At 40.2% G+C, this 288,358-nt stretch overlaps 2 protein-coding genes across 7 annotated transcripts; both read left to right on the forward strand.

Annotated features, from left to right (window-relative positions):
• Positions 1-1,040: 1,040 nt before the first annotated feature.
• Positions 1,041-189,928, forward strand: CDC14A (cell division cycle 14A). 6 transcript variants are annotated; one of them, XM_043575678.1, is made up of 16 exons: positions 1,042-1,610; positions 2,435-2,525; positions 23,692-23,767; positions 37,400-37,492; positions 66,421-66,500; positions 83,622-83,688; positions 86,967-87,029; positions 101,946-102,033; positions 109,531-109,761; positions 118,616-118,754; positions 144,087-144,246; positions 161,769-161,884; positions 164,409-164,456; positions 166,801-166,923; positions 167,758-167,956; positions 187,631-189,928. In XM_043575678.1, the coding sequence occupies exons 1-16, from the start codon at positions 1,562-1,564 to the stop codon at positions 187,658-187,660; spliced, it is 1,653 nt and encodes a 550-aa protein (XP_043431613.1). In that variant the 5' UTR covers positions 1,042-1,561; the 3' UTR covers positions 187,661-189,928. The 6 variants fall into 6 exon arrangements, with proteins under 6 accessions (XP_043431612.1, XP_043431613.1, XP_043431610.1 ...); XM_043575675.1 differs by having other exon boundaries at positions 1,043-1,610; positions 167,620-167,956; XM_043575677.1 differs by lacking the exon at positions 187,631-189,928 and having other exon boundaries at positions 1,041-1,610; positions 167,758-168,160.
• An 18,701-nt stretch (positions 189,929-208,629) lies between these two features.
• On the forward strand, positions 208,630-210,769 carry GPR88 (G protein-coupled receptor 88). Its single transcript, XM_043575679.1, has 2 exons — positions 208,630-209,020; positions 209,440-210,769. Exon 2 carries the CDS (start codon positions 209,509-209,511, stop codon positions 210,661-210,663), a length of 1,155 nt encoding a protein of 384 aa, XP_043431614.1. The 5' UTR covers positions 208,630-209,020; positions 209,440-209,508; the 3' UTR covers positions 210,664-210,769.
• Positions 210,770-288,358: the final 77,589 nt, after the last annotated feature.

Consider the following 288,358-nt stretch of genomic DNA (forward strand, 5'->3'; position numbering starts at 1 on the left):
GAAACCACACAGAGCGCATGCTCTTACGATGGTGGATCTGTAGCGCCATTTTCATACCGAAGGCTTTAATTAGGCACGTCTGTAGGGTACCCAGTATTAAAGTTGTTCAAACAGTGTGAGGAGCCTCACAGAAACAAGACAAGGGCTTTTTGGGACGAACCACTCCCTGCAGCACTTCAGCTAAGACGTAAAGAGATTCTTTTGTGTTAATTTCCCCCGTGGACGAGTGGCCCTCTCGTGTGTCGCTAGTTCCCTCCCCGCTCCACCCCTCTCCCGCCCCGGCTGGCTTCGCTTCCCCGCCCCCCTCCTCGACCAGAGCAAGATAAAGGTGAGGCATTTGTGATGATTTTGCGGCCACAGTGGCAGTCCAAATGAGAGGACGTGGGGGGACCGGATGGGAACGTTTTCCCCTGTGAGAACAAAGCACAAGTTATTTCAAAGTCCAGTATGTGTAGAGGAAACCGGTACATGTTCTTTTGAGCTAGGAGGTAGCGCTTTTTTAATTTTATTTTTTATAAAGGTGGAGATCCGTCAGGGCTGGGGGGCTAGGGTTGCTACAAAGATTTGCCATATATAGGAGGCGGAGCGCGGAGCTCTGAGATCTTTTAAGTGTGTGTGTGCGCGTGTGTGTGCGCGCGCGCAAGAGTTTAAGAGAATGTGGGTGATGGGCCGCGCAAGAGAGACAGAGAAGAAAAATCTGGAGTGGGAGAAGACTTAGTGCAGAAAAGGAAGGGGGGCCGGCGCATCCTTGCCTGGGAAGCCGCAAAAGCGCCCTTCCCTACCTACTCGCTACTCCACCGTTTCATTCATAAGTTGCTAGTCTGGAGGCCCCGCCCGGCTCCCCTGGGCCCAGGGCCCCGTTTCCTGTACAGCAATTGGTGGACGGCAACAAAGCCTTAGCAACTGGCTCCTAGAGACAGGCGGGCCGCCTGGTAACTGGGGCGCGGGGCCGGCGCCGAGAAAGGAGCGGGGCTGTCCCTTTAAGGGATGGCCGCGGAGCCGTGAAAGTGGAGGGGGCCGGGGGAGGGCGGGGAGGAAGGTCTGAGGGCGGACCTAGGGGGAGGAGGAGGAGGAAGAGTTGCTGCTGAAAGGAGGTGGCGAAGGAGGAGCCGGAGCAGCTGCTGCCAGCCCGCGGGCACCGGAGTCCTGCCCGCTGCTGCACGAGTAGCCACGGGCGCGATCGGGGCAGACGTCTCCTCCTCCATGATCACTTTGGGAGCGGGGGGAAGACTTTGCCCTGCCGTGAGAGCTGGTCTGCGTTTTCCAGGCGCGGCGGCGGCGGCGGAGCAGCCGCAGCAGCCGGGTCCGAATCGGAGCGGCCACAGCCTGGGGCGTGTGCGCCCCGCGCGGAGCGGGCTCGGGTTCCCCACGGAATGTCCCCGGGGCGCCCGGCGCGCTGACCCCCCAGCCGCCTCCGCCTTCGGCGCCTGCTGCCTCTCTCCGGCGGGCGCGGTGTTCGGGACTGCAAGCTTCCCGGCTCCTGGGCAGTGGGGAAGCCCCCGGGGGCGGGTGACCTCAGCTGTCCACGACCCAGCCCTCCCCCGTGCGTATCTTGCTTAAGATGGCAGCGGAGTCAGGGGAACTAATCGGGGCTTGCGAGTTCATGAAAGGTGAGGAGCAGCCGCCCCACATCCTCCAACCCTACCTCACTCCCAACTCTTCACTTCTAGCCCTATGTCCCAACCGCCGCCTCCGGCTTCTCTTGGGGCCCCCAGTGTCCTGCAGCGGCTCCGCGCGCTCTCGTCTCCTCTCGCTACTGTCCTCTCCCAGAGGACCCCCTGCTTCCGGCTTCTCTGTCTTTCTTGCGTCCCAGGTTCCCTCTGCAGCTCCCTCGGATGGCCTCCCTGCCCAGTAGTGGGACAGCGCGGGGTTCCGCCGGACTTTTGCACGCAGGGGCTGGTGGGGATCCCACTCTGAGTGATTTTTTTTTTTAGTTTCCTTTATCCCGCTCGGTTTTCGGGACACCCCCTTCCTCCCCCCCCCCCCCCCCCCCCCCCCCCCCCCGGCTCCCGCATCACACCTCCCTGTCTCTTACTCCTTTCCTCTTCTTGAAGTCTTCGATGCTGCAGGCTCACCTCTCTCTTCCCCTTCTGCAGTGGCTGAGGTCTGGAGATTTCTGAACCAAACTTGCATCTTCAGTTCTATGGGTACCCCCAGCTTCTATCTGCGCGCGTTCGCCTGGAACAGGGGAGATATGGGAACTGCTCCAGCTGAGTCTCTCAGTCAGGTCCCCTCCTCGCCTCTCCCTTGTGCTCTTGAGTCTCTGGGTTTCTGGGAGAGATCAGGTTTCTGCAAGAATTCCACGTGTTAATAGAATCTTTAAATAATGGGTAGCAGTTATTAGTTTGATCTTTCCTGTGTTACCACCACCCCTGCCCACGTTCAGCTTCCCTACTTCTCATGTTTTCTCCCATCTTTTAAACTTGTCTTTCAGATCGGTTATATTTTGCTACTTTAAGGAATAGACCAAAAAGCACAGTAAATACCCACTATTTCTCCATCGATGAGGAGCTGGTCTATGAAAAGTAAGTTTCCATTTTTATTTTCCCCCCTCAACCGTTTTGCTTGTTGGCTCTTTGGTGAGGGAACAACACTATGTGCCTCTATGGCAGGTTTATTCAGTTTCCCCCAATGGTGCAAGTAAGAATACCATTTTCCGGAAGACTCAGATGCCTGAGGAGAAGTGCAGAGCAAGTTAACATCATTTGAACCTGTCGACACCCCAGTCCTTTTAGACCTCTGTCTATATTAGCTCTTCCTACTGCCACCACAAACTGCAACCCTAGATACCTAACACTCCCCAGAGTAGGACCAGGGAGACACTGTCCTTGCCAGACTCTCTAATTGGCTTGTGAATCAGCCACCCAGTATTTATGGAGCACCCACAGAGTATAGGGAAGCGTGTGTATCACAGGTGCTTCAGCTTTACAGTTCACAAGGCTTCTGTTGTCTCTCAGGATGTTTTTGTTTCTGCGGCTCATTTTTGGAAAATGGGACCTGTTTAGCTGGAGGTAGCTGTACCTAAGTCATATCTATGAGTAAGATTTTACCTGTACAAGAAATTACTGAGTTATTTTATTTGGTTGCCCGAAGCTTCAGAGTAGTACTTTCTTTGTCTTTGAGGAAGTGGTATAGGAGTGCTGATTTAGTTTCTTTGGTTACTTTGCTTCTTCTATGGGAATTAGGATTTGAGAGTGTAAACTAAGAATAGGGAACTGCTGTTTGTGAAAGACCAATAGTTTACAGGAAAAAGATATCTTAATACTTCAAGGGTAATAAAAATTTAATTGAAGAGAGATAAATCTCTGTTCAATAAAAGCAACAGATAATAAGGAATAAGAAGGCTGAATTGACTTGATTACGCTCTCATTAAAAAGAACTGGTGTTTCAGAGTAGTCCAATATATTCTAACTTAAACATTTAACTTTACTCTCTTGTTGTTAAACCAAACATGCAATTAAATGAACATAGTTAAATGAACCATAGTGACCCTCATAAGCTTCCTAGGACTTGTCCTGTTAAAAGGGATTTTGGCGGTTCTGCCTAACTTGTGGGTACCACCAAGGCATTTGAAGAGTGAGAGTATTCTCGACTTCGAAGAGTGTATCTTTTATTTGAGGGCAAACCATCTTTAATTGTCACTTCATCACAGGGATTCTTGAAACTGATGTCTTCAGGACATTTCTCTTAGTGGTACTGGGGGCAGGATGCTTCTTGAATGGCTGAAGTCAAAGTGGGAATGAAAGAGCCCTTTGCTGCTGCATACGAATGCTGCCGGGAGGAGGTCTAAATCCCTGGTGTCAGATTGCAGCCATGCTCCTAGACGGAACGGAGTAATGTGTGGCCTGCTCCCCCGACCCTACCCCGTGTACCTGGCTGATGTCACTGCTAGCAGTGTTTATTGAGTGTTCACTATATTGTTGGGAGTGTGCATTTTTGTTGCTTTCTTTTAGTGAGTTTCAGGTTTGGGGACCTGACTCTTGTGAGTCTGACAGTAGGGACTGTGTATGTGCCATTATGTTCCACTCTGCAGTGGCTGACGGGCCAGAGGTTGTTCGGATGTCATGGAACAAGCTTCAGTCATTGAGGTCTGAATTGCTTCTTTAGAGATTGCTAAATGGTATAGTTCTAGCAGAAAATTACACGTAGCCACCGAACGCAGCACTCAGTGGTTTTTTGATTGTAGTATTGATATATGAAGAACATTTTTTTGTGCATTTTAAGGTTGGTATTTTAGGATAGGGCTACAAATCACATTCCTCTTGTATTTAAAACAATTTTTTTGATAGATGTTTATTTTGAGAGAGAGAGAGAGAGCGAGCGAGCATGAGCAGGGGAGGAGCAGAGAGAGAGGGAGACACAGAATCCAAAGCAGTCTCCAGGCCCTGAGCTGTCAGCACAGAGCCCAATGTGGGGCTCGAACTCACAAACCATGAGATTATGACCTGAGCCAAAGTCGGACGCTTAACCGACTGAGCCACCCAGGCGTCCACACATTCCTCTTGTATTTATTCACCTGTGTTTCCGGTGTCTTGTAAAGGAAGACTTGTTGGAGAGACCATCCTAATTATATTGTGAGTTTTGATGTCATTTCAAACTATAAAGAGGACTCCGGCCTGGGCAGAGCATATACCTCTTTCAGTTTGGACGTGCCCAGCTACCGTGCCAGTGCAGTGGCTGTGGTTCTGATTAGCCATCATTCCATCTTTTTTTGTTATCCCAACATATTACACATGCTAGATGCTGGAGAGGATACAGCGGCGATGGATGCACATAATACCTTCGAGGAGCCGCACGCCTGTAGGGAGGATGACAGCAGTGCAGTCAAAGGGATAGAAAGAGAACTGACTTTAGGTTAACATAGCCCCTGTACTAAGAAGAGTTCCCAGGCAGGTGAGAGCACATTTGATTGCTGTGTTTAGAAAAGGCTTCGTGGAGGAGTTACAATTGGTTTGAAGAACAGACAGAGTTTTATCTGGCAGAGATGTGAGAGGAGAGATCCCAGAAGCAAGAACAGCAAGGATGAGGAGGGAGGCTCCGGAATGGATTCAGGGAATAGGAAGTCCCCCAATTAGCCTGGTGTGTATGCAGGTCCAAGGGGGGTGTGCAGTATGAAGTCAAAAGGTCAATGGGGTGCAGATTGAATGCCAGGGTGGGGATCTGCAGTTTCCTTGTATACCATTGGACCCTTCTCTGGGTTTTGGGGCAGTCCATGGTATAACTGGATCTGGGCTAATTGCAAATAGTGGTAAACATTTATTGAGTGTTTAAATGCATGCTAGTTGCTGTTCTAGGTGCCCCACAATGCTTAATTATTAATTCATTTTATTTTCACAACAATTCTGTGAGGCTGGTACTATTATCATCCTTAGCGTGCAGAGATGATGAGAGTAGTGTACAGAGAGGTTAGGGAACTTGCCCAAGGTCACAGAGTTAAGATATAGCAGAGCTGGAATTTGAAACTGAGCCCTCTGGTTCTGGAGTACATCTGTCTTCTCTCAAAAAGTTAGTAGGATTGGGGCGCCTGGGGGCTCAGTCGGTTAAGTGTCTGACTTTGGCTCAGGTCATGATCTCACCATTCGTGAGTTTGAACCCTGCATCGGGCTCTGTGCTGACAACTCAGAGCCTGGAGCTTGCTTCAGATTCTGTGTCTCCCTCTCTCTCTGTCCCTCTCCTGCTCGCACTCTGTCTGTTTCTTCTCTGTCAAAAATAAATAAACATTAAAAGAATAAAAAAAAAAGTTAATAGGATAGCATCCTTAAAACGAGTTAGGGTGGAAGTAGAAGCACACTTAGAAAAATTCTGGAATGTTCAAGGGGAAGAAATAAGTGCCTAGATGAGGATTGGTAGCAATGGTGATAGAAAGAAGGGATCTGAATCCATGTGACTGGCAGTAGATCAGGTGGGTGGGTTGAGGGATGCTGAGGAAAAAGAGGAGGTGAAGAAGGCCTTAAGACAGCCTGGGTCCTGGTGAGCCTGCTGGGACCATTAACTGAACAAGAAGTAGGGCAGAAGAATCGGCTTTAGTGGGGAGATCAGGCATTCCATTTTGGTCAGGTTGAATTTAAGGAAATTTTTTTTTTTAATGTTTATTTATTTTTGAGACAGAGAGAGACAAAGCATGAACGGGGGAGGGTCAGAGAGAGAGGGAGACACAGAATCGGAAGCAGGCTCCAGGCTCTGAGCTGTCAGCACAGAGCCTGACGCGGGGCTTAAACTCACAGACCGTGAGATCATGACCTGAGCCGAAGTCGGATGCTTAACCGACTGAGCCACCCAGGCGCCCCAGGAATTTAAGAGATACCACATAGACTTGAAGTTCTTAAACTTGGGGATTTTTTCCAAAAGAGATGATAAAACTGTGAGAATGATGTGATTTTGGGGGAGATAGAGAAGATATCAAGGTCTGTATTTCACAGGCAGGGCCAGGAGGAGGAAGCAGGGGAAGGAGGAGGAAATAAACAGAGGTGGACAAACACTGGAGAGAGAGAAGAAAGGGAGGAGGGACAGAAGCCTGGGAATCCATCTTGTCAGCTCTACTTCTTTAAGTTGTGTAGAATGAGAGAGATTGCAAAGCCCCTAGAAGAATGTGTAGTAACCTCTGTTCTGTCTATGGAGGAGGTCTTGTGGTGGGAAAAATCTTGACTATCGTATCATAACGTACATGTCTCTAAGGAGAGGAGTATGTTTATATGCATTGTCACACAGGCCTTGCGCAACCTTGTAACTCTGTACTTATTTGTTGAATGTATAAATGAAATGCTGCCTTTCTGGCTAAATTATCACCTTGAAAATGCAACTATTATTTATGAATCAGTAAGTAGTCTCTTTAAACATTAGGCTGTAGGTACTCTGGATGCAGCTGTGTTTTGTGCAGGTGTTTAGTTAGTTCTAAGAGGATGATAGCACTCCATGGTTGAAATGGCAACCTTCTGAGAAGCTGGTGGAGAAAACTTAACAAAGTGGCCTCATGTGTGCCTGTTTATTAGAAATGAGGGTCTGAATTTTCTGCTTGATCTTAAAACAGAATTTATCACATTAATATAAAGGCTTGAGCAGTTTTAGTAAAATGTGGTTGATAAGAAAGCCATACATTTGTCCTTGGGTTAGGATTTCACAGATGAGAATAAAAATTAGAGTATGAACTAACATACCTCTATGTGCCATAGAGTTTGTGGCACAAAAGTAGCCCAATAAAAAGAGAGCCTTTCAAAGATTTATCTGTATTTGATTAAGGTACAAATAATACACAACTCTCCAGAAAGGCTAATTCTTTAGTTTTGGAATTGGGCCCTGTAATCCAAATAGAGGCTTACTTTTTTATAACTTGGCTCAAGTTTTTTTGGCTCAAAAGTTAGAGAAATGAAGTATGTTAATTGTTATAACCTTTGCATACCCCTCCTGACTGTGATGATGGGTATAGGGTTGGATGTTAATGCATAGAAAGCCAGTTTGCTATGAAGGGTGGTGTAGAGGGTGTTCATTTTTAGCCTTGTCCATTTTCATCTCTTCTCTCCTTATGTTTGCAAAGGAAAGGTGTTGAGAATGCAGGAGAGAACTTTTCATGGACATACTCTGGGGACTGAATATTAAGCAGTGTCTGAAGTGACTCGAAGCATTTCACCAAATGTTTTTGCATGGAAGAATGAACAGCCTCTAATGAGGACTAATTAGCTAAACTGAAGATTTAAATAATTTAAAATGTTCAGTTTTCACTTAAGCTTTATTAAAACACTCTGGTATTAATGCAACCAGGAATTTTTGGATAAATCACGTATAGAAGAATGATTTCTTTGATAGTCTGTAAAATAGGTTTGAGTCAGAATGTGAACCTAGGACATCTTTGAGAGAAATACAGAAAAACTTCCCTTGCCTGGAAATATTTGTGGGACTGGAGTATTTAGGTGAGAAGAAACCCTTTTGGTTTTCAAATTTTATTTTAAATTTAATATGTAGCAAGTAGGCTAATTTAATGGAAAGAATAATGCCATTTATGGACATGCACACGTTCACACACGTATGATCATATAGAGTCTTAGGGCCATCATTTGGTACCCCAGCTGTCATTGTAAATTGCTATGATATTGACAGAAGAGAAGATATAGTTGAATTTGGAGACACATTTCCCCATGGGAATAAAAATAAAATCGTAATAACAGCTTACATTTATAGTCCTGGGCCAGCACCTAGGAGTCGGGTGCTATTATTATCACTACTTTACAGATGAGGAAGCTGAGGCTCAGGTCGGGTACGCAGAGCCAAAGGTCACTGAGCTAGTAGTTAAGTTGCTGAGCTGGGATTCAAGCCATAGGTAGTTGGCTTTGGAGTTCATGCTGTTATGCTCCCAGCAGGTTCCCAGTTGTCTTGAGCCTGAGGCTAGTGGGGAGGGTGCAGTACCAGCTTTACACCCCTGCCCCACACACTTGGCCCTTCTGACTTGAGTGAGGAATGGCTTTGGTAAGAGAGCGCCACCGACAGTGCGTGTACCAACTTTATGTCCAGGCTATATCTGGGAATGTGTGGTGGTAATTAAAGTGTTTTTCCCACTTTGTGGGTGTAATTTTGCTTTTTCTCCTTTCGGTGGACTGCCAGAGAGAGAGAGAGAGAGGGAAGGAATAAATTGAGCTAATTATCATTATGTATTAATAGGATGGATGAAACAAAAGAAGTCCAGTTTTCATAAGCTTATGAAAACTTCTTTTGCAGGCTGTCCAGTGAAATGTTCTTGCTGCTTAAGTGGTGTAACTTAAGATACAAATTTGTGCATAGAATTCTCTTAAAACTCAGAAAACTTTGTAGCTTTTGAAAGACAGTGGGTTTACACTTCCTTTTCCCTTTCTCCTTTCTTATGTCCTAACCTTGCAAAAATTACCCAGTATTTTTTCAGGGCCACTTTTTTCATCCTCTGTTTTGAACACATGCCTTTTAGGTGTGTGTGTATATGTGTATTTTAACCAACAGTACTACATAGTATATGTGATGAGGAAATGCACAAATCTGTATATACTAACCAGCCAATTTTAAATTCAGTGACATACCAGAGCCAAATTTCACTTTCTAGGTATAGATTTATTTAAATACTTGCTGTTTTGGACCCATTAGGCATTCACAATGGGTAGTCTGTCTCTAATCTTCATAAGGACACATTATTTTTTTAGTTCTTTCAATTTGTTTGAGATAAGCCTGACAGAAACATAAAATTTAACTACGGTGCTAAGGATTCAGTTAAAACTGACAGGGCTGGTCTTAATCAGGCTGCCTGACACATGGATCCAAATAGCCGGGCTGTAGGAGAGAGTCCAATGGGGAGCAGTTGGCCGTCCAAGTTCTGACTATGCCAAGTCACCGTGGGGCGGCTTCATTATTTTGTTTGAAGTAGATTCCTAAGACATCAGATGTTCTCAGTTGTAAGTTCATAAACACATTCCAAAGCCGAAAGCAAATGACTTTTACTAACCCAGAGCTTAACGCACCTTTGTGCTTAACAAAAGCAAAAAGAAAAAGAAAAAAGACCCTTGACACATTTTCACAGGAAGTGAAAAAAGCGGGATTTAAGACTTGGAGGTGGTTGAAAATTGCTGGAGTAGAAACATTTAGATGGGATAGATTTTGGTGCAGAGTGCTGTGCTAATGCTTCGAGGATAGACAAATACGTACAGAAGGCAGTCGGAACAAATACAGTGAAGGGCAATATATGACAAAAGCTGCAAAGGTATATGTTAGGAATCCAAGAAACGAAGACGTTATTACTGCCCGGGGTGATAAAGACTACACAGAGTGATATTTGAACTAGCTCTTGAAGGGTGTGTAAGAGCAAAGAGTGTATGTTATCATCTCTGTGAGGACAAGTACTATCTGTTTTTGCTTTCATTGTATCCCTACACCCCGCACAGTGCCTGACATGGAGGTGGTGCTCATGAAATTTTAGCTGAATGAATGAATGAATGAGTGAGTGAAAGAGGAAGCAAAAGAGAGAAAGAAGAGATTTCCAGTATTTGGAGTTGGCAGGATTCCATTAGGTGACATGAAATATTTGAATGCAGAGAGGTCCCAGGTGAGGCTGGACACATAGTGGGGACGGGATCTAGGTTGTGCTGTAGAATGGCAGAAAGACTGATTAGAGCTCTGCTTTAGGCTGGGAGTTGGAGGGGTGGGGTGGGTGTGTGTGTGTGGGGGGGGGCGGGGATGGCTCTGTTTAAGCTGTGGCAGGATTGGATTAGGGCAGTAGCAATGGGAACAGAAGGACCAGATGGGGGAAGAGTCTAGAAAGGATGGATTGAGCGTATTTGGGATTGACCACGTTGGGAGGTGGGGAGGGGGTGGTGAGGAACTGAAGGTAGGTTCAAGGTCCCTAGCTTGGGTGACTGGGAGAAAGTGGCACCTTAAAGTAGAATGTGTGTAAATCGGAAGGAAGGGTTACTTTTTTTATTGCTTGGTTTTATTTTGGGGTTGGGGAAAGGAAGTAAGAAGGGGAGTTAATAATGAAAGTAAAAGACGAGTCTTTGTCTTTTGTGATCTTTAAGGAGAAAATAGACAATGCCTGCCTGGGATATTTAGGTATTTACTTGTTTAAAAACTGAGAAGTTGACGGGGCGCCTGGGTGGCGCAGTCGGTTAGACTTCAGCCAGGTCACGATCTCGCGGTCCGTGAGTTTGAGCCCCGCGTCGGGCTCTGGGCTGATGGCTCAGAGCCTGGAGCCTGTTTCGATTCTGTGTCTCCCTCTCTCTCTGCCCCTCCCCTGTTCATGCTCTGTCTCTCTCTGTCCCAAAAATAAATAAACGTTGAAAAAAAAAAAAAAAAAACAACTGAGAAGTTGGGTGGGACACTGATCTTAAGTTCCTTTCTGGCTCACTGATTTGAATTGGGATTTCTACGGGTAAATGTCGAATTTATTATTGTTTCTTTAAAAAAACATGCTTTAGGGGCGCCTGGGTGGCGCAGTCGGTTAAGCGTCCGACTTCAGCCAGGTCACGATCTCGCGGTCCGTGAGTTCGAGCCCCGCGTCAGGCTCTGGGCTGATGGCTCGGAGCCTGGAGCCTGTTTCCGATTCTGTGTCTCCCTCTCTCTCTGCCCCTCCCCCGTTCATGCTCTGTCTCTGTCCCCAAAATAAATAAACGTTGAAAAAAAAAATTTAAAGAAAAAAAAAAAAAACATGCTTTAGTTTCAATTTACCTAAAAAAACTTTGGTTTTGCTAATCATCCAAATACTTCCAGGACCACCAAAGAATCAGATGTTGAATGAGAACCATCAAAAATACCACTTTATCGGGGCGCCTGGGTGGCGCAGTCGGTTCAGCGTCCGACTTCAGCCAGGTCACGATCTCGCGGTCCGGGAGATCGAGCCCCGCGTCGGGCTCTGGGCTGATGGCTCAGAGCCTGGAGCCTGTTTCCCATTCTGTGTCTCCCTCTCTCTCTGCCCCTCCCCCGTTCATGCTCTGTCTCTCTCTGTCCCAAAAATAAATAAACGTTGGAAAAAAAAAAATTAAAAAAAAAATCACTTTATTTATTGAAAGCATGTACTATTCTCAGTCCTCACAACTTGAAAACATCTTGTAAATGGTCACAATTTTTATTTGTCATTGACAGTGAATTCCTTTATAGGAAATAGTTTGTGTGAACTATAGTTTTTGAATAAAATGTTTCACTTATTAATTTATACATTTACTATTTTGTTCTTAAAGATGTTCACATCCAATTGATGAAGTGGAGAATTTACTAGTTTGGACCTGTTCTTTTGTTATAAAATTTAATTTTCATTTGGAGAACCAGAAACGATGGTTTATTTCACTTTTATTCTCCTTGGTGGATATACTCTAGTAAGGCATTTATCCAGTTTTTTTCTGGGAATGTGGCATTCTAGTGAGGCAGCTCCTACAAAGAGTTGGGAAATCACATCTTGAAATATGAAAGCAGTTTTGTAATTTGTGGAACTTTTCTAAGATGAATCTGCATTTTCTTCTTCTTGAAGAGTTTATTGCTTTTGATTTTGCTTTTTTTTTTCTGCAGTACTCAGACTGTATTATTAGAAGTACATTGGTTGTACAGTTTCACCATAATTCAGGGATGGTTCCAGCCACTCCTAAGGAATCAAGGGCTCTCTGCTTATGTAGCAGATGGTGCCTGTTTGCTAAACATCTTGTGTCTTTTAGTGTTTTTAATTTATTCAGTTTTTATTGGTGACTAACTGCTATGAGTTGAGTATGTTTTAGGTGCTGCTTTTGGCATTACCGTCAATGTACCAGCCTCTAATAGCCGCCTCCTCTCTATGATCCGTCTGATGAGTCTAATATACTATGTGTATGGAAACCGGACATCACATTTTATTAGCCTTTGCTACAAAATAAGACTAACTAGACTCAGCATGAGAATGGGACTCTCTTATAAATGCAGCTAAAGGGCCTGGATTTTGTGGCAGGCTTTAGAAGAAACAACATGACTTTGTTTTTGGCTTACTTGCGATTCTCATTTTTTTTAAATCTTGGTTTATTTTTGAGAAAGCTAGAGAGAGAGAGAGACACAGACAGACAGACAGACAGAGCACAAGCAGGGGAAGGGCAGAGAGAGAGGGAGACACAATCTGAGGCAGGCTCCAGGCTCTGAGCTGTCAGCACAGAGCCTGACATGGGGCTTGAACTCACAAAACATGAGATCATGACCTGAGCCAAGTCAGATGCTTAACCTGCTGAGCCACCCAGGCATCCCTTAACTTTTTTAATGTTTACTATTTACTTTGAGAGCAAGAGAGACAGAGCAGGAATGGGGGAGGGGCAGAGAGAGAGAGGGAGACACAGAATCTGAAGCAGGATCCAGGTTCTGAGCTGTCAGCAGAGCCTGACACAGGGCTTGAACCCACAAGCTGTGAGATCATGACCTGAGCCAAGTCAGATGCTTAACCTACTGAGCCACCCAGGTGCCCCACTGTGATTCTCATTTTTATTCCAGATTGAGATTTCTGAATTTGAGATTCTTGGATAACTGATGTCTTATTCTGTACAATTCTCTATCTTTTAAGAGGGTCTGGTATTAATACAGCATTTACACGAGTCCTGGTAGTTGATTATTGGTTCTCTGCAGCTGAATTAATCTGAAACATTAAAAACATTTTATTTGTTTCTAACTGTGAGATAAAAAGGTTTAAAAAGTTCTCTTCTAGGGAGCCGTGAAGGGTGGGCTTGTAAAATATCAAAATATTGCCTTTCCTGTTCTGCTAAGACCCTCACTACTGTCAAACATTGTGTCTTGTTCCACAAGCCCTACAGCAGATTGCCTGCAGCTCTGGAAAACCCAGAAGTAAAGGCTTAAGATGATTTTAACATGGCAAACTCTCAGAATTGAAGGGGCTCCTAAGAAAAAAGGAATTGGGCTGATGTATAGTGGGGGTGAGTCTTTTAGATTGGGGGTTACTTCTGGAGAGGGCTGCCCTGGGAATAAGCCAGTAATAAAGATACAAGCTGAAGGGGAGAAGGTAGGGCTGGGTTCCTGACCTTACCCTGCACTAGAGAGGCAGGTCATCTTGCTATTCTCTGTCCCCATTACTGCCCTTCCTTCTTAGGTCATTTTTGTCAATTTTGTCTAATTGGTCTTAGTGTGCACCCAAAGCTAGTACAATGTGATATCTGGTATCTCTCCCCACATGAACCTGGTGTGCAGTTTAGAAGGGTTAAATTGTAACAAGCAGTATTTTTGCAGATGAACCAACCACGTCTCAATCTTTCATTCATTACTCAGCCATCTGTGTGCCAAGTGCTAGGGATATAACAGCGAGCACATTTGAACCCAGCCCTGTGTTCATGGAGCTTATAGTCCGGGGTGGGGGGGATGGGTAGGGAGGATATTAATCAAATATTAAGAGGTGGGCATGGGAGAGGGATCAGGGAAGAAGCCCCTGAGGAAGTGTGACTAGAGCTGAGACCTAAAGGGTAGGTAGATGTTAACTAGGTCTGGGAGGGTGATGTGCTAAAGTCTGAGGCAGGAACTAAAAGAAATAGCTTGGCTGGAGCTTACTAGTAATAAAATGAGGGAAATGAAGCCCCAAAGAGAGATGAGGGAAATGAAGCCCCAAAGAGAGAAGCCCCAAAGAGAGATGCACCACCCTGGGCCTCACAGGCAAGTGTGCGAGTTTTGCTTTTAATTCCAAGAGCTTAGAGAGTAATATGATCATCACTGGATTTTAGAGTAATTATTTTCCTTTTCGAGGCCTTATTTGCTTTATGAAATGTGAGGGAGGTTAGTCTTTTATGTACAGGACATCAGTCATCCTTCTGTTTTCTACCAAAGCCACAAGGATACTGTCCTCATAGTCCTCTTGCCTTTAATACCTGGCATTGAATACAGGGGTTAATTTATACTGCTTGAGAATGTTTCTGTGGGAGTGAATTTTAATTTTAGCCGTGCATTCCTGAAGAAATGTATTGTTTTCATTCCTGGCAGTCTCAAAGGGGGTTTTCATTCATTGACTTGCTCCAAAGAGGGAAGTCACAGAATGACAGACTCTGATGCTGGAAGGTTCCTTGATACCATCTAGTCTGTTGTTTGGCTTTAAGGCAAAGTTGCAACACTAACCCATTTTATAGCAGCAGCAGGGCCTTGCTATTCACCCCAGGTTAAGAAGGTACAAAGTGGAGGACGCTTCCTCATACTTCCGGTGTTGTGTACCTAGTCTTTCCTAAAAACCTAAACTAATGTACCAAAGAACAGGAGTCAGAGTGGATATTGGGGTTTTCTCCTTACTTTGTCATCTCAACAAATGTCAAACTTCATGCAGATAAGTAAAGGGTAATGAGATCAAGCTTCCTACCGTATGAAGCCACTTTCTGGTCTGTGGGTTTGTTCCCCAGCTGTGCAGAAAGCATAGTGAATTTCAAGGAGAAGGCTGTAAGGTTCTTCCCCTTCCTGGAGGGGATATTCTGAGGGAAATGCCTTTGTACCCAGAATCAACACCCTGAGAGGGCAGAATGTATCAAATCGGGTGACTAGCCCTTGGGAAACATGTGAACTGTTGAATGGGTTTGTCCGATATGTGTAACTAGAGTCTTAGACTCTTTAGACTCTATTTTATATACATGTAAATGTATATATACACACGTATACACATAATATATATTACAATATATATTATAGTCTATAATGGCTGGAAATTGGATATATGATATGATATGATATTTGAAAGAACTTTGGAAGTCTTACTTCAGCAGCTTTATCTGATAGATGAAGATGTGGAGTCCCAGAGGGGCTAAGGCACCAGCCCAGGGACATTGAGTGATCCGGTGGGGACTAGAACCCTTTACTTCCCAATGGTCTTTAGTTTTCTGTCAGACTCTATTTGACTGAATGGAGCTGGGGAACTTCTTCCATGTGCCGACTCTCTTCCCAGGCAGACAACATCAATGTGACTGTGGTTTGTTATGCTACAAGGGCTTGAGCATAAGCCTTGAGCTGTAAGGGCTTCGGACTATACTTTGATCTTAGATTAATGTTTGCTGATCAATTGAAGCCTTTTTGCAATTTGATTACTAGGGGTTTCAGCCATGTATAGGAGCTTTATCATCTGAAAGGAGGAGTGTGGATAATATTCCAGAGATAGGGAAGATATTAGCTGATTAATGTCACCAAAAATTTATATGCACACACACACCTATAATCTCACTGTGCTTTGAAGGGTATTGCTACTTAGCATTTATCACACTGAGATAACATATTTACTTGTCTTCTCATTAGGTGGTGAGCACCTTTTGAGTAAGGAATGGCAGTCAGCAGGCTTTCAGTAAATATTTGAGTGAGTGAATGAATGAATAGACAAAAACTGTCAGCAGCACTGGTAAAAAATTCATGAGTTGGTGCGCCTTAAAATGACCTTATAGAATTTTTCCATTCTATTTATAAAGCAGGTAAACCCCCCCCCCCTTTTTTTTGTATTGTCAGCACTCTGATTAATATGCTAACTTATAGTGCCTTGCTCAGAGTAGGTGCTTATAAATTGTATTGAATGAATGTGTGTTGCTTGGAATATAGCTCATCTTTTTGCTGAGGAGTTGAAAATTTTTAGATGAAAGTTCTTATATGTAGAATAAGGTACAAGAGTGCTTTAAGCAATGATTCCTCTGGGAATGGGCCCACTTAAGTTTGTTTGAAAAACCAAACACAAAATAATGATATGTCATAAACTTCATAAATCTTGTGAGAAGAGCTAGACATTTTGGGTATAACAAAAAGGCTTCTAGGTCCAACTTGTTTTTCCCTTCAAGTCTGTAGGACCAGCACTATGGGTGTTAGGTGACCTGTGGGTACTGGGTTACCCTGTGGGTAGTGGATGACCCTGGTTACATTTGCTCTGATCCTTGGGCTCCCATTTCTTTGTCCTCTTCAGAAGGAGATGACCCTCCCCACTTGTAGGACTCTAATTCTTTTAATTTCTTTCCTCCCCAAACAGGAAAGAGTTTGATTTTAGCTTTTTATACTTACTGAATAACAGATAGATGAAATGATTTTTACTTAATAGTTCATGAATTTCATTCTGGTTATTGACCCATAATTGGCCAACCTACAAGGGGAAATTTACGAATAGATAAGAGGGATTCATTTGATCGGTCATTCATTCATTTAGAGGGAAAGCTGAAGGTACTCTGAAATAATAAAATAATGTGTCCACGGTTTTCCTTGTCCAAATGAGCCCACATGAGACCAGATTACCCATCTCTCCCCCACCCAAGAAAAAAGAGGTGGCCATTGCTTGGCTGTGGCTCTGGAGGCCTCTTCCTGGGAATTGCCAGAATGGAGAAGACTCTATGTATAGTCATTAATTTCAGGCTTAGGAGCCCATTCAGCCCTCACGTTCCTTTCTTGTGTCTCTACAGGGCTCTCTGCCATTTCTCATCCCCTTTCATTGTTCCCAGGTTGATGACCTTCCATTTCTTCTCTTCTACCCTGAGCCCAACTTTTTCATTCTCTTGCCTTGGTTGCAATTTGCAAGTTGCTGAAGTACATATTTTATACTTTTTAGCACATTTGACTTACTTCAATTGATATCAGTTGGTTTTTGTATTTTAATATTTCTCTCTAGTAATGATCTGGCCTATTAAATGTGTTTCCATTTCCTCTCACCACTGGTAAGGAGAATTCTTATGAAGAAGCATGTTGTTGCTAGGTATTTACCCAAAAAATACAAAATACTAATTCATATGAATGTATGCACCCCAGTGTTTATAGTAGCATTAGCCACAATAGCCAGATTATGGAAACAGCACAGGTATCCACTGATAGATGAACGGATAAAGAAGATGTGCAATTTATATGCAATGGAATATTACTCAGCCATAAAAAAGAATGATATCTTGGGGTGCCTGAGTGTCTAAGTTGGTTAAGCGTTTGACTCTTGATTTTGGGTCAGGTCATGATCTCACGGTTTGTGAGTTTGAGCCCTGCATTGTGCTCTGCACTGACAGCGTGGAGCCTGCTTGGGATTCTGTCTCCCTCTCTCTCTTCCCGTCCTCTCCTTTTTCTCTATTTCTCTCTCAAAACAAGTAAAAATAAATTAAAAAAAAAATAATGAGGGGCTCCTGGGTGGCTCAGTCAGTTAAGCATCTGACTTTGGCTCAGGTCATGATCTCATGTTTTGTGAGTTCAAGGCACACATTGGACTTTGTGCTGACAGTGCAGAGCCTGCTGAGGATTCTCTCTCCTTCTCGCTCTCTGCCCCTTCCCCACTTGTGCTCTTTCTCTAAGAGTGAATAAATAAACTTAAACAAAAATAAAAAAAAAAAAAAGAATGAAATCTTGCTGTTTGGAATGGCATGGGTGGAGCTAGAGTATCATGCTAAGTGAAATAAGTCAGTCAGAGAAGGACAAATACCATATGATTTCACTTATATGTGGAATTTAAGAAACAAAACAAGTGAGCAAAGGGAACAAAAAAGAGAGAGGCAAACCAATAAACAGACTCTTAACTGTAGAGAACAAACTGATGATTACCAGAGGGGAGGGCAGCAGGGGGGTGGGATGGGTGAAATAGATGATGGTTAAGGAGTGCACTTGTGATGAGCACAGGGTATTGTATGAAGTGTTGAATCACCAAATTGTACACCTGAAACTAATACTACACTATATTTTACCTAACTGGAATTTAAATAAAAACCTAAAGAAAGAAAAGGAGACTGTTGTTGGAAGGTGTGTTCTTTATTCATGGCATTTTATTATATCAAAAGTTAGTGATAACCCAGAGTGGTGGAAGCAGCTGTGACCGTTTTTTGCCTCAATGATCTTGACATTTTCAGGATCAGTTAGAAAACAGTCAGAAAACAATACAGAAACATAAAACAATATTATTATAAATGCAGTTATATTCTTAGCAATGCAGGCATTGTGAGGAAAGGATATATAAAATGGCCTTAAGATAGAGTTTGTTGGGGCGCCTGGGTGGCTCAGTCCGTTAAGCGGCCGACTTCTGCTCAGGTCACGATCTCGCTGTCCGTGAGTTTGAGCCCCGCATCGGGCGCTGTGCTGACTGCTCAGAGCCTGGAGCCTGTTTCAGATTCTGTCTCCCTCTCTCTCTGACCCTCCCCCGTTCATGCTGTGTCTCTGTCTCAAAAATAAATAAACGTTAAAAAAAAAAGATAGAATTTGTTGGCTTTGTATTTGCCTGTGGAAGTTCTGACTTTTGAAGACCTGTTCTAAATTGCTGTTGGCTGGAGACGCCTGGGTGGCTCAGTCGGTTAAGCGTCCAACTTCGGCTCGGGTCATGATCTCACTGCTTGTGAGTTCGAGTCCCGTGTCGGTCTCTGTGTTGACAGCTTGGAGCCTGGACCCTGATTCACATTCTGTCTCTGGCCCTCTGGCCCTCCCCTGCTTGCTCTCTCTTTCTCTCTGTCTCTCAAACATAAAATAAAACATAAAATTAAAAAAAATAAATTGTTCTTGGCTATGCATAGGTTTTGACTGAATTTCTTAGTATGACTTGAAGCTCACCCCACGTTTTGTGAAATATAAAAGCTGGCTCTTTGAGCTTCAAGATTTTGTGACGTGGGAAACTCTCTGGGTTCAGGTTGTTTTGCTTCTACCTTTAACATGGTGCTATGGCCAAGATGGAGGTATACCTTCTTCATTGTAGATATCTGATGCTCTTACAGCAACTTGTTTCTTAGAGAGATAGTAGAGGAGAGTGGGGACAGGATCCTTTTCTATTTTTCTATCTTCCCCTGTTCTAGGTCCCAAGTTGTCTTTTTGGAAATATGATTCCCTTGAACAAAAGAGGGTAGGAATTACCAGAGCCTAATTTCACTTAGGGAAATAATGTGGGTCTCTGAAGGGGAAGGGTATCAACTGTCTTCAAACACTTTATCTGTACCTCACTCATGGTACTTGGTATTTTCTCCAGTGTTGTATAGTTATTTTTGTTCTCATTTTATCTTTTCATCTTGATCAGTGTTTTCTATCGGTGCAGAACATTTGCTGCATTGATGGAAATGTGTATTTTCATTTTCCAAATCAGTAGTCATTAGCTACATGTAGCTTTTGAATACTTTAAATGGGCTAATATGATGTGAGAACTGAATTTTTAATTTATTTAACTTTAATAGTTAATTAAACATTTTTAATTTGAATATAGTGGACACAAAGCTACGTTAGCTTTAGGTGTACAGCATAGTGATTCAACTTCTCTGTGCATTATGCTGCACTTACCACCAATGTAGCTACCATCTGTCACCCTACAGCACTTTTACGATACCATTGACTGTATTCCCTAGGCTGTACCTTTCATCCCTGTGGCTTATTCATCCCACAACTGCAGACCTGTATCTCCCTCTCGCCTTCACCCATTTTGCCTGTTCTCATCCCTCTTCCCTCTGGCAACCAGCAGTTTGCTCTTTGTATTAATACCTCTGGTTCTGCTCTTTGTTTATTCACTTGTGTTTTTTTTTTTGTTTGTTTTTTTAGATTCCATATATGAGTGAAACCATATGGTATTTATCTTCCTCAGTCTGACTTATTCCACTTGGCATTATATCCTCTAGGTCCATCCATGTTGTCACAAGTGGCATGATCTCATCCTTTCTTGTGGTTGTGTAATATTCCACTGTTTTGTGTGTGTGTGTGTGTGTGTGTGTGTGTGTACATACATACCATGTCTTCTTTATTCATTCATTTATGCATGGGCATTTGGGTTGCTTCCATGTCTTAGCTATTGTAAATAATGCTGCAATAGACATAGGGTGCAAAGCTTTAATTAATTTAAGTTTAAGTAGCCACAGGTGGCTAATGGCTACCATGTTGGACAGTACAAATCGACTTAAGGATGTAGTGTGTCTTTGATTTACTTCTTCCTGTGTTTTTGGAGTATACTAATTTACTTATCTGATGTTTGGTGAAACTGGTATGTTTGTTAACTGTGTTGCTTCCAAAATGACATGTGGTTAAGTTGGCTGTGCAATTAGAAACTCTACAACTTTGAGTTTGAGATTGAAGTTGGCTTCTAATGATTAGCACAAAAATGGAATTAGATGCCTTGAATTCCTTGTGCTTTCCTGAAATTTGTTCAAAGTGAATCTAAAATGCTGATAAAACCATAATTTAAAATTCTAGATTTACCTTAACATTCTGCAAGTGTCAACAGTCATGTTTGAGTAGGGGAAAAACAGATTAGTTAAGAGCGTTGCTTCCAATAACTTAAGGACAAGGAAATCTGTGTTAGAATTAGGACTACCTTAATCATGCTGGTAGGTGCTTATTTTATATTCTTTTCATTTTGATTCTTTTGAATGGATTCTTGTTCACCATCCAAGACTGGTCTGTAATTAGGTATAATAAGCACAGTTCATTTTGGATTCATGTGTATTTTGTTTATACTTACAACACAGCATCACACTGGGGACTTTAGAAATAAATATCTTTTTATTTTTTATTTTATTTTTTTTAAGTTTACTTATTTTTGAGAGAGAGAGAAAGAGAGAGAGAGAGAGAAAGTGCGTGCACAAACTGAGGAGGGGCAGAGAAAGAGGGAGACATTAGACTCCGAAGCAGGCTCCAGGCTCTGAGCTATCAGCACAGAACCTGACGTGGGGCTTGAAATCACAAGCTATGAGATCATGACCTGAGCCGAAGTCAGATGCCTAACTGACTGAGCCACCCCGGAGCCCCAATAAATATCCTTTTGTTTCCAATCATTGCATGTTTTCCTTTTTGGCAACCCTGTGTTTTTACTCTCGTGAAGCCTGTGTATAGGGACAGGAAAATTTGGTGTTACCTGGAATATAAAGTTCCAAAATATTACACACTTGCTTAATGTAGATAAAATATACAAGTTTAGTATTCTTATGTAAGGCAAGTGGGTCCTGGCAGATTTGATGCAGTGCAATGACATATCTATGCTACTGTAGTTTAGGTAGCAGAAAAAAATTCAATGACTCCCTCAAAAGAAAGGTCTTTTGGGGATGGGTTTTTTTTGAGACTTGTTGATATTTAGAAAATTTATGGTCCAGGCTAAATTGAATTTGAGCATTAATGAGCAAAAATTCATAATGAGAACTCATTCATTGAAGTTTTAATGTTATGAGCAGGATATTCTTCTAAGCTTGTAAGGTATAACATACAGTCCTTGTGTGAGAGGCTTACTCTGTAGTTGGGCAGGTAGGATCTACACTTAAAGATAATTCACAGCATGCGATAGTGTCTCAGATAGTAAGTTTGGGGAACTTTGAGAGGAGGCTAGTGTTTCCTAAGGGTGACTGGAAAAGTGGGATTTGAACTGGGATTTTGAGGAAGCTAGAGAGGAACAGAAAGAGAAATAGGAGGGCACTCCAGGCAAGGAGATCAGTGTGAGCAGAGGCTTGGATTAAGAATTTGCACGGAGTATTTGGGAATAAGGAACGGATGTGTTTGTTGAAATGCAGATTCCATATGGGACCCATTAGGGGATAAGGTCATCTTGGAAGCTAGGGACATGAAATGTAGGGCTTTGATTGCTGGGCTGTGGAATTATTCTGAGGGGAGTAAGGAGCCATTACACACCTTTGAATGGTGGGAAGATATGTGAGAAGTGAACATTGTGAAGATTAATCTCTGGAGTGGAATACAGGATGATTGGGCAGGGGAGAGGGAATTTAAACAGTGAGGATGTGAAATGAAGAGCCCCTGCACTTTTGTTGCTAACGTAGGACTAGAGAAGCAAGGGATGACTTAGAGGAGTAGCCTTTCTGGTAAATGAGAATGAAATTGATATTTATTTGTTGCCCGTTTGTGATTGAAAGTTTTCATGCCCAAGTAACTGGGAGAAGTGAGAAGTGTTTTTAGTCTGGTGGGCTGATTTGAAGGAAATATGGGTTGATTTTATTTATTTATTAAGAAAACATTTTATTTATTTATTTATTTATTTATTTATTTATTTATTTATTTATTTTTCAACGTTTTTATTTTATTTTTGGGACAGAGAGAGACAGAACATGAATGGGGGAGGGGCAGAGAGAGAGGGAGACACAGAATCGGAAACAGGCTCCAGGCTCTGAGCCATCAGCCCAGAGCCCGACGCGGGGCTCGAACTCACGGACCGCGAGATCGTGACCTGGCTGAAGTCGGACACTTAACCGACTGCGCCACCCAGGCGCCCCAAAACATTTTTTTTCTTAAAGAAAAAAAAATTTAATGTTTATTTAGTTTTGAGAGAGAGAGTGAGACAGAGCATGAGCAGGGGAGGGCCAGAGAGAGAGGGAGACACAGAATCAGAAGCAGGCTCCATCCAGGCTCTGAGCTGTCAGCACAGAGCCCCACATGGGGCTCAAACCACGAACCATGAGATCATGACCTGAGCCAAAGTCAGATGCTTAACCGACTGAGCCACCTAGTCGCCCTGAGAAAACATTTTTTTTAATGTTTATTTATTTTTGAGGGAGACAGGGCAAGTTCAGAGGAGGGGCAGAGAATGCTAAGCAGGCTCTGTGCTGATGGCAGAGAGCCCAATGCAGGTCCCGAACTCATGAACTGTGAGATCATGACCTGACCCAAAGTAGGATGCTTAACTGACCCACCCAGGCTCCCTTAGATGGGTTGAGTTTTAGATGTTCTAAGTTCCAGGTGACGGAAGGACCTGTAGATGTAGATTCGGAGGCGGTTGGAGATGAAAAGACTGATCCTGGGTCTCACTTGTAGGAGCCATCGCTCTTCTGTAGGGTCATCAGTGAAATTCATGATAGTGGGTAAGAGAGATCTGCAGACCGCTGACTGTATCCTGGAGATGTCTGCAGAGAGGGAGATGGGCCAGTGTGTCATATAATGTGGAATGTTCAAGGAGAAGAAAACTGCAAGAAGACCACTAGGTTTAAGATACTTGAGAACCGAGAGCAAAGTTTGAGTGGAGTAGTTAGAATTGGTGACTAAGTAGGTGATAAATCCAACTCGGAAGTGAATGCACATGTTATGTTCATCTTGCTTCTTTTGTGGCCTGCTTTTTAATCATTTTACTGAGTGTCCTGGCAGGGAGATAAAACAAGGTGGAACTCAAAAATGTCCAAATAGTTCCTTGTTAAGAGACTAGTTACGGTAATTGGGTGAAATCATTAGTTATTTGGAGTATATGAATCAGTTATATAATGACCCATATTCCTGAAGATAACTGAAATTTGCAATTTTAGTGAAAGTAAAAATGAGCATTGATGTTCCTGAAAATTATATTTCTACTAAATACTGCTTTTTTTTTTTAAATCCCAGTTTTTATGCAGATTTTGGACCTCTGAACTTGGCAATGGTGTACAGATACTGCTGTAAACTAAACAAGAAACTGAAAGTGAGTACTATGGTGATGTTTATATTTTGTTATTGGAAATTTTAACTTTGAAATCTGATCACTGGGATTGCCGTGCACACACCATTTAGTTAGGTAATCTTGATCTTTGGATATTTATTTGAGTAGTTTACTCTCATATAAATGAGAAGTTGAAACTGATCCACCTGATTACCCCATAAAGGACATGTTAACCTCTTCCATTTTTCAGGATGAATTGAAATGTGAGCTGAATGAAGTCATTGGAATAGCGATCTAAGAAAGAAAGCACAAATACCTTTCAGGTTGCTGTTTAATGAGTCTATCAGATTCCTCCCTAGGATGGTTTTTCTGAAACCAGGTGATGAAGGCACTCATCACGGCATCGCAGTAGCTCTCAAGCTTTTCCTGTCTGATCAAGATTGAAATTTTTATGTATTTCTTGGAGGTCATCTTTGTAGAGTAAGCAGCCAAGTGGGATGGATGAGCTAGTAGTGATACAACAGGGACTTTACCTGTTGTGACAGAATTTGGATCATACATTCAGTATTCATCTGTATTTTTGATTTACATGTTTTTTTTTTCCTCTTAGACTCTTAACATACATGAGGAAAAGCATTACATGTAATCCTGGTTTTGGTAAATTTATTTCATCACATAGAGATATTTATCTTTGTCTTCCGGTGTTCAAAATGAGGATCTTAAATGTAACGTTTCAGTTTGGAAGGTCAAATACTACACAGCATGCGGTTAAAGATAACTGCGAAATTATAATGCTCAGGTGGCTTATTCTTTCTGCTAGTTACAGTGTAACTGGTGTGATGATGTACAGTACTTTGTACATGTTAGCTGTTTAGTGATCTTTTGATTTGATTGATTTTTATTGAACTTAGGGATAAAAGACTGTCTGTAGTGGAGAATTTCCTGTAAAATATGTTGTATATTTATGAATTCATAGATTTTTGTCATTGATCTGAAAATGCTAAATGGTCATGGAATGAATACCAAAGAGAGATTTTTATTTTAGTCAAAATCATATAACATAAGGTCTGTTGCAATCAACTGTTTAAAGAATTAATTTGTAAAGTATTATCTGACTTGAAAAGGTATACGTAAATTCCTTTAACTAAACTGGTCTACATTTTTCAGAAAAGAAGCTACTGCCTATAGTTTAGAAAATAAAGTGGAAACTTTTGTAATCACCAGGGAAGCAAATAATATCCTAAAAAGGATTTAATATAAAAACATAAAGTGAACTTTTAGTGGATGATTAACAAGGAAAGGATAATCCATAAATAATTGAAGGCTATTACTTCCTTTTGAGGACCTAGGAATTTTTTTTTTTTTTTTTTTTTTTTTTTTTTTTGCTTTCTTGATTAGTCCTGTTAGTATGTAGTTGGTATGAATTGGGTATTACAATTAACAATTCAGGACCTGACCATTACTTGGAAGATCGAAGAGAAAAGAATCATTATTTCAAAAATAATTTTTTTGGTCTGACTCTGTCTTCTGCTTATATCAGTTACATAAAAGTAGATGGCTTGAGTAAGGCTATTTTTCTACCATATTTTACACCAAACTGTATAGGTAAGTGTATACATGGACTTGTTTTGATTTGTTTTCATTTACAAAGCTTTCTTTCAACATTATGCAAGTTTAATAGAATTCAGCAGTCCCTTGGTTCATTTCAGGGATCAGGTAATCTGATGGATGCCTGGAAGGATATTTTTTGCTTTAGTACTGCTAGTAGATACCCTGTTACTTGCTGAAGGAATGAATTTTCAAAACCCAGATGTTGATAAGTCATGCGTTATCTCAAAGCATCCGAGTAGAATCTCTACATTGGGAGAAATTACTTGACTACCAATTTGAAGCTGCAATTGCTTCAACCTTATGTAATCTCAGTTTCTTTAGCTATAAGATAGGGATTATAGAACTTTCACAGAGGGGTGGTTAGGAGTATATTGCAAAAGGCTTTGCAAATTTTAACGTCTTCTACAGAAGAAAGTTACTAATGGAACATTGATGACTTTGAATAGGAAATAACAATAACATTTCTTCAACCAAGGTTATGAACACCTTCCCAGTCTCCTGGCTGTCATTTCCATATGCAAAAGCTGTTTGATATAATTTTAGGGATCCAAATGACAATTTAGTCTAGCCAGTTCATTTTATGGGTGCAGAAAGGAAGGCCCAGGAGAAGCAGGTGACTTGTCCAAGGCTACAAGGTAAAGTGGGGGCTAGATTTCAAGGCTTGTGACTTATTCATGCTCCTCTCCACCTTCATCACTGGAGGAGCCTCTGTGGTTTATAATCTTCATGCGCTCACCCACAGCACTGCCCCAGCTGACTTTGCCCTGAAAACATGTCCATAGTGGCCTTGAGGCTCCTCTGCTTCGTTTGCTCCAGTGACTGTTACTGCCACTCCAACTATGTTTCTTCCAGGAACTCAGACTCCAGGCTTTCCTGCTTTAAATGTACCCTTCTCTTTGCATACCTCCCACATTCTGTCTCTCTCACCTTCGTGTAATCTCCAGGCCCTCAGGCTCCCTATTTTCTCAGTCCGTCGGATCCCTGTTGGTGTTTCTCGTCTGCAGCCTGTGTTCACCCATTTTGGTAAGACCTTTGGGCACCTTGCTTCCATGCCTTTTGTCTTGCTTGGCCTCACAGCTCCCACCCTTGGTGTCTTTCCCAGTGGATGATTTCATGCGCTAACTTACTGATTTACTCAAGATTGTGGTACTCCGGCCACTGCTGGCTGTGCACTTTACCCTGAACCACACCAGTTGCCCCACACAATGGCTTGTGACGTCCAGTCTGACTTGAATGTCCTTTTCCCCTGGTTTGATCACTCCTTGTTCTTTATGACCTTGTTCAGACACCGTGGCTTCTAGGAAGCATCTCCTTGTCCTTCTGAACAAGGTTGGAGGTGCCTCCCGTTTGGAGATCTTTATTATTGATGAATAATTCCCTGTTTACATTGCTCTCTTTCACTAGACTATACCCTCCTAGCAGATGGAGACATGTCATAGAATTCAGTGTCTCCAGTGCCCAGCACAGGGTCACCAGACACACAAACTTCTGTTGACCTTATCACGATCCCCTTGACTTACAGGTCCTCTTTTATCTTTTTGTCTCTGGAGGTTTCAGAATACTCTGCCCTCACTATTTTCATCCTCACTACGCACTGATTTCTTAATCCTTGGCTGTCTCACTTTTGCTTTCCTTACCCTGCTGAAACTGCTCTAGAGACATTTTAAAGACCAGATATGATGGTATTTACTTGGTCCTCAAACCCTACTTCTCTGAATAATTTGGCACTATTTTTTTTTTTACAGTGAGAAAATTTTTTTATTTTTTAATTTTAATTTTATTTTTTATTTTTTTAATATATGAAATTTATTGTCAAATTGGTTTCCATACAACACCCAGTGCTCATCCCAGAAGATGCCTTCTTCAATACCCATCACCTACCCTCCCCTCCCTGCCACCCACCCATCAACCCTCAGTTTGTTCTCAATTTTTAAGAGTCTCTTATGCTTTGGCTCTCTCCCACTCTAACCTCTTTTTTTCTTTTTTCCCTTCCCTTCCCCCATGGGTTTCTGTTAAGTTTCTCCGGATCCACATAAGAGTGAAAACATATGGTATCTGTCTTTCTCTGTATGGCTTATTTCACTTAGCATCACACTCTCCACTTCCATCCACGTTGCTACAAAGGGCCATATTTCATTCTTTCTCATTAATTTGGCACTATTTTAACTGATAACAGCTTCTTAGACTACTGTTCATGTGTGGTTTCCTAGCTTTTTTAGGCAACATGTTATTTTCTACTTTGACAATTTTTATTTCTTCCAAAAAAGCTTTTATGATTTTTTTCTTTTTTATTTGACACCTTATATAGATAGGTAATATTTTGCAGTGCATTCTGTTCCAAACCTAAATTTTTAATTTTTATATTTTCAAAAGGTATTTTTTTTCAAGTTGATGATTTGAGACAGTGATTTATTGCTATTTTTTGTGTGTGTGTGTCAATATGCCCTCTATTCCCAGGGATCTTTACTATAATTATGTTGATTAGAATGGAAAATTATCCAGCAAACATCGACTTAGTTTCAAAAATCAAAGGCAGAAAACACCATCACCAACAAAAAACCTATTTTTAAAAAATTTAAACTATATTTTAAAAAGTGTAAGTACTAAGAGTTATGCAGTAATAGGTTGTAGTTTGCAGTTTCTGGTCAGTAGTTACTGTAATGAGGGAGATAGTCCAAAAAAAAAAGGAAGATTTGTTGAAATGAGAACAATTGGTAAAACTGTGTAAGTTGTTTAATGTAAAATGCCATCAGTGATTGATAGATTAGACCAGAACTTGCTAATTTGGTATTTCAAGAAATCCATAAGCCCCTGAAATTATATTTAAAATTTTGTGTGTATTTATATTTTCTTCTTAGAAGATTCTTAACTTTTTACAGATTTTTTTAAATGTTTATTTTTGAGGGAGAGAGCGTGAATGGGGGAGGAACAGAGAGAGAGGGAGACACAGAATCCGAAGCAGGTTCTAGGCTCTGAGCTGTCAGCACAGAACCTGACGTGGGACTGGAACCCACAAACTGTGAGATCATGACCTGAGCTGAAGTTGGATGCTTAACCAACTGAACCACCCAGGCTCCCCTTAACAGATTCTTAAAGGGATTCTTGGCACAGACAATGGTAACAACACTGGGCTAGGATATACAGGCTTCTAAAAGGGAAGAGTGTTTTAACAAAAGTTAACATAGTGATATAAAAAAAAAAAAGTACCTTCTTTAAACTTGGTCATTTAAGAAAATCTTTCAATGACTGATACAATAATATGAAAGTTTAATAATCCTATGATTGAACCAGCTTTTCCTAAAATGGTCAATACAGTTTTAACTGCTGATTTCACTTTTCCTTTGAGAAAACTAAAACCTCAGTCTGTGAAAAAACTATCTAAGAGCATCACTGAAAAAAGGGGACATTTTCTAGGGCAGTGATTTTTTTTTTTTTAAATACTTGCTCTTATGAATCAACAGGATAATTATAGTAATCTTGAAAACTGTTTTTAAAAGCTTTAAAAGAATATTGACAGAAGTGTAATTTTAAATGTACAAAACATCCCACATAGGCCTTTCAGGTTAAAAGGAGAAGGGGGGGTGGGCCTGGTGAAATGGACAATTGTATTAAAGCATTGAGTACCTGGCAGATGGTGGGGGCTCTGGGAATGTCCTTGTTGCTGAGTGAATCAGTGCAGTAATCCTATCCGGTAACCAGGCACCTGCCAGTGTATCAGGTAGTTTGTACACAAGAACTCTTTTGATATAATGATCAGACCACCCTCTTATAACTACAAATACATGTTGAGATTTCCTCATGAGGTTATATTCTGTTTCAGGTTCATGGGCTTTGGGGGGAAGAAAAACAAATTATTCTGGAGACAGTTCACGTAGTTTAAAGAAGTATCAGGCGTTCTAAAGCAATGTTAATTCACATGGGAGTAGGCATACATAGAGTTTGCAAGGTACAGAGTCCTTCCTGATTCCTTCAGAAATCCTCAGGCAAGAACTTCTTTAATGGAGAATCCCCAAATGCCTTCCACCAAATCTTTATGAACAACTTTTCTCTAACATTTTGATTTCTACTCTGATCACATGTGCCATTTCATTAATGAAACAGACTGGGTTTGAAATAAAATGGACCACACAGAGACACCTTTTTCTTTTTAAAGAAACTACTCAACCTATTTTGTTTTAGCTCTAAATGAAAACATAAACCATATTTTGTTTTGTACAGCCAAAGAAAATTTTCAAGAATATCCCTTTCCTGGGAAAGTTGGAGGTAAAACATGTAGAGGTCATGGCTGCTGACAGGAAGACCTGTTCATTTTATCGCTTTTGCAATGAGGTGACAACTGATTGCTTTGGAGACGCTGATTGCTGCAGCCATTGCTGGGCTAGCCTAGTCACCTGTAAGAGAATGATGCCTTGGTCACCACGGTCCCCATGCTATAATCTACTTAATCTGAGCGCCATCACTGGCAGAGCTTGCTTGTTTAGGGAAGTGCATGGGTTCTTTTTTTTTTTTTTTTTTTTTTAATTAAAGAGCATATTGTCCAGGCCGCAGTAATGTCTTCCTGAGCTCCATCAGGCTGATTTACAGTTTAATTAAACATGGTGTTCTAACCAAATGATATGAAGATTTTACTTTTAAGCATGGCAAACAACTTTACTGGAAGGCTACTTAAAAAATCTGTTGTTCTGAATGATGCATTAGCTCTTGTTTTTGTTTTTTGCGTTTTGTGGGATTTTTTTTTTTTTGGCTTTGAGCTGAATTGCACTACCTTCGACCACCTCTTGTTTTGGAATGGTTGAGTAGTTTGTGGTCCCCTGCCCTAAGCTGAACAAGTGCATGATTTGTTATGTCACTGCCATCCGAGCAGAGCCTGGGCTATTTGTGACTCGTGTAGCATGTCAACATTTTCTCTTTCTGAGTTGCTGTAACTGGTTTTTCTCCAGGAGTGAGCCCTCCAGAATGCATCGTTTCACATAGCTTTCCTTTCTGAGATAGAAAATGGCTGCCTAGGGTCAATACCCTCATCTTAATTTGTATTGTTCTCTCATAACAGTTGTCGTACTTCAGTTTATAAGTACTGTTAAATGTTTATATGCTAGATTGCATGCTTGTCATGATTTACATAGCAGTGGTAAAAGTCTGATTCTCAGGTAAGCAGTCCAGGTCTGGAAATTTCTATAGGTTCGGTTATATTAATTGATAGATATTCAATACTGTATTCTATCTTTTATCTAGTTTTTACCTTGCTACATGAAATAATTACTTTACCTGTGATTAAGATCATTCCATTGCTCCTAGCTATGCTGTGAATGCATCCCTCGGTAGTCCTTCTCTTTTGTTCCTAATAATCCTTGGCCAGTACCTCTCCCTTGGTTAGCATCAAATATTCATTCTACTGTGAGTGCTATGAGATTGGAGACTGAGGTTCTGCTCCCCTTGTTACCGTGTTGTTCAACACTGTGTTTGGCACACATCAGCTGCTCAGTCCATGCTGACAGAACCCACAGACTTCCTTCAGCCACAGTAACCCAGCATGCAGCTTCAGCAAACTGGTTGCCTAGGGGGCTGCATTCAGTTCAGTCATGCTTTCTTAGGCATGCATGCTCTTTAAAAACTTTGAATTCATGGTCAACATCTAAAATTTCCACTTAATTCTGAATTTTTGGCTTCTTTTATATATTAAAGTGTGTGATAGTGGGCTCAGTTTCCTACATGAGAGTAGGAGGTTGGAGCTAAGTCTGCTTGGGATAGGGCATGCTCTTCTGGTTTAACACCTGAGCCACTTCAAATTCTTGGCCCCAGAGAGCATCTGAACTTGGACCCTCTGGAAAAATGCCATTTAAGGCAGCTCAGTTACTGAATCATTAAAGGAACTTGCTCCTAAGGTGTTATCATCTGGAGTGCAAGAATTTACAAATTGTGATACAGTTTTCTGAGGAATCTGGGGCAATGTGTTTTTTATGACATGCTTTTAAAAGGCATTTAGCATGATTTGGAGTTCCTAAGAGAATTTAAATGTCTTTTGGGGCTACTCGACCAAATGGATAGTGTTTTAGGAGCCACATAAAACATTTCCTGGGGTGACAAGTCACATTTTTATGCAATAGCATAGTGGATTTTGGTGTGCCGTCCCTGGACTGTCAGCATCAACATTACTGAGGAACTTGTTAGAAATAAAATTCTTGGGCCCTGGTCAAAAACTCTAGGGTTGAGGCCCAGCAATCTGTATTTTTTTTTTTTTTCAACGTTTATTTACTTTTGGGACAGAGAGAGACAGACCATGAACGGGGGAGGGGCAGAGAGAGAGGGAGACACAGAATCGGAAACAGGCTCCAGGCTCTGAGCCATCAGCCCAGAGCCTGACGCGGGGCTCGAACTCACGGACCGTGCGAGATCGTGACCTGGCTGAAGTCAGACGCTTAACCGACTGCGCCACCCAGGCGCCCCAGCAATCTGTATTTTAATAAGCACTCTAGGTTACCCTGAGCCAGTCTGCTAACAGGATTAAATATAATAATAAAATATAATTTAGATTGATTTTTTTTATCTCTGAAAAGTTTTAGTGAGATTGATTAATTCAACCAATTCTGTTGACCTGAGAATTATTTAAATTTTGCACCATGAAACTTACTGTGACCTTATAAATTGAGATTTACCAAAACTATCAAACTCAGTGAGAGATTTCTGAATTTCTAACATCTACCATATTTGCTGAGAGAACTCAACTGTCTGTGATCTGACATAGGAGAAATATATTGGCCAAATGTGATAAACCAGGCCGTCTTTGGCTCCTGGCTTATGTTCTCTTGGTAAAAGAGAGACACAGAATATTCATTATACTTTGGCCTTGCCCACGATCTCTGGTTTGGGAGTCACTCTGTGTCTGGTCAAATTGGACCCCTCTGGCACTGTTGCTATGCTTTAGGAAACGACGGACTGTAGCAATAAATGTTAGCTCTTATTATAGAGGGCTGGCTGTATCCACTTAAGAAAGCTTAGAAGGATATATACTACATATATACTGCAGTTGCTAGGTAGAAATCTGAAATAAATGTGGATAGGGGCTGCAGGTTATCATTTGTAATTGGTTATGTGCAAGAGCAGGCAACTAGGCCAGAGGTCTTAGTATTCCTTCTGTGACATCCTCAATCCCTTTGTATTTAAGGCTATATTCATTTGTTTTTCCAGTGTCTAGCATTACTTTACTATTGTACACAGTGTTTTTGTAATCTCTGAGCTGCTCATGTAAAGCAAAAAGAATTTGTTAAGAGCAGATAGCTCACTGAAAGCCAGAGGTGATGGTCTAACTTTGCAAGGGCTCTCCTTGAAGGGCCTAGTCAGCATACCCGGCCACAGAGGAGTTGGGCCAGACTAAGGAAGAAGCAGTTCTGGTTGGAGGTATTAAGTTCTCTTGGTATTGGGGTAGAGTCTGAGAAAATACCTACTGGGCTCATTCATAAAATGGAATCCTTTTATCTGCAGACTGTCCCTTTCTTCTTCTCCATGGTAAGTTCCTCCATGAAAGATCTTAAAAATGAGCCAAAGGTTTCTCTAAAGGTACTGGAATCATCAGTGTCTCCAATGGATAGTATAATTTCTTCTGGAGTGCTTTAGTATGTAGTAGGTTTTTTTTTTTTTTTTAATTTTCTTATTTGTAAGTAAGCTCTACACTCAGCATGGGGCTTGAACTCACACCCCCCAGATCGAGAGTAGAATGCTCTACTGACTGAGCCATCTAGGCACCCCTGTAGGTTATTTTTAAAATTTATTTTATTTTTTTAACAGAGGGACATGTTTAATATTTGAAAGTAGAAAATATTAGTTTATGTATATCAATCTAATCATACAAAGCATTAGCTAAACAATTGGCAAGATGTTTTGTTATCCCTGAAACAAAATTTGTTTTGAGTAAACTCTATGGCTAGTGTGAGGCTTAACTTATGACCCCCAAGATCAAGAGTTGCATGCTCTACTGACTGAGCCAGCCAGGCACACCATCCTTGAAATTTTTCATTTCAGTACCAGGTTATCTGCTATGTTGAACAGCATTGCTGGTGTAAGACTGGGGCAGAGTGACCTATAAGAGGGAGGCCTGGCCATGGCAAGGCAGAAAATTAGGAAAAGGCCAGTATGACATAAGATTTTTCTCTGTTATCATTTACTTTGAATTAGTTTTGATTCCTTGAGTGAGAACTGAGCCTCAGTGATCTGACCTGGGAGATACTGGCCAAGCTTCACTAAGCAGATCATTACTTGATTGTAATACTTTTGAGACTTTACTGAGAAAAATAATTGAATTCCAAAAACCTCTAAGCAAGGCAAATGCTAGGAGCTTTAAAAATTATCCTAAAAATTAGATGGAAACTATCGTTTAACTGATATAAAAAAGTTAGCTATTGTAATGTACAGCATGGTGATCATAGTTAATAATACTATATTATATATTTGAAAGTTGCTAAGAGAGCAGATCTTTTTTTTTTTTTAGATAACAGTGTAAACATAATTTATTTTCTCTGCAATTACCCGCATTTTTTTTTAATATATGAAATTTATTGTCAAATTGGTTTCCATACAACACCCAGTGCTCATTCCAAAAGGTGCCCTCCTCATTACCCATCACCCAGCCTCCCCTCCCTCTCACCCCCCATCAACCCTCAGTTTGTTCTCAGTTTTTAACAGTCTCTTATGCTTTGGCTCTCTCCCACTCTAACCTCTTTTTTTTTTTTCTCCTTCCCCTCCCCTATGGGTTTCTGTTAAGTTTCTCAAGATCCACATAAGAGTGAAACCATATGGTATCTGTCTTTCTCTGTATGGCTTATTTCACTTAGCATCACACTCTCCAGTTCCATCCATGTTGCTACAAAAGGCCATATTTCATTCTTTCTCATTGCCATGTAGTATTCCATTGTGTATATAAACCACAATTTCTTTATCCATTCATCAGTTGATGGACATTTAGGCTCTAAGAGAGCAGATCTTAAAGGTTCTTATCATAAGAAAAAAGATTTTGTAATTGTGTATGGTGATGGATGTTAAAAAATTATGTTTCCATCCTATAGGCAGCTTCTAGTAGGAGATATTTAAAAATAGTTAAAATTTGTAGGTATATTTTATGAAGAATATTCTTTATCTGATGTAATTTCTGTAAGCTTGTAAAGTTTAAAAAAATTCTTCTGAAGTCTGTAAAATTTTAATTTGTATTATATTTACTTTAATGCATTTTTAAGTTTACAGTGAAAAAAAAGTTTCCTTCAGAATTTCATCCTGTAGCTTCATGGTTGCTGTTGGAGGGTTCAGGGAGGTCTCTGCATCCCAAATACTTTAGAATAAGAAAGAAAAAACAAAAACCAAACAAAAGCAAAAAGTTTGAAAGCAACCAAAAAAAACTGTTGGTGATGGAAGCACACCATTATGAGTTTGTCCCTTTTGGCAAGTGGATTTGTAAAATAAATTTAATTCCACACTATTAAATGATAGCAATTGTTTGCTGTGAAATCTAAATTCTTAGTGGAAAAAGGCATCAGAACACATAATCCAGACTTCAGGATCAGTTGTGGATATTTTTCTTCCCCATGAGTGTTTTAGGGAACCAGTAAATGTAATTAGTTAGGGGCTGGGAACGAGAAGAGCTGAGTCCCTTAGGCTCAGCCTGACTCATGTTTACGGGGGCCTGGCCTGTTTAAGGCAGTGTTTAGGTGTTTGGGATTAGACACCATAAAATATGCTTATATCTTAAGGGCTTTGACTCTCCGTTGGGTAAATCAAGCCTAACTTATTGATGGAGAACAATAGGTGGCAAAAACAAAGCAAAAGACAGACTTGCAACAAGCAAATAATAAAATAACAAAAGGAAATGTCCAGCAGACAGTTTTCTCAAATTGAGAAAGCAAGTAGACAAGTGTCAGCACCATTGATAGTGACCTTGAAGTCTTTAGATAACCTCAGTGTTTTGACTGAACTGAATTAATAAAATGTACTTTTTAAAGCTTTATTTCATAGGGATAATTTACTAAGCCTGTCTGGAAATAAGGACCTTGGTAATGAGACCCACTTTGAGGCAAACACTTTTCAAAGTTCAATTAAAAAAATTTTCTTAATGTTTATTTTTGAGAGGGAGAGAGAGAGAGCAAGCAGAGGAGGGGCAGAGAGAGGGAGACATGGAATCTGAAACAGGCTCCAGGTCTGAGCTGTCAGCACAGAGCCCGATGATGGGCTTGAACTCACGAACCGCGAGATCATGACCTGAGCCAAAGTTGGACGCTTAACTAACTGACTGAGCCACCCAGATGCTCCTCAAAGTTCAATTTAGAAGAGCAGTGCCATTTTCAGAACATGTGATTCTGGGTTAGGGAGGAAGTGCCTGACCTGGGGTGGTGAGGGTTTCCAGGCTCATTGCTGGGATACATATAGCTGCATTTTCTGTGGTTACATTAAAAAAGCCAGAATGTTGCAATTTCATGTACAATGGACTTCAGAATTTGAAGAGTTTCTTAACTTACAGAAAACAGCAGGGTGAATGAATGAAGAAAGGTACGTAGTTAAGGTCTCTTACATTTCTAAAGGGGCTGTAAAAGCAGGTATTCTGTGGGTTGTAGTCAATGTGTAAGGTATAGAACGCTGCTTTTACAGTCAGTTTGAATTTGTAGACAAATATTAAAACGTACCCATGTATCTGTGTTTTGAAAGCCATTTGTCAAAATACTGTGACTGTTTTGAAATATGAAGAAATTGAGCAGATTTCATTTAGTTGCGTCAGTGTTCTCATTGTTTTATGTTTGAGTTTGCTTAATACTTTGATTTCATTTTAACACATCTTTTATTTGCACACTTCTTGTCATGTTTAGCATGTATGCAACATACTAAGTTGCTTATTTTGGATTTAGCTGAATCCTTGAGCATGTAGCATATTGCATGGCATATAGCAGGTGCCTTAATAAAACTGTTTGAATCCATGAATTTAACATATGGTTATTGCATTAAGATGTTTGCTGATGTGACCCTTTTGATGGTTTACCTTTTCCCACTAGCCATTTATTTTCAGATAATTAAAAAGGGATTTTTATAGGACATTCTAGAAAGAAAATATTAGTATTGATGTTCTAGTTAATATAGGCACTTGAAAATTTTAGAAGAAAATAGACTGATTGATACATTTAAAAATAAAATGTCTAATATGAAAAGTAAAGATAAGTTTTCTGGAACTGGGTATGGTATGTAGAGAAAGAAAAAGGATGAGCAAATACTCACCTGTAAAAAAAGAACTTACCATTTGTGGCAACATGGATGGACCTAGAGGGTGCTAAGTAAAATAAGTCACACAGAGAAAGACAAATACCATATGATTTCACTTATATGTGGCATCTAAAAAACAAAACAAATGAACAAATAGCAACAACAAGAAAAAAACCCAGAAACAGATTTACAAATACAGAGAATGAATTGGTATTTGCCAGAGAGGACGGGGGTGGAAGGATGGGTGAAATGAATGGAGGGGATAATGAGGTACAGACTTCCAGTTATAAAATAAGTAAGTCATGGAGATGAAAACTGCAGCAGAGGAAATATAGTCAACACTATTGTAATAATGTTGTGTGGTGACACATGGTGACTGGACTTATCATGGTAAACATTGTGTAATCTATAGTACTGTTGAATCACCATGTTGTACACCTGAAACTAATATAACATTGTATCTCCACTATACTAACAAAAATTAAAAAAGAAAAAAAGGATGACTAGACTTTGTATATAAGATTTAGAGTAAATCTTCCAAAATGGTCCCCATTAATAAAGATGCCAATAATTTAATTATTTCTCATATGTCTCCCTTCTTGGAGAGAAGTGTTTGTTATAGTGTCAAATCTGCATCATGACTGGGCTGCAAAAAGTCTGAGCCAGTAACCCTCATCCCTCAAATATGCTCATGGACAATTGCCATAGAAATGAAAGTTGAAAGTTGGTACATTTCACTGACTGTGACACATCTTGGAAGTTGAGATGATGTATACCTTCTGTATATTTTAACACTGTCTCTATGGTTACACTCTTTTTATTCCCTCTTTTTAGTCATACAGTTTATCAAGAAAGAAAATAGTGCACTACACCTGTTTTGATCAACGGAAAAGAGCAAATGCAGCATTTTTAATAGGTGCTTATGCTGTAAGTACTTTTTCATGATTATTTTCTATAATCAGGCCAAGGGAATGCTAACACTGTCACATAAAATCCAGGCCAGTTTTTCAGTGGAATTGGGAGATGGTGAAAATTATTAGCACCCTGGGAATTGATGTGGAATGGAAAGTGTGGACTACTATCCATGGGCTATTTATTTTATTTTATTTTTTTTTTTATTAAAAAAAATTTTTTTTTCCACGTTTTTATTTATTTTTGGGACAGAGAGAGACAGAGCATGAACGGGGGAGGGGCAGAGAGAGAGGGAGACACAGAATCGGAAACAGGCTCCAGGCTCCGAGCCATCAGCCCAGAGCCTCACGCGGGGCTCGAACTCACGGACCGCGAGATCGTGACCTGGCTGAAGTCGGACACTTAACCGACTGCGCCACCCAGGCGCCCCTCCATGGGCTATTTAATTCTCAGATTTTATTTGCTAGTATCTAATGACAGAGTCTCAGAACCACAATGGGGAGCTTGGGTCCCACAGTTGTATGGGTGTTTTTAAAAGAAGAATATCCAGAAAGAATATATAGTGGAAGATTTTTAAAGACTGTTGAGGTGTTCCTTTTTTGCATAAGAGGAAATCCTAGATTGCATGGGGAAGGATTGTTATTATTATATTATCATTATCCATCTACTAATCTATATACATGTTTGCAGTAGGCAAACCAAATATAGGTCCTGCACATATTACACTTCCCTACTAACTAGACAAGACTTTCCCAGAAACGTTTTGATTGCAAATCTTGTTCTCTGTAAGTACTAAAACGTAAATGTGAGTTCCATGTGAATGTGCTACAGCGTTTTGGTGTGAATATTTCTAGAATTTTCTATATGTACTGGGATTGGGCAAAAACTTGGAAGGCAGAAGCCCACCAAGGCTAAAACTCATTTGTAACCTGTAATAACTTTTTAGGGACAAGTGTGATATCCATGTAGGAATATGCTGGTTTAAAGGCAGGGGAGAGAGGTGTCACTTCCCATCATCCTTGGGGAGGGTCTGTGCTTCTCTGAAGCCTGGAAGCACACTGCTGTGTGACCTTTCCAGGCCCTCCTTCTGAAGATCTTGACAGAAGGAGGCACCAGCTACTATGTATCACACTCTGCCACATTAAACCGAAAGCTCTAGGGGAAAAAGCCCAGACAGATGTGGTGTTAGAAAGACTGTCAGCTGTTGCAGGGTGTAGGCTGAGAATAGCGGTCGGCTGACAGCCTGAGTGCAGCCTGGGGCCTTGTTTCCAGGGCTGAGATGCCCAGCTCTGGCCAACTTTTCTCCCTGTGGTGTGGCCACCATGAAGCCGTGGGCCATCCCTTGTGGTACTTTTCTTTCTCACTCTGTAGGCAGCAGGGTATAATACAAAGAATCTTGACTAAGACTCAGAAAAACATATTTTCATCCTGAAGTGGCTCTGGGATGACGGGTAAGCCACTTTATCTGTCTTTGCTTTATTTAGTTTCCTTATCTGTAAAATGATAGGGTTGGATATAATGACCTCTAAGTTTCCTTCAAATTCTGAGGATACAAAGATTATTTGTAGCACCAGCCAGGCCATTGCTTTTGTTTTAAAGGCACACATGAAAAGCTGGCTGTTGGCATGAAGGCTTAGTGAAGTGCTGGTAAGCTGAATGAAGCAAGCATGCTTATTTTTCACTTTACATTGATAATTATTACTCATTTGGGACTGATAATTGACAGTGTGTTTAGAATATGGAGAGCCTGTAATAACCTTTGGATTCAAGCCATGTAAACAAGGGTGTCTTTCCTGAGGGTTTTGGTGATGCTGTGTGAGCATGTTCTCCACGAACCCTTTGTCATAAGGGATCATCAGGAAGAGGTCACCTACTGCTCTCTCGTTCCTTCTCCTCTTCCCAGCCCTCTCCTCTTCCTCTCTTCTTTCCTTCTTTCTTTTTTTTTTTTTTTAATTTTTTTTAATGTTTATTTATTTTTGAGACAGAGAGAGACAGAGCATGAACGGGGGAGGGTCAGAGAGAGAGGGAGACACAGAATCCGAAGCAGGCTCCAGGCTCTGAGCTGTCAGCACGGAGCCCGACGTGGGGCTCGAACTCACGGACCGTGAGATCATGACCTGAGCCGAAGTCGGACGCTTAACCGACTGAGCCACCCAGGCGCCCCTCTTCTTTCCTTTTTAATGCCTGTCTTTCCTGTTTCTGGTGTCATCTTGAATTTTATTATGGCACCTCTAGAGTTTTGAAAGGAAGTTCAGTCATAATAAATGCACTGAGCTGGGGATAAAATACATCAGATGCAGAAGTTTCCACCACTTTACTGTAACCAAATGAAGGAGAAGCAGTCTCAGCGGGATTGAAGAAGCGCTGAGGGCAGCATGAGCTTGTCTGACACACTAGTTCGAAAAGCGGTGTAAAGTAATTCTTCTTGTACTGTTCATTTCCTCATTGATTGTCGTTTCCGATTTTGAAAAGGCATTCCCCAGAAAGCTTTTTGACACAACACTTAATTAAAATGAAAACCAAGAATTGTATTCTTTCCTTAAAGAGAATTTTGTGCCTTAGTTCATATTGTGTGTATGCATTTAATTGTTGGCACAAGTCTTATAAGAAGAGAGTCTGTAATGTGCATTATACAAACATCTCAGTGAAGTTACACGTACATTAAATGTTGCTGTTTGGATAAGTCATGGTCTCCTGGGGGAATCTTCCTGTTACTAAAGTCAGATATCCAACTACGTGTTTGTATCTCCATGGTATCTCACATTTATCTTGGCAAAACAGAACTTTTTATTCCTTTTCTCCATGAACCTATTTATTCCCACAGTCATTGCCTTTTTAGTAAGTGGACTGCCATCAGTGACTTGCTGAATCCAAGAATAGTACATTTTCATTCCTCTTGTTTCCTCTTCCCACATTATACTTATCAGTAAGTTTGGTCAACTCTGCCTCTAAAACATATATTGAGTCAGAATACTTCTTTCCATCTCTGTTGTTATCCTGTAGCTCCAGCCACTGTCTCTGTTTACCTGGTTGACCACCAGAGCATCATACATTGTTTCCTTTTTACACCCTGGCCTTTGTTTAATCACAGCTGCCACACAATTATCAGAGTAATCTTTTAAAAATATAAATTAGATCATTCATGGCTCTGTTTCAAATCTGTCTAATGCTTGCTCACTGTTCTTGGCATTGAATTCAACCTCCTTACCAATGTCATTAAGATCCCCCTTGATCTGGCCGTGTCTACCTCTGTGTTCTCCTGGCTCAGGATGCCCCTGTCACATTGGCCTTCTAACCATGAAAACCTCAAACTTATTCCCACTTGAAGACCTTCATATTTCTGTTCTCCCTGCCTGGGGTGTTTTTATCTAAGACCTTTGCATTCCTAATTTCCTTATAATAATCACTTCCTCAGAAAGACTTCCTCTCAAGTTTTACTCTGTTCTCCCCACCTCCAGCCACCCTCTAGTTCCTTGTTGTTTTATTTTCTTTATAGTGCTCTGCTATTTGAAATTATCTGATTCATTTATATATTTACTTGTTTATTATCTCTTTCCTAGACTAGAGGGTAGGGACCTTGTCTGCTCTGTTCATTGCTGTGTCTGGGAGGTGATAAAATACTTAACAAGGGGTTAGGCCCAGGGAGTCAGCAGCTGAATTGGAAGCTGGCCACATTGGAGCCTTCCTGTTATGCTGAGCCATGAGGAAGTCCAGGTGAGGGGGTGTCCCAGGGAAGAGATGAGGTGGCCAGTGCGGAGGGCCATGGCATGCTGTGGGCAGCAGCTGTTTACATACTGGTATGGCACTATTTCAGTATTTGAACTCTTAGAACTGTGCCTGGCACATAGTAGGTGCTCTGTAAATATCTACTCAATGAATGAATAATGAGATGACAAAATATGAAAGAAGGAAGGAAGGTAACTTCAGAGGGAAACTGAAAATCATCAAATTGGACATAGAGGGTAAAGTGGTATCTTATTATCAGAATGCTGTGGTCTTGACTGAGCCAACTATGGCCTTTAAAGATGCGGATTCAAAGCAGAGATCAGAGCCCAAGGGCAGTTACCACCTGCACAAAAGTCACATCATCACCTTGCCTTTTGTTGTTGCTATTGTTGTTTTAATTTTTTTTAATGTTTATTTGAGAGAGAGAGAGAGACAGAGCGCCAGCACGGGAAGGACAGAGAGAGAGAGACAGAATCTGAAGCAGGCTCCAGGCTCTGAGCTGTCAGCACAGAGCTGGATGTGGGGCTTGAACCCACAAACTGTGAGATCATGACCCGAGCTGAAATCAGACGCCTGACCGACTGAGCCACCCAGGCGCCTTTGTTGTTGTTTTTGATAAACTCTTTTTTCCCCAATTTTTAAAATTGTGGTAAAATACATACAATATAAAATTTACTGTTTTAGTCATTTCTTTCTTTTTAATTTTTTCATTGAAATATAATTGACATATCATTATATTATTTTCAGGTGTACAATATAATGATTTGATATTTGTAGATGTTGAAAAATGATCACCATGATAAGTCCAGGTAACATTCATCACCATACATAGTTTGGAAAACATTTATTTCTTGTGATGAGTCTTCATAGTGCAATGGTATTAGGTACATTTGTATTGCTCTGCGTTAGATGGTGACTTTAAGTATGTCACACAAGCTTTTGTAGTTCTACTTTCTTATCTCTAAGTAGGGGAGAGCCTTTTTACGTTTTATCTCCTAGAACTGTCATGAGCATTAAGAAGGAGATAAAATATGGAACATCATGTTCAGTGGGAAATTGACAAACCCTTCTCTATGAGTGATTCTAAAGCCAGGGTTGCTAGAATGAGGTGGCCCCTGGGGATCACAGTGACACTGAACAGATGGATGACAGGCACCGTTTCAGGGAAGTCCCTACTCAGGAAGTGTCTCTTTATTCCTAAGCTGTGACGTTATACTTGTTGAGATGGAGGGCACAGATTTTACGAAGAGATCAACTTTGTCGGGAAGGTGTTTCCTTTCCAGGACTATACTCAGTGCAGTTTTGGAGTTGGGAATTAGGATGCTTGGATCATAGTGGCATCCACAGCACTTTCATATGAGTTTGAAGAAGATGGCCTTACAAAGTTGTAAGCATACATTAATTAGGTTCTTGCCACGTGCTTACAGACCACATCCTCGCTTGCTACTGTTCTGCTCTCGGTTCACAGAACCATGATAAAGAGGTCAAGGAGAATTTGGATGAAGCACATGATGACTAGGTGACTGGAAAAATTATATGTGTGAGAAGTTAGAATAAATGTGATGGTTTAGCTTAGAAAATGAAATTCAGAGTTAAAAAATTAAGGTTTCTTTTTTATTCCCCTAGATATGTGGAGGAGGCTTAAGCAGAGGCAGTAACCACAATGTATTTTCCTTAACCCACGTGTTAAGTCCTCACATTGCCAAATAAGGGGTCTAATTATGGATTAACTGGGACAAGGCTGAGCCAGATGTCATGTCTGAATTAGAGATGACAAGGCTAAGGTTTGTAGACTTTGTAATCATGTCTGTGTCTGCTATTTATAATGTAGACTACACTTAACACCTTAGGAGTTCTATTCTACCTCTAAGTCTACTGCTAATTGCAAAGAAGCTGTCCTCCACCTGGCGTTTTGGTTGAGAACTGTGACCTTAGCAGAGCCACAGGCTTGACCTTGAATGCACTTGTTAGTTTTATGTCTTGAGCAAGTTATTTAACTCCTGTAAATTCCTGTTTTTTTTTTTTTTTCATCTTTAAAATAGAGATAATAACACCCCACCTAACATAGTTGTGGTGAGGAGTGAAGGAGGTCATGCTGATGAAGGTGTCCTGGGGCAATGCCTGGCATTTGAAGCATTTAGGAATGGCTGGCAGCTCTAGGGAGGAAAGTTGTGCGGCCTTCCAGAAAATTTTCTGAGCTATTGTCTTACCTCCCTTGAAGAGCTGAAACCTATCCTCCTCCCATTTTACATTTACATCCTTTCTTAGCTCAGAAACACTCAGATGGTTGTTAGTCTGTTGGTTGCTTGGGATAAATCACCGGAAGGTGTAGTAGGAGGTGTTTTTTGTTTGTTTGTTTTGTTTTGTTTTGTTTTCTAGGATGTTATTTGCATTTTAAAGGAAGAAACTGTCTGAACCAAGTAAATTTTTTATTTTTGACATGTGTGTTCAGGCATTCTTTAGTTCAGTAAATATTTATTTGGCTCAGGGGAGCTTTACCCAGCACAATGGTGGGCCCTGGGGAATATAAAAAAAAAAGAAAAATAGAAAAAAGAATGAATACCTGGCTTAAAATGGGGACAGGTGAGAAATAATTGAGAAAAGTGTGCAGTAGGTGCCAGGTTGGATAAATAAAAATCAACAAGTGTTTTTCCCACCCTTAGTATACATGAGGCCTTGTTCTCAGGGTTGAGGATGCTAAGGTATTGAATAACATAGCCTGCCTTCTGGAGGGAGTGTTTAGGGACCAGGGTCAGACCTGAGGAGAGGGAGAGATCAACCCCAGGCTAAGCTGGTGAAGGACTATTGAGGGGTGTGGGGGGTAGCATGTTTTCTTGGGGGGAGGAAGGGTGGGGAAGTGATTAAATATATTTTAAATATCTAGTTTGAAAAGGGGATAATACAATGAATTTAATCGAAAAAAATTTTAACTTAAAAAGTGGCATAACCACATCATAGAAGAAAATTAGGAAAATTCTTCTGCACTGACATCATTCTAAACATGAATATTCACTTAAGTATAATTGCGATGTAGTTTTGTGAACATTTTTTGCTTGCCCTACATATGTTTTGCCTTATTGCCACTTAAGGTGATCAAATAATATTCCATTTGGAGGGCATAATATTATTTGTTTAACATTTTAGGTTCCCTTCAAATTTTTTATGATGTGACAAACACTTTTGACATTATAAATGTTTCTTTTTGTGGATTTTTGTCTTTAGATTGCCAGAAGTGGGATTCATAGATTTTAAAAATGCAAGCAAGTTTTAGGTTCTTGCAGCATATTACCATATTGAAACCAGTCTGCACTAAATTTGGTATTAAGTGAAATGTCCTCTCCAATGTCCTGTACCTTTGCATATTGGGTATAAACATTAAAGATCTAGAAATTTAATTGGTGAAAATGATACCTCATTGTTTTACTAATCTTTTTTTATTATTATTAATGAGACTTATTATTCCTGTAGTTTTATTTGTAGGTTTATTAACTTTTGAATAACTGGTGTTTTAAAATAGTTGGATGTTTCCTTACTTGGACCATTACAAGTTGAAAAGTATCAGCCTCTTCTTTCCTTGAAGAAAAGAAGTCATTTCCCTGAGTCTAATTTGTATCAATAGATGTAGGTCCCTAGAAATCACACCCATTAGTCCAAATTTCTGTACAAAATTAGGAAGTGCATATACCTTAAATTCTGTTACTTTACAGATGCTATATTAATAAGTACTTCTATTTACCTCAGTACAAAGGAACTGTTGATAATGGATCTATTGATTATCCAATACCTAGTGATCGACTGAATATATAGAAAATTATATTCAGTGTAGTAATACTTAAAAATGGTTTATGTGTATGTGCTTAGCCCATTGAAAAATGGAAACCAGGCCAACTAACTTTGAATTTATAAAAGTTTGGGACAAGCATGTTAAATTTCCTTAATCTCTAACTCACAATTCATCTGTAAATTGCAGTTTCAGACCTACTCTAACTTGTCATCAAAAAGCTATGGTTTAAACAAATGTTATGTGAAAAGATAGGTAAAATCCTCAAAAAAATGTTTGTTCAAAATAATACAGGCATTTACCTTAAATATTTATTAAAACAGTGATATGTCAGCTACTAGTGTTCTGTAACCTCTGTGGCTTCTCGGTAAATCTAACAGATCGTGTCTTCTCGGTAAATCTAACAGATCGTGTTTGCTTCTGCTTGTGGAAATTGTGGAGAGGAAGGGAGGCGTGGCATGGCTGGGGCAGGGCAATTTCCTGTTTTGCAGTTCCTTCCTTTTATAGCTTGATAGACAAGAATGCTTTTGTGATATTACCTGTAAAAGGGCCAGTCAGGCTTTTATCTTGGTAGGCTTATATTTTTGGTGCTTTCAAAACAGGTGAGGCTCCCTAAGATCACACAGCATTTTCAATTTTAAACTCTGAATTTGGAACTTTTGTTAGTCTTCTACATACAGATAGAGCAATATTATCTTTTATTCAACCCTCCTTGGGTGTGACATTTAGCTGTGGGCTGGGAAAATGAGCTGTTTGCTTTTCATCTGTGAAAGGTTTGTTTCTCAAGTTTAACTGAATGATTGTTTTGTATTTTTTTTCTGTTCTCTTTGTGGCATCCTGATAACAAACTTCCTCTGTGCTGTGAATAAGCTCACAGATTTATATACACATACATATGTACACACATAACACACACATGCACGGTACTTAGTACTATATATTTAAGTACTGACACACTGTATGTTTACCATAGCTTACGAATTTTGGAATCTTAGTAGCCTCGAAAAGACATATACTTTCTCTGTGAAAAAGCTGATGTCCATTTGTTTCATTTATATACTGAATTAATGGGATGCACTTTTTTACTGCTTGGGATTGTGTATTTACTTGTTTATTATCTCTCCCTTCAAGGGAAGGAACTGTTTTGTTCCCTACAGCAACCACTGCATCTGGAACACCGTCAGAAACATCCTAAGTGCTCAGTAAATATTTGTGGTATGAATGACTGAATGTTTAATTGATAGATAAATATTAATTACATTGAGAAAAACACTGATAAGTAAAAGGTAATTTTCTACAATTCTTGAAAGATTAATATGGAGTAATTTAAAAGCTGTAGTACTTTTAACAGCAAGAATCGTAGTGTTTTGAGGCATTAATTAATTTTTTTTAAAGTTACTGAGTAAAACAAGGTGTTTTATATAACTCTTTACAATTGTAGAACTGAAATAGGCTTTGTTAATATGCACAACCGTTTGAAATCGGTATTATGGGTGGTAGTCTTAATTTTGGCCTCAGCAGTTTTTGTTTTTCTCAATGGGGGAAAATCCTTATTTATACATTAAGTAGTTGCTAACAAATGTCAGTAATTTTTTTTAACAGCTGTCCTTGCAATTTTAGGATAATATTCAGTAAGAAATAACCCAAAATATTGGAAGAAGAATACTGGAAAAATTTTTAATCAGAGTTGAATCTTTAAAAATTTTAACTGAACGTATTTTTTGATAGAAAAAATTTTTAAAAGAGGTACCCAAAGAATGTCCATTATTAGAGTATGACTTGAAATGTATTTGTAATGCCTGATATGACTGCAGGTGATTGGCCCATCTCAGTTAGTTTGCAATTAACATGTCCTATATATGTTTGCCTGGGCCTCGCTTAGCAATTACGTGAGTCTGAGCCATCTCTGTTCAATTTTATACAAATATCCAGACTGAACAGACTCACATTTAGATGTATCCCCAGTGAAACACTATAGGCTTCCTAATTGGTGAGACATTTACTAGAATATATACAGAGACTGGAGGTAATACTTCCAAGTTTAATGCAAAATGAGGTTATTTGGTTGCTAAACAACTACCATGGTGATTTCCACCATGGTAAAAATCAATATTGAATCCATTTGGTTATGTTTATTGTTTTCTCTTAGATTAAAAATAAACCAATTTTAATTTAGAAACGTAGACTCACTTTTGCAGACTCCTCAAAGTACCTCCCGCAAGAAATTCACAAGGAAAAACTCTGCTCCAGTCCTGCTTTCTCATGTTTTAGTTGGAGAATCTGAGCCCAGAGAGATCGAGTACCTTGCCCAAGGAATAAATCCAGTTAGTGAGAGACTAGAACCCAAATCCCCAAGTTCCTAAGTTGGAGCTTTATCCATTCACAACATGTAACTGAGCAGTGCTAGTCTTGGAATAATACTGCATCTAAACCAAAATATTTTGCAGAAAATTCAAAATAGCATGTAGTGTGGAAGGGCAGAGTTTTCCAGTACAAGGCAGTGTTTCACTCAGTCATGCAGTTTCCTTTCCAGGTAGCTTCTGAGCTCTAATTCTGGCTCATGGGGCTAACATCCCAAATACCTTGTGTACCAGCCAGACGCAGCGGCAGCTCTTTGCACATGTGCTTTGGCGATGTCCATGGATGTCTTAGAGTAGGTCTAAGTGTCAGGAGTGAGAATAGGAGAGCCAAGGAATGACATGAAGTAGGTTAGGCTGTATCTTAGGACAGGGTTTTCAAGCTCTTTTCACTATAAACCACAATAAGAACTGTATTTTACATTGTAGTTTAGTACACACACTCTCACACATAGTACACACACTATTCGCATGTATAACTGAAACAATGTTCATGAAACAGTTCTTACCTTACAATAGGCGAGGCATCCTGACATTTTATATTCTGTCCTATTTTATTTAAAAGAATCTTTACCCATTCGATTGATTTTGCTACCTGCAGTTTGCAAATTACCTGCAGCTTGCAAAACAGCCATTAAAGAATCTGCTTCCTATGCTTAGATCTGAAATGTGTTTGCATGTTTTTTTCAGCATCCGTTTGGGCACTGAACCCACAGGTGACTGTTTGGCCCTTCTGGGTTACCCTATGGTTAACCTGAACAGCTTAAGGAAAATGGAAAGTGTTCTCAATTCCTCAAAAGGCTCCCATGCCTAAATATCAAGATGTCCAACTGGCTTCCACATAATATTGATTCAGTTGATACTTGATTGTTAGGAAAAGCTGTTTGTTTCAAGACCTCAAATAATACAATCTATCTTTCCTTATATCACTGTGATTTGAATCACTAGTGTTTCTCTTAAACTCCTGCTTATCCCCTTCTTCCTGGTCGCCAAAATGTGCCTTTATTCACTTGTAACAACCTTGAATGAGAAAAGCCTGTGCTCAGGTCAGCACTGGGGGTGCTAAGGAGCCAGTGCCCAGCCTGTCTCTTTGGGTCTGTTATGTGAGTGCCTTATCCACGTAGTTTGTTTGTTTCTTTTTTTAATGTTTATTTATTTATTTTGAGAGAGAGAGAGAGAGAGAGAGAGAGAGAGAGAGAGAGAGAGAAAGAAAGAGAATCCCAAGAAGAATCCACTCTGTCAGTGCAGGGCCCCATGTGGGGCTTGATCTCACAAGCCATGAGATCATGACCGGAGCTGAAATCAAGAGTCAGATACTTAACCAACTGAGCCACCCAGGTGCTCCCATCCAGTGTAGTTTCTATATTCATGCTGATGGTATAGGATGTCCTATATACTTCATGACACCTAATCTTAAACCTCAGGTTTATAAGACGTTTTGAATACATAACTTTAATCTTTGTAAGTTTCATTTCACGAAATCTTTTCTGTTTGATATAGTGAGCCAAACAGTAGTCTTTTCCCCATTATGGACAAAGCCCTCTCTGTAGGTATTTTCTGAAATTTTAAATAAAAGAGGAGCTAACTGGAGCTTCCATTGAGGTTGCTGTGTGTTGAGTTATTCCAAAGACTTTTCATGCCCAAAATGTGGTGACTATGCCTGTAAGTTAACCATGCTCTTGTCAGCTCCTAGGTTTCCGTGTTAGTGCCACCGTGCTCCTGTGTCTGTCTTAGTTCTCTTCTTCATTGCTCCTCTGCTTCACTCTTGCATCCCCTGTGCCCACTCCCTCCCACCTCCCGAGACAAATACTTTTAGGGCCCTTGAGTTTTCATTATGCAGAAAGTCAGGGATGTGGTTAGCAAATTCATGGTTAATCAGAGGGAATAGTGGGACTAGGAAAGTGTAATCTCAGCCTGAAAGAACTATTTGGAGTTGCTGCAGGACCTCAGAGAATTATTTGATAGGGGAGTAACATTCATGGTTTGTCATTTCATGTTAATGAGTAGACAGACCAGCCTTTCCACGTGAAGATATGTACTGTAGGATGAACCAGACTTTTCACTTCTTTCATGAGGGTGTATGTGAGTCATTTAGTGGGGCTTGCTTTGGGAAATTTCTAAGTAATAAAAGAAAACCAGAATTCCCTTCTCAAAGGAATCTCTCCTGATATTTTCTCCATAATTTGTTTGCCCACTCCTTCCCTACCCCTCAATTGTTTATTTTGTTGTTTCTTATTACCTGACCCAGACCATGGCTTAGTTATTGCTTTTTTTTTTTTTTAACCTTGTCTTACAATTTATTATGTACAATGTAAGCTACTAGAGGAGGCTTTTTGCAATCACTTGCTTCACCATTTCTCTCCTACCAGAGTAAACTCTTTGAGTGAAGGGATGACTCTTCCACGTGTTTGTATCCCCAGTGCCTAGCATAGGGCCCATGTGTTGTTTTAAGGAATAAAGGAACGAAGGATGTATGAGACAGTCCTGGAGGGAATTTGCATTTCCGTGGTGACTGATCTTGTGTTACTAGTGAGAAAGGATGTGGATGGACTCCACACCTGGGGTCTGTATCATACCGCTCCAACCCCCAGGTCCTGGCTTGACTTCTTCACCAGGGTCTTGGCTGCAGTGCTTTCAGTTTGAAATCAACTGCTTGTGGAAATCAGTGGGAATGGATCCACCCTGTACAAAGAATTGAGGAATATGCTGTAATTCTTCTAATAGCACTGCAGGGTATTGTCTGTCTTAGAACTGGGGACACTTTAAATCCCACTAGTTGAGGGACACCTGGGGGGCTCAGTCGGTTGAACGTCTGACTCTTGATTTTGCGTCAGGTCATGATCCCAGGGTTGTGGGATCTTCCCCACGTCTGGCCCTGTGCTGAGCGTGGAGCCTGCTTGAGATTCTCTGTCTGTCTCCCTCTGCCCCTCACAGACCCTGCTCATGTGAGTGCTCTCTCTTTCTAAAATAAAAAATTAAAAAGAAAAGTTAATAAAAATAAATCCTGGTAGTTGAATGTGATAAGTTATTTATGTTCCCTTCAAAATGTCTGAAATTTTGAGAAAATTCCTAAGGTCGGTAAGTGCGTACTAGTTTTAGCAGCAAGCTACATCTTTTACCTGGAGCCATATTTTAAGTTTTAATCTTTTTTTGGAAACACATCTGTGAAATAATGGCAAAAGCGACAAAATGTGGTTAACGTTAAAATTTTTTTCAATGTTTTATTTATTTTTAGAGAGAGAGAGAGAGTATGAGTGAGGGAAGGGCAGAGAGAGAGAGAGAGAGAGAGAGAGTATGAGTGAGGGAAGGGCAGAGAGAGAGAGAGAGAGAGAGAGAGAGAGAGAGAGAAAGAGAGAGAATCTGAGGCAGGCTCCAGGCTCTGAGCTGTCAGCACAGAGCCTGATGCGGAGCTCAAACTCACAAACAGGGAGATCATGACCTGAGCTGAAGTTGGAGGCTTAACTGACTGAGCCACCCAAGTGCCCCAACATTTTAAAACAGTTTCTAAAGTCAGGTGCCTGGTGGCTCAGTTGGTTGAGCATCCAACTCTAGATTTTGGCTCAGGTCATGATCTTGGGGTTTGTGAATTCAAGCCCTGCAATGGGCTCTGTGCTGACAGTGTGGAGCCGGCTTAGGATTCATTCTCTTTCTCTCCCTCTCTCCCTCTCTCTGTGTCTCTCTCTGTGCCCCTCCCCTGGTCATGTTCTTTCTTTCTCAAAATAAATAAATAAAAACTTAATAAAAAAATAAACCTAAACATTTGGGGTGCCTGAATGGCTCAGTTGGTTGAGCATACAACTTTTGATTTCAGCTCAAGTCATGATCTCAAAGTTCATGAATTCGAACCCCACATGAGGCTCTGCGCTGATAGCATGGAACCTGCTTGAGATTCTGTCTCCTTTTCTTTCTGCCCCTCCCCCATGTGCTCTCTGTATCTTTCTCAAAATAAATAAAATAAAAATAAACTTAAAAAAAAAACTGTTTCTAAAATCATTTGTTTTTTTTGTTTACAAATCAGATGTATGAATTAAAACACAACCACAGCATGTTTTAGGATATCCTGGCATTGGGCTATGCCATTATTAGCACAGGGTTAAAAATAAAATTATATATTAAACTTTATGCATGCATATTCACTGATGACAGTATTTTACTTCTGAATTCATGGAAGAGGAAGTCAGATTTAAATTGTTGATTAAGATCCTTCTATTACAAGAAAAAAATTTGGGATTTACCCTGAATGTGGGCCACTGGACTTTTTCTGTAAGCTCTATTTTACTTTTTTTTCTTAAGGACCTAGATCGCAAGTTAAATACAAAGACTATAGGGACACCTGGGTGGCTCAGTTGGTTAAACACCCGACTTCTGCTCAGGTCATGATCTTGTGGTTCATGGGTTCAGGCCCCACATTGGGCTCTGTGCTGACAGCTCAGAGCCTGGAGCCTGCTTTGGATTCTGTGTCTCCCTCTCTGCCTCTGCCCCTCCCCTGCTTGCGCTCTCTCTCAAAAATAAATAAACATTAAAAAAATGAATAAATGCAAAGACTGTAGGATGAGATTCTGGCTTTTACCATATCTACTGTAGCAATTGAGAGATAATTTCTCCTCTGAAGAATTGCTCCATTGGAGCTGTATGTAGTACAGTGATTCTTCTGTAAGTTACAGAAACAGATGGATCTTAGAGAGAGGTCTTCTCTTTGCCCTGCCGGCCCACCCCTACCCTTGGCCGCTTCTCCTCCTTATTGTGCTAGGAAGCCCAGAGAAATTAAAGAACTTGGCCCGAGCGTTAGAATAGGGGAGGACAAGAACCCCTCTAGTGCTGGCATTCCGGTCATTCTTCCCCTCTCCCTTAGCAGCCCCTGTAGTCCCAGGTAGCACCACTGTGTGAAATAACCAGTTACCTATTTTCTCACACTTTGCTCTCAGCTTTCATTTATGCCTGTCACCCATCCACCCCTCCTAGTTATCTTTGTGTGGCTCTCCTTCCTCAACTTTGTTTCTTCCCTGCTGCTTCCACCTCTGTCTTCTTCCTCTGTTACGGTCACTTCTCTCCTTCTGCTTGGTTTCCTTCCTTTGCTCCTCCTTCTTTCTTAATTGGCTTCTATGGAGAGTAGTAGTAATGTAATAATTTGAGTTTTTTGGTTACCTGTCACTGGAACTGGCTCTGACATGCTCAAGCTCAAAACTTGGTAATGAATTTCCTGGTAGCTTAGTCGAAAGGAGGAAGAGATGGTTCCTGGAGCCTTCATTGTTTAATAAAAACTCTTCATTCATTTTTTAATATAGTCTTTAAAGTTTATTTATTTATTTTGAAAGAGAGAAAGAGCATATGCGCATAGGGGAGGGACACAGAGAGAGTGTGGGAGAGAAAATCCCAAGTGGGCTCGGTGCTGTCAGTGTGGAGCTTGACTTGGGCCTTGATCTCACAAACTGTGAGATCATGACCTGAGCCACAATCAAGAGTTGGAGGCTTAACCAACTGAGCCACCCGGGTGCCCCAGACAATTTATTCATTTAAAAAATCTGTTTTTAAAAATTTTTATATATTTTTGAGAGAGAGAGTGCGAGCAGGGGAGGGGCAGAGATGGAGGAGACAGAGGATCCAAAGTGGGCTCAGTGCTGACAGCAGCTAGCTGGATGCAGGGCTCGAACTCACAAACTGTGAGATCATGACCTGAGCCAAAGTTGGATACTTAAACAACTGAGCCACCCAGGCACCCTTGTTTTAAAAGATGTTTAAAAAAATTTTTTTAATGTTTATTTATTTTTGAGAGAGAGAGATAGAGCACAAGCAGGGGATGGGCAGAGAGAGAGGGAGACACAATCCAAAGCAGGCTCCAGGCTCTGAGCTGTCAGCACAGACCCTGACACGAGACTCGAACCCACGAACTGTGAGACCATGACCTGAGCTGAAATCAGATGCTTAACCGACTGAGCCACCCAGGCATCCCTAAAAGACTCATCTTTTAGAACTCTACTTAAAGCTCTCCATGGTACTGTTATCTCTGTGTTTCAGATTTCTCTTTTGCTACTAAGCCATAGTGGTCTGATTATTAACATATGTGCCTTCCCTATTGTCTTCATTTTTATATCCCTAAAATGTAACTCTGTCCCTACTAGTAGACACATCAATGAAGAGGTAGATTTGACACATGGGTTGTCAAGGACATCGGCAAACCTTTTGTTATGCCCTTGGAATTTCACTGAGAGTGTAGGCTTCCTTATCAACTATCACTTAAAGCTAATGAAATAATATGTATTTGTAGTTCTGTGATATAATTCAGGTTTTTAGCCTTCTGACTTCTGTAGCGTTTATTACAACAGTGGTTCTCAACCATAATTTTGTTACAGAAATACCCATGGGCCAGACCTCTCATATCTGGTGAATCAGAATCTCAGGGGTGCAGAAATCAGGATGTCTATATCTTAAAACAGCTTAAAAGGCTTTTCTGAGACATATTCAAAGTGGGGGATCCCCTGGCTTAGAAGATAAGAAGTAACATGAAGGGGGGGCTGCTCCTTGATGGCTCAGTTGGCTGAACGTCTGACTCTTGATTTTGGCTCAGGTCATGATCTCACGGTTCGTGAGTTTGAGCCCTACATTGGGCTCTGTGCTGACAGTGCAAAGCCTGCTTGGGATTCTCTCTCTCTCTCCCTCTCTCTCTGCCCCGCTCCCCCTTTCTCTCTCAAAATAAATAAATAAATAAATAAATAAACAAACAAACAAACAAACAAACAAACAAACTTAAAAAAAAAGTAACATACAAGAGATACTCTGAGGTTAGGAACATATTTGCCTTGTTCTTAGTGTTATACATGGTGCCTGCTACCAGTAGTTCTTTACTGAATGGAGAAATGAATCACCTGTGTGTAAAACACACTGCTCATCTCCTTTTCCTTTTTTCTCCTTCCTTCTTTTTCTTACTATAAGTAAATCTGTACTGCAAGTCTTGCTGCTGATCAAAAGACAGGGGGAGAAATCACTGACCAGGGTGAAGGGGGTGTTGCTTTCTGGAAGTAGTGAGGTTTACCTACAGTAGTGAGCTGGAAAGGGAGGGAAATTTCCAGTAGCTGCAGGGAAGGCATATATACTTCCTGTATGTTATATATATTGTGTATGTATACAATAGATCTGTTGGTTGGATTTAAGTTACTTTTATTTAAGTTGGAATTGCCTTCACTTGTTTTAGTTGTACTATTTGTGACATTAATAAACCTTCAGGGAACATGGTTACTTCTTTAAAAAATCTATACACATTCAAGAATGATTAATTCTATTATACTCTTGAAGGACAGTTCTGTCATGTGGCATATATTTGAATAGTTGGGGCTGTGTACAGTAAAATAACCCCGGAATCCTTTCTGCAAACACCTGACTGACTGATGGGCAAAGCTCTTGTTTTTCCTGCTTTCTCTAAGCAACAAATCTTTGTACATACTGGAAGAGAACAACCAGCCCCTTGTTTGTGTTCATTGTTGGTTTTCTATTCTTGAGTCAATGCAAAGAACAGTAGCTTACAAGTTACTATGAGATTCTAGATCTGAGATTTAGTTCACATGCACATCCACATGTGTGGATTCTGTCTTAGAAGATTGGATAACATCTCACCTACAAACTTCTTCTATTTGGAAAAGGATAAGATGACTATATTTGAAAAGGCTTGTGTGTGTGTATGTGTGTGTGTGTGTGTCCATGTCCCTCAGGTGCTTGTTCTGATTACTAACATGAATACATCTGATTGTCTGGTTTACCTCCTTCCTTCTGCCTAAGCTCTGTAAATTGAAAGTTCAGGGGAAACAAGCCATACTTTGGTCATACTTCTTTCCCACCCTGTTTGCGTTCCATTCCTGGCGAGTTCCCCCCTGTGTTTGTCCAGAAAGTTTTTGATCTCTCTTGCTTACCTTTCTTCCCAATTTTTTCCCTCTGGTTACATCAAGAAAATCTCAGGTTTGCCATACCTCCCATTGCTTCAAGTTGGAATCAGTCCTAATCATAATGCCAAATATTGAGGAAAGCTATGCATTTTGAAGTGAACTTCAATATATTAAGGTACCCATCCAAACATTTGAAATAATTCAAGGTTCATTTTAAAGTCATTCTATACATGTTGATTGGTTTTTTCATGTTTTATTCACCTAGACTTTCCTCAAGTATTAGCACTGAAGGTAGATAATTTAGAAAGCAAACATGCCTCTTTAATTATTTTTAGTTTTTAGTTTTTCAAATAATGTTTTCCACCACATTTTATTTTGGCTATATGATTTTAATGATAATGTGGAATATATAATCATTTTTGGACTAGCCAAAGAGACTGACAACCAGAAGGTTTTATCTTGGGAAACTATTTCCAAAGATCTAAATATTAGCCTTTACAAATAAACGTTTAGGATATACAGTAAAACCTTGGATTGCAAGTAGCTTATTCTGTGAGTGTTCCACAAGATGAGCAAACATTTCTAATAAATTTTAACTTGATAAATGAGCGATGTCTTGCAATTCATGTAGTACATGATGCCAAATGTTACATGATCACCACTGAGCCAATGGTTCTTGAAATTCACTTTGATATACAAGTGCTTTGGATTACAAGCCTGTTTCTGGAATGAATTATGCTCGCAAACCAAGGTTTTACTATATAATTCATTTGCAAGTTAAAGACTTTTTATTATTGGTTATAGGTGTTAGGCGAATTCAGTACTGATGCTTGGTCTATTGTGGACCTATCATCTGTATCTTCACCATAAATGAAGTTATGGTTCTTTGCCTTCTAAACTTGATCAGATTCAGTTCTTGGTTTAAAGAATACAGTCCTTGCACACTCCACTTTTTTTTTCTTTCTTAATTTGAGAGGTTTTATGAAATAAAATTCATACTATATCCAGAGGTAAGCAGTGAAACTCAGCAAGAGGAATTTTTAACCTGCAACCATTCCATTTAAGAGTATGTATTATTCAAGTAATGTTCTGGAGTGAGTCTGTTTTTATATTTCATACAGAGACTGCCTTCTAATGATGAATGATATACAGGGTTATGTTTGCTGTGTGTTGTAACATAACAGCCTTGTACTCAGCTTGTATGAGACTGGAGAGTCAGGTTTTCTTACAACCAAATATTTTTTCCTTCTCCCCCTTAAAAGGGCCCCTTTAGGCTTCTGTGTACTGAGAACATTAGCTTAGTGTTTCCTTGGTTTGCTTTAATAAGAGGCTGGGCTAGTTTAATGAGATACAACCAGCTCAGCAATGTCTGTGTTGGAACACGAGCTCTCTTCAGGCAGGAAAAGTCTGCAGTGTTACTGAGACACAGTTAGCGAGAGATGTGTATTTGTCCTGGCTGTAGCTGTCAGTTCTGGAAGAACGTCTTTTCAGGCTGCTGAAATTCTGGTTCCCATCAAATTAGATGGGAAGACACACATGGAGGGGGGTGCTTCGCTGGCTCATTTGGTAGAACATGTGACTCTTGGTCTCAGAGTTATGAGTTCAAGCCCCACGTTGGGTTTAGAGATTACTTCAAAATCAAATCTTAAGAAAAAAAACCATGGCTTTAAGAAAAAAAGACACATGGCTAATGTCTACAGTTTTCCTAAATTGCCCATCAAAGAGCCACTGGTTTCACTCTCATCATGCCCATGAGAGGCCGTGTTTGTGTTCTAAATGAATTCTCAAAAAATGAAGTCCACCATATATCAAATCTCAAATTCAAATTAAAATATAGAGAGATGTCACTTGAGAGTATTTCAGAGCAAACATCACCCCAGCCCAAAAGCACAGTCATTCCTATACCTTTGTTCTCATAAGGATGCCAGGTGAGTGTTAAGTAATTTAGGGCAAAAATAGGTGATGGAGATGGAGGCCTGGCATCAGGTTTTGCCTTACTTCTGTACTTAATGTTGCCGCCATATTTGTTAGGCAGATGCATTGTCTTACATTTTGCAGGCCTCATAGTCTGTGATTTATATTAGTCTCAAAACTGGAAGAACAGGAAAAACAACTTACCTTCTTTTATAATGTGTTCAAGAGAAGGTACGTTCATTCTTGTTTTAATTAGACTATTCAGTAGGATAGATTTAAAATAGACTGAATGAAATACTGTTTTAAATATTCAGTTGGATTTCTGGTTTGTAATCAGACTTATGTATCTAATTTGTAAGTGATTGTTTAACACTGAACATTTTTATTTCCATAAACGATTAGAACAAAAGTAGGATCGGTGTACATTTGAGAAATGTTTGGCTTTTTTTCTATTTATTTATTTTTTTTTAAGTTTTAGAGCTGAATGTAGGTATTGTTTTCTCAGTCACTGGTTATAATGAGAGGAAATGATTAAGAAGAGAAATGTTGCTGAAAATAGTAAAATTAAACATTTTGTTTGTGCTTGGCTATGACAATTAAGACTTAATGCTGTCTTCAGGAAAAAGCAGTTTATAAATTAAGTGCCCTGACATTTAAGAAGTCTGAGAACTGAAGGTTTGGGAGCCAAGGAGGAGACTTTAAAAGTTTTATGTTTCAACTCTTTGCAGAGTTTCTCACCTCGTTGTGTGTTTTCGTAGATGTTCATTCCATGGACTTCTGTGGCTCATTCTTTGCCAGTAACTAGTAATTGCTTTCCTCTCCTAAAAAACAAACCTAGCCTGGTATTGTTATTCTTTTGTTCATGAGAAGTTCACATAAGGAAAAATGGGTATGGCATCAGCTCTCTTCTGGTTACATGTACTTTGTTGGGGAAATACGTGGGCCACCCCAAGGATCTTCTGATATTTTGACAATGGATTTGATAAAACGGGCCACAGCATTTATTTTATGGTTGTTGATACTAAGGCACTGGGAGACTCAGGAGGCCATTTGAAGAGGCAGGCAACATCTGTACTTTCAAATGAGAGAGTTGAATTAAAGGATGGTCTGTTATGGTTTTGGTATATAACAGTCATGGAGGACATTTACAATCTCATGTTCTGATGTTTATACATGTAGACAGGCTTTAGGGTTCAGGTGTCAGAGATGACAGCTGTGGCTCGGGATTCACGTGGATACAGGTGGTAAAAATGAGAAAAGAAATATTTGGGGACCAAAGTTTATCTCCTTTCTGTGGTCCCTTGTTATAGAAGAGCTGTGCCCTAGATATGAATCTGAGCACTTTACGTATATTATTAATTCATTTAATCTTCCTGGCAGTCTAATGAGGGTGCCAGGCAGTTACAGTTCTTATCTCGACTCCATAAGGAAATGGAAGCACAGAGAGTTATACAATATGGCTCATAAATGAAAGAGCCTGGATTTGAGTCCAGGCAGCTTGGCTGCGGACTTGGGGTGTTTAAACACTACTTAAGCATTTAAGCAGACTTGGGGTGTTTAAGCACTATGCACTGTCACCTGCTCTCTAGGTAGATGATCTGTGTTCTGTGACCATGTCACACTTGTTCTCACATAAAACGCCCTCTTTCTCTCCACTATTTGTTCATGCATCCATCAAACATTTTTTGAGTATGTGCTATATGCCAGGCGGTGTTGAGTCCCGCAGATAGAGAGGAGGCAAGAATCCTGCTCTCAGACTTATAACCTAGCCAGGGAGACAGACTAAAATCACCCCAGAAACATGTGAAGACCAACTTGGGTAAGAATTTGAAGGAGGAAGGAAGGAAGCTTTGAGAACATAAGGATGGGATCTGAACTCATCGGGTCACCGAAGGAGGCTGCCACACCAGAGTGACTTAGAGCTGTGGTCCCAAGGAAGGGGAAGAGGTGGCCATCTAAATGCTAGTGTGGTGCAAGGAAGACTTGAGTCAAGTTTGGTCCCTTCATGGACTGTTCCCCAGCTCTCTTTAGAGCCCTTGTCAAGGGCCTTATTTAAGCCCTTCCTTAACGAGGTTGCAGCCTTTCCTTGTGTCCTGGTGTGTATGTAGGTTCCTATACAAAATCTGTAAACATTAAGTACACACACCTGGATCTTTGGTGACTACTTGTTCTGTTCCACCTCCTGCTTCCTGCCTTGTATGAGGTGTTGAGAGTGGCAGAGTGTAGACTCCGAACAGACAGGGACTGTGAATGTCTGGGTCAGGAAGTATGCCTGGACCCTCCAAATGCTTTATATAAGCTAACAGAAGTCATCTGAGCCAGAGCTCTTATTTTTAAATCCATCTCTATCTTACTTTTTCCTTTAGCACATCCTTGAAGAATTGACTACACCTAGTTTTATGCTCTTATATAACTGGGCTCAGAAGGTTAATTTCACTAGCTCCCCTGGGCATTATCACTAAGGTTGTAGTGACACATTTAGAAAGTCTTATTCACTTAATTATTATTTAAGTTAAATTAACTCACTAGGGTGGATGCACTTGTAGTACCTTACAAGTTTAAAGCAGTTATCCACTAAGCATATATTTACTAGGCATCTATCTGATAGGAGGCACTGTAAGGCTTATAAAGGTATAAAAACATGTTTACTGCACTTAAGGTGCTTTATACTTCAGTATAAAGGAGAATAATTACAACAGAGCTGTCAGGAGCCCATCAGGAAGTGGTTAGGAGTGCTGTGGGGAGCCAGACTGCCTGACTCCACCACACCCTAGCTCTGTGACCTTGAGCAACTGATTCTCAGCATTTCTTGTATAAATGGAAATGGGTTAATAATGGAACCTATTTCAGGGTGGCTGTGAGGACTATTGAGCCAAATTATGTAAAGTGCACGGAATAGCGCCTGGCACATAGAAGTCACCTTGTAACTTTTTGTTTTTATTATTATCATCATTATCATGGTCATTTTCATTCTTATAGTTGAGTCTAAGGAGTCGGGGAAGGTGGTGGAGGTGGTATTTGAGGTAAGTCTAATGAAATAGAAGAATTTTCGTAGCCTGAGATGGTGTGGAGAGTATTCCAGAAGAAACCTCAGATGAAGGTGTCAAGTATGCTTAGGGAATGGTGAGGAGTCCAGACTAGCAGATGTGGTTCATTTAAGTAACAATGAAAAATTCACCCGGGGACCTGGGTGGCTTAGTCGCTGAAGGGTCCGACTTTGGCTCAAGTCATGATCTCACGGTTTGTGGGTTTGACCCCGCATTGGGTCTGTGCTGACAGCTCAGAGCCTGCTTCAGATTTTGTGTCTCCCTTTCTCTGCCCCTCCCCTGCTCATGCTCTGTCTCTCTCTGTCTCAAAAATAAATAAAACATTAAAAAAAAAAAAGAAATTCACCTAGAGAGATCAGTTGGCACTTTATCTTGGTGAATGATGGGCAGTCTGGCTGGGGTTTTTGAGCATGATTGAGACTCTTAAAATCCTGTTCCAAAATTGCTGGAGTAGGCAGGAGTGGAGGCAGAGAGAAATCACGTTAGTCTTAGCGTGTGATGATAAGGGTTTGAAATAAGGTGATGGCAATAGTCATGAAAGAAAGATCAAATGCAGATTCGCCAACAAAGGAATGAAGTTTAAGATTCAGGGCCTTTCACATGTTTGGGCCTCTCTCTCAAGGTCATTGAACGGACCCTACTGGTGGTTTTATAAAATTTGAAAAGATATTTGTATCTTTTTTTTTCTCTCCCCAAATGTTATGTTTCAGACCCCCAGGCTGCAGAGACTCTAGAGAAAGAATCAGTCAGGGTATTGATTGGATGAGGGTGGACACATTGAAGGAGAGGCCAGAGTCAAAGGTGACTTTGGAGATTGAGTTTGGCTGATCAGGAAGAACTCTGGATGACAGACACAGGGGGATGATGGGAGAAGCCAGTTAAGGAGCAGTGCTTTCAAACCAAGGAGGTGCTCTACACTGATTAGCTTTACCAGGGAAAGAATTTTTTTTTTTTTTTTTTTTGCCTCTGCCCGTCCCATCCTCAATTGCTGTCTTGCAAGTGTGATGATTTTAAGTTATATGGGGCTTGGGAAAGGGGTGTGACTGTTAAGGGATTAGAACCCAAAGCACATATCATACATAGGGGACATCGTTGTAAAGCCCCCATTTAACACTCTGTATATGCTGAACCTAGTTGTCTGAAACTTTTAAAGAGAATTTCTCTTTTGGTTTAAATCTCCCATATTTGGTAAATTTTAGGGCTTCTAGACTATTTTCAAGTTGTAACATCTGTTTTCTGGAAACTTCTATTTTGAAGAAATTTAATGGACTCAGAAATTGTTGGAATGCTGATTTCACAGCTATTATGTCAATGTTCTAGTGATAGTACCTGACTGGGAAAGATTGTTCTCAGCATTTAGTTCCTCTTTTACAAACAAGTAAAATAATAAACAACAGGAAATCAAATGCCAAAACTAAAGAATACGCTCTCAGATGGCCAAATCAAATCCTCACAAGTATTTCCACTTTACAGACCACAAAATATAAGTGTAATTAAAAGAGGGCACAGGTTTCGTCTTTATATTAGGGTTGTGTACATGTATACATGTTATATTTTATAGTAAGTCTTTTTGGGGGAAATAATAGCACCTCAAAAGAAAGCTAGAAACATAGTAAGAACTGAAGCAAATGTGCCCAGAGAAAGACCATCAGGCAATTTGTGACTCAGGGTCTGGTTCTGCCCTTCTATAGTAAGCCATTTGTTTGAAGAATCACCTTTTAGGTATCAGAAAGATTAAATTATCTGAGTAAGGAAATATCATTGTAAATTCCAAAATGCTTCTGAAATTCACATATATTATTTTTTGACAGGCTTTAAAGATTTAATGACCATAGGATTTAGTGGAAAGAAATGATTTAGGAGTATTTGCGGATTAATTCTAAGAGGATTTTATTAACTTCCCAGGTTGGTTTGCTATTCTTCTATAAGATTAGTCCAAACTTGATATTTTTCAGCATTGCTTCTCAATGTGTGGTATGCACACGATTTAAAAATGTTAAATTATGTATTTTAATATTCATTTATGTCTAGACTCTATATGGCAAATGATATTGGTTTTCAATTAATAGCAATGATGTAAAACACTTGAGAATAAATTGATTTAAAAGAGTATGTCTATTTAAAGAGAGATGGTAATACAGGGTGCTTTGTGTGGTTGCCGAAGTAGGGTAGGTTGATGCACGATTAGTTGAAGTGTGGGAAACATTGGTGTATTGGTAAACCATATAAATTACGCTATCTTGTAGTACTATAATTTTAATAATGTTGTTAAATAAAAACTCTCAGCCACTGTGTGGTTAGTTGGTTGTTTGGCTGGTATGTATGTATGTATGTATATATGTATGTATGTATGTATGTATGTATGTATTTAAGAATGCTGGCTCTTTAAGAATCTTTTAGTAAAGAAATTGAGAGAGTTAGGGGCACCTGGGTGCCTCAAGTTGGTTAAGCGTCCGACTTTGGCTCAGGCCATGATCTCACAGTTTGTGGGTTCGAGCCCCGTGTTGGGCTCTGTGCTGACAGCTCAGAGCCTGGAGACTGCTTCAGGTTCTGTGTCTCCCTCTCTCTCTCTGCCCCTTCCCTACTCGTGGTCTGTCTGTCTGTCTTTCCCTCTCAAAAATAAAAGAAAACATTAAAAAAATTAAAAAAGGAAATTGAGAGAGTTATTTGGATCCTTGGTACCTAGCATCAAAGTTGATTAAGCAAAAACACAATCACTTTAATTGGTTTACTTCTAGTAGTTAGAAATAAGAAAGCATATGTCCAATGCTATTCTATTGAGAGTTTTCTAGGACTTCCTGGCAAGAATAGTGTCCTTTGATAAAAGTAATGCATGTGCTCACTCTTCCAGGGGTCAATTAGTAATTGATAAATGGTACACCAAACACCATGCAGAGGGCTTTTGTTAAGTTTTATCACTCAAAAGTTTGGGAAGGTCCTTTCAGTTTGGGTTTATATATGCTAATATCTAGTGAAGAGAATAGACCGCATATTATTTTTTTCCCTGGGAAGCAGAAAAGGAAAATAAAAATATTTAGAAGATGCTTTGAAATTAATTTTATTCAGAAAATATTTTTAGAAAAATTAGAATATCTGGCACCCAACTTTTGAATATTAAATATAGATTTTATTTTTAGAAAGAGTAGACATTTACTGTTCACTGATTTATTCTACATTTGAAAAACAAATTAATCCATGTCAGTACAAAATGTAAAACACGTGGAAACTATAAATGTGAAACATGCAGTAAAGTAGAAAGTACTCTTTTCCTTTCTCGCTCCAGTCCTCTCCCAACCCTATTTCTCAGACACGACTACTATTAACAGTTTGAAGTCACCTAGTTTTAAGAAGTCAAGTGCGGGGCGCCTGGGTGGCTCAGTCGGTTAAGCGTCCGACTTCAGCCAGGTCACGATCTCACGGTCCACGGTCCGTGAGTTCGAGCCCCGCGTCAGGCTCTGGGCTGATGGCTCGGAGCCTGTTTCCGATTCTGTGTCTCCCTCTCTCTCTGCCCCTCCCCCGTTCATGCTCTGTCTCTCTCTGTCCCAAAAATAAATAAACGTTGACAAACAACCTTTAAAAAAAAAAAAAAAAGTCAAGTGGAATGGCATTTAAGAATTTGGAAGAGTAGGAATCTTTTTTCCCAATTTGTGCTGCTGTGGCCTGTGTTTATATTTTCAAGCATATGTGGCGAATGGAAGTACTTTGGGCTTTGGAGTCAGATCTGTGTTCGAATTCTAACTCCATCACAGAACAGCAGCGTGAGTTTGGAAAGTTCCTTACCTTCCTGTGCTTCAGATTTCTCAGCAGCAAGGCTTAGTAAATGTTGCTTTTCTTCTGAGCTTTAATCAGGCCTAGTCTGTCTCTCTTTCTAATAGGAGACATATCTAAGAAGATCTAGCATAAGAATCCATGACATGTTTGGTTTTTTTTTTAAATAGAATTTGTTATTTTAATGACCCTAGCCTGCATGCATTCAGTAATGCACTCATTTATTACATTTCACCTACTGTCAGGTTGTAAAAGGTCACTGAATTTACCTGCCCCTGGAATCTTCCTGGAATTTAGATGGCCTCTGCTGGGTTTCACTTTGCACTTATTAATAATTGAGCACTGGGATAAAAATAAAAACAGACTCTCATCTTACAGTGTGAGAACATGGGTCATGTGTGCTAAGTCATGCAGGTAAGATGAGTACCCTGTGGGGTATCCAGTCTAAAGAAGTATTTCATGTGGGCTGTCACCTCTCTCCTGCAGAATGGGTGCCTCAAAATGAAAGGGAATTAATGTAATTGCTCCTGAGGAGGGAAATGTATTTTTGCTTTTCAAAGGTTGTTGTATAAGCTTTAATTATGTAATCCAAACACAGAAGGCTTTTACCGCAGCTTTCCCTTTTAGCAGCAGTAGTCAACTTTGCGATACTGCTGCATCTTCAGGCTTGAGAAATCAGTGCATTATAACCAACTCTATTTATAGGGTATAACCTGCCCATTAGGGCACAGCAAAATCCTGTTTTAATATTGGTCTTTAAAGCTATGTTTGGTTTAAATGGATTTTTATGATTATTTGAGCTGCAACTAGAGTTCTGATTCTCCATTTGTAGAATCACTGACTCACATCTAGATCGTTCTTTTACAGTGGTTTCATTTTCTGTGCTGTTTTTTGTTTCATGTTCAATTTGCTTTGGTGGTTTGTGCCTTATCAGACCTCCAGGTTTACTTGCCAAATGAATATGGAGCTTTCTTTTTAAAGCTAGAAGTATCTTTTATGTTTTTATTTTAGTTTTCTGTTTATTTTTTATTTTTTACTTTGAGAGAGAGAGTGAGAGTGGGGAAGAGGGGCAGAGGGAGAGAAAGAGAGAATCTTAAGCAGGCTCCATGCTCAGTGTGGAGTCTGATGTGGGGCTCGATCCCATGATGCTGAGATCATGATCTGAGCTGAAATCAAGAGTTGGATACTCAACTGACTGAACCGTCCAGGCACCCCAGTTTCCTTTCTTTAGAGAAGACAGAATTGAGGTATTTTCTAGTCCTGAAATTATTAATAAGTAAATACACATAATATATTGCTAATGGGGTAGCTCAAAACTCAAAGAAAATTTTCAAGTAAAGAGGAAAGTCCTACTTTTTAGGAACTGAGACTCTGCCCCTCTTGTTGAAATGTACAGGGTGTTCAAATAATGCCATTAATTCTAGGTGGAGAGGACTTTTAGGAATAAAATTTGATTCCAACTATAGAGGTAAAGCGCTGATGCCCTCAGCCCCAAGTTAAAACATTACCTTATACTTAGAATAAAATCAAAGTCTGCCAATGGTTTGTATTGCTCTTCACTATTTGGCCGCTAGTTGCTTCTCCTTCCCATGTTCTAGCCACGCTGCTGATCCCTTGTCCAACCCACCACACTCTTTCCCTTGCAAGGATGGTGGCCCTTGTGATTCCTACTGCCTGGCAAGCTGTTCTTCCTTTCCCCTGCTCTCCCCTGGGTTTCCCCCTGCATATCTTACCCTATATGTCTCCCGGGCCCCCCTCTCAAGCAGCCCCTTTCTATTCTCTTTCCAGAACCTTGTTTATTTCCTTTTGAGCACTTAACTCAGATGGTATTTATTTTTGTTAATTATTGTCTTTGTCTCATTAGAATGTAAATTCTATTACAAGAACAGAAGTACCTGATACAGTGCCTGCCACACATCATATAGTCAATATGTTGGTTAAGTTGTTTACTGGTTTTAAGAGCTCATTTTTGTTTCTTTAAGATTAGTTTATCATGCTGGACCAGAGGGATTTAAGTATCTTGGATATCAACAGTCCAGCCAGTGTGTTTTCTAATGCTCTTACCTGCATTCATTTTCACCCGCTTCGTTGTGATTTTATTTTATCTGACAGTGCAGATTTTGCTGACAGTGCACAGTCCAATAATGGAAGTAGAATTGTTCTGCTCCCCAAAGGGAAAGCACTGCCATTGTGCCTGTTCAATGCACCTTGTAAACAGCCCCGGATGGCCTCTTTATGGATCTGCCGTCTGTCTCTAAGCTCTATCCATTCCTCAGCCAAAGGCTGCAGCTCAGCTTCAAGCTGGAAAAGAAATTTTGGCAGCTCAGTTGCTATCTTTTAAAGGTCAGCATTAATTGTCACCATGACTGACAGTTTGTCAGAGTGGAAAAGGGGAAATGCAAATTTGGTGAGTAGTTAAATTAGTTTCGTATCATTCTTTGATGGTGTTCTAAATGTTGCTCTTTCTCTGTCTTAGGTAATCTACTTAAAGAAGACACCAGAAGAAGCCTACAGAGCACTGCTATCTGGCTCAAACCCCCCCTATCTTCCCTTCAGGTATAACTCTTGTGAGACTTGGGCTAATGGCACTTGGCTAGGCAGCTGCCGCTGTAGAGTTGGATTACTACTGTTTTTTAATTGTCTTTAGACTGTGACTATGATGTTGTATGGAATAAAAGAGATGTTAGTTTTTATTTTATTTTTGTAGAGTTCCCCCCCCCCCCATCTAACTAAGAATAAAATCGCTTTTTAAAAAATATTTTTTGGGGTTAACTTATTTTGAGAGAGAGAGAACGAGTGGGGAGGGGCAGAGAGAGAGGGAGACACAGAACTCAGCACAGGCTCCAGGCTTTGAGCTGTCAGCACAGAGTCTGACGTGTGGCTCAAACCCATGAACTATGAAATCATGACCTGATGCAAAGTTGGACGCTCAACTAATTGAGCCACCCAGGCACCCCTAGCTTTTTCTTTTTAGGAATTAATTTTCTCCTTGAACCCTTTCTATGTCTTGAGGAAGGCTGTCTCTCATTACAGTGTTGGGAAATATTTTTTTAAGTATCAGCTGAAGGTCTTTAAATTTTTTTAAAGTTTATTATTTATTTTGGGAGAGAGAGAGAGTGAGCAGGGAAGGAGCAGAGAGAGACAGAGAGAGAGAGAGAGAGAGAGAGAGAGAGAGAGAGAGTCACAAGTGGGTTCCACAGGATCAGTGCAGAGCCTGATGTGGGGCTTAAAGTCATAGAACTGTGAGATTATGACCTGAGCTGAAACCAAGAGTCAGATGCTTAATCAGGTGAGCCACCCAGGTGCCCCATCAGCTGATGGTCTTTTAAAAATTTCAGGTAAACTTGAGCCTGTTTAAAAAATGGAAGGGAACATACAGCCAAACTCCTACAACAGTCATTTCTGATAGAATTATGAATGATTTTAACAGTTTTACCTTTTTGCTTATTTGTATGTCCAAACCTACAAGCATATGCATTTCTTATTGTTGTTACTAATCTCATATTACCAATTACAATGAACGGAAGGAATAGCAAAGACTGAGGATGCCTCTTTGTCTGACTTCCTTACTGTCCTGTAAACTCAGAGGGCAGGTCCTGGTGCCCGACACTTAAAAGTGCTCTTAGTAAATATTTGAATGAATAAATCAATACTAAATCCCTTAAGATCCAAGGGGCTCCCACCTCTGTTTCTCAGGCCACAAGAGAGGGCCTTAATTAGGCACAGGGTAGGTGCCAAGGTGGGGAGGAGGAATGGGGGAGATATTGCCCTAATGTGCATGATCTTCTTGATCCGCTTGACTGTCTCAGTGAAGTCAGAGGAGAGTAGTGAGAGGAAAATGTCCTCCAGCAATCTAGAGTATGAACGAATTAGCGATTGAAGGACAGATAAAAACTGACAGTTTATGTATAGGAGCTGTTTAACATGGAGACAAAGCTTGTTTTTTGCCTTCCCCTTCTACTGGCTTCTATAATTTGAAAGTCCTTTGTAAAATACAATCCTAACTTTTAGAAAAAGATAATTATTTCAATCAGTTTGGGCTGGTGTAACAAAGTGCCATGGACTTGGTGGCTTATAAACAATAGAAAGGTATTTCTCAGTTCTGGAGGCGAGATCTGGGTGGTCACGTTCTGGTGAGGGATGCAGACTGCTAACTTGTATCCTCACATGGTAGAATGAGAGTGAGAACGATCTCTGTGGTGCCCTTTATGACGGCACTAATCCCCTTCATGAGGGCTTCACCCTCATGACCTAATCACCTCCCAAAAGTCCCACCTCCTAATACCATCAGCTTGGGGATTAGGATTTCAACATGTGCATTTTGGGGGGACACTAACATTCAGTCCATTGTGGTAATAATAATAATATTAATCATTCTACTAAGTTTTAAACAAAGTGGTTAAGAATATATGTCTTGGAGGCCGAGACACTGGGTTTAAAGGCTCATTCTGCTTTTTACTACATGTGGTAAGTACAAGCACCTTGAGCAAGTTATTTATTCTCTCTGAGCCTCAGTTTCCTTTTCTGTAAAGTGGCTTTAGGGCTATCCTGGGGATTAAATGAAGTAATTCATTTATGATTATGCCTGGCTTTTGTTTTTCTCCTTGTTATTAGTACTGTTACTATTATTAATAAGAAATTAGGATTTTCCACAAGGATATAAATATGAATAGGAAGTATTTCTTCCTAATGATCTCAGCTTCTAGTTGGGGCAGGCAGACCTCTGGGCACATAATTAACTGTCAAATAGTTAGGTTGTACAAAAATAGAAGACAAGACTAATTCTGACAGAGATTTGGGAAAGGATCAGACTCATTTAAACTGAGCTTTCATTTTTTTAACGTTTATTTACTTATTTTGAGAAGGGAGAGAGAAAGAGAGCGAGCACATGGACACAAGTTGATGGAGGGATAGACAGAGGGAGAGAGAAGAGAATTCCAATCAGACTCCTTGCTGTCAGCACAGAGCCCAAGTTGGGGTTCGAGCACACGAACCATGAGATCATGACCTGAGCTGAAACGAAGAGTCAGATGCTCAACCAACTGAGCCATCCAGGCACTCTGCACTCTAAGTTGTATCTTTCTGATAACCCAAGACATCAAGAGTTGTGTTTACATTAAGCTGTGTTTATTTCTAACTCCAAACTCTTGATAAATTATACATTTGAAAAAGAAAATACCACAAAGTAGTATATTTATGATTTAGTAAAGCATTAATTTTTAAAATTATTATTGTTATTTACTTATTTTTTTAAGTACTCTCTATACCCAACATGGGGCTTGACCTCATGACCCCAAGATCAAGAGTTGCTTGCTCTTCCAACTTAATGAGCTAGGTGTCCGCTCCCCTCCTATTTTTTTTTAAATTTTAGTAAAGAATTTAGTTGAAAGAATACTATTCCAGAATAGTTTTCTGGAATTAGACTGAAGAAGCTTAATTTTTTCCTAATCAAGATAAGATGTGAGTTGATTTTAGTCTCTACCTCAGGCCAACTAAGGCTAATGTAATATTGTTAACAACCATCTTACAGTTCTGGTCAGCCATCATTGCCTTGGCCTTTATTTGTAATCTGGATTCTGTCATCCACTAGGTTTCTTACACTATTTGTTGCTAAATTATAATTTTCTCTTCATTGTCTAGATTTTTAAAACCCTTTTTTTAAAAAGTTTTTATTTATTTAAGCAATCTCTACACCCAACATAGAGCTTGAACCATGACCCTGAGTAGCATGCTCTTAAGAGTAGCATGTTCTTCCTGCTGAACCAGCCAGCGGCCCCTAGACTTTTTTTTTTTTTAAAGCAAGAGAGAATAGCAGGGGGAGAGGGAGTGAGAATCCCAAACAGGCTCCACATTCAGAATAAAGTCAGACATGGGGTTTGATCCCATGACTGTGAGATCATGACCTGAGTTGAAATCAAGAGCCTGGCGCTTAACCGACTGAGCCACCCAGGTGCCCTAGATTTTTTTTTTTTTAAATCTACTCCTGCCTTAATACTTTCATTTAAAAAACAAGAAGCCTTGAAAGAACTTCTATTTAAGTGCAATTGCTTTATTATTTAAAGTTTTTAAAAAATGAAGACCAGTTTGAAGGCTTGTCAAAGTATGGCTGGTATCTTTATGTGCCCCTCCATCAAATTCCTGTTTCCATTTGTGCTCTATACTTTTAATGTCTTTCTAATAAAGAAGTTTTAAGGCTACTGTGAACTTAAATAATGCTCTTCTTCAAGATTTATTCATTTAATAAAAATGTATCTAAGCAATCTCTTCTGTGAAGCCTTTCCTCATTTTTCTAGAGAGGCTTGGTAGGTCCTTTGCCTGTAATTCCCCATTATATTTTGTGTATTGCATTTTGTGTATTACATTTGCTACATACATAATTAAAGCAAATGTCTTGTATTTATTTGTTTGCATGGGTGACTCTTCACCAAATATGGCTGACTCTTCTCTTGAGGACTGGGATTGGGCTCTTATTTGTGTGCCAGGGAATAGATACATTAATTTATTTATGGATTTTTCTGTGCTAGTCACTGTGATAGTCTTATGGATCTTAGGAGGATAAGGACAGCAAGGTATTTGTTCTGGGGAACTCAGTGCATAGTTTGTAAGTGTGTAGGTATGTAAGACAATTGTCGTGCTTTGTTCAATTCAGGAGATAGGTACTATGGGAATACTGAAGAAGGAGGTTTAAACCTGAAACTGGGGATTGGAGGAGATATTAGAGGTAGGCACCATGATTGCCTTTTCATGCTAGGATGAAAACTGGAAAATAATAATCCAGGTGTTGATTTTAGGTACTGTGATTTCATTTGCATGGCTTAGCTTGTCTTTTATAATGGTAGGTTAGGCAGGATATTATACATTATGATGTTTGCAGTACAGGCACATTACTATAACTGAAAGGACTGTCTGACTGAGGTTTTTCTTTTGGATTTATCTTAAAAAACTGTAGATTATAGATTTATATTACCTTAGGTAAACATTCTGTAAAGATGAGGGAAATAAAAATAAAAAGAGTTGGGTAACTTTACTGCCTATTCTTTTTTTTCACCCAGTTTTATTGAGATGTAATTGACATCAATGATTATCACAATAAATTTAGTTAACATCCATCATGTCAAAGAGTTACAAAAAAAAGTTTTTCCCCCTTTTGAGGAGAACTTTTAGGACCTATTCTCTTAGCAACTTTCAAGTCTAACAGCAGTGTTAACTGTAGTCATCATGTCATACATTACATCTTCAGTAGGTATTTTATAACTGAAAGTTTGTACCTTTGACCACCTTCACCCGAATCCCCATTTACTGCTTAGTCTTGATTACATTGATTATAGTAGACTTTAGAGATAGTTGAATTTCTGGCTGTTGTGACACTCAAGGAGTGTTTGTTGTGATGTTACTGTTTGCAAGTCAGTATTAGGATGTTCCATTTAATTGTAAAGTAAATGTGTCAAAAATGTACTTTTGCTTGTATTAAGGATAGCCAATGTGTTTGTCAAGAGTGACGTTGGCTGAAAACTAGAGGAAGAGGGTATTTTTCACCTACTTCAGTTCTTTGAGTCTATCCATCTTTAGTGTTGGCTTGGCAGTTGGCCTTCCAGGGAACAAGGGCCTTTCAGTTCTAGGGTCAGAGTCAGCAGAGTTTGAATTGGCAAGCCTGGTGTGAATCTTCTTAGGTACTTTTCCTTTCAGCGTACTACCAGATTCATAGTCTATACTATTGACCAATTGTTCTACAAACTCATATTAATTGTGCTTGTCTAAGGTCCCATGAGACCACCAACTCTGAGTGCAGTTCTCAGATTGTTTTCTTGGCAGTCAGTGGCTGTGGTTTTCAAATCTGCATTCTCTGATGTTCATAAAACAGTATTTGTGAAAACTCTAAGCCTTGCAAAACATGGAAATTGCACAACTCTTCATTTTGATGTCTTTTGTGCTTTTAAATTTGTTTTACACTTACTTCTTTGTTTATTGATCCATATGTGTCAGTTTGGTAAGTTTTTTTAGTATCGATGATGATTCGTAAATCTGCTAACCTCAAGTTTTCTATGGCATATAATATTAAGTGGGGAGTGAAACAGTACAGACAATAAAGAACATCCAGAGTCCCAGTTTTTTGTTTTTTTTTTTTTTTAATTTTTTTTTTCAACGTTTATTTATTTTTGGGACAGAGAGAGACAGAGCCTGAACGGGGGAGGGTCAGAGAGAGAGGGAGACACAGAATCGGAAACAGGCTCCAGGCTCTGAGCCATCAGCCCAGAGCCTGACGCGGGGCTCGAACTCATGGACCACGAGATCGTGACCTGGCTGAAGTCGGACGCTTAACCGACTGCGCCACCCAGGCGCCCCTCAGAGTCCCAGTTTTGAAGACAAATACAGAAAGCATGACATGACAAACATTGACTAGGTACAGAGGTGAGGCTGAGGTAAGGGTGCTCTGCTGATACCCAATGGAATAAAGCTGGTTGAATGTTGAATGTTCCATCTCCAACTATTAGTTTAGTTTTTCTATTTTGTTTTTGTTTTTGTTTTTTTTTTGCAAGTCTCTTCCTGGATAGGCCCAGGAATGCATTTTTGTGTAGCTATTTTATTTTAGCTTGGGGAAGAGGCTAGACCTATAGGTAGTATTTCCCAAAGTTATGTTGGTTCTTATACTTGGTTTTAAAAAGTCTGAGAGGTTTTAAAAAATACTGGTGCCTGGTTCTACTCCTGGAAATGTTGACATAATTGGTCTGGGGTATTAGGTTCGGGTATTGGGATTTTCAGAAACTTTCTACATAATTCCAGTATGCTGCCAAGTTTGAGAAACATGGCTCTATGTGATCTGCTGTGGCAAAATAAAAATAAAAATAATAAAAAGATTCAAAGGTCAAATAAGTTTAGAACTCTCCGTCTTGGAGGTTTAAAAAGCACATTCTTGGGTAAGTTGAATGTAAGACTCTTGGTTTCTGCTCAGACCATGATCTTGAAGTTTGTGAGTTTGAGCCCCACCTTGGCCTCCATGATGATGGTGAGGAGCCTGCTTGGGATTCTCTTTCTCCCTTTCTCTCTGCCCTCCCCTGCTCATGTGCTCACTCTCTCTCTCAAAATAAATAAACTTAAAATAAAAAAATGAAAAGCACATTCTCATTTTAAAGATTCTGAATGGCTCTGAGTAATAGAGAGATCTGTTTGACTTAGTTTAACGCCAGCTCTTCCAAAGTACTTCATCCTGAATCCCTTCCCACTCCCTGCAGTTTCTGTTCCTATCCGGCAGCACCAGTGTTCTGAAACATTCTAGGACACATTTCCTGATCCACACCTGTGTGGAACAAAGTGGATCTCTTGGGATTAGAATAATATGCTGTCATTTGTGGAACTGTTTTTATGTTGTTTCCTGAGAGTCTTGGAAATAGATGGCTTGTCAAATGATAGCATTTTATCTACTATGAACAGGAACATACAACTTTTCTCTTACAGCACGTGTGAGACTAGAAAACCTTTCTTACCAGAGGACCCACAAACCTCCCAAAGGCAGTCCTTTAATGACATTTGTCATTAAAATGAATCTGTACCTTTTGTATTAAGGGAGGGGTTTGTTGTGTTTTGGGGATGACCCTTAGTGATATCCCTGTTGCTGAGCTGTGTCTTAATGTGGCTGAGTCTTAGTGGGAAATCTCTGAAGCAATGACTCTAGATCATCTGGGCATGCCAGAACTTGTAGGTCTCTGAACAAAGGCTCAAAGGGGTCAACCACTTAGAACTTGGCATTAGGCTGCCTTCTTTCTTCTAAAGCAAAGTAAACATGTGCTGGTAGATGTTAGATGTTATTATAAAATCTATCTCTTCACAGGAAACGTTGAGCCAGATATTTGTTAGCTTAAATATGATATTGTGATTTTTGTCAAAGAGTATTTAGCAATTAACTTTGTATTTCAAAGGGAAAGTTTTCCTTACCATGTTTTTCTCTTGAGTATCAAAAATATAGAAACAATTTATTTTATCCTTTTAAAGATTTTATTTTCATTTTCAATTTTTCCTTCTGATGGCTACCTCTTTGCTTCTCAGTGGTGATCTTTGGGGTTATTTCTGCCCTCATGGATGTTTAATAAACCTTTGTTTTTAATGCTTGGTATGATGAGAAAGATCTGCATTAGTTTTGAGTACTGAGGTTGTGCCAGTTTCCTGAGTGTTGAAAATAGATAAAAGTAGATGGCTTATCCAGTACAAACTGTTGAATCCATTCTCAACAGCTAGGGCATGTTGAGTAACTTGGACTACCATGAAAAGCAGTCTCTTTATCAGATTTTTCTTGTTATAGTGGTAAATAAGCACCATTATATAGGATCTGAGAACAGAAACAACTGTCAGGGTCTTTATGACCCACTAACTACATACATGTAAGGAAGTGAGTTACATCTGTTCTGTTTTTGGAACATGGCAGTGCTTCAATGTGAAAATTGGTTCAGATAACTTTTTTTGTTATTCTTATTTTTACGGTCCCAGATGGGTGTTACCAGACTTTCTACTGAAGAGTCAGTGATAAAGGTGGTTTAGAAAAAGATTGCAATCATTTACATTAATGAACATAGTTATTTTGTTGAATGTCTTGTAGATGAAGCTCTTTTCGATACCTGGATTAAAGACAATTTACTATTATTTTTATCTGTGAAGCAGAATTAATGTGGTTAAATGGGTGGCACTCACATGTTGATAAAAGGCCCAGAGCACAGTGCTTGATCTGTTTTTTTGGTGCCCGTTATTGTTAGTTCTAAACAGATCCTATTCTGCTGACTTTATGTAACCTTTTAAGCCATGATTTAGAAATGAATTTTTACATATCCGTTTCTTTAGATGAACAGAGAGATTACTGTATGGCCTTACATTAAATCTGAAAAGCAGGAGATTCTGTGTTCTGTGTTTGTTAGGTACTGGTTGTGTTCAGCTTTTAATTTTGCTGCCCCATGAAGTCATTTGATTTTGCTCTTTGAGTGGGAGATGGCTCTGTTCTCCCTACGAATTCTCATCAAATACCTTTTCATCTTGTAGCCTAGGTGATACAAGCAATCAGCTCTTTCTTTTCTCTGGAGCTAGTACATATGTGTCATGGATTTGTTCAGAGACTGGAAGTCAAGTATGGTTTGGATAATTATGTGAATATTTTGGGGCATTGTCTAGTTCCCAGGTATCCATACAATATAGTCTAGAGCTGAACTGTCCAGTATGGTAGCTAGCAGCTTTGAGTGCTTTTGAGCACTTGAAATTTGTTTAGTCCAAACTGAGACTGTAAGTTAAAGATATATATTGGATTTTGAAGATTTGGTATAAAAAATATAAAATGTCTTCTTTATAATTATGTTGATTAAGAAAATATGTTACTAATTGATTTCACTTATTTCTTTTTACTTTTTTAAATATGGTTTTGAACAAAATTAAAATTATAATTTTGGTTCTCTTTTGTGGACAGCATCATATTTCTGTTGGACAGCAATGACCTAGATTGAATTTTCATTATTGTACATAGTTTATGATTCAAAATTGTTTTATATAATTTTTGTTTTGTTGGGTCAGTTGTTCCCAGCCACTAGAGTTGTTCAGATATAAGGTGAATGATTTCCTGGTAGTGATCATTTATTCATTCATTTGACATCTAAAACAATGGACCCAACACTGTGCTAGACTCTGGGCATGCAGACATAAAGGACACATTACTGGTTCTTAAGAAGCTCATGTTCTTGGGGTGCCTGGGTGGCTCAGTCGGTTGAGGGTCCGATTTCAGCTCGGGTCATGATTTCACAGTCTGTGAGTTCGAGCCCCGCGTCGGGCTCTGTGCTGACAGCTCAGAGCCCGGGGCTGTTTCAGATTCTGTGTCTCCCTCTCTCTCTGACCCTCCCCCGTTCATGCTCTGTCTCTCTCTGTCTCAAAAATAAATAACTGTTAAAATTTTTTTTTTTTTTTAAAGAAGCTTATGTTCTTGTGCGGTTGTGTAGTTGGATTTAGGTCAGTGCTTGGAAGGTGCTTAGATGAATCTTTGAGATGCTTTCCAACCCATTGCTCTGAAGATATTGGCATACCTCCTAACTATTTGTTATCCAGAGAACTCACAGAGAATCATGGAATTAAAACATACGTAGATCATAGCCATCCACGATGTTTCTTCTTTCAGCTCTTTTGTATTCTTTAGTGTAGTCTCTACATTTTATTTATTTATTTATTTATTTATTTATTTATTTATTTAATGTTTGTTTATTTTTGAGACAGAGAGAGACAGAGTGTGAATGGGGGACAGGCAGAGAGAGAGGGAGACACAGAATCCGAAACAGGCTCTAGGCACTGAGCTGTCAGCACAGAGCCCAACATGCGACTCATACCCATGAACCACCAGATCATGACCTGAGCTGAAGTCAAACGCTTCGGCAGAACCACCCAGGTGCCCCTGTAGTCTCTACATTTTAAACCCCGTGACTCTGTTCTTTATTCTTTCTTTATTTCCAACAGCTTCATTACCGGAAATGCCTTCTTATTGCTTTGTGTGAATATGTTCTTTCATCTCCCGTTTTGGCTTCTCATTATTAACATTTATAAGGTTGCTTCTTTCACAGTGATGTCTAGATTCTTAGGCTACAAGCAGTGGTATGTTGGTAAACAGGCTCTGTAAGTAAAAAGGGTTTGTTGATTTCTGTGGTGTAAATACAGCCACCAATGCTAATTTGGGTTCTGAAAATTGTTGAATATTCAGTAATCACTTTGTGGGAGCCTATGCTCTATGACAATAGTGGGATTCAGCACTTTCTCTTTTTATCTCATTGTGGATGGTGGTTCTAGTTTTCTTAAATTTAATGTTTCTTCTATTGCTTCTCTGGAAAATAAATGCAAAAATATAATAAAGTTCCAGTTGCTTCATCTATTCAAATATTCATTTAGTTTTTCATTCAACAAATATTTGTTGACTGCCAGCCACTCCCAAGGTCATAGTTAGTGGATTTTTATAATCATTTCATAATACTTTCATGGTTCATTTGGCTACTATGCTGGACGTCACACTTACAAAGAGAGTTGTTGTGATGGATGGAGTTTAGATGGTCTAGCATGAGGTTGGGTTAAATTTGTATTTGGATGTGTCTGAACAACTGTTGTCTGTAACCTTAGTCTTCCATATTGGGGAGGAATGTAGGATTTCTTCTTCAGCAGAGATGAGTGATTAGAAACCCTGGGTGTTGGGATATGAACTTCTCTCTGAATGAAGGGCAGCATGGTGTTTACCTATTTAAGGGAGTTAATGCAATGCATGGTAAAACTATCGTGACAGATAAAGGTAAGGGCTGTGGTGTCCCCAGACAGCATTGGGTGTGCATACTTTTTCCCACAGTTGAAGTCTGTGGATTTCAGTGGTCCTTTGTGGGAGAGGTAACAAACAATACATGTCCTCTTATTCAACTCAGTAAGTATTTGGCTCAATAAATATGAATGAATGAGTCAATGAATGAGTGAATGAATACATTGATAAATGAGTGAAAAAGCAAACTGGGACTTACGTAAACAATTGGGAGCTGTAGTTGCGATAAAAACTGTGGGAGTTTAAAACTTTATATCGCATTAGTGTAGTGATGTAAGTTGTAAAAGCTCTTTATAGTCTCTCTAAAGTGTCTGGGTTAAAATAAAAGTGTGTTTAATATCACTTGACAAGCTCCTTTACTTAATTGAAATGTTTATTCAATATCTCTATTTTGTGCTAAGCAGTATGTTAGGTACTAGGGAGAGAAGGGTAAGTAAAAAATGTATAGATCCTGTCTTCTTTGAGGCTGTTACAGAGAGAGGCAGAGAATCAAATAAGCATGCCACGATATGTCAAACTATAGTTGATTAAGTACAATAAAAAAAAGTTGGGGACCTGCTCTAGCCAGGGTGGGGTTGAGGTTTTTCCCTGGAGACTTTGATCTTTGAGTTGGGATCTGAAGGACAGGTAGGGTAACTTAGGCAGAAGGCAGCAGGTGACCTGTGACCAGCAGGAGCAAAGGTCCTGTGGTGAGATCAGAGAGCCCTCTCGGAGGACCTCAGGCAAGGTGTGATGGGCAGATTGTAGAGGGGCATAAAATGAGGAGGCCTACGCAGGCAGGGCCAGATATCACCAGGATACATTTGTTGACATTTTGAACTTTCCTGTGAGAACAGCGGAAGTCAGTGAAGGGTTATAGTCGAAGAGTGACTGGATCTGATGTGCTTTAAAACAGATATCACTCTGGTTGCTGCTAGAAGACTGATTAGCAAGGAGAGGTGGGGGGTGGAAAAGCTGTTGCGGGAGTCCATCTGAGAGGTGGCGGGGGTGGGGTATCAGAGAGAAGTCAGTGCAGGCAGTTAAGAGGGGAAGGTAATGGGACACTGTGGTGGACAGGATAAGGGGAATGAGAGATGCAGGGACGTCTGAGTTCTAGCGTGAGGGGTTGTGGAAGCTGCCTCTTTTACGGGATAGCGCTGAAGGACTGGATTATCGTTGTTGTTTTGGGGGGGCAGCTGCAAGAGGGTCTTCTTTCACAATGAATGTGAGATGCCTTAAGACACCCAAATGAGAAGGTCATGTATGTGGTTAAAAAAGTGTATTTATTTATTTAGAGAGACAGAGAGAGAGAGTTAGAGCAAGTGGGGGAGGGGCAGAGGAAGGGAGGTTCCCACGAACCTTGAGATCATGACCTGAGCCGAAATCAAGAGTCGGATGCTCAACCCACTGAGCCATCTCAGGTGCCCCTGTTTTGCAGTTTTAAGGAGTTTGTGCTAGAGACAGAAATTTGAGGGTCATTGGTAGATTGATGGCAGTTTATATGGATTAGATCGTGTAGGGCAGTTCTCAAAATGTGCTCCTTTCTACCAGCTTCATCAGTACCCTCCTGGAAACCTGTTAGAAACGCAGATTTTCAGGTTCTGTCCCCATTGGATCAGGATTGCTGGTGGGATCCAGCATTCTGAGTTTAAGGAACCATCCAGGTGATGCTGATACATGGGAACTCATCCTGGACTAGGGAGAGGGCATGGAGTGAGAAGAATTTGAGTCTGGGATTGAACCTTGAGAAGCTCTAACTTTTAAGGATTTGGAGGAGAAGGATGGCTTTGCCAGGGAGATTGGGTAGTCGCAGTGTGTGGAGATGTAGAAGAAAACTCCAGGAAGCCAGTGAAGACAGTATTCAAAGGAGTATTATTATTGCTGACAAACTCAGTAAAATGATGCTTGGGAAATGTTCCCTGCCTGGGTTTAGAAGAAGAAGATCCAGAGAGACAGAAAGTAGATTACTGATTGCCTGCAAGTGGGGAGGGAAAGTGAGCAGTCACTGTAAATGGGCACCGAATTTCTTTTTCGGGGGCTATAGCTCTTTTGGAATTAGTGGTAATAGGAATTGTGAATATACTAAAAGAAATCACTGACTTGTACACTTTAAAAAGGATAAATTGTGAATTTTATCTCTATTAAAAACAAAGCCCCCCAGGCGTAGCAATATGAAGATAATTGGTAACTTTAGTGTGACATGTTTGTGGTGTGGACGAGGGTGGAAACAGATTAGAGGGTGTTAAGAGGTGAGAGGAGGGAAAATGGAGCAGGAGGAGAAGTAATTCTTCAGAGAAGTCTTGTTTTAAAATTTTTTTTTAATGTTTTATTTTACTTTTTAAGAGACGGCAGGGGACACAGCATGAGCAGGGGAGGGGCAGAGAGAGAGAGGGAGACACAGAATCGGAAGCAGGCTCCAGGCTCTGAACTGTCAGCACAGAGCCCGACACGGGGTTTGAACTCATGAATTGCGAGATCATGACCTGAGCCAAAGTCGGATGCTCAACCGACTGAGCCACCCAGGCGCCCCTGAAGAAGTCTTGTTTTAAAGAGGAGTCTCAAGAGAGGGTGGTGGTTGAAGGGAGATGTCGAGTCAAGAAAGTTTGGGACAGTTTTTTTTTTTTTTTCTTTTAAAGATGGTAGAGACCTGAAAGTGTTTAAATTCTGTTGGGAAGGATCACTGGAGAAGAAAGTGATCATCAGTTGTGTTGAATAATGATACAGTTTCAGACTCAAAGGGACTTCTGTAGTTAACGGAGCCTGGTATTTTCCTAACCATCTCCATTTCTTAGAAAAAAATAGGTGAAAAATAATCCTGAAGCAATACTCCAATTCAAACTTGAACGTAGTATGGGGCAGGTATCTTGCTGCCTTCCAGGGCCAATCATTCTTAGATGCTTCTGACTGTATTGGGTGGTTGAGGGAAGGGAAGGGAAGCAGGGAAGATTGATTTGTAACATGGGAGATAATGTTTCTTTTATAGAATAAAATCTCTCAGCTTCTTAAGTGGACTTTCAATCTTATGTCAGTCACTTCCTTCATTCTACCCCCAGAAGAACCCAGTGCTGCCAATTCCTGAGCCTTATGGGACGTTTCTAGTATTAATTAGGTGGATTCTCTGGCTTTGTCACCTTAATATTCCCTTTTCTTGGTTTTCTAATTTACTACCACTCCTCTGATTTCCAGCTTTCACAATTTTATTGCTATCTTCTGCTCTCTTATTCTCCCTGAGCTTGTTGGATTTCTTTCTTAAAAAGCCTTTCAAAATTCTCTTTTTAGTGTGGATTTGGTAGATACATGTGTTCAGTCTGCCATCTCTACCTTCTCTTTCTCTCACTTTTTCCCCCCAGAGAACATATAACATGTTTTTGTGTCTGTTCACTTTTATAGCTGCTCTCCTTTGTCTAAGTAGGAGCCAGGTTCCACTAATAAGCCATTTCTCCTGCTCAGTATGGAGGCAGGTTTGGGAACCTATTTGTCCTTGTGCGGCTGTCATGAAGATTAATTCTCCTGAGGAATGGGTGTAATGTCCTTTGGTGTGTCATCTCCTCTCCCCAGTTCTGAGAATGTGACCTAATTTTATCGCATCCCTTATTATATTTCACGCTGTAAATTTCTACCTGTCTTTCCATCCTGTTGTGACTGCTTTATATCCTAATTCTGTCACATGGCATGTTAACTCGTCTTCCTCTCTCAGGTCTATAGATTTGATCACCAGGTCACCAGAGCTCTCTTTTCAGTCACTGGTAAAACTTGTGGCTGTGATAGGCCAAGAGATATCATGACAGTCTCACCAAATTTTGCAGACAGTCAGAAAGACTGGATCTGGAGCATTTCTATGACTTATCTATGTGAATTCATTTAGGTGAGTCTAAGCATGGGAAAATATACTTCAGAGAATAAGAGCACCTCCAGTTCTTAAAATTGTTTTACTATTTTAAATAAGAAAGTTTTTGTTTTTGTTTTATTTTTTCTTTACTGAAGTAGTGATTTTTAATCTTGGGTCTGCGGAGATAGTTAGAGAGTCACTGAGTTTGGATGACAAAAAGTGTCTTTGTTTTCACTTATCTTAATTATATTCAATTATAAATGTTGGAAATAAACTATAGTAGTATTAGCAATATGAATGTCACAATAGAAATTACAGACATTTTTATATCCCATTATAATTTTTACATGCATCTTATATATTTCATATCTCTTATTATTTATGTTCATTCCTTCTTCAAAATTATAGTCATCACTAGACCTACTAGGTCTTGTTACATATTAATAAAACAGTAAATAATTAAATATGTCTTATAAATTTTTTTTAATATTTTGATAAATTTAATCGAATTAGTCTTCTGTTATTCATATATATTTTATTTTATTCATTTAAAAACATCATTCTGAGAAGAGGGGTTCACAAGCTTCATCAGATTTCTAAGGGGTCCATGACACATGAAAGATTCTGAAACCTTGACCCAAAGAGACAAGTGCCTGCAAAGGAGTATGTGATTCTTTATATAAACTGCTATTTTGTCTTAGATCCCAAGCTGTACCTTTCTCTGGTTTAGTCCATTAAAATTTGCTTTTTAATACATGGTTTGTCTTTACATGATATTTGGAAAAGGGGCTACTTTGCTTTGCACTGACCCATGAGTTCAGATAGCATTCAAAAAATGTCTTGAAATCAGATTTACATATGTAGAATAATCCTTCCTATTAACGTAGGTTAACTTTGAAGTTTCAAGAGTGTCTGGGTGGCTCAGTCGATTAAGCAGCTCAGGTCTTGATATCAGGGTCATGGGTTTAAGCCCCTTGTTGAGCGAGGCTTCAGGAAACAAAAAGCTTTGAAGCTTCAGAACTTAAACATTTCTTTTAAGTTGCTTTGCTTACTTCCTATTTTTATATTAGGTTATCAGGATGTTGAAATCCAGTGACATTGAAGCTTCATTTTAATTCATGACTTAGCAGCCATAGGTTCAAGTTACATTGGGTGATATAAAACTCAGTTTTATGTTAATTATATGTTAAAGCACTTAAACGTCCTTTTCTCCCCATGGAGCATCATCTTCTGGCACCTTCCCTACTGCTGCCCTTGAGCCAACTTTGTGTGGTGCCTTCGACTTTGTCATTGGCAGGTGCCTGACAGCTCTATTCCTTCGGGTCAGCATTGGGGGCTGGGCAGAGAGACTGAGAGCCTGGAGGTCAAGTTTCTTGCCTTGGACACCTTGGAACATTGCTAGTGTTAAAGCTCCAGTGCCAGTTCTTGCTTAACCTCACCTGAACTTGATACTTCAGTTTTATGTTGCCTAAAGCAGGTTGCTCTAAAAACTTAAATAAAGTATGAAGTACTCAATTTTCGGTGCAGTAGGTTCCCACTCCTTTTGATACAACACTTCATGGTGCATTAGAAGTTCTCCTGGATCCTGAGAGGAGATTGTTTGGAAGAATGACTGCTTTTTCCATAGTTTTTTTGTGTTTTTGGGGGGGAGGGTAGATAGGAGGGTGTCATTTAATCCAGGAAAATAGCAGCTAGCTTCTGTTGACCTGCCTACATTGTCCTCCTTACATTTTTATGCTTGTATTTACCATATTCCTGATAGGTGGTTGTTCCTCTCTGAGAATACCATTGGTGATTATAAGTCTTTTACTTAATGGAACAGTTCAGGTCATTGTTAATAATACCAAGAAAAACCATAATATTTCTTAGGTGCTTCCTATGTGCCAGGCTCTTATATGGAGGACTTTCCATTTATTTTTCTTTTTTTTAAGTTTATTTATTTATTTTGAGAGAGAGAGAACAAGCAGGGGAGGGACAGAGAGAGAGGTAGAGAGAGAATCCCAAGCAGGGTCTGTGCTGTCAGTGCAGAGCCCAGTGTGGGGCTCGACCCCACAAACCATGAGGTCATGACCTGACCCGAAATCAAGACTTGACGACTTAACCAACTGAGCCACCCAGGCGCTCCAGGACTTCCACTTATTAAATGTAATCTGACAATAATCCTGTAAATGGTAAATACCATCAGTAACATCATTTCAGAGATGGGAAACCGAGACTCACAGAAGTAAAATAAGTTGTTCAAGGTCCCAGCCAGTATGTGGCAGAGTTGGAACTTGAATGAAGGCAATCTGACTTGTGAGCTCAGGCTCTTGAATTTGCTTTTCTTATTAATTATGCCTATTGGATTAAAGCAGTTTCAGAAATGCTTCAGTTAAGATGTAAGAGTAGTTAACTAGTAGTATCTGATGTGTTGCATAAATTTACCATGTTGACAGCTGTGAAGCCAAACAAGCATATCTTCAATTGTCTTTGGTATTGTCTTATTTGAATATTCTGAATGTACATTTTTAGTATTGTTTTTTTGTTTTGTTTTTGTGTGTGTGTGTGTGTGTATTTATAGGGATGCTTCCTTTGGAAATTGCACTTACAATCTCACCATCCTCGACTGTTTGCAGGGAATCAGAAAGGTAATAATAATTCTCCTTACTGTAGTTGACACAGTAGTTTCAAAATACGAGAAAGGAATAATGTCAATATTCTTGTTTTTCATTGGAGAGAAGAGAGGACAGGCAGTAAGCAGAAGGCTTTCCACTTCTTGAACAATGATTGATCTGTAAAATATAGATTGTTGGACAAATTGAAGGGGTGTCTGTGGGTAACTCTGTAACTCCTTATTGAGGTAGAAGGGATTTCCCTTTCTCATTTAAATTATTTCTTTTCCCCGGCAGATGGATCACTCCTATCTGCTGCTCTGCCTGTGACATTGCTTTGTCACTGGTTCAGCTTCCTTATCAAGCTAGAGCTTGGTGTGGGAGAGACAGGAAGCCAACCCACACCTCTGTCAGTGTGGAGAACATTTCCATGTTGGTTTCCTACCTGGATATTATTACACCTCTGTGAAGTAGTAAGTAGGCCAGATATTATCTCATCTTTATAGACGAGGAAACAACCCCAGAGAGGTGAAGTCAGTTTCAGAGCCACAGGGTGTTCTTAGCAGGGCTAATTCTAACTCAGATTTCCCTACCATATCAAGGGTATGTTATGAATCAATGGTTTGTCAAAGCGTGGGACTTGTTAGAGATGAAATTCTCGGTCCCATCCAAGACTGATTGAACCATAAACTGTGGTAGTGGGGCCCTGCAGTCTGTTTGAACAATCCCCCTGGGTGATTTGATGCACTGTATGTATAGTTTAGAGGCATAGTTATTTAGTTATTCATATATATAATGGAGAAGTTAATCTAAAATATTTTTGAGAATTTTAAGAATGTGTTCTAGAAGCACTAATTTACTGAGAAGTCATGCACGTTGTAGTGTGAATTTGAATGAAGGTTCAAAGTGCATCATTTCATCTTGAACATGCAGCCATGATTTATCAGTCAGGAATGTACACGTTGCAGAATCCATTGGCAAGGACTGTAAACACACTATCGGCAGTGATTCTTGTTCCAGTTTCTTTTCTCTACCATAATGTAATATAATATGATGTAATATAATATGATGTAATATAATATGATGTAATATAATATAATATAATATATAATAATATAATAATATAATATAATTGCTACATTTTGAGTTGAGAAAATTGGTATGATAAATATCCTTGTTGTTTTATGTATGTTTTTTGACTTTGATATTTCATTTAAAAATGAATTTAAACTCTGTAAGACTTTAAAATAGTTTTCAAATATTTTTCTTTTCACTTAAAAACTGTCAAAATACTCTAGCCCACCCCACAAATAATGTCACCAACATAGACTTCTAGTAACACAAGTTAAGAACCCTAATTATAGCATTTAAAAAATATGCCTGAGGGAAAAAGTAATTTGTTTATTGTTATTGTTGTTATTTTTATTGTTATTATTATTTCGCCTATTCTGCCATCTGGTACATGCTGTTTATTTTATAAATTTATGAAGTTCAGAAAGAGTTCACCCTGGAATATCCCCACCTGTTATGGTAACTTGGTAACTCGATATAGAAATTTATGACATCCTTCCTGTTATAGAGGGAAGCTGTACTTTGTTCATGAAAAACATCTTCTGTAAATTTCTTGTTTCATCAAATGTTTGGGTTAATATTACCTGAATGTAGATGAGATTTTAGAAAGACCTAATAGAGTGTTCAACATGTCTTTAAGCGACTGAGACACATTACCCCCCTGCACACTCTCTTATACAAGCCATCATGGTCTGGGCAATTTTTTTGGCAATGAGTACCATGCCCCCTAAGAGTGCAGACAGTTTACAGCTGCAGTGTTACCTTCTTAGGAAGCATATCTTTGTGATTTTGTTGTATGGGCATCATCACACGCATAGTTCATATGTGTGTGAACTATACACAGAAACATACACAAACCCACACTTTAAATGAAGAGAAAGGAAGGAAGGTTATAGCTCAGGGTTTACTCTTCTCACTGCTTTCACTGGAATCAACTGAGTTGCTTTGTTTAAAGATGAAATAATGTAAATAACTTGTTTTGCTCTTAACGGTAGGGGTCGACAAAACAGTGTTGTCGGACCTTATCGAGTGTAAGAATCACCTAGAAGGCATGTTAAAATACTGGTCCTACCCCTAAAGAATCACATTTAATAGTTCTGGCATGGGGTTTAGGAATTGGTATTTTAGATCTAAGTTACCGTCAGTGCTTCTGCTGCAGGTGGTCCATGCTCTGCATTTTGGAAAACACTGGTCTGTAAAATATTTTCAAATACAGATGCACCACAGCTTGGCTTAACAGTTTCTCCTATTTTTAATGACTTGAATACATAATTTTTAAAAGCAACTGTGGGTTTGTACTCTATTATAATTTGTATAGCTTCATGACATAAAAGAAGAGACTCTGTCCTCTTCAAAATATTATATCTGAGCAAGCTGGATCGTTTTGAAAAGGAGTAATGCACGTTTTCTTTGTGTTGTTAAAAATATCAGCTCTTCCTCTAAAGTGTAAGAGCAGTCTAGTACACTTGTACTCTGTCAGAAACTATTACTGTAAAACAAATTCTCTCAAAGCAGGGACAAATAAGGGCCTATTGAGTAAAAATGCCCTTTATGCTAAGTATCTCATTAATGCTGAAAGGAAAATAAAAGCACCTACAAATTTGATTTTTCTTCTCCTATCTGAAAAGGTAATCACTGTTAGGTATTCTGTCATGGTTTGATATGAATTAATTGCGTCATTCCCAAATGGGTTTTAACTATATATTTGCTAGTATGCTCCATTTTATATACATAATTAATTTATTTATTTAAAAAAATTTTTTTACATTTACTTATTTTTGAGAGACAGAGGGAGACAGAGCACAAGTGAGGGAGGGGCAAAGAGAGAGGCGGGACACAGAATCCGAAGCAGGCTCCGGGCTCTGAGCTGTTGGCACAGAGCCTGACTTGGGGCTCAAACTCACAAACTGTGAGATCATGACCTGAGCCAAAGTCAGACGCTTAACCGACTGAGCCACCCAGGCACCCCTATATACATAATTAATTTATTTACACACAAAACAATGTAAATTAGGACTCTAGATCCGTTTTGCAGGACATATTTTCATGTTTTTCTAAGTGTTCAGTCCCACTTGTAAGAAAGTCTCAAAGCAAAATTACTAATATTAGATGATTTCTAGATAGGTGTTATAAATGAAAGGTTTCAAGCTTTTTCCTTCAGGTTAGTGAGGGTCATTTGTGAGCAGGAATGGCTAAAAGTTATCAATTTGGTGCGGAAAAACTAATTCAAGTTCTGCTTTTAGGGATTACAACATGGATTTTTTGACTTTGAGACATTTGATGTGGATGAATATGAACATTACGAGGTTTGTACATTTTAATGTTTTGCAAGATATAACTTCATGTTAATTAAAATCCCCTGTACCCCACCACCCCCCAACACTCAAGTATTGCAAATTTAGTGACTGCTAAAATAAACGCATTCTGGCATTTTCCATAGCTGTCAGTTTTGTCCTTTCAGCTTTGGCTATTACCTTTGAACCAGCAGTCACCCAAATTTTAGTTTGGGAAAATATCGTATCTATAATATTCTTGTATCAAACCTCTATTAGTAATTACTTTGCACATTTAGTTTATAAGAAAAAATAATTTCAAAGTGTAGTTTGGTAGTGAAACTGAGTTACTGTTATTTTAAAAATTCAGGTTCTGTTTAAAACAAAATTGGACTTTTGCCTTGTATTGGTTTCTGCTGCATAAATTTTATTTTGAAATATGGCTGAATTTACCTAGTTCTATGGGTTGGGTGAAATTTTTTTCCTGTGGCATCACAAAGCTTTTGAATAATGTCTTGCCTGCTCAACGATGCAGAGTTTAGTCAAGGGCTGTCCCAGCTAGGCTGTGCTCTAAGATGTTAAAGGAAAGCGCTTTCTGAGTAGGAGGAGGAAGAGTCTAGAAGCAGTTAGTTTCTCTGGAAGATGAGAAGCCTGTAGAATGTGAGTAGGCTCAACATTCTATGAAAGGGAGCTCTTCTGTTGGGGTCCTCCAGAGGAGTTGTGAAATGTGTCCCCCTCCTTAGCAAGAGAGGGCAGCCCTCCCACTTTGGGCTCTAGTTCAGGATGTCTGTTTGGATAGCCTGCTTACATGTTAAACTTCACATATAACATATGTGAAAAGAAATTGTCTTTCATTCAAACATGGTCTTCCGCTTCATTCATCTGTATTAATGGCACCACCATCTTGCTGTTCACTCAGGCATAAGAACAGAAACACTTCTCTTTCCCTCCCTGATCTAACCAGTAGTTGCATTCTCATTGCTGGTGCCCTGTGGTGTGTTTCATCTTTCCTGTCCTTTCTGTTCTACTTCTTTCACTCTGGCGCAGGTCTCATACCCTCTGTCGTAGACTACGGTAACCACTCTAATGAGCCCTGGCCCTTCTCCTATTGGTCTTGCACCCACTTGACTGATCTTAAAACAGAGCTCTCGTCTTGGCCTGTCTTGGCCCCAAACTGCACTGCCCTGCAGAATTGAGGATAGAGTCCTCTGTCCTGGCATTCTTAGCATGGATGGGCTCCAGCCCTCTGGCTCTCCTTGTCTCACTTTGCTCACCGTGTGCCCTCTGCATGCCAGCCCCACCGAGCTGTGTATTTACTGCTTCTTGAGTGTCCCTGTGCCCTGGCCGAGCTTCCTTTCTGCCAGGTGCCCATCTCCTTTAACGGTTCCCTTCCTCCATTTCATGCGTGCCAGATCTACACAGATCAGCTCTTACTCTCTTGAGTATTTTCTCTCTTCAGTTTCACATGTTACAATTTGTACTTTCCACTTTTCCTGTATCGTGGCTATTTGTGTACAAACTTTTATTTTTTCTTATTGGGTTGCAAATTCTTTGGGACATGACTAAGGGGAAAAATTTATACTGAGTTCTTGGATAGAAAGTTTTAACATCATAAAGCTGCTACTTCTCCTCAAATCAATAAATAGTGCTAAATTTATTAATAAGTTTAGTGCAATTTATTAAAAGCCTTAAGTATTTTTTTTAACTACAAAAGCATTGTTATCATGGCATTTTAGTAATGACCAAAGAATCCGCCCCTCAAACCCTGCATATACATATATTATGTCTGTATTATATGAGCAGAGCTATTTCCTATGAAGCTAACAAAGCTTAAATTTTAGAGACCCCCCCCCACTTGCATGGGCACCTTTTAAGGTCCTATACCTAATTTTAAGGGGTGCCTGGCTGGCTCAGTTGGTAGAGCATGTGACTCTTAATCTCAGGGTCATGAGTTCAAGCCCCACATTGGTATGGAGCCTCTTAAAAAAAAGAAAGGTCCTATACCTAATTTTATATTCATTATTATATATATGTGTGTGTGTGTGTGTGTGTGTGTGTGTGTGTGTGTGTGTATTCAATTATCTTAATTTTTTTTTTCGAGAGAGACAGAGCATGAGTGGGGTGGGGGGGTGCAGAGAGAGAGGGAGACACAAAATCCAAAGCAGCTTCCAGGCTCTGTGCTGTCAGCACAGAGCCCAATGTGGGGCTTGAACCATGGACCTTGAGATCATGACCTGAGCCGAAGTTGGATGCTTAACCGACTGAGCCAGCCAGGCTCCCCCATAATTTTATATTCTTAAAGTGGGCTTCCAAATTTGTTAAGTTTCATGTTCCATGTATATGAGCATGGAGAACATTCTATGGCAGAAAACAAAAGCCATTTCCATTAAAAGAAGGTATTGGGGTGGGGATTCAAGAGGGAGAGGAAGGAACAAATAGCACAATAAAGAGAGAAAATTAGTTGATACTTTACTTATTCCTTCATCTTTTTTTTTTAAACTTTAATGTTGATGTTGAGAAGTAGTTGGAAAGCTGTTGAAAAACCTGAAACAGTACAGTTTCATTCTTGCAAACCAACCAACCAACCAACCAACCAACCAACCAGCCAACCAAAAAAATCTGTTAAGAATGTGGTCATATCCTCACCTGAATAAACAACAACAATAACAACAAAACTCAGGTAATGAGAGACAGGTGGCAGTTGGTGAACATTTGACATTTTCTGTCAAATTACTTCCATTTTTGAGAATGATATGTCCATTCTATCATTAAGCCTAGGAAAAGAAAATCACAAATAGAAGCATGATTTTCAGGGAGTGAGCATTTCATAAATGCTGCTTACTGAATAAATAAAGGAACTCTCTTTTTGACAATCTGTGGGCCTAATCCTTTCTTGTCATAATTTCTCTCACTGTTCTCCCACCTGCTTTAGTGACTCTGGACATTTGCTGAATGTGGGGGATAGCTAGATTCACATATTCCATTTGCCCCAGCAAAGTTGGTATTCCAATGAAAACATTGTGGTTTTCTTATTTATTTATATTTATATTTATATTTATATTTATATTTATATTTATATTTATATTTATATCCAAGGTAGTTAGCATATAGTGCAATAATGATTTCAGGAGTAGATTCCAGTGATTCATCCCCTATATATAACACCCAGTGCTCATCCCAACAAGTGTCTTCCTTAATGCACCTTAGCCATTTAGCCCCATCCCCCCCACCCACAACCCCTCCAGCAACCCTCAGTTTGTTCTCTGTATTTAAGAGTCTCTTATGTTTTGTCCCCCTCCTTGTCTTTATATTATTTTTGCTTCCCTTCCCTTATGTTAATCTGTTTTCCACATGAGTGAAATCATATATTTGTCTTTCTCTGACTGACTTATTTTGCTTAGTATAATACCGTCTAGTTCTATCCGCTTAGTTTTGAAGGGACATTGTGGTTTTCAAAGTAAAATTTTATCATTGATGGCAAATTAGGAGAATGTAAATCTTAGATTATTGGGGGATGTCAGGATGAAGCTTTTCAAAGACACTTTAAAAAATGTTTATTTATTTTGAGAGAGAGAGAGAGCATGAGCACAAGTCAGGGAGGGGCAGAGAGAGAGGGAGAGAGAGAATCTTCAGGCAGGCTCTGTGCTGTCAGCACAGCGCCCTACATGGGGCTCAATCTCACGAACCCTGAGATCCTGACCTGAGATGAAATCAAGAGTTGGAGGCTTAACCCACTGAGCCACCCAGGTGCCCCTCAAAGGCACTACTTGACTGTACTACATTTCATATATAAATTGGCTCAAGAAAAAGCCTAAATTAATGAGACTGCATCTCTATGTGTGATAGAAGGGGAGCTTTATGATAAGAACTCTACTTAAAAAGGTTGTTAATAGCCAAATTATGGAAAGAGCCTAAATGTCCATCAATTGATGAATGGATAAGGAAATTGTGGTTTATATACATAATGGAATACTATGTGGCAATGAGAAAGAATGAAATATGGCCTTTTGTAGCAATGTGGATGGAACTGGAGAGTGTTATGCTAAGTGAAGTAAGTCATACAGAGAAAGACAGATACCATATGTTTTCACTCTTATGTGGATCCTGAGAAACTTAGCAGAAGACCATTGGGGAGGGGAAAAAAAGTTAGAGAGGGAGGGAGCCAAACCATAAGAGACTCTTAAAAACTGAGAATAAACTGAGGGTTGATGGGGGTGGGAAGGAGGGAGGGTGGGTGATGGGCATCGAGGAGGGCACCTGTTGGGATGTGCACTGGCTGTTGTATGGAAACCAATTTGACAATAAATTTCATATTAAAAAAAATGTTGTTAATGACAAGGTCAGCATAATATGAGAAATACTTGTTTTATAAGGTCTATAGATAAACGTTTGCTCATTCTGCAAAAGGTTATATCTATCTTTCCAGCAATTCATGGGTCTATAACAGTGCTGTCCAATAGAAATATAATGAAAAGTATTTATATATATTTTAAACATTCTAGTAGCCACATTTAGAAAAAAAACAATTATGAAATAAGTTTAAATATATTTTATTTAATGCAATTTACCCAAAATATCATTTCAACGTGTAATCAATATAAAAATCATTGATGATGTATTTTAACGTTTGTATTTTTGAGACTAAACCTTCAAAACTCGGTGTGTAGTTTGCTCCATGGCACGTCTCAGTTTGGACTAGTCACATTTCAAGGGCTCAAAAGCCATGTGTAGTGAGAGGACAGATTCTTTTTATTTATTTTTTGTTTATTTATTTTTGAGAGAGAGAGAGAAACAGAGTACAAGCAGGGGAGGGGCAGAGAGAGAGGGAGACACAGAATCCAAAGCAGGCTCCAGGCTCCAGGCTCTGAGCTGTCAGCACAGAGCCCGATGCAGGGTTCTAACCTACAAACCGTGAGATCATGACCTGAGCTGAAGTCGGACGCTTAACCGACTGAACCACCCAGGCGCCCCCACGAGAGGGCAGATTCCACAAGGACAGGCTTGCCCATGAAAGTCGGGGTCCTTCGGAATGAAGTGAAGCCTTGGATAAGCAGAACAGGTTATGTCTTCTTGCTTCAGGTAATCTAATTGTTCACCTAAGAGTTAAGGTCCTGCCATATTTAGAAGGCTTGGGGTAAGATATCTCAGGCTCTTGCTTTATTTTTATGTGACTTGCAAAATGGCCCATTAATAATTGATGACCAAAAGTATCTTCCGACATGTGGCCTCTCAGGTCTTGCCAAGCTGTTGCCTGTGCATTTTTCACATCTGCACTGATCAAACAGATGTAATTCTGGCAGCTCGGCCACCAAGGTCCCCTGAAGTAACTGTGAGAATGTGGTCCAAAAGCTTCTACTAAGAACCAGTGTCAAAACATTCATACTTTCCCAACAGATTTCTTTTCGGGTTTTCACAGAACTAAGAAAGCAGCCACTCTTTCAAAACCTAGCCATTAATCAGGTCACTTGAAAAATGGAAATAGACCTTTTGCCCTGGCAAACGACAATGAAGATGAAAGAGCTTGAGTATTCAAATTATGCACCTAAGCGGACGTGAGGAGCTGTACCCTGGCCATACCTCTATACTGTTACTGCTCATGTAGGATGATGTCCTGCTTGGGAGACCTAGAAATAACAGCACCCATCCACTGAGTCTGCCTTCAGTCAACCTTTTTTTTTTAATTTTTTAAACGTTTATTTATTTTTGAGAGAGGGAGAGAGACAGAGCATTAGTGGGGTGGGGGCAGAGAGAGAGGGAGACATAGAATCTGAAGCAAGCTCCAGGCTCCGAGCTGTCAGCACAGAGCCCAACTCAGGGCTCGAACCCACAAACCGTGAGATCATGACCTGAGCAAAAGTCAGACACCCAACCAACTGAGCCACCCAGGCGCCCCTTCGGTCAATCTTTTTAACATTCTTTCTTGGGTAAATAAGGCCTTGCCTACACGCCACTAATCATTAATGGTGCTGCTTTTAAGCAGTTGTTATTTATCAAAGAGAATTTGAAGTTGTGTCTTTAGTTTGTGGTTTGGTGGTCTCCGAGGGGCTTTCTCCTGTTTACCAGAAGGGTTGTCCTTTTTGCTGATGTGTCTATGTTGGCCACACACAGACAAACTCAGCAGCACCCTTTCCTGGGGAGACGGGAGGAGGAGAGAAGTGCAAGGAAACAAGCTTCGGTGGCAGCGTGTGGATGTGCCTCACTGCTGTGGCTTATGTTCATTGCCCCAACCCGAATTTGGCCCACGCAATCCCTAGGAATTGCCTTAAATACCTTTTTGGGGATTAGATGGAGCTTAAAGTTTACGTAAAGCCTACTTCAAAAAACTACGAAATCACTTTGACTCCTTTCTCTGAGCTATTTTATATCTTCCACTATCTTTTTATCCCCCCCCCCCCCCCCATAAATCATTCCTTTTTTTGAGAAAAAAAATGCTTTCAGTGACGCAGCATTGTCAGTATGAGGATATTTCCTGGAATTGTGGACTTGGCCCTTTGCTTTTCCATGCTGACAAACCTGGACCACGTTAACAGTGGTTACTTGATGGACGTGGTTAGAGCCATGCTTGGCTACTGCAGACCTGGTGACAGAAAGACTGGTTACTGCCTGTGTGGAGTCACTGCGTAGGGCCTCCTTTTGTTTCTCTCCTCAAGGCATACATGGAAAATAATATTTGCTCAGCACCCTGTGGTCATAGCCCATAGCTGTTGATGACTGGCCTAGGGGACTCTGGCTGCCCCCGTCTCTGCCCAGGGATCTACATTTTGTTGGAAAGCTTTGTTCTACAGAAATAACGGTGTACAGATAAACTTTTGTTATATGGGGGACAAGAAGCTGCATTACATTCTTTGTGGCCTTCAGTTGATTACTTTTCAGTTTGTTTATTGAACACTTATTAAATACCTTCTATTTGCTCAGTATATTTGCTGGGTCCAGTCTTTTTTTTTTTTCTTTCTCAAGAGGTTTCCTGTAATTTCATCTCTTCATGTATGGGGTGAGAACCTTTATTCTTACCATCTGCTATCTTAGAATCTATATATCCCTCTGCCTCGTTCTGTGAATTTATCATGTTTGACCTTCACCACAAGCCCCATTTTCTTGCTGAGCAGATTAGTTGTCTACACAGAATTTCTCATTCATTCATGACAGGCTGAATGTGGAAAATTTTGCTCCTGAGATATTCTAGTGATTTTTCTAGCAGTAAGTCATTTTTATTGCTATTTTCACCTACAGGGTATTCTTTAGGTAAAAGAGCATTGCTATTCTAGAAGGTGATTTCACATTATCTTAGCCACATTATAATGTAGCCCATGTGGGAACTGTTTATAAGGAAGCATTGGTCAATTCTGCATGTCTGGGAATGGGTCCTTCCTTCCTTCCTTTTCTCTTTCCCTTCCTTCCTTCCTTCCTTCCTTCCTTCCTTCCTTCCTTCCTTCCTTCCTTCCTTTTCTTTCTTTCTTTCTTTCTTTCTTTCTTTCTTTCTTTCTTTCTTTCTTTCTTTCTTTCTTTCAATTTTATTTTAGAGAGAGAGAGAGAGAGAGAGAGAGAGAGAGCACAGCAGGGGAGAGAGGCAGAAGGAGAGAATCTTAAGCAGGCTCCATGCTGAGCATGGAGCCTGATGTGGGGCTTAATGTGGGACTCTATCCCACAACTGTAAGATCATGACCTGAGCTGAAATCAAGAGTCAGATGCTCAACTGACTGAGCCACCCGGGTGTCCCAAGGGTCTTTGTTGACTCTTGGGCCTCTTCCATCAAGTGTTCATATTACTATCGGAGTATATGTTTTAGAAATTGTGTCTGATTATATCAGTCTCTTATGTTAAGTCCTTTATGGGCTTCGCAGCTGCATGCTTTTGTGCCTTCCGGCATGCTCTTGTTCCCCCCTCCTGCCTGTGATCCCTTCTTTCCTGCCCACCATATTTATGTGCATGTGTCTAAGTTATTCTTAGCTCTGTGGGAGCTCTTCTCACACAGTGTTGCTTGATGCTCTATTTACACATCTGTGTCTTCCCTACACTCTGGCTACTTGAGGTCAGGAACCGAGTCTTACTCATCTTTGTCTGAGTAAGTAACCAGTAGCATAGTATGCTCATAGTGGGCCGTCATTGAATGTTTGTAAAACGAAAGAATAAAGACATGACCGAATGCATACTAAAAACAGGAGTGTAGCGTATTTCAAAATATTTTATATAATTTGCTAAAAATAACTACTTTCTAATGAAAGGGACCAAGATTTATTAATTAAGAATTCATTCTGATTTTGTAGTAACACTCCAAGGGAAAAAGGTATTAACTATGGTAGATAGCATCAATAAATGATGTTTCATTCTTTCATTACCAGCCAGTCTGTGTTCTAATAGTGAAAATTTTTTTTTAACCAGTTATTTGTAACACAGGATTGCTAGGGATTATAATCTTCAAGCAGGGAGTCCATGTAACATCAGTTTAGTTTAATATATGAGCAGAGACTGTCTCCAGGTTGACTTTGTCATCCTTCATTGCTGTTAATAAGTAAATTGTCAAATTGACCAGGTGGTGTAGACTCCTGAGGATGCTTTTTTGTATGTACCTTGAGAACTGATAACATTCGTTGGGTTTTCCTTTGCTCAGTGTGTCACCTCAGGTCAACAGCAGGTCTCAATGCTGTTGAACACCTAAGGTATGATGTTTCAAGACTGCTTTGGGTTAGAGTTTGTAGAGCAAACTAGAATGTAATCTCGGTGCTGCTTGCTTAGTCTGCCCTCTTGTTCATGGATTATGGAACTGGAAAAATGTGAATTTCTGCCCTTGTAATTGTGAATTCCTGCCATAGGACTGGGGTCAAGCAAGCTCCAGAATGCAGGTATGTGAGCATGTCCTGACCACCTGGAGGAACTGTGGAGGTATGCCTCCCACAGTGATTTGACTACTCAAAGAACTATTAGAAGCATTTCCCTGGGGCTATCTTGTAGTATTGAGTATACCACTCAAAGGCTACAAGTTCAAGGAAGCAAAATTCCTTCCTGGACACTGCACCTGCAAATGTGGAGGCACCCAGTGTTTCCACATCTGTTAATCCATTACACCTATTGCTGGCTCAAAGGTCATGTTGGTTGACTCTATAAAATGTTTTGAGGTCTACCTTGTCCTAAGAAATTTCCCATGGTTTTTTTCCTTCCTCTTTAATTGCTGTTTGGTTTCTATCCTTTCTTTTACCTCCAAGCTTCTTAAGAGAGCAGTCTTGACTCTGTTATTATTCAGTCATTAGTTGATTATGGTCTGGTCTTTACTTTTGTGAGTCTGCTGGACCTGTCCTTGCTAATACAAAAGTTAGCAAAACCAGATGGTTGTGTTTGGTCCTCTTCCTACTTAATTTATCCTGTGGCCACTCTCTAATTCTGGATACTCACTTTCCTTCCCTAACTTGTAAGGATCCATCTCTTGCTTTTCTCTTCCTTGAGTCTCTGGCCATCCTTCTCAGTCTCCTTTGCAAGTACTTTCTCTTCCTTTATCCACCTGAAATGCTGCTGCTCTCTAGGGTTCTGGTTTGTGGTTGAACACACTCTTCATGGGTGAGGGCACCTGTTTCCAATTTTCAACAATCGTGTATGTGCTGGTGGCCTCAAATAATCATGTCTTGAGCACTGGAGGGCACCTGCAAACTTACACTGGGTTTGTGCTCCCTGTGGCTGCATCAGCAGAGGTGTCATTAGTTTGAGCTGCTGGAGCAGTCCCCTAAGTGTTTTGTTTTTTTTTTTCTAGTTTATTTATTTATTTTGAGAAAGAGGGAGAGAGTGAGCAGGGGAGGGGCAGAGAGAGGGAGAGAGAGAGTCCCAAGTAGGTTCCATGCTCTCAGTGCAGAGCCTGATGCAGGGTTTGATCTCGAGAACTGTGAGATCATGATCTGAGCTGAAATCAAGAATCAGATGCTCAACCCACTGAGCCACCCAGCCCCTCCACTAGTGTTTTCTACCATCAGTGTCTCCCCACCCCAGCTGGAGCTAGCAGAGGTGAAATAGTCATCCACATGGGGCCCTCCTCTTTCCCTCCACCACACTGTCTGTCAACAGCAAATCTAAATTAATAATCTAGAGTTTGATTATTTAAGATGCCAGATGGCATGCCATTTTAATTTAAACCAAATAACTCAAATATTTGCTTTGCTTTAAACACATAAAGTACCAATCACTGCAGCATATTTGTGTTTATGTAATACAACTATACCATCAACACTATTTTATTGTTTTAGAAGTTAGGAAAATAAAAGGAAGTTGCTTTTATTAAAAATTTTTTTTAACATTTATTTATTTTTGAGAGACAGAGATAGAGCATTAGCGGGGTAGGGGCAGAGAGAGAGAGAAGGAGACACAGAATCTGAAGCAGGCTGCAGGCTCCGAGCAAGCTGTCAGCACAGAGCCTGATGCGGGACTTGAACCCACAAACTGTGAGATCATGACCTGAGCTGAAGTCGGACACTCAACCGAATGAGCCACCCAGGCGCCCCAAGGAAGGTGCTTTTTAATGAATAAAAAGAGACTTTTAGTTCTTTTTGATTTTTTCAAATAGTCTTGTGCCACTGTTAAACCTCTTACATACTTCTATTATAGCACTTTTTTTTTAATGTTTATTTTTGAGAGATAGAAAGACAGAGTGAGCAGGGAAGGGGCAGAGAGAGAGGGAGACAGAGAATCTGAAGCAGGCTTTAGGCTCTGAGCTGTTAGCACAGAGCCTGATGTGGGGCTCAAACCCACAGACATGAGATCATGACCTGAGCCAAAGTTGGACACTCAACTGACTGAGCCACCCAGGCGCCCCACGTTTCAAAGTTTAATGCAACTCTTTATTTTTTTTTAAATGGGTGTCTTAGTTTGGGCTGCTGTAACAAAAATACCATAGACTGCGTGGCTTAAACAACAAACATTCTCACAGTTCTGGAGGCTGGAAGATCCCAGATCAAGGCACCAGCACGTTTGGTGTCTGGTGGCCTTCTTCTGTGGCCGTGTTCTCCCTGGGTCCTCACATGGTAGAAGGGGTAAGGGAGCTCTCTGGGGTCTTTTTTGTAAGGATGCTTGTCCCATTTGTGAGGGCTCCATCCTTATGACCTAACCGCCTCCCAAAGACCCCACCTCCACATACCATCATATTGTGGATTAGGTTTTGATGTGTGAATTTTGAGGGGACACACACATTCAGTCTGTAGCAATGGGTAAAATAGAGACTAGAGTAGCGCCCACCTCATAGGATTTCTGTAAGGACTGAATGAGCAGTGCCTAGTACAGAGTTGGTGGTAAATATGTATTTGCATCTATTATTATTACTGTTATTGGTCACTCCCACTTGCTTTCAGACTCCTTAAGATCACAGAGAAGATACTTTTTATTATTTTATGTGTGACACCGAGTGATAGTCGTTAATGTATAATAAAGGCTCAGCAAATGTTTTAATGAATGTTGAAATGTGCTTAAAAACAGTTTGTCCATGTTGTCTTAGGAAACCTATCTGTTGATAAAGGGGATCAATCCTGTACTTGTTAAGCTCAAGGTCTGTCTTTTCTATTTTACTGTCTATTACAGTGGTGTAAGGCCAATTGATTTTCAGCATTTGGACTGAAAAATATATTTTGTGACCAGTACAACAGAGGTATGCCTTACTGGCATGGATATATTTCTTAGATGTAAAAATTTATGTTTTCAAGTCAGTTACTTTTACTTTTTTTATTTTTTCAGTTTTAATACTGCTATTTACTTTTTTGTAAGCAACTTTGAGTTCTTTGTTTTCCAAACATACGTTTGTTTGTTTGTTTGTTTGTTTATTTAAAGTAGGCTCCACACCGGGCGGGGCTTGTGCTCACACCCCTGAGATCAAGGCCTGAGCAGAGATCAAGGGTCAGATGCTTAACTGACTGAGCTACCCAGGCGCCCCTATTTTTTCAGTTTTAATACTGCTATTTACTTTTTTGTAAGCAACTTTGAGTTCTTTGTTTTCCAAACATTTATTTTTTTATTTATTTAAAGTGGGCTCCACACTGGGCAGGGCTTGTGCTCACACCCCTGAGATCAAGGCCTGAGCAGAGATCAAGGGTCAGATGCTTAACCAGCTGAGCCACGCAGGAGCCCCTCAGATGATATTTTAAATGCACCAGCACAGTTAACTATTTCAAAGAAACCTGGCGAATCTTTTGTAGACTGAAGACTCCTGTAGTAAAGTGAATATTAACATTTAAATGTATCAGTTTCAGGAATTCAGTTTTTTTGTTTTTTTTTTTTAATTTTATTATAGTGAAGAATGTGTAGTTTTCCTAAGTAGTACTTGGTAGGCTGTAGGCTTTGGAATGTAAGCGGGAAAACCATCCTCTTGCCTCACACTTGCTGAGATGTTTGTTTATAAAATGTGGTAGGGTTGGAAAGTACCTTAAGTTCCTGTCTGATTTAGATTTCTTTGAAGTGTGTGTGTGTGTGTGTGTGTGTGTGTGTGTGTGTATTTAATTAGAAAACCAATTTGTGTCATCTTAAATATTTTATTATTGATAAATATTGACATTTGTATCATTCACTGTGATAGAAGGCACAAATATTAATTTGGGAACCTTAACAAAGTAAGCTTATGTTACATTAGTCAGTTAAAAGCTGTAACTTCCTTATTAACTTTTTTCAGATTTGGATCTGAGACCCAAATTTCGTTTACTCCATCAGCCTTATCCAGGCTACTGAATATAGTCTAGTATTACCTAGTGTTTATCTTTTTGGGTAGGCAGATTTGCAAACATATTCTTTTGGTTTTGTGAGTGAATGTATCTTAGTGAGTCCATTGCCTTTCTCCATATGATTGATTATAAAAGGTTACTGTTTAACCAAATGGATGTCTGTAATCCAAATTAACAGACGTAACACAATATATTTATCTAGGCTTACCTAGTGGTCAAGGATACAGAAATAGTGAACATAGAAACCTGTTTTCTTTTACTGTTCATAAAGAATTGCGTTTAGCCTTTTGATGATTAGGACATACTTTTATTTTTGAATTTTTAAGTAATGTTTTAAGTTTATTAATTATTTAATAGGGATATTGGAACATTAGAGACTGCTTTCTTTAAACAAGAAAAAGTTTAATTATCATAGAGCTATATATTAGATTCTTTATTCAAATTGTTATAAATAGATAGTTATACCTGAGATATAACTTGGCATGTGATAGCACTCACAGTATTCCTAAGATTTTATTTCTGGCATTATGGGGATATTATATTTATTACAGTTAGATGAACACAATTCAGATGTTTATAGTGTCATGAAAAGTTTCATTTTTATAACTTTTGCTAACTAGAAAGAAACATCTCGTTTGAAACATAGAAATTGTACAGCTAACTTTTGATTTTCATGAAAATGGGAAATGATAATGGTAGTATAAATAAAGTAGAGGTTCCAGGTTTCCTTGATAGCATTACTCCCAATTAATTTAACAAATACTTAAGAACTCCTGTGGTAGAGTGTAGACTGTATTTGATAAATATTCCTACCATTGAGGTCTTTGCCATGTAGTGGTGGAGGAGAGAGCTTTTTTAATGGATACTCTTGGCCCAGTAAAGAGAACTGCCTTCCTTCCCAGCCTGGGGAGGTATCTGTGCAGTGCTAGAGAGCCCTGAGGGTGGAGATGGGGAGGAGAAGGTGGGCCTGGGTGGGGGGGCGGTTTGCAGGTGGGCTAAAGAATGCTTATGTGGAGAAGCGACACATGTATTTTATGATGCATTGCACAGATATGTCCTAATTCCCTGCAAAATGTTGGGTACCCTCAGCCCTGCCCCAGTGTTCCATGGGTTTAGAGGCATGTTGGGAAGGGAAGACAGTGGAGGAGATAGTGGAGCAGTGGGAGGATGCTGGTCTTCAGGCCTTTTCTGAGGATCTTTTAGAGAGTGTAGACCAGAGGTTGACAACTGATGATCAAAGTCGACCCGCAGGTGTGTTTTATTTAGTTTCATAATATTTAAAAACTTAAAATAGTCAACATTACATACAGAGAGATTTCACCTGAAAATGCATTCAGAAAATCAGCCACATTCAGTTAGCCTTTCCTGCAAGGTGACTAAATTAGCCAGAGCTGAGGAGCACCTGCCTTTTTTTTAAAAAATTTTTTTTAACGTTTATTTATTTTTGAGACAGAGAGAGACAGAGCATGAATGGGGGAGGGTCAGAGAGAGGGAGACACAGAATCTGAAACAGGCTCCAGGCTCTGAGCTGTCAGCACAGAGCCCGACACGGGGCTCGAACTCACGGACCGCGAGATCATGACCTAAGCCGAATTCGGCCACTTAACCGACTGAGCCACCCAGGCGCCCCGCACCTGCCTTTATTTATGTCTCTTGTCAGACCCGTGTCGCTGTTTGGGTTTGCCACTCCTGCCATAGACCTTGGCTGACTTGAGGGTTTAATGATCCTCTGTTCTCACTCTTGTCTCCTTCTGCTTCCCAGTCTAAAAATCAGCCCTGACAACAGTAGCCACCTATAAAAACAGAAAAAAAAAAAAAAAAAAAAAAGGAAGTGTGTTCACTATGACCCTGATATTTATAATTTTTTTTTCATTCTTTAAAATATGTTTACCATGTTCATAGAAAGTGCTTATATTTTCTGTCCTTTATCTTCTTGCCCTTTTATTTATTGCAGGGACAAGTAATATTTGTTTTCATCTCATGTCATTGCAGAGTAGCCAGGACACAAAATTATTTTAAGCAAAGTACCCCCACTTTAAATAAAGTTTTCCTAACTTTTCATACAGTCTACAGAAAACTTTTTCTGAAGTGTATTGAAATATAATTTTGAGAATCAGATGCATGTTTTTATTTTAAGCTATATTACTTTGTCTTCATGTACGTCCAATAGTACTAACAGAGTAAAAACCAGTTTTGTTTGTAAGGGTTTCCTAAGTTGTATAAGAATTATAAAATATTTTTCTTCTCTTTTCTCACAAAATTCTGCCAGCGAGTTGAAAATGGTGACTTCAACTGGATTGTTCCAGGAAAATTTTTAGCATTTAGTGGACCACATCCAAAAAGCAAAATTGAAAATGGTAGGTTTTTCTTTACTTTACCATCCAAACATTTATTTCAGTTCATCTTCTTTAATTTCTTCAGATAATCCTTTCTTTTGATAATATTCTCCAAAGAATATCTATTAGTCAAAAATTGAACAGTAGTAATTAGTGTGTTAAGTATTATAGTTTAGTAGGTGGTGAATAATCACTGTTTAAACACTAGAAAATTTTTAGATTGCCATAAATAGGATGCTCACTTTGCCTGACCCAATTATGAAAGAAGAATCTGAGAAGCAAACTGGTCAAACCAATCAGCAGATTGTTGCACTTTGTCCGTTGTTCTGAGATTTGGTGGTGGGGTGTTACGTCAAGGTATGCTCTGGGGAACATCATGTGGCACAGTAATGACGATGGTGGTGTCAACAGGTGTCATTTATTGAATGCTTGCTGTGCACTAGTTACTAGCTAATCACAGCATTATCTCACTTAATGCACACTCAACCCTGTATGAGGTATAGGTACATTTATCTCCATTTTGCAGAGGAAGAAACGGAGGCTTATGAGTAGGGTTTTGTCCAGAGTAATGGGGGAACTAGTACTCCATCCCAGAGCTTAGCTTCTAAATGTTGCCACTATTTATTATTTAGTGATCTATTTATTGTTGATCTATTTATTTTATTATTTATTACATCAAATAAATGTTGATCTATTTATTTAGTTCCATTATGATGACAAGAATACTTTTCCAGCTGACAGTCATTAAGTTACTCATTTGCAGTATAGGTATAGCCAGGGGCATATATACTCAGGACGCCAAAAAAAAAAGCAAAACAAAAAATAAGCCTCTTGAATGACATATGATCAGCTACGTGAGTTTTCCCTTTAATGTTTATTTTCTACTTATTTTCATCTGTTACCTTCCTAGAAGACAAGTATTGATAGGCACCAAAGATTTAAGGATAATTTATGGGAGGAGTACATAAAATTTAAAAATTTCACTTATGAACACAATAGCTCCTTATCTGCTCACAGCTCTGGAACATCAGTGTTTTTTTTTTTTTTTCAATATATGAAGTTTATTGTCAAATTGGTTTCCATACAACACCCAGTGCTCATCCCAAAAGGTGCCCTCCTCAATACCCATCACCCACCCTCCCCTCCCTTCCACCCCCCATCAACCCTCAGTTTGTTCTCAGTGGAACATCTGTGTTTTGAAGGAACATAATCCAAAAACCCCTGATTGAGATTTATTCTTTCTGCATTATCATCATCGTAAGTATTTTAAAAAAAATTTTTAATGTTTATTTACTTTTGAGAGAGGGAGACAGAATTTGAACAGGCTCCAGGCTCCGAGCTGTCAGCACAGAGCCCACGAGGGGCTCAAACTCACTAGCCCTGAGGTCATGACCTGAGCCAAAGTTGGACACTTAGCCGACTGAGCCACTCAGGAATCCCACATCATCCCAAGTATTAATTCTAAACTCTAGTTTCATTGTATGTTGTTATTCATGCATTTAGATTTGCTAATTTGTTTGCACTCCCACACATGTGCTCCTCAGTTCACGCCCATGACATACCTTCCAGGGAATTTTCCTTGAATCATGCTTTCCCTGTGATGGGGAAGGCAGGTCTAGAGACTTAAGCTCTCAAATAGGAGGCCTCTGTACTGAAGCCAGAATTACATCTTCTCATTCATGAATTTGCTAATGAACTTTGCTCCAGACATTGACTAACTAACCCTCTGTCATGAGGGTTGTTAGGACTAACATGTTATGTGCCCAGGGAAACTGCTTTCTGGTGGTTGGTCTTTCAAGACAGGATTGATTACACTTACCTTTGGCCTCCTGTGCAAAACAATCTGACTCAGACCCAGAACATCTTGGTAGGTGCATGGTTTCAGTAGTGGCTTTGTCAGCGGGTGTTCATTTGACAAAGTTGAAAGAGTTTTGCTATTTAAGATTCACATGTTTTGTGACATTTTCTTTTTCTTTAAAAAAAATTTTTTTTAATGTTTGTTTATTTTTGAGAGAGAGAGAGAGAGAGAGAGAGACAGAGTGAGAGCAGGGGAGGGGCAGAGAGAGAAGGAGACAGAATCCGAAGCAGGCTCCAGGCATTGCACTGTCAGCACAGAACCTGATGTGGGGCTGAAACTCGTCAAAGAGATCATGACCTGAGCCAAAGTCAGATGCTCAACAGACTGAGCCACCCAGGCGCCCCTTGTGACATTTTCTTAAAGAGAAGATGAGAGGTGTAATGGAAAGAATCATTTAAAATATTTTGAGAGGTAATACATATGAAAAAATAAAATGCAGATGAATTAATAAAAAAGCATAAAAATGACCTGTAATTCTACCCAAGTTTTCAAGGGTTAATAGTTGGTGGTGGGATAATAGGGGTTTTAATTTTCTTTCCATCTGCTTCTCTGTGTTTGCTTGCACACACTTCCCCCTCTTCCAGTGGAATACACACACACACTTATAAATGTAAACCTTTCTTTCTTTATAAGTATAGCATCATGATTCCTGTCTCATATCAGCTTTTTTCACTTCACATATTACAGACTTCTTTCCATGGTAGTAAATGTAGATTTTCATTATACTTTTCCATGACTGCATTGTATATTATTCAGCAATGTGCCATAATGCTGTTAGTTAATTACTTTTTGAATGAAATCTACATTATTTACAGTTTTTCTCTTTTTAAAACTGTCATGGTTGGCAAACACATTCATGCATTTTCTTTGTAGTTCTCATTTCTTCTCTAAATTCTTAAGTAGTAGAATCAGCAGATAAAAGGCTATGAATATTTTATGTGACAACTTTTTTAAATTGAATAACAGTTGACCTATAATATTGTATTAGTTTTAGGTGTGTAACATAGTGATTTGATATTTCTATACATTAGGACATGGTTATCACGTTAAGTCTGGTTACCATCTGTCATAATGCAAAGTTGTTACAATATTATTGATTATATTTCCTACGCTGTCTATTACATCCCTGTGTCTTATTTATTTTATAAAGGGAAGACTGTACTTCCTTAATTGTCAAAAATCTTTAAAAATTCTTTTTGGTTGCATATTGTAATACTGGGAAATAATTGTAGCTACCATTTGCTTATGTGCCAGGAATGGTGCTAAGCCTTTTGTGCACATATCTTCGTAATAATCAGAACCACCCTCTGGGGGAGGTGGTAGTTATTTTATGGAAGAGAAGATAGAGGCTCAGAGGAGTTACCTGACTTGCCCAGGTTTACACAGCCAGAAAGTGGCAGTGCATGGATTCAAATACAGGTCTCCTTGATTCCAAATTCTATGTTCTTTTTCATCTTATTACAGAAGAAGTACATGTTCACTACAGAAAATTTAAGCGATGTAAAGGAAAGTCACTTGTAATTATATAATCTAGAAATAAGCCCTTTAAAATATTGCTCTATCTACATCTTTCCCCCCCCACCCCCTGCATATATTGTACCCTCTTACATCGAGAAAAAAAGTTCTGAAAGGGCTGTTCACCTAGTATTTGTTGGTTTTTATGATGCCTAGAACATTCTGACTTAGGGCTGTCATTGGTAAATATTGATACTCTGCTGGACTCCCCATTTTAAGATCTGATATTCATTAGAAGCTTCGTTGTAGTTTTTGTAAAAGGGCTTTAACTACTTTGTAAATGTTTTTTGAGCTTAAGAAAATAATTGTGTGATGGGATTAATAAACTTGATCCAATTACAGTGTAATCTGGGTGCTTTTTTTTTTTTTTTTAATTGAGAAACTCTGTTTCCTGAGGAGGCTGAAAGTCATTTAGGGGTTTGTTAGTAGAAACGGTAGATTTTAAGAAAATGAACACTCAAACAGCCATTGTTAGGGTGTAACAAAAGAAGCCCTAAAATCTTGGGATCTGGGCAGAATGCACTGTAAGAGTCTCAAGTGTGTGTTGTGTCCACAGAGAGCAAATACAATTTTTACAGTTGTCTTGGTTCACATTATTTCGATGGTGAGGGACAGAAGTCCCCTTACCTTTGTTGTTGTTGTTGAGCTCTACCTTTTTTTTGCTTAAATTTGAGATGCTGCGTGAATAATATAGTGGTAGAATTAAACGTATTTCGGATTTCCAGTTTTCCAAAAAATCCCCCAAACTCTCCGATGGCAATGTCCTTCTTATCTCTATTTAAAACAAAACAAACAAACAAACAAAAAAACAAAAGAAGAAGAAGAACAGAGGGAAAGCTTGAGAGGGAATTGCAACAATTTGAAGCCGATTCAGCCTGATCCTTTCATGACAGAAGCAGGTATGCACAGTTGGGCCATGGAGCCTGACTGCCCCTTACTGGCTGTGTGAACTTCCCAGACCCCGTCAACTTCTCCGAGCTTCAGTTCCCTTGTATACCACATGGGGGGAGGGGGGGGGGGCGAGGGGGAATAGGATGCACAGTGCAGGCATGTAGTGAAGATTAGAGATATTATATGAAGTGTCTGGCACAGCGTCAGGCACATAATAGGTGCTTATTAGATAGCAGATATTCTGATTACATTTTTCTCATTAATTAGCCTAATAAACATATTTTATCGCGTCCTACATTTGCCTGCCCATTTTGAGGTTTTTACTCTTAATAATGCCTGTGTGGACTAGTCCTTTGCTGTTCTTCAGTTTCTCAGCTTTAAATGACGGGCTGGGAAGAGATGAATTTTAAATCTCTCTGCTCTGAAATTCAGATTTCACGCTGCTCTAGGGCTCTGCCTGTGCTTTATTGATGCCAGGGCGCCATCTAGCGGCCAAATAGAGGACGGGGCTGATGAATGCTCCGTTCTGCACGTTGCTAAAATCAGTCCCAAATGCAGTGATAATACCCACAGTTATTCAGAGGTTGTAGGATATTGTCATTGTCATTGGTTACAGCTGACTTGAAAGAGTTTGAGGGATTTTAAAGAAACATGCTCACCAGCTCTAGGAAGTGCAGCCTCTAATGTTCATGTAATATTCCTTTATTTGGAGACCTAACAGATAGAATCAGGTTGGATCTTACTTGAAATCGGCCCCAGCACAGGCCCTGGATTCTGACTGCCAGGGTTCAGATACTGCCTCTGTCTCTTACCAGCTGTGTATGTGAGCTCGTTCACTTTTCTAGGCAGCAGTAATTGGCTAATTGCAAGGTTTAAGGAGATGACCTATCTGAAGCACTTAAGTTTAGTGCCTGGCACAGAGTAAGTGCTTAGTAAATGTTAGTTATGATTATTATCATTATCATTATTATTTCTGTATCCTATTGCCATATTTGGATAACCGTCCAGTGTTTTGGTTTTTTTTTTTTCATCCAAATGGACACATAGTTTCTCTTAATAGTTGGTTTAGGTATATTATCTATAATGCCATTTACTCCTGATGGAAATTAATAGGTGAAAAGAAATATTCTTCCAGTCTTGGCAGAGGAGGTGAGGGGATTGACACTAAACCAGCCATAGCACATCAGGTAACAGGTGCCATCACGGAGGTACCAGGTATGCTAGGAACCCAGGGTCAGAAGTGCTCATCAGCCTACCACACCAAGGGAAGGCGTCCTCTTCTTCCCGTTCTTCCATGGTAGGAAAGCTCTTGTTTCCTTCTACCGACCACAGTTCTTTTCTCCTTTAGGCTGTGAATCTGTTGCTGGAAAATAAGTTGAGCCTGGTAGAAAAACAGATTTGTTTTTTCCAAGTAGAAAAGCACCCATTCTCTCTAAATGTGTGTGTGTGCAAGTTACTGCTTCTACACCGAAGATGGAAAATAAGCCCTGTATTACCTGTTTGCTCGGAAAAAGCATGGCCTGTAAACATGACGTATCTGGGCTGTGGATTAGTTTGACCTGCCTTCCAGTTCTGCCTCCATCCACTGTGTGACCTTGGCCAGGTAGACCAGTTAGGGCTTGGTTACAGGCAACAGAACCCATCTCTGGTAAATTAAACCAAAAAGGCATTGCGTGGGATTACGCTGGGGATCTCACAGCCTCCAAGGGAAGGCTGGAGAGTGAGGCCTAGAAAATGAACAGGATCCAAGGGAGATCATGTCTCAGCAGGGTCCAGGCAGGGAAATGGAAACCACACCATTTTAAATGGAGTAAGTTTCATTCAAGGGATTCGTTACAGAGAAGGCTAAACAGGAAAAGGACCACACTGAAGAAACCAGAATGTTATGGAGGAAACAGCTACTGCCTTTAAAAGGGGAGAAAGTGAGGTCACTGGCAGCCAGGGTCTTGGGAGGGCAGCCAGGCTGGTATCGGGAGCTGGGAAGAGAATGCTGCCCAGCTGGTGTTTGCAATTGGGGGCTGAGGAGCAGATACGTAGGGGCTGGGCTGCAGCCTGGTGCTGGGAGCTCTGGCCGCTCCTGTGTTCTGCTGCCAAAGCCTTGCTGGCCCCCACAGGGAAGTCCCTTCTCCTTCCTCTGGCCTCCAGTCACTCTGGTTGTGCTTCATGCCTCCTGTTTTTTGAACTGACAGGAAGCTAGCTGCAAATGCCATCCGCAGACCCCGGCCCCAGCATGGGAGGGTTGGCTCGCAGCTGAGAGAATATAGGAAACGACCAGCACAGGCAGAGTCTGAGGCAACAAGAAATGTAGCCAAGGTCATAGGGCAGCCATTGCTGGTTCACTGTGCAGGCTGCTGCTGCCCATTTGTGTGGGGCTCACCACCCTGAATGAGTTCTAAGTAGATTGTCTCACCTGGTATGCTGTGAGTCCTTGAACCCTGAAGAAGTTCCAGATGCGGTAATCAGGGTGCTGAGAAATGAGTCCCCTGTTAGTAGCTGGGGCTGGGGGCAAGGGCTGCAGTGGCCAAAGCCACCAGGGGTCACCTCTGTTGATTGGCCAAGTCTAGGTCTGTAGCTCCTGGGAATACTCACACGATGCTGGACCCATTCGAAACAAAAGGGGGTTTAGAGGCTCACTACCTGTACCCCCACCTTTCAAAAGAGAAAATGTCTACAAAAAATCATTAAACTGTTTTCATTTCTCAGTCTCTTAAATGGGATGAACTATTCTTACCTTAACAGGCTGTTTTGAGAATTTAAAGAAGTCATATGCGATGGTTACTTACACATGATAGGTGCTTAATAATTATTAATCTCTTTTGTGGCACGGATTGCACTATGGATGGAAACTAATCCCCTGGCGAAAGGGGTTTAACTGTAATTGAAAAGTATTTGTCAAGTGGAAGAAACAGCACAAAGAATCTTTCCAGGCCTACTGAGCACATTCCAGGGCATCCTTGTTTCAGTTTGGGAGACGTATGCTGCCAGGATTTGAATCCTATGGGTGGAGGTTTGACTTTTCATGAGCTATTTCCAATACTCAGAAAAGGTTTTTCCTCTCCTGTGGTGTTTTTTTTTTTTTTTTTCCAGTTATTCAGACTGCTGCTGCCTTAGGAATGTGCTTCGACCTCTTGGGAAATGCACTTTCTTCCTAGGCTCTGTTGAGAATCATGAACTTTATTGTGAAGGGCTTTTGTGCTTCTGGGTGTGTAAGGTGGAACACCTGCCTTGTGCTTACAGCTCCGTTTTCTCTTCAGGCTATCCTCTGCACGCCCCTGAAGCCTACTTTCCTTATTTCAAAAAGCATAACGTGACTGCAGTCGTGAGGCTGAACAAAAAGATTTACGAGGCAAAGCGCTTCACAGACGCCGGCTTCGAGCACTATGACCTCTTCTTCATAGACGGCAGCACGCCCAGTGACAACATCGTGCGAAGGTTCCTGAACATCTGCGAGAACACGGATGGGGCGATTGCGGTTCACTGCAAAGGTGCGTGAGGCCTTGGTGGTCACTGTGGTTCTGCAAGGGGATGAGGCAAAAACAGCAAATTGTGCGAAACAAAACCAGTTAGAGTCTTAGGGAAAAGAACACGAGTTTATTTTGTTTGAGAAAACTGGAACACAAACCCATTTAAATAATTCCTTCCTAAGGAAAGGTTTGCCTGGATGTGGATAATCGGTGGAGGCACTTTTTCTGGCCTTCCCTTACCAAGCCCTGCTCACTGACACCAGGCCCCACTATGAGGGAAATCACAGTAGCACGGTCTATGCACTGGCAGGAACAGCTTAGATAATTACAGTTGTCAAGAGGCAAGAGTTGTTAGTTAGTTAGTTAGTTAGTTAGTTAGTTATCTATCTATTTATTTATTTGTTAGCTTTTTTTTTTCCTCTTTCTTCCAGAACTGCCTCTCTCCTTTCTACCGTCCTCCACCCATCTGACATTTCATGCTCCCATTTTATGACCCAGCCGTCTGGACCCCCACTTTGCCCTCTACTTCCCCCTTCTCTAGCTAGTCTTTTGCCTAATGGACCAGAGTGTCTTCCCTGCCCATTGCTAGTGGATGGCACCATCCTGGGGTAAGCCAGCTCTTACTTGCTGCAGATGTGTTCCTGCCTCTTTGAGTGAACTGAAAGACTTGATTATATAAATGAATCTCTGCTCTCTAGGGGTGGGTACTTTGGGGCAGGAGTCCTTCAGATTATAGGAGCCCTGAGGTTTCCAGAGTCAGCAAATAAAAATACAGGATGCCCAGTTAAATTTGAATTTTTGGTAAATATTGAATCCTTTTTTTTTAGTATGTTTCAAATATGTTACAGAACATACATTCTGCATCTTATCTGGTGCCCTTGTGTTGGCTTCTCAGAAAACATGAAATAACATTTTCTCTAAGCCTGGTTGTTAGACTCTGAGGAGGATCAATTTCCATTTTATTTATTTATTAAATTTTTTTTAATGTTTGTTTATTTTTGAGAGAGAGAGAAAGAGAGAGAGAGAGAGAGAGAGAGAGAGAGAGAGAGAGAGAGATGGTGAGTAGGGGAGGGGCAGAGAGAGACAGAGACACAGAATCCCAAGCAGGCTCTAGGTTCTGAGCTGTCAGCACAGAGCCTGACGTGGGACTTGAACCCACGAACTGTGAGATCATGACCTGAGCCCAAGTCAGACGCTTAACCGATTGAGCCACCCAGGTGCCCCTCAAATTCCATTTTAGATTTTCCAGCATGGTGTGAGGTATTTTACTGGGGTCTTTGATTTGAGCCACTAGAGACCTCTCTGGCCACCCTGGGATGGAGTCTAGTTCCTTACATGCAGCATTTCCTAGTGCCACTGGGTGGCGCTGCTGTCACGATTTTAAGTCTGATAACTGGTTTCTGTGGAGTTTTATGCTAATTGTCTAGTAGGTGTTGGGGATTGATTGTACTGTTCTTTTCAAGTACCTAGTGCTGCTCTAACTGACTTATTCAGACAAGCATGGCTCCGGTGCTGACAGATATTGAAATACCATTTTGTAGGCCTTTGTTTCTATGTTTAAGATTCGAGTAGGTGGAGGTACTTGGCTGACTTGTGAGCGGCGACGGGGAGCTGCGTTTCACCGGGGACCCAGAGAGATGGAAATGAGCTGCACGTGGCCCCGGTTTGCATGAGGGTTCCCTGTGTCAGGCTTCATCCACGTCAACAGAGCCTCCACCCAGCCTCTAACCGTTTCTTAGGATGGGGGGCCCTGACCGGCAGGACGTCCTGTCTCTCGGATGGTGTGGGGGGCTCCGTTAGAAGGGTGTCGCGTTGGCTCCCTGCAGACTGCTTTCAGTTGTGATCAGGTCGCAGTGGTGGAGAGCTGGTTTGCCCTGGGTGTGGGCCGTGGGCCCTCCAACTTTGCCTTTCCAGCTCATGTTGGTAAAGATCGCCCAGGCACAAGAAAAAGCCTGCGTTTCTCGCATTTCAAGTAGCAGTGGAACTCCAGAGCTGATGGGCTTACAGCAGCTACCAACATTTTGGAGATACTCCTATGCCCTTTTTTAAAATGTATTTTTGTGTCATAAAAATCAGTATTTTTCCTCAGATTAATTTGGCCTTATTTCCTAGTCAGTTAATTTTATGATTACCAACTCATAGAGCTGATCTGTGTGTCATGCTTAGATTGACAAATTCATGGGAGAAGAAATGCAAAGCTGTCATTAAAACTCAGTATCTTTTTGTTTAATTGAAGTATAGTTGCTTCATTAAAACTCAGTATCTTTTTTTTTAATTGAAGTATAGTTGCTTCATTAAAACTCCGTATCTTTTTTTTGTTAATTGAATACAGTTGCTTCATTAAAACTCAGTATCTTTTTTTTTTTAATTGAAGTATAGTGTTTCACAGTGTTACATTAGTTTCAGGTGTACAGCCTAGTGATTGGACGAGTCTAAATGCTGTGCTCACCACAAGTGTAGCCACCATCTGTCACCACACAGCACTGTTACGATACCATTGACTGTATTCCCTATGCTGTCCTTTCATCCCTGTGACTTATTCATTCCTTAACTAGAGGCCTGTGTCTCCCACTCCCCTTCACCCATTTTGGCTGTCCCTTACCTCCATCCACACTGGCAACTACCAGTTTGTTCTTTGTATTTATGGTTCTATTTCTACTTTTGTTGTTTGTTTTTGTTTTCTAGATTCCACATCTAAGTGAAATTGTGTGTTGTCTTTCTGTCTGACTTATTTCACTTAGCATAATACCCTCTAGGTCCCTCCATATTGTTGCAAATGGCAAAAAAGCTCATTCTTTTTTTTTATGGCTGAGTAATATTCCAGTGTGTGTGAGAGTGTGTGTGTGTGGGTGTGTGTGCACGCGTGCATGTGTGTGTATATCAATCACATCTTGTTTATCCATTCACCTATCAATGGACACTTACGTTGCTTCCATATCTTGGCTATTGCAAATAATGCTGCAATAAATAGGGGTGCATATATCTTTTTGAATTAGTGTTTTCATTTTTTTTGGGTATCAGCATCTCTCTTGATAGCATTTGTCACCTAACTGAAATTATAAAAATGAAACTTCTTGTGTTCAGCATTCTTATTACAGATATTGTCTGTATTATATCCTAGATGTGTGAATGTTAACATTAAAAAAAATACAGTGTGTCTGTGTATTTTATACTGGAGAGGTTTTTATACTTTTATTTAAAATCAGAACTGTTAGCATCGAGCTGAGTTCTTGTATGGGAAGGTCACATTTACATGTGGTGACATCTTTTGGATAATGTTATTTCATTTGCTTCCACTTGTACACACATGTAGGATTCTTTTATAAAGATTACACCTTCGGTTTAATTACAGCTGTATTGCTTTTAATAGCATACTTATCTACTATAGGCCTGTTAATTATTTTGACATCTGCCCTAATTAAGTCAGTTTAATTTTCTGGGAATTGAAGCAGCACTGAGCATTTTAATTGAAGTACAAGGAGGAGGGAGAGAGGATCTTATCCTATGTCACATGAACTTTCATAGCTGCTGGAGAGAGAATGAATACGTCCTGCCTCAACATAAAGTGCTGTATATAGAATCAAACTAGAAATTAATTTGCTGGGAATGTGTGAAATCTTACCGATGATTGAGTATCTATAGTTTACCTTCTGGTTGTTAAAAGGGATGACTATGAATTTCTGAAAATTTCTAGCACAAACAATAATTTAAAAAATGGGAACACTGTGATGTTCTGATATGTGATTGTTGATATTCTATAGGATTTCAGAAAGTGCCCGCCACTGTAAGGGAATCAGCATTTAACTGGGTATAAATAGAATACTTTTCAACGTCTTGTCTTGCTGTGTCAGGGAGCCCTTTAATTATGAATGCTCTAAGAAATTTGTTAAAGTTTTTATAGAAACTTAGTGAAATGTTCCTATTCTGTTGAATTGTGGTAAGAGCTCCTAACTATTGAGTGCTAAGTACATTCTTTTTATAGACCTAAATTATAGACTCTTTTTAAAACGGGGAAGCAACTTTAGTTTCAGAGAAATTTGAAAATTTTTTGCATCACCTTTTTTGGTTGTGAGTGTGTGTGACTAGGAGCCTGACTGAGAGAATGAGACCCTTGCATGGGGAGGGGAGTGGTCAGAGGTAGCATTGTCTCCAGAAAGGCCACCTCCTCTCCAGACGGACACCGGCATCAGTGACTCCAAGGAGGGGCTCTGGAAGGTCATTGCGCCCTGGGTACTATGCAGGTTCCTACCGAGCTTCCCGCCAAGGTTCCTATCCCAGGCTGCCGCACTGTGTTTCCCCATGACCACCTATAGTCTCATTGGATGTCGAGAGTTAACAACTCTGCAGAGGCAGCGAGTATCTGCTCTGGACAGAAACAGAAAGGCGAATTATTCTTAACGCCAACATTAAAGGGAGAGTCCCCACTGAGACCATAATTAAACTTTGCTCTTTTCTAAAGCATTTGGTCTGGGGCAAAAGGTACTTCAGATGAAAACAGGCTACACACACACACACACACACACACACACACACACACCCTTCATCTAACAGAACAGTGTAAATATAATATTTAAAAAGGAAGGCTTGAAGGGAAGGGAATGTCAAGCATCTATAATCATGAGCTTGATTATAATTTCATTTGCATTTTTAAGTAATCTCTACCCCCAAGGTGGGGCTCAAACTCACAACCGTGAGTTCAAGTGTTGCATGCTCCATCGACTGAGCCAGCCAGGCAACCCTTATTTGCAGTTTTGCTGTGTATTTTCAACCTGGCATTATTGCCCCCAAGAGGGAGAATTGTTTTTTTGGGGGGGAACATTCTTTTTCTGCAGTCAATGCTCTACCACTGAGCTATACCCCTATCATTCTTTTTCTGTATGAAGCACAGATGTACACACAATACATAAAGAGATAAGCAGTATACTGTGGCAGTAAAATTTCATCATGGGGGACAGTCAGGAAAAAATGTCTTAAAGAGGCTCCTGGAGGAGACACTAATGAAAGAAACACTGATTTAGAGACAGCTTTTTCACACTTTCACATTTATGGAACTAGGATGGATCTGAACAATGGTAGCATGTTATAGTAATTGTTTCTTACTTAGTAGGACTTAAATACGGGTGCATATTACACCATTAGACGACTTGATGGTGTCTTAGATCTGCTGAGACATAGCGTATTTCGAAGTACTGGAGAGATTAGAGAAAATATTCTCTACTTTTTGACTAGGGAAAGCTGACAAAAGGACCCTTCCTTCTGGGGAAAAGATTCTTAAACATTTAAAATAAAAGCCGTCTGGAGTGCCTGGGTGGCTCAGTTGGTTAAGCCCTACTTCGGCTCCGGTCATGATCTTGCATTCATGAATTTGAGCTCCCATCAGGCTCTGTGCTGACAGCTCAGAGCCTGGAGCCTGCTTCGGATTCTGTGTCTCCCTCTCTCTCTGCTCCTCCCCCTGCTCACTTCTCTGCTTCCCAAAAATAAATAAATGTAAAAAAAATTTAAAACAAAGCCTTCAACTTTCCCATTTCCTTTTCTTTTTTTAATATTTATTTTGGGGAGAGTGCAAGTGGGAGAGGGGAAGGAAGGGGAGGGGGACAGAGGATCCAAAGCAGGCTCTGTGCTGACAGACTTTTCATAGATGAAATTCATCTTGTACCAGTTTTCCAGGCCAGAAATATCAGTCATCTTTGACTTTCCCTGTGACCTAGTCCAAATGTCTTTCTCATTCAGTTCTTCCTTTTTCCACCACCTTCCAGCCATGTCCACGCTGCCCTATCCGTGCCCCACTCAACTCCCCTCAGCCTCCTGCCCCATCCCCCCAGCTGCTCTCTGGCCCTTCCAACATGGCCCGTGTGCTGCCACCAGATCCATCTGCTTTTATCATGTCACTTTCTTGCCCCCCAAATACATGGCAGCTTTATTTTGCCCGTTCCATTAGTTAAAGGAAAAAATACAGATTTTTGCATGATAGCAGTTGATGTTGATTAGCTGTTGATATCACGAGTTCTGTAATTCTTCTTAAACAAGTTGAATTTCATTCATCAAAGCATCATCTCCACATATCTGAGGAGTAATAACGCATATATGCAGGTGCTGTGACTTAATCAGTGCCCAGAGCACCATGGACCTGGCTTTGGGGTCTCTTAACAGTAGCTCGGCAGTCCTTCATGTCTTTGGAACCTCCTCACCTAAGCCTGGAACCCTCCTCTTGACTCAGGGATGCTCTTTATTCTGGCCTTTCTCATCCATCCAACCTCATTCTGCACTCGACACACGCTTACAATTCTCCAGACCAGCCAGGCTTTCGTACACCGCACCCTTTGCTGAAAATATTCTATGACCTTCCTATTCTTTAGTGTCTGCTAAAGTCCTTGTCGGCAATGACACATTCTTTGAAGACGCCAGTGGCTCACGCGGTCCCCTCTCCTTTCCTCTGAGAGTCCCGTTCCAGGTCAAACTTCATTTCTTTGGTATTGTTTCTCGCTTACTATTCTATGGCCACTCTGATACTCACTGTGGTAAAAAATTATATCCTGTACTTGCTTATACCTGTATCTTGTGAGCCAAAAACCCTGTCCGGGGCATCTTGAATAAACACTTGACTGGCTGAATTTAATGTTTAAAAACAAAGACAGAGTCACTTTATTTTTCTATAGGAAAAAATGCATATGATACAGATTTTAAGTTGTGGAAAAATAACTGCATACTGCCTTGCTCATGGGTGATACTTAAATAAAAATTTACAGTACTGAACCTAACTCTGAGAAACCAGATGTAGAAAGATTTAGAAAATGCTTGTAAGTAAGCATTATTGGTTCAGCCCTATATAGTTTGTGAGGGGCAAGCATTCTACTTGTCTTCGTGTTTCTGTTTCCAGATCTATCACGGTGCCTCATACACAATTGGTCTCAGTCAGTACCTGTAAAACGAGTGACAGAATGTGAGCTGAGTGGAAAGAATTCTGGGATGAGAATCAGGGCCATGGTGGGGGTGTGTGTGGATTTTAGTCCTAAATTCCATACTCATTTGTTATACTGATATGAGTCAATTGGTTGATATCTTTGGGCCACATTTGTTCTGGTATATGAATAACCACTACTGTTTTTGAGAACCTGTCTCTAGCTTGATAACGTTTTTGATTTTTTTTGCAAAAGGAGGGAGTCAATGTGTATTTTTTAAAAAAGATTGGCTAAAATGTAAATAAAGTCCTATCACCTTTATTTCTTTGGAGAGAGGAAAAAATACAGCAATGGTTAAAAACACTCTGAAGAAATCAGAGTTCACATTAATAACCAGTATTTCATGGAAATTCATTTCTACCTGTGTTAATCTTATGTAACAGAGATTGGATTCAACATAAAGAAAATAAGCCAAAACAAAAGTTGTTAGAAAATGCAGGAGCCTGGGGAAATGAAATTCGAGCACTTCTTTTTGCTTCTTTGTTCTTTCTCAGTGGACTGTGTGCTCTCCCAAGGGCAGGGTCCGTGTCTCTTTTATTTGTCACCGTGTCCCTAGCTCCTAGCAGAGTACCTGGAAATAGTAGATGCTCCATCAATACCTACTGGCTGAGGAAATCATGAAATCCTGGTCTCTGATGGAGTGAAATGGAGGTTAGGATGATCATCTGATAGAGGTAGTGTTGACCTAACCATTTGTGGGTTAGGTAGTTGATGGCGCTTGATGACATCTATGGTGTCTTCCAACTTGTTTCTATGATTCCTTATTCTAAATTAAGTTATAAAAAAAAACCTGGGTGCCTGGGTGGCTCAGTCGGTTAAGTGTCTGACTTCGGCTCACGTCATGATCTCACAGTTAGTGAGTTTGAGCCCCACGTCGGTCTTTGCGCTGGCAGCATGGAGCCCACTTCAGATACTCAGTCTTCCACTCTCTGCTTCTCCACCGCTCGCTCTCTCTCTCTCTCTCTCTCTCAAAAATTAAAAAAATAAATTTAAAAACCAACTTAACCATTTAAATAGGTTAAGAAATTGGGTGTGATAATATAATCAGTTACACTGGTAACTCAGGGGTCACACAGACAAACTGTTAACTGTAGATTCACCTCAGCCTGGGTTGGGGCCAAGGATGGGGAGGGTGGAGACACCTGACAGATGATATTTTGCAAGTGCTTATCATCAAACCAGCATTGGCCTAACAATATTCACAATGACAATCATTCCCGAAGGCCCTCGGGGGTTGAACTTGATAGTTTTTCAAGACCACTGCTCTGATTTTTCTATTTTCTTATATATGCTTCCTTTAATTATATGATCTATTTTTAGAAGACTTCTTGAGTTAGAATCATCTTTTTAAAAATTTATTTATATTTTTATTTTTTTAATTTTATTTTTTACTTTTTAAAATTTACATCCAAATTAGTTAGCATATAGTGCAACAATGATTTCAGGAGTAGATTCCTTAATGCCCCTTACCCATTTAGCCCATCCCCCTTCCCACAATCCCTCCATAACCCTCTGTTTGTTCTCCATATTTATGAGTCTCTTCTGTTTTGTCCTGTTCCCTGTTTTTATATTATTTTTGTTTCCCTTCCCTTATGTTCATTTGTTTTGTCTCTTAAAGTCCTCATATGAGTGAAGTCATATGATTTTTGTCTTTCTCTGACTAATTTCACTTAGCATAATACCCTCCAGTTCCATCCATGTAGTTGCAAATGGCAAGATTTCATTCTTTTTGATTGCCGGAGTTAGAATCATCTTTTAATCCCACATCACATACAAAGCATTACCTTATCGTCTGGCTTTAAAACACTAGTATACTGGAAACCATTGCAGTTTTGGGCACGGTTTGATTTCAGTGTTTTTGTGGGTTCATATGCTATACTATTTTGTATTTCTTGGTCTGTTTCCTTTTCTTGCAGCTGGTCTTGGGAGAACAGGGACGTTGATAGCCTGTTACGTCATGAAACACTACAGGTTTACACACGCGGAAATAATTGCTTGGATCAGAATATGTCGGCCAGGCTCCATTATAGGACCACAGCAGCACTTCCTGGAAGAGTAAGTATATGGTCCTCCTTTCTGTATCCCATCCTTTTTCTGATCATTTCTACCTCTTGTTCTCCTGGTTGTGGACTATGTCAAGCCCATGGTTATAAAATGGCTGTGTTGTGAGAGAAGTCTGTGCCTCTAATGGAATATTGTTGGTTTGACAGCTAATGCATTCTAACTTTGTACCTTTTTTATCTCTTAGATCAGGTGAGAGAGGAAAATCACAGAGCCATCTCTGCCTACCTTTTTTCTGTCATTTTTTATGTGTGATCTGGCTACAGTGCAATTTTCTTATGTCATCCCACTTGACACTTTTCATTCTTTTCTTTTGTTTGCATGTCTAAAAGCAGAATGAAAAAAAAAACACAACTAAGGTCAGTCAGTGATTTCGGTGACATTGCTGCTTTCCTGACAACTAACTAAATGAATAAAGTAGCTGCAACTGAGAAGTTACCAAGGAAGAAAAAAGAGAACTGGTTGTTAGTCCTGGCCATGCTGCTAAATAGCTTTACTACTGTTATTTGCAAGAATGCTTATAAAGTCACTCATTCATTCATTCATTCATTCAATCACATACTCATTAACTATTTGTCAAACCCTAGCCTATAAGGTGGAGAGATTTAACTCATAAGAAAACAACCCTTTCTGGTTTCCCCTTAAAATTTTTGGAATTATCACAGATTTATCCATTAATAAAATGAGATGAAATTAACACTAGCTGATTTAGGTCCAGCTCTAAAATGTTATCAATTATATCTCATACAGAAATTTTATTTTTTTTTCTTTTTGTGCTACGATGGCTGTGCTTTGAATAACATTCTTTTCTATATAATTAAATTTTTTTCCATTTAAATTGTTTTAAGTTGGTGAGAAATGAATGGTCATGGATTTCCCAGAAAGATGCTCTAAGTAAGCCGTAAGCATCTGAAATGGTTAAAAGGATTTGAGAAATCCTACTGAGGAGTTACTTTAGTTGCCAGTCCCACGGGGAATAAGAAAATAGTGCTGGAAATGTGAATTTGTACCTTTGCTTCAAAGAATGATACAGAAGTAGAAAGAAATCACAAGAAAAAAAAAAGATAGCCAAGAATAGGATGTTGAAGAAGACAGAGGTTCCCTAGGGTTGGCCTATGAGATACAACTAAAGTAATTCTGTTATTTTAGAAGTGTATTCTTTACCAGATTCTCAGTAGTCTCCTTTGTTTTGCATTGTGTGTGCCTGTAGTATAGAGCTTGGTGCTGTGTATCTACTAGATGCTTGTTGTAATAATTGCTTGCTGAAGTTAAATATGTACATGGCCTTAGCATTAGGAGACAGAAACCAAGACACCCATAAGCCTGGTTCTTTAAAGACATTCAATCAATCTCTTAAAACCATTGTTTGGAAGAATGTTCATTTACTGGGTACCTACCAAATGGTCACCTTGCTGCTGGGTGCAGCTCACAAGGTGAAGAGATGTAGCTGAGAACTGCACCTAATTTTCTTGAGATGTCAGATACCACAGTCCTCCCACCGCATGCCTGCACACTCCTCCCTCCTACCTCCCCGCTATGCCTCCTCTCTCTGCCACATCTCAAAATAATAACAGAAGAAATGAGGTTATGAGGCACAGACACTCTAGATCAAAGAAAAGTATTTTTTTTTCACTTACAGATACTTAAGCTAGAAAACTCAGGATAATTCCTTAGGTGTGAGTCCGTATTATAGTTTTCTAAGTATTTTTCTGTAAGAATCGAGGTGCAGGAATGATTTCCTTGTATAACTGAAGCACTAGAATCAGTCATTAACTAAAGTCATTCAGTTAAAATTAGTCTTTTTAAAAAAAAATTTTTTTTAACGTTTATTTATTTTTGAGACAGAGAGAGACAGAGCATGAATGGGGGAGGGGCAGAGAGAGAGGGAGACACAGAATCGGAAGCAGGCTCCAGGCTCTGAGCCATCAGCCCAGAGCCCGACGCGGGGCTCGAATTCACGGTCCGTGAGATCGTGACCTGAGCTGAAGTCGGACGCTCAACCGACTAAGCCACCCAGGCGCCCCCAAATCAGTCTTAAAATAAGTCATTAAAGCTTAGGCCAGAACCTTCCTGAAGGCAGATTCTTTCTTTAAAGCACTAGACCTTCCATATTTTGCATTATTTCTGATAGTGCTAGCTTGGGAAAATGCCCGCATCACTCCCGGGCTTTCCCAGGCTTTACTAGATCACCTCCATCAAGGTAGGCGTCCGATCTTCTTTATACTTCTGAGTGGCCCCGGAGGTAGCATTGTGCTTTACTTGACTGTGTACTCTTCTTCTCCTCTCATGTTTTTCCTTTCCAAGCCTGTGTCTTGATGTACCGCAGAGTGGAAGACATTGCTTAGTATATTTGTGACACTCATCCAACAGATATTTGTTAGGTGTGAGCTCTCTGTCGGGCAGTGCTCTTGGGCCTGGGGTTGCAGCATTGAACATGACAGACAGGAGTACTCCCTGGGTGTAATATCTCTAGGGGAAGGAGAGGACAATAAACAAATGTGTAAGTGCATATAGGAGATGGTTTCTTTCTTTCTTTTCTTTTTTTTTTAAAGTTTATTTATTTTGAGAAAGCAAGCAGGGGAGACGCAGAGAGAGAGAGGGAGACAGAATCCCAGGCAGGCTCTGTGCTGTCAGCACAGAGACCCAGTGTGTGGCTTGAACTCACAAACCATGAGGTCATGACCTGAGCCAGAATCAAGATTTGGATGCTTAACCAACTGAGCCACCCAGGTGCCCCTATATGAGATGATTTCTGATGGTGATGTGACAGTGGAGACGAGCGGTAGGCGAGGGGGTGATTGCAGGGGGCAGGAAAGCCCTTTGGATTGGTGGTCAAGGAAGGCTTCTTGAAGGAGAGCCAGAACCCTGAGGGTGAGAAGGAGCCGGTGCTGTCAGCCTGATATGTGTCCTTGGCAGTGGGCACACGAAGGTCCTAGTATTGCAACTAGCACACCGTTTCTGAAGCCCAGAAAGAAGGCTAGTGTGGGTAGAATATAATGAGCTGGGAGTGGGTGGTTTGAGAGGTTGGCTCAGTAAATTTTCACAAAGTGGACATACCCATGAAACCACTTTCCAGATTGGGCTATAGAACATTTACCAGCACCCAAAAGCCTCCCTTATGCCCCTTCCATTCACCACCCAGTTCTGCCTGTGTGACCATTACCCTTACTTCTAACATCATAGATGAGTTTTGCCTGATTTTAACCTTATACAAATGGAATCAGATAGTATGTGTGTCTGGCTTCTTTCAGTCAGCATTATTTTATTGTTATGTTTAATAAGAGTGTATTCATTTTCATTGCCGGATAAAATTCCATTGCTTGAATGTATAACATATTAGCTCTTCTTTTGATGGATATTTAAGTTGTGTCCAATTTGGGGCTATTACAGAGAAAGACAGATACCATATGTTTTCACTCATATATGGATCCTGAGAAACTTAACAGAAAACCATGGGGGAGAGGAAGGGGGAAACAAAAGTTACGGAGAGAGAGGGAGGCAAACCATAAGGGAATCTTAAATACTGAGAACAAACTGAGGGTTGATGGGGGTTGGGGGAGAGGGGAAGGTGGGTGATGGGCATTAAGGAGGGCACCTGTTGAGATGAGCATTAGGTGTTGTATGGAAACCAATTTGACAAAAAGTTGTGTTTAATATAAAAAAAAAGTTAAAACATCCAAATAAATAAATAAATAAATAAATAAATAAATAAATAAAATCAACAACAGAAAAAAAATTGGGGCTATTACATATCTTTGGTGCATCTGTCTTTGGATGTATACCTATGAGTGGAACATTCAGTTATATAGCAGGTATCTCTAAAGACTTTTCTAGAGTAAATATGCCAGGTTATATTCCCATCAACAGTGAGTGGGATTCCACTTTCTTCACATACTTACTTGATATTGTCAGTTTGTTTTGTAAATTTTTTTAAAGTTTATTTATTTTTGAGAGAGACAGAGACAGCATGAGTGGGGGAGGGGCAGAGAGAGGGAGAGAGAGAATCCCTAGCAGGCTCCGTACCACCAGCACAGAGCCCAGTGCGGTGCTAGAACCCACAAAACTATGAGATCACGACCTGAGCTGAAACCAAGAGTTGGACACTTAACCGACTGAGCCACCCAGGAGCCCTGATATTCAGTCTTTTAACTGAAGTCATTATATTCTGCTTGCAGTGACAATTTGCTTTGTAGTTTTAATTTGCTTTTCTCTGATAACTAATGTGGTTGAACTTTTCATGTATTTATTGGTCATTAGTATATTCTCTTTTATGAAATATGTTTTCTTATCTCTTACCTATCTTTCTATCAGACTGTCTTTCTTGTCAATTTGCAGGAGTCTCAGTATTCTGGTTACATGCACACTGTTCATTCTGTGGAATGCAGATATATTCTTCTACTTTTGGGGGTTGCTTTTTCACTGTTCCCATATTGTCTTTTGAATAGAATTTCTTAATTTTGAAGCAGTCCAGTTTCATTAATCTTTTCCTTTGTAGGTAATGCTTTTTATATTCTACTGAAGACACTTTTGTCAACCCAAAACATACCATATTCTTTTATGTTTTATTCCACAAGATCTACTAATTTCCCCCACCATATTTAGGTTGATAATTGAGCAAGAATTACTTTAAAAAATATGTATATATTATGAGGGGTGCATGGGTGGCTCAGTCAGTTAAGCATCAGACTTCGGCTCAGGTCATGATCACGGTTCGTGGGTTTGAGCCCTGCGTCGGGCTCTGTGCTGACAGCTCAGAGCCTGGAGCGTGCTTCATATTGTGTCTCCCTCTCTCTCTGCCCCTCCTCTGCTTGTGCTCTCCCTCTATCAAAAATAAAATAGACATTAAAAAAAATTTTTAAGAATATATAGTGAGATAGGAACCCAGGCCCTTTTTTTCTTCCCGAATGGATACCTAGTTGACCCAGCAGAATTTATCAAAAAGACCACCCTTGTCACATTTCTAAAGTGTCACCTTTATTATATGTGAGTTTGTTTCTGGATTCTGTACTCCAGTCTATGTTAATTTGTCTGTCTTGACACGAGTACCTCCATGTTATAATTGCTGCAGTTTTATTTATTTTATTTTATTTTATTATTTTATTTTTAATTCTTTTAATGTTTATTTGTTTTTGAGAAAGAGAGAGAGAGAGAGTATGAGTGGGTGAGGGGCAGAGAGAGGGGGGAGACACAGAATCTGAAGCAGGCTCCAGGCTCTGAGTTGACAGCACAGAGCCCAATGCAGGGCTCAAACCCATGAACATGAGATCATGACCTGAGCCAAAACCAAGAGTCAGACGCTGAACCGACTGAGCCACCCAGGTGCCCCTATTTGCTGCAGTTTTAAAATTAATCTTGGTACCTGGGAGTGTAAACCCTCCATCTTTGATCGTATTTGAGATTGCTTTTACCTTCTGTTATCTAGGTCTTCTTTAACTTCTCTCAATTTTAAAAATATTGCTAGTTTTCTGTGACGAGGTATTGTGTGTCTTTTGTGCATTTATTCCTACATATTTGAAGTTATTGAATGCATTTTAAAAGGTATTATTTTTTAGGTTTTATTTTCTGATTGTTTAAAGCTGGTACTTAGAAATACAATTGATTTTTTATTTTAGAGTATATATATTCACTTATTTACTTATTTATTTATTTTTAAGTTTTTTTTTTTTTTAATTTAAATTCAAGTTAGTTAACATACAGTGTAGTCTTGGCTTCAGGAGTGGAACTCAATGATTCATCTCTTACATATGACACCCAGGGCTCATCCTGAAAAGTGCCCTCCTTAGTACCCATCACACATTTAACTCATCCCTCCACCCACCTCCCCTACAGCAACCTTCAATTTGTTCTCTGTATTTAAGAGTCTCTTACGGTTTGACTCTCTCTTTGTTTTTATCTTATTTTTCTTTCCCTTCCCTTATGCTTATCTGCTGTGTTTCTCAAATTCCACATGAGTGAAATCATATGATATCTGTGTTCTTCTGACTTATTTTACATAGCATATTCCATCCACGTTGTTGCAAATAGAAAGATTTCATTCTTTTTGATTGCCAAGTAGTATTCCATTGTGTGTATATATATCTATCTATATACTACATCTTCACATAGGGTTTTAAATCGAGGTATAATGCACATACAATAAAGTGTAAAGATCTTAGTTCTGTGAGTTTTCACAATTATGTATACCTGTGTAACCACAACACAAGACAAGATACAGAACATTTTCAACACCCTAGGAAGTTCTCTTATGTTCCTGTTCAGTGCGTTTCTCCCGTCACACTCCAAAAGCAATCTCTTTCTTTCTTTTTTAAAAATTGAGATATAACTGACATTTAACATACTGGTTTCAGATAATACAACATGATGATTTGGGATTTCTACACATTGCAAAATGATCACCACATTTTTAATCTAGTTTTAAACTGTCATTATACATAGTTGCAGAATTTTTTTCTTGTGGTGAGAATTTTTAAGATCCATTCTCTAAGAACTTTCAAATATACAAATATAGTATTATTAAATAGTCATCATGCTGCATATTACATCCCCGGGACTTACTTATCTTGTAACTGGAAGTTTGTTCCTTTTGACCCCCTTCTAGCAACCACCCCCCACTTCTGGGAACCACCATCTGTTCTCTGTATCTATGAGCTTAGTTTTATTTTGTTTTTGTTTTTGTTTTTGTTTTGTGGATTCCACATATAAGTAAGATCATATGGGATTTGTTTTTTCTGTCTGACTTATTTCACTTAGCATAATGCCCTCAAGGTCCATCCATATGGTCGCAAATAGCAAGATTTCCTTTGTTTTTATGGCTGAATGATATTTCATTTTACATATATATATATATATATATACACACACACACACACACATATATGTGTGTATACATACACGTGTATATGTATATATACATGTGTATATACATATATATGTGTATATATGTAAAATATGTATATATATATGACACATTTCCTTTATCTATTCATCTACCCCAAATGCGTAGGTTGTTTCTATGTTTGGCTATTGTAAGTAATGCTATAATGAAGTGCAGATAATTTTTTGAGTTAGTGTTTTTATTCTCTACATATGAATGCACAGACGTGCAAATGCTGGATTGTGTGGTAGTTCTATTTTAATTTTTTGAGGAACCTCCATACTGTTTTCCACAGTAACTGCACCAATTTATATTCCCACTCATTGCACACAGGGGTTCCCTTTTAATCACTTTCTAACTTCTAACACCATAGCTTTGTTTTGCTTGTTCTTGGGTTCTTTTTCTTCACAGAATATTGTTTTTGAGATACATTCATGTTAAGTATATCAGTAGTTTGTTTCTTTTTATTACTTAGTATTCCATTACGTAAATGTATCATGACATATTGACCCATACAACTGTTGATGGATATTTGGGTGATGTTTAGTTTTTGGTTATTATGAATGAAACTGCTGTGAATATTCTTCTGCCAGTCTTTTTGTGGATATATGTCTAAATTTCCTTTATTTAAATACCTAGGAGGGGGATCTGGGTGGGTCAGTAGGTTGAGCATCCAACTTCAGCTCGAGTCATGCTCTCGCGGTCTGTGGGTTTGAGCCCCGTGTCGGGCTCTGTGCTGGCAGCTCGGAGCCTGGAGCCTGTTTCGGATTCTGTGTCTCCCTCTCTCTCTGCACCTCCCCCACTCGCACTTTGTCTCTCTCTCTCTCAGAAATGAATAAACATTAAAAAAAAATTTAATACCTAGGAATGAAGTTCTGGATCATAGGGTTAGATATAGCTTAACTTTATGAAGAACAATTTTCCAAGGTGGTTAAATCATTTTATATACTACTTGAATGAGTAGGAGTTCTAATTGTTCCACATCTTTGCCAACATTTTGTTTTGTAAACTTGTTTTTGGGTCAAGAGTGGAGCCATTCTGGTTGGTGTGAAATAGTCTCTGAATCTGTATTTTCCTGATGACTTATGATGTTGAACATCTTTCCACATACATACGTATCTTTTGTGAGATGTTTGGCCAAGCCTTTGCCTATTAAATTTTTTGTCTTTTTGTTGATTGTAGTAGTTTTTAAAATATATTTTGTTATTTTATTTTTTTAACATCAAATATATTTAATTTCTCCCACCACCCCCCCCCTTTTCTTGCAGAATTTCCAAGGTATTGTTTTATTTTAAAAACATTTTCTGAAGTTACTACAAAACCATTATTTTTCACAGTGCTGTATACAGAGTTGATGGAAAATATGTTGTTTTTCTACAAATTATTTAATATTAGGAACAGCAGTTAAAAGTTGTATGTTGCATCTTTACACAAGGCACTGCTTTTCAGTGAGATTTTTTTTTTAAAGTTGAGGTGTAACTGACATATAACATTACATTAGTTTCAGGTGTATAACAATGATTTGATATATGTATGTATATTTTAGATATAAGTCTTTTGTCAAATATATGTGCTGTGTGTCTTTTAATGAACAGAACTTAAAATTTTGCTGTAATTGGTTTTTGAAAATGAGGCATATATCTTGTAACCTTACTAATTTCACTTGCTAGTTCTGGTAGTTTTCCTTTTTTTCCTTATTGCTAAGATTTCCAGTATAGTGTTAGAGGTGGTGAAGATGAACATTCTTGTCTTGCTCTTAATATTAGAGGGAAAGCATCCAGTCTTTCGCCATTAAATATGGTGGTAGCTGTGGGGCTTTCACAGAGGACTTTTATCTGAATGAGGAAATTTCCTTCCATTTCCTTCCAGTTTATTGAGAGTCTCTATTAATAATGGGTATTGAATTTTCTCAGTTTTTTCCTACACCTATCAAGATAATCATATAATTTTTTTCTCCTTTATTCTGCTAATGTGAATCACATTGATTTTCAAATGTGAAGCTATGATGGTCATGATGTGCTTTTATGTTTTCATATGGCTGGATTTGATATGCTAATGTTTTCTTAAGGATTTTTGTGCCTGTATTTACGAAAGGTAATGATGGGTGATTTTCTTTTCTTGTAATACTTTTAAGTTTTGGTATCAAGGTTATGCTGACTTCATAAGATGAATTGTGAGGCATTTCCATCTCTATTTTCTAAAAAGAATATTATAAGATGGTATTATTGGATTTGAGGGGTAGGATAGGGAATTAGGAGATGAGTTGTTTGGAGATAAGAGTCTAGTTGATGTTGGATGACCTGGAAGGGTTAGTCTTGTTGTGTGACGGGTTAAGCCAGGGTGTGTGCCATGATGGGTTTGGTTCTGAAAGTCTTTTAGAGCCAGGTGGTGGGTCATCAGTAGAAGCCCTGGGGTAAGGGCCATCAGGTGACTTTCTATTAAGCAATTCCTGGGGGTATGGTGGTCAAGGGGATGAGCAAGGCTCCCCAGTGGGACCACTTGCTTAGGTGTCTGGAAGAGGAGTGTGAGGTCCCCAGGTACTCTCCATTGCACTGCAGGGTGGTGCTGTGGCCCACTGGCGGGCAGGTGCCGGGTCACAGGAAGCCTGATGTGCTGTAGTGACTATATACTTATGTTCATTTCCTTCCCTGTTTTTAACAATACTTTCTGGAAAGTAGATTTCACATTTTACATGCCTTTCTCTAACCATTCTGAACATAACCTCAACCCTTCTCCTAAGCTCCATTATATGTGTGTGTGTGTGTGTGTGTGTGCGCGCGTGTGTTGTGTATACACACACTGTTAATTAAAATTTTTATTCTGAGATTAACATGCAGTTGTAAGAAATAATAGGGCTCCTGTGTATTTACCCAATTTCCCTGCATGCTAATATCTTGCAAAATTACAGTATAATACTGCAATCGGGATTTAACATTTATGCAATTAAGACACAGAGACCTATCGCTACGTTCCTCACATTGCCTTTTTAAAATTTTTTTTTGTTTTTTCAACGTTTATTTATTTTTGGGACAGAGAGAGACAAAGCATGAACGGGGGAGGGGCAGAGAGAGAGGGAGACACAGAATCGGAAGCAGGCTCCAGGCTCTGAGCCATCAGCCCAGAGCCTGACGCGGGGCTCGAACTCATGGTCCGTGAGATCGTGACCTGGCTGAAGTCGGCCGCTTAACCGACTGCGCCACCCAGGCGCCCCCCTCACATTGCCTTTTTATAGCCACATTCATTTTTTTCCTGCCCTTATCCTCTTGAACTTCTGACAGCTGCTGATGTGTTCTCCATGTATATGTTATATCATTTTGAGAATATTATGTATACGGAATCATAGAGTATGCAGCCTTTTAGGCTGGGCCTTTTCCATTCAGTGTAATTCTCCAGAGGTTCATCCAGGCTGCTGCACGTATCAGTAACGTGTTCCTTCTTATGGCTCAGTAGTATTCCAGGGTTTGAATGTACTGCTGTTTGTTAACCATGAAGAATGGCTGTGTTGTTTACAGTTTTTGGCTATTATGAATAAAGATGCTATAAATGTTTGTATCTAGATTTTCATGTGAGCATAAGTTTTCATTTCTCTGGGATAAGTGCCCAAGACTACAGTTGCTGAGTTGTGTGGTACATGTTTAGTTTTATAAGAAACTGTCAAACTGTTTTCTAGAGTGGCTGTTTAATTTTACATTCTCACCAACAATGCATGAATGATTGAGTTTTTCTTTGTATTTTCCAGCATTTGGTAATGTTGCTGTTTTTTATTTTAGTTGTTCGGATAGGTGTATAATGATATATCGTTATGGTTTTAATCTGCATTTCCCTAGTAAGTAACAATGAGCAACTTCTCATGTACTTATTTGCTATCCACGTATCTTTTTGGCGAAGTGTCTATTCAAATCGTTTGTCCATTCTTTGTTGAATTGTTTGTTTTCTCATTATTGAGTTTTTAGAGTTCTTTTTACGTTCTCGCTTCTAGTTTTTTATCTGATAGATATTTTGAAAATATGTTCTCTTAGTCTATAGCTTGTCTTTCATTCTCTAAATAGGATCTTTCACAGAGGAAAAATTTTAAATTTTGATAAAGTCCCATTTATCATTTTTTTTCATTTTTTTAGATGAGGCTTTTAGTATCAAACCTAAGATCTCTCTGCTTAGCTCTGGATCCCCATGATTTTTCAGTTTTTTTCTAAAAGGTTTGTAGTTATGTGTTTTCATTTAAGTTGGTGATTCATCTTGAGTTAATTTTTGTGGGAGGTGTGAGACTTAGGTCAAGGTTCATTTTTTTTTTTTTTTTGCCTGTGGATGTCCAGTTGCTCCAGGACTGTTTGTTGAAAAGATTATCCTTTCTCCCTTGAATTGCTTTGACGTCTTTGTTATGAAGGGCATAGGTATAGATCTACTTCTTTGTTCTTTATTCTGTGTGTTCCATGGGTGTATATGTCTGTCCTTCTAATACCACACTCTTTTGATACTGTACCTATATCGTAAGCCTTAACATTGGAAGAGTGGTTCCTCTTACTTTCTACTTCTTTAACAAAATGTCTTCAGAAGGCCAGATCCTCTTCTTTTTTGTGTAAATTTTAGGATAATGTCATCCATATCTACAGAAAAATCATGCTGCGATTGGGATAGGCATGGATTAAACCTCTATCTCGATTTGGGGAGGATTGACCTCTTTAGTACTATAGAGTTTTCCAGTCCATAAACACAATATGTCTCTTCATTTATTTAGATCTCTTTTGATTTCTTTCATTAGCATTGTGTAGCTTTCTGCATAATGTCCTATTTTGTTAGATTTACATACAATGTCTACATACAAGTCCTATTTTGTTAGATTTACACCTAAGTATTTCTCTTTCTTTTGAGTGATTATAAATAGTATTATATTTTAAATTTGGGTGTTCATTGCTAGTATGTAGAAATACAGTTGATTTTCTCTGTTTATTTTGTATTCTGAAATTTAGGGGTGTGTGTGTGTGTGTGTGTGTGTGTGTGTGTGTGTGTGTGTGTGTATGCACACATGTGAGTTCCTGGGCACTTCTGCAAAGACAATCATGTTGTCTGCAGATAGGGACAGTTTTATTTCCTTTCCAATCTGCATGTCTTCTATTTTCTTCTCTTCCCTTGGTATAGTTTGAACTTCTAGCACTATGATGAATAAGAGTGGTGAGAGCAGACATTCTTTACTTGTTCCCAATCTTGGGGTTAGGGGGAAGCATCTAGGCATTCATCATTATATGTAATGTTAATTAGAGGGTTGCTATAGATGTACTTTATCAAGTGGAGGAGGTTCCCCTCCATTTTCCCAAGAGTTTTTATCATGAATAGGTATTGAATTTTGTCAAATCCTTTTTCTGCATTGATTGGTACGATCATGCCATTTTCTTCATTAGCCTGTTAATGTGGTGGATTGCATTGATTTTTAAAAATAAAGTTTATTTATTTATTTTGAAAGACAGAGGGGTAGGGGGAGAGAAGGAGAGAGGTATAGAGAAGAACAAAGAAAGCTCAAACTGAGTACTTACAACATCTACCCTCCTGACTGGGGAAGCCTGGCTCTTCTGGTGAAAAGCTGGCTGGAGTCCTGATTGAGGGTCCTGGGCAGAGTGTCCTCCCCTCAGGTGAGACTTCCAGGTAGCTATTCCCACCAGGGCAATACATATACTACCTGAGTGTGATCTATGGTCCGTCATTAAGTTTGCTTATGTGCAGTCCTGAGTGAGCTGTTTGTCTTAACTGTGACACACATCCGGATGGCCAACAGGCACATGAAAAGATGCTCAATGTCACTCCTCATCAGGGAAATACAAATCAAAACCACACTCAGATACCACCTCACACCAGTCAGAGTGGCCAAAATGAACAAATCTGCAGTCAGAGTGGTCAAAATGAACAAATCAGGAGACTATAGATGCTGGAGAGGATGTGGAGAAACAGGAACCCTCTTGCACTGTTGGTGGGAATGCAAACTGGTGCAGCCACTCTGGAAAACAGTGTGGAGGTTTCTCAAAAAATTAAAAATAGGCCTACCCTATGACTCAGCAGTAGCACTGCTAGGAATTTACCCATGGGATACAGGAGTACTGATGCATAGGGGCACTTGTACCCCAATGTTTATAGCAGCACTTTCAACAATAGCCAAATTATGTAAAGAGTCTAAATGCCCATCAACTGATGAATGGATAAAGAAATTGTGGTTTATATACACAATGGAGTACTACGTGGCGATGAGAAAGAATGAAATATAGCCCTTTGTAGCAATGTGGATAGAACTGGAGAGTGTTATGCTAAGTGAAATAAGTCATACAGAGAAAGACAGATACCATATGATTTCACTCTTATGTGGATCCTGAGAAACTTAACAGAAACCCATGGGACAGGGGAAGGAAAAAAAAAAAGAGGTTAGAGTGGGAGAGAGCCAAAGCATAAGAGACTCTTAAAAACTGAGAACAAACTGAGGGTTGATAGGGGGTAGGAGGGAGGGGAGGGTGGGTGGTGGGTATTGAAGAGGGCATCTTTTGGGATGAGCACTGGGTGTTGTATGGAAACCAATTTGACAATACATTTCAAAAAAAAAAAAATTAACTGTGTCTCACAATCTTAGGAGCCTGGGCATCTGCACATTCCTCTTCCCACCCTGATCCATTCCAAGGGGTCAGCCTGGTCTGGCTCAAGGAAGAGGCTGAGGCATGTTAATTCCTCTTGGAGTCAGGAACAGAAGGGCCAGTTCTGATCCCGAGTCCAGATATGGAGTACAAGCCAAGTACGCCTCCATGACTGCATTCGTGCAGCTCTGGGCAGAAATGCATGACAAATCACACCAACAGCTTCTATTGAATTGATTGATTATGATTGAATCAATCAAAGATTGAATTGAATTCAATCAATGATTGAACTGATGTACTTTGAAGCTGGAGGAAGGGGCCATAAGCCAAGGAATATGGGTAGCCACTAGCTGCTGAAAAAAACAAGGAAAACAGATTCTCCCTTTAGAGCCTCCAGAAAGAATCAAGCCTGACAATACCTTGACTTTAGCTCAGTGAAACCGATGTTGGCCTTCTGACTTCCAGAACTGTTTGAAAGTAAATATGTATTCTTCTGAACCACTAGGTGTTTGTCAGTGTGTTAGAGCAGCTTTGTATAGATAGGAAGCTCATGGATGTGTGTAGATAGTGTATACTGGTGTAGATAGTAACTATGTACAGTAGGATACACAGATCCTCTGTGAACACGGGCATTCTGAACTTCTCTCATTTATCACAGTGCTACTTTGGGCTATTTAAAGTAGGAAAGTCCTGAGATCCACATGTTATTTAAAGAACACTGGGATGCAGCCATGTGTAAGATGAATAGGGTGGAGGGAGATTGAAAAAGGAAAAGGACTATTGCCACCTAAAGGGGATGGGTCTTGGGACACCTGGGTGGCTCAGCTGGTTAAGCATCTGACTTCCGCTCAGGTCATGATCTCATGGTTCATGAGTTTGAGCCCCACATCGGGCTCTGTGCTGAAAGTCCAGAGCCTGGATCCTGCTTCGTATTCTGTGTCTCCCTCTCTCTCTGCCCACCACCAACCACCGCCCCACCCCCCCCGCCCCACCTCTAGCTCATGCTCTGTCTCTGTATTTCTCAAAAATAAATAAAAAACACATTAAACAATTAAAAAAAGTAAGAGGAATGGGTCTTGTTGAAGGGGCTAGAAGTTAGAGCGAGGGGTTAGAGATGGATGGGTACCAGGGACGTTTCAAGGAAGTCAGTCTCAGGCTTTGAAGCCTGACTAATGATGAGAGATGAAGAGAGTGACACCAACGATGACGCAAAAGCATGAATAAGTCACACATTCATTAAGAAAGAAGTAAGAGGATTAAAAAGTTTTCTGACAGGTTTTCATCTGTCAAAAATGACTGTACAAGTTAGAGGGGTTATATTCTTTTAGAAGTGAAAGTGCCACTCAGTGCCTTTTAGGTAACATAAATTCTAAATCTGTGACTTTAGGGAAACACACCCTGCTAGTCCTCAAAGACCAAAATATGGCCAGGTGTTTGATTTCTGCATCTTGAAGAAAACTTCCTCTATCTCCCCAGCAGTAAGAGGGATGTTTATTAGCATCCTCATGAGTTGATGAACTTCCGTATTGACAGATCAAGACCTCTTCTTCGTTATGGTCTGAAATCTTATATTTCAGTTTTTTCCTAGGATATAAATAAAATCGTTTGCAAAACAACGATCAAATGTTTTTTTCTTCTACTTGAAACTGTTGTTTTTAAGCTGAAAATTCCACTGTGAACCCCAAATCTGTGTTCTACCAACCATCCTCAAAGTTTTTAAAATGATGCACAAACACATCTCTCTTATTATTGAACCAAGTCTAAACTCATCCTTCACAGGGACAGCCTGTGGAAATCCAGAGGTGGGATCAGGCTGCTTTTATGATTTGTGTGATTCTATTTATGGAATGCTCAGTTTGTGGCACTGTGCTGATCTCTGGATCATGATCCATTAAAACTTTCATTCATTAGAAAGGAAGCCTTCAGGGGCTGGTATTGGGTTTCCACAGGGGCTTTAGCCTAGGAAGATTCTTTTCTATGGGCCTGATATAATAATGTTGTTTTTTACTTATGCATTTATTTTTAATTTAAAAATTTTTATTGAGATGTAATTGACATATAACATTATATTCATTTCAGGTGTACAACATAATATTTGATATTTGTATATATTGTGGAATAATCACCACAATAAGTCTAGAACGTCCATCACCACAACTAGTTACAAATTTCTTTTTCTTGTGATGAGAGCTTTCAAGATTCATTCTCTTAACAACATTCAGTTATACAGTATGGTGTTATTTAACTATAGTCACGATGCTGCATGTTACATCCCCAGAACTTATTTATTTTATAATTGGAAGTTTGTACCTCTCAACCCCCTTCACCCATTTCACCTGTGTCCCCCATTCTGGCAACCACCATTTATTCTCTGTATCTACGAATTCTTTCCTTTTTTTCCTTTAGATTTCACATGTAAGTGAGGTCACACAGTGTTTGTCTTTATTTTCTGACTTACTTCACTTAGCACAATACCCTCAAGTTTCATTCATGTTGCAAATGGCAAGATTTCCTTCTTTTTTACGGCTAGTATTATGATATTTATCAGAATGTGTGTGTGTGTATTCACATTTTCTTTATTCATTCATTCATTTATTCATTAATGGACACTTTGGTTTCTAAAATGACTTTGCTATTATAGATGATGTTGCAATGAACATGAGAGGATATATATCTTTTCAAAATAGTGTTTTCATTCCATGCAGACGTGGAATTGTTGGATCATTTGTAATCCTATTTAAAATTCTTTGAGGAGGGGTGCCTGGGTGGCTCAGTTGGTTAAGCATCCGACTTTGGCTCAGGTCATGATCTCATAGTTTGTGAGTTCAGGCCCCGCATTGGGCTCTGTGCTGACAGGTCAGAGCCTGGTGCCTGCCTCAGATTCTGTGTCTCCCTCTCTCTCTTTGCCCCTCCCACTTCACACTCTGTCTTTCTCTCTCTCTCAAAAATAAAGATTAAAAAAAATTTTTTTTTATTCTTTGAGGAACTTCGATACTGTTTTCTGTAATAGCTGCACCAATTTACATTCCCACCAACAGTGCACAAGAGTTTTCTTTTCTCCACAGTCTTTCCAACGCTTGTTATTTCTTGTTTTTTTTTTAAAGTTTATTTATTTATTTGGAGAGAGAGAAAGAGAGTGTGAGCGGGGGTAGGGGCAGAGAAGGGGAGAGAGAGAGAGAGAGAGAGAGAGAGAGAGAGAGAGAGAGAGAGAATCCCAAGCAGGCTCCATGCTGTCAGCACAGAGTCTGATGTGGGGCTTGATCTCACAAACTGTGAGATCATGACCTGAGCCAAAATCAAGAGTCAGACACTTAACTGACTGAGCCACCCAGGTGCCCCCTTGTTTTTTGTTTTTGTTTTTTTGATAATAGTCATTCTGACAGGTCTGACAGGTGTGAAGTGATATCTCATTGTGGTTTTGGTTTGCATTTCCATGATGATTAGTAATGTTGAGCACCTTTTCCTACACCTGTTGGCTGTATGTCTTTGGGAAAATATCTATTCACATCCTCTGCCCATTTTTAAATCTGATTTTTTTTTTTTGCTATTGGGTTGTATGAGTTCTTTATATATTATGATAGTAACCCCTTTTCAGACATACATTTGCAAATATTTCCTCCCGTTTGATAGGTTGCCTTTTCATTTTGTTGAGGGTTTCCTTTGGTATGCAGTAGCTTTTTAGTTTGATGTAGTCCTACTTGTTTATTTTTGTTTTTGTTGCCTTTGCTTTTGGTTTCAGAGGCAAAAATTCATTGCCAAGGCTGATGTCAAGGAGCTTATTGCCTATGATTTTTTCTATGAGTTTTATGGTTTCAGGTCTTATGTACAATTCTTTAATTCATTTTGAGTTGACCTTTATGTATGGTGTAATATAGTGGTCTGGTTTCATTCTTTTGCATATGGCTCCCCAGGGTTCCCAATACCCATTTATTGAAGAAACTGTCCTTTCCCCATTGTGTATCCTTGACTCCCTTGTCATAAATTAATTTACCATACATGTGTGGGTTTGTTTCTGGGCTTTCTATTTTGTTTCACCAATCTATGTCTGCATTAATGTCCTTACCATACTGTTTTGATTATTTTAGTTTTGTAATATAGTTTGAAATTAGGAAGTGTGATGCTTCCAGATTTGTTCTTCTTTCTCAAGATTGCTTTGACTGTTTGGGGTCTTGTGTGGGTTCTATACAAATTTTAGGATTGTTTTTTTATTTCTGTGAAAGGTGGCATTGGGATCTTGATGGGGATTGCATTGACTCTGTAGATTATTTTGGACAGTATCAACATTTTAACAGTATTAATTCTCCCAAACCATGAACATGGAAGTTCTTTTAATTTTAAATTACCTCCTGACACAGAGAGAACTCACATAAAGCCTAAATCTGGACCCTGCAGATTGTTTTGTCTTTGTGAAGTAGAGCTACTGTTTTGAATAAAGTTATCTTAAATTTTTTTTTCAACGTTTATTTATTTTTGGGACAGAGAGAGACAGAGCATGAACGGGGGAGGGGCAGAGAGAGAGGGAGACACAGAATCGGAAACAGGCTCCAGGCTCTGAGCCATCAGCCCAGAGCCTGACGCGGGGCTCGAACTCACAGACCGCGAGATCGTGACCTGGCTGAAGTTGGACGCTTAACTGACTGTGCCACCAGGCGCCCCTGAATAAAGTTATCTTAAGGGAGCAACAATTTTGTGGTTGGACTCTCTTTTATTCCTAAATCCATAAACCAAGAACTCCTCCTTTTTGCTTTATTATCATAGATATTGTCATCAACTTCCATTCAGTTGGATATTTGTCAACATTCTAATTTAGTTGTAAGCCTTCAGTTGTCTGTCATACTTCTTAAATAATAAATCGCAAAAGAATCATTTGGGGATCTTATTAAATGCAGTTTCTGGTTCAGTAGGTCAGTGTGTGACCTGAGATTCTGCATTTCTAACCAGCTCCCAGGTGATGTGATGTTGCTGGTCCCCAGCCACACTGTATAATACGGGTCCATGGGTCATTCTTACCCTGTAAATATCAACTTGCCACATTCAATTGGGTGCTTGTAGCATTTGGTAAGTTTCATAGTTGGGATGAGCAACATCAAAAATTAGCAGTTAAACCATTGCCTTTTCTTTTCGGAAATTACCAAAAGCAAGATGAAGAAAACTTGTTCAAGAAAATGGAAAAATTCTTGAGAGGTCTAACAATAATGCCTGGAGTTTTTAATTATAATTGATTCCTCCTGTTTCTTTTTTGTAGTTTTTTTTTTTTTTAGATACATGAAGTAGTTCAGGGAATATATATTAAGTTTTTTAATGTATTTTAAAGATTTAAGAATTTATCTTTCTAAAATACAGAAATTAAAACCTAGACTACTGTAAACTGGAATTTAAAATAGCCAGAGACAATGTCATGGTTTATTTATAAGAATAACAAGCACATTGCATAGGTTCGAGTTTGCACTATTTGACAATCACGTTTTTGCAGCAACATCCATTTCTAAACTTCTGAACTGCTCTTCAGTATTTACTATTGCACCATCTTATTCATTGGTTGACTACCAATTGTATTGAATCTATTAGCTAAGCAAAGATGAAATCCTAATGTGGGTTCCAGTATCGAGGATAAGGTATATGTAAGAATTGTGGGCAATGATGACATCAGAAATGTACCTTGAAATACTCTTGTCAATTACTAAAGCCAGGAGATTGAATGCTTTTTGTTTTATTTCTTATGTGAAAAGGGTTAGAGGTGGATAAAGAATGTACTGTAAGCGATAATGCATCCAGTTTAGTTGTAAAGTTTGTATTTTGTCGTGATACCATTGAACCAGCTTCCGACTGTGGGGGGTCTATGCCTAAATAGAATTAGCTTTGGGAATTCTCTAATTTTTTCTCTTCCAGTTACATGTCCTTGTGGGATTCAGAATCAAGAGCCTTCCCTTCTACCCTCAAATTCTCTTTCTTAACATCTTCCCAGTAAGTCTTCCCTATGTACCAAACTATGAGGTGAACTTGAACACCTGTCTCCTTTCCACCTCCTGAATCGTGGGTACTGCTTTCTGGTCTGTCTTTCTTTGATGTCAAGTTAGACCATTTCATCAGTCCAGTTCTTTAAACGGGGAACTACCTCTGTTTCTGTAATAGCCCTGGGGCAGTGGAGTACAGGAGGCATGCAGGGCAGACTGATGCTCCAGTCACAGCTAGAGCAGGCCTAAATCAGACTAGAAAATGGGCTGGGTTTCTTTAAAGAGTGGCCAAATTTGGTGGCCTTGGATGGACACTGAGGTTAGGGTACTGGACAGATATGTGTCCAGGATGGAAGAAGTGTTGAAGACAGAGTCAAGATGGTGGAGAGATAGGCTTCATTTGGACTCAAGGGTGTGAGGGAAAAGAGGTCAGTTACAAACAGAAACACCCGTAATGATACAACTACCTTGCCTTTCTTTTTTTTTTTTTAATTTTTTTTAACGTTTATTTATTTTTGAGACAGAGAGAGACAGAGCATGAATGGGGGAGGGTCAGAGAGAGGGAGACACAGAATCTGAAACAGGCTCCAGGCTCTGAGCTGTCAGCACAGAGCCCGACGCGAGGCTCGAACTCACGGACCGTGAGATCATGACCTGAGCCAAAGCCGGCCGCTTAACTGACTGAGCCACCCAGGCGCCCCTACCTTGCCTTTCTTTTGAGGAGTTTTAAAAGCAGATAAAAAAAATATTTTTTATTTGAGAGACTGTGCACATGCATGAGCCAGGGAGAGGGGTAGAGGGAGGGAGAGGGAGAGGGAGAGGGAGGGGGGAGCAGAGAGAGAGAGAGAGAGAGAGAGAGAGAGAGAGAGAGAGACAATCCTAAGCAGACTCCATGCTCACTATGGAGCCCAATGTGGGTCTCGGTCCCATGACCCTAGAATCATGACCTGAGCCGAGATCAAGAGTTGGACACCCAACCCTCTGAACCACCCAGGTGCCCCTAAAAGCAGATATTTAAAAAGACTTGTGAAGGCCATGACTTCACTTGTAATGAAGCCTGGTTAATTATTTCTTATGTCCCAGGCCTAACTGACCCAGGGCCATGACTTGGCCAAAAACACTTGACCCCCAACACTGGCTACCTCTCTCAAAAGGCTCTGTTTAAGTCAAGACAGATCTCTTCCTGTTATTTCAAAGCACATGTTCTTTTGGCAGAGGCTCATGCTGTTTTAGAAAATCTACTACGTTAGATTTGCTTCGAGCCGGTGTGTTAGCTTCATAGGATGTGATTTTTAAATGCTACTTAAAAATACACGTTGTACGTCTTCTGTTTGAGATGAGGCTTTTAAGGAGTAATAGACACCACAATAAAAGCCAGCGTGGTTTCTATTGTCAATAAGAGAGGAATTTGCATGGCGTGCTGCTTTTTCATGAGGAGCACTTGCGTAGAGCATCTCTTAGCAACACACAAATCAGCTTTGACACCTGAGTCATCTTTAATATTCAGGTTCACATCAAGTCTTCCCAGTGATGGGACAGATGGGGTCTTTTAAACCAAGCAAGTGAAAGGTGTCACTTTGTGATTTTTCCATCTTTAGGTTGGCAGCAGCCTCAGAGTTTTCCTTTGGTAACATTTTGGAACTGGAATTATTTTCAGTGTGGCCTCTTCGGTCCTCCAACTCCTCGGTTTCCATTTCCACTTCATGTTTTTCATCCCCAAAGACTTTGTAATGTTGGGATCAACTTTGAGATCAAATCTAAACTCCTGGGGCACCTGGCTGGCTCAGTCAGTTAAGCGACCAATTCTTGATTTTGGCTCAGGTCATGATCTCATGGTCGTAGATCAAGCCCTGTGTTGGGCTCCACACTGATTGTGTGGCCTACTTGGTACTTTCCCTCCCTCTCTCTTTGTCCCTCCCCTGCTCATGCTCTCTTTCTCTCTCTCTTTCTCTCAAAATAAGTAAGTCTTAACACATAAAAAAATCTAAATTCCTCAGAGTGGTGTTCAACAAACTGCTTGCTGCTTACTTCTGTCATATCCTCTGCTTCAGCCAAATCAAACAGCCCAGTTATCCAAACATGCTGCGGTCTTTGATATCACTATTTCTTCAAGCCCCTGTTGTGTTTCTTTGCTCTGGGAAAACTCTTTACTGGCTAAGTTCTGCTAATCTTTCTAGATACTTCTGAATTCTCAGGGATCTTCTTTCTGATTCTTTCAGATTGAGTTAAGGGCATGTCTTGGTCATAGAGCTTTAAAATTGGATTTCAGTTGTTTGCTTTTCTTGTACTTAACTGGGAACTTTTGAGGGACAGGAATTCTGTGTTTCATCTGTATATCTCTCTCCTTTCTGGATGTTTCATTTATCTGAATTTTTCTCTGTCTGTGGCAAAGCTGAATCTTCTCTCCCTGTGAAATAGTAGTTCTTTAATACTGAGCGTTTTGGCCAGAGGCTCAAGGTACTCATTTATGAATTTAACAGTTACTTTTTTGAATTGTTCATACCATGTCAAGGACTATGCTGTTTATTACTATTGGAAGGATATGAGAGTCAACCATCAGATAAAGAGTTATACTAGATGTAGCAATAAGTGGAAAAAATCTGGAGGAATAAAAAATTAAAGCAAGGATTTCTGAAAATGCAAGGTAGCACAGAGGCTATACCATGGTTTTATGAAGGTTATCACAAAGGAAGCAAAACTTAAAAGTATTTTTTGAATATGTATTTTGGCAGTTGGTATAGAAACATTGAATGTAACTCAGTGATTATGGTAACCTCATCAATTTATATATCTTTTTTAAAAAGTTTATTTATTTTGAGAGAGAGCGGGAAAGAGAGGAAGAGAGAGAATCCCAAGCAGTCTCCACACTCAGCACAGAGCCCGATGTGGGGGTCCATCTCACGAACTGTGAGATCATGACCTGAGTCAGAATCAAGAGTTGGGACGCTCAACTGACTGAGCCACCCAGGTGCCCCTACGTTTATATATCTTAAGCTCAGAAAATAGCCCTCAGTGGTTTGCTTCCACAAAGTTCCTTCTGCCGTAATAGAAGGCAGATACTGCCACACTCCCTAGGAACTTGTGTGTGTAGACTTCTGGAGTTTTTATTTTATTCATATATTTAAACCTTCACCTCGGTAAATTAAATTAAACAAAATTTAATTTGTTTAAAAACATGCTGGAAATTTCTTAAGATAATTTAATGAATTCCAATTTTAGAACAATGTTAGAAATGCTAAGTTAGTCTTATATATGAACAACATATTTTATATGTAGAGCCTCTATACTGTCTCAGAAATAGGATCTAAAGGTGTTCCTTTTTCCTTTTGCTTTATTTGGAAAAGAGCAAAAATTAAAAGGAAAAAAAAACACTTCTTATTTGAAAGTGGGGTAGGATATTATATGTAAAAAAAAGCCTCACAGCCATCCAGTCTTATCCTATGCTGTTAACGTTTGGGCACTTACTAAATTGACTTCTTTCTAAAGTTATTTATAAATACTGTTGTTAAAACAATCTAGTGATGTGCTGTCTGCTATCTTTTATGATAACAACTTGAAAGGTTCCTTTCTGTACTAACTCTAGTTTTGGTCTGCTTTGATCTGTTTATTTATCACTTAATGTTTTGTTTTCAAAAGCATCTGAGGCACATTGTTTTAAAAAAGTCAAACAGTGGGTGCCCGGGTGGCTCAGTCATTTAAGCTCCTAACTTCAGCTCAGGTCATGATCTCATGGTTGGTGAGTTTGAGCCCCGCATCAGGCTCTCTACTGTCAGTGCAGTGCCCGCTTCAGATCCTCTGTCTCCCTCTCTCTCTGCCCCTCTCCCACCCTCATAAATGAATAAACATTAAAAAAAAAAAAAGTCAAACAGTATAGACATGCAATAAAAAGTGAAAGTTTCCTTTCATTCTTGGGAGTAACCAGTCAGTGTTTTCCTATATATTCTTCCAGATAACTGAAGTTTGGGTTAAATTATAACTTTTTTTTAATACAAAAAAAATGGGATCACACTTTCCACACTCTGTCACTTATATTTTCATTTACTAACGCTTTATTTCATAGCTGCTCTTCTCTATCACCACATGTAGGTCCATCCCAGGATTTCTACTGGCTGTATAATATTTCATGGAATGGATTTACTATGATTTAATAAGCCAGTTGTCCATTAGGTATCTCCAGTTTTCTTTTTTATTACAAATAATGCTGCAGTAATCATTTTCTCATCTTGTATACAGGCATGTATCTCTATAGGGTGATACTTGGACGTGTATATGTTTGGTTGGAGGTATTGCACATGTAAAATTTTGCTGCAATTTAAAAGTTTATATTTTATTCAAGACTTAAACAGTATTTAACCATAAGCAAAAGTTCTGATTTGAAAGTCAACTCTTTTAAAAAGGAAAGGTGGATGGATTCCTTTCTTGAGGGCGCAATGAGATTACATAATTCAGGGAAGACTTTTTGTCATTGTTTTTCTTCTCATGTTTTAACCTGAATTTTATGTGGAATCTTTGAGAGAAAGTACTCCTTGGCCTTTCTGTTGCCTCAAAAAATAAATCTATGTTCTTATTGGTAGCATCTCCTTGATAATGCTGTTATTTCACTGGATGTTAATACTCGTTATGATGAACCATAATTTTAGCTTAATTCTATTCTGTACAATATGACATAGAATAGAATGGGGTAGCATCCGATGGGGTAACTTATCTTAAAAGAAATGCATGAAGTTGACTCTAATAATAAAATTTAAAACCAAGAGTATCCTTTTATATACATATTTGAAGTCCTTTTCTTGTAATCTTAAAAGCAGTTATAATTGTGCCTTATTGAATAAAAGAAAACTTACAGATGAAGCACATTTTCTTTTTCTTTTTTTCTTCATGTTTATTTATTTTTGGAAAGCGAGAGCACGTGAGTGGGGGGGAGAGGCCAGAGAGATGGAGAATCCCAAGCCGGCTCCATGCTGACAGTGTCGGGGTCCCTCCCGATATGGGGCCTGAACCCTTCAACTGCAGGATCGTGACTTGAGCCGAAACCAATAATTGGATGCTTAACTGACTGAGCCACTCAGGCGCCCCCACATTTTCTTTTTCTTAAAGGATAAGCTAATTGAGGCTACATACCTTACTTTTATGTGGGACGAGTAGGTTTCTGAAGTTCTTTCTGAAGTTCTTCCAGGGCCTTTCATGGAGCCACACACAATTAGGTATTTAGTACTCTTTTAGGCAATATTCCTGTTTAACTCAAGTTTCTTCACGTACACCTTTGAGTGCACTTCACTCCAGCAGTTTTTATAGACATATCAAATTGCTATTTGAGAAATATGTTACAGATATTAGATTCATATTTAAAAATTTTTTGTGTGTGATTATTCATTTTTGAAAGACAGAGAGAGACAGAGCACAAGCAGGGGTGGGCAGAGAGAGAGGGGGACACAGAATATGAAATAGGCTTCAGGCTCTGAGCTGTCAGCACAGAGCCTGATGTGGGGCTCGAACTCAAAAACCACGAGTTCATGACCTGAACTGAAGTCGGATGCTCAACTGACTCAGCCACCCAGGCGACCCTAGATTCATATTTAAAAGGCAAATGGGCTCATAGTCTTTACTGCTGTGAAATGTATTATAAACATCTGAGAACCTTAATAGTCAATTCATATATGGTTATATTATAGATATATATTGGAAGATAGGTGTTTGTGTTTCATATAGAACTTTATTATTTATTCTGATGTACAGAAAATGACTTTTTAAAAAAATTCTAAGATTTCGTAATCTTTCTAGTCTGACTTGTAAAGGCATATCTGCTAATTTTTTTATTTAGAAGATATACTTTCAAGGAGATGATAGTAATGTATTTTACAGATTATTTTGTTTTCTCTCTTTTTTACAGAAAACAAGCATCGTTATGGGTCCAAGGAGACATTTTCCGATCCAAACTGAAAAATAGACCATCCAATGAAGGGAGTATTAACAAAATTCTTTCTAGCTTGGATGATATGTCTATTGGTGGAAACTTATCTAAAACACAAAACGTGGAAAGATTTGGAGAGGTGAGTTTTCCTCTGGAAGATTTTCATGTCTCCTTAAGACTAATGTTCTGCATTTCTTTGTTTCCTAGCTGAACACATATAACATAGGAATATGTCCTTTCTGAGATGCTGAGAGTGCCAATATTTTTAGGTGTAGTTATCCACTGATAAAATAAGAATCAGAGCAAAGAAAGCAGTTATCCTTAAAAGTAAAAAAGCTGTAACTTAAGGAACACAATTGTAAAGGAGGGTACTCTGGTTTGGAGAGTATTTACAAAAAGGAAATAGAAAAACAAAGTTTCTATTTGAAGATGGAAATGGATATAAAGAGGAAAAAATTAATGTGACAATTGAAAAAATAATATATACCACAAGTGGTTTTGTGAAAGGCTCAAATGCATGTTGGTTTCTAAAGTCCAGAGTTGAAAACATAATTAGGGGCATTTTTTTTTTTTAATGGAGGCTCTATATTATAAGCAAACCACTTTAAACTGGTAATATCCATGGTCTCATTTAATCTTTATAACTAACTGGTGAATTAGGCCGTATGATCTCCATTAAAAAGGGGGTTTTAAAATTTATTTGAGAGGGAGAGATAGAGAAAGAGAGAGAGAGGAGAGACAGTGGGGTGAGGGGCAGAGGGAAAGAGAGAATCCCAAGCAGACTCCATGTGGAGCCGGATATGGGGCTCAATGCCACGATCCTGGGATCCTGACCTGAGCTGAAATCGAGTTGGACACTTAACTGACTGAGCCACCCAAGCACCCCTCTATTTTATAGTAAGGAAATTGAATGTCACCGAAGTTCTAACCTCTGTGATTCCATTCCACATCTATCTGATTCTGAATCTGTTTTTTCTGTTACACCCTGCTACCTAAAAATGGAAGTGACTTACAACAGATAGGATCATGGGCATTTTTGGAGCTAGAAGCAACCTTGAAATCATTTGTTCCACTTCCCCTCTGGTGCGGATCAGAAACCAGGGCCCCACCAACTCTGTTCCTTGCTGAAGGTCACAGCATTAATAGTAGGACTACCTTGAGACTAGGAGTCTACCTCCTGGTTTAGCTTTTTCTACCACAATATGCCTGATGTAAGCTAAGCGCTTGGTTTGTATTCATATTTTTATGTCCCTAAAGGAACAAAAAAAGCCGTTGAAAATATTTAAGCCACAAGTGTGGATTTACATTCTATTTGGATGTTTGACCCGGAAAAGGGCCTTGAACAAAAGTCTGTGGTTCCGGTTTGGCCCTCAGGGAACCCCAAATGGAAGGAACACATCATAACTCTCTTAGGTCAACAAGTGGCATGCCAAACAGGTTTCTTTCACCAAGAAAGATAACCGGAGTGCTTATGCTAGGGAGAGTGGGCTTTCTTCAAGGACACAGGATGGGGACTGCCAGAAGAACCAATTTTTCAGCCCCATGGTCTCTACTCCAGGACAGCCACTGATGAAGCGGCCAAGTTTACTGGTGTGAGTCATCTGTCCTGACAAAATGTAAATCTCAGCCAAGGTCATGTTGATGTTCACAGCCTTTGTTAACTTTTTCTTGTCTCTTTGTAGTAGTCTGGCCTATTCAAAGCAAACAAAAAGGATCTGAACTGACATTTTAATGTGATAATATAGCTAAGCAAGAATACTTTTCTTGCTCTGGTCAGCATTTCCTTCTTAGGGTTTGTTCAAGTAAACAGGACTTTGAGTTATGACCTCTGAAAAGAGGCACATACAATTTATCCATCTATCTGAGAAACATATTTATCTTATGGGAATATAATATTTCCTATGTCATAATCTGTATTAAACTAACATCTGGTAGTTAGAACATTTTGTTCTCATACTTTTTTAGATCTCTTTTAGTCGAATTTAAGAATAATTAACATTTATTTCTCACTAGAAGATGAAAAATGAAATATGATTGAAATTTAAAATGTCAATTTTATTTATTTATTTATTTAAATAGGATTTATTGTCAAATTGGCTAACATACAGTGTGTAAAGTGTGCTCTTGGTTTTTGGGGTAGATTCCCATGGTTCATCGCTTACATATAACACCCAGTGCTCATCCCAACAAGTGCCCTCCTCAGTGCCCAGCACTCATTGTCCCCTCTCCCCCACCCTCCCATCCACCCTCAGTTTGTTCTCTGTGTTTTATAGTCTCTTATGGTTTTCCTCCCTCTCGTTTGAAATTATTTTTTCCCCTTCCCTTCCCCTGTAGTCTTCTGTTAAGTTTCTCAAGATCCACATATGGGTGAAAACATACAATGTCTGTCCTTCTCTGACCTACTAAAATAAGTCAATTTTAAATATGAGCATGTGTTCAGGTATTGGGCAGTTTCTCTTCCTCTTCCTTATTCCCAGAACCCCCAATTTATTACTTTAACTCTAGCCATTCAGAAGTGTTATTATTTTTGAAATTAGAGTGCAGAAATGAAAGAATTCAGAAATAACACTGAATGATGGTGCACTTAAGATCTCAGACAGTGACATATATGCAGGTTTGGGGCCATGTTATAGTTAGGTGATGCCCTGTATAAATATTAAGCACTTTTCTCTCTATGCTTACCTAGTGCCAGCTCCAAAACATTACAGGAATGGGGGAGTTAGTTTCCTCAAAAGCGAATGTAAGAGAGTTAATGATATCTTCGTCATTCTCATGAATTCCAAGTGGGAAAATAAGTTGAGAATGTTGCAAGGATTTTTACGTGTTTCAAGCTCCTTACCAATGTTCAGGATAGAAGTCCATGAAAATTCTGGATTTATTCAGTTTGTGTGTAAAGGAAGTGCAAAAAGGGAGTATTCTTCTAGAGTTGCTTTTTGTTTTTCCTTTTTAAAAGCAATATCAGATTGAAAATAGAGATGGTAAATTATATATATATATATATATATATATATATATATTAATAGTTAATGTTTATTTATTTTTGAGAGAGAGAGGCAGAGACAGAGCATGGGTGAGGAAGGGGCAGAACAGAATCCGAAGCAGGTTCCAGGCTCTGAGCTGCCAGCACAGAGCCCGACGCAGGGGTTGAACCATGGACCTCGAGATCATGACCTGAGCCCAAGTCTGATGCTTAACCAGCTGAGCCACCCAGGTGCCCTGTGGGGCTGTTATTTAAACAGAAGTTTTCTGGCCTCAGAGTCTGCACTCAGCCACGCACCGTGAGGCCTTTCTCTGTATCATGCTGCCTCCCCATGATGTCCTACATGTGGCTTTAGTATATTGCATCAGCAATTTTTTTTAAATAAAAAAATTTTATTTATTTTATTTTATTTATTTATTTTTTAATTTTTTTTTTCAACGTTTATTTTTTATTTTTGGGGACAGAGAGAGACAGAGCATGAACGGGGGAGGGGCAGAGAGAGAGGGAGACACAGAATCGGAAACAGGCTCCAGGCTCCGAGCCATCAGCCCAGAGCCTGACGCGGGGCTCGAACTCACGGACCGCGAGATCGTGACCTGGCTGAAGTCGGACGCTTAACCGACTGCGCCACCCAGGCGCCCCTAGTTTATTTTTTGAGAGAGAGACAGAGCGAGTGAGCAGGAGAGGGACAGAGAGAATCCTAAGAAGGCTCTGAGCTGTCAGCACAGAGCCTGACATGGGACTTGAACTCATGAACCATGAGATCCTGACCTGAGCTGAAGTCCAGAGTCAGACACTTAACCGACTGAGCCACCAGGCACCCGTACATCAGTAACTTTGAACATAACCTTAGCCAGCCTGTCCTAATACATTTCTCCTGGAACTGTGATTGTTGTTAACTTTTCCTACTCCAGGGTGATAATCCAATATTAGCACACCAAACAGATGCTCTTGACTTCGAGACATTAATTAGGTATAAGTGCTGCTAATGTTCAGACAAGTTCACATAAATTGACAATCAGGTAAATAAGAATGTAGTGTTTTATTTAATTAATTAATTTATTTTTAAAGATTTGATTTTTAAGCAATCGCTACACCCAAGTGTGGGGCTGGAACCCACAACCTGAAATCAAGAGTTGAACACTCCACCAACTGAGCCATCCAGGCACCCTGAGAATGTAGTGTTTTAATGACATCAAGATACTGTAATTTATAAAGTCCTTTGCTCTTTTACATCAAATGCTCATGTTCAGGGTGCATCTTAGAAAAAAATCCATGAAGTCAAAAATTAAATCTTTAAGGCCCTACTTTCAAGCACTGTTCTGTCCACTCTTATTTTTAATGTTTATTTATTTGAGAGAGGGGGGGGGGCATACACAAGCAGGGAAGGGCAGAGAGATGGGGGAACAGGATCTGAAGCAGGTTCTGTGCTGACAGCAGAGAGCCCGATGTGGGGTTCAAACTCACAAATTGTGAGATGGACGTGAGCCAAAGTCGTTTGCTTTTTTTTAAAATAGTTTTTAAATGTTTGTTTATTTTTGAGAGAGAGAGGCAGAGTGTGAGTGGGGGAGGGGCAGAATGAGAGGGAGACCCAGAATCCCAAGCAGGCTCCAGGCTCTTAGCTGTCAGCACAGAGCCCCACACGGCGCTCGAACTCACAAATCACAAGATCATGACCTGAGCCGAAGTCAACACTTAACCGACTGAGCCACCCAGGGACCCTGTTCTTTCCACTCTTAGGACCCCTAAGGCATTCTGGTTCCAATCTGAATGCCACTGGGATCCAGCAGAGGCTATTGGACAAGACAGTGCCAGTACACAGAGCCACGGGTTGGGGAGACTGCTCTGGCTGTGGAGTGGAAGGGGTGCTGGAGTCGGTGTGTGGCCAGGCATGAGAGGCTCAGGTGATGGGGGAGGGGGGTCCCGGGTGGTAAAGGTCTCAACCAGTGACAGCAAGGAAGGAGAGAAGACAGATTTGGGGGCTCTGATAAATCCAAACTTTCTATTGATCAGAAGCAACTTAATTTGACGTTGGCATCTTTGTCTTTCTCTAGCTTTTACATCTCACAGGTTCAACATCTGAGAGCTGAAAGAATTTTGTAGATGACCCAGCCACCTTTCCTAGCCAAATCACTTAAACCTGCTAAAAATCCATTATCATCTTTCTCTTCCAATCCTTTCACCTCTATTTTTACTCATTTATATTTCAAACTCTCCCTTTATATCATTTTTTATATTCTTCTGTCTTTTTTCCCCTAGTGTGCTATATTTTATCTAATGGATTTTTTTCTCTTAATGGCACACACCGGTGGCTTACTCTGTCACCATTTTATTAATGCGTTGGTCAGTAATTACTTTATCCAATGGAAATCTATGAACACATTTTATTTTGGTTCTCATCTCGTGTGTATATAGAGAACAACTGATGAAATAAAATAAATCTTTGTACTTTGCAGTATTATTTGCTCTTTTGCTAGACCATCCTCTGTAAATAAGACATCTTTTAAAATGGTCTTTCTTTAGGTATCGTAGTTGGCTCTCACTTTCCTGCCTTTATGTAGAGCAAGCTGGTATCCAAAAGAAAGAGCTGGTGCTCAGACTCACCAGAGGACAATGGGTAGTTTGACCAAACACCACTCTCCATGGCGAGCAAAGATATGAGGGTCTTCCCTGGATGAGGCTCCCTTCCTTTGTTCACCAGTAACCATGTGACTTTGTTTCTTTTTAGCAAATTCTAGGGAATCTAAGCAGCTCAGGCCAGAGAGGGTCTGTACTGGAACTCTGTGGGGAGAGGGGCTGGTGCCTAAGAGCACAAGGGAGGCCTGGGGTAGGTTCCCTGCATTCATCAGTTGTGACTGTTGTTAGCTATTATAAGGAATGAATTTGGTAGAAAGAATGAGACCTACCAGCGCCGGTTGAGAAGAGTCTTCGAACTGCCCCAGGTCCACAATTCTTGGAACTGATTCATGCCTCATGAGAGAGGAACTGTGTTTTCTAATATAGTCTCCCCTCACAGGTGTTTGTGTTCTAGGTGCCCTGATAAATACAGAGCTTAGTTGTATTCATGTCTGTGTGTTATATTCAGGATTCTGGAAGACCAGAATCCTCTTTCTTACAGCTTTTTCTGGTTTCTTAATTCCATAATTTAAATGTAGTTTGAATAACATTGTTTTAATGTTTTGTTGAGAGTTTGAAGGCTGTTAATCTCTTACTGAGGGTTTTATGGCTTATATGTTCTATACCTTTGAGCTGAAGCTTCATACAATAGCCACAGAAATAAAATAAAGGGTGATGCATTGAGACAAAAAATATGTGATTTGTGTTTCAGCAGATTTATTCAGACCTGTATTGCATGTCTGGATCTTTCTCTTCTCTCTCCCCAGGTCCTGGGGAGATCTCCCTCTCCTCTCCCCAGGTCCTGACTTAAGAGTTTTCTCATACCCTGGGGCTCCTGGGCAGATCAGTGAGTTAAACATCTGACTTTGGCTCAGGTCATGATCTTGCGTTTTGTGAGTTCGCACCCTGTGTGGGGCTGTGTGCTGACAGCTCAGAGCCTGGAGCCTGCTTCAGATTCTGTGTCTCCCTCTCTCTGCCCCTCCCCTGCTTACGCTCTGTCTCTCTCTCAGAAATAAATAAACGTTAAGAAAACGGGTTTTCTCGTACCCTAAAATCTGGTCTGTCTCCTCTCACCAGACCACTGCATGAGCCACTTAACTGGGTCCCCCTCCTCCCTGTCCCACGTCTTCACCTTACCCAGTTCATTCTTCTCCTAGTAATCAACTAGGAGGAAATGTTTGCAACATATTCAAATTAGGCTTCTTTTTTAAATGTAAAGAGCTCTTAAAAATCAATGTGAAAATACCATGTACACAAATAAAACAAAATGGGAATTGTCATGGCTGGTAAGCATAAATAATGTTCTGCTTCCCTAGAAAATGAAAGAAATACAAATTTAAATGACGAGATGCTATGTATGCCTCTCAAGTTGAGTGAGATTAAAGAATGTATGCAGGGGGCGCCTGGGTGGCGCAGTCGGTTAAGCATCCGACTTCAGCCAGGTCACGATCTCGCGGTCCGTGAGTTCGAGCCCCACGTCAGGCTCTGGGCTGATGGCTCAGAGCCGGGAGCCTGTTTCCGATTCTGTGTCTCCCTCTCTCTCTGCCCCTCCCCTGTTCATGCTCTGTCTCTCTCTGTCCCAAAAATAAATAAACGTTGAAAAAAAAAATTAAAAAAAAAAAAAAAGAATGTATGCAGTATTAGCAAGGATTTCAGAAATAAGAAGACCTTAAAGATTGCCAGTTGGAGTTTAAAGTGGAGGACAATTTGATAATATGTGTCAGAAGACGTTAAAATGTCTTTAGCAATTGCACTTCTGTGAATCTATCTGAAGACAATAATAGGACAGTGTTTAAAAGCCGTATGCATAGAGGAGGATATTTGTTGGAGCTGTTCATAGTGACAAAAGACAGAAAAAAACCTGACTAAGTGTAAAATAAATAAAATTTGGTATATGTAGACCATGGGATTTTATGTAGCCATAAAGAATAATCATGTAGAGGTTTTTTGGTCTTTTGTTTTTTAAATGTACCCTGAAATACTTCCAACAATGTATTTTTTTAAGTGAAAAAATAAATTACAGAGCAGCATATATGTAACTCAACCTCTTTTTGTCAGAAAGAAGTATGGTGGGGGATGGTATGAATAACACAGGGAAAAGTCTGGAAGACTATATGCCAGAGTACTAATGTGTTTTGCTTTTGATGGTAAATATGTAGGTGGTTTTAATAATTTTTCACTTTTATCTGTATTTTGTTATTACTTATGACAAACAAGTATCATAGGGTCTTTATATGTAATATTTTCTTTTTCTTGGGAAAGTATTTAGGGTATTTTAAACCCCTTAAAAGTAGGAGCTTAAGTAGAAAATATATTGAATCTGGGTGGTTAGCTGTCTGTTGCAGTTTTTTTTTATTGTTTTCTACATTTGAAATGTATTATAATTAAAAAAATATTTCACTTTTAAGATACATACTAAAGTGGGGAGAAAACACATGTAACATAACTGTAATGTAAAATAGTGTTAATTTTTAAACTGTGTATCTTTTTAAATTAGTATTCATTTTTTCAAGTAATACGTGACTACACTTTTAGAAATATCAAAAAGTACTGAATTCTGATAAAAAAGATCAGTACCCTATCCCACCTTTCTGTACCCCTAGACCAACTCCCAAAAGGGGAAACCTCTAAGCAAATTATATCCACATTTTCACTACCATATTTCTAAACGTAAATGTTTCCTTCTAATGCTATATTAAACAATTTATTGATTTTGGACATTTTTCAATTGCCTTCTGGTTGTGGTAGATAGGATTTAGCTCTCCCAGCCAGATGTTAACACCTGCTCCCTGTGCTTTTCCTAATATGGCTATATATCATAATTTTTTGTGAAACCCAATAATATGTACGTTATTACCGTGTAAGGATTGTTCACTCTTGAGCTTGGTAGTCTACTCTCTTTTCTTTGTTGACCCTCTCTTTGTTTTTTGCAGAGTTAGTTATCTACTTCTTTAGTGTTTTATATTTATCTATTTATTTTTATTAAAGTATTATTGACACAGTGTTACATGAGTTCAGGTGTGGGTTAATTGCTTTTTTATTTGCATAGTTTTCTGTGTACTTGGGAAGAGATAATGCTATTCCCCCCCCTTCCCACTGCCGCCCTGACCCTGGCCCCCACAAATTCTGCCAAGCAGTTGAGAATTTTTTCAAAATCTTAACACAGCAAAATTTTTTTTTTTTTTTGCCAAGTTCATTCTTTTCCTGAAGACACTACTCCTTTCCACCCTCGACTGGTTGTTCTCTAGACCCACTACACTGTTCTGACCTGAGGCCTTCTTTTCACACTCTTCGGTTAGATTCCTATTTTTCCTGGATTTCCTGTTATCTTCTTTCCTTTTCCCTGATACCTTCTGTAATAATTTGCTCAGGAAGAGTGTGTGGGAGGTAAATTTTTGTATCTTTGTTCCACCTTTACATTTGACTGATAGGTTGAATTTTGGAATTTTAGGTTGAGGATCACTTTTCCTTAGAATTTTGAAGGAATTTCAAAGTTGGGAACACAAAGATTCCCCTAGTTGGAAAGACAAACAGACTTTCTTGGCTTTCCCACAATGGCACACATTAGACAGTGAATCTGACTGATGAGGGTGAAGATCCTGTCAGGTCCTTCAAGAAGTCTATCCCATGAAGGCTTATATATATTTTTTTATTACTAAAATTTTTTTTTAACCTTTATTTTTCAGAGAGAGAGACACACAGGGTACATGTGGGGGAGGGGCAGAGAGAGAGGGAGACAGGATCCAAAACAGGCTCCAGGCTTTGAGCTGTCAGCACAAAGGCCTACGCAGGGCTGGAACTCACGAACCACGAGATCACGACCTGAGCAAAAGTCAGATGCTTAACCGACTGAGCCACACAGGTGCCCTGAAGGCTTATATACTTCTTGACCCCACTTCGTATTCTAGAGACTTTGGCTATGTGCTGGTCCTTCTATCAGGTACAAGTAACTGGTAACAACACCATGTTGATTGTGTTGTGTACCATCCAGCGAGCAAGCCTAGCCTTCGGGCCTGCCTTATTTCCCTTCCTGCAGCCTTCCTTGGGTGGTAATGGATTCTTCCCCACTGGGGTTGTATGGACAGAGATGAACAATTACGGATTCTGGAGACTTTTATCTATGAGCAACTTATGACTTAAAGAGAATCCTCTGACTTTAAGGTTCCAGGATCCTATGACTGGTGAACTGTTGTTCTTTGCCAGGATGACAAAGTGTGATTTGGCCGGCTTCACCTGTACTGCTTCTTTAAGACCCAGTTAAGGGATCACCCCCTCTAGAAAGCTTTTATCTTCATTTCTTCTTTCCCACTGGCTGTGTGCTTTGTATGTCTATTTTTCTTTTTTACACTCAGAGCTATAGTAGTAAGGTGTGGTCTTTTTACCCAGGACATGCCTACTGACCCCAGAGGTATTCATGCAACCCACCTTAGGTGACAGGGAGCAAAGAAGTATTTTTTTTTTTTTTCAACGTTTATTTATTTTTGGGACAGAGAGAGACAGAGCATGAACGGGGGAGGGGCAGAGAGAGAGGGAGACACAGAATCGGAAACAGGCTCCAGGCTCTGAGCCATCAGCCCAGAGCCCGACGCGGGGCTCAAACTCACGGACCGCGAGATCGTGACCTGGCTGAAGTCGGACGCTTAACCGACTGCGCCACCCAGGCGCCCCGCAAAGAAGTATTTTGATCCCGGAATGGCTATCAGAAATGACTAGGATTTGACTGAGGGAAGTATATTTTTGTATACCCTTCATCAAATAAGAGTTCTAGCTCTAAAGAGGTGGGGGGGACTTTTATGGCTGCAAGGAGTCTTACCAAATTCATATGAATTATTCAGGGGAGGAAATGGGCAAAATAAAATCTCTACTGGTGCAATGTTAGTGTGCTGTGGCATATATTTTAGAAAGAACATTGTATCTGGGGTTAAGAAATCTGATTTTAAAATCATGGCTGTCATGAAGAGCTTAGGGGAGCTTGGGCAATATTCTTAACTTCTATGAGCACCTCCTTAAAAAAATTTTTTTTTAAATATGAAATTTATTGTCAAATTGGTTTCCATATAACACCCAGTGCTCATCCCAACAGGTGCCCTCCTCAATACCCATCACCCACCCTCCTCTCCCTCCCCCCGCCCATCAACCCTCAGTTTGTTCTAAGTTTTTAAGAGTCTCTTATGCTTTGGCTCCCTCCCTCTCTAATCTCTTTTTTTTTTTTTCCTTCCCCATGGTCTTCTGGTAAGTTTCTCAGGATCCACATAAGAGTGAAAACATACGGTATCTGTCTTTCTCTGTATGACTTATTTCACTTAGCATCACACTCTCCAGTTCTATCCACGTTGCTACAAAAGGCCATATTTCATTCTTTCTCATTGCCATGTAGTATTCCATTGTGTATATAAACCAAAATTTCTTTATCCATTCATCAGTTGATGGACATTTAGGCTCTTTCCATAATTTGGCTATTGTTGAAAGTGCTGGTATAAACATTGGGGTACAAGTGCCCCTATGCATCAGCACTCCGGTATCCCTTGGGTAAATTCCTAGCACTGCTATTGCTGGGTCATAGGGTAGATCTATTTTTAATTTTTTGAGGAACCTCCACACTGTTTTCCAGAGTGGCTGCACCTGTTTGCATTCCCACCAACAGTGCAAGAGGGTTCCCGTTTCTCCACATCCTCTCTAGCATCTATAGTCTCCTGATTTGTTCATTTTGGCCACTCTGACTGGTATCTGAGTGTGGTTTTGATTTGTATTTTCCTGATGAGGAGCGACGTTGAGCATCTTTTCATGTGCCTGTTGGTCATCTAGATGTCTTCTTTAGAGAAGTGTCTATTCATGTGTTCTGCCCATTTCTTCACTGGATTATTTGTTTTTCGAGTATGGAGTTTGGTGAGCTCTTTATAGATTTTGGATACTAGCCCTTTGTCTGATATGACATTTTCAAATATCTTTTCCCATTCCATTGATTGCCTTTTAGTTTTATTGATTGTTTCCTTTGCAGTGCAGAAGCTTTTTATCTTCATGAGGTCCCAATAGTTCATTTTTGCTTTTAATTCCCTTGCCTTTGGAGATGTGTCAAGTAAGAAATTGCTGTGGCTGAGGTCAGAGAGGTTTTTTCCTGCTTTGTCCTCTAGGGTTTTGATGGTTTCCTGTCTCACATTCAGGTACTTTATCCATTTTGAGTTTGTTTTTGTGAATGGTGATCTAGTTTCATCCTTCTGCATATTGCTGTCCAGGTCTCCCAGCACCATTTGTTAAAGAGACTGTCTTTTTTCCACTGGATATTTTTTCCTGCTTTGTCAAAGATTAGTTGGCCATACTTATGTGGGTCCAATTCTGGAGTCTATTCTATTCCATTGGTCTATGTGTCTGTTTTTGTGTCAATGTCATGCTGTGTTGATGATTACAGCTTTGTAGTAGAGGCTAAAGTCTGGGATTGTGATGCCTCCTGCTTTGGTCTTCTTCTTCAATATTACTTTGGCTCTTTGGGGTCTTTTGTGGTTCCATACAAATTTTAGGATTGCTTATTCTAGCTTCGAGAAGAATGCTGGTGCAATTTTGATTGGGATTGCACTGAATGTGAAGATTGCTTTGGGTAGTATTGACATTTTAACAATATTTATTCTTCCAACCCATGAGCACGGAATGTTTTTCCATTTCTTTATATCTTCTTCAATTTCCTTCATGAGCTTTCTATAGTTTTCAGCATACAGATCTTTTACATGTTTGGTTAGATTTATTCCTAGGTATTTTATGCTTCTTGGTGCAATTGTGAATAGGATCAGTTTCTTTATTTGTCTTTTTGTTGCTTCATTATTAGCGTATAAGAATGCAACTGATTTCTGTACATTGATTTTGTATCCTGTGACTTTGCTCTATTCATGTATCAGTTCTAGCAGACTTTTGATGGAGTCTATTGGGTTTTCCATGTTGATATCATGTCATCTGCAAAAAGTGAAAGCTTGACTTCATCTTTGCCAATTTTGATGACTTTGATTTCCTTTTGTTGCCTGATTGCTGCTACTAGAACTTCCAGCACTATGTTAAACAACAGAGGTGAGAGTGGACATCCCTGTCGTGTTCTGATCTCAGGGGGAAAGCTCTCAGTTTTTCCCCATTGAGGATGATATTAGCTGTGGGCTTTTCATAAATGGCTTTTATGATGTTTAAGTATGTTCCTTCCACCCCGACTTTCTCGAGGGTTTTTATTAAGAAGTGATGCTGAATTTTGTCAGAAATTGCTTTTTCTGCATCGATTGACAGGATCATATGGTTATCTCTTTTTTTTTTTTTTATGAATGTGATGTATCACATTGGTTGATTTACGAATGTTGAATCAGCCCTGCATCCCAGGAATGAATCCCACTTGATCATGGTGAATAGTTCTTTTTACATGCTGTTGAATTCGATTTGCTAGTATCTTACTGAGAATGTTTGCATCCATATTCATCAAGGATATTGTAGTTCTGTATTTCTCTTTTTTTGCTGGGTCTCTGTCTGGTTTCGGAATCAAAGTAATGCTGGCTTCATAGAATGAGGCTAGAAGTTTTCCTTCCCTTTCTATTTTTTGGAACAGCTTGAGAAGGATAGGTATTATCTCTGCTTTAAATGTCTGGTAGAATTCCCCTGGGAAGCCATCTGGTCCTCTACTCTTATTATTGGGAGATTTTTGATAACTGATTCAATTTCTTCGCTGGTTATGGGTCTGTTCAAGTTTTCTATTTCTTCCTGTTTGAGTTTTGGAAGCGTGTGGGTGCTTAGGAATTTGTCCATTTCTTCCGGGTTGTCCAGTTTGTTGGCATATAATTTTTCATAGTATTCCCTGATAATTGCTTGTATTTCTGAGGGATTGGTTGTAATAATTCCATTTTGATTCATGATTTTATCTAGTTGTGTCATCTCCCTTTTCTTTTTGAGAAGCCTGGCTAGAGGTTTATCAATTTTGTTTGTTTTTTCAAAAAACTAATTCTTTTCAAAAAAACCAACATTGTGAGTAGAGAAGATGGCAGGGTACGAGGACGCTGGGCTCACTGCGTCCTGCTGATCGCTTAGATTCCACCCACATCTGCCTAAATAACCCAGAAAACCGCCAGAAGACTAGCAGAACAGACTCTCCGGAGCCAAGAGTAGACAAGAGGCCCACGGAAGAGGGTAGGAAGGGTGGAAAGATAGTGCGCGCTACACAGACTGGTGGGAGGGAGCTGGGGCGGTGGAGGGGTAGCCCGCCTGGCAAGGCGGAATCCCCAAGTCTGGCTTGCAAAAGTGGAGGGGCCGACTGCAGGAGTTCTGACAGCCAGCGGGACTTAACATCTGGAATGTTAAAAGTCAACAGCTCTGCTCGGAGAGCAGGAGGGTGAGAGGACACCGGGAAGGAGAGGTGTTGAGCCCTGGAAGACAGAGCTCAGCTCAGTGGTGAACAAAGGCGCTGGCCAGTGCCATCTCCCTGTCCCATCCCACAGCCGAAATCCCAAAGAGAACCAGTTCCCATCATTGAACTTGCTTGCACCGTGCAAACACCCAACGCTGTGCTTCTGTGGATCCATCCCTCCGATGGGTCTGCCTCCCTTGCAGTGCTGCAGGACCCCTCCCGCAGGGGACCACTGACAGCAAAACTAGCTAAGCCTGCCCCTCCCACCCCTGTGCACCTTGTGGATCCACCCCGGCTAATAAGCCAGATCCCATCAGAGTAGCACCACAAGCCTGGCAGTGTGCAAGTAGCCCAGACAGGGGCCACACCACTGCATAGTGAGTCCTGCCCCTGGGAGAGGGGAATATAAGGTACACACCAGTCTGACTGTGGCCCCAGCGGTGGGCTGGGGACAGACATCAGGTCTGAGTGCTGCCCCGCCCACCAACACAAGTTACTCCAGACAGCACAGGGAAAGTGCCCTGCAGTTCTGCACCACCCCAGGGACTATCCAAAATGACGAAATGGAAGAATTCTCCTCAAAAGAAACTCCAGGAAGTAGCGACAGCTGACGAATTGATCAAAAAACGATTTAAGCAATATAATGGAACAAGAATTTAGAATAATAGTCATAAAATTAATTGCTGGGCTTGAAAAAAGTATAGACGACAGCAGAGAATCTATTGCTACAACGATCAAGGGACTAAGAAATAGTCATGAGGAGCTAAAAAATGCTATAAATGAGCTGCAAAATAAAATGGAGGTGACCACGGCTCGGAGTGAAGAGGCAGAGGAGAGAATAGGTGAATTAGAAGATAAAATTATGGAAAAAGAGGCAGCTGAGAAAAAGAGAGATAAAAAAATCCAGGAGTATGAGGGGAGACTTAGAGAACTAAGTGATGCAATGAAATGGAACAATATCTGTATAATAGGAATTCCAGAAGAGGAAGAGAGAGAGAAAGGGGCTGAAGGTGTACTTGAACAAATCATAGCTGAGAACTTCCCTGGATCTGGGGAAGGAAAAAGTCATTGGAATCCAAGAGGCACAGAGAGCTCCCGTCAGACATAACTTGAATCAATCTTCTGTATGACATATAGTGAAACTGGCAAAATACAAGGATAAAGAGAAAATTCTGAAAGCAGCTACGGATAAACACGCTCTAACATATAAAGGGAGACTGATAAGACTAGTGTAGACCTATCTACTGAAACTTGGCAGGCCAGAAAGGAATGGCAGGAAATCTTCAATGTGATGAACAGTAAAAATATGCAGCTAAGAATCCTTTATCCAGCAAGTCTGTCATTTAGAATAGAAGGAGAGATAAAGATCTTCCCAAACAAACAAAAACTGAAGGAATTCATCACCACTAAACCAGCCCTACAAGAGATCCTAAGGGGGATTCTGTGAGTGAAATGTTGCAAGGACCACAAAGTACCAGAGACATCACGACAAGCATGAAACCTACAGACATCACAATGACTCTAAACCCATGTCTTTCTATAATAACACTGAATGTAACTAGACTAAATGCTCCAACTAAAAGACGTAGGGTATCAGAATGAATAAAAAAACAAGACCCATCTATTTGCTGTCTACAAGAGACTGATTTTAGACCTGAGGACACCTTCAGATCGAAAGTGAGGGGATGGAGAACTATCTATCATGCCACTGGAAGTCAAAAGAAAGCTGGAGTAGCCATACTTATATCAGACAAACTAGACTATAAATTAAAGGCTGTAATAAGAGATGAAGAAAGGCATTATATAATAATTACAGGGTCTATCCATCAGGAAGAGCTAACAATTATAAATGTCTATGTGCTGAATACAGGAGCCCCCAAATATATAAAACAATCACAAACATAAGCAACCTTATTGATAAGAATGTGGTTATTGCAGGGGACTTTAATACTCCGCTGACAACAATGGATAGATCATCTAGACACAGGATCAATAAAGAAACAAGGGCCTTGAATGAAACATTGGATCAGATGGACTTCACATATATATTTAGAACTCTGCATTCCAAAGCAACAGAATACACTTTCTTCTCGAGTGCACATGGAACCTTCTCCAAGGTAGATCACATACTGGGTCACAAAACAGCCCTTCATAACTATATAAGAATGGAGATCATACCATGCATACTTTCAGACCACAATGCTATGAAGCTTGAAATCAGGAAAAAGTCTTGGAAAACCTCCAAAAGCATGGAGGTTAAAGAACACCCTACTAAAGTATGAATGGGTCAACCACGCAATTAGAGAAGAAATTAAAAAATATATGGAAACAAATTAAAATGAAAATACAACAATCCAAATGCTTTGGGATGCAGCAAAAGCAGTACTGAGAGGAAAATGCATTGCAATCCAGGCTCTCTCAAGAAACAAGAAAAATCCCGAATACAAAATCTAACAACACACCTAAAGGAACTAGAGGCAGAACACCCCAAACCTAGCAGAAGAAGAGAAATAATAAAGATCAGAGCAGAAATAAACAATATAGAATCTAAAAAAACTGTAGAGCCAATCAATGAAACCAAGTGTTGGTTTTTTTTAAAAAAACAAACAAAATTGATAAACCTCTAGCCAGGCTTCTCAAAAAGAAAAGGGAGATGACCCAACTAGATAAATTCATGAATGAAAATGGAATTATTACAACCAATCCCTCAGAAATACAAGCAATTATCAGGGAATACTATGAAAAAAATTTTTTTGAATGTTTATTTATTTTTGGGAGAGAGAGAGCGACAACATGAGTGGGGGAGGGGCAGAGAGAGAGACAGAGAGACAGAGAGACAGAGAGACAGAATCCAAAGTGGACTCCAGACTCTGAGCTGTCAGCACAGAGCTGGATGCAGGGCTCAAACTCATTGACTGTGAGATCATGACCTGAGCTGAAGTTGGACACTTAATTGACTGGGCCACCCACGTGCCTTGAATACCTCCTTTTTTAAATCTTTACAGGTAATAGTGTCTTCCCCGCCTTGAGTTGTGAGAGTTAAATGTGAGCTGGCATGTGAAAAGACCTAGTGTGGAACTTACATATTTTAAACTGTAAGACTTATTTCAGCAGGAAACACACTTTCCCAATCTAGTAGGCTTTAACTCCTTCTCAAAAGGTCTTGGATGCTTTTATTAGTGTTAATTGATCTTAACACGTTATCACATAGATATCCTAAATTGTTTTATCTTTCATTTTTGTAAATAAATTATAGAATTTGCAGTGATAGATCCTAGTAATCTCTGGAAACCTATTTGTAATGTGTCTATTGAGCGAGTCTGTGTCTGAGCTATATTCCGAAACATGATTTTTGTGTGCATGAGATTCTCTTTGGTTGTGGTCCATTGTAACAAGGAGCTCCTTTTAAATTCTACCGCATCCATACCTGTGCTTCTTTGATTTGGAATTTGACCGATATATTTAATTGATGAATAGGTGAACATTTGTTAGTGTATCTATATCTATATCTATATATCTATATCTATCTATCTCTTTATATAGATAGATAATGCTGAACTCACTGTGTTTTAAAGCTGTTTAAGATAATCTATATTAAGATCAGCTATACGAAATACAGAGTCTATAGTCTATTAAGAAATCAATATAAAGCAAAATTATTTAGAGTAACCTTTCTATGGTACATACATTTTTTTTCCAGAATAACTTAGAAGAGGATGAAGACGTGGAAATGAAAAATAGTATAACCCAGGGAGACAAACTACGTGCCTTAAAAAGTCAGAGACAGCCACGCTCCTCACCATCCTGTGCATTTAGGTAGATCAATTTTAAGCTTTTAAATTTATCTCGTGCCTCCATTTGTGGATAGGATGTTTAATCTTCTCTTTTGAATATCATTATACAAGTGCCATGTTTACCTCTTGGTTTTGTTTTTGGCTTATTGCCATTTTGTGTTGTTAACTATTTTATCACTATAGGGAGAAGCTAAGTTTTAGAAGCTTACTGAAAGCAGCTCCTGAAGTTTCAGTCTCTGGAGTCCCACCTCTTTTAAAAAATTTTTTTTAAATGTTTATTTATTTTTGGGAGAGAGACAGAGACGGAGAGCAAGCAGGGGAGGACAGAGAGAGAGGGAGACACAGAATCCGAAGCAGGCTCCAGGCTCAGAGCTGTCAGCACAGAGCCTGACTCGGGGCTTGAACCCACAAAACACGAGATGATGACCTGAGCTGATGTTGGCCGCAGCTTACTGACTGACAGGTGCCCCTCTGGAGTCCCACCTTAAACTGCTGTGCAGTGAGGTGTCTCTGGGACCGTGCTCTAAATTCCATTTGGAATTCGACTCTCCCTCCACGAGTGGGTGTCCTATCTTGTCGTGTCCTATTCTCACAGGTGTGCTGAGGCTTTTGTTTTGAATCTAGAATGTGTAGAAAAGTACTGAATGCCAAGCTTTGGTATATCCTAACACCTTAGCTTTATGTTCTCTATTTGAGAATTGAATAAGCAATTATTACCTGTGTCTGTACAGTTAATAACCATCCTGAGCTTAAAGTCTAAAATTACTAATCAGAATCAAGTGATGGAACTTGACTTGTGATCCCAACATTTGGATCCTGCTAATGGTTCAGATTACTTAAAGAAGAAAGTCTCCATGGGGCGCCTGGGTAGTGCAGTCGGTTAAGCGTCCGACTTCAGCCAGGTCACGATCTCGCGGTCCGTGAGTTCGAGCCCCGCGTCGGGCTCTGGGCTGATGGCTCAGAGCCTGGAGCCTGTTTCCGATTCTGTGTCTCCCTCTCTCTCTGCCCCTCCCCCGTTCATGCTCTGTCTCTCTCTGTCCCAAAAATAAATAAACGTTGAAAAAAAAATTTTTTTTAAAAAAGAAGAAAGTCTCCAGGATCAATATAGGTGCAAAAATCTGTGAATATCGTCCAGATTCTTTACTGGGGTGACAAGTTCACAAATGATTATAATGAGAAGTGGCTACTTTTCTTTGCCTTTTGAGTGAGAGGCATGCACAACAAGAGGGGTGTTTTGCCAGCAGGATACATGTCAAACAGACTCACAGGGAATTTAATTTTCATGTGTTATTTGGGAGGATTATAACACATGTCAGATTAGGTCTGAGCACATCATTACCTATGCTCTGAGCACTGGTGCCCTGACCTGAGAAATGAAGGTGTATATAGCTCAAGTCAAGGTAATCGTTTGCCATAGTAACATGAGAAGATGGGATGGCAAGCCTGGTCTTGGTAATAACCACCAACTACCACTAGAAAGTCGAAGAGATGTACCATTCACTGAGCAGCTACTACTGTCAGGAGCCACGTTAGGTACTTAGTTTGGAGATGAGGATTAACTGAATTAACACAAAAGATATGCATCATTACCCACATTTGGGTTGGTTGCTTGAGGTTAGAGAACGTCAGCCCCTCCCCAGTGGGATGGATTTGGATTGGAGCTGATCTTCAAATCCAGTACTATTCAGAGTGTGCTCTGCTTGCTATGAATATCACCTAAGTCAGCGCAAGGTCCTTCAAGATTTCTAATCTCTTTTACTCACCATCTCCCCCCTTGAAACTCTTAAGAAATGGCTTTATATTGCTTAAAATTAATTTCAATCAGATTTATTTTTGATTCTTAAGAAATCTTAAGGGGGAGAGAGGGATAAATTGGCACATAACTTGGCACATAAGTAGGCAAAAGAGTGAGAGACTCTCCACTACCTAAAATTTACAAGGCTATTCTGATATGATTTTTCTATTTTCTTTTTTAATTCTCAGGATTTTTGTTTCATTTTTTGGAATTCAGTTTTTTTCTAACAGCATCATGGTGTCATCAATCAAAAATTAAAAAAAAAATTTTTAATGTTTATTTATTTTTGAGACAGAGAGAGACAGAGCATGAACAGGGGAGGGGCAGAGAGAGAGGGAGACACAGAATCTGAAATGGGCTCCAGGCTCTGAGCTGTCAGCACAGAGCCCGACGCGGGGCTCGAACTCACGGATTGTGAGATCATGACCTGAGCCGAAGTCGGACACTTAACCAACTGAGCCACCCAGGCGCCCCAAATATATTTTCCCTAAGTGGATGCAACACCACCTTCTGATTTAAAGCAATTTGCTGTAAATGAAAGTCAAGATGAAACAAAATGACTAAAATTGGTTTCCTGCTGGTTGTAGGATTTACTTTAAAAACGGAATGAGTACTGATATCCATTTGGGAGGTTTCTCCCTTTTGCCAATGTAATATTTGTACTGGTTTGACTCCATATGATCTGCCTTTTGGTCTTTGCTTAAACGTGCGAACCTGGCAGTGCGTGAGCATTTGTCTTTGATTTCCGTAGGTTGGATGATACGAAAGGGCACCCAAGAGCAGTGCCCCAGCCTTTCAGGTACTGTGAATGAGGTGAATTTCTAGTAGCTTGTAAATAAACACTGCCCTTTAGATACATTTCCCAACCCTTAAACTGGTGAAAACAAATCGCGCACAGCTCTTCCCTTTTGAGTTCCTTCCTTTGTGTTCCAGATTGTTACAAACCACCTTACTTTTAATGCTCACCATGAAGAGGATTTTTGTTTTCTTGAGGTGCGCACAGGGCCGTGTGGCTGTCGTTGTGATGTTAACATAGTCTGTGCTTCCAGCACGTTGTAGGGTCTCTAAATTACCCTTGCTCTGCAACGTGCCTTTCAATCCAGTGATAGATTTTGCCTTTGAGTTTTTAATATTTCTGTCAGTTCTCTTTGCCCCTAGTTTTTACATGTGTTTGTTCTCCTTTATTTTCTAGTTTTATTTCCTTCCCCGTCCTCTATTTGAAGAGGAAACATTAGTGTTTTTCCCTGCAAAAATGTCCCCCAAAGCATCCCAGGGTGTTTCCTGGGTACCAGTGGTACCAGGGTGCAGTGTAGGGCTTGATGGGGGCCATAGACATGTTTGCCAAAACTGTTAATGAGATAGGGGTAAAAATCCAACTCACCCCTCACCTCTGGTTCTCATTCAGCTCTCGGTTTTAGGGCTGTTTTGTGCAGGCAGTTCTGAGAGGGATCAGACTTCTCCAGAAGCTTGAGCTGCTTCCTTGTACCACTTTCCCCATCTTTGTTTTAGAGGCAAACCATGTACTTAAGCTGTTGTTTGGGGGGAGGAGGATGAAGGCGAGAGTCTACAAGTAAATAATCTTTTCTAGAACAGATACATTAGGTCCAGGTACATTAAATGGTTTGCTCAGGATAAAACAGGTTTGGTATTAAAAACTGTGACTGGGCCCTAGTAGTCCAGGTTTGAGTCAATTTTCCCTCTCTGTCCACTCAGCAGACATTTACTGAACATTCTCTCTGAGTCTGGCACTGTACTAGCCACTGGGAATTGAAGTGGGAGACAGTCATTTGCCCCCAGTAAAGCTTATATCAAGGGGAATAGACAGATATCAGACAGTGGAATATGGTATAAGGGCTATGATTTACTATGAGAATATATGATGAAACAGGATGCTTACCCTGCCTGGGAATTCAGTGAAGGCTTGCCATATAGGGTTCCAACTGATTGGGCCTTCAAAGGGTAACCAATGGGAATGAGGCAGATGGAGGTGGAAGAGAGGAAGCAGAGGGGAGGTAAGGAGAGGAGAAGATGCCCTGGCAGGAAAAACAGCACATGCAAGCCAGACGAAGCTGTGAATACAGTCCATTCAGGGAATTCCGAGCATTTTGTATAGCTGGAGTAGAGTTGTCTAATGAGAAAGCATGGATAGAAAGGACCTGCTTGCAAAGGCTAATGGCAGATTTTGGAGGCTTTCATAAGTAAAGCCAAGGAGCTCAGGCTTTCTGGGCACCAAGTAAAAATTAAATGGTTTAAATAGTGAGTGGCATAATTAAATATTTTAGATTCTACCTGAGGCTATTCAGAATTTGAATTTAAAAAAAAATTTTTTTTTCAACGTTTATTTATTTTTGGGACAGAGAGAGACAGAGCATGAACGGGGGAGGGGCAGAGAGAGAGGGAAACACAGAATCGGAAGCAGGCTCCAGGCTCTGAGCCATCAGCCCAGAGCCTGACGCGGGGCTCGAACTCATGGACCGCGAGATCGTGACCTGGCTGAAGTCGGACGCTTAACCGACTGCGCCACCCAGGCCCCCCCAGATTTTGAATTTTAATGAATAAGATTAAAAGATGTTACTAGTAGTCAAGAGTAAGGAATAGTGGTGGCCTCACCTAGGACAGTTGGAGAGTGGAAAGAAGAAGACAGATTTAATATATAAAGAAGTAAAAAATATATACATATACAAATACATACACACACACACACACACAATCACACACACATGTAGCCTAAGGACATGTGAGGAATGACTGCCTCCATCAAAGAAGGGACGTGACCAAGCATGGCAAGATCATGGTTAAGGACAGGACTTTGGATCCTAGATCTGAATACCAGCTCTGTCACTTGCTCACTGACTTTAGGTGACTTTTCCTTTTTGCCTTGGTTTCCTCACCTGCAAAGTGGAGATTGCAATCGTAGCTACCTCATAGGCTTGTTGTGAATATGAGCTAATGTCTGTAAGGTTCTTAGAAGAGCTTTTGACTCGGAGCAAGTGCGCTGTCAGTGTTGACTGCTGCTGCTATCACTGTTACCGTGACCTGCCACGATGCCTTTAATGTTATGAATTTATCTTGTCTTAGTTGATTGCTGAATGTTAAGATAACACAGCTTTCAGGTGACTTTTTGCCCATTTTTCTCCACAAAGATTGACTTCTTCCCCACAAGGATCTGCATCTACTTTGAAGACCTCAAAAGTGGCTCTGTCCCCCTCAGCGACGGCCAAGAGGATAAACAGAAGTTCTTTGTCCTCAGGCGCCAGTGTAAGAAGGTAATTTTTCTCTTCCTCTTCTCAGATGCTGGTGGGGGGTAAAGGAAATCTGTAGCAGACAATGAGTTTGGCTGAAGTTTGTCCGAGGAAGGGATCAGGGAGAAGGGGAGAAATCAGAGAAGGCTTCTGTTCCTGTCTCCCATCCTGAGGGACAGGGTCATGTGGAGGTAGTGCTGTATGGCATCCCTTTCTATAGTGGAGCTCCAGCTTGCCTAATGTGATCCAGAAATTGGAGTTCAGTGGAACCTACTAATGATATGTGGTATCATCATTTCTCCTTTGATGTGTATGGGCAGAACTAAAATGGGTAGGGACATTTGAATGAATCTGTGTAGGTTAAATCTTACACTTCAGTCTACCTTTTACTCTCATATAGCCCCTTTCACTTACTCCCTACCTCAGGACACATAGAGCCCCCAGATGTCCTATCTCAAGACATCTGGTCGGAGTGGTTTAGCCAGCTTCTTGGGTCGCAGTGAACTGCTTAGACAGGAAGTTAACGTGTATCACTAATGGCCATATGTTGTAATATCACCAAGACGATAAAGACGCCATTCTGTCCCCATTTGCCTTGATCAGAGCTGTCTGCATCCCATTCCCCTCTTGTCCTGTGTATTTTAGAAACACGAACTCTGCTGCATGAGCGTACATCGTTGTCTATGTCCTCCCCCCTCCCCACCTGTGTTTTCCATTCAGCTTTTCCATAAACTCCCGGCTAGCCAGTTCTCTAGGGAACTTGAACGCTGCAACAGAGGAGCCAGAGAACAAAAAGGCCTCCTCGTCCTCTAAGGCGGGTTTCGTAGCCAGCCCGTTCACCAACCTCTTGAATGGCAGCTCCCAGCCGTCTGCCAGAAATTACCCAGAGCTCAACAACAATCAGTACAGCAGAAGCAACAGCACCAGCGGGAGCACCGTGAGCAGCCAGCCGAGCCCCCACGGCGCCGTCAAAGCGGAGGAGCACAGCCCCATTCTTCGGCCCGCCTACCCCGGCCTCTCTTCTTCCTCAGCGAGATTCCTGAGCCGTTCAATCCCCGTAAGTTCGCAGACACCACCTCCTGGTCCTCAGAACCCTGAACGCAACTTTTGTGCCTTGCCTCCCCAGCCGAGGCTGCCGCCAAAGAAATTTAATAGCGCCAAGGAAGCCTTCTGAGCGATGCCTTCCCTCTGTGCTGTGAACCTGTCTATGCACGTACATTTGGCTGGCTCCTCTTCAAGTAAATGCCAAGTTTCAACTGGGGTTTCTTCCTTCCTTCTTTTTCTTCCCCTCCTCCTCCTTCCCTCTTCAGAGGGAAATCGCTTTCATTCTCTTCATCATGGACACCATTGACTTACGTTACTTTTCAGTTAAGTTTTCGAATCAACTCTGAATATCTGGTGCAAAGCCAGGAGCTGATTCATACGATAGATGGTATTTGCTTTGGTTGCAGTGGAATTGGGAAGCTTCGCTTTTCCACATCTTATATTAATGAATGAATTTCAGAGTATTTAAGTGTGGAAGGTGCTGAATGAACAGTAGCTTCTCAGAACTAACCATTAGGCTCTGGAATATGTCCCCTCCTTCAGGGAACTGACCCAGAATTAACAAAATGGCAAATGGGAAGGTGTTTATAAGGAGGGCCCATGAGTAGGTATCTGGGATGTAAGGAAGGGGAAGGCAGAGTATCAGGAAGATGTTTAAAATTAGCTATTAGTCTTCTAGAGACAGGATGAAAGATCATCAAACACATTTTCCCCGGGAACTCTGTATTGAGGTTACCAAGCCCCCCTTTAAACTGGAAATCCCTGTTAGGTAAAATCTGTTGGTTCACACCCTGCTGTGAGTCACTTTAATCACATATTTTGATTGCCTCAAGGGGAATTCATATCTATGGGAATGTGAGTGTTGATTTGAGAGAACAAGGACAAAATAAGAAGGAGAAATCAACCTCACAGATCAAAGTGCAACTCAGAGTTCAACACGGAGTCCAGTCAGGGCACAAACAAACTCCAGTGTCCTGGGTAGTCTGGGGCCTGGGACTCCTTCATGCCTGCTGTTCTACCAACATTTCCTCAGCCGTTACCCAGGGAGTGATTTCTGCAGGGGAGCAGAGGGGACGAAAGGTGCTGGTAGCAGTGTGCCTTTCTTGGGAAACAGGAACCCATTGGAATAATTAATGAGACCCACTTCCCTTAGATGGTAGTTTAGGGAACCACTTTTCTTTTTTTTTTCTTTTCTTTTTTTTTTTTTAGGGGACCACTTTTCAAACATGAGGACACAGTGCACGTGTGTGTGTGTGTTGGTTGGATACGTTACCACTCCTGTCTCAACCTCAGGCCTCTTTTCAAGGAGGCCTTTTTTTTTTTTTCTCTTCTATGCACACACAGTCCTTTCTAGCACATATCGTTGACCCTTGAGCAACAGATTTGAACTGCATGGGTCCCCTAACACACAGATTTCTTTCACTAAATACAATGCAGTAATATATGTGTGTTTTCTCTTCCTCATGATTTTCTAAATAACATTTTTTTAAAAAAAAAAACATTTATTTTGAGAGAGAGAGAGAGCACACACATGTGTGTGCGAGTGGGGAAAGGACAGAGAGAGAGAGAATAAATATTCCTTTTATAGGAATAAAGAGAGAGAGAGAGAAAATCCCAAGCACGCTCCTCACTGTCATCTCAGAGCCCGACTCAGGGCTCAAATTCATGAACCATGAGATCATGACCTGATCCAAAATCAAGAGTCAGATACTTAACCAACCGAGCCACCCAGGTGCCCCAACATTTCCTTTTCTTTAGTTTACTTTATTGTAAGAATACAGTATTAATACATATAATTTATTAATTGACTGTTGATGTTATTGCTAAGGCTTGTGGTCAACAGTTGGGTATTAGTAGTTAAGTTTTGGGGGGAATCAAAGTTCTATGCAGGTTTTGACTGTGCGGGGGCCAGCACCCCTAACCCATGCATTGTTCAAGGGTCAACTGTATAATTTTCCAGATATGATTTTATTCTCAATGTTTTTCAACATTATTTTAAATTCCTATATAGTGCCAGCCCACTCCTCCACTTAATCTGAATCTGATCTCATGATATTATGGGTATAGTTGTATCAGTAAAAACTTAAATCTTAGTAACTAGGGGGTTAGATGGAAAATAATAGGTATTTACCTTTTCATAACAAGATATGCAAGTCGTGTGCTTCCCAGCAGGAATTGAGTTGTGAGTATTTTCATATACTGATTGTGGGTCAACCTCATTGTTAGACCAGAATACAGATCTCTTCATTTTCAGAAAAAGTGGTACACATACAGATGTATAGATAATTATATAGCTATCTTGCCGATTTCATACCTGAAGATTTAGTGTAATCTACATTTGTAGCTGAATACCAGAAGCATTGGGAGCTTGGCAAGAATAACATTCTACTTTTTCTGGATCTCGGTTTTCCTCTTGGCTAGTTGAAGCATGGGGATAGTCTTTAGATGATTGGTGATCGCCCTTCCCTCCCATATTTATATAACTTAGCTTTTGGTTTCATTCCATATTTTGATATTTGTCTTCACCTTTCCTCCTTCTCCTCATCCCTCTCCTGGCCTGAAGAGAGTGGTTTTCTGATAATTAAATTTAAAGTAATAGTCTGTGTGGGCAGCTGCTGCCGTTCCCCTCTTCTCTCTCTTAAATTTGTCATCTCATTGTAAAGAGAAGCATTTATAAATAGAATTACCAGCATGACAACATTTTCCTCCCTCTCACCCTCCCAGGAAGTAAGAAGTAGCAGGTCTCTTAGAGCTGACTTCCCCTCCTTTATCTTTGCCTAGAAAACCTCTGTGGGAAGGGAAGCTCCAGGTCCTACCCCTGCTGGTTTGCTGGTACAAAGTCTAAATTAAGATGGAAATTCCCATTTTATAGGAATAAAGAAAGAGGTTGTAAGTTGTTTTCCTTTATCACTCCAGTACAGCTTTTCTAATTGTGGGTTTCTTGCCTAAAGAAGATGGTCCTTCTTTCCAGTACTTCCTAACTTGTGAGGCATATGACCCTTGAAGAACTAGGAATAAATCTCTCAACAGAAATGTTTTTAAGTCCTTGGGTAGGAAATGCAGTCTGTAAGGCAGTATCCTCCCAGCACCTTTAAGAAAGACCCAGAAACTCCTAGGGGATGAGGGTGACGGGTGTTTAGAGAGAGTCTAATATTTTAGAAGCTGCAATTAGCATCTCTTTTGAAAGCTGCAATTGCTCTCACTTTATGCAGCAGTTCAGCCCCCAGAAAAATGTAAAAATGATTTCCTTGTTCTGTCATTAAGTGCTTTAACACAGAAAACAAGAACAAATGTTAAGGAATTCTTATGGTTGTGACAGAATCCTGAAGAACAATCAGATTTTATTTTTATTTATTTGGCCTCTTCCTTTGGTCTTGAGGTTTCTGCTGCCAGTAGAAACTGCACAAGGTTTCATTTTTTTATTAACCCACTTATAAAAAAAATCAGTTTTCCCTCCCTGACATTCAGAGGAGGTTTCAAATGCTTAAGAAATGAGGGACGTGTGATTATGGCGTGGGTGGGGTGGAAGTATTTTATTAAATTGAAATTACTTGAGGTATCTGTCTTGAATATTTGCTCTGTTTTATTTTTAAGAGACTTGCCACTGAATTGCTGTTCGTCTCCACTGTCCTTACCTGACCCCTAAAGTCTGGGTGAGGTCATGATGCTTTCCCCGTAAACTCTTCTCTCCCCTGCCTCGGTCTTAATCAATACTCTTCTCACTCTGCATTTTAATCATCTGTTCACTTATCTGTATCCTCCGGTAGACTGTAAGCTCTGTGAGGGCAGGGATGGTGCCTCTGTTTTCTGTGTCCTAGTTGTATGCTTTGTGCCTGGCATATGGTAGGCCCTCATTAAGTATTTGTTGAATGGATATATGAATGGTTAGATGTTTAAATGAGTCAGTGTGTTTAGAGTAACTTCCTCCAGAGAGTTTGAGAGATTAAATATTTTGCCTTAGATTGTACCACAAATATATAGCAGAGGCGTAATTTGCACATAGGTCAGTTTGACTCCAAAAAGCATATTATTTTGATTATATCATATATATATATACATATATATATATATATATATATATATATATATATAGGGATATCTAGGGGTGCCTGGGTGGCTCAGTTGGTTGAGTGTCTGACTCTTGATTTCAGCCCAGGTCACAATCTCACAATTTGTGGGTTTGAGCCCCACGCTGGGGCTCTGTGCTGACAGTGTGGAGTCTGCTTGGGAATCTCTGTCTGCCTCTCTCTCTCTGCCCCTCCCCACTTGCACTCTGTCTCTCTCTCTGTGTCAAAATAAATAAATAAACTTAAAATAAAATACAGGGATATCTAAAGGATATCTCATTTTTCCAGGAAGGGTCAAAGAAAGATGTGCAGAAGAGGTAACATTTTAGTTGGGCTTTGGAGCATAAATAGGAAGGAGCCTCCTGGGAATCTACTTAAGAAAATAGGAAGAAGAGAAATGGCCATTGCAGGCAATGGGAACCGTATGAACAGAAGCACAGCTTTAGTACTGTAGTTAAACTCTTAGGTTCTGAAGACATACCTAGGTTCAAGTTTGATTTCTGCCACTTCCTTGTGGTGAGTACTTTGGCAAGTTATTTAACCTCTCTGAGTCTCAGTAAAATGGGAATAATAATAATCAAGGGCAGACTAGGTTTTGTGCACCCTGAAGCTTATATGATATGGTGGGACCTATGTAAGATAAAGAATACAAAATATTAATTTTTGTAAATTTTATACAACATAGGGCTGTGTACTTTGAAAGGCATCTTTCTGACTGCGGAGCCTTGAAGCTTATGTGGTGATATGGTAAGATCTTTGTAATAGGGTGGTTGTGATGACTGAGATCAATCATATGGACTAGTTTACAGAGTTGCTTATAGATGGCGCTCCATAATTATTAGCTACTATTATTTTAAGAGCAGTGAGTTTTCCAGTGTCACTAAAGCCTGGGGAGGTTACTTGTAGATAAGGCTGGAACGTTAAGGGGAAGCCAAACTGGGAAGTGCACTGTGAGCTATTGGAATCTCGTAAGCAAAGTGACTTGATCAGATCTGATTTGATGAAGATAATTCTGGCAGTTGTGTGAATGGTAGCTCTTGATAGAAACCCTGAAGGGAGGGAACCTAGTTTGAGCCCTATCTGCTGTACCCAGTCCCTACCTTGGTGTCCTTGGGTAAATGCTATCTATGCACTTTCAATAATTATTCTGTGTTTTAATACACACAATAGTATTGATGCTATTAAATAATCATATGTGACCAACAGATCCACCATATATTTATTATTAATTTTTAAATGATGTATTTATTTTTGTAAATGGAAATTTAACTACCCAAAGAAAAATTATGGTCCTTAGTAAACATCTTTTCTGCATCAGTTGAACTGTTTGAAGGTTATAAAATAATGTGCTTCATTATTAAAAAAGAAATATATATATAGAGAGAGAGACAGAGAGACAGAGAGAAAGAGAGAGAGAGAGAGAGTGTCCGGTTGGTTACAAAAATTTTTTGTCACTCCAGTGTCACAGGTCACATTAATTATGGACCTAATGGAGTAGCCTTTCAGAATAAGCTTCTATTGTATTGATCTGTAGGGTATATAAATATAAATAAGATAAGCTGCTCTATAATAAGATTCTTCTGACAACTGCTTTGGGCATCATCTATTAAAACCTTTTTTGTAATTTGATTATTAGTACTAAGCAGTAGCTTATATTAAGCTTTGTTACTCACTCTTATCTATTGGTCTTCAGACATTTCCAGAGATATTCTCATGGTAATGTTTAAGGTTATATCAGTGATGCCATTCATTGTCTCTTGGAATTTTCCCATTTTCCTCTTCTGCTGTTTTCTCACCTTTTTTGTTGTCATTGTGTTAGCCTCATTGAGGCTGTTCCTAACTCAGTGTCTTAATTAATTCATAAAGTAGGGGCACAAGCTCTTTCTGTAAAGGGCCTGTTTTGGCTTCGTGTGCCAATTCCAACTCGATGCGTAAACAAATGGTATGGTTGTGATTCAGTGAAACTTTATTTACAAAAATAGGTGGTGGGCTGGATGTGGCCGCTGAGCTGTAGTTTGCCAACCACACTTTAAAGCACTCCTGGGTAAGAGATACTGATCTCATCATTTTACTCACCTGGTCAGAAGTGATCAGGATCCTCTAATGCTAGAACATTAATCCTAAATTCCTTTCCTGAGCTTTCAGGCCCTCTGTCCTCGGTTCCCTTTATTGTATGTTTGTACCTCATTTCCCTTGCTTGTTCCATAATGTGGGCTCCCTTGTCCTCAAGAACGTGAACCCACCCAAAGTTTTCCTTTTTCACCTCTGTTCTATCCTTGAAGCATACGTAGTACTTTATCAACATATACTGTAGCTGTTACATGCCTCAGCTTCTGTATTTGTTTACATATTGTTTGTATCTGTGAGACTTGTCTTCAACTTTTAAACTTTCTTTGGGGGTCTACATACCAAGTTTCATAAAGTTCTTTTATATTTTATCGTTTCTAATATAGTACTAGACGCAGAAAGGAATTAAAAATACTCCTTTAGGGGCACTTTGGTGGCTCAGTTGGTTGAGCGTCCAACTTCAGCTTAGGTCATGATCTCATAGCTCATGGGTTTGAGCCCTATGTCAGGCTCTGGGCTGACAGCTCAAAGCCTAGAGCCTGCTTCAGATTCTGTGTCCCCCTCTCTCTCTGCTCCTCCCTGGCTTGCACTCTCTTTCTCTTTCAAAAATAAATAAACATTAAAAAAATACTCCTTTAGTTTACAGTTGGAAGGAAAATTGAAATGATGAAATATTGTGTGCATACCTACTGTTTTACGGTAGCCTTCTCCTTATGCTAAGTTCCCTGTGTGATGGGGCACAGCCATGTTTAGACTTAGCTGGTTAGCCTGCTCTTGGTTATGAAGACTTTGTGGATGAATTCTCCACCTCAAACTGATTTATTTTTTTGGTAATCATATGGCAACTTTATTTTTCTCTCCAATATTATTTTTGTCCCTTTACATTTATTTGTTGGCTATAGTTTGTTTTTAATTGAAGTACTGTTGACATACAGCATTACCTTAGCTTCAGGTATACAGCACAGTGATTCAGCCTCTCTATACATCATGCTGTGTTCAACACCAGTGTAGTTACCATCTATCACCATACAAGGCTATTAAAATAGCCTTGACTATATTCCCTATGCAGTACTTTTCATCCTCATGACTTACTCTTTCTATAACTGGAAGCCTGCATCTCCCAGTCCCCTTCACCCATTTTGCCCGCCCCTCGCCTCCACCCACTCTGGCAACCACCGGTTTGTTCTCATTATTCTCAATCTCAAATTTGACCAGTGTGAGAACAATCTTGGTAGCCAACGAATAGGTTAAGTTCTTCTGTGTTCTGGCGTTAGTCGGAATATGTTTTATGTTTTATTTATTTATTGAAGGAATTACTGATTCTTAAAGTAGGACTTAGAATAAGATCAAAATATTAGATCAAGCTTGGTAAAATACCCAGTTTGGTGAAAATCTGAGGGATTGGCATTTGCATTAAAGCCTGCTTAATTTTACTTTGGAGTAATGTTTGTGTGACAGTGATGAACTGCTTATTGACTGTTTAAACATCCATTCCCAATAAAATGCTCCTACTTTCCAGTGGGAGGTTAACAGCTTTTCTTGATTTAAATTTGATGTCTTTTCCTTCTGCCTGTTCTGTGTTTCAAAAACTATCATCCTGTCCTGATTTTAAGTATAATATTGAATCACAAAGATTAAAGATTAAATATTATATTGCTTTTATTTGTTTTAGGTTTACTTATTTATTTTGAGAGAGAGAAAGAGAGAGAGGAGAGTGTGTATGTGTGTGTGAGAGAGAGTGGGGGAGGGACAGAGAGAGAGAGGGAGAGAGAGAATCCCAAGCTGACTCTGCGCTGTCAGTACAGAGCCCAGTGCAGGGCTTGATGTCATGAACTGTGAGATCATGACCTGAGCTGAGATCAAGAGTTGGATGCTTAACCGACTGAGCCACCCAGGTGCACCAAAGATTAAATATTATATTTGATACTAAGGATTAGTACTAGCTTTCTAACCTTGTATGTTTAAATTGTTATGGTTTTCCCCTCTCTTCTCTTTGTTGTGGCATACCTTAGATTTGATGGAATTTCAACATTACCTTAAATTTTTCAGCTAAGGGATGTCAATATCAAGAACATGAGCTCACTCCTTTTTTTTTGTAATTTTTTAAATGTTTTATTATTTTTGAGAGAGAGACAGAGTGTGAGTGGGGGAGGGGCAGAGAGAGGGAGACACAGAATTGGAAGCAGGCTCTAGGCTCTGAGCTGTCAGCACAGAGCCCAAGGCGGGGCTCCAACCCATGAACTGCAAGAACATAACCTGAGCTGAGGTTGGCTGCTTAACTGACTGAGCCACTCAGGTGCCCTAAGAATGTGAGCTCAATCTTTGAACCACATCTTTGGCATTTACTCAACATTGGTGTTCTTTTTTGTTTCCTTTCTAAGTGGACTTGGGAATGTTACTTGCGAAAGCATCAAGTTGTTTTGAGATTAGCATGGTTCAGATGATGCCTTTAAATTTGTGTATCAGCTGTTAGGTACACATAGTGTTTGCAGATAGAGCTAAGGGTAAGTTCAGCTTCCCATGTTAAATAGTGGTTTACATTAATTTCCTGTACAAAGTCTGTCAGCTTTGTTTGACTCTCCATTTGAAAGGACTCTTTCAGGTATAGAACTTGCTTTAATCTCAAGTACGTCGGAGTTTTAATTGGCTTGGTTGTTCAACTTAATTTGAAACTTTCTGTTTTACCAAATACCAAATACTTAATACCAAATACTGCTAAGTCAATAGAAAAGAGTCTTTTTCTAATCTTGCTTTACTTATTTATTTAGCCAGGAGCAAACGAGAGTGCTTTTTATATATGTGTAAAGACTTGCCCAATTAAAAAAATTATCTAATATTTATATGAGTGTCTACCATGAGTGCAGTCTTGTTTTAGTCCAGGAAGGTAAGACAAAGATGGATAAGCCATTTTCTTCCACTAGACCGAAAGCTCCATGGAGGCATCTTCTGGCTTACTTGATCATCTGCTGTCATTTTCTGGTCCCTTCACTCTGTCTTTGCACTGCTGCCAGAATCTGCTTTAAATACTAGTCTCCTAATGTCATCCTTTGCTGAAAAGCTTCTATAGTTGAAGGACAAAACCAATTATTGTAAGTTTTTTCTCTTTTTCGTTGAAGTTTCACCATAACATACCTAGATATGGACTCCATATAGTTTATCTTTGGGCCTTAATGTATACTTTCAGTCTCAGGGCTGACGACTTTTTCAATGATGAAAAATTCTCAGCCACTATCTTTTTGGATTTTATCTGCCTTTCCCCTACTTCTCCTTTTATTTTTTTATTTTCTTATTTTTTTAATTTTTTAATGTTTATTTATTTTTGAGAGAGACAGACAAGCAGACAGACTGTGAGTGGAGCAGGGGCAGAGAGAGAGGGAGACCCAGAATCCCAAGCAGCCTCCAGGCTCTGAGCTGTTAGCACAGACTGACACGGGGCTCGAACCCACGACTGCAATATCATGATCTGAACTGAAGTTGGGCACTCAACCGACTGAGCCACCCAGGTGCTCCCTCCCTGCCCCCCTCCACTCCTCCTTTTGTAATACCCCGTAGACTTATGTTGGAGCCCTTCGATCTGTCCTCAGTATTTCTTTCCTTCTGTTTTATATTTTTAAATTCCTGTTACTCTGGCTGTGTTCTAACTGAATTCTTCCTGCTATTTTCCCAATCCACTAATTCTCTTTTATTTATTTATTTTTTACTTTTTAAAAAATGTTTATTTATTTTTGAGAGAGAGAGAGAGACAGAGCACGAGTAGGGGAGGGGCAGAGAGAGAGAGAGAGGGAGACACAGAATCCGAAGCAGGCTCCAGGCTCTGAGCTGTCAGCACAGAGCCTGACGCGGGGCTCAAACTCACTAACTGAGAGATCACGACCTGAGCCAAAGTTGGATGCTTAACTGTCTGAGCCATCCACGCACTCCCCACTAATTCTCTTTTAACTGTGTCCATTCTGGAATGTGTCCCCAACCTATTGACCTTTTGATTTTAATGGCTGTGTCTTTTACTTCCAACATTTATCATTCATTCTTTATGACAGCCATCTGTTTTTATGTGGACCCGCCTATTTTTGTTTCATAATTTCTTGTTCTTTTTATGGGTATTCTTCATTTTTTCACCTTGAGGATCTCAGGTGACAGGTTGTTTTGAGATGGCTTTGTTGTTTGCATTTCAGCCTGTGAGAATTCATCTCCTGGTTGAAAACTTTGTTAGTTCTCTTGGTGTTCATGTTTCTTGTGTGTTTTATTTTTATTTATTTCTAATGTTTATTTATTTATTTTGAGAGTGAGGGAGGGGCAGAGAGAGAGAGAGAGAGAGAGGGACATCAAGAGAATCCCAAGCAGGTTCTGTGTTGTCAGCACAGAGCCCAACGTGGGGCTCGAACCCATGAACTGTGAGCTCATGACCTGAGCTGAAATTGAGTTGGATGCTCAACCGACTGAGACACCCAGGTGCCCCTCCTCGTGTGTTTCAGAATTTTCACTTGTAGGTTCACACTGGATGGGAGTTTTTTGTTTCTCCCCACTTCTCTCTGTTTTTTTTCCCTCCTCATCCACTGGTTTTCTTCTTGGTTCCACTTGAACCACCCCCCCCCCCCCCAATCCTCGGTCCTCCAGTCTAGAAACAGACTTTCATGACCCAGGCTCTATTCCCTTGGTGAGCTCAGCAGGCCTGCTTCTCAGGCAAGGATGCAGCTCTGCATAAAGCCCGGTCCCAGGGCAGTGGTTGTGGTCCCTCTCAAGTCCTTCTCACAGGTGGGGGATCCCAGCCTCAGTTTTAGGCCAGGGGCATTTGGCCTGTATACCCTCAAGAACACTTGGCCGTCACTGCTGACTTCCATCTCTGTAGCCAGTGGCCTACTACTGTGACTTGGTTTGTTTGTGGGCTTAAAGAAGTTGATCATATTTTTGCATCCTGCTGTGCCTTTTCTCCCACACATTTTATCCTCATGTGGCTGTGAGGGTGAGAGAGCTCCCTGGGCCCCATAGGAATGCGAATCCCATCCATGGAGTTCCCACTCTTTTGTCCTGATTGCCTCCCAAAGGCCCCCTCCTCATACCATCATACTGATGGTTAGGATTTCAGCACATAAATTTGGTGGGTGGGGAGCACAAACATTGCAAGCAGTAAACCCATTGCAAGCAGTAAGACCATTGCAAGCAGTAAACTAAAGGAGAAAATGTTAAAGTCTATTTGAAAATGAGCAAAATAAGGCTGACCTATTCCAACCTAATTCCCCTTATTCACCCCATAAGTGCAAATTGCTTGCTTTCTGGTAACTCTCAAATCTTTACAGTTAAGACGTATTAGACACTGTATTTGTACTTTCTTTTTTGAAAACCACACCTGATGGTGTGCTGCTGTTTTTGTCTTCCTCACTGCCATTCACTCATCTTTATTCCTTGAGGACTTTGGCTTTCCTCTATCCACTGGGCTACTGCCAATGTTCTCGACGACAGTAACATTTTTCTAATCATTATCATTGCCATCATTAGTAACTTATTGAGTACCTCCAATGTGCTGGCCATTGTAGTAGGTGCTTCATATATACATTAGCTTATTTATTTAGTCCACAGTTTACAGACGAGGAAGTCAAGATTCAGAGAGGCAGTGACTACTGTATTTTAAACTTTCTGAACTCCGGTGATCTTTATTTTTATTCACTTCGAAATCCATTTCATTGGCCTTTTTATTGCTTAAAGCATTTCTTCTGATATCCTAAATCCTGTAAGTCTCCTTTCAGACATTTACCCCACCTACTAACCCTTCCCCAAGACCTCTCTGCGGTCCCTGCCTGTTTCCCCACCTTCTGTGGCCCACATGGTCATTTCTGCTTCCTCTTTCCAGTGTTCTCTGTTGTACTTGGATCTTCTTTCCATAGCCACTTAATCACTAGCCTCCAAAATAAGATCAAGTCCACTGTTTTTGTATTTGTTTCTAGTCTCTTCTAAGCACTATTGGAGAAAATCCCATTATGTTGCCACCAATTAACTCCATTTTAAATGAATTTCTGATTTACCTGGCCCTTGGGTGCTCATAAGTAGTTTAGTTATCCCATTTTGGCTCCCTTGCTGTTTCCCACACTGGCTGTTCCAAAACTTCTTAGCATCCTTTGTCAACACAGCTGCCTCAGCCTCCAGGGCTGCTTGACTTTGCCTTGAGTCTCACCGAGAACATAGCATCATCAGGAGTGATTTCCCCTAACTGTCCTCTTCTCTGCCTCAAAGTGACCCTTCATCTGACATGTCCTTCTTTTTCCTTTCCTTTTAGGTTAAAAGAATCTTTACTATTTTCTACCATTTTCCAATGGTAACTCTGCCCCCCTGTACTGTTGTTTCCACACTGTTCTAGGGAGTCACTCATCCATGGCCTTCCTCTCTTATGTCTTTAGTCCCTACTCCACTCCATTTGCCTGTCTCCTCACCTGCAAACAGGTACATCCGGGTTGGTCAGAGTGATCTTGTCAATTGCTTCCCTGGGTCCTGTAACCTCTCACAGTGTCTCCTTTATGGCCAACCTTGGGACCAGAGAAGCCCCATTCTGGTGAGAGCCTCTCCCACAGGCTGCCCCTGACTTCTTTCAGGCCAGATCAGATGATCTCTTCCTTCTTAGTTTTTCTGTAGCATTTGACAATATCAGCTGCCCTTTTTGCTTGTTCTTTTTGTCTCCTTTGAGTTTAGAATGCTATTTTCCTATTTCTCATCCTCCCTCCCCCTAAAATTATTACCTGTCTATCTTCCTCTGCCAACCCTTTCATGATTTTTCCCAAGGCTCAGACCTTGGCCCACTTCTCTCTCTGGGTGATTGTCTCCTGGGAAATTTCTAACTTCCTATGGGTGTTACCTGCTTCTTCAATTGCCTGCTCCTCCTTTTGTTTCCTGGCTTAGTAATTGTCATCCACACTAGAAATTTGGAATCCTCTTCGACACTACGGCCGCCTTTCCTTCTGCACATCCAGTCACTCAGTACTATCAGCTGTCCCTAGAAGCTGTCTATGTTTTGTTCTTCCGTTCTCAACAGCGTTGCCCTGATTAAGGTTTTGTGGACTATTGGAATAGCCCTTTAAATTTTCTTCCTGCCTTAAGTCTCTCCCGCCTTTAATCTTTTCTCTATACTGTGGCTAGTGTTAGATTTCTAAGACCATTCCTGTGTTCCCAATTGTTCATTGTCTCTACTTTGCCTGTGGGGTCCACAGATCTGTGGAGGTCAGATCCCTTGGCTTGGCATTGGGGCCCTTCCCTGGCAGCCCTTGTGCCCCCCCATCTTATCTCTCCAGCAGCTCCCCACGGCATACCCACCAGCACTCTGCAATAGGGCCACATCCTTGCACCCACACTCTAACACATGTGGTTCACTCTGCTTTTCCTTGTCTCTGCTGGGTTTTATAATTCCTGGCCTGTCTCCACAGTTATCTCTTTGATGAAACATTTGTGACCCATCTTTCTTGACTCTCGTGGGACTTTATTCACACCTGCCCCGCCCCCCACCTTCGAGTTGCTTTTATATTCTAGACAGCTGTATGTGATTCTCTCTCCTCTCTACTAGCTTTTAAGCTTCTTGGAGGCATCTTTGTTTTCTCAGGTGCCAAAGTACAGTGAGTACCTAATAAATATTTATTGAATTAAAAATTGGATAATATATCTAGGTCCACCAATGTGAAGCAAAGAGCTAAGGTGCTTAGCAGCCCATTATCACCGTCAGCACATGAAGCACTAACAAAAAGGAAAACATTTTCAGCTTTTGCTTTAATATACAATCAACTGAGAGTTTCTTTTCTTTTTCTCTCTCTCTTTTTTTTTTTTTTTTGAAATGTGACTTTACTAAAATAAGAGAAAATACATTTTAACCGAGCTTGCATCAATATAATTTTGGTGTTCAGATGAACTGGAAATGTTCACAGAATGGTTGGCTGAGTCAAGTAAGGTGTCAACAACCATCTGTCATCTAACAAATGAGCTTTTTGTGATTGTTGAAAAGCACAATTAAGTTCACTCAGAAAAAAAAGAATCTATTAAAAGTTAGGTGGGAAGATGAAAGAATTTTTTATATAGCATTTTAATTAAACGAAATTGGCTTGTTAAATCTTGGGGTCCCTGAAATGCTTAGAGAACGTTATAGAAAAATGTTACACCTCCTTCAAAGCAGATTTTATCAAAATCCTTAGCCAAAAAAATCTTATGCAGCTATGTTTCTCTACCAGTGTTATTGGAGGAGTATTATTATGCTAGCAAATGCCAAACATTCAGTCTTGTGAAACCATATTTGTGGAAATGGTATCAATGAACACATTTTGCATGTCGTTAACATACAAGCAATACAAAAACTGGAAACTATTGCAAAGCCATAAAAGACCCCAGAGTATAGAGGCAATTATAGATAAACTTATTATTAATCAATGTTTATTTTTTTCCCCAGTTCATTAAAATTCAACACCAGAGTTTTATTTAAAATAAGATACCATATTGCCAAATGTGGGGTTTTTTTTGTTTTTTTTTTAATTATCTATGCCATGAAAGCAAATCACTTTTTTTTTTTTTTTAATTTTTTTTTTTTCAACGTTTATTTATTTTTGGGACAGAGAGAGACAGAGCATGAACGGGGGAGGGGCAGAGAGAGAGGGAGACACAGAATCGGAAACAGGCTCCAGGCTCTGAGCCATCAGCCCAGAGCCTGACACGGGGCTCGAACTCACCGACCGCGAGATCGTGACCTGGCTGAAGTCAGACGCTTAACCGACTGCGCCACCCAGGCGCCCCGCAAATCACTTTTTAAGGTGCTTTTTGCTTCTGTAGTTAGAACTCAAACCAACAATAACCAAGTAGACTACTTTCTCTTCCTTAAGGGACTCGGAAGATGGGAAAATACAGGAGAGGGAAAGTCAGTATGGCAAAAGCACGTGGCGATTGAGAGGATTTTGACCGAGTATGAAACTAACATTCCAGGTTCTAGGGTCTGTTGGTCTGAGTTATGTGAACAGTAAGACACCATTTCATTAATTTGCTGGCAAAGACCTTAATTTTTCATTATTCTTTACACTTTGCTGTTTTTGATAGTCAACGTATAGTTGTATTTAGTAACCATCTTACAGTATTTATACCTGTCATTATTAGACATTTTTCTACCGTGATTAGGTAACTGGGCTGTTTAAAAAAGAAACACCTCCAGAATAGCTAAATTTTTAAAGTCACTACCTACATCTGCCAAAACAGATTAGTAGCAAATTTCCAGAACAGAACAAATTGTCTTGATCTCCTTACCTAACACTTTGTTTTATGTCAAATCTAACTGCTTTCAGGGAACAAGACTTCTTGATGGAAGCTTATATTTTGACATAAAAATTTTGGGGGCTGCAAGTGTAAAGTAATTTTATCCTTATTTTGCAGGCTGAATATTGCTGTATTATTACTTTTATGGGATTCACACTATAAAAACACCATATATTCATGATAAACTTGATCTGGTCTTAACTCACTATAACCCCATTGAACTTACTGGCACAGAAACTTGAATATTCTGTTTGAGAAATTAAAATCTCTTGATTATACAAATAAGTGCTACCTTGTAAACCAATATTTATACTTCAAGCACTGCTTCCTCCATAACTGTATCCATTGTCATTCCTGCATTTATTTTTTTTATTTCAGATGCATTAGGTATTAGTTCTTATGATAGTGATAAACATTGGCCAAGCAGAATTAAAACTTTAATCAGAATACTGAAGTGTGGGTGTTTTTATAAAGGAAATTTATTTTTAGAGTATTCCTGAAAATTACTTTGGATTAGGTCCTATAAGGATCTTTCATTTTTAAAATGTATATATCTCCTTTATGGTATAATAAATATTGCTTTCTTTTTTTTGTACTGTAATATTTCTTTGCTCAGGATCACACCATGCGTCAAGTTATTTTTTTTTAAAGTTTATTTATTTTGAGAAAGAAGTAGGGGAGGGAAAGAGAGAGGGGGAGAGAGAATCCCAAGTGGGCTCCAAGCTGAGACGTGGGGCTCCATGTCATGAACCATGAGGCTCAACCTACTGAGCCACCCAGGCACCCCTGCTTCAGGTTATTGTTTGTGTTCGGGCGATAGAGAATGTCCGACTGATTATGCAGTGATCACAGGACAAAGGCTAGAAGTATATTGAGGTGTTATACTATGGTGGCTAAGCATTTGGGCTTTGAGCCAGACTGCTTGAGTTAAAATATGAGCTCTTCCACTTCCTTGTTGTGTGACCTTGGGCAAAGTCCTTGACTGCTCTGTGCCTCAATCTCCTATCTGTAAAATGAGTTGTCTGGAGTATTTAATGAGTTCATACATATAAAATGTTTAGAACTGTGCCTGGTATATAGGAAGTACTCAACAAATATCTATCACAGAATAATTGACCTCTTCAGTAATATATCTAGTTTATTAAGAATTCCAGATAGTTGTACTTTATTTCCTGAATAATAAAGTCAACAGCAGTAATGATATTGGTTGTGGGATACAAAATACATTTGCATCTTTGCTATAAAAATTAGCAATGCTAATAATGGGTTATTGTGTTTTCTGGGATATTAGTAACTTTAGGATACAGGTAACAGATGAGCCAGAGACCCTCAGTACAATGCCATCATGGAAGCATGTGAAATCAAAATGTTACTGTCATCCCACATAATTGCTTCCCCAGTGAAAAAGCCTAGAAATATTAGTTATGTTTTTTTTTCAAGTGAATATGTCTTGTAGACTTTACCAGTTCTCTTTCTTCCCTAACTCCACTTCCATTAAGATTTTTGTTTTAGATTGAAAATGAAAGGAAGTTAATTTGTTACAAAATGCTGATGTCAGACTAATTTATTAAGTCTCTTTACTGATCTATTATTTCCTTTCACTTTCCTTATACCATAAACAAACTGTGGAAGAACTTTTGTATCTTATTTTTATCCCCCAGTGCCAAATGTATACTACTAATGTTTAATCATTATTCGTTGAATGAATTATCCAGCATGACAGAAGGTCCATTCTTCAGCCAACTCATGTCTTTATTTGTTTACAGAGGACTCAGAGCCAGTCGGGCAACATTAAGTGAGCACATGGTGGGGGGAGAGGGGGAGGGATGGCAGAGGAAGCAAGAGGGATTGTGCTAAACTGTATCTGTAGGTTAGATGAAACAGCAGCCAGAGTGATGACCACTGCTGTGTGTAAGGAAAGCTTCTGCCAGAGGTGAATATGAATATATACTTCTATGAATGATAGAAATCCCTAAAGTGATTGTAGACTATTTTTGTTTTCCAGTTCAGTGGGCATTATGATTCCATAAAATAAGTAAAGATATGTACATACACATATTTACCCCCTCCATATTGATGCACATATGAAATACTTTACCCTGAAAGAAAGTTAGTTTAACAAAGGTCACTTGCCTAGTATCTGTTCATTTGCTATATCTCTGTCTATTGAGACTTGATGGAACTTTAGGGTTGTTTGCAGAAACAACTTTGTTCTAAATTTACAAACAATCTGAGGAGCTATAGAAGTACCATTAGTGGTAACATAAATAACTTTTCTAACTGGAACAAAAGCAAAATTTCAATATTACTACCAAAGCATTGGCCATTGTACAGCAAGCAGGCTTGCAGCTGGGGAGGACCACCTGGCCCTGCTCTCTTGGCCTACTTGCCAGACTTCAAAAGAAACTGCGAAAAACAGCTGGAAAAATAATAGTCCACTTAAAATTTTTTTTAATGTTTATTTACTTTTGAGAGAGAGAGAGAGAGAGAGAGTGTGTGTGTGAATGAGTGGGGGAGGGGTAGAGAGAGAAGGAGACACAGAATTTGAAGCAGTCTCCAGGCTCTGAGCTGTCAGCACAGAGCCCAACGTGGGGGCTTGTACTTATGAGCCGTGAGATCATGACCTGAGCTGACGTCAGATGCTTAACCTACTGAGCCACCCAGGTGCCCCAATAATAGTCCACTTTTAAGTTCTAATTGTTAGGATGGCAACTGAGGGTCCTACAGGTTAATTGTATGTAGGCTTCAAGACATTGGAACAGTTTTACTGGACTTTTCTCAGTCTTACCTCTTAGGCTTTCTGTGAGTTCAGGCATATTTACATTATAGTGCCCTACTTCTTGATCATGTCCCCTGTTCTGAAGCCTTGGCATAAACTGCATCCTGTAGTGAGAAAGTCAACTTGCCAGCCTTTTCCATTCTTCCTAGCAGCTCTTAACATTTAACCTCTTCCTTGAAACTTGCAGGCTTGGGAGCCTCTGCCTTCCCCAAGCCTTCCCTTCCCTTGCCTGATCCTTTCTTGTGTACAGTGTTACTTCACGCTATGCATGTTATTGAACATTGACACCTTTGTCTCTTCATGTTGTTTGTATGACAGTGTGGACTTTCGCCCTTGAGGACAGGCTGGTGACTTTTTGACTCACAGTGTTGATAGATGCTTACTGAGTAAATGGCTGTTGATAGGGTATAAAATTCACTGGAATTTTGAAGCTGAGCAAAGATAGTTTGAATCTTTTGTAGATTATTTTTGCACAATTGACATTCTTTTTACCGATACCCCTACCATCCACAAAATGGGCCAGTCTCAGAACTGATAAGACCTATTAATAGCATGCTACAGATCAACTTGAAAAATAATTATTGGAGAAGTAGAAAAGGACATTTGGTGGCAAATCAAGTAAACTTTGTTGTTCTAAGGTATTTGAAGAATTGTGCAAAAGAATATGTTCGTGTTAAACTGATTTGTGTTCCTTCTTTCTAACTGCTGTTTACTGCTCAAATATAAGTATTTGGCCATTTTTTCCTCTCTATCTTTCTCTTTTCCTGGATAATGTCTATTATCAATGCATTCTGGTTACATATCCCAACCATGTTCCTTTTATATGTGATTATCTAATATGACGGGGGAGGAATTTGTGTATCTTCTTTTCTTGAAAGCTGCCCGCTATTTATCATGTTATAACTGCAAGATTCTTCTGCACAAGGGCTTTTGGGTCTTGAGCTTAGATTTCAAAAGTAGAAGTGCTTTGTGTCCCCCTCCATGGAAAGGATTTGCAAGCTATTTGTTAAATTCAAGCATTCTTAAAGAATTTATTTAGATGACTGCTAACTCTACTGCATTAGAAGCTTTAACATTTGATATGTATTGGATTAAAGTATATATAATCTTAAAGTATATTCTGATAAACTTCAATTTACTTACAAATATCACTTAATGTTTTTGAGTAAAACTCATTATTGCACAAAAGCTTAGAAGTGAGTTTAGTGCTACCTACCAATTTGCACATAATACTTCATTTTTAACTGCTATTAATAAATCGTAGGCCTTTTAAAATACAAAGTTTTCTTGCAGTCACTCCACATAATTGCATATCTTATTCTTAGCAGGTGCTTTGTTTTTGTTCCCCCCCCCCCCAGCCTTTTCTATTTTTTTCTTAGTTTATTTCACTTATCTTCTATATAATAGACCCAAACTGCCTTGTGTTGAAGGAAATAGCTGCATGATGTGTACCACGAGTCTTGTATGTGATGGGCTTTAACCTCAGTTTATGTCTCTCCCCCCTGCACAGTCCCTTCAGTCTGAATATGTTCATTACTAAGGCCTTGCCGCTCCGACGAAGGCTGTTCCACTCTTAGACACAGTGTCTTCATCTGGACGAGCAATGTAGAGAGAAAGCCACTGCTGTTCGAGGGATATTTCTGCCTTCTTACCTTAAATTAAGGAGAGCACTCACATAAGACCTTCAAGAGACTTGAAACCAGAAAACTCTGGTTAATGACTACTATAAATGCACTGAAACTATGTTTATGGAGATGTCAATGCTTTTTAAGACCGTTTTAATGTTGAATTTGGTATTTTGAAAGGTTATTTTTAATGTATTTCGGTAATACATTTGCTACTACCTTTACATGTACAGTGTTACATTATGTATGTATTGTGAACTTTAAAAGACTATTTTGATAAATTTATAAATCTATAAAATTATGTAAAAACTAGACTCTATTTTGACTTAGATTTTCTTGTCGTTTGCTACCAAAAATTTGTATTTTGAATTTATTTAGTATGGTTTTGTCTACGATGAATAAATAATTCCTCTTTATTAAGAAAAAGTAAGGGAGAAAGTTTTTAGAAAGTGATTTTTTTTATGTCCCCTGTGAATAGGGCAGATCAGTTCATTCTTTTGGGAAGTCAGTCTAATGTAATGAGTTTATGCAAGTTTATCTCTGGCAAGAGGATAATCGTTTGATATGGCTTGTTCAGACCGTTTCCTTTCCCTTTTGTTTTTGTTGCTCAGCTGTTTAGTTTCGCATCCTTGTGGGGCTTTAACAAAATTTAACATCCAGTTGAAGATCAGAATTCACTGAACGTTTCTCCTGAAAACACAGTTTTTCTCTATGAAATGACTCAACATTCCAAATGCTTTTATTTCTTTCTTCCTCTCGAGAGTTCTTAACCCAGTTAGAATATTTTGCTTTTGGTACGAGGTTGTTGTCTGTAACCATGTGTGGTCTGGCACCAGTTTTAAATCAATGAAGATAAAAACTGAATAAGATGCTGCTGTTTCTCTGTATTAAAGGAGATGTGTTTGTAACAGATTACGAACACCTAAGACACAAGCCAGCATGTCAGAAACCTAACGTGGAAATGAAGGGACCCCTGACAGGTGCTCACAGTCCTTTTATGTAAGTGTAATCTGGCATCAGGCCTCAGAAGCCCGTAGGTTTCATTTCCATGGGGTGTGGGGAGCCTTAGATTCTGATTATCTTCCATGCTGCTTAAGAATGGACTGTTCAGACAGTTAAGTGGATCCACATGAAGTGCTTTCCTCTCAACCACTGAGTTATTTATAATATATTTATTAAGGACGGGGTACCTTGAGGCTATTACACATGCTTCGGCAAAACATCTTGTTCATGTTTTACATTTTAAAAAGGCATTTGAATGAATGTTTGGCTCAGGTTCATTACTTAAGCTTCAGTAACTGCAGTACCAAATAATTGCACTAAGCTGATGAAAAAAATGAATTGTATGTTTTAGGAGTCAAAAATTAAAATAAGTGAAATTAAATTGTATACCTTTTCTAAAACTGAAAGAGTAAAATATTTTATTATGAGTTATTGTAAAAAAAAAAGAGTGGTTAGTGGTACAGGAAGATGGTAGTATTTAAAAAAAATCAGTGAAAAGTAATTCAGATGACGTTTGAAAAGTGGGGAAAAGGGAACCATATGGACAGTTTTAGTTCTGTGAACACTAATTTGTGTGCAGCTATTGAAATGATTGTAAAATTGACTACTATAAATTCTCCATAATTATGTTGTGTATTAGTCCTGTGTATCAACATGTGTATGTCTTAGAATTATTTGTACACATGTCCATACACAGACAAATCAAGAAGTGTATGTATATAATATAGAAAGTATATAGCAAAGTAATTCTACTCCAAAAATAAAAAAATTGTTGACATGTATTTTGTTATGAATAGTTTACCTTCCAAAAGATAATTTGTTCTATTTTAAAGTGTAGAAAAATGCACTGCTAATAAATAATAAAAGTTTTATGCAATTTATGTTTCCCCTGACTTTTATAATTTGGATTTTGAGTTATCAGTGTACTGAAGTCTCTTTATAATTTTCTATTTGATCCATTCTGGTTGGTGCCTTTCAAATTTCTCAAGATCTCCATTCTGGATTTTCAGTTTATCTTGTATTGACTTTCCAGGTTGTGGCCATTTTTTGAAGTATATGACAGTGAGCACAAAGAAACCTTATACGTTGCCTTTCACAAAAGTCAGATAATGTCAGGCTCCTGCTGTTTTTCTCTCTATATAATTTTCCTTTCTGTTAATAAAACACTGATTGTGATCAGAGTTTTGGGTCCTGCTTGGTCATTTACGACTATTGTATGATACACTGGTGATTGGTGCCTTTTGAGTAAGAATGGCCATTTTTCTTAAGGAGAAATTATAGAAATAAATCAGATGGAAGAAACCTCACCTCTTGGAAGAGGCAGCTTGAGAGAAAGAAGCTACACTAGTTATTAAAGATACTTTATGTATTCAAACTGTATCTCCTCGGGTTGTGAAATTTCTAAGGTTTTGCCCTTCTCTTTTGTCTTTACATTTTTTTTTGGTTTCAGAACACAGGGAAAAAGGTGTGGGTGGGAAGGTAGTTTCACTTCTTGAGTTGAGAATCTGCCAATTAGAAGTTCTCACAACACTGCAGGAGACAGGTGGGGTACTGAAGTTGTCATGGGACCACATCTTAGGGAAGGAGAGTTCTTCGGAATTCATGAAGGGCAGAAAATATTTTTCTCCAGATTTAGTTCTTATGAAGAACACAGTCAAACTATTTAGTCAGTCAGTTAACCAGTTCCAACAAATTCCTGACCTAGCTGTCATTGAGTTCACATGGTTTTGTTGTCCCTAGATGATTTATAAACCTCCAAACACAGCTGGAGAGGCTACCCCATATCTATTCAGCTGGGGTGCAATGAACAGGTGGAACATGAGTTTACCAATGATAAGCCACAGAAATGTATTTTCAAAATGGTTCACACTTGTATGCTTTCCTTTGTGACATTTGTTAAACTACCAATGTGTTAAAGGTTTCCACTTACACCAGTTGTTGGTATATAAGCTGGACAGTATTCTGTGGTGTTTCATGTTCTGGAAGAAGTCTGGGCTCTTTCCTGAAGTGACCTCATAAGGCAGAGTTAATGGTGCTTGCAAAAACCCTGCAGTCATCTCTATAACGCCCAGCAAGGCAAGAATTTGGTCTCAGCCTGTGTCCTTTGAAGATTAACTAGGGAATTTCCAATTACAGCAAGATATACTTTATAGCAGAAGATAAAACTTCTTTATTTACACATAGCTTTCATAGTAGTGGCATTCATGGCTTAGAAAGGAACGTAGAAAATAATTGTATGAAGTTATTTTGAGCTGGATTGAAATGTTAATATATTCCCACCCTGTTCCTTTTCTATGGATTGAATTATGATAATCATATCAAGAAGGAGAAAAATAGCTTTTCTAGAGAATTTTAAACCTTTTTGGTGAGTGCAAGTAGAAACTTACATCAAAAGACTACTTTTTTTTTAATTTTATTTTTTTAAATTTACATCCAAGTTAGTTAGCATATAGTGCAACAATGATTTCAGTAGATTCTTTAATGCCCCTTACCCATTTAGCCCATCCCCCCTCCCACACCCCCTCTAGTAACCCTCTGTTTGTTCTCCATATTTAACAGTCTCTTCTGTTTTGTCCCCCTCCCTGTTTTTATATTATTTTTGTTTCCCTTCCTTTATGTTCATCTGTTTTGTCTCTTAAAGTCCTCATGAGTGAAGTCCTATGATTTTTGTCTTCGAAAGACTACTTTCATTTAAAAAAAAATGTTTTTTTTAACGTTTATTTATTTTTGAGACAGGGAGAGACAGCATGAACGGGGGAGGGTCAGAGAGAGGGGGAGACACAGAATCAGAAACAGGCTCCAGGCTCTGAGCTGTTAGCACAGAGCCTGATGCGGGGCTCGAACTCACGGATCGAGAGATCATGACCTGAGCTGAAGTCGGATGCTTAACCGACTGAGCCACCCAGGCGCCCCCGAAAGACTACTTTTTTTTTTTTTTTAATTTTTTTTTTCAACATTTATTTATTTTTGGGACAGAGAGAGACAGAGCATGAACGGGGGAGGGGCAGAGAGAGAGGGACACACAGAATCGGAAACAGGCTCCAGGCTCTGAGCCATCAGCCCAGAGCCTGACGTGGGGCTCGAACTCAGGGACCGCAAGATTGTGACCTGGCTGAAGTCGGACGCTTAATCGACTGCGCCACCGAGGCGCCCCGCGAAAGACTACTTTCAATGCAACATACAGTTACTTGGAAACTGGTTTCAAACGGACAAACATAAACTAAGTGACCTTTTCACTCACCATACCTTTCTTTAACCTGCATACCACCCAAATAGCGAAGATTCACAACACCACTGGCTATTTCTCTTTTGGTTCTAATCAAGTTGACCAAAGTGGTTCTGAGAGGTTGGTCTCCTAAGTGAAAAAGGGGTCAAGGTAGAAACTGTAGAAATCATTCCAGCTGCAAATGTTTATACATTTACATGAAACTTCAGATTTGGGGGTAATGATCTGTCAGATGTATTTTGTTTACTACTATCATGGCTCTCTTCCAAAAGGATTTAAACTGGCTTCAAAGAATGGACCAGGTGTACCACAGAGGAGCAAAAAAGGGGCTTTGGACACCAAGTTTTGAGATAACGGATGCTGGAGCCGGAAGCTGAGACAAATAGTCCTCTCAGATGTCATAGGGTATTGGTCCTCTCTTCCCAGGTTGGGCAAGTTTACGCTAAATGCTCACCTTCATTCATGTACAGGACACCTTATTGGTATTTATTTTACTCAAAAATTTAAGAATACTACAATACGTGCTTATTACCAATAAGACCAAGCTGTGTAGTAGATCTCTAGAACTTACTTTGTACCCTTTTACTAATTTGCTAAGAGGGTAAATCTTACTGTTAAGTAGTTTTACTACAAAATTATAATAATGACAATTATTATAAGAGGATGGAAGGAAACTTTTGAAGGTGATGGGCAAGACTGGTAGTGGTTTCTTGGATGTGTACTTACCTCCAACTCCATCAAGTTGTATACATTAAATATGCACAGCTTTTTGGATGTCAGTCATGCCTCAATAAAGTGGTTTAAAAATGTTTTTAAAGAAGAGATAATCTCCAAGTGAGATTGTCAGTCTTGACATCCAGATCTCCAAAAATGATTGTCAGGGACATGAAATAGAAAGTTCAAAAGACAAATTGAAATCAGGGATCAGAATAGTATAATGATAGTCTACGTAAGTATCTTATCTATCATCTATCTGGTGTACATCTGGCCTTACTGAGAGCTGATAGAGATAAAGCTGTGACGTATAACATATGCCTTTTTTGCACTGAGAAGCAAAACCTGGGAGATATGGGGGTCCTAGAGACCTGAGATTAGAGGAGCCAATCCATTCTTGTCTTTAAAAAAAAAAGTAAGACTCTGGAGGAAATGGAACTATTTTTAAAAATCTAGGTTTCTTGCAGGCAGAGAGACTTAATGCCACACTGCACATTCTGAGAGAGATGCCATACCCCACGAGGCAAGTTCCAGGCGGTTTCTCAACTCTAGAAAGATGTAATCAATTAGCTTCTCACGTAGCTTCGGTTGTAAATAACGTGGCATCCGCTGATTGTAACCAGTGGGTTTAGTTGACTAGGCCTTAGTTTTTCCTGATTTGAGGAGGTATATAATATTCACTTCTTCTCTCCCTTGGCCATTTTTCGCACCAATTTCCTTCGCAAGTACAGCAGCCTGTCGAAGATTTTCCTGCTGCTTCAGGCCAAGTCAGTACCCTGCTTTATCACCTAGATCACATGCCTTCAATGGCCGCAGAGTAATGGCCGGGGACCACACTGAATGACTGCACTTCAGAAACCATAAAACAGAGCAGAGACACCAGCTCAGAGTGTCTCATGTCCTACTGGCACGGAACACCAGCCTCGGAGTTCTCCTTCTCAGACACTGCAGAAGAGGCTGAGTGAGGGGCACTGGCCCCAAGATGGCTGTCCCATTGCGACAAGAAGTGAGAGACCCTGACACTCGACCAAGCTGATGAACTGAGACTTTACAATAGTTTGATCCATTTTAAACTTAAGTCTGTTGGGAAAATTATCCTTAATTAAGGATTCCTTTTTCAGTGACAGGGGGTTGGGATTGCTAATTTCCAGGGTAAACCGAAAGAGGAAAATTTCATCCATCCTGTCTGGAGGAGAGCTAAATGTCAATTACTGAGTCAGGAACTAATTATCAGCCATTCTGGAGCTAGGAGAAGCCCTGTTTGTCGGTGTCCCCAAGATCACCCCTGGGTTCCATGATTTGTTAGAAGGGTTCACATGACTCAGCATGTGGGTGCACTCACAGCTAAGATTTATTACAGTGAAAGGAAACCGCAAAATCAGCCGAGGGAAGTGGTGCATGGAGCGAGGCCTGGAGGACACCAGGTGCAAAAGCTTCCAAGCATCCTCTCCCAGTGGAGTCACACACGATGTGCTTAATTCTCCAGCAACCAGTGGTGACAACACAAGTGAAGTGTTGTCTACCAGGGAAGCTCATTAGAGACTCTGCACCAAGGTTTTTATTGGGGGCTGGTCAGGTAAGCATCCTCTGATTAGCATGAGCCAAAATTCCAGACTTCCCGAAGGAAAGCAGGTGTTCTGCCTAAACCTTATTGTTTGCACGGTCTGGGCACCTCGAACCACCGTGATAACGAGGGAAAGTCTGACGTCAGTGCAGGGAGCTGTTTACCAGTCGAGTTCCCAGGTGGAAGCTAAGGCCAACCTTGAAAGCAGGCCTTGCTAAGGACATCAGTCTTAAACCTGCTATGTAAATGTAGTTTTGTACACTGTGTATCTTAGCTGACTAATTTGGTGGTAACCAAAGCCCACTTAAATGAATGTGCAGTTTTACATTATGAAGTTGACCCACAGTCTCTGTTTCTGAAGGCTTCTCCATGAAGGGCAGGAGCTGTGATCTGTAGAGAGGAATGCTATCCTTTGGGGTCTCCAGTGCTCCAGATGGGCCAGAGTTCTCATTTCTGTGTTGTTTTTAAATGGATAAATTCAGAAGTGGATTCCTTTCAAGGGAAACTGGAGTACGAAAAACTCCCTGAATCATCTTTGCTCTCAGAGATGAACTAGTCTCAAAACTTTGCTCTTACTATTTACCTGTTACTTAATAAGTGAAAGAAATAAAAATAGGTTATTACAGCTTTAACGATATCACAATTTCAAAAATATTGAAGTAAAAAAGTAACCGAAAAAAATTAAAGCAAAAAACTAACTGCAGTGAAAATAAAGACACCACTGAAGCTTTAATAAAAAAGATACACTTAAAATAGTAACATAGAAATGAAAATGATAAAATGTTTATATAAACTGATGAACTGCTTAAAATGAGATAAGAGGCAAATCTAAAGAATGAAACAGTGAGAGGGGTACCAGGGTGGCTCAGTCGGTTGAGTGTCTGACTCTATTTCAGCTCAGGTCATGATCTCATGGTTCATGGGATTGAGCCCCACATCGAGCTCTGTGCTGGCAGCACGGAGTCTGCTTGGGATTCTCTCTCTGTCTGTCTCTCTCTCTGCCCTTCCCTTCTTATGCTCTCTTTCTCTAAGTAAATAAATAACAAACTTTAAGAAGAATGAGACAGTGAGATAATAGCATTTAGGAATTGAAAAAAAATTTTTTTTAATTTTGTTTTTGAGAGAGACAGACAGGGACAGAGCGTGAGTTGGGGAGGAGCAGAGAGAGAGGGGAACACAGAATCCAAAGCAGGCTCCAGGCTCTAAGCTGTCAGCACAGAGCCCGACGCGGGGCTTGAACTCACGAACCACAAGATCATGACCTGAGCAAAGTCAGCCACTTAACTGACTGAGCCACCCAGACACCCCAGGAATTGAAAATTTTAAAGGATGGGCTAGAATAATCTAAAACTAAGAATAAATCAAACAAGTCCTGGATTTTTAAAAATAAGAAAAAAAATAAAGAAGTTTAAAATACCTTCAACAAAGCAATAGGGCTGCTTGCACAGAGAAAGTCACGGATGCCCAAGGCTTCCCATTTTGCCTGATCCCAAGGTTGAGCTACCTTGGACAGGCTTTATATGAGTCAAAATTCCCAGGAATATTCTAAGGAAAAGACCTATGAGCCAGACATTTTGTCCGTTCAAATGATCCCAATTATATCTCCAGCCTGGCATCTGCAGACCAGCAAAAGCAGTGAAGCCTTGTGGGGATGTTAAGAATATAGTAAATCCATAAGTTATCTTGCTAGATAGCACTGAGAGGTTTGAGGTGGAGGAAACAGACGTGGAGAAGTGAAGTGACTTGTCCAAGTTCATCCAGCTAGCAGGTGGTCCAGCCCAGATTTAAAACACAGTGTTAATGGCAAAACCAAGCTCCCGACATTTTTGCTGTGTTACCTAGAGCCAGTCTGTCAAATACGACCTGATTGCTAGGAAGGGGCACATCAAAGTAAAATAACCAGAAACCTCTCAAGCAAGATGGGTCTCAGCATGTTAAAGCTTCAGGTGGTTCACATATTGTTAGGCCCAGAAGAAGTTTGGTTAAACCGTGCTATTGCTTTGAAAATAGGCCATGTTTCGAGGCAGGGAGCCTTAGAGACATCTATGAAATAATCTCTTGCTGATTCTCAGTCAGCATGAAGAATCCAAAAAGATCAAGAATTCATACATGAGGCCTTATGTAAGAAAATGAAATTCTTAAAATTGTAAAAAAAAACCTCGTTTTAATGTAGTGTTGAAAGGATTAGTTGGCCAAAGGCAGAAAGTTCAGATTTGAGGTTCCCACAGCAACCTGCCTATGGACCTTTTTGACACGCTCTAGAAAAAGCTTCTCTTTCTGTGCTCACACAATGGGCAGCATCTAATAAATGGGTTGAGGCTGTGAAGGGATTCTTTAGATAAATTTTAACATTGTCCTAATAATAAATTCTGGGAAATTCTTTTCCGAGTTGTGTCGTTCTTTTGGTTTTAATGGGCTTAAACACTATGCACCAATACACCTGACGATATTATAACTGGAATCCTATACTTAATACCATTTTATTGAAAGTATGTATTGTGGGTTTTACTCAATATGTTACTTTTATTTTAAGAAGTAATATGACTCACAAAAAAACCCCAGAAATTAATAAGAGTAAAATATTTAAATCCTTTATTCCCACAAATTGGCTAACCTGAATTTTGATAACAGATCATACGTCCAGATTTTTTTTTTTTTTCAAAAGCATGTTCTATATAGGGCGCCTGGGTGGCTCAGTTGGTTAAGTGTCTAACTTTGGCTCAGGTCATGATCTCAAGGTTCGTGGGCTTGAGTCACACATTGGGCTCTGTGCTGACATCTCAGAGCCTGGAGCCTGCTTCAGATTCTATGTCTCCCTCTCTCTCTGCCCCTCCCCCACTCGTGCTTTGTCTGTCTCTCTTAAAAATAAACATTAAAAAAAAAAATCATGTTCTATACTCAAATAATGACTCTATCTGAATACCTGGAATGTTATGTGTTTTCTTGTTCCTGCACAAAAATGATATGCTGGACAAAAACAGGCCCTGGCTCCTCTTGTGAATTACATTTTAAGGTTTCTTCTCATATATTTTACTTGCCATATATTGTCAATCCTTTCAGTGGTCCACTTATTTTCCACCTTCTTCAGGATGCCTTGTCATCTGTTGTGTTTGGTGAAGTGTAATTCCGCCCGCCCCCCCCTCCCCCCCCTCCCCCCCCCCCCCCATCACAAAGCTGTGGCATCTTTAGTGTGTGCTTTTTGTTGCTGTATCCCAGGTGTCTGACTCATCATGGGTATAGATTAGACCCTTTTATTTCACTTGACTTTTACTTTTTTTCATATACTCTCCCAGTGCTTCAGAAATAAGTGCTACATCAATTTCATTTTCTTGGGTAGACCCTTGGCCATTAGATGTAGAAATCTGAGTGAAATCTGGTTTGAGACAGCTTCCTGCTAGGAGCAGACCTTTGAAGAGGCTTTATCAGAAAGGATTTGGGAACACTTAATGGGTTCTCCCTCTGGTGTCTTTGATGGTCTAGAAAGAACTGAGACAGTGAGAAAGGAATCAAAGAAAGTAACTCACACTGACCCACAGAGATTGGAAAGTTGGCTGTGGGTTGCTATTTTATTCATTCATTCATTTGACCAAATTTATTGACTGGTTACTGAGGAGCTACAGCTGTAAAGTGAAAACTTCTGTGCTCAAGTTGGTAGTCTTTTGAGGAATACAGACACCTAAACAATGGCCATCCATTTTGAAGACACCCTTTTCCTGGGAAATGCTGATGTTCTTGAGGAGAGAGTGTGGAAAAAATCTGAAGAGAAGGTGCGGTCAGAGGAGCCTTTCCAGAGGAGGACCATGTGTTGAGATGGTTTTGAAGGCAGCAGGAGATGTAGGAGTAAATATTGGTATCTATTTTTTTCTGATTTTTAAAATGTTTTTACTTTATTTTTGAGAGAGAGAGAGTGAGAGAGCACCAGAGTTGTGAGCAGGGAAGGGGCAGAGAGAGAGAGAGAGGGAGAGACACAGAATCCAAAAACAAGCTCCAGGCTCTGAGCTGTCAGCACAGAGCCTGACACGGGGCTCGAACCCATGAACTATGAGATCATGACCTGAGCCGAAGTCGGATGCTTAACCAACTGAGCCACCCAGGTGCCCCAAGGTATTTTTTTCTAATTAAGAACCTGAAGGTGTTCACCTGGTAAAGAACTAGAAGGAACAGCCATCTCCAGACCAGTGGAGCCGTCTGGTGCTCTGGTTCCCACCAGCCCTCCACACCAGCATGGTCTGTACCTTCTAAACTTTAAGATGATACCAAGAGGAGAAGAGATGGTTTGTAGGACAAAATGAACTACCTGCTGAATCCTTACTGCTTTTCCACAAACTGACAAAACTGACTAAGAGATGAAAATCTTTTTAACTTTATTGGAATATAACTTTCCAGGCTGTCCATTTCCTCAGCTGGCCATGTTTAAAGGATTTGTATACATAAATTGAACACTAAAACAGTTGTAACGCGAGCTTCCTATGGAACTATGATTCTTAATTCTGACTGCATTAGAATCACCCGGGCGGTATTTTAAAAATAGTGGCACCAAGGCTCTACCTCAGACCAAGTGAACTAGAAGGTGGGGCATAAGCCTGAAATTGTTTTTTAAGCTCTTCCTCCCTCCCTCCCTCCCTTTCCCCTCTTCCTTCCTTCCTTCCTTCCTTCCTTCCTTCCTTCCTTCTTTCCTTCCTTCTTAAAAACTTCCCCAGCAATTCCTGGTACACACCAGAGCTAAGAAATTGGGAGAAGAAAGCCAAGTTTTCCAACCATTTAACACTGTCTTTTTAAAATAAGATTTTAATTTTTCAGGGTGGCTTTCACAATTGACATTTAGGTTGAGATATAATAGACTAAAGAGTACCCTCTTATGTATCAGTCAACAAATATCTTGCTCAAGGGAATGTGCTAGGAACTGTGGGGGAATAAAAAGAAGTGGGACAAAGATGAGAAGGCGTCATCTCCATGCCTTCATCATGCCTGCAAGGAGTTCACAATCCAGTTGGGGAAACAATATTGTGAGAGAAACCCAACTTTAGTTGAGGACACAGGGGCCTGTAGAGCCCAAGGACTGGGAAGTGGGTGGGCTTCAGGTACAGGTAGAACCAGGAGCTTGAAACCAGCAGGAATACCTTTTCTCTTTCTCTGCACGGCAGATAGCAGGGCTACTGACAACTGTCACATGCTGCAACTTAAGCTTTAGTCACCTGGAGAGACATTGGCTGACTTTAAGTTTCAAGTTCATACCCAGGGGAAGGGATTCACATTCACCTCTAGACTTATGAACCATATTTATTAGGTTGAGGGAGTTGGGCTCACGGAAGAAAAGAGCACCTCCCTTTGAAATCAGGTAAAGGATAGTAGTTTTCTGGACAGTAGGTGTCCTAGTCCCCCCAAAAGTGTGGAATAAGGGGTTTTCTGAGCAGACAAAACAAACGTCCACTACACTTGTATAGCAAGACAAAGATGTTATAGGACAGCCCTGGAGAACAATGCTGTTCAGAAATAATGATCAAGAGACGGTACAGAGTATTGCTGTACCCCACTCGAAGAAAGCTGCATCTTTGGAGCAGCCTCTTTGCAGACAGGATCTGCGTATACATTTATGTCTCCCACCAAATGTGTGGTATGTGGGGTGGGGGGTGGTCGGACAAAATGAAGCAGTGCTTGTAAGGTGCTTAGCACAGAGAGTCACCGCCTACCCCACACCCCCACCAGAAGCAAGCATGGAGAGTTTGGTTTTATCTATGGTATTTGAAGGGCATCTAAGTGGATTATATCTAATATGCAGTCTGAAATGTGCTGATGTCCTTAACTCTTGTTTTTTAATATTTATTTTTGAGAGAGTGAGGATGAGCTGCAGAGGGGCAGAGAGAGAGAGAGGGACACAGAGGGTCCAAAGCAAGCTCTGCATTGTCAATGCAGAGCCCGATGCGGGGCTCGAGCTCACTAACTGTGGGTTCATGACCTGAGCTGAAGTTGGAGGCTTAATCGACTGAGCCACCCAGGCTCCCCATGATGTCCTTAACTCTTAAATTCCATGACAGAGAGGCTTCAAACACATATTTGACAGTTGTTTTCACAGAGGCTCTGAAGGCTGTGTCCAGCATTTGGGAAAGTTTTCAAGGATTATAGAATAATGAAATATGCTGAGAAAAGGACTGCTGGAAACTGACAGTGTCTATTTGCTTCCTGAGCTGGGAGTAGGCTCCTTATTTCTGAGATGAAGAAAATAGAATATATTAGTTTTTCTAACCACCAGTGATTGTCTCAATGAGGTAGAAACAGGATAGTAGCTCCTGGTTGTCCTATTTGTTTCCTAGTCAATCTAATTTAAACTTTAAAATTACATGACCAATTTCTTAGATTTTTCTTAAGTAATTTCATTTTTTATCTCAATTCTGCTTAACTTCAATCAAGGATGATAATTGTGGCCAAGTACCAAAGAGCGTATGATCTTTTCCCCCATCAGTGATATGTGAGAAAACACACATGCAAACACACGCGCGCGCGCACACACACACACACACACACACAAACACACAGTGCTCTTTTAAAGTAATTTGATCTCATCATTTCAATTACCTAAAATAATTCCTAAATGCTTGAAAACATGAAACTGGATGGTCTCCATCCAGTTCCTATCTCTACCAGACAGAAATATTTTTCAAGCACATTTAAAAAAATAAACTATATTAAACCCTTACTGGAAAAAAAGCCACTTCTGGATAGAGACCAAGCCAAAGCAATTTTAGTTTAAATTGGTTTTCCTGGAAAAGCTGAAAATGCAGTTCAGAAAAGAAATGCTTTGGCAACTTTACAAATCAACACTCAAAAACTAACATGATCATTCTACATGGCCTCTGCTTCAGTGGTTCTCAAATACTAGTGTAGAAAAGAATTGCCTGGGGAGCTTGTTAAAATCAGATTCCTGGGCCCAGAGAGTAGTTCTGATCCAGACCCAGGTGATATTGGTATAGGAGATTTGAAGACCATGATCCAATTAACTCTGAAATGACAAATTTAGAGATTTATAAATTGATAGTGCTAGAATGAAGAGTTGTGTTTGCGTTTATTATGTTACCTTGTCGTGTGTTTATAAATTGTGTTAATCTCAAAGCCCACTTCAGTGGACTAGTGTCATGGGGCAACATGGTTTGAGGCATAGATCCGTCACTATGTGTGTGATTTGGGGTAAGTCATTCACTGTCAATTTTCTGTAAAGTGAAGAGATTGAATGACATCAATGCTTTTTTTAATTTGAGAGAGAGAGAGAGAGAGAGAGAGAGAGAGAGAGAGATTGAGCAGGGGGTTGGGGAGAGGCAGAGGGAGAGAGGGAGAATCCCAAGCAGGATCCACACTGTCAGTGCAGAGCCTGATGTGGGGCTCGAACTCATGAATCATGAGATCATGACCCGAGCTGAGATCAAGAGTCAGACTCTCAACCTACTAAGCCACTCAGACATCCCAACATCAAATGATTCTTAACCCTTTAAGATTACAGACTCCTTTGAGAAGCTAAAATAATTATTTAATCTTCTCCAGAAAAATGTACAAACACACACATACATGTTTGCACACAAATTTGGGGAAGATCTCAGTTTTCTTAAAATGCTTATAGGGACTTCCTGTGGCAATGACTCAGAGCTGGAAAATTGGTTTATCTAAACCTGTGTTTCGTAAGCCAGCCACACTCCCTCCAGATTTGTTCTTTGAGAGGGTGTGTCCCTTTACGCCCTCCACTCCTGCCCCAGGTTGGGAATCACCATCGTCATTAACATGTGCAGCACACTTACACCCTGGCTACTTGGTGAATCTGTTTGCATAAAAATAATCATTATAAGACTCCCCCCAACCCCTTAGAGGTAGGTGACATTATTTGCATTTTCCAAATGAGGAAACTGAGATCTGAAAGGTGAAATAACTTGCCAGCAATTACAAACAGGCTCTGGCTTTTACCCTGAGCTCTTCACCTCTCTGACAGGGTTTCTCAGTCTGGGCGTTGTTGACATTTTGAGTTGGATAATTCTTTACTGTGGGGTTCTGTCCTGTGCATTGTGAGATGTTGAGCAGCATCTTTAGTCTGTACCCATTAGATGGAGTAACACCCCCTGCCCCCATTTGTGACAACCAAAAATGCTTCCAGACATTACGAAGTGGCCCCCAGATGAGAACCATGCCCTGTGGTACTGGCTGATGGCACTACCCTTAGTAGGAGCCGCTGTTGCTGAGGCAAGGTTATGTGCTCTCTCAAGTCTGACAGGGCAGAAGAAAAGTTGGGAATCATCATTACAAGGCTTCAGGTATCCCAGGTAAAGGGCTTTAGGAAGGAAGAAACCACAGGTCGTTTCCAGTCCATGATTCCATAAATTCATAATTTCTAAAAACTCTACTATTGTGGTTTCTCGTCATACTAAATGCTCACACATGGTCAAATTACTCCTAAATTTGGCTGTCAAGCAACACAGAGCTGTCGTTCCTTTGCAAAACCTCTTCTATATAGTCCAAAGAGGCTCACATACTTCTCAGTTGTGTTCTTTCGGAGGCACCAAGATCTGAGGAGATACAGTTGGGGTTTGAAATGGGCTTTTAGACAGTCTCAGTGCTGTGCAGAGTGAGGTTGCTCTGTGGCATGGCTCACAGCACACAGGGAAGGCATTAGGAAAGAGCAATTTTTCACTGCGGCCACTCACCCTTTGGTTTTTCCAAAGAATGTGAGAGAGTTGCTAGAGTATGTTTGGTAGATTTTGAGTACTAGGAAACTAGTATCAGTACTAAAACCGAGTACTAAGAAAAGTACACACTGGACCCTGTCAGGGGTGGGTGTGCGGCTGTATGAGCGGGGATTGTTATCAACAAGAGCTCTATTTAAAAATAATTTGGTGGCATAAAGCATGAGGATATGGTTGCATGTAGCTTTTAAAGTATTTTAGAAAAATCAGCAATGACAACACTTTGCTGCATGCCTCTGACGCTGGCTGTATCTCTTGAGAAGGTAATTGAGATTGAAATCTTGATCCCACATATCAAAGATTCTCAAGGGACCTATTCAGTCAACAAATGTTTGAGTATTTACAATGGGTCAGGCACTCTGACCAAAAAGGGAGCCTGGCCCTTGACCAGTTTACCATTTGGGGAGAGAATAAACAATCCCTCGGGAGCCTGGCCGTGGCAGCCTTATGGTCACGTGTTTTGGGGCACACAGGCTGGCCAAGCCGTCTTGGGAGTTAAGGAAGATTCCTTGCAGAAGGTGAAGTCTGAACTCAGACCCGCAAGATGAGTAGGATTTAGGTAGGCAAAAGTGGGGCCAGATGGCAAAGAGACAGCCACAGGAAAGGTGGGGCCAGATGGCAAAGAGACAGCTACAGGAATGGCATGCCCTGAGTAAGTGGACATGCCTGGCAGGAGCAGGAGGAGCAGCCGAGGCCCACTCAAGGAGAGCAAGTCTACAGTCTGGCTGGAGCAGGGTTGGGGGAGGGAGATGGGGTGCAGAAGTGAGGCTGGAAGAGGCCGGGCGCTTGTTCAGGGCTACTGTGAGACCTGTGCAGACCTCAGCACTTACGGAGGCCCCATCACACGTCAATCATATCGAACATGTGAAAATGTATCCCCGTCCCACCTTAAAGTAATTTACAAATAACGAGTTGATTTGCAGTTGACTGTTTAATAGCATATTAATTTCTATTACAAACTTTTCTTTTTTTATATTTCAGAGCCAGTAATTCTTTTTTTCAGATATTAAGCATTTTCAAAGGGTCTTGAAAAGCTGGTCTGCTCAAGGCACTGTGCTTAAAGGGCCCAAATGGTAACAGCCTTGTTTCAAACCTTCAGGTTTAAACCTGGGCAAACCTGGTAACTGGCTTCCCTCTACTGCCCACTGTCTGCTCTCTCCTTTCTTCTGTCCTCCTGGAGCGCTGGCAGGACGTGTGAACACTCAGCTGGAGTGGCCTCAGCTTCTCCTGCAGCAAGCAGCTGCCCTCTGACTCAAGTGTTCACTGTTTGGGCTGTATGCAGATGTGAAATTTTCAGGTCACATCCTTAAAAAGGAAGCCAGCTGCCCTTCTTTCTTCTTTTTTCATCTCTGCCAGCTGGGATGTGGATGTGGTAGTGGCGAAACAGTGTCAGCCACGTAGCCAAGGATGGCATCCTAAGGCAACGGTTCTAGAACTTCAGCAAGCATTAGAGTCCCTTGTTAAAACAGATTGCTGGGCCCCATCATTAGAAATTCTGATTCAGTGTGTCTGAGTCATTTCTAACATGTTTCCAAGAGACAGATGTTGCTTCTGGTCAGGGACCACACCTTGAATATTCCTGTCCTAAGGGATGGGGGAGAACTAAGGAGATACCAGGGTTTCTGGATTACCTTGTATAGTAGATCTGCCTTCCACCTGGACTGCCCACCCACCTTTGTGAGAGATAAATGAATTATTTGTTTTTTGAACCTCTACAGTTTTGGGTCGCCTTGTTATATCAGCTTTATGTACAGCAGCTAATCCGTGTTAAGGAATCTCAACTTTACCAAGGGAGGCGGCATAGTGTGGTGGTTGAGTATGGAAGAATGGGTTTGCATACCCTTTATAGACTAAGTGCATTTTCAGGACCTGAGAATCCCCACGAACACACTTTCATGATCTGTGTGGACCTCCCTGGTCTGGCTTTGTCCTTCTGATGGCTGACTATGCCTTCCAGGTACTGTCTTAGGTCTGAGAGGATGGCAAGGGATAGCTGTATGACAAGGGTGTGGATGGGACTTGGATGGGCAAGCTGGAGTGTCCTGTATAAAACAAGTCCCTCTGGCTTGTGATGACAGAGCTGAGGGTAGGGAGAGAGGGGAGTGGACAGTGGGACAGAGGCAAGTTTGCCAAGTTGTCACATTCCACCAGCCTGGAACAATCTATGAATCTAAGAATTCTAAATTGAGCCCAGCTTTCCAGTTGTCATGCAAGTATGTTTGTCAAGTTAGAACAGAACATTTTATTTAACAGTTTGATAGCTTGATTGATGCTGTTAAAATATTTGGACATGTGGCCTGTGATCTTATATCTGGACTCCTGCCCTGTTGCAGGCAGGCCCGACATGAGGACCAAATGAAACAATAGACGAAAAGCTCTCAAAATAATGCCCGGTACATGTGGTGTGTATTCAGTAACATTAGCAATGATGATGCTTACGATTCTCCTGAGGACAACAGGGTCTTAGTGGAAGAATTTAAGCACAATAGTGACTTTTGCTCACTATTTCTTCCAACAAGTATTAAGGGTATACTATGTATCTGGCATTGTTCTGGGGGCTTCCAATAATACTAGTCATCAGACCAAAGCTCCTATTTTCTTTTTCTTTTCTTTTCTTTTCTTGAAGTTTATTTATTTATTTTGAGAGAGAGAAAGAATGTGGGAGGTGCAGAAAGAGAGGGAGAGAGACAGAATCTCAAGCAGAGTCTGCACTGTCAGCATAGAGCCCAATGTGGGGCTCCAACTCGTGGACCATGAGATCATGAGCTGAGCTGAAACCAAAAGTCAGATGCTTAACTGACTGAGCCACCCAAGCGCCCCAAAGCTCGTACTTTCAAGGAATGTACATTATCATGGAGGGTGGGGAAAAATAAAAAAAATGCTTAACACCTGTCAAATGCTGTCTTTTAGTCTTAGATCAGTTTGGTCGGAGGGAGGTAAGATTGCAAGTAGACATCAGTTAGGAGCTTGTTGGGATAATTTAGAGAAGACACGATTGTTGTCTGATACCAGGTAGTGGCAGAGTGAATAGAGATCAGTGAATACATTTAAAAAACATTAGTGTGGTAGAATAATGACACTTGGTGATTGATGGGTATAGGGAGGAAGAGGAAAAAAAAGAAGGAATCAAAAATTACAGGGGCGCCTGGGTGGCGCAGTCGGTTAAGCGTCCGACTTCAGCCAGGTCACGATCTCGTGGTCCGTGAGTTGGAGCCCCGCGTCGGGCTCTGGGCTGATGGCTCAGAGCCTGGAGCCTGTTTCCGATTCTGTGTCTCCCTCTCTCTCTGCCCCTCCCCCGTTCATGCTCTGTCTCTCTCTGTCCCAAAAATAAATAAACGTTGAAAAAAAAATTACAGCTAGGATTCTCACTTAGGCATCAGGATAATGGTGATGCTAGTCCCTGAGACTGGAATATAGGAGAAGGAGGGACTGGTTTGGAAAGAAGATGAGGGGATCAGTTTTGGACCCTGGGGGTTTGAGACGCCCAAAGAACACACGAGTGACAATGTCCAGGAGGCAATTTTGTATACAGGAGGAACTTTAGCCAGGTGGAAACTATCTTGGGGATGAGAGCAAAAGCATTCAGAGGAAAAGGAGGTAGAAGCAGAAACCAAGCCATTCTTCCAGGAAAGGGAGTGAGCTTGTGTAGGCAGCTTGAGAAGGAGATGAAGAGCAGGGGAAGTTTTTATTAGATGGTGGTGAAAGTGGCATTTTTGAAGCCGAGGGAAAGCAGCCAGTGGGAGTAGAGAGACTAGACATGTATCACAAGGATGGTTGATGGGGCAAGTTCCTGCTGGGTGCAGGAGGAAAGAAGTGGTCATGAAAATCACTTATCATTTCACCACGGGAAAAAAAATGACATCATTTATATAGCCATCCATTCACTGGCTCAGTAATTATTTATTGAGTACCTTCTACATGCCAGGCACTGGTCCTGGTGCTGGGAATGAGCCAGAAAAAAAACCCTCACCCTATTTTATGTAAGTTCAGGAGCTTACAACAAAACCCAAACCAAATACAAAGAAAAACTTGGTCGTTGCCAGGCCAAGGCTAAAGAAAGAAGGCATGGTCTTGGCAGAAAGGTGAGTTACTGCAAGGTACGAGAGCCCCTCAGCAGGGATTCTGCCCGCACAAGCAACAGCTGGGACCAGGAACCTGGAATTCAAATATCGCCTTGATGTGAGAGGAAATCTTAATCTCAACAATGAGATTAGAGAAATCTCTTTGCAGAGATTCTATAAACAATTAGAGGAATCTCTTGTGGGCATGCTGTGCTTGATGTACTCAGACTCAATAAAGACAAATGACGGCAGGCAACGGACAATGGCTAATTCTCTTCAACATCAATAAACTTGATATCTGAACCTTCAGTCCTCTGAAAAGCAAATCTCTGTTTCTTCTCTTTAATTCCCCAACTCAACTGATTCTGCTTAATTGCTGCCTAAAAGGACTAAACCCATCAAGTCGTGTTTAGCTCTAACCCCATTAGAGTTCTTAACAGTCATTAACTAATGCGGTTCTTTGAAAGGGCATGAGGAAGTCCAAGGAGGTACATCTTGTAGTCTTGCACTCGATTCTGAAATGTTCCCCTTGTGGGCAGCCTGGAAAGGACTTAATGCTGTGTGATCCAGGACTACAGCACATGTTAGGTAGGAGGTAGCCTTCCAGAACTAGGGAGGAGAAGGGTTGAATTTATGCATGGGTATTCACAGAAAGTTTGGGGGGGGAAAGGGGGGGGGTTGGAAGTCACTGGGTGAAAAGTTCTTATTTGACAAGATGTAAAAATGACCCATCACAAGGCCAGTTGTTGGATGCTCCGCTTAGAACTCTGGTGTCCTGAAACCCCACCTAGCATTGTTTTCCCTCATGCCAGGTTACCATATTCCATAGTCAGTTAAGTTTTCAAATAAGTAAGTTTCCCAGTGAAAAATGATCACTGGGAGGGGGGAGGGGGAAAGACGGTTGGCTTTTATGGCAAATTTCCCATGTGGAATGGCTGAATAAATGCTGCATCAAAGAAACTTCCAACATCTGACTGCAAATCTCCATCTAAGACCACAAAATAAAAAGTTCTCAATAAAGGAAGAGACATCTTTGTCATTGACATTGTGGATTATTCAGGTTTCTTTGTTTCTCCCTGACACCTACTTTTACCTTATTTCATTTTTACCCTCTAACCATTTCAGTACCCAACACAAGCCAAATTCTGGAAGGGAGTTCGATGAGGAGAATAAAATAAAAATTATGATTTAAATTGAGACGTGGGGATTTTCTGTGGATAATTGTCCATGTTGTATCTTACCAAAGAAAATATGAATTTCACTTAGAATATAAAGTAATTCTCTCTGAAAGTGTGGGATGGAAGAGATCAGTCCTGAGTACTAGAAATATATTTGTCCCTCAGGAAATTCTTGCCCACCAAACGCATGAGGCTAGGATGACATATATTAGGAGCGTATTAAATTTTATTCTAACACTGATGGGAGGGAAAAAATGAAGGAAAGAAAAATGAAGCAGGGTGAAGAATAAGGTGATTGAGAGAAAAGAAAAGACAGAGAAACTTGTTAATTACAGGACTTTCTGAACAAGATTTTTTTTCCCCTTTCACAAGATAGAAGCTATTGAATAATTCATGCCAAGCGTGGAAAGGCTGCCTTTTCCCTGGGTGATGTATAAGTGAGCACGAGAGAGCTTCGTGTGGGTTCACCACATCAGCCACCACTCTTGCTTCTGAGCACAGGGTGCTCTCCTCTTGAGCTCAGCTTCTGCTTTTGCAGCCAAGCATCCTTCCTTCTGCTGCCTGCCTGCCCACCCTTCTGGGCTTGCAGCCTTCTCCAGCCCTGCTGCCAGCTGAGAAACCTCCCTGCAGCTGCTGGGTTCTGCCTAGGACCATGTGTGTGGATGTTGCTCGGGAGAAGCAAGCACTTGCTCCTGGCACTGATCCCAGCTGAGTTTCTCCTGTTGATTTTGGGACCACAGATGCTGCTGCTGAGGAGGTATTTCCTGGCATCCCTGCCTCCGCTACTGCCAGCTAAGGACCAGCCCAAAAGTAAGGTATCCCCCAACCCCTCTCCCCTGGCATTTTCTCCAGCTGGGATATCTCTGCTTTGCTTTCTCTTGGAAACTAGGGGCTCCATCTGGCAATATTCCCAACTCTCTCTCTCTCTCTCTCTCTCTCTCTCTCTCTCTCTCTCTCTCCCTCTGTGTGTGTGTGTGTGTGTGTGTGTGGTGTTTGGGGGGAGATGGGGAGACTCTTGGTATTGCTCTGTCCCAGGGCTTCCCTGGTTCCTGCTGAATGTAAAGAGGCCTTTCCCCTGGCACTGGAGACATTTCCGAGGCAGGCACCTGTCATCTGCCACCCCCGTTCTTCTCGAGCTCCTTCTCTCCCCCTCCCCCAGCCCATTATTCTGCTCCAGCCTTTTGTGTCGGTGGCAGAGGGCTGAAGGGATGTCTTTGCCCTCCCTGCAGGTGGGTGTCAGGATGGGCCGCGCGATGAGAAGCTGATGCTATCAAGCGAGGTGTGAAGAGTTGGCCAGAATGACCAACTCCTCCTCCACGTCCACCTCCTCCACCACCGGGGGATCGCTGCTGCTGCTCTGCGAGGAAGAGGAGTCGTGGGCGGGCCGGCGCATCCCCGTGTCCCTTCTGTACTCGGGCCTGGCCATCGGGGGCACGCTGGCCAACGGCATGGTCATCTATCTCGTGTCGTCCTTCCGAAAGCTGCAGACCACCAGCAACGCCTTCATCGTGAACGGCTGCGCCGCGGACCTCAGCGTCTGCGCCCTCTGGATGCCGCAGGAGGCGGTGCTCGGGCTCCTGCCCACCGGCTCGGCGGAGCCCCCCGCGGACTGGGACGGCGCCGGCGGCAGCTACCGCCTGCTGCGGGGAGGGCTGCTAGGCCTTGGGCTCACCGTGTCCCTCCTGTCCCACTGCCTGGTGGCCCTGAACCGCTACCTGCTCATCACCCGGGCGCCTGCCACCTACCAAGCGCTGTACCAGCGGCGCCACACGGCGGGCATGCTGGCGCTCTCCTGGGCGCTCGCCCTGGGCCTCGTGCTGCTGCTCCCGCCCTGGGCGCCGCGGCCAGGTGCCGCGCCCCCGCGCGTCCACTACCCGGCGCTGCTGGCCGCCGCGGCGCTGCTGGCGCAGACGGCGCTGCTGCTGCACTGCTACCTGGGCATCGTGCGCCGCGTGCGCGTCAGCGTCAAGCGGGTCAGCGTCCTCAACTTCCACCTGCTGCACCAGCTGCCCGGCTGCGCCGCCGCCGCCGCCGCCTTCCCGGGCGCCCCGCACGCGCCGGGCCCGGGGGGAGCCGCGCACCCGGCGCAGGCCCAGCCCCTGCCGCCCGCGCTGCACCCGCGGCGGGCGCAGCGCCGTCTCAGCGGCCTTTCGGTGCTTCTGCTCTGCTGCGTCTTCCTGCTGGCCACGCAGCCGCTGGTGTGGGTGAGCCTGGCCAGCGGCTTCTCGCTGCCCGTGCCCTGGGGCGTGCAGGCGGCCAGCTGGCTCCTGTGCTGCGCCCTGTCCGCGCTCAACCCGCTGCTCTACACGTGGAGGAACGAGGAGTTCCGTCGCTCGGTGCGCTCCGTCCTGCCCGGCGTCGGCGACGCGGCGGCGGCCGCCGCTGCCGCGACGGCCGTGCCCGCGGTGTCCCAGGCGCAGCTGGGCACCCGCGCCGCCGGCCAGCACTGGTGACCCGGCGGGGCCCCGAGGGAAGCGGAGATGCCGAGATGCCGACGTCAGCGTGGCCTCCTGCTCTCGTCAAGTACCCTCTGCCTGAACGAAGACTCCCGCTGGCCGAGCCCGATAAATCGGTGCGAAGATTTCGCCTTCGACCCCGGTGGGATACCTGTCGAACCAAGGTCTTTCCCTAAATGGGGTCCCCGAAGTCATTTTGAACAGCTACCTGATTTTTACCCTTTGTTTCTGTGTTTTAGGGAAATCCGAAAGTCAAAACACCGGAAACTTCAAGAACTTGCACACCGACCTTTCAAAAGAGCAGGTTAATTTATTTGAGCACTGTTTTTGAAAAAGAGATTTGATAATGTATTACCGTTCCCACCTTCATCGTCTTATAATATAGATGAAGCACCTCGAGTGTGCATGAGCCAAAGGAAATAATATTGATGAAGGAAATAATATTTAAGAAGTATTTAGGAAAGTAACCTATCTTTGATGATGCTTCTGTTATAATTTAGCCTTTGTATCAACCCGAAGAATGAGACCACAGGTATGCACACCAGTATGAGTTGCCATTAAGACCTCATGCCCTTTATTCTTAAAAGGGTTTGTTTTTATAAAGTCGCATCCTTGCCGAATGCGATAGAATCTTAGCCAGTGAGAGAAGAGAAAACAGATCTATTATTTTACACTCGTTTTTGCACTTCTAAGACTGAACATTAGCATTACCTTGCTGAAGTGAAAGTTTTCCATTGTGCTGATTGGTGGCCTGAGCCAGCAATGGAGTTTTGAAAACAAATAAGGGGGTTATCTATTTTAGGTACCAGTTTCATGTTTTTAATAGCATGCACACTTGTGGCTACCTTCATTTTGTAATCAGTTTATTCGCCTTATGAGTGTGATTGCAGCTTTGAACATTCTGTACTATAATGGTTGCTAAAGAGAATAAGTCCTTCTGTTTTCTCTTTAACATTTAAAATATCTCAATGCACATGATATAATTAAACACTAATAATACCATGACTGCACAGCTGATACTAGCTGCTATTGCATGCTCCTAGATGTTAGAACTTACTGGGCATGTGGTATACTAAAGCAATACCCTCTAGACAAGGACATTTTGCTTCTTCCAGACACCAGAAGAAGTGGCCGTCAGTTATTTGAAAAGAGACACGGAGATACGCTGGCCACCCTACAGTTCTTGTCTTGACCCACTTTATGAGAAACTCCCAGCTGGGACTTTATCTTGCAAATGGAACCACAGTCAAGATGGATCAATAATAATGGTTTTGGCTCTGCAAAGCGGTCTGTGCTCTCCTAGGGTTTAGACAAGCCACACATGAGAAAGCAACACTGTTCTTTATGTAGTTCGTATATATATTACCATTGCACTCAACATTAATATTGTGTCTGTTGAAGGAGGTGTCATAAACTCAGTTATATATAGCAAACAGTTCAAATGGGAATCTGTTTTAAAATGTAGAATTTGAGGCTTGTCATTTCCGTCTTTGGTTTACTAAATTTGCTTAGAGATAGTTGAAACACAACATCATGTGAAATCACTTTATAAAATTAAAATGGGAAAAAAGTAACTTAAGCTAATCATGTATTAGCCTTGTGACTGCTAACTACATCAAGTATGGGGCTGAACAATCTCCATGAACTGTGCAGTTCAGAACAAAAACAGCTTGTGTTGTTGCACTCTTGAACCTTATCAGGATAGTGGGAACATGCGTGCGTTTGAATAATTATGGGAGTTGCAGGAAACTTGGACATGTTTGTAGTAAAACAAATATGTTCATTACCAATAATAGATCAGCAGTCATTTTATTAATCTATCCCCTTTGTGCATGTACCATTTCTCTCTCACTACGGTTTCATCTATTCCCATTTTCCTTGATTCAAATATTTAATTAAAGTTCAGACAATGATACCTCTGAGTTTTTTCTTCTGTCTCTGGTCTTCTTGAATATCTCCTCGAGAACACCGTCACAGAGGACACTGTATTCCAAACTATCCACTGGTGATGAAAGTAACTTCTTTGTTCTGGCCTTATTTAACTTTATTTTAGTTTCTAAAATTATATCTACCTTATATAGTTAAATAGGGTCGTATGCCAGCATTAAAAAAAAATAGGTATGATTTCCTTTCTGTAAGCATAATTGAATTGGGGAATAGGTTACAATGACAACAGAGAGCTGAAGGTTTTCCTTTTTGGGGCACAGGACTGGGGGACACTTCCCTAAATCTCTAGCAAAGAGGTCTTCTTTTAATCAGGCCTTTATTTTTGTTTCTTAATGGGGATGCTGCAAATGATTTCTCCCACTGTTCCCCAAAGCATTTGCCACACACATAAACTTAGCTTTTCAAGTCCCTGGTATCTTCCAATGTTTCTGGTTAACACTGAGTACCATCTTATGTTGGCTCAGTGCCATTTGGGAGACCTACTTTAGGTTATATTTACTGGTAATTAACTCCACAGGACTGATTCACTTTTAATTTCGAAGTAGCAATGATGTGTCTAAAAATGCCTTACTAGGGCAATCGCTGGAGTGTTGGAGTTATTGCTTTTACAAATTAAGTTAATGGAGATTGTGTTCTTATTTAAATGAAACCACATATTATCCACTCAGGAATAAAAACTAATTGCTGTTGTGGGCTGCCCTACTTTGCCTTTTCTACTTTTTTCTTTAGGTATTATGCCTGTTAAGACATATAGCACCCCCTGGTCCACCCTCCCCTAGCACTTTGATGCTAAATTCTAGGATGTCATAGGTATTACTCCTAGCACTTCTCTCCTTCCCAAATGAGGTATGTTCATAGGCAATAATTTTGTCTTATACAAAGGCATTCGCAGGCATTTTTTGCTGTAAACACTATAGGGCTGTAGCTCTCTGATAGAGAAAGCCCTTGGAAAGATCTTCTCACCAAGAGAATGTTGGTCCACTTCGGCCTCAGGGTTCAGTGCATCCCTCTTCTTCTGGTGACCACCATACTGGCCAACTTCACTGTGTCATGTGCAAACTTTACTCCGTTCCTCTAGGCATTCAGACAGTGCTCATCTGGCTCTTTGGCAGTCCTGGGAGATGACCTGAAAAAAGACATCAGTGGCATAAATTTAAATTCAGGAACATTGAGACAAATTGTAGATGGCACTTCCTCTCAGAAGTCTGCCCTTGATGTTCGTGGGTTGTGGGGCAAGAATGGAGATCCAGATGGGAGCTCTTGGTCTGTGGAACAAGGTGGGTCTGGGGGACTCTTTCTTTCTCCCTCTACTCTCCTCTTTAGTACTTTTAGGGACCTCACACACAGGTAAGGAGCCTCAGCCCGCAGGTCAAAGCTCTGCCCACACTCACCTCTCAAGCAACCACCTGCTCTCCTCTAGGACTTGGTGCACATACAGGCAAACAGCAAGCCCAAGAGGTGGCCTCAAGGACATTTAGGCAGGAAATTCCTGGGTTCCAGCTATCAGAGCTTGTTGAGGAGGCCCAGGCTCCAGGCAGGTAACTTTTCTTGGGACTCCTTTCCCTGTGGAAAGGAAAGTGGCCAGAGGAGGGTGGGAGCAGTTCCTTTAAAGCATGAGACCCCAGTTGGGGCCCGTGTATCTTGAGTTTAAGGTGGATACTGCCTTCACGTAGGTGCTCCTCAGGTAGCGTTTCCTAGCTCCTCCCACCTGTGGGAATTCCTTAACCAGGTGCTCCCAAATACTTAATCATATCAGCCCTAATGCAATAGGTAAGAAGGCTGTTGAGGATAGAGAGGGAAGGGTGGAGATCAGACAACGATGGGTACGTGGGATGTATTGCACAGTTGCCTTGACTTGGGTGTATCTTTGAAAATTTTCATAATGAAAGTCGAAACAAGTAAAGCAAAACTCAAAAAAGAAGAAAGAGAGATGCAAAGAAGGAAGGAAGGGAATGAAAAAGCCAAGAAAGAGAAGTGACTAATGTCCCTAAGGTCATGTAGCAATTAAGTGGAAAAACTTTTGTCCTACTCGAGCGTGGGAAGTAACCACTGTACTGTAGGATAAAATCAGAAGTTTTTAGTCAGGTGTGGAACTCCCTCCATGATGTGACCTTTCCCTAATTTCCCCAATCTCTCGCTCTCTTGGACTTGCATTGTTTGCCTATATAGCCTCGTTGGTCCATGTTCTAAACATGGCCCATGTTCTGTGTCTTGTTCATTCAAAGACCTTCCCGGAGTGTCCTTGATCTCATCACTTACCCAGACCCGATCCTTCCTTCCAGAAAGGCTCACTTAGTTTCTACCTCTCCACCAAAGGCCTCCCCACTGCCCCTCCGCCCCCAGCAATAAGCTCTGCCTCCGCAGAATTCCTGCATGGCTTTGTTCTCACCACATAATCTTTTGTGTCATCTCTGGTAATGTGTGTGTCTTCAAACCTAGGAAAATTTTTTACTTTATTTTTTATTCCTTCAATTGTTTTTATTTTATTATTATTTTTTTAATATATGAAATTTATTGTCAAGTTGGTTTCCATACAACACCCAGTGCTCATCCCAAAAGGTGCCCTCCTCAATACCCATCACCCACCCTCCCCTCCCTCCCACCCCCCATCAACCCTCAGTTTGTTCTCAGTTTTTAACAGTCTCTTATGTTTTGGCTCTCTCCCACTCTAACCTCTTTTTTTTTTTTTTTTCCTTCCCTTCCCCCATGGGTTTCTGTTAAGTTTCTTAGGATCCACATAAGAGTGAAACCATATGGTATCTGTCTTTCTCTGTATGGCTTATTTCACTTAGCATCACACTCTCCAGTTCCACCCATGTTGCTACAAAAGGCCATATTTCATTCTTTCTCATTGCCACGTAGTACTCCATTGTGTATATAAACCACAATTTCTTTATCCATTCATCAGTTGATGGACATTTAGGCTCTTTCCATAATTTGGTTATTGTTGAGAGTGCTTCTATAAACATTGGGGTACAAGTGCCCCTATGCATCAGTACTCCTGTATCCCTTGGATAAATTCCTAGCAGTGCTATTGCTGGGTCATAGGGTAGGTCTATTTTTAATTTTTTTGAGGAACCTCCACACTGCTTTCCAGAGTGGCTGCACCAATTTGCATTCCCACCAACAGTGCAAGAGGGTTCCTGTTTCTCCACATCCTCTCCAGCATCTATAGTCTCCTGATTTGTTCCTTTTGGCCACTCTGACTGGTGTGAGGTGATATCTGAGTGTGGTTTTGATTTGTATTTCTCTGATGAGGAGCGACGTTGAACATCTTTTCATGTGCCTATTGGCCATCCGGATGTCTTCTTTAGAGAAGTGTCTTTTCATGTTTTCTGCCCATTTCTTCACTGGGTTATTTGTTTTTCAGGTGTGGAGTTTGGTGAGCTCTTTATAGATTTTGGATACTAGCCCTTTGTCCGATATGTCATTTGCAAATATCTTTTCTTATTCCGTTGGTTGCCTTTTAGTTTTGTTGGTTGTTTCCTTTGCTGTGCAGAAGCTTTTTATCTTCATAAGGTCCCAGTAATTCACTTTTGCTTTTAATTCCCTTGCCTTTGGGGATGTGTCGAGTAAGAGATTGCTATGGCTGAGGTCAGAGAGGTCTTTTCCTGGTTTCTCCTCTAAGGTTTTGATGGTTTCCTGTCTCACATTCAGGTCCTTTATCCATTTTGAGTTTATTTTTGTGAATGGTGTGAGAAAGTGGTCTAGTTTCAACCTTCTGCATGTTGCTGTCCAGTTCTCCCAGCACCATTTGTTAAAGAGACTGTCTTTTTTCCATTGGATGTTCTTTCCTGCTTTGTCAAAGATGAGTTGGCCATACGTTTGTGGGTCTAGTTCTGGGGTTTCTATTCTATTCCATTGGTCTATGTGTCTGTTTTTGTGCCAATACCATGCTGTCTTGATGATGACAGCTTTTTTTTTTTTTTTTTTTTTTTTTTTTTTTTTAAATTTTTTTTTCAACGTTTTTTATTTATTTTTGGGACAGAGAGAGACAGAGCATGAATGGGGGAGGGGCAGAGAGAGAGGGAGACACAGAATCGGAAACAGGCTCCAGGCTCCGAGCCATCAGCCCAGAGCCCGACGCGGGGCTCGAACTCCCGGACCGCGAGATCGTGACCTGGCTGAAGTCGGACGCTTAACCGACTGCGCCACCCAGGCGCCCCATGATGATGACAGCTTTGTAGTAGAGGCTAAAGTCTGGGATTGTGATGCCTCCTGCTTTGGTCTTCTTCTTCAAAATTCCTTTGGCTATTCGGGGCCTTTTGTGGTTCCATATGAATTTTAGGATTGCTTGTTCTAGTTTCGAGAAGAATGCTGGTGCAATTTTGATTGGGATTGCATTGAATGTGTAGATAGCTTTGGGTAGTATTGACATTTTGACAATATTTATTCTTCCAATCCATGAGCAGGGAATGTCTTTCCATTTCTTTATATCTTCTTCAATTACCTTCATAAGCTTTCTATAGTTTTTAGCATACAGATCTTTTACATCTTTGGTTAGATTTATTCCTAGGTATTTTATGCTTCTTGGTGCAACCTTCAATTGTTTTTAGAGCAAATACTGCCTCTTATCTTTTAGTAACTGGTTATGTGAAATATACTAGATGATTAACATATGTTTATAGTTAAAAGCAGTAATTTTGAAAGTAAAAAAGATCTGGTTCTTTCCCTTGCATGTATATTTTTCTCTTAATGAAATAGACCCAAGAATAAATCACATATCTCAACTCCTATCTTGCCAAGGAATATCTCAGAGTAGCAATATATGGGGATTATGAACCATGTGTATAAATCACAAGCTGTCAGTGCTGTCATTTGGGGGAGATTTAAATTCCTGTTATCCAAGTACTGTTCATGTTCTGAACAAATATTCAGTAATTATACATACAATTATTTTGTGGGGCCTTGCATAGAAAAGCTGTGTATTTTTGATTTCTAAAATCGTTAAACATGTCTTTTTAAAAATGTTTTTATTTATTTTTGAGAGAGGGAGAGAGAGAAAGAGAGAAAGACAGAACGTGAACAGGGGAGTGGCAGAGAGACAGGGAGACACAGAATCTGAGGAAGGCTCTAGGCTCTGAGCTGGCAGCACGCAGCCTGACGTGGGGCTTGAACTCACAAACTGCGAGATCATGACCTGAGCCGAAATCAAGGGTCGGACGCTTCAACATCTGAGGCAGCCAGGTGCCCAATCCTTAGACATTTCTTTCTTTCTTTTTTTTTTTTAATTTTCTTTTTTATTTTCTTAAAAATTACATCCTAATTAGTTAGCATATAGTGCAACAATGATTTCGGGAGTAGATTCCTTAGTGCTCCTTACCCATTTAGCCCATTCCCCCTCCCAGAATCCCTCCTGTAACCCTCAGGTTGTTCTCCATATTTATGAGTCTCTTCTGTTTTGTCCCCCTCCCTGTTTTTATATTATTTTTGTTTCCCTTCCCTTATGTTCATTTGTTTTGTCTCTTAAAGTCCTCATATGAGTGAAGTCATATGATTTTTGTCTGTCTCTGACTAATTTCACTTAACATAATACCCTCCAGTTCCATCCACGTAGTTGCAAATGGCAAGATCTCATTCTTTTTGATTGCCGAGTAATACTCCATTGTGTGTGTGTGTGTGTGTGTGTGTGTGTGTATATATATATATATATATATATATATGTATATATATATATATACACTACATCTTCTTCATCCATTCATCCATCAATGGACATTTGGGCTCTTTCCATACTTTGGCTATGGTTGATAGTGCTGCTATAAACATAGGGGTGCATGTGTCCCTTCGAAACAGCACACCTGTAAACCTTGGATAAATGTCTAGTAGTGCAATTGCTGGGTTGTAGGGTAGTTCTATTTTTAGTTTTTTGAGGAACCTCCATACTGTTTTCCAGAGTGGCTGCACCAGCTTGCATTCCCACCAACAATGCAAAACAGTTCCTCTTTCTCTGCATCTTCGCCAACATCTGTTGTTGCCTGAGTTGTTCATGTTACCCATTATGGCAGGTGTGAGGTGGTATCTCATTGTGGTTTTGATTTGTATTTCCCTGATGATGAGTGATATTGAGCATTTTTTCATGTGTTGGTTGGCCATCTGGATGTCTTCTTTGGAGGAGTGTCTATTCATGTCTTTTGCCCATTTCTTCACGGGATTATTTGTTTTTTGGGTGTTGAGTTTGATAAGTGCTTTATAGATTTTTGGATACTAACCCTTTATCTGATATGTCATTTGCAAATATTTTCTCTCATTCTGTCGGTTGCCTTTTAGTTTTGCTGATTGTTTCCTTTGCTGTGCAGAAGCTTTTTATTTTGATGAGGTCATTTTTGCTTTTGTTTCCCTTGCCTCCAGAGATGTGTTAAGTAAGAAGTTGCTGTGGGCAAGATCAAAGAGGTTTTTGCCTGCTTTCTCCTTGAGGATTTTGATGGCTTCCTGTCTTACATTGAGGTCTTTCATCCACTTTGAGTTTATTTTTGTGTATGGTAAAAGTAAGTGGTCCAGGTTCATTCTTCTGCATGTCGCTGTCCAGTTTTCCCAGCACCACTTGTTGAAGAGACTGTCTTTATTCCATTGGATATTCTTTCCTGCTTTGTCAAAGATTAGTTGGCCATAAGTTTGTGGGTCCATTTCTGGGTTCTATATTCTGTTTCATTGATCTGAGTGTCTGTTCTTGTGCCAGTACCATACTGTCTTGATGATTATAGCTTTGTAGCATAGCTTGAAGTCTGGGATTGTGATGCCTCCTGCTTTGGTTTTCTTTTTCAAGATTGCTTTGGCTATTCGGGGTCTTTTCTGGTTCCATACAAATTTTAGGATTATTTGTTCTAGCTGTGTGAAGAATGCTGGTGTTACTTTGATAGGGATTGCATTGAATATGTAGATTGCTTTGGGTAGTATCGACATTTTAACAATATTTGTTCTTCCTATCCAGGAGCATGGAATCTTTTTCCATTTTTTGGTGTCTTCAATTTCTCTCATAAGCTTTCTATAGTTTTCAGTGTATAGATTTTTCACCTCTTTGGTTAGATTTATTCCTAGGTATTTTATGGTTTTTTTGTGCAACTGTAAATGGGATTGATTCCTTGATTTCTCTTTCTGCCGCTTCATTGTTGGTGTATAGGAATGCAACTGATTTCTGTGCGTTGATTTTATATCCTGCAACTTTGCTGAATTCATGAATCAATTCTAGCAGGTTTTTTTTGGTGGGATCTTTTGGGTTTCCATATAGAGTTTTATGTCATCTGCGAAGAGTGAAAATTTGACCTCCTCCTGGCCGATTTGGATGCTTTTTATTTCTTTGTGTTGTCTGATTGGAGAGGCTAAGACTTCCAGTACTATGTTGAGTAACAGTGGTGAGAGTGGACATCTCTGTCTTGTTCCTGACCTTAGAGGGACAGCTCTCAGTTTTCCCCCATTGAGGATGATATTAGCATTGGGTCATTCATATATGGCTTTTATGATCTAGAGGTATGCTCCTTCTACTAGTTTCTTGAGGATTTTTATCAAGAAACGATGCTGTATTTTGTCAAATGCTTTCTCTGCATCTATTGAGAGGATCATATGGTTCTTGTCCTTTCTTTTATTGATGTGATGAATCACGTTAATTGTTTTGTGGATATTGAATCAGCCCTGCATCCCAAGTATAAATCCCCCTTGGTCGTGGTGAATAAGTTTTTTAATGTATTGTTGGATCCGGTTGGCTAATATCTTGTTGAGGACTTTTGCATCCATGTTCATCAGGGAAATTGGTCTCTAGTTCTCCTTTTTAGTGGGGTCTCTGTCTGGTTTTGGAATCAAGGATATGCTGGCTTTATAGAAAGAGTTTGGAAGTTTTCTTTCCATTTCTACTTTTTGGAACACTTCAAGAAAATAGGTGTTAACTCTTCCTTAAATGTTTGATAGAATTCCCCTGGAAAGCCATCTGGCCATCTTGTTTTTTGGCAGATTTTTGATTACTAATTCGATTTCCTTAGTGGTTATGGGTCTGTTCAAATTTTCTATTTCTTCCTGTTTCAGTTTTGGTAGTGTATATGTTTCTAGGAATTTGTCCATTTCTTCAGGATTCCCCATTTTATTGTCATATAATTGCTCATAAAATTGCTCATAATATTCTCTTATTATTGTTTTTATTTCTGCTGTGTTGGTTGTGATCTCTCTTTCAATCTTGATTTTATTTATTTGGGTCCTTTCCTTTTTCTTTCTGATCAAACTGGCTAGGGGTTTATCAATTTTGTTAATTCTTTCAAAGAACCAGCTTCTGGTTTCATTGATCTGTTCTACTGTGTTTTGTTTTGTTTGTTTGTTTTTGGTTTAGACAGCATTAATTTCTGCTCTAATCTTTATTATTTCCTGTCTTCTGCTGGTTTTGGGTTTTATTTGCTGTTCTTTTTCCAGCTCCTTAAGGCATAAGTTTACACTGTGTATCTGAGATCTTTCTTCCTTCTTTAGGAAAGCCTTCTTCAAGAAGGCTATATACTTTCTTCTTATGACCGCCTTTGCTGCATCCCAGAGGTTTTGGGTTGTGGTGTTATCATTTTCATTGCCTTCCATATACTTTTTAATTTCCTCTTTAACTGCTTGGTTAGCCCATTCATTCTTTAGTAGGATGTTCTCCAGTCTCCAAGTATTTGTTACATTTCCAAATTTTTTCTTGTGGTTGATTTCGAGTTTCATAGCGTTGTGGTCTGAAAATATGCACTGTATGATCTCGATCTTTTTGTACTTACTCAGGGCTGATTTGTGTCCCAGTATATGGCCTATTCTGGAGAACGTTCCATGAACACTGGAGAAGAATGTATATTCTGCTGCTTTAGGATGAAATGTTCTGAATATACCTGTTAAGTCCATCTGGTCCAGTGTGTCATTCAAAGCCATTGTTTCCTTGTTGATTTTTTGATTAGATGATCTGTCCATTGCTGTGAGTGGGGTGTTGAAGTCTCCTACTATTATGGTATTACTAGCGATGAGTTTCTTTATGTTTGTGATTAATTGGTTTATATATTTGGGTGTTGCCACATTTGGTGCATAAACGTTTACAATTGGTAGGTCTTCTTGGTCAATATACCCATGGATTATGATATAATGCCCTTTTGCATCTCTTGATACAGTCTTTCTTTTAAAGTCTAGATTGTCTGATAGAAGTATGGCTCCTCTGGCTTTCTTTTGTTGACCATTAGCATGATAGGTGGTTCTCCATCCCTTTATTTTCAATCTGAAGGTGTCTTTAGGTCTAAAGTGGGTCTCTTGTAAACAGCATATACATGGATCTTGTTTTCTTATCCATTCTGTTACCCTATGTCTTTTGATTGGAGCATTGAGTCCATTGACATTTAGAGTGAGTACTAAAAGATATGAATTTATTGCCATTATGATGCTTGTAGAGTTGGAGTTTCTGGTGGTGTTCTCTGGTCCTTTCTTTTTTTTTTTTTTTTTACATTTTTGTTTATTTTTGAGACAGGGAGAGACAGAGCATGAACAGGAGAGGGTCAGAGAGAGGGCGACACAGACTCTGAAACACGCTCCAGGCTCTGAGCTGTCAGCACAGAGCCTGACGCGGGGCTTGAACTCACGGACCGCGAGATTATGACCTGAGCCGAAGTCAGCTGCTCAACCAACTGAGCCACGCAGGTGCCCCTGGTCCTTTCTAATCTTTGTTGCTTTTGGTATTTATATATATTTTTTCATCTTTTCTCCCATGAGAGCCTCCCCCTTAAGATTTCTTGCAGGGCTGGTTTAGTGGTCACAAACTCCTTTAATTTTTGTTTGTCTGGGAAACTTTTTATCTCTCCTTCTATTTTGAATGAAAGCCGTGCTGGATAAAGAATTCTTGGCTGCATATTTTTCTGATTCAGCACACTGAATATATCCTGCCACTCCTTTCTGGCCTGCCAAGTTTCTGTGGATAGGTCTGCTGCAAATCTGATCTGTCTTCCCTTGTAGGGTAGGGACTTTTTCTCCCTTGCTGCTTTCATGATTCTCTCCTTGCCTGAGTATTTTGTGAATTTGACTATGATATGCCTTGTTGATGGTCAGTTTTTGTTGAATCTAATGGGGGTCCTCTGTGCTTCCTGGATTTTGATGTCTGTGTCTTTCCCCAGGTAGGAAAGTTTTCTGCTATGATTTGCTCACATAACCCTTTTACCCCTATTTCTCTCTCTTCCTCTCCTGGGACCCCTATGATTCTGATGTTGTTCCTTTTTAAAGAGTCACTGATTTCTCTGATTCTTAAATCATGCTCTTTTGCCTTAATCTCCCTCTTTTTTTTCCTGCTTCATTATTCTCTATAAGTTTGTCCTCTATATCGCTGATTCTCTGTTCTGCCTCATCCATCCTTGCTGCCGCTGCATCCATCCATGATTGCTGCTCAGTTATAGCATTTTTAATTTCATTCTGGCTATTTTTTACTTCTTGTATCTCTGCAGAAAGGGATTCTAATCTATTTTCGACTCCAGCTAGTATTCTCATTATCATGATTCTAAATTCTGGTTCAGACATCTTGCTTGTATCTGTGTTGGTTAAATCCCTGGCTGTTGTTTTTTCGTGCTCTTTCTTTTGGGGAAAATTCCTTTGTTTTGTCATTTTGAAGGGAGAAAAGGAATTAGGTAGAAAAATTAAAATTAAAAAAAAATTAAAATTAAAAAATTGAAAAAACACACACACCCACACAAATTTAATAAATGATGCTAGATCCTAGTGTGTTTTGGACTGGATGTTGAAAGTGGTTTGACAGATTAGAGAAAAAAAAGGGGAGGGGAAGAAATCGTTTGAGAATTTAAAAAAATGAATACACTGAAGTACACTAAAATGAGATGATGGGAATAAAATAGAATTTGAGAAGATTTACACAAAAGTAAAGAATATAGTAGAAAAAACTTAAAGAAAAATATTTTTAATAAAAATTAAAAATAAAAATGATTTTTTTCTCTTTCTGTATTCAAGAAAAAGAAAAGAAACAAAAAAGAAAAAAGAGAAAGAAAAAAGAAATTGTTTGAAAATTTGAAAAAGTGAGTATACTGTAGTCGACTAAAATAAAATGATGGAAGTAAAATCGAATTTGAAAAAATGTACATAATAGCAAAAATTATAGTAAAAGAAATTGAAGTAAAATATTTTTAATAGAAATTGAAAGCAAAAATGAGGTTTTGCTCTTTCTGCATTGAAGATAAAGAAAAGAAATAAAAAGAGAAAAAAGGAAAAGAAAAATAAAAAAAGGAAATCATTTGAATATTTGAAAAGGTGAATACACTGAAGTAGACTAAAATAAAATGATGGAAGTAAGATAAAATTTAAAAAAAATTTACACAAAAGTAAAAAATATAGTAAAAAATTAAAAATATTTTTAATAAATATTGAAAATAAAAATGAATTTTTTCTTTCAGTATTCAAGAAAAATAAAAGTAGTGTAAATAGAAAAAAGAAAAGAAAGAAAATTGAATAGATGGACCTGCTAACAGATTGAAATAGGACCGAAACTACTTCGCTTTCTCCTAGAAGTCAGGCTATGTAATAGTTTATAGTCCATAAACTAAATAGGCAATGAGACCCGTGTTCTTGAAGAGGGAGGTTGGCCCAGTTGGGCGGGGCTCAGTGTAACAGCTCCGTTCTCCGCTCGATGGCGCTGCTAGCCTACTGGGGTGGATTGTTGCACGGCTTGTAGGTGCGTTTGCGCATGCGCTGGGGCAGTGAAAATGGAGTCACACAGGTACCCAGGTATCGAACTCTGTTCTCCCTGATCAGCAATTGCGCACCGTCCTCTGTCTTCCGCTTTCGTCCACTCCCTGCTTCTTAACTGTCCGTGACCAAGCCCCAGGCAGTACCTCTCTCCCACGTTTTGTCTCAGGTGCGGCGGTTTTCCCCGGCCCCTTACTTCGGAAGGACTGCATCTTTGACCAGTTCCTCCCCTCTGTGGGAGGGTCTCATCGAGCAATGGCCGAATGTCGGCTGCACCCAGGAACGCTTGCTGGACCTTCCTGCTGCCGGAGCCCTGAGACTATAGCCAGGTGCCCGCCCGCCCCAGAAAAAGCTCGCAAGATAGTGTAGCAGCAGCATTTGAGGGACTATGGAAAATCACATCACGCATCGGGCACCAGGCTTCACCCTTGACGACCTTGTTCCAGCACCAGCGAATGTGGCCATTTTCTGGGGTCTGCTGGGACCAGGTGGCTTCAACAGTCTCTACCAAATGTCCTTTCAGCAGTGGAACCGCTTTTTCCTGTGTGGCCTGAGAACCTCCCAGACGCTACTCTGTTCCTGGGGATTCACCCTTCCCACCAGAGCACCACCAGGTATGGAGCTGCGGAGTTGCAGCCTTTGCGCTCCCCATGTTTACAGTCTTAATGGAATTTAAACCCTCTCCTTTCTTCTTTCTCCCTTTTTAGTTTAGTCCCTGCGGCTGTTTGCAATTTTCCACTTTCTCTCCAGCTGCTTTTGGTGAAAGGTGCTTTTCCTGTATTCTCCCCTACCCCCCAGTCTCCCTCCTCTCTCCGCCCACAAAAGCACCTCCCTTCCCACTCCCCAAGTTCATCTCTCCACGCTGTGCACCCATTGAATTCCGTGGTTCATGTTGTGCAGATTGTTGTGTTAATCCTCCAATCAGCTTTCTAGGTGTGTAGGATGGTTTAGTGTTGGTCTGGCTGTATTTCATGGATGCAAGACGCACAAAAGACTTCCATGCTGTTCCACCATCTTGGCTCCTTCCCAATCCTTAGACATTTCTAATCAGTGGCTATAGTATTTTGCTAGAGTTCTTAGAGAAATAACTGTGGGAATGTCTTTACCTCTTCTTGTCTGGATGGTAGACCTGGAGATCATCCAGCCCGGCTCCTTGCTATTTTTATTAGAAAGTACTTTAATTTTTCAACTTTTCTTGTGTAACTTAGGCCCATTTCCTATTTTTCTTTTCTCAGTTAGTAGGAAACTATGCAGCATTCTTTGTATAGTAATATAACAGATACTCTCCTTTTAGCCAAATGAAAATTCTATGAAATGTCAACACGGTTGAATTCCCCTGTCACTACCAAAATTTGCCCTTATGAAAGTTTTGCTTCTTGAAAATAAGTTTTTTTCTATATAAAGTTTAATGTCTGTTTTTGTAAAAAAAAAAAAAAATATAAAATATATGGGGCGCTTGGGTGGCTCAGTTATTTAAGTGTCCAACTTTGGCTCAAGTCATGGTCTCATGGCTCGTGAGTTCAAGCCCTGAGTCTGGCTCTGTGCTGACAGCTTGGAGCCTGGAGACTGCTTTGGATTCTGTCTTCCTCTCTCTGTCCCTCCCCTGCTTGTGCTCTGTCTCTCTCTCAAAAATAAACAAACATTAAAAAATGTTTTTAAAAACTAAAAAAAAAAACATAGAGACATAGAAGAAATTATATTATTCATAGATCTACTTCCCAAAAGTTACCACTGTTAACGCTTTACTGTACTTATCTACTTTTTAAAATTTCTTTTCCTATGTACACTTAATTGTATGTAATTAAAGCCAGAAAGTATATACTGACATATATATATGTGTGTGTATGTGATTTATATACATATATATCAATATATTTTATATATTCATATATATATAAACATATATATTTATGAATATATAGAATATAAATTATATCTTATAGAATATTCTTATATTCTAATTGTTACAGGCACTAGTGGCAAATAGGATCTAGGCCTGTTTGGATATATATATATATATATATATATATATATATATATACACACACACACACACACACACATACAGACACACACACTCAACTATATTTAAAAAGTATAAGCAGAAGAGAGATGTTACAAAGAGGGGCCTCCATCCTGTTTGCCACTAGTGCCTGTAACAATTAGACTATCTTCACTACAAGTAACAGACTACCTAGCTAAAAATGGCTTAAACAATGATGACATTTTGTCATCATAAACAGAGAGGTCTGCAGGCTGGCAATTCCGTAAATTGTTCAGGAGCATCCTGATGTCATCAAGGGCCCAGGTTCTTTGCATCTTTCTACTGGGTCAACCTCAATGTTGTCGCTTTATGATTCCAAGATGGCTGCCGTAATCACATGCTAGCACAGAGCTAGCTCTTTTTCATAAAACAGGAAACTCTAAGAAGCTCCCCACAAAGACTCTTCCCCGAAAAGGCTAGCAGTAGATTACATGGCCACTCCTAAAGGAAGCAGAGCTGTGAATATCTGGCATTAAAAAATTATCATGAGAAGTCTATCCAGTTCTTGTCGTTGTACACGATTGATGGTTTGCCATTTGTGCTGCGCCCTACCTACTCGGTAGATCTTACCTCTTTTTCAGAACTTACAGCTGACTGCAGGTTAAAATGAGTAACAATTTCCAGTGTCTAGAAGTCATTTATTTGAAGTCTGTTGTGCTGAAATAGGATCTTCTGTGACACCTATTTCTTAGCTTTTTGACATTGAACAGATGGAGCATGTGAAAAGCTATGACCCACCAGGTCTCTTTCTGTTTCTATCCCTCTCAAAATGGTTTTCTGATGCACTGTAGACAGAGAACTCCTGCTCCGGGTGGAGCAGGGCAGGGGGCCAGAGCAGCCCCTTGGGCTTCTTCAGACATTAGCGCTCCTGCAATGGGATTGTGTCCAGATTATGGCCAGAACATACTGGGGTCTGGAGGTGGCAGGTACATAGCGTCTTTCCTCACTCACTGAGCATATGATAAATAAGAACATGAAGTGTGCAAATGGTGAGGGACGACATCATCTCTATAATGAAGAAGGCAGGGTGGGGGGATGTAAGTTAATGTGAGTGCCAAAATGAGCTTACTAACTCCCTTCCTACTGGTTTAGTGGTTAGAATAACCAGGTCAACTAGCTCTCACTGGTCCAAATGTAGAGGCCACAGTTCTTGTACTCATGACATTGTTAAATCAGGTCTTCTCTGTTGAGAAACTTGGCTAGCGCCTGTTGTCTATCTACCAGCTGATTCACTTCACCTCAAAGAGGTAGACTAAAAGATGCAACAAGACCAGCAAAAATGTTTTCTCTTGGAGACCAAATGAATGACAAAAGAATCATTCTCCTCCAAAAGTATAGACCTTGTGATATTGAAGTAGGGTGCCATCAGGAGGGACAGACAGACTTATGATGGAATTGCCCCAATGAGCCATGGACCTGCTTTCTGTCCAGTTTTACCAGCTAGAGGAAATTCATCCTAGTTTCTGGCAATAGGTAAACTGCCAGTTGTATTCGGGAGAGTTGTCTACTATCGTTAAGAGTCTGTTTCTTGGTTTGCCTTTATTTTTATCTCTGTTTATCTATTTTGTTTCTTAAATTCCACATATGAGTGAAATCATAATATTTGTCTTCCTCTGACTGGCTTATTTCGCTTAGTATAATACACTCTAGCTCCATCCACGTCATTGCAAATGACAAAGTTTCATGCTTTTTGATGGCTGAGTAAATCATACATATACACCAGCTCTGCTTTATCTGTTCATCAGTCGATGGACATTTGAGATCTTTCTATAATTTGGCTCTTGTTGATAATGCTGCTATACACATTGGGGTACATGTGTCCCTTTTTGTATCCTTTGGCTAACTACCTAGTAGTGCAAATTCTGTGTCATAGGGTAGTTCTATTTTTCATTTTTTGAGGAACTTCCATACTGTTTTCCAGAATGGCTGCACCCGTTTGCATTCTTACCAATAGTGCAAGAGCGTTCCCTTTTCTCTACATTTTTGCCAACACCTGTGGTTTCCTGTGTCATTTTTAGACATTCTGACTGGTATGGAGAGATAGCTTTTACTTTTGATTCATATTTCCCTGATATTGAGTGATTTTGTTGTTGTTTGTTTTTTTGTTTTATATTTAAGCTAGTTAACATACAGTGTAGTCTTAGCTTCAGGAGTGGTGTTTCATCTCTTACAGTGATTCATCTCTTACATATGAGACCCAGTGCTCATCCTGAAAAGTGCCTTCCTTAATGCCCATAACCCATTTAACTCACCCCCCACTCCCTCTCCAGCAACCCTCAATTTGTTCTATTTAAGAATCTCTTAGGTTTTTTATCTTATTTTTCCTTCCCTTCCTCTATGTTCATATGTTGAGTTTCTCAAATTCCACATATGAGTAAAATCATATGATAGCTGTCTTTCTCTGATTGATTTATTTTACTTGGCACAATACCCTCCAGTTCCATCCACGTTGTTGCAAATAGCAGTTCATTTCTTTTCCATCGCTGAGTAGTATTCCATTGTGTGTGTGTGTGTGCACGCGTGCGTGTGTGTGTGCATACATACAACATCTTCTTAATCTGTTCATCAGTTGATGGACATTTGGGCTCTTTCCATAACTAGCCATGTGTCATTTAAATTAGACACTAGGGGTACCTGGTGGCTCAGTCAGTTAAGTGTCTGACTTTGGCTCAGGTCATGATCTCATAGTTGGTGAGTTCAAGTCCCCCATCAGTCTCTGTGCTGACAGATCAGAGCCTGCTTTGGATCCTCTGTCTCTCTCTTTCTCTCTTCCCCTCCCCTTCTCTCTCTTTCTGTTGCTCAAAAATAAAAATAAATGTTTGAAAAAATAATAAACTAGGCATTAAATGCAAACATAAGCTGTAAGCAAATATAGTATCTAGATCCAGGAAAGAAGAATTTTTGCCATATTCTGAAGTATGATTGAAGAAGGAGATGCTCAGTTTGGAGAAGAGGAGACTTTATGGAAAAATAAGGTTCTTTGCAAATATCTGAAAGGTCGTTAAGCAGAGTAATAATGCCAGCTTCCATTTACTGATAACATACTATGTGTCAGACACTACTGTGCACCTTAGATGTGTTACCTTTTCACAATAACCCTATAAAGCAGGTATTATGACTCCAGTTTTATAGTTGAGAATGCTGATTTTTGAGAGGTAGACTTGCTCACGGTTGCCCATCTGGCAAGGGAAAGAGCTGACATTTGACCTTAAGTCTGCTGACGCCAGAGCATGGGCTTGTAAACACAGCACCCAGTTGCAGGGGAGGGAGGAAACATGTATGGTGTGCAGTTCTAGAAGCAAAATTTGGCTCAGTGGGTGGGAGATAGATTTCAGTTTAATATGAAAAAGAACTCCATCTCAATTATAGGTGCTCAAAATAGTATGGGCTGTCTCAGGAAATTGTGATTTTCCTAACACTTGAGGAATTCAAGTAGGGTGTGGACGACTAACTCTGGAAGGGATGTCTGTAATATGTGGGAAGTTTTATCAGATCAACTCAGAGATGCCTTTCAAATAGAATTTCTAGGATTATATAATATTTCTTCTGCTTGGAGGTGACAAAACCTCTATTGCGCTGGGCTAATGACATTTCAAATGATTAGTCAGAAGGAATGTATTTGGCAAGAACTTTACCCACACCAGCCAAAAGAGAAGCAAGATTAGCAGATCAGGGATGCCCCTCCTTGGACACTGGAATGTGACTATGCCACATTCTTGGTGACTTTGCCCTATTTCTGCTGGTCTCTGTGGGTCTGCTCTTTGTTCCCACCTCATTCTTAAACACTTTTATGGAATATAGACTGAAAGAAATACATTGTACCTAAAACCACTCAGGCTAAATACCAGGGCTTTACATACTACTTAATTCACTTAAGAACATTTATAAGCATAACACTTGAAGACTTTTTTTGTGAGTTGAGCAGATAGAGAAGATTATTTGGATGGGAGATAAGCTACTGTTGGCTCCCATGTAAAAGCTACCTTTGATGACAATTCCTGGTTGAATTTCTCATGTGACAAAGTCCTGAGAGGACTTTAGCCAAAGTCTACTTGTATGTTTAGAACTGGAGCAGTAGAGTAACAGTCTGTCTCCTTTTACTGTTTTGACACAATGAGAGAGAGATATTGAAATAATAAAAATTGCCAATACAAAGCTTAGTACAGAGCTATTTTGGATTTGTTAGAGAGTAATAATAGACTCTAGTGTGTATAACCTAAAACCTTTAGATACTGTGCTTTCCAATTTACTTGAACAAAAATTTTGAAACTCCTCAACTAATAAGCACTGGAATTGCCTGGTATTAGAATATGGAAATGATGCCATTTACCCTCCATTTTACTAGGAGAGAATCGGCTTTCTTTTTTATTTTCATCGTTATTGTTGTCATCACCTCATCATCAAAAGCATCATCCCAAATTATCGGCCAACAGCTCAACGCAGAGCATTGAGCTACATATAAATTAGCTTTTGCTATTTAACAAACTAGCCCCAAATCTAACCTGTGTGTTAGAAATTTGGATGGGGTCATCTGAGTGGTTCTTATTCTGGTCAGCTGAACCCACTCTTGAGCCTGCCCTCAGCTGGCGGCCCATGGTCCACACACCTGTGTGACATTTCACTAGCCATTGGCTGGGCTAACAGTTGGATAAGTGGGCTAGTCTAGGTTTGTTCACATGATGGTGATCTCAAAGTCAAGTTTCTGCTTCAGCTACATTTGCTTGTGTACATTATGTACAAAGCAAGTTACGGGACCAACCCAGATTTAAGGGGTGGAGGAATATAATCCATCTTTTGGTGAGAGTATCTTCAAAGTCACATTGCAAGAGTGTGGATACTGGCAGGGAAAGGATTTGTGGCGCTTTTTTGCAATGGACCACAATCACTGATACATCATCCTTGTTCTTAAGGGTCTTAAAATCTCACTACGGAGCCAGAACATAGGTATGAGCAAATAACTGGCTCCTTTATATATGTGCCAATCATGTAGAACAGAGCAGGGAGAGATCCATGAGGTCAAGATGGCTTCACTGACAATGTGGTATTTAGATGAGTGTAGGTGAGGCAAGGGCATCGCAAACACAGAAAAAGGGTAGCGAAGACATTGCATTAGTTTTCTATTGTTACCATAAAAATTACCGGAAGCTTTGTGGTTTACAATAACTCAAGTTTATTATTTTACAGTTCTACAGTTCAGAAGTTCAGTATAGTCTCACCAGGTTACAACCAAAGTGTTGGCAGGCTGTGTTCCTTTCTGGAGACCATAAGAGAGAAATCATTTCTTGCTAATTTGTGTTGTTGGAAGAATACAGCTCCTTGCAGTTGTAGGACTGAGGTCTGTGTTTTCTTGCTGGCTTTAAACTAAAGCCTATTCTCAGCTTCCAGAGGCTACCACTTTCCCTGCTTCTGGTCCCCTTCCTTCATCTTCAGAGCCATCAGTGGTAGGTTTAACCCTTCTTACGTCTATCTCTGACCTATCTTTCTGCATTCTTGGCACTTTTTAAGGAATCATGACATTAGATTGGGCCCACCCAGGTAATCCAGGATAATCTTCTCATCTCAAATTCTTAAATTTTGTTTTAATGTTTATTTTTGAGAGAGAGAGAGAGAGCGTGAGCGAGCAGGGGAGGGGCAGAGAGAGAGGGAGACACAGAACCCGAAGGAGGCTCCAGGCTCTGAACTCTCAGTACAGAGACAGATGTAAGGCTTGAACTCACAAGCCATGAGATCATGACCTGAGCCAAAGTCAGATGCTTAACCAACTGAGTCACCCAGGTATCTCACCTCATCTCAAATTTTTTAACTGTAATGTTAATACAAAGTCCTTTTTGTCTTGTGAAGTAAAATATTTACATGTTCTAGGAATTAGAACATGGCATCTTTGGGGAATCATTATTCTGCCTGCCAAATGCATGGAAATAGGACTGTACATGGTGTTCCTGATTGCAGAGAAAAAGTTAAAATAGGGAGCAAAAGGTAGAAGGTAAAATTGAATAAAGTAGTATTCCTTCTACTTATCCTACTTTGGGGCCAATTTTATGACTGGTCTATGCCTTTGTAGGCCTACGCCTTCCTACTGAACATAAAAATGTTAGGACTCCTTAGTGATTCTGAAACTTTTTTTTCATATCCTTGTTAATCAAAAAATGTATACCAAGTTTTAATTTTTAGTGTTTGTATTCTAAAACAATAGTTTTAAAAATATAAAATTATAGGGGGCACCTGGGTGGCTCAGTAAGTTAAGAGTCGAACTGTGGCTCAGCTCATGATCTCAAGGTTCGTGAGTCTGAGCCCTGTATCAGGCTCTCTGCTGTCAGTGCAGAGCCCACTTTGGATTCTCTGTCTCCCTCTCTCTCTGCACCTCCCCCACTCATACTTTCTCTCTCAAAAATCAATAAACATTAATAAATATATATATAAAGTTATACTTCAAATATTTCAATATATGTAAAAAGCGACACCTCTACTCCCTGTATCAGTCTACCTGATCTACAGGCCCCTCTGTTGTCTTTCCACTCCCCTACACCAGGAAATAGGATTCTCTATGTGCTGATGTCATGTTTTAGCTGACGACTTTGACCTTGTCTATATCACTTGTGATACAGGAAGTGACCTGACTGATAGGAAGTGCACCCTAATCTTTAGGACCTTATATAAACTGCATTTATTTTGTGGACTCATGCAGCTCATTTTTATATGACACAAACATATTTACAAATATAGTTTAAAAAATATGTTTATATGATGCCAATTTCTTATTAACCAGTTGCATCACTGTGGAACATCATGTCCCAGACTCACCATCAAATTTTTGTTTTGTTTACTTTAGGCTGAGTTTCCTCTGCAAGTTCAAGTTTGCAGTGTCTTTACAAAAAGTCTGAAGGACCATCCCTATTCTGAGGAATAGCATCTAGCATCCCTGTAAAGGCTCTTTGAACCTCTGAGTGAGGTGGAGATTAAAGGAGAAATGCTTTGTCTTAAAGACTGTTTTCTTTCTTCATAAAAGCCATCAGCCTTACTTTACTCTGAAAAATGTTAAGAACAAGAGAACTCATTTGCAAAGATGAAACCCTGAAAGCATAAAGGAATGGTAATTTGCTGTAGCTAAAAATAGACCCCACCTTGATGCATTTACATCAGGTGGGCTGTGAGCAGCGCTGTCCAGGCTTCTGCAAGGGGATGACGTCAGAGCCGGCAGTCAAGAATCAGATTCAGGCGGTTTTAATGTGCTTTGCTTCTAAGTGATACACATTTTAGTGAGTTCTTCTTTAGACTCTCCCCACAGACATAAGGGGAGGCATAATTATTCCATTTTTGGTTCCAGGCATTTATCGTGAGACTACATATGCCTTTGCAAACTATACAGTCGCAGTCCCTGACTCCAGGGGACTTAGGTCCAGGAGGAGAGAGAAACATAAAACAAATAATTACACATTCTTTCTTTAATAGCTGGGATAAGTGACAAGAAACAATGGGAAGTGCCATGAACACTTATAAAAGGAAGAACTAAATTAGTTTGGGTGTCAATAAACGCCTAATAGTGTGGCATTTAAAAGACCAGAACAGTGAATAGAAGTTAATCAAGTGATGCTGGTGGGGAGCCAGATGAGAGGGACGTGAACTCCAGGTACTGTCCAGGCAGCAATCTGCAAACTCTGGGCTGAAGGTCCTATTTCCGCTTTTCACTTAACTTCCATCCTTAACCTGGAAACGGGAGACCCAGGAGATTCTAAAGTGTCTTTCCAGGCAAAGGCAGACATTCCTCCATGGAAAGCTTCATGGGGGAAGCAGGAAGAGACCCCTTGTGCCACTCTGTTAAATTGCTTACATCATCACTATTCATTCATTTAAAAAAAAAAATATTTATTTATTTTTGAGAGAGAGAGACAGAGAGAGCGAGTGAGCGAGCAGGGTAGGGGCAGAAAGAGAAGGAGAGAGAATCCCAAGCAGGCTCTGCACTGCCAGTGCAGAGCCCGACGTGGGCTCGAACTCACAAACTGTGAGATCATGACCTGAGCCAAAATCAAGAGTCAGATGTTTAACTGACTGAACCACCCAGGCACCCCATCGCCATTTTTTCAAAGAATAGTTTTCACTTTAAAGAGATGAGAAGTACAGAGACAATATCTCAAATCGTGTTCAATTCCAATAAACATTTCACATTTTAAAAATATATTTTTAAAATTTTCAAGCCAATCTTTGGTGTGATTGCTCACCTAGCCTATACTACACTTTGACTCAATGGCCACATCCTGAAACTTGTTTTATTCACCTGGAATAAAATCTTAACATTCAAAGAAGCTTCTGTTTGACTACAATCTTATGTCATTCCAGATTTCTCCTTGGACACTATGTCTATGCAAGTTCTTTTATTTTATTAAAACTTCCCTCCATTCCTGGAACTCTCCATATTTTCCCAATAGCCCTTCCTCCTTCAATTTCTTTCTGACCCAGCTTAGACAACATGGTCCCTCATTTCAAAACCCCTCGACAACACCCTCATCTCAGCTTGACCCATTGTATTCCTTTGTGCTCACCTGGCATGAACTCAACCATGCCATCCAAATGTTGGCTTTCTACAGCCCTGTATGTAAGCTGACAAATGTTCATGGAAGGAATCACACAATCATATATGAATGCTATTATGAATCCATAATCTTAAGGTCTGAGTCAACTATCAGACTGACTAGGCAATCTGTCTATTTTTCCAATGTCAGCCTTATTCACATTTCCCACTTCACCTTCCTATTTGTTCTAAGCCATTTTTTTTTTATAAATTTTTTTTTCAACGTTTATTTATTTTTGGGACAGAGAGAGACAGAGCATGAACGGGGGAGGGGCAGAGAGAGAGGGAGACACAGAATCGGAAACAGGCTCCAGGCTCTGAGCCATCAGCCCAGAGCCCGACGCGGGGCTCGAACTCCCGGACCGCGAGATCGTGACCTGGCTGAAGTCAGAGGCTTAACCGACTGCGCCACCCAGGCGCCCCAGTTCTAAGCCATCTTAAGGGGACTCTTGCTTCCTTCCGATCATTTCTACTCATGCAACTGCAATGAGCTTTCTAAACTTAACCCTGATCATTGCATTTCTCAGGCAAAACACTTTGAGGATTATCCACTTTCCTGCCTGAATTCCAAAGACCTTAGCATGACTTACAAAGCTCTTCATGATCTGGTTCCTTCTCCAGCATCTTTTTCTCCCCACTCAGCACATGCCTTGCCCACCATGGCTCAGTCACATGGATAATTCACAAATTATATCATTCATTTAGAAATCAGGCAACTCCTCCTTCTCTACATTTTCTGGCTTTAGGAAATTGTCTCTGACCTCCTAAAACTGAGTTAGGTACCCTCTCTATGTGTTCTCATAGTCCCTTGGGTTTAAGCTATAACTCCTACCTTGCTGCTTAGCAATATCTTTTTTTCTTACTGTTTTGTATGCTTCTGTAGGCCATAAATTCCTGTAAGTCAAGGGCCATGACTTGTTCAATGACACATCACATACTACATAATAGACACTAGATAAATGCTGGAAGAATGAAAGAGAGTCAGTTGACACTGGGACACTGATCGCTTCACTGAAGCCATGTAATCAGGTAAGTTCCCCATTCCCCCTTCCTGTGTCTGCAGCCTGGATCCTTCACACCAGCACTTCAATATGTTCAAGCTGATTCCATGGCAAAAAAAGTCTTGTGATAAGGTGTCTCCATTTAGCTACTGCTTTATTTCTCTTCTTACCTTTGTAGCCAAGCTTCTTGAAAAAGGTATTTTCTCCTGCTTCTCTCCTTTCTTTTGTTCACCCAACCCACTTTTTGTTCCTCGAGTTACCTGACTCTCTCGCTTATCAATGACACCTTTGTTGCCAAATGCAGTGATCATTTATCTCACTTAAATTCTCTGAAGCATTTTACACCATTTCCATACTTTGTTGCCATTCTTTCTGCTCCTTTGCCTCTTTGGTGACTCCTTCTTTGTCTGCCCAACCCTTAAACACTGGTTCTCGCAGTGTTTTCAGCCTTTGCCCTCTTACATTCTCAGTGCACACAATCTCCTTGAGGGGTATTGTCCATTTCAGTGATTCAAGCAACCATCCATATCCTGCTGATCTTAGCCCAGATGTCTCTCCAGAATTTTAAATCTCTATTTACCACTGATATTGAATACACACTCTTGGATGTTCCACCAATCCTTAAATTCAAATTGTCCAAGGGGTGCCTGGGTGGCTCAGTCGGTTAAGCCTCCGACTTCAGCTCAGGTCACGATCTCACGTTCCGTGAGTTCGAGCCCGGCAACGGGCTCTGGGCTGATGGCTCAGAGCCTGGAGCCTGCTTCCGGTTCTGTGTCTCCCTCTCTCTCTGCCCCTCCCCCATTCATGCTCTGTGTCTTTCTGTCTCAAAATAAATAAACGTTAAAAAAAAAAATTAAAAAAAAAATTCAGGGGCGCCTGGGTGGCGCAGTCGGTTAAGCGTCCGACTTCAGCCAGGTCATGATCTCGCGGTCCGAGAGTTCGAGCCCCCCGTCGGGCTCTGTGCTGACAGCTCAGAGCCTGGAGCCTGTTTCTGATTCTGTGTCTCCCTCTCTCTCTGCCCCTCCCCCGTTCATGCTCTGTCTCTCTCTGTCCCAAAAATAAATAAAAAACGTTGAAAAAAAAATTCAAATGGTCCAAATCTGAAATAAGGAAAATTCCTCCCCAAACTATATTTCCTATGTTTTCATCTTCAGTAAATAATATCACAGCTATTAACCCCTCATTCTCCTTCACCTTCTATTCCTGTTCCCACAAACAATCCCAAGATTGTTTCCAATCCAAGATTTGTTTATACCCCCCCCCCAAAATTATCTCTATTTTTTACCCCCTATGGTTTCCATCTCTCTAATGAGATTACGCATCTGATTTTGCATGTTGCCCATCGCTTCTAGTAGAGACTTTAGCATCTTAACCATTAAGTTTTCAGTTTCCGCATTGCTTTTGTTTCTTGGCAATGTGTACTTTTTCCTATGCTTCATAATTTTTCTGTTGAAAGCTGTAAGACAGGAGATGCTGAGGCAGATTGTTTTATACCTGGAAATGGGCATACCTTTCCTTTCTGCTAGGCCTTTGGCATGGGAATGTGAATTAATTTAGTTAGGAATTAAGCTAGGTTTGAGGCTTGCTGTTCCTAGAGTTACCCTCTGCACCACAGACTTCAAATTCCTCTAGTGATACCTGTGTTTCTGGTGGGGCTGCTTTGTCGGTAGGTTTTCACAATGTTTGCTGCAACCTCAGCTTCAGGTCCTCCCTCTGCACTCACGGTGGGCCTGTCTCCACGCTCTTGCAACTCTCCCAGTGGTTTTCTGCTGTTCCTTGTTACCCAGCGTAACAAACTTGAGTGGGAGATGAGGGGAGTTTCCTGTTCTGCTGATTAAGCTCCAGGTTTCAGCAGGCAGTATGTCCCTGGGTCTTAAGGATGTCATTTTTCCAGCACTCCTGCCTCTTCCTTAATTGTCATTCTCAGGGGCTCCTTCCCTTTGCCCTGGAGTAGCAAGTTTTTCCTATAGCCTTCCCTAACTGCAGTGTGCTTTCACCAGAGCCCCAAGGGCGACATTCCTTCCTGCCCCCTGGGACACCAGGAACTGTCAGCTATTTTTCTCTTACTTTGATTGTTCTTCTTTCCTGGCTTATGTTTCATGGGGTTTTAACATGCTCACATCTTTGTCCTGACAGCCAAGCTTCTGAAATGAGTAGTCTGTACTCCCTGAATCCACTTTCTCAGCCCTCCCTCGCTCCCGACACTTTCCAATCTGTGACATTTCTCTTGTCAAAGTTTCCAGTGGCCTTGTCACATAATCAAATAGACTCTTGACTGTCTTTATCTTGATTGGTCCATGGTCAGTGTTTGGCACTGTTGACTGCAAGCCTCACAGACTATACTTGACTTTCTGCACCTTTCCCAGAACATCTCTACAAAATAATAACTGAGGAGTGGGAAAACAAGTGCCAAAAGTGTAACCAAGCCAGTCACACTTCAGTAAGGAAACATCTCAGTCCAGTATTTATAATGCGGCATAAATCGTTCTTGAAAGTTAAAGATGCAGGTGATCGGAAACATCTGGCTATAATAAGCAAGTACTACACGGTGGAGTCCAAGTGGGAGGGCTTTCTTTATTTATAGCTACTCTCATTTACTTATCATTCATATGTGCTATGTTAATTTGAAATTTGAATTTGAAATTCTGATGTAATGTGCTTTTTTTGTAGTTTGAGTTAATGTGGAGTTAAAGTCTTCTATGTTTTCCAACCCGGAGTCAGTGGCTTAAGTTTCAAACATGATCTCTTTGCCTACGAATTCTTCTGAAGCCTTATGACTCCTGTATGTTTGTTTGGCTGTTAATCTCTAGGGGTTCTTTCTGAATGTCAGTGACCAGAAAATAATATTTCATTGAGCAAAGCTGCCATTATTTATTCCTTTTGACACCAATGACCACAAACTGCCTCAGCACATAAAGATATTTTTTCTGACAAAGAAGATAATTAACAGAATGGGTTTCATGTTGAATGCAAATTAATATATAATTTGAGAATACCATTATTCTTTTGTCTGTGAGTTGATACTTCAAAAAAAATAGATAGGTGGGACAGTGGCTAAAAACACTGCCTTTTGAGTCCAGTAGTCCCTGGCTTCAGCACTTAAATAGCTGTGTGACCTTAGGGAAATTACTTAACATGTCTGAGCATCATTTTCTGATTTGTAAAAGCAGTAATTTATGGGATTTTTATAGTGTCTGAATAATAATTTTGCCCAGTGCCAGACATATCATAAGCACTAAATAAATGGTGCCTATTATACCTCAAAAGACAGATATCTAGTATATATCATAAGGCATTTACTATACCAAAATGAAATGGCATGAATGGTCAGGGATAATTCAGCAACGCATCCCAGCCTCAGGCTTGCCAATTCCTCCTGGCTTCAGGTTAGTCAAATTTAGCCATAAATATTGTCTGGGAGAATTAAAGCTAGTACTTCCATTTGTTCACAGCAAAATTGAGGGGGAACAGAGATTTCCTGTATACCCTTAGCCTGACACATGCATAGCCTCCTCCATGGTTAACATCCCCACCAGAGTGGTACATTTGTTACAACTGATGAACGCACATTGACACATCATGATCATCTGCAGTCTATAGTTTATGTTATGGTCCACTCTTGGTTTTGAGCATTCTATGGGTTTGCACAATTATATAATAACATGTATATGTTACTATAGTACTATACAGAGTATTTTCACTGTCTGCTATGCTCTTCCTATTCATCCCTCTAATCCATCCCCAAATCCTTGGCAACCACTGATTTTGTTATTGTTTCCGTAGCTTTGCCGTTTCCAGATTGTCTTAGAGGTGGAATCATACAATATTTAGTCTTTTCAGATTGGCTTCTGTCACTTAGCAATGTGCATCTAAGATTTCTCCATGTCTTTTTATAGCTCGATAGCTCATTTCTTTTTAGTGCTGAATAATAGTCAATCGTTTGTATGTACCACAGTTTATCCATTCACCCCTGAAGGACATCTTAGTTTGCTTCCAAGTTTTGGCAATTATAAGTAAAGCTGCTTATCAACATCTGTGTGCAGGTTTTTGTGGACACAAGTTTTCATCCACTTAGGGCGAATACAAGAAGTGTTAAGCCTGACCACAGAGAGGGCTTACACAGGATGCAAACCAGCCATACATCAGTGGGAAGAAAGCAATTATTACCTTTTTTCTATTCCAGGCAGTGTGGTGGCTTAACACAATCCATTTTAAAAGTTAAGAAACTGAAGCTCAGTGAAGTTGTCAGGAAGCTAGTAAGTTCAAATTCATGTTCACTGACTCCAAACACAGTGCTCTGAAACTTCAGTGAAATGGCAAGAAAGATTTGTCAAGTTTCTTTCACTTCTGGCTTCCTTTTGTGATATAACACATTAGTCCATTTGCACAGACAATCTTCTCACTAAAACAACAAAAGGCTTCATGGCGGTTTTGATAGGCGTAAGCTGGGAAATAACAATAATTCTGAGATTTGAACTCTGGATGAACTTCACATATTTTTAGCAGACTTTTGTGGGTATTTAGCAGAGGCTGTTACTGTTTTTGATTAAGACTGGAATTTCAATTGCATTTTGGATTGTAAAAATGTATTTTCATAATTTCTTCCTTCTCCCACCCTTCCCCCCTCATTGCTGCCCATCTTCTGCACGATAATTCTTTCATGGTCGATGCTATGGGTTACTTGGCCAGAGGCCATACCTGTTAGAGGCTGTGGCATCGGCGGCTCCGGCAACAATGTGCCAGTTGGCTGGCCTTCCCTCTGAGACCTTCCCACATAGATTAGTTTCAGATGGAGCACTGTAAGTGTAGGCTCTGGTTGGAGGAAAGTTGTAAATAAAAATGGCAGCCTGTAATTTCCTCCTGTCTTTTGTTTTGAGATTTGCAACAACGTTATGTGAGATGGACCTTTACTTTCTTTTCAAGAGTAGCTATGCTCTCCTTACCAATGTATTTTTTCAACTGGGTTCCTTACCACAAGTGCTGTCTTGCATATCACCTTAGGAGTAAAGTAACTTCATTAATATTGCACTTTAGGAAAAGAAAGTCTGCATTTTACTGGTGTATAAAAGTAGGCATTAGCTTATAGTATTGAAGGATGCAGAAAGTTAGATGCTCTATGTAGAGAAAGAGTCTCACAACGAAGGTTATAAGATGGCTACACACACACACACACACACACACACACACACACATGTGTGTGTGATGGGCAGTCATAGATGAAAGCAAATTAAGCAATTGCCTATACCACCACATCTTGCTAGACCTTAAGAACACTCGCTTCCTCACTATGGAAATACTGACTTTCGATGATTGTCTGTGGACATGTCACATTTTATTTATATGAATACAATTAAGGTAAATTTTATCATAGAAGTGAAAGTGATTTTTTCAGTTGTTTTTAAAGTGGAGACATTGTGTTTGGGGATTTTCACCTGCAGAATCAATGGAAGTGAATATTATAGATATTCATTTAGAATAAATAGATAAGAAATTATTTATCTAGATAGAATATAAAATGTTTCTTATAGAACAGGCTCTCTTACAAATGTGCCTGCCAAGCCACTGTTTAGGCCAATTAGATCCCACAGGAATATGAACATTTCAGTTTGTCATTTCCCTGGTCCATCACTCACCCCTGAGAGGCTGGTTTACCACAATTGCTGAAACTTGGTAACTAGAGTTTAAGGGAAGCTTCATAAACACATCAAATCAAACGAAACCCAGTCAATCAAATCATATCGAATTAAGTAAAATTGTTGAGTTAGTAACTAATAGTCAACAATAAGGATATGGCCATTAAAAAGATGTTCAGAAGGAAGTGAACATGACATGAACATGACATGTAATAAGACAAGAAAAGGAAATAAAATATATACAGATCAGGAAAGAAAAAATAAAACTGTTTACAGTTGGCATGATTTTTTTTGTAATTCAACATTTTAATAAAATCAGAACACATATAGCACAATGTAATGCTAGCATCTAAGCTCATACAATAAGCAGTCACTACAGCTACAGTAACTTGAGTTTCAGTCTTTACATTCAGCAAGCTTAAATCCATTCTTACATGATTTTTGAAATCTTATTTATTCACTGAAAATATTTCTTGCTGATAGAGCTTGTTCTAATGCTATTGTTGAATGTAAAAATCACTGATTATGCCAATACAACAAAGATAATCACGTTTGAGGATTGAGATATACCAGAAATTCACTGAAAAACAATACACACAATGAAACAAAACTCATGCAACAAACATTTGAGAATCTGGACACTTCAGTGTTTTGAAGTGTTTCATTAATAACCTAAAACAAGGGTATCAAAACCTTATCATGATTTAATTCTAAGTTGCCAATTTTGTTTTTACTAACATCAAAGTTATAGCTACACTGTCAATACCAGGTCTGCTTAATTTGACTTAAAATTTTAGTGTGATTTAACATTGAAAACTCGTGCTACCCTGAAATATGTAATTTGATGCATATGGTAACATTTGACATTCAAGTATCAGTGCTTTAGGTCAAGTTTCCTTAAACTTTTAAAGAATAACTTTTAGGCTTACAAAAGTAAATATTTGTCAAGATGCTCAATAAATATTACATAAAAATAACAGCAAAACATATCAAGAAATCTGAAAGAATTCCCAAAGAATTGGCAAAACAAAAAACAAAAACTCCTGGAACTAACAAGTAATTATGGCAAGGTTGCAGGATATAAAGTTCAAATACAAAAATCAATTTCTTTCTTATAAAGTAAAACTGAACTATTAGAATTTGAAATTAAAACACAGCACTATATATATTAGCACTAAAAAATGAGAAACTTAGGTGTAAATCTAACAAAACTCTGATGAAGGAAATCAAAGATCTAAATAAATAGAGAGATATTCCATGTTCATGGATAGGAAGACTCACCGTTCTCAAGATGTCAGTTGTTCCCAGCCTGATCTATGGATTCAAACACAACCTCCTCATACCCCCAAATCTCAGCAATTTATTTTGTGAACATTGACAAACTGGTTATAAAGTTCATGTGGGAAGGCAAAAGACCAAGAATAACCAGTACATTCTTGAAGAACAAAGTTGCAGGGCTGACGCTATGCAACTTCAAGTCTTCTTTCTATAAAGCGACAGCAATTGAAACAAAATTGGTATTGGGGAAAGAATAAACAAATACATCACTAAAACAGAAAAGAGAGTCTAGGAATAGATCCACACAAATATAGCCAAATGACCTTGGCAGAAGACCAAAGACAATTCAATGGAGAAAGGATAGCATTTTCAACGATTGGTGCTGGAATAATTGGTCATCTGCATGCAAAAAAATTTTTGTCTAGACACAAACCTTATACTTTTCATAAAACATTAACTCAAAATGGGTCATATGCCTAAATGTAAAACACAAAACTATAAAACTTCCAGAAAATAATATAGGAAAAAAGTCTAGGTGACTCTGAGTTTGACAATGAGTATTTAGATAGATATGGAAATCAAAAGCCATGAAAGAAAAAAAATTGATAATAAGACCTCATTAAAATGAAAACAATAACAACAACAACAACTTGTTCTGTGAAAGACACCGTGAAGAAACTGAGAAGACAAACCACAAACTGGGAGAAAATATTTGCAAAATATATATCTGACAAAGAACTTGAATCCTAAATATAGAAAGAACTCTTAAACTCAACAATAAGAAAACAAATAACCCAGTTTAAAAATAAACAACAGATATAAATAGACACCTCACCAGAGGATATACAGATGGCAAATAAGCATATGAAAAGATGCTCTGTAGCATATATCATTAAGAAATTACAAATTAAAATAACGAGATACCACTACACACCTATTAAAATGTACATAATCTGAAACACTGATAACATGAAATGCTGGTGAGGATATGGAGCAACAGGAACTCTGATTTATTGCGGGTTTATTGCACAGCCACTTTGGAAGACAAATGGGCTATTTCTTATCAAACTAAACGTATTCTTATCAGATGATCCAGCAGTTGTGCTCCTTGGTATTTACTCAAATAAGGTGGAAAATTATGTCCATTAAGAAAGTTGCACATGAATATGTATAGCGGCTTTATTTGTAATTGCCAAAACTTGGAAGCAACCAACATGTCCTTCAGAAGGTGAGTGGATAAATAAAGCGTGGTCCATCCAGACAACAGAATATTACTCAGGACTAGAAAGAAATGAGCTGTCAAGCCATGAAAAGATACAGAAGAATCTTAAAGGCATATTGCTGAGTGAAACTAGTCAATAAGGCTACATACTTTATGATTTCAGCTATATAACAAGCTGGAAAAGGCAAAACTATGGAAACATTAAAAAGAGGAGTGTTTGCCAGAGGTTAATAGGAAGGAAGGGAGGAATGAATGGATGGAGTAGGACATGTTAGGTCAGTGAAACTACCCAACATGGTACAGTAATGATGGACACATGTCATTATGCGTTTGTCAAAACACTACAAAACTGTACAAACAAAAGTGAACCCTAACATAAATTATGGACTTTGATAGTAATGTGTCAATATTGGTTCAGTTGTAAAAAAATTTACCATATTCATGCAAGAGGCTAATAATAGGGGAAGCTGTGTGTGTGTGTGTGAGTGTGTGTGTGTGTGTGTGAGTGAGTGAGTGATAGGGGGCATAGAGGTAGTATATGAGAACTATGTGTGCTCTCTGATCAATTTTTCTGTAAACCTAAAATGTCTAGTCTATTAAAAAAAAGGTATCAGAGGTTGTAGAAGGACAAAAGCAGGTGATTTGGAGGTGAATGCAGTTTGCTTCACTTAGAGGCTCACTAGCTCTGACTGTAGCTTACCTCACAGCCTTAATTGGCAATGTGGCTACTGCTTGTGCCTGGGAAGCTGACCTTGCTGCCACCAATGGCCACCATAATCAAGCAACTCTCCCTAGTGATGAAGTTCCTTTCAGGAAGTCTGGGGAGAATCCTTCCCCCACAGGTATCACACTGCTTTGTGTTCCTTGAAGCTACTGGGCTCCTGTCCTTTCTTTTTTTTTTTTTTTTTTTCAACTCTGGATGAGTTTTCCAAGGACGGGGTCAGAATGTCAAGATGACTCTAGCCAAGGCTGCTTGTAAGAGCCCCTGTCTCTTCTGAAAATTAGCTATACCCCAGGAAGCTCTTGGTATCTCATCCTCAAAAGGTTAAGTTTATGTCTCCAACCAAAACTCTCCTTCACTTTTGTGCTACAGTTTTAATTCCTGGACCTAATTGTCAGCCAAAAATATCAATCATCCTTTACAAAAAGAGGAAAAAAAGTTTTGAAAAGGGGTCATCTTTGCTGTTTCTTGAGAGAAACCCTAACATTTCCTAGTGGCCCTGGTCACTCCTATGGGGACAAGTTGATTTCTCTCCTCCTTGGACCCTCTCAAGAGACACCACACTTACACACTTACACCTTTAACCTTTTATCCTTTTAAAAAAAAACCAGGTCTTTTCTAATAGCATCAAGAAATATTTTGCGTGAATTCACAGAAACTGCCCTTGGCCATTGAACTTCATGATTCTGAATGCCCCTGGGTCTCTTTTAATACCCTGCTATAGATTTATTATTTGTTAATTAACTTACACTCTTCCTAAACTTAATTCCTGTGTGGCTTCCATTGTACAATTATGAAACTCATCTCAACAATACAGATCAAAGTGTGGAAGCCGGCCCTGGCCTGAGACTTGGTTTACTTCCCCGAGTATACCAAACTAGTATCATCTTTCTGCTGTAGACTTCCTCGTGGGAGATTTTTATCTCTAAAACCTGACTATTGATCCAGGGGTTAAATCAGAGGTGATCTGTAGAAATATGGCCCATCTCTTTAAACACTTCATTGATATTTTGGGCAGATTTCTCTCATCTAGGAAATAACAGGTTGTGAAATACTGTGTTTGTAAAATCACATATTTGTTTGAAATTCAAATATGTATGCAAAAGTGAAAGTATAAGGATGTAGGGTGACTTTTACGTGGCTGACAGGTGGAATCAAATGGAAAAGTGAAACAGGGCCCTCCATAAAAAGGGCATGACATAGAAACAGGGTTTCAACACCTCAACAGGTGTTGAATAAAGTCACCAAAAGGGAAAGGAAAGGAGGAGAGAGAGGTCTGGTGGTTCCTAGGAAACAGGCCAAGACTGCAGGGGTATGAAGAGCTGGGGGGCCCAATGGGGGGGGGGTGCTGAAGGAGGGGGACCAGGCCGCAGTCCAGGTCATAGAAGAGAATGGAAGAGAATGGAAGGTAAATGCTCTAAACATAGAGCGGCTCTGCCGTCAAACATAGGGCGTTGTGTTTGGTGTAACGCAAAGCTCCTGGATCCCAAGAGCGGGTAGGAGGCACGGCCTGGGAAGGGGAATTGGGGGCGAAGTGCATGGGGTTATGCCTGCCCCCCACCCCCAACCAGTGCATGGCTATTCAGAGATACCAGACGTGCCAGGAGCAGGAGAAGGGAAGCAGGCCGCATTGAGGGTGGGTGGAACCGGCCTGGGGAGATAGGGGGACGCGTCTTGTGCTGTTTGCAACTAGGTAGATACTGGGCGTGCTAGCATGACTATGTAACCCGAGACACCCACAGATGTCTAGGTTTGTGGATTTTGATTTGTGTTTCACAGTGAACTCAGGCACTCACTCCCTGATATTTCACTCCTCCCCTCACCCCCACACCATCACCTCCACCCCTTCCTGGGCCCCACTGCTGCCAGTGCTGCATCATGTCACATTGAACCTGTGTTTGCCTCTGTCTAGCAGGAAGGACAAGTTGCCAAAGACAAGGGGGCCCAAATAAGGTTTCCCTCTAAGTGAATCAGAGATCTGAAATGCAGAAACACTGGAGAGGAAATACTGCGTTGAAGAAAGACAGTAGGAGGTCTGCCGCATTTCCCTTGTTCTCTGGGCCTGCTCCTCTGAGATGGGGGAGGTGATCCCGGGTCCCATGTTTGTTTGGATGGGGAAGCTCTAGGGACCTCTGTTGAACAGGCTGTTCCCAATTCTAGGGCAAGACTGCTGAGACTGCAAAGCTCAGCCTTTAAAATAACATCTCTCTGGACAAGGATCTCTGGGCTGGGCACAGGGCCTTGCATATTGGAAGGGGACAAAAGGTAACCACGAGATTTTGAGCTTAGCAAATGGGGAAGGCTTGTGAGTGCCAGGAGTTGCTTTGCCAGTTTTTAATTCTTTTTTTTTTTTTTAGGAGAAAAATGGACAGTTTTTATACGTTGACTTAGTTGTTAGCAGATTCTCAGCTATTATTGTCACTTGTGGAGAGTGTCTAGAGAAACTGAGAGCTGATCAAAAACTAATGATTGCCAGGGGCTCTGGATCCAACCTGGTATCTCTTTCTTAGTCACTTTTGACTTTGCAAAGAGATGTTTTATTTAGGGTAATTGGAATGCTATTATATAATCTGTGAAACTTTGGGCAACTATTTACATTTCTGAGTTGGTTTCCTTTCCATAAATTGGGACTAAAAAAGGTTTGGTGTGAGAAATAAATAAGATCTGCAAGTAAAAAACCTAGTACATATGAGGCACTCAATAAATGCTAGTGTCTTCCTCCCTCCATCTCATATAGTAGTGGACTTCTCCAATCCTTTCTCTTTGTGAAGATTTGCAAATAAGAACGACAGGAGGAAAGTTGATCTACAGATCTGTCTATCTGTCTGTATGAAAGAGAGAGATGTTATTTAACTTTGTTCCCAGTGCTTTTCTGTAAATGTGCATGGTAGGTAGTAGGGGAATGATGAAATCACACACTGAACATTCAATGCCTTCAAGGAGCTTCCAGTGTGGTAGAGAGGATAAGGCAGGACATGATGGGTGTTCCATAAGTGGGTAAACACTAAACAGTCTGGGAGTGTGTAGGAAAAGTAAGGTCATTTCCGGTTGGAGTGAGCACAGGAGAGGGACAGAGGGAACCAGTATTTACTGAGTGATCACCAAGTGCCAAAAGTGTGGTATGAGCTTTTATATGTTGTTGTATTAATCCTCACAAGAATCCTGTGTGGTACATATTTGTAGAACCATTTTATGGGTTAGGAAACTGAGGTTCTGAGAAGTTAAGGAACTTATCTGAGATCAATCAATTAGTGACTGATGGAGTTGGGATGCGAAACCAGTTTTATCTGATGCCTCTGCTCTTTTCTTTACTCTGCCTGCTCTGTTTTAAGGTATTAGGGACAGATGATAATTTCAGACAAAGTGGCCCCTTTTCCTGGGTGGAGATGGTAGAGACAATAGAGGGTTCCCTCTCTTGAAGGTGAGAAAAGAACAAGGAGAAAGTTGTGGACAGGACAGTGTATTCTTACTTCTGCTCATGGAATTTTATCAAGGTACTATTTCCATGAGGCAGACCCATCAACAAATAGGGTGTTTGGACAATCCAGAAGCAGTCTATGGCTTCAAAAGGAAATGCCACTCAATTAAAAACAAAGAAGGAAAAATGAAGGCACTTCTGCCTGGCATAGTCACCTTAGAGCCAAATCCCAGTTCTGGCTCTGCCATTGACTTACTGAGGTTCCATGGCTCCAGAAACCACTTTTGTTCTCATGTGCCTCAGTCAACCCTTCTTTGTATTTTTTATGCTCCAAATGGAAGTGGGTTTTGTTTTGTTTTGTTTTGTTTTGTTTTGTTTTGTTTTAAGGAATCTCGTTGACTTTTCTCCTCATTATTGTTGCTATTTAGACTGCAGGAACAGAGAGTCTCCCTGGACAGTTTGGAGCCACTCCAGGAATGCTATCCTTCTCTGAAGGGTGTTGCTCTGAGGAGGGGAAATGCTTGCTTTTCAAAAATACCTCCTTTGAGAGGCCATCAGCTGCTTCGTTTTTGCTCAGTCAGGGAAATTTCATCCTCAGATAAGGGATTTGAGAATAGTTGGCTGTGATTACCTAAAACAGTCCACAAAGACAAATGTCCAGAATATAGCCACCCCCATTACAGGAGCCAAGGTCTCTTTGTTTTCACCTGCTTTTCTGCATTCTTATTCTGTCTCAATCTCCTGCCTGTCCTGCGTCTGGAAGGAATCACAGCCATTGGAAGTATGCCTGGAATAATCTCTCAAAAATCAATATATCCTGTGCCTTTTTCTTTCATTCATTAATTTGCTAGTTTGTTCATTCATTTATTCACTTATCTGAGTAGAATTTTCTATTGTTAAGAAATATGTGTTACATAACATCATTGTTTTTCTAACCACAAGTCATGGAGAGGATGCTGACTTCCTTTGTTTTGTTTCTCTAAAGACATGTGGAAGCAGAGTTTTTAAAGAATTAAGTACTTTGATGAATGGCATTTTTACCTCCCTCCATTATGAGGTGGTTGGGGCTCATTTAACTGGAAACATTTGATACTAAGTATGAGCCAGACGGTTTTCCAGCTTAGCTCCTGCCTCAGGATCTGTGGAAGATCAGGAAGAATTAAGAGTGTATAAAGTGGACAACTAATAGGTTCAGGCTCGAGTGTGCCAGCTGGAATCCACATCCATCCAGCCCCCAACTAAGAAGGGAGCCATCTTGGGGTGCTTGAGTGGCTGAGTAGGTTAAACATCCAACTTCACCTCAGGTCATCATCTCATAGTTCATGGGTTTGATCCCTGTGTCAGGCTTTGTGCTGACAGCTCAGAGCCTGGAGCCTGCTTCGGATTCTGCGTCTCCCTCTCTTTCTCTGCCCCTCCCCCTCCCGTGCTCTCTTTCTCTCAAAAATAAATAAACCTTAAAAAAATTAAAAAGAAAAAAAGAAGGGAGCTCTTTTTCTGGCAAATGCACACCCCTGAGGGTTGTGGGCCAGTCTAGTCTGGGTGTGGATTGGTCTGAAGATGCAAGGCCCCTGGTGTGTCTTTCTCATTCTCCACATCTCCATTAGTCAAATAGTCACATCATGTGGTGTTTCTTTGTTAAGAGGTTTTCCCTTAATTATGTCCCTAATACATCCTCAGGGAAGATGTTGTTATAAAGACTGTGAAGAGAGTACATCAAGTTCTTCATTATCAATGGTATATTATATATAAAGAGAGCATTTGCTTATACCCTGAAGGGATGTAAGGGAGATTTTATATTCATTTATCAAATCAAATGTCAGCCAGAATACCATTTTGAAATAGAAGTGACTCAGTGCAGTGAGCAGGCCCCAGGCGTAAGTGTGAAGTAGCTAAAGTTGCTATTTGATGTCTTCCATCATTTCTGCTTTTCTCTCTCCCCCACTTTAACAGTACCCTCTCTTCCCACACTACCCTGTACTCATCTCTTTCTCTCATCTTTTATATCAAATCTCCAGTATCCAGAAATGACCCCAAACCTATTCCCTTTAGGGGGTACAAATGACCCAATTTGATTTTTCACTCCTGGAACTTGGAATGTAATAAGATGAAAAAAAAGGAATGAAGACTCAGATGTAGACGTTCTTACCTCTTGGAACTGGGTGGGAAGGTCTTCAAGGGAGGAGAGCTTCCCCAAGTCCCCAGAATCAAGTGGTATAGGTGATCTGACTCACCCTTGCTGTTTGCTTCTCAGCAGCATCTGACACATTGACAAGTCCCCTTTTTATAAAACCCTCTCTTGCCTCAGATTTTCCATTACCATACCTATGGCTCTCCCAATTTACCATCCAGAGCACCTCAGATTCTTTCAATGGATCCATCTCCAATCAACCTCATGTCAGAGATCAGTCTCAGACCTTCTTTCTTTCTCGATACTCTCCCTCCAGGATGCCTTGTCCACTCTCATGGCTTTTGTGCAGATGCCATGTAAATTTTTACATTCAGTCCCCTGAGCTCTAGACTCATTCAAATGTCTAGTTGACATGTTCAACTTAAGATACTAAATCAAAACCCTTGCCTTTTCTCTCTAAAACTTGTTTCGCTTCCCTACCGGTTTTTCTTATCTCAATAAATGGCACCACCAAATGCCTGGTTTATTGCATATGCCTGAAATCTAAGAGCCATCTTTGATTCTTCTCTTTTCCTCTTCTTCTATAGCCACTGCATCATCAAATCCTGTCAATTCTACTGTCTTCATGTATCTCAAATCCACCAGCTCCTATCCATCTTCATTGCCACCATCCTAACTTATGCCACTATTCTCTCTCCTTGGCCCCTGTGATAGGTCTCTAGCTGACACCTTTGTCTCCTCTCTTATCCCCTTTCCCACCCCACCAAATTCCTACTTAACTGAAAAGCAAACATGTAGTGGTTAAGAATGAATACTCCTGACTCTGCCGCTTTACGCACCATGTGAATTTAGGCAATTTATTTCAGTTTTCTGTGTTGCAGTCACTTCAGTTTGAAGTAGTAATAGCACCTATCTTATAGAGTTATGATAACTAAGTGAATTTTTTTTGCTCTTGAAGTGAGTAGAATGGTGTCTACATAGAGAGATTTATTAATATGTAAATAAAATCATGTTACTCCATACTCGAAATCCTTCAATGGTTTTCTCTGTACTTGATATAAAATCCAAGCTCCAAAACAGAACCTCTATATCCAGGGTGGCCTGGGCCGGCCTTCCACTCTGACTTCATCTCAGTTCACTCTCTTCTTTCCTCACAGCGATCCAGACCCGTGGGTCTTCTCTCAGTTTCTCAGGCATGCCAAGCTCCTCGTTTCCTCAAGAAATTCTCATTTGCTGGTCCCTCTGCCTAGAAGCTCTTCCAATGCCTGACTCCTTCACCTATTTCAGAATCCGCCTAAATGACACGCTTCTTAGCAATCTCTTCTGGCCACCCTATTTAAAGTAGGTTCCCTTTTCTCTACCACAGACACCTTGTTTGTTTCCTTTGTATCATTTCCTTTGTTTGCTTTGTATCACAATATTTAGCAATTTTATTTGTTTTTGTTTCCTCCCACTCCTACCAAAATGTAAGCTCAGTGAAGACAGGACCATGACTGTTGTTTTCATTGTTGGAACAACCATGCCTAACGCAGTACCTGTCATACAGTAAGTGCTTAATATTTACTGAATAAATGGAATGAACCACTGTTAAGCCAACCTTGACTTTCAGTAGAAAGTCCAGTGTAAACTGGAATCCGAGTTCTGCAGGATCGATCAGATAATATGCCAACAAGTACTGGCCACCTGATTTGCTTTGTTGTTCAGTGAAACAAGCAATACAGTGTAGAGTTGTCAGCTAGTGAAGGAGAGAGTCCTGGGCACAGAACCAGAAGCTTTGAGTTCAGTCCAGGATCTGATACTAGCCAGCTCTGTGACCTTGAACAGGCTCTGAGCATCTCGGAAACCTACCTTCCTATTGGAGAATGAGAGTAATTGGAATCAGCAACCCTTTATTTTCCTTCAAGCATAAGCTTTCTGTTTTGGTTGCCACATTTTCTGTGCAGAGAAGATAAAATCAGCATGCCATTTCATTGCTGTGGAGGAGATAAATCACATGCTAAGTTTTAGGAGAATCAAAGAATCATCAACAGGTGCTTGGACAGATTCTCTTTGGGGGTATTTTAAATAGGTGGGAATTCACCCATTCAACAATTATTTATTGACTATTGCATGTTCCCTGAAGTCAGGCTCACTGTACCTTGTCTGAAAGCAAGACATTTTTTCTGTCCTTTTCTTTGTTTCTGTAGAGTACATGCACACACACACATACCACACACACACTCATGTACATGTACCTCCTCTTTAACCCTAAGCTTTTTACCCTTTTCTTCTTCTTTTTTTTTTAAAAGTTTATTTATTTTTGAGCAAAAGACAGTGTGAGCAGGGGAGGGGCAGAGAGACAGGGAGAGAGAGAATCCCAAGCAGGCTCCATGCTGTCAGCACAGAGCCTGATGCCAGGCTCGAACTCATGAAACCGTGAGATCATGACCTGAGTTGAAACCAAGAGTTGGACGCTTAACTGATTGAGCCACCCAGATGCCCCTACCCTTTTCTTCTTGTCCAGCAAAATCTTTCCTGAGTTATACAGCCGGTTACTGGCAGTGGGACTTTATCGTAAGACTTCCAGTTCATTGTTATTTATGATACATCCCAGGATATTCTTCTTGATATAATCCCTAGACTAGACCTTAGAGATCATCAGTTTTAAACTGTTTAACATTTTTCTTAATGTTTATTTTTAATTTTTTTTTTCAACGTTTATTTATTTTTGGGACAGAGAGAGACAGAGCATGAACGGGGGAGGGGCAGAGAGAGAGGGACACACAGAATCGGAAACAGGCTCCAGGCTCTGAGCCATCAGCCCAGAGCCTGACGTGGGGCTCGAACTCCCGGACCGGGAGATCGTGACCTGGCTGAAGTCGGACGCTTAACCAACTGCGCCACCCAGGCGCCCTGTTTGTTTATTTTTAAAATAGAGCATGAGAAGGGGAGGGGCAGAGAGAGAGAGGGAGATACAGAATCTGAAGCAGGCTCCAGACTCTGAGCTGTCAGCACAGAGCCTGACACACAGTTTTAAACCTTTTAAAGACTTTAATTTCTTCTTGTCTTTACTCAGTGCAAAGTTATCCAGTGAGAATTCCAAGAGAGCTCAACTCAACTTTGGATAAGTTCAATGGTTAGACATTGGTCATCAGATGTTTGAATAGTTGATGCTCCTTGTCTCTACCTCATCTTGCCTTCTTGCAAGGTTTGGGTTGGCATGAAGAAGACCTATGGCTCTAACTACCTGAGTAGTCTGAATGCTATTTCCATAATGATATTTTGTCTTTTCCTCTTTTCTTTTTTTTCTTTTATTGAGTATGCAACCACATGGTTCTGTAATAAGTTTCCATTTCTTATGTTAAAATTATTTCTTGTGAGAGGTTTAAAATTTTAAATAGAATGGATGATATATTTGGGGGAGCTCCAAAATATATGTTGGGGCTAGGGAGATAATTAGCACAGTGCCCCAGGTATTATCAAAAGGAATCTCTGTACCAAAAAGGCAAGCTCTTCATATGCCATAAAGAGAAGCCATCCAGGCCGCATGTTCCTGCACACTCCTCACATCTAGGATTATATCAATTAATATCCTTATTTATTACTAAGAGATTCACTTGAGCTGAGGAAACACAATCCAGTCACCAAATCATTGAAGGAGAAACCAGCACCATGAAAGAGAGCTCCATATTGGGGGAAAAGTGGGGAAACTAAATCCTGAGGAAATCGAATCTGTATAGGAAGTAGGAATTTAATAAAGACTATTTGTGTCTCCAGAAAGATTTGAGAAGATTTTAAACTCATAAAATAAGAATAGTTGCAAAGGAAGCAATTAGAGAACACTGAAGAGCTTTAGGAAATTTAAAACTTAATTTCCAAAGCATTGCACACCCCTCAGTAAAAAGGTTGAAATAGCTAACACTGAATTAGCAAGAATAGCTCTACCCAATAGAAATACCATGCAAGGTGTGCCTGGCTGGCTTAGTTGGTAGGGCATTTTGACTCTTGCTATTGGGGTTGTGAGGTCAAGTCCCATGGGGGGCTTAAAAAATATAGAATAAGAAATACCAATGGGAAGCCTGGGTGGCTCAGTTGGTTAAGCATCCAACTCTTGATTTCAGTTCAGGTCATCACCTCATGGTTTGTGAGTTCGAGCTCTGCATCAGGCTCTGTGCTGACAGTGCAGAGCCTGCTTGGGATTCTCTCTCTGCCCCTTCCATGCTCTCTTTATCTCTCAAATAAATAAAATAAACTTAATAAAAAAGAAATACCATGCAAACTATATATATAATTTTAATTTTTCTAGTAACCACAAAAGCAAAAAAAACCAGGTGGAATTAATTTATATAATTGTATAACAATATATTTTATTTAATTCAATATATACAAAGTATTATCATTTTCACATGTAATCAATATAAACAATTATTGGGCATTTATATATTTATTATTAATGAGGTATTAATGAAATAATTACAGATTACTATAAGAAAACTTTTGTTTTCATTCTAATTGTTTGAAATCCGGGTGTGTATTTTATACTTCTAGCACATCTCATTTCAGACCAGCCACATCTCAAGTGCCCAGTGACTTGTGACTAGTGGTTACCATATTAGACAGTAATAGGTCTAGGAAGCTGAATTGAAAGCATTATCCCAGAACACAGTAAAAGAAGTACGAGAGAAAAATTAAGCCCCAAAAGGGATAAAATATTCTCTCGGGAATGAAGAAGAGATAGGGTGAGGTAGAGGTGGTGGTTGAGGTTGAGGTGAGACAAGATGAGGATTTAGCAGTGAGGCAACAATAGAAAAGGAGATTCGTGGGAGGATACCAGAGGCCTTTGGGATCCGGGGTTTATTGACTGAATGGATGTGGAGGATTAGGAAGAGGAAATCTGAGGCACAGTTCTTAGTTTTTGGCTTGAGCAATTTGATGACCAAAAGGTTCTTTCTTTGAGGGGATACAACACAGAACATAGCCCAAAATTTGAACCAGAAATATAGTCTGATATTCTGCTAAGCCAGTCTTTCCAGCACCACATAGGCACCGTAAAGCCTTTGCTGGACATAGGCAACCTTTCTTCTTACCGTCATCTATTGAAGTCTGAAAAATAATTTGTATATTTGTAAATTAAACTGGCAAAGAAAAGAGAGAGAAGGTTGTCTCATTGTGAATGCAGTTGTTCCAGTAAGTCTGTAAAGAGCATAAAAGCGAAGCATCAGAAACAACAGTGACCGATAACGGGGAGAGCTCAAACATGATTCCCGTTAGCCTGTATTTCAAGGACTTTGAGAATTTTTCCCCTTATCCCACTCTCCTCCCTAGCACTTTTCTGGAAATAAGTGCTTTCTGCATCTTTTGTTGTTTTTTATTTTTTTATTACTATTGTTTTTTTAATTTCAGTATAGTTGACACAGGGTATTACATTAGTTCCATGTGTACAGCAAGTGATTCAACATCTCCATACATTATGCTGTGTTTACCACAAGTATAGCTGCCATCTGTCACCATAAGAAATTATTACCATATCATTGATTATATTCCCTATGCTGTATTTTTTATTCCCGTGACTTATTCCCATCCCAGTTATCCCATAACTGGATGCTTGCTTGAGTTCTTAACATTGTGCCTGCTTCTCAGAAACTTAAAAGTTAAAAGAAGCCAATTCCTAGAAGTTCACCAGTAGGGCAATTTTACCTTTGTTTCTTAAGAAACAAAGTCTTAGTGAATTTGGTTTTCTTCACCTGAATATTCTTTATAATTAGAATATATAGAGATTAAAATGAACACATGTGTAATGTTTTACAGTTTACAACATGCTTTTCATATATAATCTCATCTAATCTTCATTACTGTCCTTCAAAGTAGGTGTTATTATCAAAAGTTTTTTAAGTTTATTTATTTTGAGAGAGAGAGAGAGAGAGAGATTGAGATTGAGTGAGTGCAGGGGCAAAGAGAGAGGGAGAAAGTTCCAAGCAGGCTTGATCCCATGAACCATGGGATCATGACCTGAACCAAAATTAAGAGTTGGGTGCTTAACCAACTGAGCTACCCAGGCACCTCTATCAATAAAAAAAATTTTTTTTAAGTTTATTTGTTTATTTTGAAAGAAAGAGTACAAGTGTGGAAGGGGCAGAGAGAGGGAGAGAGATTGAATCCCAAGCAGGCTCCTCTGTCGGCACAGAGCCTGATGAACTGTGAGATCATGACCTGAGCCGAAATCAAGAGTCAGATGCTTAAACAATTGAGCTACTCAGGTGTTCCTATCCTTTTTTTAATAGGTGAGAAAGTGTATTTTGAAAGATTTGCTAACATGAGATAATGTGTATAAAGTGCCTAACAGTGACTGGCACTAATACATGCTGAATGCTATTTAATAATACTAATGGTAACAATAATATTAATAAAAATAATGATATCAACTTGCTCAATGTCACAGAAGTGGTGGTGCTGAGATTTGAACTCAGGAATCCCTGATAATTTTGTGAGCAAATTAACCTGTCAAAACGAGTCTATCTTTATTCGTTTTTTATTATACAAGTAATGTACTTACACAGAGAATTTGATAGAGCAAAATAAGTCACTCACCCATAATTCTACCATTTCAATATAATAGGTATTATCACACAAAATGATTTCAGATTTGTAAAGGTTGCTTTAAAAAGTATTGCTGATGCTTTAATTTGCCCTTTTTAGAACCCTTCTACTGAGTAGGAGAAAAACACACTGTATTTTTTCCCCACTGTTTCTTCTGATAACTTAAAAATATCTGGATTGTAGATGTAATCATTCTAAATAAAAATTATTTTGGATATTAACCCCTTATCAGATAGATGGTTTGTAAATATTTTTTCCCATTCCATAGGTTGTCTTTTCACTTTGTTGATTGTTATCTTTGCTGTGCTGAAGCTTTTTAGTTTGATGTAGTCCCACTTGTTAATTTTTCTTTTGGTTGCCTGAGTTTTTAGTGTCAAGTCCAAAAAAATCGCTGCCAAGATCATTGTCAAGGAGCTTTTCTCTTATGTTTTCTCCTAGGAGTTTTATGGGTTTAAGACTTATGTTTAAATCTCGAATCCATTTTCAGATGATGTTTTTGTGTATATTTCCAGTTGAATTTTTGTGTATAATGTAAGATAAAAATACAATTGCATTCTTTTGCATGTGAATATCCAGTTTCCCAACACAATTTATAGAAAAGACTGTCCTTTCTTTATTGTGTATCCTTGGTGCCCTTGTCATAGATTGGTTGACTGCATATGTGTAGGTTTATTTCTGGGCTCTCTATTCTCGTCCATTGATCTCTGAGTCTATTTTCATGCCAATACCACATTGTTTTGATTGCTATAGCTGTATAATATAGCTTCAAATCAGGAAGTGGGATGCCTCTAGCTTTGTTCTTTCTAAAGATTGATTTGGCTATTTGAAGTCTTTTGTGATTTCATGCAAATTTTAGGATTTTTCTGTTTTTTTTTTTTTTTTGAAAAATGCCATTGGAATTGTGATAGGGATCATATTATATCTGGAGATAAGTTTGGGCAGTATACACATTTTAATGGTGTTAATTCTTCCATTCCACCAGTTTGGGGTATCTTTCCATTTCTTTGTGTCTTCTTCAATTTCTCTCATTCATGTCTTATAGTTTTTAATGTACACATCTTTCTCAGTAACCCAAACCAAATAACTTGGTTAAAAGATGGGCAAAGAATATAAATAGACATTTTTTCCAGAGATTTTCCCAATGTATATATGAAAAGGTGTTCAAAGTCACTAATCATCAGAGAAATGGAAATCAAAACCACAATGAGATATCACCTCACACCTGTTAGGATGACTATTATCAAAAGGACAAAAGATGTTGGTGAGAGGTTGGAGAAAAGGAACACTACGGCACTGTTGGTGGGAATGTAAACTGGTACAGCTATGGAGGCTCTTAAAAAAATTCAAAGTGGAACTATTAGACAATCCAGCAATCTCACTGTTGTGTATGTATCCAAAGAAATTGAACTCAGGGTCTCAGAGATATATGCACGTCCATGTTTATTTCAGCATTATTCGCAATAGCCAAGACAAAGAAACAACCTGCAACCTAAGTGTCTGTTCATGAATGAATAAGAAAATGTGGTATATGCATACACAGTGGAATATTATTCAACCATAAAAAGAAGGAAATTGTGCCATTTGTGACAACCTGGATAAACCTCAAAGACATTATGCTGAGTGAAATAAGTCAGACAGGACAGGGAAGGAAAAATATTGTATGATCTCACTTATCCGTGAAATGTAAAAAAGTCAAACTCATAGCACTAGAGAGTAGAGTAATGGTTACCAGGGACTAGGGGTGAGGGAACTGGTAGATGCTGGTCAAAGGGTACAAACTTTCAATTATGAGTGGAATAAGTTCTGAGGATCTAATTTAGAGCATGGTGTCTATGGTTAAAAATGCTGTAACGTGTACTAGAAACCTGCTAAGAGAGTAGATCTTAAGTGTTTTCACCATACCAAAATAAATAAATAAAAATGGTAGCTATGTGAGGTGGTGAATGTGTTAATTAACTTTATTGTGGTAATCATTTCACAATGAATACACATATACATAGTATACCTTACATTTATACTTTTTGTCAATTATACCTCAGTAAAACTGTAGAAAATTTTTAAAAATAAGAAGATGCCAAAAAAAAGAATTGTTATGAATGGAAAAGTTTATCATTATAAGGTAAAAAGTGTAAACATGTTGGTAGTTGTGGTTTTGGTAACACCTAAAGCTTAATTTAATTGAAGTCTGATACTAATTTACCTGATGGAGAGAAATACAACATTATGATGAATAATCCATCCTTCCTATATGTTTTTTGATTAGAATTATAATATCACAATGGATCTTGGGGGGGATATGTTTATCAATATTTCCCCCTCATATACACAGTACCAGCACAAATGAGAGTTTACTCATACCCATAACTCTACTTCCTGTCTTTGCCCCCAAATAAGCCTTAGCATTGACTAGAAAATAACTTTGTTCATTTAGACTGACCCTTATTTTTAAATGATAGATTAAAAATCTAATTAGAGATTTAATTAAAATGTGACTTTACTAACCTCTTTTAGATGGATTTCTAAACTTCAGGAATAATATTAGAGCTTCAGCTCATCAAAGACAGTAAATATGCTCATGAGACTTTCAAGAAGAAAAAATAATTTAACAAGCACTGCATAACTGCTGTCTCAGTTTGACTCCTATTCCTCAACGTTTCTTGTTATACCTCTATAATAGCTTCCTATCTAATTATCTCATCTCTATTCTCTCTATCCTAATTCATCTTCCATACAGCCATTGGAGTGATCTTTTTTTTTTTTTAATTTTTTTTTTCAACGTTTTATTTTATTTTTTTTTTGGGACAGAGAGAGACAGAGCATGAACGGGGGAGGGGCAGAGAGAGAGGGACACACAGAATCAGAAACAGGCTCCAGGCTCTGAGCCATCAGCCCAGAGCCTGACGCGGGGCTCGAACTCACAGACCACGAGATCGTGACCTGGCTGAAGTCGGACGCTTAACCGACTGCGCCACCCAGGCGCCCCTGGAGTGATCTTTTAAGAACACACATGTGAGGGGCACCTGGGTGGCTCAGTTGGTTAAGCGGCCGACTTTGGCTCAGGTCATGGTCTCGCGGTCCGTGAGTTCGAGCCCCGCGTCGGGCTCTGTGCTGATGGCTCAGAGCCTGGAGCGCGTTTCAGATTCTGTGTCTCCCTCTCTCTGACCCTCCCCCGTTCATGCTCTGTCTCTCTCTCTCTCAAAAATAAATAAATGTTAAAAAAAATTAAAAAACAAAAAGAACACACATGTGATCATATTATTCTCCAATCTATACCCTTAATATCTTTCAAAAGCTCCCTGTAACCCTCAGAATAAATCTGGACTCTTTGTCATAACAGAATCCTTCATGGTCTAGAGTCTGTCTATTTCCCTAAACCTATGCCTTTTTGTTTGACACTATACATTCACAATGGATACAGCCACATCTTAAAATACACTGTTATTTTTTTTTATACCTCTTTGTCTTTGTATCTGCTCTTCCCTCCCCTAGAACACTTTTCCAGGGTAAGTTTCTCATCCTTTGAAAAATAGCTGTACATTGCCTGCTGGTTACCTCTCATGGCAGATACTACTATGCTGTGGGTTCACCACGCCCCACTTCCTTTTCCTGCTGGAACATTTTAGAATGCTTTCCCAGGCTCCCTCAAAGTTAGATATGGCCTCATGACTGTGTTCCAATGAAACCTGACCCCTAGAATCTCCTGGGTAATACTCTATTGTCTCCCTAGTTTCTGATCTTCTGAAAGATGCAAAGGATTCAGTGGAGGACTCCAACATCCTAGGGAATAGTGGAGGCACTAGACTGAGCAAACTTGCTCACCACTTGGGCCATCTGACTAGGAACACCCAGGAGGGCTACAGCCTGAGCGAAGAATAAACCTTTATTGTGTGAAGTCCCTGAAGCTTTAGGGTTGTTTGTTATTGCTGCTATTCCACAGCAACTAATACACTTCCCTTGATGCCCCCTGTCCTCCAAAGTCCCTACCATTTGGACATAGTTAAGTGTGAACAAAGTGCAAACAAAATGCCTCTTCGAGTGCAAACTAGGATTGGTTTGTTGATCTAAAAGAAGGAGAAAATTTCTTCCATCATAAAGTTCACATTCAGGTTGGGAAGACAGATAATAAATATTTAACAAAAATTTGGAGGATAATTTCAGGCCATGATAGTGCTGTGAAGCAAGATAAATTTGAGGAAGGGAAGGGGGAATGAAGGGAGAGGGGTCTGTTTTATAATGTTTTTACAGAAGACCTTTTTGAGGATGTTATATTGAGCACTAGGTTGAATGGAGGGGGAATAAGCCACATGAAGCTTAGGAAACTACAAAGGGAACTAGGAAGTTAAGGACCTGATGTGGGAAATAGTGTGGCTGTTTATATCAGGGATAGCAACAGCATGAGGAAGAGCCGGGAACCTGTAAGGCAGGAGCAGAGTGAATGAGAGGGAAACAGGAAGAGGAAGTTCAAGGAGGTGGGGAGCAGCCTCCAATCACAGAGAGCCTTGAAGGGCCTGGGATATTCAATCATGGAAATAAGGACTCCATAAGGAGTCACATGGAGGATTGTGAGCAATTGAGAGACATCTTAAGATGATCACCCTGGGGTGTGCCTGGGTGGCTCAGTCGGTTGAGCGTCATACTCATGATTTTGGCTTAGCTCATGATCTCACAGTTTGTGAGATAAAGCCCTGAGTTAGGCTGTGCGCTGACAACACAGAGACTGCTTGGGATTCTCTCTCTCTCTCTCTCTCTCTCTCTCTCTCTCTCTCCCCCCCTCCCTCCCTCCCTCTCCCCCCCCCCCGCCCCTCCTCTGCTCACTCATGCTCTCTCTCTCAAATAAATACACATTAAAAAAATAAAGTGATCACTCTGGATAATGTGTTGAGAACAGTGCATGTCTTGGATGTGGGCAGACCCTCACCTGGATTGTGCCTGGGACTGAGTATAGGCTTTATCTCCGGTCCCTTCTTGGCAATGAAAGGCAAAGCCTCAACATGTCTGATATGCTCCACTTGTCTTGTGGTCTCATTTCAGATACCATCTCATTTCCCTAATTTTCTTGCCATTTCACCCAATTATTTGCAAAGGATTTTTTTTTTTAATTTATTAAGCATTTTTAGATAGCATGTGGAAGGAAGATCTCACAGTTTCTGGTTAACCAAACTGCCAGAAACCCTGATTACATCTATTTTTCAGAAGCAAAATCTTTAGTTGCGAATGAGGGTGGGAGTGTGGTTGGATGGGAAAAGGAGACTGCTTATTCTAGAGAGTGGAGAATAAATTCACTAGGGAAATGTGGGTTTTATGCTTGTTTATTTATTTATTTTTTAAAAATAGGGTCAAAAGGGATTAGGCAGGGATCATTCATTGTGTTCAGAATTATGACAATGGAAGAATTAAAAGATAAAGTCCTTCCACAAGAAATGTTGGGGCACCTGGGTGGCTCAGTTGGTTGAGCGTTGGACTTTGGCTCAGGTCATGAGCTCATGGTCTGTGTGTTCGAGCCCAGCATTGGGCTCTTGACTGACAGCTTGGAGCCTGGAGCCTGCTTCAGATTCCATATCTCCCTCTCTCTTTGCCCCTTCCCTGCTCACACTCTGTCTCTCTCTCTCTCTCTCAAAAATAAATAAACATTAAAAAAAAAAAGAAATGTAGACTAGTTGGAGAAATAATGTTAACACATTAAATAATTCAAAAGCTATATTTCATTCTTTCAATACTTATTTACTCAACAATTTATTGATAATTATTTTAAAGCAGAAGCCTAAACACAATGCCTGCTTAGAGTCTAATAGATCGAGGGAAAAAATGAATTGTCTAACAGAGGTGATACACTAAGGAGGCAGCATATCGGTTTATAGGGAGGAGGGAGTGTGTGGTCAGGAAGAGCTGCTGATGGCTGAGCTGAGCCTTGAAGGATGAGTAGGAGTCCTGAGGTATGGGACTGGAGTGGGCAGGTAGGGGCATGCAGAGTAATGAAAGACACAATGAAGAATTGAGAACACAATGTAACTCAGAGATGAGACCATTACTGGAGTGTGGTTTGGTTAGGGAAGGCTGCAATGGGAAGTAGGACTTGAATTTGGAAGGATCTGAGAGGGGGAGGAGTAGGACTTGAATTTGGAAAGATCTGAGAGGGGAGGAGTCTTTAGGCCAGGAGAAGCATTTGCGACAGAGGTGGGAATATTGATGGCGTGTGTTGAGGTGTTCAGGAGAAATTTACTGTGTGGGTAGCCACTGCCACGAGCACCTTGTGTGTTTCAGACCACATTCTCCTCCTGCAGAGTTGTAGGTGATGAGGTGGGGAAAGCCTGGATAGGGCAGTGGGCCTAGATTGTAGGGGATCTCGCCTAACTCCAGGGTCCACCTCTGGTGGTCAAATGTCTTTGCATGAATATGAAAGGAGACATTTTTCTCTTCGTCTGTTTCTGTCTTCTAAAGCCTTAGCCCATTGTTGAGCCCAAACTAATTTCTTCAGGCATTTGAGAACATTTAGTGATGGACAAATATCCCTCAGAAGGGAAGCTAGGTGGCACTACATTACTGCCCAGCCACTGCTCTTTCAGAGCCTAGGGCACCCTGACTTTTAAATAAGTTTTGATGAATATAGAACTCGTTAGTGGAGCTTGGAGATAGATGGCCTGGAAACCTTCTAGAGAAAGAAAATTTGTCCTTTTGTGAATTTTTATGTAATGAATCACTGTTACTTGGCTCAGAATTAGCTAGCTGATCTGCCTGAATTCTGCTATGCGGGACAGAATTCTGTTTGTAGATGGAGATCACATTGTATTTTGCTATTTGAGAAATTCTTTATTATATCCTGTAAGTAAAGCACTGAAGTGATCAAAGATATATCACTCTCTCCTTCTAAGCTTTAATAAGAAAAAAAATGTCCTTTATGTTCCTTAGTTAGAATTCAAAAGATGGAGATGAGACATAAAGCTGCCTTCTTTCGCCCTTAGTGTCAGAATTTGGATTCCTCACGGAGGGCTAATGACAGCGAAATGAGTGTTTGCCTGCATAACCTGCTGCTGTTTTGATTTCCTCAAAGTTTTCCTTTCTGGGGAAAGTAGCAGTGAGAGCTAGATTAATTTAATAACCCTTTATGCATGATGTAGCCAGTCAGCAGGCTTCAAAAAATAAGGTGCTTGTCTTTGCAGGGGGGTGAAACCGGAAAGCTGTCTAGACATCCTCCACTAATAGAATACTTCGGTCTGAAACATAAATGTGCTGTGGAAGAAGTGCGGGGGAGAGCAGGAGGCAAGTTTATCTCCCAGTGAACCTCTTTTACAGAGGCTTTGTAGTTCACATGAAAACTTTGACACCCCCCCCCCCATGTTTTCTCTTGGCTTCCACTTCTTATTGTAGGAAATTATGTATGTTGCCTAAGTTAGTAAGATTGAACGAAACCTTTAACCACAGTTCTACTCAATGCATCGATTTCGGAGCCACCCCTTGCAGGAAATCAGAGGGCTGTATGGGCCATTGGCTGGCCGTAGATGAGTTTGTTCTGGGTCAGTGGGAGCCAGCTGCAGTGACATAGGAACTCCCCAAGACCATACAACGTGGAGAGGCTGGGAATTCAACTGTAAGCTAATATTTGAAGTGTAGCAGAAAGCAGAGGAGCTTGGGAGGTCAGATGCAATCCCAGGTCACAGGGCAGAGTAGGTCTGTAGTGGGTAAGTAGAGCCAAGAGTCTGATGGTGGTCATGGATTGATGTGTAAACCAGACAGGACAAGAAAGGAGAGCCTGTGAGGGTACAGACTTCCTGAGAGGGACAGGATGGACTGGTGAAAACCGTGTTTGGTGTCCTATGTTCCTTCCTGGTCACATGCTGGTATAATTTTTACACAGCTGGAATTAAACCCTTGTTTAATGAACCTAAACTCTCTTCTCTAGGGATATGAAAAAAATGATTGTATCCACACACTTTCTGACTTGCCCTGAATCATATTTTTACAACCATAAATTTTTACAAACCATAAGTTTTATATTTCCAAAATTGTATTAAAACGCATGCATTTGGGCCCTTGTACTATGAATAGGTGGAAATATCCTGTTCAAAAATAATTATAAAAATGACCATTCAGAACTCAGTAGGTTGTCAGAATACATTAAAAAATGACAGTTAGTGAAATAAACATGGTAGGCAAATATAATCAGGTTTTTAAAAACCTGGTTGGGATGAACTAGAAAGTCAGAATGAAAGGCATAGCATGTTTCCTGCTGTGTGTTTATATGCATATTGTGATTACCTTAGGCTTAAATCAATCAGTTGTGGTTTTGAAAAGTCCTGAATGTTTCTTCACAGAATATGTAAACCAAATTGGTTAAAAAAAAAGAACAAAAAAAAAATTCAGCTCTTTGTAAAATGACTTGTTTCCTTGTTTACTAACTTTTATTGTTAAAATATTTCTCTTCCCCCCAATCATTCTATTTAATCCCACTGAGGGAACAAATTTCTTTACTTCATATAACCATGAAAATCTCAGAGATCTGAACCAGCCGGTAAACCCTGTGGCTTTATAACAGCCCCAAATCATCATAATTCATAATCATGGTAGCAAACACTGCTAGAGCACTTACCCTGTGCTAAGGTCTGTATTAAGTTCTTTATGTATGTTAATCAAATTAATTGTCATCATAATTTTGTTAGGCAAATTATCAATCATTAAAAATTCAAAGCAATTTTCTGGTATCATGTAAGTATTGCTGGGATCTTCTGAATATTATGAAGTTACTGGGTTTTTTTTTAAAGTTTATTTATTTATTTTGAGAGAGAGAGGGGAAAAGGAGAGAATCCTAAGTAGGCTCTGCACTGTGAGCACAGAGCCCGACGAAGGGCTTGAACGCACAAACCTTGAGATCATGACCTGAGCTGATACCAAGAGTCAGATGCTTAACCCACCGAGCCACCCAGATGCCCCTATTGTGAAGTTATTCTTAATGTAAAGTATTCCTTTCAGTTTTGCTTTGAAGATAATGTTCTAGGGATCTTTGTTTCTCCCTTGTGTTCCAGTTTCCCAGAGCAGAAAGCTGATTGGGGATTTGAGAAGAGCATCTTGTTCCTTGATTTCTAGGTTAGACATATTAGTGTGGCAAGGCTGGGATTTATTGCTTTTCTCAGCAGCTTCATTGAAAAGCACATTACATCCTATTGACTGGGAAAAGGATGTTTGTTTTGTTCTTCTAAAAACATGCATAATTATGCATTTTATTAACGCCAAAGTTAAAGAATTCTCTCTTTTTCAGCAGGCCAAAGGTAGGCAACAGTCTGGGAATAACTTTCTGTTATCCCAGTGTCCTGTTGGAAGCTTAGATTAGGACTGAGTTTTCCCCCTGATATATTCCTGGGGTCAGGGATGTGTTTCATGTCAACCAGATGCCCCTCATTTTCTCCAGAAATGGGAGGAAGACCAAAATCTCAGTTACTAGGGCTATAACAGTTTCCTCATTCAGCATGACCTTGGTTTCCCGTTTTGATAACCCAGTACCGTGTGTTCTCTTTCAGTTTGGCAGAAGCAGTACATGGTTGTTGTCAGTCAGCTTTGTTAGATGCTTGGATCCTTTGGAGGCTTGTTTTGGTATTTATTTCTTACATGAAGATCACAGGTTTGAGACCAGCTGAAAATATTCAGTCTTTGTGAGATGTCCCAGGGCACACCACTTTGATGTCTTGAGACAGTCTGGAAGTCCAAGGTCCACATGCCAGCTTCAGTGATCATTAGCTTTGGGACCATGTGACAGTCACTCAATCTCTTGGGGCCCCAGTTTCCTCAACTTGAATCAGGACGATTAGATACAATATCAAAATAACATTAATATTAATAATAACAGCTGACACTTATTGAATGTTTTTCATTTAATCCTCATAACAGTACAATGAGGCAGAAACTCATATTGCCCCATTTCACTGAGGAGTTGACTGAGCTAGCGAGGGATTAGGTCATCCACTTGTTTAACATCATGTAGCCAGTAAGTGCTGGAGATAGTACTTAAGTCCAAGGCACCTGACTCTATTTATTCTCAACGTGTGATCTGTAGACCAGTAGCATTGACGATATCTGGGAACTTGTTAAAAAATACAAATTACTGGGTGTGCTCTAGACTGACTGAATCCAAATCTTTAGATGTGAGGCCTAAGAATCTGTTTTAATAGGCTTTTTGGCTGATTCCTATGCATACCAAAAGTTTAAACACTATCCTAGAACCTGTATTTTCAATCCCCATATTACGATTTTATGCATTCGGTGAATTTTTCAGAGTGTCTAGAACATTGCCCAATTGACTCTGTATGGTTATATGGTTGTCTCCTTCCTCCCCCATTGTTCTGTGTACACCCCTCCCTACTGTAGCTGGATGCCTTATCCAGAGAATGGCCTGTGCCTGCAGAAGAAGCAGTCAAGGGCATATGTAGAGTGTATTCTTCTGTTGTGGCTGCCAGTATCCTTACTGTGGCTCATGCACTGTCAAAGTCAATGCATATTAGTTTTATTGCCAGAAACCGTCCTATTTTACAATTACAAAATGTACAAACTATTGGAAATTCATTTGAATATGAGAACTTGGTCCTGTTTAATGAATAAACTTCCCCTCATTCCTACCAAAGGGACTCCAATAGACTTTATTTGTTCCAGGGAATTTTGAGGGTTTTAGTATATGAATTAATCAGAGAACACTGCATACTTCCCTTCCTCTTGGAAAAAAAGTCAAGTTATGTTTATGTCCCCCAATGATAACAGATGCTGTAAATACAAAAATGTGATGTATAGTCAGATTGTTTATAAACCCTTAAGAGGCTTTAAAAATTCTTCTAGGAAAAAAAAAAACCAGATGGAATTTTAATTTTTTCTATGTAGCCTCCAATTGATCCAAGTCACCATCAGATACCATGCTGTTTTTTTTTTTAAGTTTTATTTATTTATTTTGAGAGAGTGTGTGTGCTTGTGCACACATGGGAGTGGGGGAGGGTTAGAGAGAGGGAGAGAGAGAATCCCAAGCAGGTTCCGTGCTGTCAGTGCAGAACCCAATGCAGGGCTCGGTCTCACGACCGTGAGATCATGACCTGAGCTGAAAGCAAGAGTCCAACTGAGCCACCCAGGTGCCCCCAGATACCATACTGTTAATACATTGTTTTCAAAGAGTCTGAGTTCTTCTCACTTAGTTGCAAAATAGTGAAGGGTATGAAGGTAAGTTTTGTTATTTGCAGAGTGTTAAGAGAAACATGACTGAGGAAAAGAAAGAAATTTCCAGCAGAAAAGAGAAAAAGTATGTTTACATATATCTTTTAAGTTTCTAAAAAGTACTATTAGAAAAATTCAGAAAGTATAATAGAGTACAAGAAAAAAATAAAGACCATTCGTATTCTCCCTATTCAGCACTGTTAACATTTTAGTGCATATATCTCTCTGGACATTTTTGCATATATAGACATTCATATTATAGATATATATTTTACCAAAAATGAGATCTTACTTTGTACACTGGTAAGTGTAGTGATTGGCAACTATAGTGGATCTCACTTCATGTCAACGTGTGTACATGTGTATAGCTTTCTAGGGGGACTCTTCTTGCTGGGAATAGTCACCCATGTAGTTCTGATGTCGTTGGCTTCTGTGTTGTGTCTATGGAGACATGCCAGTGTCACTTGTTCAGAATACATGGAAATAACTGGGCGGACGTGATATGCCTCTTCTATTTGGTCACTTCAAAACCAAATAAGATGATTAATGTGAAGCTCCTGAGTCACTCATTCTATTGCCCGTGGCTTGCTTGCATTCTTACTAATTTTAATAAATGTATTTTACTTTTACCAAGTACTGTGCATTTTTGCTTTAGAAAGTTCAACTTTAAGACACATTTCTATGATTAATACCTCCCTTCCCTTACCAACGCAGATATTCCAAACTAAAGCCTCATTTCATTTCTTTTGTTCTTTTCTTTTTTTTTTTCCTCAGGGAAATTCTGCCCTAGGGAAAGCACTTTTAGGGGGATTCCAGGGATCAAATTCAGGCCATTTGAACTATGTCTTAACTGTTTACTTATTGGCAATACTTAAGGATAAAAAACTTTACTGTAAATCTTAAAGGGTCTAGACTTAGGCTCTATCCATACATACACTGGCTTGGGGAAAAAGATAATTGAATTCAGTGAAACAGCTAGTGATGAACTAGTTACCAATTGGGTGCACTTTGCTGCATTTTTTTCCTAGCTGATTCTTCTGGAAGGCTAAAACAAGATATTTCTTTTTGGTGGTGGATTTTTCCGTCTCCAACAGAAAGGCTTTGCAAACACGGTATGTTTTGCCAAGAGATGTTTACTCTAAAGACTTGCCAATTCAAAAGCAGGATAATCTGTCTGGTTCTGATGATAGGTGGTGGCAAGTTCTTTATTTGGGGAAAGTATATGAACCAAAGAACATGCAGTGCTGGAACTCATGGAGGAGAGTTATCTCCTTCTGCTCCACATCATGGTGTTCAGTAATAACATGTACTGAGTGGGATGTGGCGAACACAAGAACGAATCCTTGAAAGTCACTACAGTGTTCTCAGATGGTCAGAAAACATTGGTGCAACTTTAAGGATAAATTAGCCTTTTCTTAACTGATCAGAATTCCCTCTACCACTTCTCCCTAGACAGATATTTATAAAATAGTAATTGTCTAGTGTGTTAGTAATTTTCACTTTCTGCTAATCTGAATCATTAACATTTAAATTCTTTTGTTTCTCTTCTTTCTAAAGAATAGATGGCATTCTCCATTATTCTCAGAGATTAAGTAAAGATTATAAATTGTATATTGAATATGTAAGAAGTAATTCTAGTTTAGAGAATAGGTATTAAAAGGAAATTAGAAAACTTACCCATACATCTACCTCTTACCCTAATTCTGTGACTATTCAATGTCAAAATAATCCACTGAATATAAGCCAAACTGGTTATTAGAAACCTGTGGGTAAAAATAGGTATGAAAGAGAACAAAATGTTTTTAAAAATCTAATTTGATAATATATGTAGATGCTCTTTCCTCAAGGAGGTGAAGCATAACTTCCCAGCCCTTAAGTATGAGCTGTATATAGTAACTTCTTTCCAAAGGATATAGCATGGGAAAGGGTAGGGGGAGTAACTTTACAGAAGAGACACCTGGCAAATTCTACCCCAGCCAGGTGATCAAGGCTAACATTAACAGCGATAAGACATGTTGATAGTTATTTATCCTTGGTATTTGATGAGAATGACACTTTGTGGTCTTCTTCCCCCAAACCTATAATCCCAGTGTAATCATGAATAAACCACGAGACAAATTCTAGTAGATGGGTATCCTACAAAATATCTGGCCAGTGGGGTGCTTGAATGGCTCAATCAGTTAAGCGACAGACCCTTGATTTTGGCTCAGATCATGATCTCACGTTTCATGAGATGGAGACCCATGCCAGGCTCTGTGTTGACAGTGCAGAGCATACTTGGGATTCTCTCTCTCCCTCTCTTGATATCCCTCCCCTACCTGTGTGCTCTCTCCCTCAAAAATAAATAAATAAACAACAACAACAACAGCAACAACAACAAACACCTGGCCAGTAGTCCTCAAAATAGTCAAGACCATCAAAAAACAAGGAAAGTTTATGAAACTGCCATAACCAAGAGAAGCCTTGGGAGACATCAAAATTAGATATAATGTGACATCCTAGGGGTACCTGGGTGGCTCAGTTCAGTTAAGTATCCAACTTCAGCTCAGGCCATGATCTCATGGTTTGTGGGCTCAAGCCCTGTGTCAGGCTCTGTCCTGACAGCTCAGAGCCTAGAGCCTACTTCAGATTCTGTGTCTCCCTCTGTCTGCCCCTCCCCACTCACGGTCTGTCTCTCTGTCTCTCCATCTCTCAAAAAGAAATAAACATTCAAAAAAATAATATGGCATTCTGGATAGGATCCTGCAACAGAAGAATGAAATAAGTAAGAACTAAGGAAATAAATAAAGTATGAGCTTTAATTTATATACTGAATAAAGTATGGACTTCATTTAATAATAAGGTATCAATATTGGTTGATTAGTTATGACAAACGCATCATTGCTAACACAAGATGTTAACAGTAGGAAAAACCAGGTGAATGATTTATGGGAACTCTCTGTACTATCTTTGCAACTTTTCTGTAAATCTCAAACTATTCTAAAGTTAAAAATGTATAAAAATATGATTTGACAAAAATATTTGTTTTGAAATCTATACTCAATGTGGAAAACCCATGCCAATATTGAAAAAGGGGAGAAAGGTTATCCCTGGTAGAGGGAATAGAATGGGTGGTGGCCCCAAGTGAGAAAGTATGCAGTGAATTTTCCCACTGGGAATCGCTGGAACCTAGAGCCAAAAAAAAGGAGGGAGTAGTGTGAGATGATTCAGGACCTGTCCATTTGGGACATGAGGGTTTTATTTCCATGCTAAGAATTTTGTCCTTTCTATTGGCAATGAAAAGCCATCAGAAACTTTTAAGAAAGGAAGTGGCATGATCTGGTCTTGCTATAGAGAGCTGACTCATGCCAAATCAGGAGAATGAATTAGCACAGGGAGGCTAGAGGCAGAAAGAACACTCCAGCCCTGCTCAAGTCAACTTAGGAAGGCATAAGACTAAATTAAGGCAATGAGATGGATGTAGGGAGAAAAGGCTGGTGACAGAAAGTTAGTCCTTCTCCATCTGTACATTATTTACTCATTCAGTAGGCCAACCAACAAATCGTGAGGTCTCTGTACAGCCCCAGTGGTAGCACACCACTTGGGAGGCTGTACCGTGGCTGCACAATCTATGAATGGCGTCCTCTAGAGCAGAGCAATGGCATGCCTCTAGGGTGTGCACTCTGGCAGGCACAGAGCTAGATGCTGAGTGGGCAGTCTCGAACAGAAGAGCTGTAGCCCTGTCTACACCGACCTCTCCCTCCAGCCAGAGCCACACCAAGACTGGTGGCTAGCCTGGGCAGGGTAATAATCTGGGGCATAACCTGACATTCTTTCAAACTGAGAGAGAAGGATTGTTTTTTAGTGGGAGCATTCTGCTTCTTCTCTTTAGTCCAGAGCCATTTAGCTGTCCCCGAATTTGTAAGTCTCATCCAGCAAAGCAAAAGCCCTGGGGCTAACCCTGGCCAGCTCCGTAGAAGGCGGTTTAACTTACTCCTTTCATATTTTCCTTCTCTCTGGGAGGCACTTAGTGTTTCTTCCGTTCATATTTAGTGCTCTAAAAGTGGTAAGGTCAATACACGCCTTCTTCCTTCTTATCTGTCATGTCCTGGCCAGGTTTTAGTGATAAGTGGTTTTGGCTCCCCTTTTAGATTGGTGTTTGGGATAGTTGACTGGCTAGGTTATTTCTTAATCTAGTCTAATGTGGAAGATAGATAATGAATAAACCTTATAAATATTTCATTGGAGTTAACTTGACTTTGTGACTTAAGGAATAGAATTCCCTCAGTACTCCCAGGCAAATCTTTTTCCCATTATTCTCTCAGCCGATTCCCAAAGCCTCTAAGGGAATAAATAGTTTAAGCCCACATGTGACCCCTTAGAGAAGATGTAAATGAGGCCAGTGGTGCAGAATAGGCCACCTGTGATTACCATTCTCCAGATCTAGCAGAGAGTGCTATTTTCTCGGTGCGCAGCAGAGCAGCATGGGAGTAAAAGCCCTAGAGAAACACTGATTTATACCAGTTGTAGATTTTTGTCAAGAAATGAACTAATTTCTCCAAATAACCAGATTTTTTATATAAATGCATATAAATTGCAGCAAGAGGACAAGAGGCAAGGTTGGAGGTTGGTTTGGGTGCTGTATGAAGTCCCATACACTGGATGTGTGGGGCTCCAAAGTGGAAAGAATAGACTGGGGGCAAGTAGATGTTATCTTTCATTCTTTTTGGAATGGGTTGATTGGCAGCTTGGTAGGTGAGCTTTGACTTCAGAGCCTACCTACCTACTTCTGAATAGTTTCCTGGTCCTTCCCTGCCCTTTTATAGTTAGCTGCTCTTTCTCCTTTCTTGCCCAGTCTCCTGTCGCTAAATCTAATCCAGATGGATCTGAACACCTGTCATGTCTAGTGTAGTGTGAGTTTAAGCCACCTTTACTTTTTGAAGGGGTATTTGTAAAATCTTTTTTTTTTAATTTTCTTTAATGTTTATTTATTTTTTTTAGAGATACAGAGACAGAGCTCAAGCAGGGGAGGGGCAGAGACGGGGGGAAGACACAGAATTCAAAGTAGGCTCCGGGCTCTGAACTGTCAGCACAGAGCCCATCATGGGGCTTGAACCCATGAACTGTGAGATCAAAACCTGGTCTGAAGTTGGAAGCTCAACCTACTGAGCCCCCAGGTACCCCTTGAAGGGGTATTTGTATTCAGCTTCATCTTCATGGGGAGATGTGAAGGTTTATGAGGTAGGAGTTGAGAGGGTCTGGGGGCCTGTGTAGGAGGGCTTGCCAGGGAAGTCCTCAATTCTATGCAGAGAAAAAGCTGCTCATTCAGCTGTTCCCTCAGAGGCAGAACAGAAATCTTGTAGCTTCATGGCTGCTGAAGATTCAGGGGGATCAGCCAACCCTCCTAAGCCTCTGGTCTCCTGATATCCTGCTCATCAGTGATGCTGAGAATATAGCAGCTAAGAGATTTTTCTCTGTTGACTGTCTGACTTCATTTTGAACTCCAGTTCTCTTACTTACTCGTTGGGCAGATTACTTAACCTCCTGAAGCAGAAGATACCTCATCTGTAAAATGTGATAATAATAGAAACCACCTCATAGGACCTTTGCTACGAAGGTTGAATGAAATGACACTGAGCATGGTGCCTAGCACTTTGTCAAGCACTCGAGTAAGCTAGTAGCTGTTATTTTAAAAAGAGAAACCACATTAAGATTGCATGTGGTACTATTTTCCAATCGGCTTGAACAAATACTAGTCCTATTTCCACTGAGAAGAGGATGCATAGGTGGGGGAGAAAACATGAGAGTTTCATCAAGCTCAACACGAGCATGTCAGGCAGCTGGTGATACTGATGCGGTTCAAGCAATTGCAGAGATGCTCTGAGTGACACTTCTCCTACTCCCGAGAGGCTTAATGCTGAAATAATGACATGGGTGACAGGTTTTCATTTTCCCCCCAATTTTCCTGCCTACATGGTTAATCTAAGGGCTCTATCTCTGTGCCGTATCTGATGAAGAATATAAAATTCTAACAAAGATGTCTAAAAGGTATTAAATTGTTGCATCCAAGGATATCGCATTGCAAATCCATCCAGGTCTCTGACCTATCCAATACACATAAACATAATCATACCATATGTTAGAAGTTTTAAGAAGCTGCATTCTGGATCCAATAATTTGAGCTCTTACTATATTTAGACAAATTAAAATAAAAAAAAAACACACAAGTGACTGTGGTGGTTATTAAACATTAGAATGAGTTATTTAATGGAGAATGAATTCTTGTTTCCCCGAGGTAATTTGGAAGTGACGTTGCCTGAGGGACGGATGAGATAACAGAACAGACTGAGCTCCCTTAGCCCTACTTTGTTCAGGGCAGGGTCTTGTTCAAATGCTTTACATTAGCCATTTCACGTAGCATCTAGATTTAACCCTATACTTTTAATCTTATCTCCTTTCTCAGGCAGAATATACCAGTGTACCAATATTCAGGTTTAATAGATCTACCTCTATTCACATTTCCTATAATTATAAAAATTGGAAATAATACTAAACTTTTATTATTTTTGCTATGTATCAGGCCTGGTGCTAAGCCACTCAAATGCTTTGCATCCTCTGAGCCCCACATTTTATATTTAACCTACTTCTTAAGAGACTGTTAAAAACTGAGAACAAACTGAGGGTTGATGGGGGGTGGGAGGGAGGAGAGGGTGGGTGATGGGTATTGAGGAGGGCACCTTTTGGGATGAGCACTGGGTGTTGTATGGAAACCAATTTGTCAATAAATTTCAGAAAAAAAAAATAAATAAAAAAATTAAAAAATTTAAAAAAAAAAAAAAAAAAAAAAAACCTACTTCTTGACAATGCCACTTGGATATCCCGTGGTCATTTTGAACTTAACAGGTCCCAACAAAACTTAGGATGTGCTCAGGTAACTCTGAAATTTTCCATCTTGGTAAATATCACTGGCCACCCAGTTGTAGAAATCCATAGCAGTCATCTTTGATTTTTTTCATTTCATCCATATTTCATATCTGATCTCTCAGACAGTCCTGCTGTTTCTATCTCTGACATAAATGTAGAATCTGCCCATTTCTCTCCAAACACCCTCACCATCCTAGAACAAGCTATAACCACTCTTTACTTTGGCTACTCTAATACCCTCCTCCCACCTTCCACAGTTGTTTCCTAAATCCATTACACACAGAGATTGGGGCGCCTGGGTGTGGCTCAGTCAGTTAAGCATCCAACTGCAGCTCAGGTCATGATCTTACAGTTCATTGGTTCGAGCCCTGTGTTGGGCTCTGTGCTGACAGCTCAGAGCCTGGAGCCTGCTTCAGATTCTGTGTCTCACATGCTCTCTGCCCCTCCCCCGCTCATGCTCTATGTCTCTCTCTCTCTCTCAAAATTAAATAAACATTAAAAAAATTAAAATACCCCACAGAGATCAGAGTGATTTCCCCCCACAATGTTTTACTATTAAAATCTTGAAATATGCAGCAAAGTTGAGATAATTTTGTAGTGAATATTCATACCTATTGCCTAGTTTCTACCACTAACACTTTATCTACATGTATTAGTTTGCTAGAGCTGCCATAACAAAATACCAACATTGTTGTTTGGGTGTCTCAAACAACAAAAATTTATTTTCTCGGAGTTTTGGAGGTTATAAGTCGAAAATCAAGGTGTTGGCAGGTTTGGTTTCTTCTCAGGACTTTGTCTTTGGGTTGCAAATGGCCATTTTCTCTGGGTGAATACCTAGGAGTAGAATTGCTGGGTAGGTGTATGTTTATTTTTAAAACAGAGTGATCTTTTTTTTTTTTTAACATTTATTTATTTTTGAGACAGAGAGAGAGAGAGAGAGCATGAACAGGGGAGGGTCAGAGAAAGAGGGAGACACAGAATCTGAAACAGGCTCCAGGCTCTGAGCTGTCAGCACAGAGCCTGACGCAGGGCTCGAACCCACAGACCTCAAGTTCATGACCTAAGCCGAAGTTGGACGCTTAACCAGCCGAGCCACCCAGGCGCCCCCAGAGTGATCTTTTTAAAATGTGTCAAATAATGTCATTCATCTGTTTACAATTTTCCAATGACTTTCCATTGCGCTCAGAATGAAATCCACCCCTCCCCAAGGATAACGACCAGAAAGATCAGACTCCTGTCTCCTTTCTCCCCAATCTCATGCTATTCCAGTGACCACATCATCCCCCTCCCTGTCTCCCAGCTTGTCACACTCCAGTGTATTTCTTGCACAAGCCAAGTGTGCTCCAAACTCACATCCTTGCTGTTAACCTAGCCCAAAACTTTATTCTCCCACCCCATTGCCTGGCTGATTGCTGCTCATCCTTCAAGTTTGTGATAGCTCCTTGCATTCTCCCTCTCAGCTACCTTTCATTGTCTATTTCACTTCAATCTGTTTTATTTTTTTCTTTGCTTTTCCTATTCCCTGAAACTATTCCTACTAAAGTCACCCATGAACACTTAATTGTCAAAGCCAGTGAGAATAGTTTTCAGGTCCCACCTGACTTTGCCTCTCTGTGGCATTTGACACTGTTGACTATTTCCTTTTCTTGACATGTTGCGTTTGGCTTGTATAAGCATATTCTTTCATGGTTTTCTTTGCTTCTGTAGCTCTTGATCTTCTTTAGGGGCTCATTGTTCCATCACTTACCATTTGGATTTTGGTGTTTCAAGGTTCTTCCCCTGGAGTTATTTTTGTTTCGTGCTGCACACTCTCCTGGGAGATCTCATCTACATTCATGGCTTTCATCACCACCTACATACTGATTATCCTCTCAGCTAGATCCAAGCTAAGATTTCTTTCTGAACTAGAGACCCATAACTTAAATACCTGTTAAACTTCTCTAATTGCTTGTCCCACAGGCACTGTGTTAGTCTCCAAAGATGGGCCCCAATGAAATATGTTTCTCAGTCTTCAAGCCTTGTGAAGTCCCCACCCCTTGAAGCTGGGCTGACCCTGTGACCCACTCCTAAGCACTAAATTATTTCCAAGGCTAGATTATTAGAATCCTTTCAGTTTCTGCCTCCACCTCTACAAATGCTTTTTCTTTGGACTCTATCTCTTGTATCACAGATATCCTGTTGTGAGAAGTTCAAGCCACATGGAGGGGCCATGTGTAGGTGGAGAAGCCCAGCTTCTCTCCCACCCAAAAACCAACATTAGCTGCCACCCATGTGAGTGAGCCATTTTGGACAACCAGCCCAACTGAGCCTTTAGAAGATTGCAGCCCATCCAACATCTGACAGTAATTATCTGAAAGACTCCAAGCAAGAATTGCCCAGCTGAACCCAGTTGACTCATAGAACCATGCGCAACAATCATAAATTATTATTTAAACTATTAAGTTTTAGGATGATTTACTATATAGCAATGATGGCTGGAATAGGCATTGTTTTTTGATGTTTATTTATTTATTTTCAGAGAGAAAGCATGCAAACGGAGGAGGGGCACAGAGAGAGAGAGAGAGACAGAGAGAGAGAGAGAGAGAGAGAGAGAGAGAGAGAGAATCCCAAGCAGGCTCTGCACTCAGTGTGGAGCCCAACATGGGCTCGATCTCAAGGTTCGTGAGATCATGACCTGAGCTGAAATCAAGAGTCAGCTGCTTAACTGACTTAGTCACCCAGGTGCCCCTGGAACAGGCACCTTAAGTAGTATTCCCCAACTAAAGAAACTGACCTTCTCCTCAACCAAGTATTATGTTCCCTATTCTGGTTAACACATTGCTTCTACCCAATCCTGGACCAGCAGTTATCCTTCTCTCCTTTCCTTCTGGATCAGTTTCCACTCCAGGCAGCTCCCCTCCTACTGCTGTACACGCTATCATTTTAATAGCTCCTGTGATTCTCCCTCCCCTTCTCCCTGTTCCTATTCCCTTACCCAGGCCTCTTACCCATTATCACCTGTGCAGTGAAAGTATTGTCTCAACTGGTCTCTGCTCACTGGCTCCTTTACAATCCATTCTCTACCTGCTGTCAGTCAGCTTCAGGAAATGTACATCTGAGCTTGGGTATAAATTCTTTTATGGCACCAGTTGCTCTGAGGACTGAGTAAGGACTTTAGCGGGGGTACACAGACCCTTTCTAATCTGGCCGTTATCTCTTCCCTTTCATTTGCTTCAGATTTCTCCTTCGTGGCCACTCTGTCTCTTCACATCAACTCCCATTTTCCCCGAAAGGACTTGTTCTTTCATTTCTGGACCTGTGCACATGTCTTTCTGTACACTATCCTGGAGTGGTTAAGAGCTCACGCTCTGATTCTCACTATGGACACTAGTCCACTTTCTAGTTGTGTGAATTAGGCCAACTTACATGTCTCCCTGTATCAGTTGACACAATGAAAATAACAGTAGAGACTACCTCATATAGTTTTTGTGAGGATAAGAAAGATTAATGCAGGTAAAGAACATAAAACAGTGCATAGCACTTTGTAAACACATCAGTAAGTACTGGCTGCTGCTAGTATTTTTTCTTTCCCTGGAATTCTGTCTCTGGTCACCTCCTCTTCCTGCACTTATTTGCTTAGAAACTCCTATATGTCCTGTGAGACTTAGCTCTAGGTCTTACTCTTAGAGCAGGAACTGTTCTAACAGAGTTCTTCTTTCCCTGGCCCCACACATTGTAGATGCCTTTTTATCGTACTTACACTCTATACCTCAAATATTTAATTACTACACAGAAACTCTGGAATTTACTCAGTGCCTGGTACATGACAGAGACTTAATACATACTTGTTGAGTGAGTGATAGATGATCAAAGGACTGAATGACAGAAACCAGGGAAGAAAATATTCCCAGTCAGCTTGAGGAGATGAGAATTAGGGAAGAAACAAATGAAAGAAGTTGCAGTTTGATGAAGAGCATTTTTGGAGCACCTGTGTGGCTCAGTCGGTTAAGCATCTGCCTTTGGCTTAGGTCATGATCTCATGGTTTGTGAGTTCGAGCCCCACACTGGCCTTTCTGCTATCTGCACAGTGCTCTCTTCAGATCCTCTGTCCCCACCCCCACCCTCTCTCTCTGCCCCTTCCACACTTGCTCTATCTCTTTCAAAAAAAAAAAAAAGAACATTTTTTGCATCAGTGAAAGTCAATTGTGGGATATTGCAGCTCATTATTATTTTCCTTTCTTCCCAAATCAGTGCGAGTTCTACAGTTATGCTTTATTTTTCTCAGCACACCCCATGATCCACATTAATCCCAAAGTATGAGACATCAAGCAGCTTTCTTCACCCAGGAAATAGTGAAACCTGGTTGCCATTTATATGCCAAGGAGGCCTGAGGAAAGTGCCCTGGGAGCAAAATGGCTCGCTCACATGGCTCAGGGAACTCAATGCCCCGAGCTTCTGACCAGTATTACTGAGGTTGGTAAAAGGAAGAACTTGACTCCCTGAGATTTGAGACTATCCTTACCTGAGCAGACAAAGTCTATCCTTGTTTTGAGGATGTTTATGAATACATGTGACATTAATGAATATGATTTTCCAGGTTTCAGAGGAAGAAATACGTTTGTTCCCTGCATCAAAAAATAAAGTTACTGATCTCTCCTGTCAGGACTCTCTCTTCTTGGAAGCCAGGAGCACTGGAGTTGGGCAATCCAAGAGCCGAGTGGAGTCCTGCTTACTTATAAATGTGCATTCTTTGTAGAACATTCAGGATGACTCCGGTGCACTTAGGGCTACCGCTCATGCTGTGACTCTCAGAGCAGCTCTTTGGGTCCAACAGTGCACACAGGGTAGGGTCACACTAGAACAGAGGCACACTGCAGCCTCCGTGCAGGGAGACCAGGGCCCCTTCAGCAGCTACAGCTCCTACTGTTTTCAAAAGCAATGGTAGCAGTTCTTTCAGGACCTCAGAGGAGGTCCTTTTGTAAAGAACACAAAGAGTTTACAGGATACAAAAATTTCTACAGCCTAGGAGAAAGTCCCACTACAAAAACAAAACTGTAACATATTTTGTGATAAGTTTTTTGTTTAAATATTTGGGACTGTGTTCACTCAGTTTCTTAACAAATATTTATCCAGCAACTACTGTGTGCCAGATGTACCTTATCGGCAGGAACTACTTCTTATTTATGTGTATGTCAATAGCACCTAGCATGGTGCCTTGCCCATACTATGGGCCACAGGCTGTACGCAATGCTATTTCCCTCTGCTTGAGCTGAGTTCAGGGTATGGGTGATGTGCGGGAATATGGAACGGGTCTTCTTTCTCTCCCTGAGCTAATTAACCTTTCATAGGACTTGAAACTTCTGATTTTGGTTTCCTTTATCAACCGAGTCAACCAACTCCAGTCAGGGGGTCAGTGACTATTTGGATTGCCAAGATACTATATAATGAGGAACTTTGTGGCTAAGCCTCTAAAGTTGGAACTTAAGCAAGTAATGCTGGCTTAAAAACCTTGTTGGATAAACATTGCTGCTCCCTTGAAAATTCTGGGAGTTCCAGCTTGGTTGCTGACCTTTCTCTGCTATTTATCTATTTGTTTAGCACTAGCATTTCTTAAGCTTCCATTGTGTACAGAATATACACTTGGTTCTGGGAAATACCCTGAGCTACACTCCCTGTCTGTAAGCTGGTCACATTTTCAGTGGGAATGCAATAAATGACATATTCAAACAGCTTAACCATTATAAACAGAGAAAACAACTTTTATGGGCAACAGCTTGCAACTCCAGATACAGTCTTGCCCAAGTGTTTGGCTATGATACTGCCTTCTGTCACAGAGAAGAGAAGTAAGATGTGGGAAGATTGTCAAAACATCATGGAATTAGTGGTATCTTTGTTTTAGCCTCTGGGCCTTTGTACATACTGGTTCTCCCTTGTCCCCCCACCCCACTCCTCTGTCTATCTAACTTTAACTCATATTTTAAATATCAACTACAATTTAATCATGGGAGCCTTGGTGACCAGCCTCCACACACACACACACACACACACACACACACACAGGCACATGCTATACTACATAGCCCTCCCAATAGCACACTACAATTCTCCCATTATGATAGCATTTATTATAAGATATTGGTTTCCTCTCAACTTCTCTACATACCTTCTCCCACTAGACTATAAGTCCTGTAATTGTTGTGATCATGTCTGTCTTTTCACCATCATATTTCTTGTGACTACAAATAGTAGCCATTTAATAAATAGCTGCTAAATGCATTAATGTACGAAAGAATAAATGAATGGCAGAAGCAACATTAAAGTCTTCACCTGTTGTTCAATTGCTTTGTGCAGCAAATTTCTAGGTATTTTATGGATCTTCATTTCTATGGACTTATAGATGGGCAACTTTAGTTGTTCTAGGAATACAGTGTTTATTAAATGCCTCACTTACCTGTAAGATTTAGTGCTTGTTGAAGGAGGAAAGGTATGGTGCTACTGATAAGAAAATCATAGGCTTGATCCCTGGCTTTTCATCTAGAGCTCTTTGCCTTAAATTGAGCCACATCTAGATTAGCCATGTTCATCCATTATGGTGGGCAAATGGTTCAGAGCTGAGTGACAGACTAGGAGGGAGGATATGAATAACTTAGAACAAACTACAAAAAGAATTCTAGGAACATATGACCCAACAAATTCTTTTTCCACTGGAAAAAAAAAAAGACCAAAATCTGTGGCAAGGATAGGGAATATATTCCAGAATCAATCTGAAGTAAATGAGTTTTGTTTCAAAGGGCAAAGCATGGTAAAATTTATGGTAAATTTTTGTTTTGAAAGTGTCCTTTCTGAAAGTCACCAAAATAAGTTTTGAATTTAGCTTCCTAAATCCGGTTTTTGCTCTGTTGTTTATTAGGGATTTTTTTTCTGAATAAACAATCGACGCAAAGGTCTGGACTCTGCCGTACTGTTTTCTACCTCAAAGTGTGGTCATCCAGGAAGGATTTCTTCTCTGGAATAAAGGCTGGCAGCTTAGAGACGCGGTACCACCCGCCTGATGTATCTTACACTTCCCAGAATCTTAAGTGAAATGACCCCAGACAGAGAACTCAGAGGGCTGGCACACGTTTGTTGTAACCTTCCTAGAGAGCTCTTTGTCTCGTTTACATGATCTTGAGAGAGTGCCTTCCGTATAGTGATGAACAAGCCATCCGGACTGCCAGACCTCCCACTGCCTTACCACAAAGCAATTATTTAATCAGAGGTCCGGTACATATGGGTTACCTTTTAATCACAAGCCACATTATCTGTTACAGGTAACTAAGAAACAACCCCCCGCCCTCTCTGAATACGACTCTCTTGGGGTTCTTGTTTATTTTTCATTGTGTGAAAATGACTCTTCTCCTTTTCAGCCTAACACATTTGAATCGGTTGTTCAAACTGACCATGAACTGACAATTACTCACCTTTAACGTAATTTTTTCTCAAATGTTTTTTATTGTGGTAAAAGATGCATAACATAAAATTTACCATCTTAACTTTTTAAGTGTATAGGTCAGTGGTATTAAATACATTTATAATGTTGGGTATTCATCACCACCATCCATCTCCAGAACACTTTTATTTCGTAAAATTGGAACTCTATACCCATTAAGCAATAACTCGCATTTTCCCTCCCCCTTAGTCCATGGCTACCACCGTCTACTTTCTGTTTCTAGAGTTTTGACTACTCTGAGTATCTCGTATACGTGGAATCATATAGTATCTGTCTTTTTGTGATTGGTTTTTTTCCTTTAGTATAATGTCCTGAGGTTCATCTGTGTTGTAGCATGTGTCAGAATTTCCCTCCTTTTTTTTTAAGCTGTAAGAATCCAGATTAAATATCAAGTACATCAGTAGAAGAGAAAAATTATATTTCTACAAAAAAATTTAATCTTAGCATTTAGGCACCTAAAAAGCATTTTCTTCCTTCCTTTTTTTTTAAATTAAGTTTTTAAATTTTAATTCCAATATAGGGAATACTATTCAGCCATAAGAAAGAATGAAATCTTGCCATTTGCAACAACATGGATGGAGCTAGAGAATATAATGCCAGGTGAAATAAATCAGCCAAAGAAAGACAAATACCATATGATTTCACTTGCATATGGAATTTAAGAAACAAAACAAACAAAAAAAGAAAGAGAAAGACAAACCAAGAAACAGACTCTCCACTGTAGAGAATTTCCCTCCTTTCTTTTTCATCTGTCAGTAGATACTTGGGTTGCTTCCAGGTTTAGCTACTATGAATAATGCTGCTGTGAACATGGGGGTAAAATTACTACTTTGAGATGCTGCTTTCAATCCATTTGAGTATGTATTCAAAAGTGGAATACCTGGATCATATGGTTATCCTATTTATAATTTTCTGAGGAACGACCATACTGTTTTCCACAGTGTCTGTACCATTTACATTCCCACCAACAAGGCAAAAGTGTTCCAATTACTCCACATCCTCACCAACACTTGTGCTTTGTTTTGTTTTGTTTTTATAGTAGCCATCTTGATGAGTGTAGGGTGGTATCTCATGGTAGTTTTGTATACTCTTACAGAGACTATTGAAGTGAAAAGCCTTTACATAGTCACAAATTAGGTATGTGAATGATTTAGGCATTTGTTACCTCAGTCAACAGCTTGGTCTATCAGGTATTCAAAAAGAAATGGGGACTGTCTTCCACTAATGTGAGGTCCATCTGCTACCATTGATAGTGACAGAAACTGTGGATTATAGTTGATAAATTCCAACTTAAGGGAGACCTAGAGTCGAATCTCATCTCTGCTGCTTACTAGCTGTGTGAACTCTAAGATTCAGTCTCCTTAACTGTATAATAAGGATAATAATATTCCCTATGTGATATGAGGGATATTCCCATGAGATAATGAGATTTACAATGAGTTAAATCATTTAAGAGTTAAATGAGGTAATGCATAAATGCATGGTGCATACTGGACACTCCATAAATATTATATGCATGCATGATGAAGATTCTTATTTAAACATGTCCTGCATTCTAAAAATGAGAAGCAGCTTTTTGGCTGAAACCAAGCCTTGAGTGGTAACAGGGAAATGTGTTCCAACAGGGGCATGAGGGGAAAAATATACGAGGGGATTGAATAAAGTTTCTAATCTTAGAGTTTAGGAGAGAATACATTTTTCATCATTTGGCAAATCACAGACATTTTGGGGACACGAGAAGGAGGCACATTCAGAAAGAATTGCAACAATTTCTCTCAAAATGAACAAATTTCCCCCATAAAAATTTTTGCTTGGGCCAAGTTGACAGGACATGTTTTAAGAAATACACTTTTCATTTTCCTGGGGTCATGCAACAGGCAATCGGTCAAATATCCTGGAACTGCCAACTTGCTAAATGTGGCTGCTATTTGTTAAAAATGTTATTTTTTTATCCATTAAAATACTATTTTTTTTTTATTAAATATCATTGGGGTTCTACCTCATGAAGGAAACCGTGCTCAGATATAGGGAATCAAATATGAATGTGAGTTAGTTTTGACTTTAAGGTTCTTAAGCGGGAAGACAAAATACACCAAATTAACAAAAACTGTACTCAGCATCAACGGTTAAATGCCTTTTAGCCCAAGAATTACTACTTCTACCTAGGAAAAGAAGAGCTGCGCTCTAGCTTTGGGTTTTAGTTTCCTAAGTTTGTTACCTGGGAAAATTCACTTATCTTCTTTGAGTTTTCAATTTTTCAAAGGCCAGAGATGATATCTCCCCTACCATTTCCATAAGGTTGACGTAAGGCTTAAATCAACTATGGTTTGTGAAAGCACATAATAAATTACAATCTTACTGCAGTGATCTATGGTGTGAGCATTTTCCTTCCTCTGCCGTGTCTTAGAGCGATACTCTAACAAACTTTCTGTTTTGTGTGTTTCCTGTCTTAGCTTATGAAATATCTTCAGGTTGTATCATTGTGTATATGTATTGTCTGTGCATTACCAAGTATTATAGAGCTGAAGGAACGAAACTAAACACAGACATCTGGACTCCTATATAATATCCCAACACTTTATGCTGAAATTAACAATAGGTTGCACCTATTTCAGAAAAGAGTTCGTGTCTTCCTCAATCTACAGTGGAGGACACTGAACATTCATTCATGTAACACCTATTCAATAAATGCCTGCAAAGAGCCTTCCCTGCACCAGGGCCCTGCTATCAGCTGAAAGGATGAGATCAAGAAAAGGCAGGGAACTCAGTTCTAACACTGACCTTTGCTGGTAACTTCTTGCCATTGAGTAAATCGTTCATCTTTCTGTCCTTTCGTTTTCTCCTCTGTAAACTGAAGGTTGGTTAAGTGGCAAAATACACAGCCAGTATGATGCCTGGAGGTACTAAAATAAATAGACAAAGTGAAAAAATGAAGGGTATGAAGCCTCTTTCCATTTAGTTGGGAGAAGGATGGTGGGTGTTACTCTTGGGAGTTAACGAGTCAGCAGTGGGAAAAGTAGTTTGTTGGTGGAGGCCAAGTTGAACATTGGGTGGATACAGGAATTTGAGTCAGTTGGGCAGTTGGGAGAGAGTTAGGCAAGATAAGACCGCCTGCTTCCAGATTGGCAGCTTCTGGGCAATTATTGGGAATAAGCCAGGAGATAACTCTGTGCTAGAATTTAAGAAATTTTAAAACTAAGGTTGTTATGGGCCAAAGGAATTTTTGTGGATGATAAGAGATCTCAAGTTTTGTTGGTAAGGCTAAAAGTAGATGATGAGTCCACACTGGATGATTTGGTACTCTTTTTCACCCTAGATTGTCTACATTTTTATGTACGTGTTTTCTCAGCTTACTGTGAAATATATGAAACATAAGTGAGAGCAATATTTAACCAAGGGTTAAAGAAAAGGAAAGCTAATAAAATAATATGCTAGGTAGGAACTGAAATGGGCTAAGGGGTAGTCCTGAGAGGAAGAACATAAATACAGATTACATTCATATGAGTGCCTGCTGTGCCCTGGGAACTTTCACATCTGCAAAATAACCTCACTACAGCCATGCAAGGTCACCGTTACATTTAGATCTGAAAACTGAGGCACAGAGAGAGTGAGAAACTTGTCCAAAGTCAGGAAATGACTATGTTGCTAACCTCAGGTTTGAACTGTAGAGGATATGAAGTTAGTCTTCTCTCAGAAACTCTGTCAGGGATTTAGTACACTTGGTATACTCACTTTATCTTCACAGAATGACCTCTCCCTGGAAAGGGGAGTCAACTTTCACACATCTGACATGGTGTTAGCATGATCCGAAGATACTATGTTAGTGTGGGGCACTGGCCTTCAGGTGTAGGTATGTGAGATTTCCATTGCCATCCTGGGGTAAATGGAGCTGGAGCTAGCATTCCACAACACCTGCTGACCCTGCTCTGTTAGGAAAACCATGAGAGTGCAGGGTAAAGACCCTCCTTCCCGCTACCATTTGGAAACATGTCCAGTGAGAGTAGGCTACCCACTTCTGAGAGACAAATATGCAGTTTCATAGACTCACAGAATTTCAGAGCTGAAAAGAATTTAGAGATAATTTTTGCCTATGGTTCCATCTGACTAAGGGAAAGCTAGGACAAGAGTTGGTTTATGCCCTCCTTGTCCTCCTGCATGAAACATTTTCCTGTCTGTGGCACTGGGTGCATGATGAAGCTATTTAGCCAGTTCCTGAATTTGTAGTTTATGAACCCAGGAAAAGGGCACTCATCATTTGAATCATTCTAGATGCATGAGTGAGAGTTAGGGAGGAAAAGATTTCTTTTTATTTTTTTTTTTAATTTTTTTTTCAACGTTTATTTATTTTTGGGACAGAGAGAGACAGAGCATGAACGGGGGAGGGGCAGAGAGAGAGGGAGACACAGAATCGGAAACAGGCTCCAGGCTCTGAGCCATCAGCCCAGAGCCCGACGCGGGGCTCGAACTCCCGGACCGCGAGATCGTGACCTGGCTGAAGTCGGACGCTCAACCGACTGCGCCACCCAGGCGCCCCAAGATTTCTTTTTAAAAGTCAACTCTAGGCTATTTAAGGTGGGCATCCTTGTCTGCTTTGGGTACTTGTACATGCCTTGCTGATCCTGGACTGAGTTCTCCTAGCCCTGATGAAGTCAGAAGTATCAGCCCCAAAGGTTCTGCTTGATGGTTCCCAACAAGGATAAAACTGAAAATAGGAAGTCTTTGGTTGCTGACTGTGAGATAATCTTGCTTAAGCAGCTTGCCAAAAGCAGCAGATCATATGAAAAGCCACATGACTAACTAGAAATAATTGGAGCTTAAAAGATGCCAGTGTCGATGAGTAAGATTTCTTTCATCAGAGGATCTAGTTAAAGCAAATTCACCCACTCACAAGTTCGTAAGTGCCATTATCTTTTACCCTGGAACATTTCACTTGCCCTGATGTGGTTCCGTTACCACAGAATTATCAGCCTTTATTGATGACAGCTAGCTGTCCATTTATTTCTCTATTTAATACCTACTATGTGCCAGTTGTACTGCAAGATACAAGCAATACTTCCTTCATGCAACTCTTTCTGATTCCTCCAGTGTGATGTAACTTCCTTCTTTTCTGAAACAATAGTAGCTCTTTTTTGCAAGCTTTCAGATAGGTTTATGACATTTTGCATTGTATTGTAGCAACTTGAGAACATGTCTTACTATCCAGAACTAAGACAATTGAAGACAGACATAATGCTTTAGAAATTTTTGTATGTTCCATGGTGCTTAAAGAAGTTTGGCATAGAGTCTGTTCTCAGTGTCGTGGGATGGATGACTGGATATTTGTTGAATTGGATAGGAGGTCAGTTCAGTTTAGGTTAAATTATGCTGCCTTAACAAACAAGCCCCAGATTCCAGTAATTTACAACAAATAGTTCATTTCTCATCCATGTTAAAGTCCACTGTGAGTGTTGTAGCTCAGTTTTCCATCTTTTTCATTCTAGGATCTGGGCAGAAGGAGCAGCCACTAATTGGGATAAGCCTATCTTGCGGCAGGGGGACAAAAGAGAAACATGCCAGGGACCAGAGGTGGCATATATAAAGTGACCAAATTTAATTGGCCAAAGCTAGTCATGTAGTGAAACCTCCCACGAGGGGCAGACAAGAATAATTCTCCTACAAAGAAGGCAGTGAATATTTGAGAATAATAATCCGCTAGAGAAGTCATCCCTATTTTTAAGGAGTTTAAAGTATAGTTAGGATGTAAACTACACACAAATATCAATAATTTTTAAAACAAAGTGCAAGCAATACATTATAGAGGTAAGAGGAAAGAGATTTCTTTTGACAGAGATTAGTCATAGAAGGTTTGACAGAGGATGCATCCTTTGGTTTGGGCATAAAAGAGTAAGATTTTATGAAAAGGAAATGGGGAAAAGTTAGTCTAGGTGCATAGAAGA

This window comes from Prionailurus bengalensis, chromosome C1 (assembly GCF_016509475.1).
Source record: "Prionailurus bengalensis isolate Pbe53 chromosome C1, Fcat_Pben_1.1_paternal_pri, whole genome shotgun sequence".
Taxonomy (NCBI): Eukaryota; Metazoa; Chordata; class Mammalia; order Carnivora; family Felidae; genus Prionailurus; species Prionailurus bengalensis.

Bases quoted from the DNA above. Each gene is read 5' to 3' on its own strand.
- CDC14A (XM_043575673.1), top strand. From the start codon at position 1,562: ATGGCAGCGGAGTCAGGGGAACTAATCGGGGCTTGCGAGTTCATGAAA. The intron at 83,689-86,966 runs GTAATAATAATT...TTCTGCTTTTAG, and splicing joins GTTTGCAGGGAATCAGAAAG to GGATTACAACATGGATTTTT. The intron at 87,030-101,945 runs GTTTGTACATTT...AAATTCTGCCAG, and splicing joins ATGAATATGAACATTACGAG to CGAGTTGAAAATGGTGACTT.
- GPR88 (XM_043575679.1), top strand. From the start codon at position 209,509: ATGACCAACTCCTCCTCCACGTCCACCTCCTCCACCACCGGGGGATCG.